The 254,071-nt window shown below is 40.1% G+C and overlaps 3 protein-coding genes and 2 long non-coding RNA genes across 11 annotated transcripts; 2 read left to right on the top strand and 3 right to left on the bottom strand.

Annotated features, from left to right (window-relative positions):
• Positions 1–17,892: 17,892 nt before the first annotated feature.
• On the top strand, positions 17,893–45,107 carry PCF11 (PCF11 cleavage and polyadenylation factor subunit). Of its 3 annotated transcripts, none has more exons than XM_019948710.3 (16): positions 17,894–18,397; positions 22,083–22,208; positions 24,153–24,341; positions 24,710–24,904; positions 26,069–27,186; positions 27,595–27,775; positions 27,883–28,366; positions 28,918–30,482; positions 32,357–32,456; positions 37,818–37,937; positions 38,446–38,551; positions 40,610–40,793; positions 41,319–41,474; positions 41,876–41,968; positions 42,540–42,575; positions 43,980–45,107. In XM_019948710.3, the coding sequence occupies exons 1-16, from the start codon at positions 18,206–18,208 to the stop codon at positions 44,193–44,195; spliced, it is 5,061 nt and encodes a 1,686-aa protein (XP_019804269.1). In that variant the 5' UTR covers positions 17,894–18,205; the 3' UTR covers positions 44,196–45,107. The 3 variants fall into 3 exon arrangements, with proteins under 3 accessions (XP_073664455.1, XP_019804269.1, XP_004323054.1); XM_004323006.4 differs by having other exon boundaries at positions 17,895–18,397; positions 27,883–27,973; XM_073808354.1 differs by lacking the exons at positions 37,818–37,937; positions 38,446–38,551; positions 40,610–40,793; ... (2 more) ...; positions 42,540–42,575; positions 43,980–45,107 and adding an exon at positions 36,633–37,783 and having other exon boundaries at positions 17,893–18,397.
• LOC109552313 (uncharacterized) lies at positions 44,215–51,471 on the bottom strand. 2 transcript variants are annotated; one of them, XR_012333389.1, is made up of 4 exons: positions 51,240–51,471; positions 50,155–50,271; positions 49,852–49,963; positions 44,215–49,449 (listed from the first exon to the last, which is right to left on the bottom strand). It is a non-coding gene; the product is annotated as an uncharacterized lncRNA (long non-coding RNA). The 2 variants fall into 2 exon arrangements; XR_012333390.1 differs by having other exon boundaries at positions 50,155–50,223.
• A 255-nt stretch (positions 51,472–51,726) lies between these two features.
• ANKRD42 (ankyrin repeat domain 42) lies at positions 51,727–117,535 on the top strand. The gene is made up of 13 exons (XM_073809431.1): positions 51,727–52,777; positions 56,258–56,424; positions 64,061–64,168; positions 67,131–67,250; positions 68,107–68,242; positions 72,300–72,500; positions 83,560–83,685; positions 84,924–85,029; positions 89,075–89,250; positions 95,113–95,239; positions 99,467–99,611; positions 106,557–106,639; positions 110,354–117,535. Exons 1-13 carry the CDS (start codon positions 51,727–51,729, stop codon positions 110,382–110,384), a joined length of 2,577 nt encoding a protein of 858 aa, XP_073665532.1. The 3' UTR covers positions 110,385–117,535.
• On the bottom strand, positions 115,206–168,118 carry CCDC90B (coiled-coil domain containing 90B). 4 transcript variants are annotated; one of them, XM_019948706.3, is made up of 9 exons: positions 167,611–168,099; positions 135,295–135,414; positions 132,565–132,668; positions 128,483–128,584; positions 127,437–127,478; positions 127,268–127,339; positions 127,122–127,175; positions 125,176–125,290; positions 115,206–115,425 (listed from the first exon to the last, which is right to left on the bottom strand). In XM_019948706.3, the coding sequence occupies exons 1-9, from the start codon at positions 167,708–167,710 to the stop codon at positions 115,370–115,372; spliced, it is 765 nt and encodes a 254-aa protein (XP_019804265.1). In that variant the 5' UTR covers positions 167,711–168,099; the 3' UTR covers positions 115,206–115,369. The 4 variants fall into 4 exon arrangements, with proteins under 4 accessions (XP_019804265.1, XP_033718070.1, XP_073664456.1 ...); XM_019948705.3 differs by lacking the exon at positions 115,206–115,425 and adding an exon at positions 124,049–124,310 and having other exon boundaries at positions 167,611–168,111; XM_033862179.2 differs by lacking the exon at positions 132,565–132,668 and having other exon boundaries at positions 167,611–168,106.
• Positions 168,119–188,077: 19,959 nt separating this feature from the next.
• LOC109552337 (uncharacterized) lies at positions 188,078–212,677 on the bottom strand. The gene is made up of 3 exons (XR_012333386.1): positions 211,887–212,677; positions 204,239–204,315; positions 188,078–191,920 (listed from the first exon to the last, which is right to left on the bottom strand). It is a non-coding gene; the product is annotated as an uncharacterized lncRNA (long non-coding RNA).
• Positions 212,678–254,071: the final 41,394 nt, after the last annotated feature.

Below are 254,071 nucleotides of genomic sequence, written 5' to 3'. Positions count from 1 at the left end.
TGTTCAGTTCCCCAAGTTCACCCTAGCCAAGAAGTATTTAGGATTTGAACTTTGGACTGTCCAAAGCCACTGAAGTTTCCATTATCCTACTCTTAGAAATGGCAATATCTATAAGGCTGTCCTTATCATCACTGGGTCCAGATGCCTCACCTGTGGACTCAGAGTTCTGACTACTTGTGTGAACCCAGTGTGCACATTTGGAAGTACTCTCTGTTCTCAATCAACAATGAAGGAGTAACTCTGGCAATAACATTTTCTCTTAAAACAGAGCATTTAGAGTAAGTCTTCAGGACACCAAAGTAGTAGCTGCAACTTAAAGCCATGATAAGGGGCAGAGAACATTTTGTTCTAGCCAGTCTGTGACTCTATCCGTCAAATTAATGATTCCAAAAGACTTTGAAGGTTCAGACTGCTATAGAAAGACTAATTGGAAAAGCCCTGGACCTTGATTGTATTTAACCCTGATTCAGTAATATTAACTGCTTGCCTTGCTGGGTAAGTTTTGTTGTGAGTGCCTCTTTAAGACATTTGAGGATGTGGCTAGGAATATGGTTGACACCTCCGGTGTTGATATTTCCTACTGAAATCATTATGGACACCGACTTAAAATTTTTTCTATTGAAGTATAGTTTATGCACAATATTATATGAGTTTCAGGTATACAACATAGTGACTCACAATTTTTAAGATATACTCCATTTATAGTTAGTATAAAATATTGGCTATATTCCCTGTATTGTACAATATATCCTCATAGCTTATTTTTTGTTTTTTTTTTTGTGGTACGTGGGACTTTCACTGCTGTGGCCTCTCCCACCACGGAGCACAGGCCCCGGACACGCAGGCTCAGCGACCATGGCCCAGCCACTCCGCGGCATGTGGGATCTTCCCGGACCGGGGCACGAACCCGTGTCCCCTGCATCGGCAGGCGGACCCTCAACCACTGCGCCACCAGGGAAGCCCGCTTATTTGTTTTATGCGTAGTAGTTTGTACCTCCTAAAACCGTATCCCTAACTTGCCCCTCCTCCATCCCTCTCCCCACTGGTAACCACTAGCTTGTTCTCTATATCCGTGAATCTGTTTCTTTTTTGTTATATTCACTAGTTTATTTATTTATTTATTGGCTGCATTGGGTCTTCATTGCTGCACATGGGCTTTCTCTAGTTGCAGCGAGCAGGGGCCACTCTTCGTTGAGGTGTGTGGGCTTCTCACTGCAGTGGCTTCCCTTGTTGCGGAGCATGGGATCTAGGCGTGCAGGCTTCAGTAGTTGTGGTGCACAGGCTCAGTAGTTGTGGCTTGTGGGCTTAGTTGCTCCGCGGCATGTGGGATCTTCCTGGACCAAGGATCGAACCCGTGTCTCCTGCATTGGCAGGCGGATTCTTAACCACTCCACCAGCAGGGAAGTCCCTACTTTATTTTTTACATTCCACATATACGTGATATCATACAGCATTTGTCCTTCTCTGACTGACTTATTTCACTTAGCATAATGCCCTCCAAGTCCATCCATGTTGCTGCAAGTGGCATTATTTCATTCTTTTTTATGGCTGAGTAGTATTCCATTGTATATGTTTACCACATCTTCTTTATCCATTCATCTGTTGACACTGACTTTTCTTGAAGTAAACAATGCAACCCCTAGAAGTTCCACAAATTTATGTTTTTAAGCAGAACCTCAGCTCTATTCAAAAAGAAATTCCGAAATTATTCCATCTCAAGGCTTCTTTTTTTTTTTTTTCCTGTACGCGGGCCTCTCACTGTTGTGGCCTCTCCCGCTGCGGAGCACAGGTTCCGGATGCGCAGGCTCAGTGGTCATGGCCCACGGGCCCAGCTGCTCTGCGGCATGTGGGATCTTCCCGGACTGGGGCACGATCCCGTGTCCCCTGCATCGGCAGGCGGACTCTCAACCACTGCGCCACCAGGGAAGCCCCAAGGCATGTTTTTTTAAGTTAACTGTATTGAAGTATAGTTGATTTATAATATATTAATTTCTACTGTACAGCAAAGTGATTCAGTTATACATATATATACATTCTTTTTCGTATTCTTTTCCATTATGATTTATCACAGGATATATTATATAGTTCCCTGTGCTATACAGAGGACCTTGTTGTTTATCCATTCTATATATATTCAATAATAATTTGCATCTGCTAATCCCAAACTCCCAATCCATCCCTCTCCCAGCCCCCTTCCCCTTGGCACCCACTAGTCTGTTCTCTATGTCTGTTTCTGTTTCGTAGATAAGTTCATTTGTGTCATATTTTAGATTCCACATATAAGTGATATCATATGGTATTTGTCTTCTCTGTCTGACTTACTTCACTTAGTATGATAATCTCTAGGTCCAACCGTGTTGCTGCAAATGGTACTATTTCATTCTTTTTTATGGCTGAGTGGTATTCCATTATATATATGTACCACATCTTTATCCATTCATCTGTCGATGGACATTTAGGTTGTTTCCATGTCTTTGGTATTGTGCCACAGTGAACACTGGGGTGCATGTATCTTTTCTAATTATTGTTTTCTCCGAATATATATCAAGACATGTTTGTTTTTTTTGCGGTACGTGGGCCTCTCACCGTTGTGGCCTCTCCCGCTGCGGAGCACAGGCTCTGGACACGCAGGCCGAGCGGCCATGGCTCACGGGCCCAGCCACTCCGCAGCATGCGGGACCCACCCAGACCGGGGCACAAACCCGTGTCCCCTGCATCGGCAGGCGGACCCTCAACCACTGCGCTACCAGGGAAGCCCCCAAGACATGTTTTTAATGAGAAAATTATCTAGGTCTAAGGTGAAGATCAAGCTAAGCATAAGAACAAATGGATTCTGAACCCTCATTAACCTAGATATCACCTATTTAGACTTGGTGATAATTTTGACTGCGTTTAGGGTAAATTAATCTTAGCTTAGCAAACCCTTTCTTCTTAAGACTAACTCACAACGTGGAGTTCCTGGATACTTAATGGATCTGTGAAAGTGGTTATGGAGGTTTCAGAACAATTTCCAACCTCAAGTGGGACCTATCAGGCTAACTCACATGTTAACTTTGGTGTTGTAATGATCTATTCAGTGTGACAGATCAGCTCCAATGGGCAGTCACAGATGATCTTAACTATTTAAATAAATAATGAAACAAATAATTATCATGAATTATTGTAGTTTGGTTGACAACATTTTTCAAAATTTGGGATACATGGTGTTAGGGGGTGGGGTCTATGTGTACAAAAAAGAAGTCCTTGATGGTGAAAAGTTTGGGAATTACTGTCCTAGAGTATAAATTAACAAAATCAGCAAGACCACAGAGGGATGTGTAAAATGTAGTATACTTTTATGTATATTACCCAAAAACTCGAATGGGAATAACTGAAATGTAACAGTGGTTGTTTTTGGTTTATAGTCTGTAGGCAATTAATCATTTTCTTGTTTTCTGTATTTTTTGGATTGTATTTAATGAGTGTGCATTAATTTTTAATTGTAACTACATATAGGTTTTGTAATTTAAAAATCAGATCATGATTTCTAAGCAAGTATTTTAGAGAACGCTAACCTATACACATTTATGTATTATTCTTTTAAAAAGTTTTATTTTGTATTGGAATATAGTTGATTTACAATGTTGTGTTAGTTTCAGGTGTACAGCAAAATAATTCAGTTATACATAAACATATATCTATTCTTTTTCAGATACATTTCCCATATAGGTTTTTACAGAATATTGAGTAGAGTTCCCTGTGCTATACAGTAGGTCCTTGCTGGTTTTCTGTTTTATACATAGTAATGAATATCTGTTAATCCCATACTCCTAATTTATCCCTCCCTTTCCCCTTTAGTAACCATAAGTTTGTTTTCTATGTCTGTGAGTCTGTTTCTGTTTTGTAAAAAAGTTCATTTGTATCATTTTTTTTTAGATTCCACATATAAGTGATATCATATGTTATTTGTCTTTCTGTATTATTAACATGTTTCATTTAATCAGGTCCTTAACACCACTACATTTTCCCCTATTTTATCCAACTGAGACCCAAAACGTATACCTAGAAGTATTTAATACTTTTAGATTGATGGTGAATGACCTCTTGGGGGTCTGAATTTTGATATTGGCTTGCAACATCCAGAAAATAACATCAAATCTGTCAATTGATTGGTAATAATCTAAAAGCGGGTAGGCCGGGGACTTCCCTGGTGGCACAGTTCTTAAGAATCGCCTGCCAATGCAGGGGACACGGGTTCAATCGCTGGTCCAGGAAGATCCCACATGACGTGTAGCCATAAGTACTGAGCCTGTGTGCTGCAACTACTGAAGCCCGCATGTTCTAGGGCCCATGTGCCGCAACTACTGAGCTCGCATGCTGCAACTACTGAAGCCTGCGCGCCTAGAGCCCCTGCTCCGCAACAAGAGACCTTGAGGGTAAAGTCTGTGACTGTTTATCTTTGTATTCCCAGCATTTAGCCTAATTCCTGGTTCATGGCCAGGCTCAGTACATGTTTGCTGTTAGCAAGATGACAGGTCTGATGCTGTGATTTGCTTCCCTTGGTAGAAATAAAAACCATAAAGATACTCTGGATTACTTGTTTTATGGGAAAAAAAAATAGTGTATTGGACCAGGTGAAGGACAACCTGGATGTTAGTCCCAATCCCAGAACTTCCTACCCAGTGAAGTATATTCTTTGAATATTTTTCACCTCTTTGAACATCTATACCCTCATCTATAAACTGGGATATGATGATCTCACAGGGCTGTAATGAGTATCAAGTCAGCGATTGTGGGTAAAAGCTTTTTGTAAATGACCTAGTAAGCTTCAGGCAAGAACAAATTTAAAACTGCTCAAGTTCTGAGTTTGTCCTTTTTAAGGCAGCAATAATCCCCAGAAAATTCTCTTCCCAATCCTCTGGGCACAAAGATAACTATGCTATAGTTCAGGTCTCTTCTTATTCCTAGAGCCTCCGTGAGGTGAGGCAGCTTTCAAATTTTGAGGCCCCTCATCTTGAATCAGTCTTCTCCCTCTGATGTAGCTAGTATTAGGGATATCTAAATTTCATTTAGGATTAACATTTGTGAGAAGGCTTTTCCTTGCTCCTTGCAGATTCAATACTGAAGAGTGGCCAAAAGCTGAGGCCTCCTTGTGCTTGAAACCTGGGCTAAATGGCTCCAGCACATGGAATACCCCTCCCCTCAGCCTCTGAAAACTGGGCCTCTTAGTACCGTGAGAAAGAATGTAACACTCATGTCGTTTTTCTCCTGTTCTTTGAGTCTCACCTTGATTTGCTCTAGCAGGCTAAAGAATTTAGCCACTAAGTCAATGAGAGGGAGTCCTTAGGATTTAAAGACTTTTGGGAAGGGTAGAAGAGGGGGCACCGGGGAAGATTACAAATGAAAGAAGTGCCTTCTAATTGGTTACCCTTAGGGATGTTTTCATGGGCCTCACCTAGGGCTATACTTAGGATCAAATGGAAAGATGGGATCATTAACTCTGCCCTGGAATGCAGTCTAGCAGCACTGATGAGATGATTGCTACCCTCTGATTCCTCCTGGCTGGCTGCTCACAGAGGCTCTGGTTGTTGTTGGGAGCTGTGAGCATTTTGCAAATTTCTCCAGTGTTCCTACTGCTTCTGTTTTCATGATAGTTGTAACTACATTTTCCCCTTTATGGGAGAAAGGACCTTTTTCCTTTATGGTGCCTCTAATCTCAGATTAGGTTTTTGGACCTTAAAGATTTCCTTTCCAGGCCATATGTGTCCCCACAAACACAGGAACAACTATAACATTCAGTTGTTCAAACCTGCTCCATTCAGACGATTTCTACCACATTGGCCATATTCAATCTTATGTATTAATTCCTAATCTTTGCCCCCATTATTGCCCCCACCCAGAATGCTCCTCCCTTGTTAATCTTAAATCATCCTAGGAACTTCTCTGGCCATCCAGGGGTTAAGACTCTGTGCTCCCACTGCAGGGGGCACGGGTTCAATCCCTGGTCAGAGAACCAAGATCCTGTATGCCGTGATGCCAAAAAAAAAAAAAAAAAAAAATCCTTCTATAACCAGTTCTCAAAAGCCGTCTCAATTTAATCCAGATTTACTCAAGCTACTATGTATTGTGTAGTAAGCAGTGTATTAGATTGTGGAGACAGAAAGTTTAAGGAAATGAGAATGTGGTTCCTGACCTCATGGCACTCACATTCTTGGAGGGAAGGAAAGCAGGAAAACTCATTGAATAAAATGTGATCAGAGATATCACTTTTAGCCACATGGGAAATACACATGACTGAAAGGGTTTGGGGCAACTCATATATCTTCTATGAAACTGTTTTGAACCATTCAAACTCACACTTACGTATATTTACTGGAAACTCATTATACTCAGAGTCAGTTTAGTTGATGTTATTTTTGTGTCACAATCAGATTTAAGCCCCTTGAGTTTAAGAACCATATTTTTTTGTATCCCACCAACGGCACATAACACTCAATAATATTTATTTGGCTTAATAGTTGGTTGCTTGATTTGGAGAAGAATGGAGTTGAAGAAAGAGCTTGGATTGGGGAATCCGGCAGCGCTGAGTTCTAATTTTAGCAGTAGCATTTGTTAGTGGTAGACTTTGGCAAGGCATTTAGCCTCTCTGAGTCTCAGTTCTTCTTCTTAAAATGGAGATGACAACACCTGCCTCTCAAGTTGTTATGATTTTATTAGATAAGTGAAATGTTTGGATTTAAAGTAAAATTCTTTCTTCTTCCTCCTCCTCTTTCTGATAGGACTATTGGAAAAGGGATGATCCTTTGCACCTACCTCTTCACAGCCAATGTAACCATATTTTAAAAAATGAAAAATACAGACATAGGTTTTAAAAACTTTTTTCCAACTTATGAAAAGTCTTGCAAAAGCATAAAAATTAAACCATATCTAGTGACTCATGTAATTACAAGATGTAAGTTTCACAACGGCAAGGATCATGTCTGTCTTGTTCAATATTGTGACTTGCTTATCTCATACTAGGTATTCAATAAAAATCAAAGGAAGAGATGAATAAATTGATAATAATAAATTTATATAAAAGAAATATAGCAATTCACAAAAATTAGTTTAGAATATCTGGAATATTTGAAATTTGGGCTGTCTCAGAAAATCCAGATCAAATCTTTATACTTCTGACCCCAATATGACTGCCTGTGGCACAAACCCATGGGTCTAATAGAGTTTGATTTAGGACAATTGGCAATAGGATTTCATAGTGAAGAAGTTGTTCCTGACAGCTCTGTAGCTGCAGGCAAAATAGGCACAGAAGGGCAGTTTCTCACACAGTACAGTCTGAAAGTGCCTCAAAATATCAATTTTGAAATGAACAGGAAGAATATCATCTAGCCAACTATCTGGAAAAAAGTGAAGCTTTCGACCAGTTAAGGGGATAGCACCAGGTTTCTATGATATTTTCTAGTTTCTAAAACTATTTTCTAGTTTTCAGAACACTTTTATACACATACTGTCATTTGATCTCTACAACAACTGTGTGAATTAGGCAATTCAATAAACATTTGAGCATTTTCTAGGTCCCAGGTACCGTACTTATTACCATAAGACATAAATTTGGATAAGTCATTGTTTTTTCTTTCTAGTAATAATAATAATTATCATTTTTTGGGTTCTTACTACTTGCCACGCACTATCGTAAGTTATTTTTTGAAATGTATCATTTAATCCTCAAATAACCTGTGAAATCGGTATTATTATTATTTGTTTTAGACATACAGAAAATGATGCTTATAGATGTTAATAACTTGTCACAGTCACACAGTTAACAAGTAAGACTGACAACTAAATTAATAAGTAAGATATGGCATTCTAACCTGAGCTTACCTGACTCCAGAGATCCTGTTCTCTGAACAAGCTACCAGAAAATCCTAGTAAATAATTTGACTAACAGTTGCTCACTGCTAGAAATGGGTCTCAAGTCCTATGTGAAATAAAATAGGATATAATAATTTAAAAATTAAAAATGTTAAATGGTTCTTGTTAAACAGGCATTCCTTATGCCAACTTTTTTTTTTTCAATTTAGTTTTTGTTGTGTTGGGTCTTAGTTGCTGCACACAGGTTTTCTCGAGCTGCTTCACGTGGGGGCTACTCTTCATTGCGGTGCACAGGCCTCCCATTGCAGCGGCCTCTCTCGTTGCGGAGCACAGGATTTTAGGCACGCGGGCTTCAGTAGTTGTGGCACACAGGCTCAGTAGTTGTGGCTTGCGGGCTCTAGAGCACAGGCTCAGTAGCTGTGGCACACGGGCCTAATTGCTCCACGGCATGTGGGATCTTCCCAGACCAGGGCTCGAACCTGTGTCCCCTGAATTGGCAGGCAGATTCTTAACCACTGTGCCACCAGGGAAGTCCCCTCTCAGGTTTCTTGACTGAGGTTACACAGCTAGTAAGAGCAAAGCCGAGATTTCATTCATTTTTTTCATTTGTTTATTCATCACTTCCAGGGAAGTCCCTATGCCAACTTTTTTGGAGGTTATTGATCAAAATTTGAAATGCTTAACACTTGTGCCAGGAATTCTGCTTTAGTAATTATCAAATGAATCCAAGTAAGCAAATATATGATAACATTTTAGGCTGAGTTCTTCCTGAAACAGTCCTTGAGACAAGGATTTGAGTGTAAGTGATTTATTTGGATAGTGACCCCAGAATCACGTGTGAGGGAGCGGGGAAATGAGAGAGGGAAGGGTAGGTGCAAGATTAATTAACAGATCACTACTGTGGGCAACAGGGGTTCATTCCTACTCAGGGGAACTATACAGAATTTGCCTCAGAGGTGTCTTACCCAAGAAAGTTGAGGTAGTTATCCACAAATTCCCATCCATCATTGGATGGTGAGCCGCTGGTTGTTAATGCCTGACCCATGCATGATGCAGGCTCTCTCCTCCCACTCAGAAAGTCTAAGGCCAAGTCACAGGTGCCTGAAGCAGAAAGAGATCCCCTAGTGTAAAAAAAGCATTGAGGGCCTAGGGAATATCTGTGGGGCACTGACAGCTCTGTTGCAGTATATTAATACTCTACAATGGTGTAGTATATTTAGTGTACAACTATTTTTAGTGTAGTATATTTAGTGTATATTTCATATACAACCTAAATATATTATTTTTTAAAAAATAAATTTATTTATTTATTTTTGACTGGGTTGGGTCTTCGTTGCTGCATGCGGACTTTCTGTAGCTGTGGCTAATGGGGGTTACTCTTTGTTGTGGTGCACGGGCTTCTCATTGTGGTGAGCACAGGCTCTGGGCATGCAGGCTTCAGTGGTTGTGGCACACGGGCTCAGTAGTTGTGGCTCACGGGTTCTAGAGCACAGGCTCAGTAGTTGTGGTGCACGGGCTTAGCTGCTCCACCGCATGTGGGATTTTCCCGGACCAGGTCTCGAACCTGTGTCCCCTGCATTGATAGGCGGATTCTTAACCACTGTGCCACCAGGGAAGCCCCCTAAATATACTTTAGAGGGAATTGGCTAAAGTTTTCTGAATAACCTTATGGCAAAGAGATATAATTTCTGTTAAGCTTTTTCCAAGACTTAAAACTGGGAGTCCTTAACCTAGTCTGGAGGGTCAGAGAAGGCCTCTTTAGGAAAGTGACAGTAACCATGTGTATGTTGTAAGGAGGGAACGCTGAGGGGAACAATTCAAGCAGAGGAAATGACTTTTTTAATTTTAATATTTATTTATTTTTTTTGGCTGCACTGGGTCTTTGTTGCTGCGCACAGGCTTTCTCTAGTTGTGGGAATTGGGGGCTACTCTTCACTGTGGTGCGCGGGCCTCTCATTGCGGTGGCCTCTCCTGTTGCGGAGCACGGGCTCCAGGCGCGTGGGCCTGAGCAGTTGTGGCACTCAGGCTCGGTATTTGTGGCTCACAGGCTCTAGAGCGCAGGCTCAGCAGTCGTGGCGCATGGGCTTAGCCGCTCCGCGGCACGTGGGATTCTCCCGGACCAGGGCTCGAACCCATGTCCCCTGCATTGGCAGGCAGATTTCCAACCACTGCGCCACCAGGGAAGCCCAATGACATTGTTAAAGCCCTGAGAAAAGAAGATCCTTGGAGCTCTGCTTAAGTGGGGGGCAAATTAGAGAACCAAGGCCGACTGGCTTTCTGCGGCTCAGGGGGAGGCAAGGGCCAGAGTCGGTGGGAACTTGTAGGATTAGGGACTTGATGGGGCACTGGGAAGCCATGGAAGGGTTTAAGTTTTTGCAGCAGATGTTTAGCATGATGGCTCCGCCGCAGAATAGAGAAAGTGGGGAACTACACTACACTGCTTGGCCTCTAAGTTCTTTGGCTAAATGAAGAATGTGAGGCTGTCAAGAATATATTCCAAGGTCTCTAACAGGCTGATTATTGTTGTATTTAAACAAAAGAATGATATATTCATTTCAGGTAATCAGAGATACTTTCCATTTTTACTACCTAACTTGATTTAACAAAGGACCTTGTTAATGTAAATTTTTAACTGTCCAAGAGCTTTGCACATAGAAAAGACTTCATAGGTATTGGAGTTATTAAAAATGAATATTCAATATATTAAGATGACAATTGAAAAAACTTAGTTTTCATTGTCTTTGAACTTAATATATTCAATTATTTTATTTATATACCTAGAAAATGTCAAAAATTGCCTGATGAATGTTCAATCAACTTCACTTGAGTAAACAAATCTTCATCAAACAATTATACTTAATCATGTTTCTTTAAACATTTAAACTGAGTTTATAAATTTAGTACATTCTATTTCTTTTAAACACTTTAAATGCTTGCCCTCATAAGCAAAACTTTCCAAGTTCTTAGTTCTCTTAAATATTGCAATAATATTTATGAACAGTAAGATTATTTTATGTCAAAAATCAGTTACTCAATTACACATTTTTGTTTGAAAATTGTAAGGTTATGTATCAGATTCTCTAAAATGTTAAATTCTCTCAAATTACAAATACTCCTTTTTATTTATTTTTGCAGTACGCCGGCCCCTCACTGTTGTGGCCTCTCGCGTTGCGGAGCACAGGTTCCAGACGCGCAGGCTCAGCGGCCACGACTCACGGGCCTAGCCACTCTGCGGCATGTGGGATCTTCCCAGACCTGGGCACGAACCCGTGTCCCCTGCATCGACAGGCGGACTCTCAACCACTGCACCACCAGGGAAGCCCAATACTCCTTTTTAAAAGTGAATTACCTAAACTGATATAATAGTCAATTTATTTAAATAAAACCACTCATTTCAAAACAATGAGAGTTCTTTGAGCATATCATAAAAGGTGTAAAGTCTATTATCTGAGGCATAGTGTTACAATTCTTGTTCAGAGGCAGAGGTTTTTAGAGAAGGCTGAGGTTGTTAAGTCCTTTGATTTGTATCAGGGAGAGTAAGACATTTCAAGGATGGTAAGAATAAGACCATGTAAAATGTCTTACAATCCGAATTTTTCTTTGATTTAAAATGAAATGAATAAATAGAAGCATATGAAAACCCTGGCTCCTCCAAGATCATAGGGCAGTTGGTTTTTCTGGATTAATCTGTCAATGTCAAAACAATTTAAAAAATAAACACAGTTATTTGTTTATTTGTAATAGAACTTTCTCTGAAATGTTCTAGATGATGAAGGTATATAGGAGGTCATGAGTCCAAAATAGAATGCATTCACAGACTTTTTGCAAAAGGTTAATATTCTTTAACAGAAAGAAAATGAAACAAATCCTCTGAGGAAATGATTTACTTTAGAGCTAGAATGTTAATATGTTGCTGATGAGATCAAGGTGTTTCACAAGTCTCTTATCAGCTATATCAAAATATTTCACATATCCAATCAAGGTGATTGGGAAATAATGGCCATATATTTACTGAGCTACATTTATAACTTCATGTTTTCTTTTATTTCTGTAATTTCCATTTGGTTATTTCTTTTTAGAGATTCATTTCTTTGTTTAAATTATATTTCATTCATTTTGTTCATCTTTTCCTCAAATTCTTTTAATATATTTATAGTAATTATATTAAAGTTCTTCCATCTTAATTCAACATCTGGGTCATCTGTAGATCTGCTTCTATTTTCTATTGACTTCTTTCCTCTTGATTTTGGGTCACATTGCCTAGTTTCTTCTCAAGTCTTTTAATTTTTAATTGATGTCAGCCAGACAATGTTTTAAAAGACCATAGATACTAGAGTACATATTACCTCCTCTCCCCTCAGAGGACATGCCCTTTCTTCTGTTAGGCATCTAGGATAAGGAGCTGTTCACTTTGGTCCAATCAATAGTTGAGGTGGTCGAGGATGGGTTGCATCTTTAATTAGTTTTGTTTCATTTCTGTTTTCAAATGTCTTGAGGGAAAGATAGATTCTATGTATATTAGATGCCTCTTTTCTAGTAGTATGTTTTGACCTATGTACCATAAGACCCTGTCTTTGTCATCTAGTGCAGTCTTCAGTTTCATACTTTGCCACACACTCAGCAAAAGTCCTGCTGCTGGGTCTTCCTGTCTTTCATGATCCAGTGTGTGGTAGCAAAGGCACCTTGAGCTGCTGTACTCAGCAAGGTTGAAAGCTGAGGAGGCAGCCTGGGGTCAGAGGAAGGTGGTGGCTCATACTGGCTGCAAACTCATACTACTGCTGCTATCTTGCTCCCTTCTCTCTCAAATAAATACCAGATATATACAGATTATTCCAATATTGGTTTGATTTACTTCATTGTCTGTATGTTTACCAACCCAAGGAAACTGGGGTTACCAGTTCAGCAGGATGAGGTTGTTTATGAAGCAGAGATTTTGTATCTTGGGCTGCATATACCCAGAGTCATTATTCTTAAGCCATTAAGGAGCACACTGAGCTCTTTTAAAATGATATGATAGACTGAATCATTGTTCCCAGTGCTTCATGAACTTCCTGTATGCAATTCCACATCCACATACTTATTATATAATATCTATCATCTCATTCCATCCTTGTAATTACCTTATGAGGTGAGACGTCATTCATTCCTTTTTACATATGAGAAACCAGAAGCTTAAAGACGGAGATAACTTTCTTAGAGACATTGGGCTAAGAAGCTGCTACAGGGAAAGGAGTGAAACTATTTTATCATCCTCCATGCTTTGAACCACTATTCTGACTTACGGTTTCTCCATGCAGTATATGTGTACACTCCTTCAGTTTAATTCACTTACTTGATAACAGGCTCTATTCTTGCCTTGGCCCAGTTTATTTCCTGGCACAGAACAGTCCTGGAATTAGATGAACTGGGGCTCTCAGAGCAAAAGTCAGTACCAGAAAATGACTTAAGTAATAAGAAGAACAGGGCTTTTTATTTTGAATCACAAGAATTTCAACCACCAAATAATCTGGGAAATGAATTTTAGAATGTGATACAGTTAAAACTAATCCACATAATTCTCAGAGTAAATTTTATAACCAAACCTATACATCAAAATAACATTATGTATAACCACTTTTCCCCCCCATGAAACTTACACTGTAGTTCCCTTTGTTTAAGCAACATCATTTTTTTACTTAAATACAAAAAAAGACAACCCTAAGTGTTTAAAAGAAATGTAATAATTTTTTAACCAAACCTGGCACTGCCAGAATTATCGTTTTCATACAAAAATCTAGCCCAATCCCTCATAAAAATCCTTCAGTGGACTCCCATTTCTTGTACTACAAAGCTCATAAGAGATCATTTGTGATTGGCTCTTACCTCATAAATTCTCCTACACACATATTTTTGATCTGTTTTGAAATACTTGCACATCTCAGAGATATATTTCCTTCTTTGAACAGGTCTCTTCAAATAGGTGGACATAGAGTGAAACCGGCAAAAACTCACTTAACATGGGCCATAAAATTTTATATATGTAATATTGTGTTCTTTTTCTCCAAGAAAGTCTTCCAAGTTGTGTGTGCTTTGGGACCCACAAAACCTGGATCTACCTGTCTTTTTTACCAGGAATGCCCTTTTCTCCCTTAATCTAGTTATTCCAATTCACTCCTTTGAAACCTGACAACTGTTAACAATTCAGGGAGGGCTTACCTGACCACTCCAGTCTGATTTAGATGCGTCTTTCATACTTATGGTCTATCCTGCTATCTTGTCACACTGTATGGTAATTGTTGGTTTAATTGCTTATCTCACCCAGCAGACTATGACTCTCTCTCTCTCTCTCTCTCCATACATATATAGAATAAAGACTATATAAATACAGTGTAACTATCTCCACAAAAGCAGGGGCCATGTTGAATAGGCTAATGAAAAACTGAACAACTTTTTAGCAAGGAAATCTATCTACATATAATTTGTTATGAAATAATATTTCAGAGTTTTTCTATTAGTATACATTTGCTGCATATTCTTTTGCTTTTTGCATGCACAATTGGAAGGAAATGCCGAATGCTTAAGATAAATATATGGGAGCAAAACAAATTGAGAAATTATATCAAGTCATCTTTTTCTGCAAATGAGTGATAAGATTGCTAAAAGTAGGGTTGCTGGCAAAATTTCTAAGGCCCGAAAAACTATGAACTGGTTTTTTGAACATGGTGATCACATCATTTGAATTGTCAGTCAGCCTCTCCCCACTGATAATCTCTATCTCTAAACTCCATAACTCAACTGACCCTGTATTTCCCTATTTGAGCTACTGGAATACAACAGTGGACAAGCTAGGTGAAACTGAAATCAGAAGTTCTGGATCAGTCAACAAGTAATCAACAAATATTCATTGAATATATACTACATGCCAATTTTAGAACTTCCTTTAGAGCTAACACTAGAACTGCTTTATTCTTTTTTTTTTTTTGCGGTACGCGGGCCTCTCACTGTTGTGGCCTCTCCCGTTGTGGAGCACAGGCTCCGGATGCGCAGGCTCAGCGGCCATGGCTCACGGGCCCAGCCGCTCCGCGGCATGTGGGATCTTCCCGGACCGGGGCACGAACCCGTGTCCCCTGCATCGGCAGGCGGACTCTCAACCACTGCGCCACCAGGGAAGACCCTCCTGCATATTATTGATACACACTGGATTCACATGTTAAATGCAATATTCCATCTCCTGGCAGTGTTAGTTAACTATATGTTTTTAAAGGGATTGCTTTTAAATTCTTATTCCCTTATTTCCTTTTTACTTTCTATAGATTTGCTGATTTATATGCTCAACGTGTTTAGTATACACATTTTAGTCTTTCTGATGGCATCAAACATTTATATCAAAAAGGTACTTGAGGACTTCCCTGGCGGCGCAGTGGTTGAGAATCCGCCTGCCGATGCAGGGGACACGGTTGGATCCCTGGTCTGGGAAGATCCCACATGCCGCGGAGCAACTAAGCCCGTGTGCCACAACAACAGAGCCTGCGCTCTAGAGCCCGCAAGCCACAACTACTGAGCCCGCGTGCCGCAACTACTGAAGCCCCTGCGCCTAGAACCTGTGCTCCGCAACAAGAGAAGCCACTGCAATGAGAAGCCCATGCACCACAATGAAGAGTAGCCCCTGCTCGCGGCAACTAGAGAAAGACCCCGCGCAGCAACAAAGACCCAACGTAGCCAAAAATAAATAAAATTTAAAAAAAAAGTACTTGATTTCTTAGAACAGAGGGTTTTTTTTGGGGGGGGGGCGTTAAGTCCTCTTGTAAGCACTCTGAACCAAGGGAGGAGTGTAGTTATTTTCCTCAAAACAAAACAAAAAAAAAGGAAATATAACCAGAGGGTTTGATTTTTTGAAATAGCTCTGGGATACCCACTGTTTCCTGGTCAGGTGTAGTACTTTTTCATATTATCCCATGAGATTATAATTGGGCTATAAATTTTGTGAAGGCCAGGCCAAGGACCTATTATGGTCACCACTGCACCTAGCATAGAGATGGGCTTAATGCTGGTGCAGAGTGCATTAGCTGCATATTTTGATGAAAGAACCGGCATCGAAACTATCACGGGAGAAGTTTCATGCATTCATTTGTGTGTTTAAAAATACTGATTATCTAGTTCGTGGTCTGTCCAGAGGATATAAAGTAAAAGTATTCCTGTAGTATAGCACATGACTCAAATACAGTTGCTACGTCGCTCTTGAGTTTTCCACGTCTTTTGTGGGTACATAGATTTGCTGATTTATATGCTAAGCATATATTGTTTACTCTCTGTGTAGCTTCGGAGGGAGGGATACAATAGAAGCCAAATCAGATCTTCGAAAACTTATTTTTTAAAAGTTCACTTGGTTGTTAAGATGATATAAAAGAATAAGGAAAGGCAGATATTTTCTGTAACTCAAAGTTTAGTAACTAAATTGAGCTTTAAAATTACAAGCAAAACTATTAGAAGGACTATTTTACTGCCAACATGTCCCTCCAGAAAACAGGAACGTTGACAGTTCCTTAATTTTAACTGTGTCTGTTATATCTAAGATCATCACTAACAATGGTATGCAGTTGAGATCCATAAATACCTATTCAACAATATTCCTTAGTTTCAAATGACAAAAGATAAGCTCTCCTCCCCAGGCTTCTCATTTATATGCGATATCACGTTAGGAAGAAATGAAAAACACATGTCAAACCAATCCTGTACACTTTAAATATGTGCAGTTTCTTATATATCAATAACACCTCAATAAAGCTGCTGAAAAACCCCAAAACAAAAAGTAATGAAAATGTTACTTTATATGGGACAAATAAAGGAATTACTTCATTTCTTAAGAGCGGTTTCTTTTGGGGAACAACAAAGTACCTCTGCAGAGCCTAGTAGCCTGAGGACAATGGTGAAGCACATTTTATGTAATTAATACCTAATTTTTTTTTTTTTTAGCCTACACCTACCTTACTATCTCTACTCAACGAAAAAAATACCCTTTTAGTTTATTGTGTTATGCTGCAGCTCCACGGCAGAACTACTTGAATGGTTTGTGTTTTGCATCATTTCCAGCCTCCAAACAGGATTTTAGGATCCTTAGAAGTAAAATATATATTATCTACGTGACCGAAATTGCGTATCCTAGGTGTGTTTCGAAGTGCAGAAGATCGAGGAGCTATCGGCTCGGGGCTGGGTGTGGCTGGCTGTTGTGAGAAACCTTTCCTAGTGCTCGAAGTAGGCTTCCCAAAGATCTCCTCCAAATCCCTTATGGAAAAGCCTTTCTCTCTCTCTCTCTCTCTCTCTCTCTCTCTCTCTCCCTCTCTCTCTCTCTCACACACACACACACACACACACACACACACACCCTCTAAATAAAGGCATTTTCCTCGGGGTTCAACACCAGAGCGCCAGCCTAGGTGTTTTTGTTTGTGGAAGTGGGAAGCACAGTGCTGAAGCCAACTCTAGGGGTCCTTCCCGAGGTTCCGGGTGAACCCGGCGCCTCCCTTCGGGCCTCAGTTCCGGGAAGGACAGTCGGCCGCAGCAGCTGGACCCACCCAGGCTCTCGAAAGCACCTGAGTCGCGAGTGGCGACATGGGGGGCGGGGCGGGTCGAAAGCGTCCGCTCGGCTCAGCCCCCACCCCCGTGGCGGCGGCCCAGCAGGCTGAAGGGATGATGATTGACGGAGCGGCTCGGCGGCTAGGGCGTCGCAGAGAGAGGGTAGAAGAGGGGACGACTGAGCTTTCCCCTTAAACTGGTTGGGTTGGGCCTCGGGAACAGCCTTCCCCAGGCCTATTGGCCTCCCTGAACGGGTTGTTATGGTAACAAATGACAGACCGGTGCTTTATGAATCGGCCAATGAGAGGGGCCGTCTTTTCCACCCCACTTCTGAGCAGTAGGTGTTGCGAAAGCCCGGGTAGAATCCCGAGAAGAAGGTGGAGCCAGGACTTTCAGCGGAAGGGCGGGGGGGCGGGGCTGGCGACCTGGCTGGGCGAGCCAATCACGCCTGGCTTTATCAACGGCCCCGCCCCTTTACCGCACAATTCCCCTCCCCTAGCTCATTTCGCACGACGCAGCGGTTGGGAGCACAGACATTTTCGGAGCTGGAGCCGCCGCCATTTTGTGTCTGTGGAGAAAGAAGATTCTGTGGCGGCTGGAAGTGGACCGAAATCACCCGTGAGACGGCGGCGTTTCACACCCGAGGTTCCCCCCGTGTCGTCCCCCAACCCCCCTCCGCGGTCAGCATGTGGTGAAGCCGGAGCCGCGAGACCCGGGGAGAGGAAGCGGAGTCGGAAGGGAGGCGGGGTATCGAGAGCGGCTTCAGCTTCAGCTGCGGCGGACCTCGGAGGGGGGCCGCGGCGCAATGTCAGAGCAGACGCCGGCCGAGGCCGGTACTGCGGGGGCCCGGGAGGACGCCTGTCGGGATTATCAGTCATCACTCGAAGACCTGACCTTCAATAGCAAACCGCACATCAATATGCTGACCATTCTAGCCGAGGAGAACCTGCCCTTCGCCAAGGAGATCGTCTCTCTCATCGAGGCCCAAACCGCCAAGGTTTTTATACACCCCGCAGCCTCCTATTCTTCTAATACTCCCTGATTTTAGTGTCAGCCTCATCCCAGGTCTCGCTTCTATCCAAAGGGGGACGGTGTTCCTCCTCTCCAACCCTCCAACTCAGGCTCGGTCTCTGGCCCAGGCTTCGAGCGTGGGCCTCTCTTGGGGGGAGGGAGTGGGGAGGATAAAGGGTGGAGTCCCACTTCCGCTTACCAGCTCCCTATTTAGGCCACCGCATCGTGTATCCCGACGCACACGCTTTGAATAGAGCCCTTCGGGGAGGGGGAGAATTAAAGGCAGTTCGTGGTGTGGGGATGTAAGAGTTAAAACTATTTGAACCCCCTGGGATGGTGGGGAGTGGTTCTCCCCCCGTCCCGAACTCTTTTGGGTAACTGTGCTCTGTGGGTTGGAAGGAGGTGAAGGGGGACCTGGGAGCGAGCTGTTGGGGGGTGGGAATAGGGCCTTGGCCCCGAGTGGAGCAGCCGCCTGTTAGGAGCCCAACATGGCGCCTGAAAAGCACATGATGCGAAAGGGAAGAGAGGAGAATCCATTCCCTGCCAGCCAGGCAGCTGCTCACACCCGTCAGCCCCATTTTGGGGTGGGGGCGGCTAGATACAATTTGTATTCTCCTATCGGAGGGTCTCATTTGCCCCCAGATACGGGAAATTGGGGTTGAGGGTGGGGTTGGAGGGGGTGGGGAGGAGATCTTATCCAACCTGTAGGTGGAGAACTGGCCCACTGGGTAACAAGTACTTGTAGTTTTCTTTTGAAAAGTTCAGTTCCTCCTCCTCTTCCTTTTCTCTTTTTTTCCTCCCTTCCTTCCCTGAAAGTGAAGACGTGCTTTGCTTCACCCCTTGACAGCAGTGGTCCTCTGCCACCCTATATTTCCCTGTAGTCCTCCTCTTCTGTGGATTCATGTGGGAGCGATTTGTCATTTAAGTAAAGTTACTGTTAAACTTAGTTATCGTAATGAGTTTTAATAGCTTCCCAGTACTACGTTTTAAGTTATTTTTGAAGCTTGTACTTATGGTTTAGTTTTTTTCTAGTTGTTAGTGATTGAAATGATCAGGATGAGCCTCCTTTTAGCAGAGTGAACCCCTTTTAAAAGGCCACTTTAACAACAACCACCAATATATTGTTTAGAGGCGCTTTCTGTCTAGTGTAAAACTGAGTGGTCTGACTTTAATAAATGGTTTTGAAATGTGTGACTGGTATTATAAAATTTGTGAATAAAACATATAAAATATGTATTTGTCTTTTTTATTTACCTTTGTAAGGTGTAGAATTTGTTTCCAAGACTTATTTTTATCTACGTGGTTGTGTGTTTTAAACAAAAGTCTTTAAGTGACTTGGGTTCATTCTTCTTTAGGTTCCATCCACTCTTTTGGGTAAATCTGTTCACAAGATACACGGTTTCAGGTGGTCCTTTCATACCTTAAAGAGGACAAAAAGTAAGGTTTTTTTTTTCTCTTTAGGGCCCAACAAGTTTGTCATGCTCAGTCTGACAGCTAAAATACAAGTCTTTATTCACCTTTTCCTGTGAATGTCTGTGTGAAACAGCTATTGTTCTTTTTTTAAAGTATGAGATTTTAAAAGGAAGCATTCCTCATACTCAACATCCTTTTTATTGATACAACAAACATGTTGGACATGAAAACTTAGTTTTGCCTTGTCGAAGGCTTAACATTAAATGCCTTTTAAAAAAAACAAAAATGCACTTTTTTAAAAATAACATTGATTTTTAAAAATTCTACCTAGTATTTTTGGGGTTACTAATATTCCACAGAGCCTAATACTTAGCAGCTCAGGTTGTCACTCAAAGAACCATTTTCTTGCTGGTTTTTAATGGATCCAGAAGACTTTCAGAAGTGAAAACTAAATGCTGAATATAGTGACCACATTAAAATTTGTATTTGTGTGTGGCTACACAGAGTGGTGAAAATAGATGGACTATTTGCTGATGAAAGACAGCTGAAATTTTTTTGGCACACGTTTCCTGGTTATTTTTGTAAAGCCAGATTGAGGAAAAGATGTAACAGTCACTTTGGGGAAATAATTTAATGGGGTTGGGGTTGAGGGTGAGGGGAGGGATTTTCTGTCATTTGGTAGCAAACTGGCTTGGTTTTGTGTTTCTCGAGGTGAATGTTTGTGTCCTTATCCTCTAGCGTTTCAGCATTACTAAACTTAAGGATTCACACTTACTTGACTCCTTCCATGAGGCAGTAGTAGCAAAAAAATATTACATATAAGAATTCACTTGTACAATAAAAAGTTAGCCTACTGAACAGATTTTGGTTTTAAAGAGAGCCTGTTTATCTTCATAAGTACAACAATGACTAAAATGGTATAAAACATGACATGGTAAGATAAAGACACAGCAATAAAGCAGTTGACGTGTTGGTACTTAATAGTTTACCCACATGCAATAGCCTTGTGAAACCCTTTTATTAGTACTGTAAAAGAAAACTTTCATACAAAGTTATTCAAAGGTTTCCTTAGTCAACTTTGGTTGTTATCAGAAGCAAGAGCACTTCCACACACTTGTATGGGCAATTGGTTTTGTGAAATAATGGTGGCATTGTGTACTGCAGAACTGTGAGCTTACCCTGGCTACAGGTAGCTGTGGGTAAGTGGTGTTCAGGGTTAAGATTCCTATACACGTGGGAAGGGTAAATGGGGATAATTTTTGTTTTTGTTTTTAAATCGTGGGTACTCCTTTGGAGTGGGAGTTAACACTTAGTTTATGTGGTGTGTCTTAATGCTCCTCAACAAGTCTGTGAACCTGCTGATGCTTTCTGGAAACTTGCTGTGCCTTCTAAAAGCCAGTGATGGGTAGGCTTTACAGTTGAGCTGGGGCAACATTTCTTTGCTTTGGAAAGGGCCGCCTGTATCGGCATCATCACACTGGCCCTGCACAAATTTAGAACTCCTGGTTTGTGCGTGTCAGAGGAAAAATATTTCGACGGAGAGTCTGTGCTGTGAAGAAAATCTTGAGGACAAATCCTGGTTTCCAGAGTCAAGTTCAACCTGATTTACATGACTCAGCGGCTGCTCCATCCAGTTTTCCTTGTATCAGTAACAACTTGCACTTTCCTGCATGTTCATGTGCAAGTTTAAAAGTGTTTTTTTGCCATTAACTTCATATGTGAAGTGTACTTAATTTCTTTTGTTCATTGGATTATAGAGAAGTAATCCTAATGATTTTACAGGTAACAAAAGGTTCATAGACTTTAACATATAAAATATGCCTATGGAAATTAGGGTTTCTGCCAGAAGTCTGAAAACTTTTTGTTTCATTGAGTCTAGGTGCATCATCATAAGTTAATGTGGGTCACAAAGCTTACACTTGGATTACAGAAAATATCCTCCCCCTTTTTTTGTCACTTAAAACACAGTTTTTTTTTTAACTATACGAACCTGAAATTCTATTGAGTGTTAAATGAGGGTACTAGAGACTTTTTTCTTTCCAGTAATTCTGAGCTTATTTTGTATGCTCAACTAAAGATCATTGTAAGAGGTGAGACCGTGAACACTTAAATTTCATAAAGGTTAATATTGATTCAAAAGTATTTAATATCAACAAAATATTGAGGTCTGTATTGTACGTTAAACGCTCACTTTTAAAAGTAGTTCTTTGTTGGCAATTCATTGTACTAAACTTTTCAGTTTCTTTTTATTACTTCAGGCTCCCTCCTCAGAGAAGCTTCCTGTTATGTACCTTATGGATTCTATCGTGAAAAATGTTGGAAGAGAGTATCTCACTGCCTTTACTAAAAATCTAGTTGCAACATTTATTTGTGTGTTTGAAAAGGTATATATACATTTAGAAACATTTGAATTTTTAAAACATGTTCCTGATTAAATAAATACTTGCCTTTGTGTTGGGTTTTCTTGGGTGGTGAAATGTTTTATTCTTTTGGGCATTTAACATGGTAAAGTTAGTGTTTCGTATTTAAAGTGGGTTCTAGGTGTTTTACATTATCCATTCAAAAATAGATGTGTTTGCTTTTAGAAGTTCATGTTTTTGATTGACTTTGTTCACTTGAAGATCTGTTTCATCACTAGAATACGGGCAAAAAGATCTGAAACTATCAAGAGTACTTCAAATTTCATTGTTTAGGTTTCTGGTTTTAGGATGTTGACTATTTCTGTCTTAAAAAAAGAAAAAGCAAAAGCATAATTCTAGTGTGTGTCAACCTGTGATGGATGCCTGGAACTTGTGATTTTTTTTTTTTTTTTTTCTGGAAATGTTTCCTCTTGTTAACCTTGTTCAAGTATATTTTGTGTGAATGTTCTAGGTATGTGTGAATGGTGGATCAGTGAATTGCTTTAGGTTATTTTGGAAATACTTCTTCCCCACCTCTGGCCCCTCTTAGTGTTTAGAAGAAAGGCTTGTTAATTTCTATACCTAGAGATTGTAAATTCCTTTCATAACATTGTATCTGGTAGTTTGGTTAATACAGTATTATGTTGAGGAAGACAAAGGATTTGCTGAAGTAATTCTCTTTCCTGTCAGGCTTCATCTTTCATACTGAGAAAAGGGGCATTTATAAGATATTTGGGTTTAAAGATTGTTTCCTAACAAAAAATTGGTGGTTCTTATATTTTAGTAGATGCACCTGTTGTGTCTCGAGAAATCTTAACAGTTGTCAGGCTTGGAGAATTGGGATTATTTTGAAAGAACTCACTATCAGATTTTACTTGTTTGTTAGAACAGAAAATGTGTAGTGGCTACTTGAGTAATTTTTTTCCCTTTAAGTTCTTAGAGAAAAGAAATACTGCTAAGTAAGTATATGCAGAAGAAATTTGGAAAGCTGTATTTCAAACTGTATTATGGAGATTGTTAATAGTGTATTGTAGACTTTTGCTAAATACTGCTTACCTGAGACTCTAGTCTAAGGAGAAGTCAACTTTGCATTATAGAAATTGGGGCACTAAACCAATTTCTTGGTTTCAGTTTCAGTGTGTTCAAATTCATTTGGGTGTTTGGTAGAAAATGTTTACTGACTCTTACTGGGCCTTAACATTGAAGGTGATGAAAATGACCTTGTTTGTAGTAAATATTACCTAAAGACTGGAATATAGTCAAGGCTTTATTATTCTAAAGTTAGAACTCTAGCTCAGTTTTCCCAAGTGCTAGGTTTCTCTGATGGCTAATTTAAAAAGTATTATTGTTGTTACTATGCCCATCACAAGCATGAGCAGATAAGATACAAAACTAAAGCTCATCAGTAGGTAAGATTTTGTGAATTTCAATTATTCAGGTGCCTTCTACACCACAAATAGCTTATTCATAGGTACCAGCCATATTGTATTGCAGGAGATTAGTTAGTTTTGTTTTACTTTGTACTAAATGTAAATAACTTAAAAAATTTAAGTCATCAGATAAACTATTTTCTAGTTGTTTTATATTTTTGTCCAGAGCGAAAGTAACAGTAGGAATACTGTGTCAAGCCCTAATATTTGGGAACATTTTGTACTTCTAAAAATTCAGACTTGTCTAATTGTTTGCTTTCATGAAGGCTAGGTGATAATGACTTTAATTTTTCTAATTTTTTTTGACAGAAATTTCTTTATTAACTTTACATCTGCAAACAAATGTACTTTTAATAAATGATTACTGTTGTATATATTTATGAATTAGTAGTATGTGTGCTATATGTGAAGTAGAACAGAGATTTATGTAGCATTATGCTTAATATATAAAACATCCTATAGTAACTTAACAAGCCATAGAATTGTTCTGTTGTTCTAGGTGGATGAAAATACTAGAAAAAGTTTATTTAAGTTACGTTCCACCTGGGATGAAATATTCCCTTTGAAGAAACTTTATGCCCTGGATGTCAGAGTCAATTCGTTAGATCCTGCTTGGCCTATTAAACCTCTGCCCCCCAATGTGAATACATCTAGCATCCATGTGAATCCTAAATTTTTAAATAAATCGGTAAGTTTTAACATGAATGGTATATAACTAATATTTTTAACTGTCAAATTTTGACTTCTCTAAAATTTCCTGCCAGATAAAAGTAACTAGAATACCCTGTGCTGAATCAGTTTAATTAAAAAAAAAAAAATTTCCACCTTCAGGTTCACAGTACATTTAAAGTAAATGTTCTCCTTGTTTAGGTTTTACATATTTATTTTGGTTTTTAAATTCCTGAAAACTTTCTGTGTGCTTTTAAACATGATTGGCCATTTAAGATTATGGATAGGGTTTATTAAGAGAGAAGCTGATAATTTTTAGCTCCCCCCTTAGCTGCTTCCTTTTTAGCTGTGATTTTTTTTTTGTAAACAAATTATTTTTTCTTATAGCCCGAAGAGTCTTCAACACCTGGCACAGTGGTCAGTTCCCCTAGCATCTCCACTCCTCCAATTGTTCCGGATATACAAAAGAATCTTACCCAAGAGCAACTAATAAGGCAGCAGTTACTGGCAAAACAAAAGCAGTTGTTAGAACTTCAGCAGAAAAAGCTGGAGCTTGAGCTAGAGCAAGCTAAGGCACAACTGGTAAGTAGTGGAGATTTGGCATTTTGAGTATTTTTAAACCTGTTTTCTGATGGATATGGAATTATTTTGTATTTGAATTGTATTAACATGTTACTTTTATTAATAGTGTAATTTTTCCACTTTTATTTATTTTGCAAATTATGGTGTATTTATTAGTCCAAATTTGTATATCCTTTTTGTAAAAGTCACTTTTAATATAAACTGCACTATTTTCTTTCAAATACTTTTTATTAGAGTGCTGTCTTATAAGATAGCCCCTTAGTTTTGTTAAAAATTATATCATGCGGGGGCTTCCCTGGTGGTGCAGTGGTTGAGAGTCCGCCTGCTGATGCAGGGGACACGGGTTCGTGCCCCGGTCTAGGAAGATCCCACATGCCGCGGAGCGGCTGAGCCTGCACGTCCGGAGCCTGTGCTCCGCAGCAGGAGAGGCCACAACAGTGAGAGGCCCACGTACCGCAAAAAAAAAAAAAATTATGTGGACGTAGTGTTAGTTCCAAGATGGTAGTTGTGTTGTGGCAGATGTTTTTGCCTAGTCTTTAATATTTTATGAGCTTATGTTTCATGAGCAGAAATCCTTAGCAGTTTCCTTAGAAGGCTACAAAAAAAAGCCATCACAAAATTAAGGAGGCCAGGAAGATTATGTATTTCTGTGTATGAATAACGTTATATTAAGCTATTTTACTTAATTACTTAGCACTTGACCTTATTTGAGAGTAAGGGAGTACAGGAAGGCAGAATTTTGTAAGTGCATTATCAGTGCCACTTTGAGACGAGCTAAATTTTATGACTTAGAATTTACCCGGAAAGACTTGGATGCTTGTGCAGCTGGAGTGCAGTGACTTATTTAGTAGTTTCTTAATATCAGTGTGGCCCAGAATTCTGAATAATTAGGAAGAGGGAGGGTTTTTTTTTTTTCATTCTTCCTAGAAGTTATAAAACCCCAAAGTAGAGGATTAGTAAGAAATAACAGGCCACATAAATATTGTATATGACCTTTTTCCTTTCATTTTAATATCCACTTAAATACTAGAAGTATACAGTATAAATACGGTATTGAATAAATGGATTTATTGAATAAAGCATTATATTCCTTAGTTTTCAGTTTCTTGACAAATAATCTGAATGTTTTACAGTTGTAACATGAACATTTATCTTGTATTTCAGGCAGTTTCTCTTAGTGTTCAGCAGGAGACATCCAACTTAGGTCCTGGAACTGCACAATCCAAATTACATGTTTCACAAATTCCCCCTATGGCAGTTAAATCTCCCCATCAGGTTCCTGTGCAACCTGAGAAAAGTCGTCCAGGCCCATCCTTACAAATTCAGGATATGAAAGGAACTAACCGGGATCCCCGTCTTAATAGGTTGAGTCAACATTCTTCTCATGGAAAAGATCAGAGTCACAGGAAGGAATTCCTAATGAACACATTGAGCCAGTCTGATATTAAGACAAGTAAAACTGTACCCTCTGAAAAACTAAATTCATCCAAGCAAGAAAAAAGTAAATCAGGTGAAAAAATAACCAAGAAAGAACTTGACCAATTAGATTCTAAATCCAAATCTAAATCTAAATCACCATCACCTTTGAAAAACAAATTATCCCACACAAAAGACTTGAAAAGTCAAGAATCTGAAAGTGCAAGGGTGTCTGATATGAGCAAGAGAGATCCAAGATTAAAAAGACATCTTCAGGATAAGACTGATAGCAAAGATGATGATCTAAAAGAGAAGAGAAAAACTGCAGAAAAAAAGGATAAAGATGAGCACATGAAATCATCTGAACACAGACTGGTGGGAAGTAGAAATAAAATCATAAATGGCATTGTACAAAAACAGGATACCATAACGGAAGAATCGGAAAAACAGGGGACAAAACCAGGGAGATCGAGTACTAGAAAGCGATCAAGATCACGATCACCCAAGTCCCGGTCACCGATTATACATTCTCCCAAGAGAAGAGATAGGCGGTCACCCAAGCGAAGGCAAAGGAGTATGTCTCCAACCTCAACACCCAAAGCTGGGAAGATTCGCCAGTCAGGAGTTAAGCAGTCACATATGGAAGAGTTTACACCACCTTCCAGGGAAGAAAGAAATGCGAAGAGAAGTACTAAACAGGATGTTCGAGATCCAAGGCGAATAAAAAAGACTGAAGAGGAACGACCACAAGAAACTGCAAATCAGCATTCCACCAAGTCAGGCACTGAACCAAAAGAAAATGTAGAAAATTGGCAAAGTTCCAAGTCTACCAAACGATGGAAATCTGGTTGGGAAGAAAATAAAAGGTAGGTTGTTAACATTTTTAACTGAGTAGAATAATGTGTACATTTAAAAATACAGTGTTGATTTAAAAATTGGATAATGTTTATTGGGTGCTGTAATTAGTACTTTTTTCCCCTGTTTAATTCTTAAAACCCTGTGGGTTAAGTACCATTATTATTGCTGTTTTACGTATAAGGAAACTGAAGTTTAGAAAGGTTAACTAATCTGCCTAAGGTGGCACATCCAGGACATGCAAGAATCAGAATTCATATCTGATTTTCCTGACTTCAAATCTTGTGCTCTTAATCTTTAAATTAACTTTTATGGTTACATATATTCATTTTAGCCAGATCCTATTAAGGATCTTAAAATATGGTCCTGAGTATTTAAAAATTTTTTATGAAGTAACATAATTGCTTTTATGGTTTCAGTTTACAACAGGGTGATGAACATAGCAAAGCTCCTCATCTAAGGCATAGGGAGAGCTGGTCAAGCACTAAAGGAATCTTGTCACCTCGAGCTCCAAAACAGCAGCATCGATTAAGCGTAGATGCCAATCTTCAGATTCCTAAAGAGTTAACTCTTGCAAGCAAAAGAGAATTACTTCAAAAGGTAACTACTGTGTTCCCATGTAGTCATTATTCTCCTTTTGTCTATAAGTTTTTTGTAAGTACTTTTTATATTTAAAATATTGATTTCCTTTTATCACCCCTATGCAGACGAGTGAACGTTTAGCATCTGGTGAAATTACACAGGAAGACTTCCTTGTTGTTGTGCATCAAATTCGACAGCTATTTCAGTATCAAGAAGGTAAACATAGATGCAATGTACGGGATAGTCCTACAGAAGAAAATAAAGGTGGATTAAAAAAGAAACCTCTCTTAACTGATGCTGAATTAACCTACTATGAACATAAAGCAAAACTGAAAAGGACACAGGTTCAGCATTCATTTCCAAGACTTGATCTCTTAGATCCTGATATTTTTGACTACCCTTTGACTGATGCCTTGTTGTCTGGAATAGAATGTGAGCCATCCAAAAGTAAACATGCAAGTAGGAATAGTGGAGCACAGTTTGACAGAAAAGAACAATTTAGTGAAAGAGCAAGACGTCTTTCTCCTATATCTGGGAGTCGTACTTATGCTGAGAATCTTTCACCCCATGAGGGCCGGAGAAGACATGACGAGCAAGTCTCTGCTAAAGGTAGAAAAAGTTAAATCAGATTATGCCTATTGAATCACACAGCAGTGAAGGGAAAATGAACAAGCTAAGTGGGGATGGATTTTTGTGACTGTTCAGACTTCTGTTTTGTCGTTGTTTGTTTTGTTTCGGTTTTTCCCTCAAAGGGAAGGGAAGGGAGCTGATATTTATAAGGCCAACCGTGTATTAGGTACTTTACTAGGTTCTTTATATATGTAATCTGATTTAATCCTCACAATGACCTAATGAAATATATATTATACCCATTTTACAGATAGGAAACAAGACTGGAGAGGTTAAATAAGTTGCTCTCAAAGTCAAATAATTAGTAAATTGACTGACTGGGTATTTTATTTTACCCAGGTGTATCTGACTCTAGAGGGCATTCTCTTACTTGCTGCCTGTTGCTGTCTTTTTCCCTCCCCTCTCATAAAGTGAGATAGTTATGGATGTTTTTGAATAAACATTTACAAGAATATACGAAGAAGATTTTAGGATAATTTGATATAAATTATCAGATTCAGGGAAAATAAATTTTTTTTTCTTTTTAAAAGGTGTACGAGAAGAGCAGAGATCACCATTCAATGATCGTTTTCCACTTAAGCGACCTAGATATGAAGATTCAGATAAACCATTTGTAGATAGCCCAGCATCAAGATTCGCCGGCCTTGATACAAATCAGCGACTTACGGCTTTAGCTGAAGATAGACCATTATACGATGGACCTAGCAGGCCATCAGTAGCGAGAGATGGCCCAACCAAGATGATTTTTGAAGGACCTAATAAGTTAAGCCCTAGAATTGATGGACCTCCTACGCCAGGTTCTCTTCGGTTTGATGGGTCACCGGGACAAATGGGGGGAGGTGGCCCTTTGAGATTTGAAGGACCACAAGGCCAGTTAGGAGGTGGGTGTCCTTTGAGATTTGAAGGTCCTCCGGGACCAGTAGGGACACCTCTGCGGTTTGAGGGGCCAATTGGTCAAGCAGGAGGAGGTGGTTTTCGGTTTGAAGGTTCCCCCGGTCTGAGGTTTGAGGGATCTGCAGGTGGTTTGCGATTTGAAGGACCAGGGGCCCAGCCTGTGGGTAGTCTCAGGTTTGAGGGACACCGGGGTCAACCTGTGGGTGGTCTGAGGTTTGAGGGACCTCATGGTCAGCCTGTGGGTGGACTTAGATTTGATAATCCCCGAGGTCAGCCTGTAGGTGGACTTAGATTTGAGGGAGGTCATGGTCCATCAGGGGCTGCAATTAGGTTTGATGGACCTCATGGTCAGCCATCAGGTGGGATCAGATTTGAGGGCCCGTTGCTACAGCAGGGAGTTGGGATGAGATTTGAGGGCCCCCATGGTCAGTCAGTAGCTGGTATGAGATTTGAAGGGCAACATAATCAACTTGGTGGGAACGTTAGGTTTGAGGGTCCACACGGTCAGCCAGGGGTTGGGATCAGATTTGAAGGACCTTTAGTCCAACAAGGAGGTGGAATGAGGTTTGAGGGTCCTTCTGTACCAGGAGGCGGCCTGAGAATCGAAGGACCTCTGGGTCAAGGTGGTCCAAGATTTGAAGGTTGTCATGCTTTAAGGTTTGATGGGCAACCAGGTCAGCCATCACTCTTGCCAAGATTTGATGGATTACATGGTCAGCCAGGTCCTAGATTTGAAAGAACTGGTCAGCCAGGCCCACAGAGATTTGATGGACCACCTGGACAGCAGGTTCAACCAAGATTTGATGGTGTACCTCAAAGATTTGATGGTCCACAACACCAGCAAGCATCAAGGTTTGATATTCCTCTTGGTCTTCAAGGCACACGATTTGACAATCATCCTTCACAAAGGCTTGAATCGGTATCTTTCAATCAGAGTGGCCCATATAATGATCCACCTGGCAATGCTTTTAATGCCCCATCCCAAGGACTGCAGTTCCAAAGACATGAACAAATATTTGATTCACCTCAAGGACCAAATTTTAATGGACCACATGGCCCTGGAAACCAGAGTTTCTCGAATCCCCTTAACAGAGCTTCTGGACACTACTTTGATGAGAAGAATCTTCAGAGCTCTCAGTTTGGAAACTTTGGCAATTTACCTGCTCCAATGACAGTAGGAAATATTCAGGCATCTCAGCAGGTAAGTCTGTTACAGTTATTCTAAAAGTATATTGTATGCAGATATGAACCATTTTTAATGTTTCTAGTGTTTGAGGAAGGTTTTCAGGATATAGTTTATTCTATAGGTTGGAAAGGATTTTTTAAAATTTAATTTTTTTAGTAAGTTTTTTGCGGGGGGGGCAGTTTTTAATGTACTTCAAAACCCCACCTGCTAGGAAAGTGAGATGAGAGTCTTCTGGGGCTGAAATTTGCAGTTTAAATCCAAAATTGATCTTAGTTCTTTCAGGATCTAGAGCATCCTCTCAATCTCAGTCCCCCCCGCCCCCCCACAAATCTTTTCTTTTTTAATAGACTTTTTTAGAGTAGTTTAGGCTCACAGCAAAATTGAGCTATGAGGTATAGGGATTTCCCATATACCCCTTGCCTTCACATATGCATAGCCTCCTCATTATGGTTTTTTGTTTTGTGGGTTTTTTGTTTTGTTTTTGGTTTCTAAGGTATTAAAGTATAATACAGTTGTGTGTGTTTCATAGACCTCTGCTACATTGTACAACTTTTGAGCCTTGATGAGCTTTATAGTAATCATAGAGCTGATTTTATAGACTGTTCTTTGATATAGAACTTCCTTAGCCTGAGTTAACAAACAAGAAAATCAAATTGCTCATGCTTTTACAGTCTGTAATTCTTTTTCTTCCTCTTTTCCTACTTTTCACCACCTTTCCGTCATTCCAGTCAACTGCAGTTGTTTGATGTTTGATGCTTATTGAAATAGTGTTAAAGCAATATGCTTATAATTTGTGGTTAATTCAGTTGATATTAATAATTACTTTTGCTTGCCTGCTGAAATTCTCCTGGGCTAAATTTACTTTTTTCCAGGTAGTGACACTTTCTTACTAGGACAGATTTATTATGCCAGTAACATTGCATGGAAGAAAGTGTAAAACAAGAAGAAAGGTTTTAAAAGCATGTTAGAAGCATTATTTATAGAAAGCAGCCTTCTGTCCATATCCAGTGGTTTGGGAAAACAATTGGCCTCCTTAGTTAGACTTATACTCTATTGTATGTTTTTAAGAGAAATGGTACTCTTAATTGACAAGATACTCTAGAATGGGACTTGAGTTAGTTTTGTTCCTACATTATAAAGAATTGATGGGGTTTTTATTACGCATACATACCACTGAAGGTTCACACAAGATACTGAACAAGGCTTATAAATGGGCATTTGTTTACATAGTAGCAATATGTAGAAGTCCTACCTCATTCTTGACTACAAATACAATAATTGTATGCCTGTACAGTACTTGGTTCATGACTTTTATTTTTTAACATTCCTTTAAAATCTTTTACAGTCCACTTTGTAACTCAGTTTGATGGCTAACAGAATGATCATAAAGGAGTTCAGATTGCTAATTAAAGCAGGCTTTTGACATCTGTATAAAGGAGTTAGGTCAGTGAGTGAGTTCTGGCCTCAGCTTTGCTGTTTACTGGCCATTATGATTGTGTACAGATCACATCGCTGGATGTCAGATTTCTATTTGTAAGATAGGAGAAAACACTGGCAAGGTAAAGTGATTTGTGTAAGGTCACACAGCTAGTTTTTGGCTACCTTGTGTTTGCATGGTATCTTAAACTTTTCAAAGAACCTTCACATCCATTATCAATTTTTTATAATTCTGTGAAAAATATAAGGGAAGGTCTTATTCCTTTTTATAGAAAGCCTAGTCAGGTTACACTTGTAAATCTTGTAATTTACACTTGTAATTTACACTTGTAAATCTTCATTATGGTAAACAGGCCTCATGATATCTGTGAATATATTAACGTAATTTGAATGTTAAAGTTTTACTTAAAAATATAGAAAAGATGTTCTTAAAACCAAGATTTCTCTTAAAGGTTCTGACTGGTGTTGCTCAGCCAGTAGCATTTGGCCAAGGACAACAATTTTTGCCAGTTCATCCACAAAATCCTGGAGCATTTGTTCAGAATCCTTCAGGTATGTAGAACTTTGTGTTTTTCAAAAGACAATTATTGTTTGAGTAGCTACCTTGTCAGTTTTAGAAAATGACAATTTTGAGAGGGCATATGCAATTTAGAGAAATTTAATCTGACTGGAATGTTGTGTTTTCTTTCTGAGTTTGTTTACATTGTTGATGTATATTCACACTAATCCCCTTTACAACTAGAGATGGTTAGCCAGGACTTGTAGACCACAGAAAAGAGGGAAGGAGACCTAGTATGTGGAAGCTAGAGGGTGGGGTAGGAATGTGACATTTGTGTTTAGGTAAAATGAAGTCAATGACAAACCTCAGAAATATCAATTACTTGATACTTTGAATTTTTGTTTTGTGTGTGTGTGATGATCCAATAAACATTAAGTGAATACTGCAGACATCACATTATAAGCTGATTCATTCATATGTCTTTATGGGCACTCAGGTAATAATTGTACACAACAACATGTTAAAAGAATTTCCTAGCTAGATGCCCATGATAAGCATCTATGGGGTGAGGCTTAACGATATTGTTATGGATACAATAACAATAGTAGATACGAGGGCTTTAAAAATAAGTTTTAGGGGGTTTCCCTGGTGGTGCAGTGGTTGAGAGTCCGCCTGCTGATGCAGGGGACACGGGTTTGTGCCCTGGTCCGGGAAGATCCCACATGCTGCGGAGCAGCTGGGCCCATGAGCCATGGCCGCTGAGCCTGTGCGTCCGGAGCCTGTGCTCCGCAACGGGAGAGGCCACAACAGTGAGAGGCCCGCATACCGCAAAAAAAAAAAAAAAAAAAAGTTTTAAGGACTTCCCTTGTGGTCCAGTGGTTAGGACTGCATACTTTCACTGCTGAAGGGCCCGGGTTCAATCCCCTGGTTGGGGAACTAAGATCCCTCAAGCCATGCGGTGCAGGCAAAAAAAAAAAAAAGTTTTAGTTTTAATATGTGAAAAATGAGAAGTATATAAATTAAAATTATTGGAAAGTCAATATATTGAGAGCTAACTCAACCAAATTGTAGTGGTACTTGCTTTATTTCTGAATCATTAAAACAGCCATCTTCAGAAACATGCTGTAGCGTGGCTCTATTAAGTTTACAAATTTGGAGAGTTTTCCAAAAGTTCTGAAGTAACTAGGGAAGTCCTAGCCAAGCAAGCTCTAGTTTATGCATTAAGTATTAAACTGTATCATCACAGGAAGCTCACTCAATTAATTTGAAAACGTTTTGTTTTTAATTGCTAGATTGACAATTAGGATTAGTATTCTTATTTTTTGTTTTCACTATAATGAAAAGGGAAGGAAAGTACTGAATATTTGGGGTCTAAAGTCAGAAGACCAGGGTTAGAATCTCCACTCTGCTACTTTACAGGTAGGTGGAGTATAAGCAAATATCCTTTCTGGGGTTCAGTTTTTTCCTCTGCAGATAGCATATGATAAAAGTCAGGATTTGCCGGGGAATTTTTTCTTTTCCCAGAGAATCAAATGAGATCGTATGTGCAAAAGTACCATGTAACTTGTGAAGTGCTATATTGGTGTATTTTCCTTTAGAACTCAGTTTTTCTTGTAGAGTAGAGGATTTGTTGTATTGGAGTTGGTAGCTTGAGATAGCGTGCAGCAACTGCAAATTTTGCTCTTTTTTGTATGAGATAATATACAAAACCTGCATGTTTTCTTTTGCTTTTACAACCTTGAGGTGCTTATGTATACAAGGCATAGCAGTGTCACAGAGGAAATCACATCTTATTTCCTGGGTTGGAGGTTATTGAATGAGATGTTAGATATGCTTTCCTTCTTCAAGTTTTACTTAAAGAGATATGAAAAGTATTTAGTGTTCAATATTTGGCTTCTGTAAGGTTTTTTCTCAAAATTTAAAGTAAAAACACTCTTTTCCTAGTAGTAAATATGTTCATTTACTCATCCAAACAAATAGTGATCACTTGCTATATTCTAGGCATTGTGCTAGGATGACTTTAATAAGGTTTATCCTTCTAAGGGCTTTATAGTGTAGCAGGATCTATGGACTTTTTTTTTCTTCCTCTAAATAGTTGTTCAGACTTCCCTAGTAGTCCAGTGGTTAAGACTCTGTGCTCCCAATGCAGGGGGCCCAGCTTTGATCCCTGGTCAGGGAACTAGATCCTGCATGCTGCATCTAAGAGCTGGCACAGCCAAATAAATAAAAACAGTAAAATAAACATTAAACAGCTGTTCACTAGGTTGATAAGTTAGACACCATCATTGGGTACCTGATTATGAAATTCCAAACCTGTTCTGAGAATCACCTCTTATTCCTGTTTCTAAATGCACAGAAAATCAAATAAAATCTGAAAGTGTCCTAAGCTTTTTTTTGTTTCATGCAGCTCAGAGTATTGTTTTATTTATTTATTTTTAAAATCTTTATTGGAGTATAATTGCTTTGCAATGATGTGTTAGTTTCTGCTGTACAACAAAGTCCATCAGCTATATGTATGTGTATATCCGCATATCCCCTCCCTCTTGAGCCTCCCTCCCACCCTCCCTATCTCACCCCTCTAGGTCTTCACAACGCATCAAGCTGATCTCCTTGTGCTATGCAGCAGCTTCCCACTAGCCAGCCATTTTACATTTGGTAGTGTATATGCGTCACTGCTACTCTCTCACTTCGTCCCAGCTTCCCCTTCCCACCCTGTGTCTTCAAGTCCATTCTCTACTGTGTCTTCATTCCTACCCTGCCACTAGGTTCATCAGTACTGTTCTTTTAGATTCCATCTATGTGCGTTAGCATATGGTATTTATTTTTCTCTTTCTGACTTACTTCACTCTGTATGACAGGCTCTAAGTCCATCCATCTCGTTACAAATAACTCAGTTTTGTTCCTTTTTATGGCTGAGTAATATTCCATTGTATATATATGTGCCACATCTTCTTTATCCATTCATCTGTCGATGGACATTTAGGTTGCTTCCATGTCCTGGCTATTGTAAATAGTGCTGCAGTGAACACTGTGGTACATGTCTCTTTGAATTATGGTTTTCTCAGGGTATGTGCCCAGTAGTGGGATTGCTGGGTCATATGGTAGTTCTATTTTTAGTTTTTTAAGGAACCTCCATACTGTTCTCCATAGTGGCTATGTCAATTTACATTCCCAACAGCAGTGCAGGAACGTTCCCTTTTCTCCACACCCTCTCCAGCATTTATTGTTTGTAGATTTTTTTGGTGATGGCTATTCTGACTGGTGTGAGGTGATACCTCATTGTGATTTTGATTTGCGCTTCTCTAATGATTAGTGATGTTGAGCATCTTTTCATTTGTTTGTTGGCAATCTGTATATCTTCTTTGGAGAAATGTCTATTTAGGTCTTCCACCCATTTTTGGATTGGGTTGTTTGTTTTTTGATACTGAGCTGTATGAGCTGCTTCTGTATTTTGGAGATTAATCCTTTGTCAGTTGCTTTGTTTGCAAATATTTTCTCCCATTCTGAGGGTTGTCTTTTTGTCTTGTTTATGGTTTCCTTTGCTGTACAAAAGCTTTTAAGTTTCATTAGGTCCCATTTGTTTATTTTTGGTTTTATTTCCATTACTCTAGGAGGCCTTTTTAAAATTTTTTTCTTCTGTGTGTTTTTTTAAATTATATAAGTTATAGGTGTACAATACAGTGATTCACAATTTTTAAAGCTTTTGTTTGGTTTATAGTTACTATAAAATATTGACTATATTCCCTGTGTTATACAGTATATCGTTGAGTTTATTTTATACCTAATAGTTTGTACCTCTTAATCCCTTACCCCTATATTTATATTGTTCCTACCTTCTTCCCTCTTCCCACTGGTAACCACTAGTATGTTCTTGTTCTTTTTGTGTCTACCTCTTTTTTGTAATATTCGCTAGTTTGTTGTATTTTTTAGATTCCACATCTAAGTGATATCGTACAGTATTTGTCTTTCTCTGTCTTATTTCACTTGACTGTTTTTCTTTAAACAAATATTATATATACTGCCAAACACCTCAGTGCTCTACAAATATTAATTCATTTAATCCTCATAACAACCTTAGGTAGGAACAATTATTGTTACCCTTTTACAGGTAAAAAGAACAGATACAGATAAGTATCTTGATCATGTCACACAACTAGAAAGTGGAATTTCTAGTTAGAATCCCAGGAGTCTGGTTCCATAGTTCATGCTCTTTTTTTTTTTTTTCATAGTTCATGCTCTTGATCACTAAACTTGACTGCTGGAAGACATGTGATAAGCTAGTTATGATTCTTAGACATATAAATAGCTAATTCTAATGAAAGGTAAATGTTAAACTATTGTGTGAAGTGGCTGTTGTAATTGATCGTTGAGGTTGATTTATTCATTCATGTAGTCAGACATTTCATTTCAACAGACATTAATTAGCCTGTTGTATACAAGGCACTGTGCTAAGTGTAAAGAATATGCAGTGGTTAAGGGCAGAGATTATGTATTGTATTGTGGATGCAAATTGAATTTCTGCCATTAAGAGGAATTTTTAGTGATTCAGAACTTTTTTCTAGAGGTGTGGTAAATAAGATGCATAGTAGTGACATACAAATATATTAAAATTCTGTTTTTATAGTTGAGTTAAAGAATTGTAATTTTTAAATTAGTGCTTAGCAAAATATGGAATTGGATTGATTCCTCACCAGTGAGCTTAAGGAAAAGATTGTTATCCTTGTTTCATTTATTCAGATTTTTGAAGCTTTAGTAAGCCTGACACCTTTTCAGCAACAGCCTGAACTGCTTTGCAAGGGCAGTAATTGATCAAGGGTCAGAGGGGCAGGTATATTCTGAGCCACATGGCTCATCTCCCTGCATTAGTTCCCTTGGGTAGTTATGGGAAGGTGGGGGGAGCTGGGGGGCTGGGCAGGAGTACTTCCATTTAGGCTCTGGGTATTTTTTTCCCCTAGAAATCTGTGCTAAGAGATGGTAGCCTACTTCATCTATGCAAAACGACCTTTGCCAATATGGTTAGGTGAAGAATAGAGAATTGGAAGGGTGAAAAGTTGGACCTAGAGGTGTGGTGCTGCATTGCATAGAAGGGAGCATGAAGCTCTCTGCCCTCAGTATTCTGCTTTTCTTTGGCATGGATTTAATTGGGCAACAGTGGGTAATACTGGTTTTTTAAGGTAACACGTATGCCCGTATAAAGTATTAGTGGGTTTCAGTATTCGTCTTAGAATATATTTTTAAGAGGTCATGATTTGCTGACATAAATGCAAAGTTCACTTTTGGTAATTACACTGATCTTAACAAGATTTTATTAAGTTTAATGTTGATAGGATATCTTGAAGAAAACTTTAAAAATCCTTAGTATAATTTGCATCTTTAAGTTCTACTTTTATTTTAAGAGTGTTATTTTTTTAAAGGTGTCCTTCCTAAGGGATATCCTGATAATCATCTCAGTCAGGTGGATGTAAATGAATTGTTTTCAAAACTGCTAAAAACAGGAATTCTCAAATTGTCCCAGCCTGATTCAGCTACAACACGTAAGTATGGTTCTGTAATTCATTTACACAAAGCTTTATTAAGTTATAAAGATGTATGATATGATACAATGATGTGTTCTATGCTAAAATTTCTTACAATGTTGAATTCTTAGGTATACTTATATAACTGGTTTATAATGAAATAAAAAAAAATTTTTCTAACAAGGAACTGTTAGCCTTATAGAGGACATTGTTTCAGTTAACTAACATTCCTGCAAACACCATGTGCAGACTTTTTCTAGTTATTCTGTATTATTTTAGCTTATTTATAATTAAATAATTAGAATGTTGATGAATTTCATGAAGATTGACTTTTAAGAGACCAGACCTAATATCACTTATCAAAATAAAGAATTGTATTAGGTTACTTGCCAGTAAAACCTAAGATCAGGAGCACTGAATAGGCAAGATGGGGCTCTCCATACGCTTCTAACACTATAGCGTTCCCCTATAAAGAATACATGGACACTGGTTTTGAGATATTTGCTGTGTTTCTTTTCAATTGAAGAAGTAAATGAAGTTGCTGCTCAGCCCCCTGCTGAGGAGGAAGAAGATCAAAATGAAGATCAAGACGTTCCAGATCTTACCAATTTTACAATTGAAGAATTGAAACAGTATGTAATCTAATTTTCTAAGGTAAAAGGGACGGTGACTTTAATAACAGTGGATATTATCACTAGACCTATTCGTCTTACCCCTCACTGTTTTTAAAATTTAGGAAGCCTGTTTTCCCTTTTTTAATGTGGTAAAATATACATAACATAAACTTAAGGAAGCCTGTTATCTTCTTTTCAAATATGTTTGCTGCACAAGTATTTAGGCCAAAAGTCTACCCCCAAATTTCTGTTTTTTATTATCTCTGTTTAGTATAACAAGTTTAGGGAGTTTAAGGATTAGGTATTAGTAATCACTCAGGTTTTCCTTTTTATCTCTATTTTCTCTTAATCATCACTGTTTTTTCTGTATTGATATTCTCATGCCTTTGAAGTTAAGAAAATGAGGTTTTTGTAGTCTAGTATTTAAAAAATAAATTTTTTTTTCATTTTATAGAAAATACAAATGAATAAAATCAAGAAAATAAAATTACCTACAATTTCCACTTTACTGATAACCAGTGTTAACATTTGGTGCATATATTTTCATAAATTTTTATTGCCTATATTATATAAAAAACATTTACAGTTGCTTTATGGATCCATTATATTGTTATGAGTACTTTTAAAAATAATAGAACAGCTAATGGGTTTCATCTTCTTTTTTAAATTGAAGCATAATTTATTTACAATGTGTTAGTTTCAGGTGTACAGCAAAGTGATTGTTTTATATATATATAATATATATCAATATACACTTTTTCAGATTCTTTTATTATAAAACACTGAGTGTAGTCTCCTGTACTATACGGGTTTCACCCTTTTAAAGACAATGTTTTTCAAAGTGATACTTTTCACATAGTTAAAACTTTATAATGAAAGTCTTACAGTAAAGGCTTATAATAAAAGATGGCATGCCTTTTTCCTAGTACTACTTTTTACCTGAGGCAACCATTTCTTAACTCTTTTATCTATGGTTCTTGGCATTTACTTTTTTATTTCTTAAAAGATACATCGTTTTCTGGGCTTCCCTGGTGGCACAGTGGTTGAGAGTCCGCCTGCTGATGCAGGGGACATGGGTTCGTGCCCCGGTCCGGGAGGATCCCACATGCCGCAGAGCGGCTAGGCCTGTGAGCCGTGGCCACTGAGCCTGCGCGTCCGGAGCCTGTGCTCCGCAACGGGAGAGGCCACAAAAGATACATAGTTTTCTGATTTATTACATTTCTTGATTTATCCCATTTAGACAATTTATTGACTTCCTGAAAGTGAAGATTTAGGTAGCTCTTTTACTGCCCTCCCAACTCTCCTCCATATAGTTATAAAGCCATTTATCATTAAATTTTTATTCAGTATTAATATTATGATTCTAAATATTTTGTTTTCTGGTATACAAAGTACTATGTACTGTGCTTTGCTTTTTTCTACTATTTAAAAAAAATTTCTGGAGTTAATAACTGCCCAGTTTGTTCACTTAGTTATTCTGCATACCTATTTCTTTCCAGATAAGGAGTGCAGAATTTTAAAAAACTGATTATTGCTGACTTCAGTTTCCCACTAGTCTTCTACTTTTTCTTTTTAGTTACCCATACTATTATTACTTCTTCTGTACCTCTTTCAGTATTCTTTACATCAGGGTGGGACAGTTTAGTTATTTAAAACCGCGAAGATCTGGAGAGGTGAAATCTAATTGTTCTGCCATATCCACCCTGATATTGACATTACTCTAAGAACAGGCCAACTATTGCCTTATTAGTTAGCAGATGATCATTCCATTATTAGCTAGAAGGAAATAAGTAACTGGGCCAGGCCTATTGATAAGAGGGTAGACACCATGTTCCAAAATTAACCAAAGTTAAGGTAAAGAGAGTCACTGACACATTACTAGAGAATATTATTGATCTTTGGATATTAATTCTTTCAGCCAGCTGTTGGCTGAAACATTATTTTGTTACATAATAATGGCTTCACCATTATCAAAATATGGAAAACTGAAGTACTTATAACTGCCTTTTTTTTTTAAGGCCATTAAGTCAGCCACAGTATCAGAACTAAAGATTATTTCTGTATTTTTCAAAACAGACGTTATGATAGTGTTATAAATCGACTGTATACTGGTATTCAGTGTTACTCTTGTGGAATGAGGTTTACAACATCACAGACAGATGTATATGCAGATCACTTGGACTGGCATTATCGACAAAATAGAACTGAAAAAGATGTAAGCAGAAAAGTCACTCATAGACGTTGGTACTACAGTTTAACAGTAAGTAATTCATGTGCCTCTGAACTATCTTTTAGCCTTTAAATTATATCATTCAAAAGTATATTAGTTTAGGTAACTGCTGAGCACTAACTAGTGAATTTTTTGAATAAAATTTGACCCTTAGAATATAAAAGGTTTTTTTAATTAAAAAAAATGTGAAGAGTATGTATTTGTTTTTTGTTGAAATTAAGAGTAGAACACAGGTTTCTTCTAGTTCTAAAATTCCAAGGTTCTATGACTGATTTTTTTTGGTAAAAAATTGTGCATGAAATTTATCTTATTTACATTAGTAGTTGTAATTCTAGAGTTAAAGGAATGTTAATGTTAAGATCTTAATTGTTCATTAGTTGCTTTATGTTGTCTATTAGTTATGGGGCTCAAAAAGATGGTATAATTCTAAATAATCAATATTAAAGCATATTGTAGAAGAAAGTACTCTTACATTTAAATGGCATTGTATTGAAGGTGTTCAGTAAGAGTCTAGAAACAAATGAATATACTCTTTTTAAATTAACTCTTTTTAAGGACTGGATAGAATTTGAGGAAATAGCTGATCTGGAAGAACGTGCAAAGAGCCAGTTTTTTGAAAAGGTGCACGAAGAAGTCGTGCTCAAAACTCAGGAGGCTGCTAAAGAAAAGGAGTTCCAAAGTGTACCTGCTGGACCAGCAGGATCAGTTGAGGTAAAAGAACAATGTTCAATTTTCTACCTCTGGTCATGCCTTTCACTTCCTTTAAGTAAATAATCATAAATATAACTTTATTTACATCCCTTTTTTAATGATTTTGAGACTTCTTGTAAGCTTTACTCTTCAATGTTATTCTTGTTATCTGGCTTCGGGTTTCATAACCACTGTAGTTACTACATATTTATCTGTGACCAAGAGCTGTGAAATGTTAATTATTTTTGCATGGAAGAATGCGAAATCCTTAGATCTTACTTTGTATTATATATTTGAACATTGTTTAAATTTTCAGAAAACTCTTAAATTCCTTTCTCCACTTAACAAAATGTTTCTGTATTTTTACTTAATGGCATTGTGTTCTATTATGTAAACTTCATTTTTATATGGTTCTATTTTAGAGTTGTGAAATTTGTCAAGAACAATTTGAACAGTACTGGGATGAAGAAGAGGAGGAGTGGCATTTAAAAAATGCTATTAGAGTAGATGGAAAGGTAATTTTCAGCTCTTTATGAAGTACTTTAAAAGGAAGTATTAAGATTTTTAAAAAAAAATGTTTATAGGGGTAGCTCACTACTTTGAAAGAAAAGTGTTAATTGCATTTTTATTTTGGTTTTTAATAGAAGTGGTATTTCTAAGGTATTGGACTTTAGAGAGTCAGAGTGTGTGAGTTGGAAGGCATTTTAGCAATCATCTGGTCCTGTACTCATTTTATAAAAAAGGTTGCATAACTAGTTAATGATAAATCCAGGACTAGATCTTCTGAGTCTAGTTAGTCTTCTTTCTGCCTAACCACACTATTTTGATTCTGAATTTATATTTCATCATCAAAGTTGTTTCTGTCTTAACATACCATGTTATCTACTTAAATATATAAAGGAAGTTTTAAGGGAAATCAGGATGAAAATTTTGTTTTTATCCGTTTTTGTGACCAAATGATTTTTTGTTGCCTTTCCAAAGATAGTTTATCTCTGGTTTACATTTTAAAAGCAAATCATACCAGAATAGTCCATTAGAAATGAATATGCATGTGAATACTTACTTACTTTTTTGTTTTTGCTTCAGATTTATCATCCATCATGTTATGAAGATTATCAAAATGTAAGTTCTTTTTGGTTACTGTTTGTTCTCCTTTACATTGATAAATTTTATTTTCAGTTATTTTTTGCATCTGGGCAACATTTTTATTTTAATCTTGATGTGTTGAGCTGTCTTAGTTTTGATGTAGCATTTAGGTTGTTCACAAAATATTGGTGCTAGGTTGATAGGGTCTGATTTAAATTTTGAAATTTTTGTATCATTCCTCGCATTCTCTTCATTTGAATCTTGATGATGTCTTCTACTAGAGTACTAGGCCTAGAGAATGAGAAGGTTCATGATGGGAATAATTTTCTATAAGTTACGGGTAGCATTTACTGCTTACTCCACTTGGCCATGTAATATAGGAATAATTTTTAAATTATCATACATGAAATACAAAAAAAAATCAGTCTCTTGACCTTGGAAATTCAAATTTTCATATTTGTAGAGTGACCATTTTTTTTTTAAACCAAACAGTGGAACATCTTAACTGTCAAATAATATTTGTTTCACAAGTTCAAGGGGCAGTTTGGAATATATACTTAGGTCATCAAAAGATTAGAGTTTGTAGGGTGTTTTGATGGTTTTGAGGGATTTTTAAAAAATCCTTGGGGTAGGGCTTCCCTGGTGGCGCAGTGATTGAGAGTCCACCTGCCGATGCAGGGGATATGGGTTCGTGCCCCGGTCCTGGAAGATCCCACATGCCGTAGAGTGGCTGGGCCCGTGAGCCATGCCTGCTGAGCCTGCGCATCCGGAGCCTGTGCTCCGCAACGGGAGAGGCCACAACAGTGAGAGGCCCGCATACTGGAAAAAAGAAAAAAAAATCCTTAGGGTATTTGAAATTAGGAGCAACAAATCCCAGGATATATGTAGGGGGTTATATTGGGATTAAAATATAGAAACGTGTCTAATCATTGAATCAGCTTCTTTTGTCGTTATATTACTGCTTTTCTTACCATAGCTCATTGCTGAGCACATATCAGATGCTCAATATACATTTATTTATTTATATTTATTTTATTTAGTTGGTTGTGCTAGGTCTTAGTTGCAGCAGGCGGTCTCCTTCGTTGCATGTGTGCTCCTTCATTGAACCAGCAGGCTCCTTAGTTGCGGCTCGCTGGCTCCTTAGTTGTGGCATGTGGACTCTTAGTTGCGGCATGTGTGTGGGATCTAGTTCCCTGACCAGGGATCAAACCCGGGCCCCCTGCATTGGGAGTGCGGAGTCTTAACCACTGCGCCACCAGGGAAGTCCCTCAATATACATTTTATTAATTGGCTGCCTTTATGGCATGTTTTGTGGGAAAGCAGGGTTTTCAATTGTGTTTGGTATATATTTCTTTGCCCATACAAGGGTCTTATAAAACTGTCACTTAATGTGATACTTGTGAACTTTAATCAGTACTTAAAGGGTTTTTCATTTTGTAGACATCTTCATTTGATTGTACACCATCTCCCAGCAAGACACCAGTTGAAAATCCCTTGAACATTATGTTGAACATTGTTAAAAACGAATTGCAGGAACCCTGTGAAAGTCCCAAAGTTAAGGAAGAACGGATTGATACTCCACCAGCTTGTACAGAGGAAAGCATAGCAACAGCCACTGAAATTAAAACAGAAAATGACACAGTCGAGTCAGTTTAAGTAAAATGAGAAAGGTATGTTTTTCTTTTTTTTTAAGAAAAAAAAAAAAGCTGCTGTTGAAATCTAGAAGGTGAAGAATTTTTTATGTATATACAGACATATCTATATAAATTGTCTAGCTGAGGCAGGGCCTTCAGCTATCATTTGGTTAATAAATACATTTTAGTATTTGCATTTCCTACTGCCTGCACAGTTTCAGGTGCTTGTTGTGTGAAAGTTCTGTAGATGTGTGCAAATTTAACAAAATGAAATTGTATGTGTAAAAATGTACGATTTTCACTTGTGAAACTGTAAATTATAAATAAAAAAATATTTTTGCTATCCATGGAGTGTAATATTTATGCACACCATCAAATAAAGACAGTGTTTCTGTACTTTTTATTGGGTGAAAATGGAATTAAACAGCAATTTCAACATAAGATTTTTTTCCAGCAGCTTCCCATGATTAAAGAAGCAAAGTCTGAGTTAGTTTTATCCTTCAAAAGGGGGTTGTGAGAGCACTGCAGGACTTTTCTCAAATTGAAAAGCCAGATTTGAAAAAATTTTTTAAATGGAATAGGACATAATTGCATATATATATATCTCCAGCTATAGAGAACCATCCAGATATCCATTTTTGCAAAGCATCTAATGAAGCAACTTTTATTCTTGAACTTGGACACTGATGCCATCAAATGATTAACAAATATATTTAAGTACTAAAGGTGATTTTTTTTTTTAAAGGACATTTTTCACATTTGTCAAATAACTTAATGCAGATGAACATATTTCTATTTTAAGTTACAGGGGGATCTGTAAGAATGTTAATTTGAAACATGGTTAACCTTTTTTCCTTTGTTGGTTTTGACTGAATTAGATGGATGCCATGAGATGTTAATATTCATACATGTAATAAATAGAATGATGAAGAAACTCCAGTTTGTATCTCTTTTATTTCTTAAGTGCCTTTAGAAAGTGACTTCTTTTTCCTATATCTTTCATCACTCTGTTCTTGAAAACATGAATGAGGCACCTGCTATGAGCCAGGCACTCTGAGATGCAAGATTAATCTTTTCTGCCATCTGTTGGAGGAGATAGGCATATAAAACAATGAAATGTGTTGAGCACTTACTATATGGTAGGCATTGGCAAACTCTTTACATATATTTCCTCTGATACTTACAAATAATTCTAAATGGTAGGTGGTATCCCCAGTTTACAGATGAAATTGAATCATTCACTTATAAAATTGTAAAACAAGAATGAGAACCTGGCTTTGCTTCATTCCATTCCATAATATTTCTGCAATTTACAAAAATACCCTAATAGGCACATCAGACTACCTGGAGGTTGGTTAAGGAAGACTTTATAGAGGTGGTGGTATTTGAGTCTTGGAGGATAAATTGAAGTGGTGTCCACACTGGTAGGAGGCAAGGGTATCTATGAAGAATAAGCAGCAAAATTGAAGGCTCGAAAACACTTCATGTGTTTTTATATGGTTAAAACCCAGTAATGTTGAATAGAACGAGTCTTCTTGGTCATGCTGAGGACTGTGTATTATACTGATGGCCACAGCAGCCACTAGAAATTTTAAACAGAGGTGATATCCTTTATGCATCTAAGGTTGGCCTTTTTTTTTTTTTTTTTTTTTTTGCGGTACGCAGGCCTCTCACTGTTGTGGCCTTTCCCGTTGCGGAGCACAGGCTCTGGACGCGCAGGCTCAGCGGCCATGGCTCACGGGCCCATACGCTCTGCGGCATGTGGGATCTTCCCGGACCGGGGCACGAACCTGTGTCCCCTGCATCGGCAGGCGGACTCTCAACCACTGCGCCACCAGGGAAGCCCTGGCCTTTGTTTTTAAAGAATCAAGTGAATAAAAATTTAAAGAGATTAGCAAATGCTACAGAGAGGTCGAGTGAGAAAACGTGTCCACTGAATTTGAGAGAGAGAAACACATTATGTGATGCCCCAACATATGAATATACATGAACAATATCATGGAAGAAATGCTGGGGTCTGAATCTAAAAATGTAGGCAAAACTTCCTGTTGTGCCTTTTTTGGGGAAGACCATCCATAGCTTTTACCAAATGATTAAAAGTATGTCACAATCAAGAGGAAGGCAACATTCAAACCTACAAGTGTACTAAGGGTATTTGGGAAACATTTAAAGACTTATAGGTGGGGAGGTGAGAAATAAGCACAAGTAAAGAAGTAAAATAAAACCAGCAATGGGAAAAAAATTTTTTTAAATAGGTAGTCAGCAAAGTTACGAAATACGGAAAAATTAAGACGTATCCCCTATTGACTGAAGAAGAGTTGAGTATGGGAGAGAGGGGACAAAATAATAAAAGCTGCTCATCTCTGAAATTTAACTGGAGAGATTTAATTGTAGTTGAACAAATAGAGATGTTAGCACTTAGGTTTAAAAGGAACTTGTTGGAGAAAGATTGAAAACAGATGACTGATAAGTCAGTCTCGGAGCTAGAAGGAGATACTATCAATAGCACAAAAGGATTTAGTTGGAGTGGCGGAGGGACAGTATTTCTCTGAGATGTTCATAGGTATTTGCAGTTGAAATTGAGATTCCTAGTTTTTGTTTGATGTAGATGTTGGGTATTGATTTAGAAGTGTGCCCCCCAATTTGGCTGTGCATTAGAATCACAGTGAATGCTAAGAAGAGATTGCTTATCTCGAGAGTCTTATTTAGTAGATTCTCATTCAGAGACACCTCTAATATTTAAGAAGCTCCATAGCTTTTTAAACACCAAAGCTAATGTTTTATGTCAATTACATCCCAATTTAAAAAAGCTCCATAGTTAATTCTGTTATAATAAATGGCCAGATCTGACAACTGACCTAGAAATCAGCAACACCTAATTTTAGCCCCCTAAAAAAATGGAAAAGTAGTGAACACATACCATTAGGAACTAGAACCATTATTCTACACAAAAGAGTATAGCAAAGAAAGCTAAAGGAAGCCTCAGGGAAGCTGGAATATTGTCTTGTTTTTTTTGGCCACACTGTGCAGCATGTGGATGTTAGTTCCCTGACCAGGGATCGAACTCACGCCCCCTGCAGTGTAAATGCGCAGTCTTAACCACTAACCACTGGATCGCCAGGGAGGTCCCTGGAATACTGTCTTTTGAAATAAGAGTTGAAGTTTGTGAGAAGAAATAAAAGGAATATTGTATTAAAATCTACAAATTTCATTGTTCATACCCTATTTACAATGTTCTCTGATTTCAACATAATTTACCTATTTTTAAACATCCAACTTTTAGGTTCCATTAAATACTACAAAGGAATTTGTTATTCAGCTCAAAATAAAATAAGCTTTGGGGAGAAAAATAAGGACCTAATTATTATATATATTAAAAATTTAATAAGTACTGTGTGATATCACTATATGTGGAATCTAAAAAATAAACTAGTGAATATAACAAAAAAGAAAACGACTCACAAATATAGAGAACTAGCAGTTACCAGAGTGAAGGGGGAGGGGCAAGATAGGAGTAGGGGATCAAGAGGTACAAACTGCTATGTAGAAAATAAATAAGCTACAAGGATATATTGTACAGCACAGGGAATCTAGCCCATATTTTATAATAACTATAAATGGATTATAGCCCTTAAAAATTGTGAATCACTGTGGTACACCTGAGACTTACATATATTTCACTATATTTCAATATTAAAAAAAGAAAAAAAAGATTCTCACAGAATAGTTTAACCTAAAATAAACAATTTTAGATTCTAGTTATATTTTCCTGGCTGTCTTTCTTTACAGCCTATTTAACATCTAACGAATGCTTCGAGGGGTTTATACAAAACATTCAGGAAGATATAAGGAGGCATCTAAGCATGTCTACAAATGGAAAGGTTTAGCTGACTAAAGAGGTAATCTGGAGGTAGAAACGGAAAATCAGACTAGTGTCAAGAAAGGCCTGAACTTCTACTGTAGGAGTAGGAAGTTTCCTCCTACTCTTATATGGGGTCAGCTCTCTGAAATAATGAACACTTTGTTGGGCAGGTGGGGAAGAGCAAGTTAAAGAATAAGAGCAAAAATGCACCCATGGGGTGCCCCAGTGAGGGATTAGAGGTGAGCACCAAAGGGAAAGAAAGAATGCTTGGGAAGTAAGAGGGTCTATAGGCAGAAAAGAGTAGAGACGGTTACCAAAATCCACTTAATTCTTGTCCTGGAGTTGGTCCTACTCCCTCCTCTAGAACTAGATGAAAGAGCTGGTTTACAGGGGATTAGAGGAACAACCTGACTTATCACCCCACTTTGGAAAAATTGAGGTAGAGATGGAGGACTAGCCAATTTTACTCATTGTAACCATAAGCTTCCTACTTAAAAGGGTTTTGAGTCTCTGGAATGCTGAGATGCCCACTTCAGTGTGTTCTGAAACCTGTTTCACTTGAGAAACTTCCTTCATAGTCAGTCCCTCACTTACCTTGAAATCCCGTGCAATCTGGTTTTTACATCTTGCCTATTTCATTAAAATTGCTCTCCTGAATATTATCAATGACTCCTTGCCAAAACCAGTGTGCTTTTCTTAGCCTCTTAATCGCTATTGGCCCACATAATTCTTTTTTTTAATTGAATTTTTTTTTAATTTTATTTATTTATTTTTGGCTGGTTGGGTCTTTGTTGCTGCTCACGGGCTTTCTCTAGTTGCGGCGAGTGGGGGCTACTCTTCATTGTGGTGCACGAGCTTCTCGTGGCTTCTCTCATTGCGGAGCACGGGCTATAGGCGTGCAGGCTTCAGTAGTTGTGGCACACGGGCTCAGTAGTTGTGGCTCACGGGCTCTAGAGCACAGGATCAGTAGTTGTGATGCACGGGCTTAGTTGCTCCACGGCATGTGGGATCTTTGTGGCCCAGGGCTCAAACCCGTGTCCCCTGCATTGGCAGGTGGACTCTCAACCACTGCGCCACCAGGGAAGCCCGGCAGGCAGATTCTTAACCACTGCACCACCAGGGAAGCCCAGGCATTCTTTTATAATTATCAGTTTATTAACGTTTTCTAACTCTTCAGCCAATTTTTAAAAAATTTATATTTTCCTAAAAATTGTCCAAGTCTGGGCTTCCCTGGTGGCGCAGTGGTTGAGAGTCCGCCTGCCAATGCAGGGGACACGGGTTCGTGTCCTGGTCCGGGAGGATCCCACATGCCACAGAGCGGCTGGGTGGGCCTGTGAGCCATGGCCGCTGAGCCTGCGCGTCTGGAGCCTGTGCTCCGCAACGGGAGAGGCCACAGCAGTGAGAGGCCCGCGTACTGCAAAAAAAAAAAAAAATGTCCAAGTCAATTTTTAAGATTATAAGGTTACACTAAATAATTCACTTGTTTTCAAAGTCCCTAATATCTGTAATGTGTTCCCTTTGCTTCTGATATTGTTTTCTCTCTTCTTCTTCCTCAGATTTGCTGTCTGTTTATTGTTCTTTTTGAACATCAGCTACTATTATGATCAATTTTATTTTCTATTTCTTTAACTTCTGCTTTTATTTTTAATTCCTTTCAAGTTTATTTTGGGAGATTTTACTTTTTCTGCTTCTCTATGTTTCTGTTTCCTTTTCTGATCCTTTCCACCAAGTGTGTATCCTTTAAGAGTGTGCTGCCTTATTCCCTCAGCCTCAGTGTGTTTATCCATACAACAGAGCAAAAAAGTAATGCCTTTACCATTATTATATAAGTGGCTACAAACACTGTATTAATTTGGAGTTCAGTCATAGCGGGTTCCAAATCCCCACCACCTAGTTATGGGATCTTGGCCAAATCTTGATTTCTTCACCTGTAAAAATAGAAATAATAATACAGATTAAGACTATTTGCAAATCATTTAGCATAAAAACTGGCCCATATTAATAACTCAATAGATGTCTGGTAAGACAATAGGCCTCAGTTGCCCCATTTCCAAAAATGAGGGCATTGGGCTGACTAATCCCAAATTCCTTTCCAACTGAAAAATTTTACTTTTCTTACTTTTCTTTTGGCCACGCCAAGCAGCATGCAGCATCTCAGTTCCCCGACCAGGGATCAAACCCATGCCCCCTGCAGTGGAAGTGCAGAGTCTTAACCATTGGACCACCAGCAAAGTCCCTGAAAAATTTTACTTTCAATCTATCAGTTCATCCACCAGACAATCAACCAACCATCAACCCACTTACCCACACAACAGTTAGTAATTCCTTCCCTTCAACTAAGTATTCTAAATGTTAGGAATGCCATGATGAATAATGATACAGTTTCCACCTTCCAGAAGGTCAGAGTCCCTGCGGGGTAGGGGTGAGAACCACCTGTTAAACAGGTAATTGTAATACAGTATGATAAGTGGTCTAATAAAGGATGTGGGAATTCAAGAGATTTCGAGGAGTATGCACAGCAAAATCAAAGATCTAGGTTGGAAACCTAATGCGAGGACTTAATACTTACTAGCTGTGTACCCTCAGGCAATTAACTTTGGTGCTGTACTTCTCTAACTGTAGAAAGGAACAGTAATACTATCCTGGTAGGTTAGGTGAAGGATTAAACAGAAAAACTAATATAAAGCGCTTAGTACAGTGCCAGATTCATCATAAGAACTCAACAAATGGAAGTTATTAATGTTACAAGAGGCCATGGAAGTTAAAGAAAGGCATTTACTGTATTTCAAGAGAGGAAAGGTAGGGTCGGGGGAATTTGCCAGCTGTGTTCACTAAACAAAACCTGTGGCAAAAGGATAGGAAAAAACAGGGTAAAAGGAGAATCAAGGTGGGTGATGCCCTTGGAGGGCAGAGAATTCTAATTTCTGTATTTTCAGCTGCTAGCACAAGACCTGACCCATATATTTGCTATAAATATGAATGGAAGAATACACGTTATGCAGTAGGCTTGCAGAAAAAGATCTGGGCCAAAATGTTGAAAGTAAACATTTTACAGTGAAAGGAACCTTGGAGTCAGGAGACCTGGTGCAGCCTTTTGACTGATGACCTGTTTTTATACTGGCTTCACAACTTACCTGCTGTTGGATCTTAGCAAATTACTGATACCTTGAATCTCCTCACCTGTAAAATGGGGATAACACCTACCTTACAAAATTAGTGTGAGAATTAGTACCAAGCGATTATCAAAGAGCCTGGCAGTAGTAACACGCAACAATGATAGCGCTGCAGCTGCTAACTCCTCCGTTAGGTCTTTTGTCCATACTTATGAAATGATAGGGTAAGAATATATTTTCTCCAATGCTCCAACCAGCACTGAAAAATGACACTCGGTTTGCCGAGGATAAAAGGCCCTGCCCGGCCCGAGGCACACACGCAGGTCACCTACATCGACTGCAGTCCTGGAGTCTCCACGTGCGTCGCCGAGCCACGGCGGGCGCGACCTATGCCAGGCCGTTATAGAGGCGGGGCCTAGACAGGCTGAATGTGAGACCGAGCGGAACTTCATCGAAAACCGGTCCATTCCACAATCTCTAGAGGAGAAGCTTAGAGGTTAAAAAACAAAAAACAAAAAACAAACAAACAAAAATTTGCAGGGAAGCCGGAAGTGACGCACGACCGCGAGGGAGCGGAAATGACCGCAGCACGCCGGAAGTTTACTCATTTCCAAGGCGACGGCTCCACCATCGCTGCAACGGCTGGAGTCGGGACGCTGGAAAGCGACTTAGAGGAGAGGGTACTCGCCGACGGCGGCCGCCGCCACAGTGAATCGCGGGGAGTAGCAACCGAAGACGGCGGCCGCCGCACCAGCCATCGCGTGTGGAGGATAAACGGCCTGCACGGCCATCGCGGCGACCAATCCAGGGAAAGAGTTAGCGAAGGCCAGGGCTTTAGTCGTAGCGAAGACAGGGAAGGAATCCGTGAAGGCAGCGACCACCGCTGCAGGGTACCGACGGGAAGAGCAAGTGAAGACGTCCGCTTCTCCCGCAATGACTCAAGAAGGGTCAGTGAAGACCTGGGCCACCGTCGCAGTGTCTCTCAGGAGAGAGTCAGGGGAGACCGTGGCCACCGTCCCAGCAACTCTTGGGAGAGAGTAAGGGGAGACCGCAGCAGCGACGTGAGTTTAAGTGAAGTCGGAAGCCACCCCACTAGTGACTCCGGGGGAACGGTCAGAGAAGACCGCGGCCTCCATCTCAGTGGGACTTGGGAGGGAGTCAGGGAGCTCCGGGGTCCCCGAACCAGCGACTCTGGGGAGAGAGGCAGTGACGACCACAGCCGCCGCCTCAGTGGCTCTTGGGAGGGCGGAAGTGTGGATGGCGGCCGCAGCCTCAGCAGTTCCTGGGAGGAGGGGGTGAGTGAAGACCGCGGCTACGTGGCCAGCGACTCCTCCGTCGTGAGCGTCAGCGAAGACGCCAGCCGCCGCCGCTTCTGGGAGAGAGAAAGCGAAGACGAAGGTTCCCGCTGCCGGGGCTCCTGGGAGAGAACGACGGAGGACGGCGTCCCCGGGCCTAGCGACGACGAGGAAGACAGCCGCTGCTGCACTGGCTCGTGGGTGACAGCGAGCGAAGACCGCCGCAGCAGCAGGGGCCTGGACTCGACTCCTCCCCGGAGTCCGAGGGGTCGCACCATGCCCGGGGTGTCCGGTTCAGGCCCCTTCACCTTCTGCACGGAGACTGCGACCCCGTGTGAGTCAGATTACTTCACTGGCCCTCATCTCTGCCACACTCCTTTTCTCACTTCAGCTCACAGGAGCTTCGCCCCTTCTGGCAGTTCCCTTTCTCACCTGTCACTCCTCATTTCCCTTAATTGATCTGTTTTCAGTAGGTCACAGAGCTGCTCACCTGGCCCCCATCCTTCCTCATTTCAGCTTTACTTCCTTTTTTATTTTTCTATCTGCGCGCATTCCTGAGACTTCGTTCCCAGCTGACATCAACTCTTGTTAAAATGTATGGACCCTTTTAAGTTCTACCGTCTCTGCAGTATTTGACTCTGGAGATAATGTTAGACTTATCTCATTTTCTTCCTTCCACTCTGCTGACTCTATCTATCTATCTGTCTACCTACCTACCTATCTATCTACTTATCTACCCTGAATTTTCTTCTATCCTCTTTTTAAAACGTTGCTTTTTCCCTTGGATAGTGCCATCATTAGTGCTTTTTTCCTTGTCATGTACTATGGCTTCAACCCTAGTGACGACCCCGGAATCTGTTATTCATTCAGTCATCCAGTAAATATTTATTGAGTGCCTATTATGTGCTTTGTCTTAAGGATACGTAAGCAAAGAAGACAGGCACATTCCTTCCTTCTAGTGGGGAAGATGAATACTCAACAAGTAATTACTGGTGTGATGAATGCTATAAAGAAGAATAGAGAGCCGTTGGCTCCAGTATAGGGTGAGGTTGGGGATCAGAAAAAGCTGCCTAATACTGAGACACAGCTAACACTGAGAACTCAACTCCAGGCCTCTCACTGGAGCTGTAGACTCATATGTACAACTCCTTTCTGGAACTCTTCCATGGGCACCTCAAGATCAACACATTCAGAATATAATTTTGTATTCATATGCCCTCTCTGTCCTTTCGTGTTCGCTGTCTCAGTGGCAGTACACCATTTATGTAACTAAGCCAGACACCTTCGAGTTGTCCCGTTACTTTTCCCTTATTTCACCCACTATATCCATCCAAGTTCAATTCACCCTGCTTCCTTAATACATGTTGAATCTGTCTCCTTTTCTGTTCCTACTGCCATTCACTTGGTTGAGGGTCTCAACCTCTCTGGTGTAGACTACTGTAGATATCTTCCTACATGGTCTCCTTGAGTCTATACTCTTGCGCTTTGCTCAATGAATTCGCCTTACTGCAGCCAGCCATATACAAAGCATTACAAATCTGATCATTCTTATTCTTCTGCTTAAAATCCCTCAATGACTCCCCACTCTGCTCAAGTTCAGCAAGTTCCAGCACAGCCTGCCTCTTGTCTAATTCTAGCCTCTTTTCCTTCCACTTTATGCTTCAACAATAGGGTGGGTATTTTTATAGTTTCTTGACCTGTCCAGGATGCCTTTCCCCACATCCATTTCACCTGGCAAATTCCTGCTAATCCTTGAAGATTCATCTTAGGTGTTACCTTCTCTAGGAATCTTTTTCTGCTCTCCTTCCCTCCTACCCTAGCTAAGTTAGAAGTCTTCTGTGCTTTCATAACTTCTTATGAATATTTCTGTCATTGCTCTTACTACATTGTTTTGTAATTGTGTTTGTATATCTCTGTGAGTCCCTTGAGGATAGAGATCATGTCTTATCTTTTTATCCTTATGGTAGATACCAGATTAATGTTGAGTGGATAGATGGGTGGATGAATGAATAAATTGGAACGGAATGTGGTGAGAAAAAAGGCTGTCAAATTAGATGGAGCCAAATTATGGGAGGGCATAGACTGTCATACTGAGGGCTTGGATTTGGTTCTCTAGACTAGCAGTGGATAACCAGAAGCAGTTCAGAGTGGAGGAATGAAGTGATCAGAATAGTGTCCTTGTATACGATGGATTAGAGCGTCCCTGTATAAAATGTATTAGGGTGGGTAGAACGTCATTTGCAGTACTAATTTAAAGGAGAATAATGGAAGGCCCTGGAGGTCCAGTGGTTAAGACTCCGTGCTTCCACTGCATGGGGCACGGGTTCGATCCCTGGTCGAGGAGCTAAGACCCCACATGCCTTACGGCATGGCCAAAATATAAAAAAACAAACATAAAGGAGAGTAATGAAGGTCTGACCTAGGGGATTAACATCATTAAACATTTACCAAGTGGTTTGGTTTTCTCGGGGTGCTTCCTTACTCTCTTTCCAGTATGCATAGATCTTAATTGTCCTTCAAAGACTTGCTCGAGTGTTTCCTCCTCCACCTTTATTTTACCTGTAATCTCTTAGGATGTTACTGTCAGGTTTTCGATTTCATCGAATTTATCCCAATAGATTTTAAAGTGTCAGTGGAAAGAAAATGTCTTAAATCCATGTCTATTCATTGTGTTATCATAGCGCCTGGCATATGGTACATGCTCAAAGGACTTTTGAGTAAAATGCATAGCATTTTGCTAAGGGTTGGTATAAGAAATGATTTCAGCTGTCAAGAAATTAACATGCTAATTGTGGAGAGAGGACATATACATAGATATAAATAGTAATACAAGGCTGCATAGATTATCTGCCAGAGGTGTTGGTGAGTTCTTTTCAAAACAATTTGAGTTCAGGAATTGTGCCTGTTTGTTTGGTTTAGGAAATGCTTTGATTGAACTATTTACTTCTTCCTTCTCCAACAACTGTCTGTTCGTGCTTAGATACTTTTATTACTTCTGGTTCACAATGCACATTAAAATATTTCACGGTACAGTAAGGCTGACAATCCAGTCTTGATGTTTGGAACATTATATTATAAAATATAAGACGCTAGAATGTATGAAGTAAAAATTGTGACCTGCCATTCCTTTCTTAGTGTAGGACATATGAGGAAGATATGAAAAATATTAGTAAAATATATCTGCCTATGTGAGATAAGGTTCTGGTAAAGTCTTTTTCACTGGAGAGTAGGCCTTTGTTACAGAGAATAGCTGGGCAGATTTCAAAATGGTTACCTCTCTCCCCCTTTACCAAAGACATGAAGTGATTTTTCTTGGTTTTTCACAGTGATAACCTGGTGGCGTTTTGAAGGTAAAATCTATGAAAATGAGGGGACCTCCTAAGACTATGGCCCCGAGGAGTTTCTCACTGTTAGGCTACTACATACCCAGTCCCCAGCAATTTGTCAAAATTACTATTTAAGTGCTTTTAGAAGCTTATGGTTCTAGTGACTTCTGCTCCAGGTAAGCTGAACTTGACTGTGTTTCTCTGTATTTGCCTGTCTCTCCAAATTTAGGAGAGACCTCAATTCTTTGATGAGTGCAAGAAAAGTTGTTGACTTTGTTTGTTCTGCTTTTTTCCTGTATGGATGGGGGTGACAACGTCCGTGCTCTTTACATATTAGAGCTGAAATTGAAGTCAGATTAAGATGTTAATCACAAACATCTTTGTAGTAAATTATTTGGAAAGCCAAAGTGATTTTGTACTTTCAGTTCAGTCGTTGCTTTAGTCTTTTTTTAGTTTTGTAATATATTTTAAGCAATTTTGTTTTTCAGTGGGTGCCAGGAAGAAAGTGCATTTTGGTAGCATACATGATGCAGTACGCGCTGGAGATGTAAAGCAGCTTTCAAAAATAGTAGAACGTGGTACCAGCATTAATGAAGTTGACGTTCTCCATAAACTTACCCCTTTACATTGGGCAGCACATTCTGGCAGTTTGGAGGTAAGAAACTATATAAGTTATTAAACTGAGGTAAGTTTAGCGCTGTTGACAGTTTTGTAAATTTAGCAAACAGGACTGAGGCCTTATGCTAGGCACTGAAAATATTTTTCTTTTCTTTTTTTAAAAAAATTTATTTTATTGAAGTATAGTTGATTTACAATGTTGTGTTAATTTCTGCTGTACAGCAGAGTGATTCAGTTATACATTTATATACAAATATTTTTCTTTTCAGTTCAGTCTAACATTTGGGTGTTCTGGTTACCTTAGTAATAAGTTATCCTAAAACTTGGTGGTATAAAATAACTATTTATTTATGCTCAGGAGTGAACCAGGAATTTGGATTTCAGGGACAGCTTGTCTCTACTCCATGATGTTTGGGGCTCCACCTAGAAGATTTAAAAGCCAGGGCTGGAATCTTCTGAAGGCTTGTTCATGCAGACATCTGGTAGTAGATGCTGGTTGTAGACTGTGCCCCTTGATCCCTCTCCACGGGGGTCTTTTTGTGAGGTCCCCACATGTGGGTTAGTCTGTGCTTCCTCACAGGGTGGCAGCTGGGTTCCTAAGGCAAGCATACAGGGTAACTTGCAGAGGATAACGTAATGCATACCTGGCTGTATGAAATCCTAATATTTTTGCTGTAGTTGCTTCAGATTTTTGGAAAAGAAATGGAGTATCACAGATACATTTGAAGTCCCTGAGCACCCCTCCCAGGTGTCATTTCTCTCCTTCCAACTCCAGAGATAACTATTACCCTGAATTTGGTGTTTATTATTACCATATATGTTTTATGCTGTTATTACATATGATTATATCACTGTTTTAAAGAACATGTTTTATATAAATGTCATCATATTATTTGTATCATTCTGCAGCTTGCTTTTTTTGTTCAACAATGTGTTTTTGAATTTTAACGACGTGGTTACATATATATACTCTAGTTCATTCCTTTCAGCCATGTTGTAATAGTCTATTCTTAGATGAATATCAGAATTTATCGATTTTTTTGATTGATGGATATTTCATTGGTTTCAATTTTTCACTAGTACAAGCAGTGTTTAGTGAATATTGTTATGCACAACTTTTTTTATTAATTTATTTTATTGAAATATAGTTGATTTACAGTGTTGTCTTAATTTCCGCTGTATGGCAAAGTGATTCAGTTATACGTATGTATATATATTATTTTTCATATTCTTTTCCATTATAGTGTATCACAGGATATTGAATATAGTTCCCTGTGCTGTACAGTAGGACCTTGTTGTTTATCCATTCTGTATATAATAGTTTGCACCTGCTAATCCCAAACTCCCAATCCACCCTCTCCCACCCCCCTCCCCCTTGGCAACCACAAGTCTGTTCTCTATGTCTGTGAGTCTGTTTGTGTTTCATAGATAAGTTCATTTGTATGCACAACTTCTTATCCTTGGGCTGTGTGCAAAGCCAACTGGAATTTTTCTCACAATTCATGGTTGTGTGTGGGGAGCTTATTTTAGCTATTACATTTCTCCAGTCTGTAGGCTGCAGTAGGTCTATTCACTATGCAACTCTCTTTTTTCCCTGCCACACAAACAGAGTCTGCTTTCCACGGATATGGCTCCTCTGTGTGATTTCTTTGTTTGGGCTTTTCTGCTTTTTGGAACCAAATCTGGTCCAAAGAATCTCTCTGCACCAGTTTGTGTGCCCCACTTGAACTGTAGGGGTTTTTGCTTTGGCCTTTTAGTGGCTTCCTCTCACCTGGGAGAAATGTGCCTTGACGGGTCTTTCTGTGCTTGCAGCCCTGCATGGGGATTTTCTCTGGTGTTTGCTCCCACATTCCTGTTTGATCTATATTTTGGCAGCTTTCCCATCTGTTTTGTGGTTTCAGATATCTCCTAGCTTCATCAAAGATGGAGTTTTCTTGCTCTTTTTTAAATTTTTTAAATGATTTTGAAGAGAGGAGGAAATACTGATTTTACTCTGCCATATTTGAAATAAGATAGGACTTGTTGCTATACCATTTATTTCATCTCTTTCCTGGGATCTTTTCAGCTTCTCTGATTAACCTACCCTGCCTTCTCTAAAATTAGTGGTTTTCTTTATGCTCTTGCCAATGGGTGTCTCTCTTCAACTTTACACTCTCTCTCCAGGCCATTTTTAGACTTCCTTGGCTTAATCACTTCTACATAATAATTCATTGATTCGCTTTCTCTCCAGAATTTGAATTCTGGTTTCTGCATCCGGCGCTTATCAACAGCTCATACATATCTGACTGGCATCTTAAATTTAGTTGGTCTAAAACTAAACTGTTATTCTTTTCCCTCCCTTTCTTAGTTTTCCAGGCTAATGTCCTTTGCATCATATTGAGTTGTGTCAGGATTTTACAGAAGCAAAACACAGTATCAGCATTTGTCTAGGTCAAGTGCTTCATGATGCACATTGATGTAGTGAGAACTGATCCCTAAGTCAGTTGATTCTGTTCCATCTTTGTCTCTCAAATTTGTCCTTTACACCTTCGTAGCCACTGCCTTAGAGCTACTTGATTTCCTTCTTTCCTCTCTTGTCTACTTCTAGTTCATAACGGGCATACAAAATTATTGCTCTAAAACAAAAATCTGCTATTACTTAAAACCTTCCTTAAGTCCCTGTAGTGACTCTCTATACCCTGTAGGATGAAGTTTAAGCTATTTAATATGGTAGACTTACCTCTCCAACCTCATCTCCCATCAGACTTGTTTCATGTTGCAGTACTGGTGACTACTCTCATTTCCCAAACTAGTCCACTGTTTCATATTATCATAGACTGTGTACATGCCGTTTCATCTGGCTGGTCTCACCTCTTCCCAGTGGTTAGCTTGTTGAAATCCAGGTCAGGTAGCACCCACTTGGCAGGGCCTTCTGTGTTTCCCCCTTCAGTATCCTCCAACTAGCAACTTTTCCCTCAATTTTATACACATTTAAAAAATTGTATTTATCACATTGAATTGCATTCTCTGTTAGATATTTTTTAATATTCTTTTATAAAAAAATAGTTATTTATTTGTTTTTTATTTATTTGTCTGTGCCGGGTCTTAGTTGCAGCATGCGGGATATAGTTCCCTGACCAGGGATCGAACCCGGGCCCCCTGAATTGGGAGCACGGAGTCTTAACCACAGGACCACCAGGGCAGTCCCTCTCTGTTAGATTTTGAGCTCTTTGGGGCCTCCCTGGTGGCGCAGTGGTTGAGAGTCCGCCTGCCAATGCAGGGGACACGGGTTCGTGCCCCGGTCCGGGAGGATCCCACATGCTGCGGAGCGGCTCGTCCCGTGAGCCATGGCCGCTGAGTCTGCGCGTCCGGAGCCTGTGCTCCGCAACAGGAGAGGCCACAACAGTGAGAGGCCCGCGTACCGCAAAAAAACAAAAATAAAAACAATAGATTTTGAGCTCTTTGAAGGTACCGTTTGGATTTTATTTATCTTTTTTCCCACAGCATCTAGCATAGTGTCTGGCATATTAGAGTCACATTGCGGGTTCCCAATAAATGTTTGTTGTATTGATGAATTTGTTGAATTAAATTTATATTTTTACTGTATAGCATAGTGCATAGCAGCTGTTCAAGAAATGTTTGTTAAATTTTAACAAAAATAAATCTAAATCAAAAGGTTTTGGCGACTTTCTACTTTCCCATTTGAGGATCATCTCCTAATTCTCTACTTGAGTACTGCCTTAATACCTTTACATTTTGTTATCCTTTCTGAAATTTCTTAAGACTCATGGTACTATGTTGGTAGTATAAAATGATCACTAAATTAACAGCTGGTGAAAATTGTGCTTTGTTAGACTTCATTTTTTTTCTCCTGTCAGATGAAATCAGCTTTTGAGCCCCTGTAGTAAACTTTTATTTCAGATATACTTTGCACCTTCAGAATTTTCTTTTTTTTTAAATTCTGTCTCTTTATTTTCTATTTGATGAATCATTGTCATCATATTTTTGTTTGATTCATTAAACATAAATTTTAAAAAATTAATTAATTTATTTGGCTGCATTGGGTCTTCATTGCTGCATGCGGGCTTTCTCTAGTTGCAGCGAGCGGGAGCTACTCTTTGTTGCAGTGCGCAGGCTTTTCATTGTGGTGGCTTCTCTTGTTGCAGAGCCCAGGCTCTAGGTGTGCGGGCTTCAGTAGTTGTGGCACGTGGGCTCAGTAGTTGTGGTGCACAGGCTTAGTTGCTCCACAGCATGTGGGATCTTCCTGGACCAGGGCTCCAACCGGTGCCCCCTGCATTGGCAGGGGGGTTTTTAACCACTGTGCTAACAGGGAAGTCCCAACATAAATTCTTTAAAAAATAATTTCTTTTAGTTCTCTAAAGCTATATGTAATAGCTGCTTTGAAGTCTTTCTGAGCTGAGCATCTGGGCCCTCTCAGAGATGGTTTCCTTTTTTTTTCTTTTTTGTCCACACCTCATGGCATGTGGGATCTTTGTTCCCTGACCAGGGATGGGACCTGTGCCCACTGCATTGGAAGTGTGGAGTCTTAACCACTGGACCGCCAGGGAAGTACCTCAGAGATGGTTTCTATCGATTCCTTTTTATTCCTGTGTATGTGTTATACATTCTTGTTTTCTTTGTATGTCTCATAATTTTTTAGTTTGGACATTTTGAAAACTGGACATTTTATTTTTATTTTTTGCAGTGCTTAGTATTTATTAGGTGCCTTGAGTTTTGGTATGTATTGACAAAGTATATTGTCTATTCCTCACAATAACTTTGATATTAGAATTCTTTTTTAAAAAATTTTATTGAAGTATAGTTGATCTACAATGTTGTGTTAATTTCTGCTGTACAGCAAAGTGACTCAGTTATACATATATATATATCCTTTTTATTTAATATTTATTTATTTATTCTAGGCTGTGTTGGGTCTTTGTTGCTGCGCACGGGCTTTCTCTGGTTGTGGCGAGTGGGGGCTATTCTTCGTTGCGGTGCGTCGGCTTCTCATTGCGGTGGCTTCTCTTGTTGCGGAGCATGGGCTCTAGGCATGGGGGCTTCGGTAGCTGTGGCACAGGGGCTTAGTTGCTCCACGGCATGTGGGATCTTCCCAGACCAGGGATCGAACCCTTGCCCCCTGCAGTGGGAGCGTGGCATCCTAACCACTGGACTGCCAGGAAATTCCCCTCTTGTTTTTATTTTTAAGCCTGGCTTCATAGGGGTCACCCCTGGGTCAGCATAGCTTAGTGATCAGCCAGTGATTAATCAGAGGTTGTGCCTAAATACCTTGAGCCAGTAAGGAGTCCATCTTTTGCTGATAGATCTGTGTGTGGTTTGGGGAATGTTTCCAAAGTCCAAGCAGTTTACAAGTCAGCCTGGCTTTTTTTTTTTTTTTTTTTCCCCTGTGTTTTCAAGGCCTTATGTCTAGCCAAGAATGTCTAGCCAACTTGGGACCTCTTCAGTCTTTCCTGAGTATGAGTGACTTTGTACATGTACACAGCTTTTTATATCACAAGGGATAAGTGGAATCTTAGCAAGGCCCACTTTGGCTGTCTCATTTCTTGTATTTTTCTGTCAATTTTCTAGGTGGTTTTTAGTTTTGTTGTTTGCCCCAACAAGTATCATGACTTCAGGCTAGCTCTGATGTTGGCTTTCCTAAATTGTTGTCACTGAGGATTAGAATTGTTTTTGAAAATGTGCCTGGGCATGGACTTTTCAGTCCCTCCAGCAGGGCAGTGGAGCTGTCCACCTGGGTAGAACTTATGCATCATGATGCTACGGGTAAGGATCCTTGTAGTCCCAGGCTACTCTGCCACGGGCTCTCTCTGTTCTAACTGAGAATCAGTAGATTTTTCTTGAATAAATGCTTCTCATTTTGTTGTATGCCTTCCAGAGTCTTTAAATGGTTTTTTTTTGGCCACACCACGTAGCATGTGTGATCTTAGTTCCCCAACCAGGGATCAAACCCGTGCCCCCTGCAGTGGAAACTTGGAGACCTAACCACTGGACTGCCAAGGAATTCCCTAAATGGTTGTTTTTGACAACTTTGTCTAGCTTTGTCATTGCTTCTTGGGGGAGGATTTACCAACCTCCTCACTTAGTCATTTCTGAAGACCTGCTGATTGGTCAGTTGATTTTTGACAAAGATGCAGAGGCAATCTAATGGAGAACAGATAGTATTTTTATTAAATGGTGCTGGCACAGTTGGACAGTCATACGTAAGAAAATGAGCCTCAACTCATACTTGGTACCATATGTAAAAATGTACTGAAAGCAGATGATAAACAAATGTAAAACTTAACCTTCTAAAACTTCTAGAAGAAAACATTGGAGAGAATCTTTGCAAATCATAAATATGACTAAGAACTTGTAGTCAGAATATATGAGACTCTTACAATTCAGTAGTAAGAAAACAACCCAATTAAAAATGGGCAAATGACTTCATTAGACACTTTCTCAAAGAGGACATGTGGATGATAATGAGCACATGAAAAAAGTGTTCAACATCATTAGCCATTAGGGAAATGCAAATTAAAACCACAATTAGGTGTCACTACACACCGGTTAGTATGGCAAAACAAAAACAAAAACATAACCCAGAGAAATGATAATACCAAGTATTGACAAGGATATGGAGCGACTAGAACTCTCATACACTGCTGGTAGAAATGTAAAATGGTACAGTCACTTTGGAAAACAGTTTGGCAGTTTCTTATAAAGTTAAACAACATATACTTACCTGTGTCCCAGAAATCTCACTTCTGCATATTTACCCCGGAGAGATAAATAACTTGTACACGAATGTTTACAGTGGTTTTATTCTCCAGTACCTGTACAGTGTTAGCATATAGTTGGTTCTCCATAAATATTTGTTGAGTAAATGAATGACTTACTGTGATTATTAGTGAGGTTCAACTCTACCCCTCCCCATATTTTATTGGCCATTAATCTCCATGACAGGCAAATGATACCTAAATGATTAGCCTTTTCAAAAAATGATATCACAATGATTGATGTGACAGTGTATCCCAATGATACAATCAATTCTTTTATAAAGAAAGAAACTTCTTTAAGGTAGAATCTACAAACTTGAATATATAAAGAGAGTAACACTATATGTGGCACAGACCTCTAGTACTGAATTATATTGAGACTTAAGTTAATTAAAAAAAATCTTAAATGAAGATGTGTTTTACTCCCTCACTTTGTTTAATATGCCACTTATTTTCTTAGAAAGTATCATCAGAATTACAGTGTCTTCTCTGATACAGAAGTTTCTGGACCCATTTAAAGATCTATGGCAGAGATTGTAAATTGGCAGCTGTTGAGTGAATTTGACCACAGATGTGTTTTGTTTGGCTTGCAGAGTATTGGTCAAACGTAAGATATGGACCAGCATTTCACTCACTGCAAAAACTGGCTAGAATTGAGTAGTATTTCACCTTATGGACAGGGAATGTGGTCTCCAGTTTGCCATAGCTCCTACCACTCCATATTGTTTACCCAACAGTAAGGCCAAATGTGGGTTACCATATCATTGTGCTTGTGCTTTTGTTTTTCTTATACCTGGCCCCCTCATTCACTTATGATGCTTCTCAGGCTGTAGTATTTCATGATGATAGACTAACTTTAAAGATATAAAAATGTTAAAAATATCTGCTAACATGGTTAACATGGGTATTTTCTTAACGTAGTGTCTTCATTGGCTCCTCTGGCATGGAGCTGATCTCTCACGAGCAACCGTGAGAGGTTGGACAGCAGCTCACATAGCTGCCATCAGGGGACAGGATGCTTGCATGCAGGTAATAATAACTTTGGTTACTTTTTTTAAAAATTCAATAAGTTTAATTACTTTAGCATAGTTCTGTTGGGCTATTGCCTTTATTCTAATAATTTGATCCCATAGACTTAGTAGTTCTGTGTTCTAAACAAAAACTTACTGGATTCCAGGACTCATATTTTGGTACCAACTGTCACTCAGACAGATTGTATAAGATCGGAAATTATATTATCTCTAAAGCAGTTGGCTATCTGTTTGGGTTGTTTTAAGGGATGTCATAGTCATGCCCAGATTATCTTCTTTATAGCTTGCCATGCCTAAAATTCCTCATTTAATGTATTTCCTGGCCAGAGTTATACATTAATATGTGGCAGGATCTAGTTTATTAGAGTAAATAGACTTAATCAATGTTGTGAAATGGACTGGAGCTTCGAGGAATACAAAATCATATAAGCAAACAGTCCCTGCCTATAAGAAGCCTGAGATTCTATTGGGAATGACAGTAGCTTTACTCAGTGAGTTACAAAACAGTACAAATCACAGTCTCTGAGTAAGGTTCTCATGAAAAGTATAGATGAGAAAAACTGTAGAACTTAAGAGAAGATAAGGGAATCATAAATAGAGGAAATGAAACTTCAGCTAATCCTAAAAGAATGGGTCGATTTTAAAAAGATAAGTAGTGAAGAAGCATTGTAGGTAGGGACGGTGTCAGGAGCAAATAAAAATAATGATTTTAATTTATTGAGCACTTTTTATGTGTCAATCACCGTCTCCCATGCATCACTTCATTTAATACAATAATCTTATGAGTTTCCCTTCATGTAGATTAGGAAACAGATTCAGAGAGTTAAGTTTGTTGCTTAAGTTAGTGACAAAGCCAGGGTTTGAACCCAGACTTTGTCCCATTAACCTTTATGCCGTAATTCTATGTGAAATCTTTGAATTGGAAAAATGCAGTGTGTTCAAGGAATATACCATTATATGAGTTTGACTGAGTGTAGATGATTTGTTCTGAACTAAGTTTAGATAAAACCAGACTTGTAAAATGTCTTAGGAATAGAATAAAGATTCATTTGTATAGGAAAGAGAATTTTATATGTATACTATACACATGTATATGTGTGTATATATATGTATATACACACACATACATACATACACACACATGCACATAGACATTAACAGGGGAATGTAGTAATGAAAACAATATTTCAGGAAATTATTCTAGCAAGATGTATCCAGGATTATGTAGGATGAAGAGGGTGTTTGGAAGCAAAATAATCAGAGACTTTTGATATTATCACTAACCATAGAGGGTGAGATTAGTTGGTGGCAGTGGGAAACAAAGAAAATTATTTAAAACATCTTGCATAGCAGGCATTGGCAAAGTAGTGAGACTGTAAGGTTTTGAGTCAGAACGACAGATAATTATGGCACTATAGATAGGGACATCTGAAAGGCAGGGGAGGTTCGGGAGGAAGGATGTTGAGTTCAACTTTGGCCCATGTTGAGTTTAAGGTGCCTATAGGTCATTCGGGTGCCGAAGGACAGGGCAGTTGAAAAGGACACTGGTGACAAAGATTTCAGGAGTAATAAAGCTTAGAGAAGAGTACAGAGTACTGAGGATTGAATGGTGAAAAATGTTACTAGTAGGGATGGGAGGAAGCAGCGAAATGAGTAAGGAGTTCAGAGGAGAAAGAGAGATAGAGAGTCAGGACCCATTAGCGTTGTGCAAATGAAGGAAGAAGTTGAAGTCAGGCAGAGTATCACTTACAGAATAAAACTAAGGGGAATAGCACTTAAGGAAATGCCATTGAACTAGCGAACTCTCTATAGGGAGAGGTTGGCTATATTTCTATGCCGTGATAGGGACAGCACCCAATTTGCAGGTGGATTTGAAGTCGAGGCATTGAGGTATTTGAAAAGTAGGCAGTGAAAGAAAGGAGCAAATACAATAGTAACTTAAGGGGATATCAGGGTCAAATGAAGCTTTACTTGTTGCTTTCCTTCCTCTAAGCATTAGTTTAACCCACTCCCTCTCCCTTGATTGTCCTTCTGTTCCCCAAAGTGATCTCTTCATTCTTAGAGCTTTTGTGATGCTTTGGGGTACTATACTTTGTAGTTGTTACTTACCAAGGACTGCTTTGTATAGTTGATTGTCTTTGTCTCTACATGTGTCCTAATTCCCTAAGTTGATATATCTTCATATTCTTTGTAGTGACATAGTAAGCACTCAGTATATGGTTTGTGATGATTATTGACTAGTTTGTTAATGGGAGTCAGGCAAAATCATGGATACTGTTCTTCCTAAAACTCTTGGTAGGAATTATGACTAAGTAAACTTTTGCTGAGATGCTGGTAAATATAGCCTGGTTAAAAGAAAAAAAGTCTGAGGGAGATAAAACTGAAAAATATTTGCTAATAATTTTTTAAACCAATTACTCTGTATATTATATAAAGGGGTGTGTTGTGTATATGATATAACCCATATACAGAAATTGGGCCAATTGTAAATTCAGATGGAATCTCCTCAGATGCCGTTAGAATTTTGATTTGGAGCTTAGAACTGGTTACTTTAGTAATGAAATCCTTTTATTGTATTCAAAACCCAGTTAATAAAAGATTCTGCTTTTGAAATAGAGGAAGTTTAAATTTCAATTTTATTAGCTTAGCATTAAATTATTTAACTTAGTGGTTGTTAATCTGTGCTCATGAAAAGTTTGTTTTATAAATTGTATGTACATGCTCAAATCAGAATGTGAAATTGGGTATACATGTCTCCTAGGCAATGTTAAAAAGGGTCTCAAGCATTTTCTTAGGACTAGCTAAGAATTTCTCACACTTTGTGTGTAGCACACATGTAAGAATTTACATAATAGCTTAGCTATAGGTTAACAAATTCCTTGCCTTTAAATAATCTGCATCTGCATTTATGATTTAACATCTATCTTCATATAAACTCATTCTTATGTCTCTACTTTCAGACTCTTATAATTAATGGAGCTAATCTGGCAGCTCAAGATGATCGTGGATGCACTCCTTTACACCTTGCGACAACACACGGACATTCTTTCACTTTACAAATAATGCTCCGAAGTGGAGTGGTGAGGGATTCCTGTTAATAAGTGAGAATGTATAATGATATGGACTATAGTCCATACAGTCCATATCATATGGACTAACATTTGGTAGTCTGGTTATCTCTTCCTGACTTTGTAAATCCCTTATGTGACTTTGAGGAAGTAATTTGATCTCTCTCTTTAGCTTTTCTATCTTTAAACATGGGAGCAATAATTTAGATAAATCATCAACAACAACAACAAAAACAGCTTAATGGTACAAAATATTTCAGAGGCTATGAATTCTTCATGTTAGTTCAGAGTTTAACAGGGAAGATTCTGAAGCTTCCAGACACATCTTAACCAGGGATTGTAAATCTTTCTGACTTGCTGTGTGTTTACCTGTTTCTTTGGTAACTCTTATTTCATACACTAATTTAGAAAGTGATTTATATCTCCAGAAATTTCATTTATTGTGATATTTATTTTTAATATTACCCAGTGGCTGTAAAAAGTAACTTCTTATAAGAGTTAAATATTTTTTCATTAACTCTTTGGTTATGCTCCCAAGGATAATATTTGATCATTTGAATCCATCTCTTTCATTTTATTGGTCAGGAACTTGTGACCAGTAAAATGACTAGTTAAGTTCCTTTTTAAAAAGAACCGATTTTTATGTGGCTAGTTATGTTCTTTTTTAAAAGACTTTATAATTTCATTTGTATATTATTAGCTCATATGTTCAAATCAGTGGTTGCAGTAAATATTTCTATGATATTTAGTGTTTGCCGTATAGTTTTAAGGACAGCCTCCAATTCTCATTTGCAGAATTAAGCTGCTAGACTTAGTGTTTCCCCTACAAAACATAAAGGAACTGAGTCCTTGTGAATGTTACCTCTAGGATCCCAGCGTGACTGATAAGAGAGAGTGGAAACCTGTGCATTATGCAGCTTTTCATGGGCGGCTTGGCTGTCTGCAACTTCTCATTAAATGGGGATGTAGCATAGAAGATGTGGACTACAATGGAAACCTTCCAGGTATTCGCAAAAGCAAATATTTTGTTTTTCTATTAATGTAAACTTTAACAATGTTTGATCATGTTTAAGAAATTTGAACTGTCATCATTCTGATATTTCCTAACAAAACTAAAGTAGTAAATATGTTGACATGAACATTTTTTATCTTATATTATGTCTATGTTATGTACCCATCATGTGACTGATTTTTTTTTCTGGAACCATATTAGCAAAAGAGAAATATCCAAAATTAAACTTGGATTTACTCTTCCCACCAGCTGTTTCCCTCATCTACTCTCTAGTGTTATTGTTTTTTAACTTCATATGTCTCTTCCCCACAGATTACTTAAAAAAGTAATAGTACAGATAGTGGACACTAGTGTATTTGAGTTAATTTGCTAATTGCAGTTGTCTAGCCTGCGGTCAACTAGCCAGCTGAGACCTATACTCTTAAGTACCCTGTCTTCTTCTAAGAGGTGCTGTAGAAGTTCGGAAGAGAGTTAGACCACAGTGAGATTGGTTACTGAAACAATACTTGAACTATGTCTTAAAGGAATCTTAGGTAGCAAACAAATGAAGGGGAAGTCCAGGCAAAATAATCACTTTGATTATTAAAAACTCCCTAGATCCCAGTGGATCTCTGATTACTTAGCTTGGCATGCTGGGCCTTCATAATTTGGCTCTGACTTTCCTCCCTGCCCTCATCTTCCATCCCTTGACACTGCTATCTTGGATCATTTTGCTTCTTTCTGAAGGACATCCTTTAGTGTTCATTTAGTGAAGGTTTGTTGGTATGACCCTCTCGATTTTTGTGTATCTGGAAGTAACTCTTTTACTCTCAGTCTTTTTAAAAAAAATTTTATTTTTGACATATACATACAGAAAAACGCCCAATTCAGATGCACAGCTCACTAAATTTTCACAAGTGAACACTTCTCTGTGACCATCAGCTAAATCAAGAAACGGGGTAGTCTCCTTTGTGTCCTCTTTCTAGTTACTGCCAACTTCCAAAGTTAATCACTACCTTGACTTCCAACATAAAAATTAGTATTGTTTTTTTTCTGAACTCCATGGAATAAAATAATACACTGGTGTCCGTTTGTGTGTGGCTTCTTTTGACTTTCCAAAGTGGTTGTTATCAATTTATACACCCACAGGCAGTGTTTAAGGCTTTCAGTTACTCCACTTTCTCATCAGCACTTGACACTATCAGTTTTTTTAGTTTTTGTCATTCTTTTGAGTGTATAGTAATATCTCATTGTGGTTGTAATTTGAATTTTCTCTGATGACTAGAGATGTAGAACATCATTTCATATGATTAATGGCTGTTTAGTTATTTTCTTCTGTGAAATACCAGTTTGAAGCTTCTGCACTTTTTTTTTTTTTAACTATACGCGGGCCTGTCACTGTTGTGGCCTCTTCTGCTGTGGAGCACAGGCTCCGGACGCGCAGGCTCAGCGGCCATGGCTCATGGGCCCAGCCGCTCCGCGGCATGTGGGATCTTCCCGGACCAGGGCACGAACCCATGTCCCCTGCGTCGGCAGGCGGACTGTCAACCACTGCGTCACCAGGGAAGCCCTGCATTTTTTTTTTTTTTTTTTATTGAGTTGTTCCTCTTTTTTTCTAATTGAGTTGTAGGGGTTCTTTATATATTCTAACCACAAGCTCTTTGTCACTTACATGTGTTGCAAATATCTTTTCCTTTTAAGTATCCTTTCCATTCTATTGTCTTGCCTTTTCATTCTTTTAAGATATCTTTTGATGAACAGAAGTTTTCATTTTACTGTAGTCCAGTTTAATAAGCTCTTCCTTTATGGTTAGTACTTTCTGAATCCTGTGAAAAAAAAGTAAGGAAAGACTTTTTTTAACAGGATTCAGAAAGTCTTCATTTCATGAAGACATTCTTTTATATTATCTTCTAGGAATTTTATTTTCACATTTCCACCTGGAATTGACTTTTCTTCAATACAAGGTAGGGGGGAATTTCATTTTTATTTAGTTCTTTATTGAATTTGCCTGATCACTTTGTTAGTCTCTTGTTGCCCGCTCATTGAAAAAAAAATCAACTTTTATTTCCTTAAACATGTATAATTATTTTATAACCATGTGTAGTATATTTTTTAATAGTATAAGGTAGAGGTTAAGAATGTGGCCTCAGGACTAGACTGCTTATATTCAGACCTCTCTGTTAAAAATTATTAATTCAAAATTTATTAAGCATCTGTGTGTCAGTCCCTAGGTGCTGGGGATATCACTGCAAATAAAACAGACAAAAGTCTCTGCCTTTGTGTGTGGTGAGGTGGGAGACAGACAATAATAAAAATGAATTAACAGAATATATATTGTATTAAATAGGGATATGTGTTTAGATTAAATAGCAAAGGGGAGTAGAGTGTTACAGGGGATGAAGTTTGAAATAGGGTAGTCAGGGAAGCCTTCACTGAAGAGGTGACATTTGGGTGAAGACTTGGAGTTGAGGGAGCAAGTCTTGATATCCTGGGGGACGAACATTTTAGGAAGATGTAACAGCAATGTGTAAAGCTCCTGAGGCAGGGTCATGCCTTGCGTATTTGAGTAACAGCAAGTCAGTGTGGTTGGAACAGAAGTGAGGGTGTAATAGATGATGAGGTCAGAGAGGTAACAAGAGCCATTGAAGCATTTTGAGCGTGGGAGTGACATGATCTATGTTTAAAACCATCATTTTGGCTACTGTGTTTATAATACTAGATTGTAGTGAGGGTGTGGGCGTGAGTGGTTAGGAGCTTGATGCAATAATTTAGGTTACTGTTTGGTTGGACTAGATAATGAGAAGTAATTGGGGTCTGTGTATCTTTTACAGATAGAGCCAGTAAGATTTGCTGATTGATTAGATGTGGGGAGTGACAGAAATGGGAGTCAAGGATGGCTCCAGGGTTTTTGGCTTGACCTTCATGGAAAGGAGAGCATTTCCATTAACTGAGATGGAGAAAGCTGTGTAAGGAATATGTATGCAAAAAGGGTAAGGAGTTCAGTTTTTGACCTGTTAAGTTTGAAATGCCTATGATACATTTCATGTATATGATGAGTAAGCAGTTAGAGGAGTCTGAACTTTCAGAGGGAGTTTTTTAGTGGAAGGTTCAGCTGAGAAAGTGTACACTGTCATGTGCTAACTACTTGTGGACATTGTTACTTAATTGATTCTCCTGAGTTTTACTGGTGACTTGGGCACTGCCCTACTTCTCCAGAGCCAAGATTTGTATACAAATTGGAGTCTTTCCCAAATAGTCACTTCTCAAGAGGTGTAAAGGCTCTCTTGTTCTTTGTGATCATTGCCTCTAAGCTTGTAATACCCCAGAACCATTCCTGTTTTTTGCAGCTTTTGGGTTATGGCTGTCCCTCAATCTGATTCATTATATTGATATATTCTTTCAGGGATTCCTTAACATTTCTTGTCTGTTCGTGGTGTTCTTGTCTGTTTTTCTTGTCCTTTATGGCTTTAAAAAATATCTTTCTATTATTTTCAAGAATTTAAGAGAAGAAATGGTGAGATAGTGTGTGTGCTTAGTCTGCAGTTTTGATCTAGTCTTCTTGTTTATAATAAAAATAATGTTTATGAAAAAGTGACAAAATACATAGTGATAAAAATAACATCACCCCTATTTGCATAGTGACTATTTTGGTTTATTTCTTCCACTTTTTTCCAAAATATTAAGATAAATTTATCTATCTAGCACCTATATTACATAGAAGGCATTTTTTTCATATAATTATAAGCTGCGCAGTTGGGATTTCACTTTCCAAGAGAATTGTCTGAGACCTGCTCTTTGGTGACCCTCACTTGGCCTCTCTACATTCACAGTAAGTGTAGCTATTCAACCATTTAATCTACTGCTGTGGCTTGACTAGAAGGCTGACTGAGTAAGGACATGTAAGCTGGAAAAATGGTCTGTTATCCTTGCATCCAGAGTACATCTCTGTTATATAGGATAGGGATAGTTGTCTCCCTAGGAGGTTTAGAGTTAATGTGTTGTTTCTTTTTTCAAGATATTTTATTGTCAATTTAAAATTAAATTATTATTATTTTTTCTCTCACCTATAGTTCACTTAGCAGCCATGGAAGGCCACCTTCACTGTTTTAAATTCCTACTCAGTAGAATGAGCAGTGCCTCCCAAGCTTTGAAAGCCTTCAATGATAATGGAGAAAATGTATTGGACCTAGCCCAGAGGTTCTTTAAGCAGAACATTTTACAGTTTATCCAGGGGGCTGAGTATGAAGGAAATGATCCAAAAGATCAAGAAAGTAAGTAATAAACCTGAAGTGTTTTAGCATTTAATAAGTAGAATAAATGGAGGAGGAAAAGAAAGGAGTTATAAGACATGTTATATTAAAATATGTTATGTATCATTGTCCACACATTCATCCAGATTCTCTTCTTTATATGAAATATTTTAAGCAGAAATATAGAGAGATTAATGTAATATAATGAACACTTCTTTTTTTTTAACATCTTTATTGGAGTATAATTGCTTTACAATGGTGTGTTAGTTTCTGCATTATAACAAATTGAATCAGCTATACATATACATATATCCCCATATCCCCTCCCTTTTGCGTCTCCCTCCCACCCTCCCTATCCCACCCCTGTAGGTGGACACAAAGCAGCGAGCTGATCTTCCTGTGCTATGCGGCTGATTCCCACTAGCTATCTGTTTTACATTTGGTAGTGTATATATGTCCATGCCACTCTCTTACTTCGTCCCAGCTTACCCTTACCCCTCCCCGTGTCCTCAAGGCTGTTCTCTATGTCTGTGTCTTTATTCCTGTCCTGCCCCTAGATTCTTCAGAACCATTTTTTTTTTAGGTTACATATATATGTGTTAGCATACGCTATTTGTTTTTCTCTTTCTGACTTACTTCACTCTGTATGACAGTCTCTAGGTCCATCCACCTCACTACAAATAACTCAATTTCATTTCTTTTTATGGCTGAGTAATATTCCATTGTATATATGTGCCACATCTTCTTTATCCATTCATCTGTCGACGGGCACTTAGGTTGCTTCCATGTCCTGGCTATTGTAAATAGTGCTGCAATGAACATTGTGGTACATGACACATTTTGAATTACGGTTTTCTCAGGGTATATGCCCAGTAGTGGGATTGCTGGGTCGTATGGTAGTTCTATTTTTAGTTTTATAAGGAACCTCCATACTGTTCTCCATAGTGGCTGTATCAATTTACATTCCCACCAGCAGTGCAAGAGGGTTCCCTTTTCTCCACACCCTCTCCAGCATTTATTGTTTGTAGATTTTTTGATGATGGCCATTCTGACTGGTGTGAGGTGATACCTCATTGTAGTTTTGATTTGCATTTCTCTAATGATTAGTGATGTTGAGCATCCTTTCATGTGTTCGTTGGCAATCTGTATATCTTCTTTGGAGAAATGTCTGTTTAGGTCTTCTGCCCATTTTTGGATTGGGTTGTTTGGTTTTTTGATATTGAGCTGCATGAGCTGCTTATAAATTTTGGAGATTAATCCTTTGTCAGTTGCTTTGTTTGCAAATATTTTCTCCCATTCTGAGGGTTGTCTTTCGTCTTGTTTATGGTCTCCTTTGCTGTGCAAAAGCTTTTAAGTTTCATTAGGTCCCATTTGTTTAGTTTTGTTTTTATTTCCATTTCTCTAGGAGGTGAGTCAAAAAGGATCTTGCTGTGATTTACGTCATAGAGTATTCTGCCTATGTTTTCCTCTAAGAGTTGTATAGTATCTGGCCTTATATTTAGGTCTTTAATCCATTTTGAGTTTATTTTTGTGTATGGTGTTAGGGAGTGTTCTAATATCATTCTTTTGCATGTAGCTGTCGAGTTTTCCCAGCACTACTTATTGAAGAGGCTGTCTTTTCTCCATTGTATATTCTTGCCGCCTTTATCAAAGATAAGGTGCCCATATGTGCGTGGGTTTATCTCTGGGCTTTCTATCCTGTTCCACTGATACATAGTTTTCTTTTTGTGCCAGTACCATGCTGTCTTGATTACTGTAGCTTTGTAGTATAGTCTGAAGTCTGGGAGCCTGATTCCTTCAGCTCCATTTTTCTTTCTCAAGATTGCTTTGGCTCTTTGGGGTCTTTTGTGTTTCCATACAAATTGTGAGATTTTTTGTTCTAGTTCTGTGAAAAATGCCATTGGTAGTTTGATAGGGATTGCATTGAATCTGTAGATTGCTTTGGGTAGTATAGTCATTTGACAATGTTGATTCTTCCAATCCAAGAACATGGTATATCTCTCCATCTGTTTGTGCCATCTTTAATTTCTTTCATCATTGCCTTATAGTTTTCTGCATACAGGTCTTTTATCTCGTTAGGTAGGTTTATTCCTAGGTATTTCATTCTTTTTGTTGTGGTAAATGGGAGTGTTTCCTTAGTTTCTCTTTAAGATTTTTTGTCATTACTGTATAGGAATGCAAGAGATTTCTGTGGTTTAATTTTGTATCCTGCTACTTTACCAAATTCATTGATTAGCTCTAGTAGTTTTCTGGTAGCATCTTTAGGATTCTCTACGTATAGTATCATGTCATCTGCAAACAGTGACAGTTTTACTTCTTTTCCAATTTGGATTCCTTTTATTTCTTTTTCTTCTCTGATTGCTGTGGCTAAAACTTCCAAAACTATGTTGAATAATAGTGGTGTGAGTGGGCAACCTTTTCTTGTTCCTGATCTTAGTGGAAATGTTTTCAGTTTTTCACCATTGAGGATGATGTTGGCTGTGGGTTTGTCATATATGACCTTTATTATGTTGAGGTAAGTTCTGTCTGTGCCTACTTTCTGGAGGGTTTTTATCATAAATGGGTGTTGAATTTTGTCGAAAGCTTTCTCTGCATCTACTGAGATGATCATATGGTTTATATCCTTCAGTTTGTTAATATGGTTTATCACATTGATTGATTTGCATATATTGAAGAATCCTGGCATTTCTGGGATAAACCCCACTTGATCATGGTGTATGATCCTTTTAATGTGTTGTTGGATTCTGTTGGCTAGTATTTTGTTGAGGATTTTTCCATCTATGTTCATCAGTGATATTGGCCTGTAGTTTTCTTTCTTTGTGACATCTTTGTCTGGTTTTGGTATGAGGGTGATGGTGGTCTCGTAGAATGAGTTTGGGAGTGTACCTCCCTGTGGTATATTTTGGAAGAGTTTGAGAAGGATAGGTGTTAGCTCTTCTCTAAATGTTTGATAGAATTCACCTGTGAAGCCATCTGGTCCTGGGCTTTTGTTTGTTGGGAGATTTTTTTTTTTTTTTTGGAGGTACGCAGGCCTCTCACTGTTGTGGCCTCTCCCATTGCGGAGCACAGGCTCCAGACGTGCAGGCTCAGCAGCCATGGCTCACGGGCCCAGCCACTCCGCGGCATGTGGGATCTTCCTGGACTGGGGCACGAACCCATGTCCCCTGCATCGGCAGGCGGACTCTCAACCACTGCGCCACCAGGGAAGCCCTGTTGGAAGATTTTTTATCATAGTTTCGATTTTAGTGCTTATGATTGGTCTGTTTGTTTTCTGTTTCTTCCTGGTTCAGTGTCAGAGGGTTGTGCTTTTCTTAGAATTTGTCCATTTCTTCCAGGTTGTCGATTTTACTGGCTTATAGTTGCTTGTAGTAATCTCTTATGGTCCTTTGTATTTCTGCAGTGTCAGTTGTTATTTCTCCTTTTTCATTTCTAAGTATATTGATTTGAGTCTTCTCCCTATTTTTCTTTATGAGTCTGGCTAATGGTTTATCTGTTTTGTTTATCTTCTCTAAGAACCAGCTTTTAATTTTATTGATCTTTGCTGTTGTTTCCTTCATTTCTTTTTCATTTATTTCTGATCTGATCTTTATGATTTCTTTCCTTCTGCTAACTGTGGGGTTTTTTTGTTCTTCTTTCTCTAATTGCTTTAGGTGTAAGGTTAGGTTGTTTATTTGAGATTTTTCTTGTTTCTTGAGGTAGGATTGTATTGCATAAACTTCCCTCTTAGAACTGCTTTTGCTACACCCCATAGGTTTTGGGTCATCATGTTTTCATTGTCATTTGTTTCTAAGTGTTTTTTGATTTCTTCTTTGATTTCTTCAGTGATCTCTTCGTTTTTAAGTAGTGTATTGTTTAGCCTCCATGTTTTTGTATTTTTTACAGATCTTTTCCTGTAATTGATATTTAGTCTCATAGCATTGTGGTTGGAAAAGATACTTGTTACAATTTCCGTTTACTTATATTTACCAAGGCTTGATTTGTGACCCAAGATATGACTTATCCTGGAGAATGTGCCATGAGCACTTGAGAAGAAAGTGTATTCTGTTATTTTTGGATGGAATGTCCTATAAATATCAATTAAGTCCATCTTGTTTAATGTATCATTTAAAGCTTGTGTTTCCTTATTTATTTTCATTTTGGTTGATCTGTCCATTGGTGAAAGTGGGGTGTTAAAGTCCCCTATTATGATTGTGTTACTGTCAATTTCCCCTTTTATGGCTGGTAGCATTTCCCTTATGTATTGAGGTGCCCCTATGTTGGGTGCATAAATATTTACAGTTGTTATACCTTCTTGGATTGATTCCTTGATCATTATGAAGTGTCCTTCTTTGTCTCTTGTAATAGTCTTTATCTTAAAGTCTATTTTGTCTGATATGAGAGTTGCTACTCCAGCTTTCTTTTGATTTCCATTTGCATGGAATATCTTTTTACATCCCCTCACTTTCAGTCTGTATGTGTCCCTAGGTCTGAAGTGGGTCTCTTGTAGACACCATATATATGGGTCTTGTTTTTGTATCCATTCAGCCAGTCTATGTCTTTTGGTTGGAACATTTAATCCATTTACATTTATGGTAGTTATTGATATGTATGTTCCTGTTACCATTTTCTTAATTGTTTTGGGTTTGTTATTGTAAGTCTTTTCCTTCTTTTGTGTTTCCTGCCTAGAGAAGTTTCTTTAGCATTTGTTGTAAAGCTGGTTTGGTGGTACTGAATTCTTAGATTTTGCTTGTCTGTAAAGGTTTTAATTTCTCCGTTGAATCTGAATGAGATCCTTGCTGCGTATTTTTCCCTTTCATCACTTCAAGTATGTCCTGCCACTCCCTTCTGGCTTGCAGAGTGGCTGCTGAAAGATCAGCTGTTAACCTTCTGGGGATTCCCTTGTATGTTATTTGTTGCTTTTGCCTTGCTGCTTTTAATATTTTTTCTTTGTATTTAATTTCTGATAGTTTGATTAATATGTGTCTTGGGCATATGTGTCTTGGCATGTTTCTCCTTGGATTTATCCTGTATGGGACTCTGCGCTTCCTGGACTCCATTCACTCTTTCCTTTCCCATATTAGGGAAGTTTTCAACTATACAACTATAATCTCCTCAAATATTTTCGCAGTCCCTTTTTTTTTCTCTTCTTCTTCTGGGACCCCTGTAATTTGAATGTTGATGCGTTTAATGTTGTCCCGGAGGTCTCTGAGACTGTCCTCAATTCTTTTCATTCTTTTTTCTTTATTCTGCTCTGCGGTAGTTATTTCCACTATTTTATCTTCCAGGTCACTTATCTGTTCTTGTGCCTCAGTTATTCTGCTATTGATTCCTTCTAGAGAATTTTTAATTTCATTTATTGTGTTGTTCATCATTGTTTGTTTGCTCTTTAGTTCTTCTAGGTCCTTGTTAAACGTTTCTCATATTTTCTCCATTCTATTTCCAAGATTTTACATCATCTTTACTGTCATTACTCTGAATTCTTTTTCAGGTAGGCTACCTATTTCCTCTTCATTTGTTTGGTTTGGTGGGTTTTTACCTTGCTCCTTCATCTGCTGCATATTTCTCTGTCTTCTCATTTTGTTTAACTTACTATGTTTGGGGTCTCCTTTTCACAGGCTGCAGGTTCGTAGTTCCTGTTGTTTTTGGTGTCTGCCCCTAGTGGGTGAGGTTGGTTCAGTGGGTTATGTAGGCTTCCTGGTGGAGGGGTCTGGTGCCTGTGTTCTAGTGGGTCGGACTGGATCTTGTCTTTCTGGTGGGCAGGACTGCTTCTGGTGGTGTGTTTTGGGGTGTCTATGACCTTATTATGATTTTAGGCAGCCTCTCTGCTAATGGGTGGGGTTGTGTTCCTGTCTTGCTAGTTTTTTGGCATAAGATGTCCACCACTGTAGCTTGCTGGTTGTTGAGTGGAGCTGGGTCTTAGCGTTGAGATGGAGATCTCTGGGAGAGCTTTTGCTGTTTGATATTACTTGGGGCCGGGAGGTCTCTGGTGGACCAGTGTCCTGAACTTGGCTCTCCCACCTCAGAGGCTCAGGCCTGACACCCGGCTGGAGCACCAAGACCCTGTGAACCACACAGCTCAGAAGAAAAGGGAGAAAAAGAAAGAAAGAAAAGTAAATAAATAAATTTATTTTAAAAAATATAAAATATTATTATTAATAAAAAATTAAGAAGTAAAATAAATAAATAAAAAGGAAAGGAAGAATGGAAAACAAAAAACGAAAGAAACGAAAAAACAAATCCACCAATGATAAGAAGCGCTAAAAACTATACCAAAAAAAAAAGGGACAGACAGAACCCTAGGACTAATGGCAGAAAGCTATACAGACAAAATCACATGAAGAAGCATACACATACACACTCACAAAAAGAGAAAAAGGGAAAATAAAATATATATATATTAAAAAAAGAGAGCAATCAAATCAGTAAACAAATCTACCAGTAATAATAAGCTCTAAATACTAAACTAAGATAAACATAAAACCAGAAAGAAATTAGTTGCAGAAAGCACACCCCAAGTCTACAGTTGTTCCCAAAGTCCACCGTCTCAATTTTGGGATAATTCGTTGTTTATTCAGGTATTCCACAGATGCAGGGTACATGACGTTGATTGTGGAGATTTAATCCACTGCTCCTGAGGCTGCTGGGAGAAATTTCACTTTCTCTTTGTTGGCACAGCTCCTGGGGTTCAGCTTTGGATTTGGCCCTGCCTCTGTGTATAGGTCGCCTGAGGGCATCTGTTCCCCACCCAGACAGGAGGGGGTTAAAGGTGCCACTGATTAGGGGGCTCTGGCTCACTCAGGCCAGGGAGAGGGAGGGGAATGCAGGGCGAGTCTGCTGCTGCAGAGGCTGGCGTGACGTTGCAGTGTGTTATCCCAGGGAAGTTGTCCCTGGATCAGAGGACCCTGGCAGTAGCGGGCTGCACAGGCTCCCGGGAGGGAAGCTGTGGATAGTGACCTGTGCTTGCACGCAGGCATCTTGGTGGCTGCAGCAGCAGCCTTAGCGTTTTATGCCCATCTCTGGTGTCTGCTCTGATAGACACGGCTTGCGCCCGTCTCTGGAGCTCGTTTTGGTGGTGCTCTGAATCCCCTCTCCTCGCGCACCCCAAAACAATGGTCTCTTGCCTCTTAGGCAAGTCCAGGCTTTTTCCTGGACTCCCTCCTGGCTAGCTGTGGAGCACTAGCCCCCTTCAGGCAGTGTTCACGCAGCCAACCCCAGGCCTCTCCCTGGGATCTGACCAAAGCCGGAGCCTCAGCTCCCAGCCCCCACCTGCCCCGGCGGGTGAGCAGACAAGCCTCTCGGGCTGGTGAGTGCTGGTCAGCACCGATCCTCTGTGCAGGAATCTCTCCACTTTGCCCTCCACACCCCTGTTGCTGTGCTTTCCTCCGTGGCTCCGAAGCTTCCTCCCCACCCACCCCCCGTCTCCGCCAGTGAAGGGGCCTCCTGGTGTGTGGAAACTTTTCCTCCTTCACAGCTCCCTCCCACTGGTGCAGGTCCCGTCCCTATTCTTTTGTCTCTGTTTTTTCTTTTGCCCTACCCACGTACGTGGGGAGTGTCTTGCCTTTTAGGAAGTCTGAGGTCTTCTGCCAGAGTTCAGTAGGTGTTCTGTAGGAGCTGTTCCACATGTAGATGTATTTTTGATGTATTTGTGGGGAGGAAGGTGATCTCCATATCTTACTCCTCTGCCATCTTGAGAGTCTTCAGTGAACACTCTTTATACCACTAGATTTAAGAATAAAATATTATAGATAAGATACACTTGAAGCTTCCTGGTTCTCTCTCCCTAATACCATTCATTTCCTTTTCTCCCTCAGAGGTAACCATTATTTTGGATTTATAATTCCATTCTATGGTTTTATATTTAGTATATATATACTCACAAAAATTTGCAGTATCATTTTGTGTATTTTTAGTTTAACAGACTAAACTGTTATATCTAATAAGAAATCCTAAAATTCAGCAGCTTAAATTATATAGAAGTTTATTTCTTTTATATAATAGCCCTGGTTGGAGAGTGCATCTGTTCTATGTAGTCATTCAGGGACCTGTTATCTTCCTAACTAGCTCTCTCTAGTTGTTGCTAATCCAGCAGGAGGTGGGGAGAGAACAAGAGTATAAGCTAGGATTTTTTTTTTTTTTTTTTTTTGCGGTACGCAGGCCTCTCACTGTTGCGGCCTCTCCCCTTGCGGAGCACAGACTCCGGACGCGCAGGCTCAGCAGCCATGGCTCACGGGCCCAGCCACTCCGTGGCATGTGGGATCTTCCCGGACCGGGGCACGAACCTGTGTCCCCTGCATCGGCAGGCCTATTCTCAACCACTTCGCCACCAGGGAAGCCCTAAGCTAGGATTTTTAAGGTCTAATTTGCAGTCATCACTTTTGCTAACATTCTATTGGCAAGAGTTTAGTCACATGGCCACACCCAGCTGCAAGGAAGCCTGGATAATTTAGTACCCAGCTGAGAGGCCTCAGCTCAGATGCAGCTCTTGTTACTGTGGAAGGAAGGGGATTTTAGTGGACAACTAGAAGTCTTTGAAACTTCTTTTAAAACTTTATAAAAATGGCATGAAATAGTAATGTATACTTCTCTCTAACTTTCTTTTTTCACAAAATGTTATGATTTTTGAGGTTTATTAGACAGATAGATGTATTCTAGTTTATTCTTTTAAATTGTTTGTGGTATTGCATTTAATAAAACACTGTTTATCCATTCTCCGATTTGACGTTTAGATTGTTTACAGTTTTCAGAATTACAATCATGGTGGTAATTGATATTCTTGTATGTGTCCTTGTTTACATGCACAGGATTTTTTTTTGTTTGTGTTTTTTTTGTTTTTTTTTGTGGTGCGTGGGCCTCACTATTGTGGCCTCTCCTGTTGCGGAGCACAGGCTCCAGACGCGCAGGCTCAGTGGCCATGGCTCACGGGCCCAGCCGCTCTGCGGCATGTGGGATCTTCCTGGACCGAGGCACGAACCCATGTCCCCTACATCGGCAGGCAGACTCTCAACCACTGCGCCACCAGGGAAGCCCCAGGATGTTCTTTAGAGAAGTGCTTCCCTACCCTTTTCACACTTTGCCCACATAGAAAATGATATTTGTGTGGCATACTGGTACTGTTGGATGAGGCTTCTTGAGGTACTGCCTATCTTCTCTGAAGATTGAGAGTTAAGAGCACTGCCTTGGTAAATAGTTGGGAAGCTCTACTTTAGGTTTTGCTTGTTGGGATATGCCCATTTTCAGTATAAATAGTTATAAATGCTGCATTCTTTATCAGAGTGGTTGTAGTAATTTACACTCTCATCAGCAATGTTTGGTGAGAATTTAGAGAAACAATATTCAGTATTGTCAGACGTAAAAATTTTTGCCACTTAGTTGGGTATGAAGAGGTTTAACTTGTGTTTTTATTTGCATTTTTTTGATTACTAATGAGGCTGAACATTGTTTAGTAAAGTTATTGGCTATTCTAGTTTTCTATTGAATTGCCTGTAAAATTGTGTTCTTTGTCCTTTTCTAAATAATTTGAGCTGTTTTATATAGTTCTGATACCAATCATTTATTAATTTTATCTGATATAGATATTTTCTCTCACACTGTGGCTTGTTTTTTCACAAATGATACCCTTGTTTAAAAAAAGCAACTTTATTAAAGTATGATTTACATAAAATAAACTGTATTTATTTAAAGTATGCAGTTCATCTCAAATGTTTTTTCATACCCTCTTGTAGTTCATCCCTCTTTTCACCCTGGCCGCACACAGCCACTGATTTGTTTTCTGTCACTATAGATTAGTTTGGGTTTTCTAATGGAAATGGATTTCTAATGGGTTTCTCTAATCTTTTGAGATTCATTTGTGTTGTGTATATTAGAAATTCGTTACTCTTTATTGCTGAATAGTATTCCATTGTATGGATGCATATTTTGTTTATGAATTCTGTCTTATTGGTAGGTCTCTTTGCCAGTACTACAAAGTGTTTTTTTTTTTTTGAAAGAGAGGAAGCAAGCTCTCGTGTCTCTCTTTTTTTTTTTAAAATAAATTTATTTATTTTATTTTTGGTTGCATTGGGTCTTCGTTGCTGCACGGGGGCTTTCTCTGGTTGCGGTGAGTGGGGGCTACCCTACTGTTCGTTGCGGTGCGCGGGCTTCTCATTGCAGTGGCTTCTCTTGTTGCGGAGCACAGGCTCTAGGTGCACAGGCTTCAGTAGTTGTGGTTCGTGGGTTCTAGAGTGCAGGCTCAGTAGTTGTGGTGCACTGGCTTAGTTGCTCTGCGACGTGTGGAATCTTCCCAGACCAGGGCTCGAGCCCATGTCCCCTGCATTGGCAGGCAGATTCTTAACCACTGCACCACCAGGGAAGCCCAGTACTACACAGTTTTGATTACTGTAGCTTTATAGTAAGACTTACAGTCAGGTATTATAAGTCTCCAACTTTGTCCTTTTTAAAATACTCCTTGGGTATTCTAGGTTGTTTCCTTTCCATATGTAGAAATGAGAATAGCTACCTCAGGGTTGTTGAGGGGGTTAAATGAGGCAATCCTTACAAGTGCGTACTACCATGCTTGGCATTCAGTAAGGGCTCAGTATATCTCGTTGTTATCATTAAAAACATTTTATTAAGTATTTACTATGTGCTAGGCACTAGGTCAGGTGTATTCACACCTGTCTGTGTCTATGTTTATGTATAGATACACACATATACTTTATCTCCTTCCAGTTTCTTTTGCTTTCTTCACTTGTAAACGGGGAGGGAGTGGTCTATGCAAATGTAGGACTTGAGACCAAGTATGTCTTTATACAAAGGGTTGAAAATGACCATCTCCTTGTGTTTTGTGGTGGCCTGAGAGAAACAGGGAAGATGGCAAGAATAGTTCTGGTACCATATATTCCTGGCATGTTTGAGATCCTGAGGGATGGAAAGGCTACACAGTTAATAATAATCTTATTTTATGATTCTCTTTTTATTACTTGTCATTGCATCAACTGAACTAATTCCAATGTAACATTCTCATAGTTGAGTTAATACTGAAACCTGAAATGTGTGACTGATTAAGGCAGGGAAAAGGAACGAATTCCTATGTTTCCTGAAATGCTGAATTTTTAATTCATAGCTTTAGCATTTCCAGGTCATGTGGCTGCCTTTAAGGGTGATTTGGCAATGCTTAAGAAATTAATAGAAGATGGAGTAATCAATATTAATGAACGTGATAATAATGGATCAACTCTTATGCATAAAGGTAAGTTATGATTCCTGCTTCATCTTCAGTTCTGACACAATTGCTGTTGAGTTATTTAGCTTTTATTTTTTATTTATTTTTTTAAAAAATTATTTATTATTTATTTTTGGCTGTGTTGGGTCTTTGCTGCTGCGCACTGGCTTTCTCTAGTTGGGGCGAGCAGGGGCTACTCTTTGTTATGGTGCGCGGGCTTCTCATTGCAGTGGCTTCTCTTGTTGCGGAGCACAGGCTCTAAGCACACGGGCTTCAGTAGTTGTGGCACATGGGCTTAGTTGCTCCACGGCATGTGGGATCTTCCCGGACCAGGGCTCGGACCCATGTCCCCTGCATTGGCAGGCGGATTCTTAACCACTGCGCCACCAGGGAAGTCCCCCCTCAGGTTTCTTGACTGAGGTTACACAGCTAGTAAGAGCAAAGCTGAGGTTTCATTCATTTCTTTCCATTCATTTATTCATCAACTCTATAGACGTTTATTGAGTGTCTTTATATGCCAGCCACTTGCTAAGTTCTGTCCTGTCCTGCAATCTGTTGTTTAGTGGACCTAAACTCAGATCTTTTTAGACTGAGTTTCCCCCCAACAGTTTCCCTGCATTTTGAGATGGACCTAGAAGGAGGGGAGAAATTAGATGATCATATGATTGAGTGATGGGCACTAGGTGAGAAGACACATAAGCAGAGTTGTGGAGGTGAAAATTAATATTGAGTGCATGTGTTTTAAGGAAAGGTGGTGAACAGTTTAGGTAATCAGTGAGGGGCCCTGAACATTTTGAGTTATGAGGGTCAGAGGAATAAGCTACTTATACAAGATGGCAAAAGATTTTCAAAGTCTTTCACATTCACACAGATTGCACTTACATTTGGCCTGGTACAAGATTGGTCAGGAGCTATGAATACAGTAGATGAGCACTGGATAAGGATTAGAAAAAACCTAGATTATAGTTTCAAATCCATTACTTACTGGCTGTATGATGTTAAATAGCCTCTTTGAGCTTCAACATCTATATCTGTATGTAAAGCTCTCTGTATAGGGGCTGAGTACAGCAGATACTTTATTAAATATTTGTCTAATGAATGAATAAATGAACTAGAGAAAATAACATCTGGCCAACCTACTTCTGCTGGTTATTGTAAGGATTAGTATTTACAAAAATACTCTGCAGTGGTACTGTCCAAAATTTTAGAAAATTGTTCTAATAACAGTAACTTTTTTGTGTGTACATTTTGTTTTGTTTTTACAGCTGCTGGGCAAGGCCACATAGAGTGTTTGCAGTGGCTAATTAAAATGGGAGCAGACAGTAATATTACCAACAAAGCAAGGGAGAAACCCAGTGATGTGGCTAAGAGGTATCCCTATCTGCTTTGCTTCTTTCTTTTGTTTTTAAAGTTTTGTATTTACTCTTCTATACTCAGAAATCTCTGAAGGTTTCTGGATTATAGGACTTGTCAAATGCTGATGGAATGATAATTTTCAAGCTGAATTGACATTTGACAACATATCAGCTCTTCTCTCTAAAGCAGTGATTCTCAGCTGGGAGGTAGTAGTCCCCCTTCTTGGGGGGTGTGCATTTGGAAATGTGGGGAGGGGGTTGTCACAGTGATGGAGACCATCACTAATGTTTCATGAGGTCAGGTCCAGGAATGCCAGACATTCTACAGTGCTCAGAACAGTAGTGTACAACAAAGAATTGTCCCACCCAAATGCTGGTACCTGTTGAGAAATGCTGTGTGATAAAAAGGAGTAATCAAAAGGAGTCACATGGATTTTGAAACAAATTTTAATATTTATATTTGAATTAAATGTAACACCTATTATAGAACACCTCTAGCTCATTCAGGTCAGGCCCTCACAGAATATTTAGTTCATCCATTTGTTCATTTGATTGTTTTTTCATTCAACTTCCTGTATACTTACCATGCTCCACGTGCTATGGTTAGCATTAAGTTTACCAAGATGACAAAAAATAGTCCTTGCCCTCAAGAAACTTACAGTCTTGTGGAGAGACAAATGTACAAACATAACTTTTATTGATTATAATCAGTATGTCGTATTACATGTCATGTATAAGGTGCAGTAAGAGCACAGAAGAAAAAGTGCCCAAGTATTCCTGTTCTAAAGTTGTGGGGGAGAAATGTTAATACAGATGATGGTAAGAGTTATGAAGGCAACTGCGGGGGACAGAATTTATATAGAAGTCTGGGAAAACTTTTTTTTGGAGAAAGCAACATTTATGCTGACACTTGAAGGAGGAAGAGTTTTAAGATAACACCTTGTTTGTCTGAGGAACGCATGTGGTTCAGAACTGCTTGAATCTAAACTAGGAGTGTGGGCTAAAAGTTACACATGAGGCTTGACGGGATGCAAGGGCCTAATTATTCATTAAATTGCCATGCAATTTTTGTTTGTGAGTTCATGTTCCTTAAAATTTTGTCTGTGGGATCTCTTTGAAGCCATGGAATATGGTTTTGTTTTACCACATAGTAGCATCATTATCAACTCAGGCCCACTATTTTTTATTTTTTAAAATAGCTTTATTAAGGTATAATTGGCATATAGTAAAGTACACATATTTGTACAGCACAAACTGATGAATTCTGATATATGTATATACCTGTGAAATCATCACCACAATCAAGATAGTGAACATATCCATCACCTCCTAAAATCTCCTTGTGCACCTTTGTAATCTCTCCCTCCTACTGCTTTCCACTGCCCCATCCCCAAACAGACACTAATTTGCTTTCTGTCACTATAGATTAGTTTGCATTTGCTAGAATTTTATATAAATGGAATCATACGGTATGTACTCTTATATATTTGGCTTTTTCCACTCAGCATAATTATTTTGAAAATCATTCATGTGTATTAGTGGTTCATCTCTTATTGCTGAGTAGTATTCCATTGACTGTGGAATTCCATAGTATTCCATAGTTTGCTTATCCCCTAATCTGTTGAAGGATATCTTGTTTGTATCTACTTTTTGGTGATTATGAATAAAGCTGCTATAAACATTCAGATACAGATTTTTGTGTGAACGTAAGTTTTCAGTTCACTTGAGTAATACGTAGGAGTAGGATTGCTGAGTCAGATGCTAAGAGGGTGTGTTTATCTTTATAAGAAACTGCCACAGTGCCTTCCAAAGTGACCACACCAATTTGCATTCCGTCAGCAGTGGATGAGTGTTTCTGTTGCTTCTTACCTTGCCAGCATTTGATATTGTCAGAGTTTTTGATTTTCGTAATTCCAGTAGGTGTGTAGTGGTGTCTCATTGTGTTTTTTGTTTTTTCCTAATGGAAAATGATTTGGGGCATCTTTTCATATACATATTTGCCATTTGTATGTTTTCCTTTGGTGAAGTGACTGTTCAGATCTTTTATCCACTTTTAAAACTTGGGTGGTTTTCTTATTGTTGAGTTTTAAGAACTCTTTCTATATTCTGGATACTAGTTCTTTCTCAGATTTTTGTTTTGTGAAGATTTTCTCCCAGTTGTGGTTTGTTTTTTCATTCTCTTAACAATGAAGAGCAAAATTTTTTTATCAATTTGCTCTTTTATGGGTTATGCTTTTGGTATCACATCTAAGAAATCTTTGATTTACACCAAGTCACAAAGATTTTCTTTTATGTTTTCTTTTAGACATTGTTATATATACAGTTTTAGGTTTTACATTAAGGTCTGTGATCCATTTTGAGTTAATTTTTGTATGTGGTATGAGGTATGTATCCAAGTTCTTTTTTTTGCATATGGATATCTAATTGTTCTAGCACCATTTGTTGAAAAAGCTGTCCTTTTTCTTCTATTGCCTTTGTGTCTTTGTCCACGTCAGGTGTCCATGTATGCGTGGGCTTATTTCCGTAGTCTGTATTTTATCCATTGATCTATTTGTCTGTCTTTATATCAGTATTACATGGGTGATTTAGTACTGTATCTGAATATATTCATAATTTCTGACCCACATTTCTTTGTCATTCATGCACCAAAGTGCTAGTGTGAGTGTAGTGTTATAGAAACAACCTTGAATCTGGCATAAAGCAAGTACTCAGTAAATGATAGCTGTGAAGTGACAATCTAGTAATAGAGATAACGAATTCTATTAACCGTACAACTTCCTATGTTTATTACTATATTGTTAATGATTTGCAGTACCTGGTGAAAGGTAAAGATATATGTGTGCATGTGCACATGGTTATGGAAGTGTGTGAACAAAATAAAATTTGAGGTTTTTATGTTTAGCGAGTAATTCTCCATGTCCTAAGAGAAAGCATTGAACATTTTTTTTAAAAAAATTAATTTATTTATTTTTGCTTAGGTTGGGTTTTTGTTGCTGTGCGCGGGCTTTCTCTAGTTGCAGTACGTGGGCTTCTCATTGCGGTGGCTTATTTTGCTGCAGAGCACGGCCTCTATGCGCACAGGCTTCAGCGGTTGTGGCACACGGGCTCAGTAGTTATGCCTTGCGGGCTCTAGAGCGCAGGCTCAGTTGCTGTGGCGCACAGACTTAGTTGCTCCGCGGCATGTGGGATCTTCCCAGACCGGGGCTCAAATCCGTGTCCCCTGCATTGGCAGGCGGACTCTCAACCACTGCACCACCAGGGAAGTCCCAGCATTGAACATTTTAATTAGCAAAACTGTGGGAAAAATAATGCAGATTACATACAATCACAACAACAACTTGAAAACCAAGGGTATATTATTAGAAGCTTCATAGAGATGTGGGAAAGATCAAAGAAAATAAGAAATGTGGATATGAAAGTCATTATTTTTCCATTAAATTTCAAAGCCATGCTGAGTGCTTTGAGGGTTGAGGAAGGATGAAGATTAAGGGGGCTAGAGCTATAGTTTTCCCTAAAACTGGAACCAGAACTAATTCTATGATCTAAATTAGGCCATCAGGAAAAGGTAGTAAATACAGGTAAATCAAGTAGGGTGGTTCCGGGCTTTCTACTCAGTTGAGCAGTTCCGTTTGGGGACACACCAAATATTCTTTTGATATTGGGTCACTTCTTTCAGTTGGATTTTTCCCACTAAAAAATGGAATCTGGGAATTCCCAGGCGGTCCAGTAGTTAGGACTCCTCGCTTTCACTGCCGAGGGCCCGGGTTCAGTCCCTGGTCGGGCAGCTAAGATCCCACAAGCCCCGCAGCGTGGCCAAAAAAAAAAATTCTGGAATCATTCTTTAATATGACTGCTTGTCCTTAGTTTCCACTAACTGTTTGAATTCCCCGCATTGCTGGATATGCATCAAATTGTCACTGACCTTCAGATACAGTTTTCGTTCTTCATTGGTGCGTGAGTTGGTGGGATAATGTAGAGTGTAATTCCCTAAATTAAATGCAAACTGCTATTTCAATTTGAAAAAGATTGTGGATCTTGTAATTACTAATTCTTTTCTACAGGTTTGCCCATTTAGCAGCAGTAAAGCTATTGGAAGGACTACAGAAATATGATACAGATGATGAGAGTGAAATTGATGAAAATGATATTAAGTTTTTCATAAGACATGGTGTTGAGGGAAGCACTGATGCCAAAGATGATATAGGTCTCAGTGAGTCGGATAAAACAGATGCCAGAGGTAAGTGTGCCAACTCTTCCATGATTTTTCCTTTAAAAAATACCACAGATTTGAGAATTATTTTAAAGACAACTACCATCTACAAGGTAAAATACTTTGATATTTTTTGGGGAACCAGAACTAGTACAGATTTTTGTACTAGGGGTTGTTGAACATATAAAGAATGTGAGACATGATCTTTGTCCCTCAAAGAGGAAAGGGGTATTTTCCTGCCATATAACCCTGATTTCACTTCTCATGATATTTGTCAGAGAGCCATGGTTCATATGAATGGATGAGAAGAACTGTTTCAATGGCACTCTTTCATAGAAGAAAGGTGAGAAGGATCTTTTTGAACGGAGGCTAACCAAAGCAAAGGCAGCTGTAGTAAAGTGAGCAGAGCTTGGCACTGGATTCAGACATCAGAGCTTCACCTCTTTCTAGCTGTGTTACTTTCTGAACCTTGGTTTCCTCATCTGTAAAAATGAGAATATTAACGTAATGTCATCCCACAGACTGCACTAGAGAATGGGAAGTGCCTAGAGGCTTAGTAAATGTCAATTCCCTTCCTCGTGATCTCTGGAAAGTATTTTCAGTTATTCTGGCAGGAAAAACTAGTACCAAAACTGTATTGTCTGAGAAAAACTTCTAATTCAGGTCTAAATTTAAAAAAAAAATTTTTTTTTAAGAGCTCCCAGAACATCGTCAGGCAGAACCTCACTCTCCAGGTGATGGTAGAAGCCTCTTTCCTGGTGAATGCAACCTAAAAGATGCTGATATTAGGGGCTCCCAACAAGCAGCCCACCACAGTGAGGCTCAGAGTCAGTGATCCCTTCAGAATTTCCTGACAGCTTTATTTTAAATAGCTTCACTGAGATATAATTCACATACCATTCAATTTACCCATTTAAGGTGTACAATTTAATGGTTTTTAGTATATTCAGATTTGTGCAACCATTATTACAATAAAATTTGTAACATTTCCATCACCCCCCAAAAGAAACCTCATACCCATTAGTAGTCAATCCCCCTAACCTCTACCTTCTTCTCCCTTCCCCTCAAACCACCCCCCAATTAGGCAACTGCTAATCTACTGTCTGTCTCTATAGGTTTGCCTATTTGGGGCATTTCATATGAATGGGATGATACCATATATGGTTTTTTGTGACTGGTTTCTTTCACTTAGCACAATGTCTTCAAGGTTTATGCACATTGTAACGTGGATCATTACTTCATACTTTATTCCTTTTTATTGCCAAATAATATTTTTGTATGGATATACCACATTTTATTTTATTTTTAATTTATTTTTTCCTAAATTTATTTGGCTGCACTGGGTCTTAGTTGTGGCATGCAGGATCTTTGTAGCGGCATGCAAGCTCTTAGTTGCAGCATGTGGGATCTAGTTCCCTGACCAGAGATCACACCCGGCCCCCCTGCATTGGGAATATGGAGTCTTAGCCACTGGACCACCAGGGAAGTCCCTATACCACATTTTATATATCTACTCATCAGTGTTGGACATTTGAGTTGTTTCCACATTTTGGCTATTAAGAATAATGCTGCTGGGACTTCCCTGGTGGTCCAGTGGGTAAGAGTCCACGCTCCCAGTACAGGGGGCCCGGGTTCGATCCCTGGTTGGGGAACTAGATCCCGCATGCCGCAACTAAGAAGTCCGCATGTTACAACTAAAGATCCTGCATGCCTCAACGAAGATCCCACGTGCCACAGCTAAGACCCGGCACAGCCTAAATAAATAAATATGAAAAAAATAATGCTGCATGAACATTTGTATACATTCCTTTTTGAAAATGGAAATGTATTTTCATTGCTCTTGGATATACACCTAGCAGCTGGAATTGCTGCATCATCTGGTAAAAATATGTCTAACATTTTGAGGAACTTTCAAGCTGTTATGCAAAATAGCTGCACCATTTTATATTCCCACCAACAATGCCTGAGGGTTCCAGTTTCTCCCCTTCCTTGCCAATGCTCGTTATTGTTTGTCTTGTTAATAACTAAAACTGTTATAGTGAGTGTGTAGTGGTATCTCAGTGTAGATTTGATTGGTGTTTCCCTAATGAATAATGATGTTGAGTATCTTTTCATGTGCCCATTGATCATTTGTATATCTTTTGGAGAAATGTCTATTCAAATCCTTTGCCTATTTTTCAACTGAGTTGTTTATCTTTTTACTATTGAGTTTTAAGAGTACTTGCAGATATAAGCCCCTTATATCAGCAAGTATAAGTATTTGCAGATACTTTCTCCTATTCTGTGGGTTGTCTTTTAACTTTTTTTTTTAACATCTTTATTGGAGTATAATTGCTTTACAATGGTGTGTTAGTTTATGCTTTATAACAAAGTGAATCAGTTATACATATACATATGTCCCCATATATCTTCCCTCTTGCGTCTCCCTCCCACCCTCCCTATCCCACCCCTCTAGGTGGTCACAAACCACCGAGCTGATCTCCCTGTGCTATGCGGCTGCTTCCCACTAGCTATCTATTTTACGTTTGGTAGTGTATATATGTCCATGCCACTCTCTCACTTTGTCACAGCTTACCCTTCCCCCTCCCCATATCCTCAATTCCATTCTCTAGTAGGTCTGTGTGTTTATTCCTGTCTTACCCCTAGGTTCTTCATGACCTTGTTTTTTTTTTTTTCTTAGATTCCATATATATGTGTTAGCATACGGTATTTGTTTTTCTCTTTCTGACTTACATCACTCTGTAAGACAGACTCTAGGTCCATCCACCTCACTACAAATATCTCAATTTCGTTTCTTTTTATGGCTGAGTAATATTCCATTGTATATATGTGCCACATCTTCTTTATCCATTCATCTGATGATGGACACTTAGGTTGCTTCCATCTCCGGGCTATTGTAAATAGAGCTGCAATGAACATTTTAGTCATGACTCTTTTTGAATTATGGTTTTCTCAGGGTATATGCCCAGTAGTGGGATTGCTGGGTCGTATGGTAGTTCTAATTTTAGATTTTTAAGGAACCTCCATACTGTTCTCCATAGTGGCTGTATCAATTTACATTCCCACCAGCAGTGCAAGAGGGTTCCCTTTTCTCCACACCCTCTCCAGCATTTATTGTTTCTAGATTTTTTTGATGATGGCCATTCTGACTGGTGTGAGATGATATCTCATTGCAGTTTTGATTTGCATTTCTCTAATGATTAGTGATGTTGAGCATTCTTTCATGTGTTTGTTGGCAATCTGTATATCTTCTTTGGAGAAATGTCTGTTTAGGTCTTCTGCCCATTTTTGGATTGGGTTGTTTGTTTTTCTGTTATTGAGCTGCATGAGCTGCTTGTAAATCTTGGAGATTAATCCTTTGTCAGTTGCTTTGTTTGCAAATATTTTCTCCCACTCTGAGGGTTGTCTTTTCGTCTTGTTTATGGTTTCCTTTGCTGTGCAAAAGCTTTTAAGTTTCATTAGGTCCCATTTGTTTATTTTTGGTTTTATTTCCATTTCTCTAGGAGGTGGGTCAAAAAGGATCTTGCTGTGATTTATGTCATAGAGTGTTCTGCCTATGTTTTCCTCTAAGAGTTTGATAGTGTCTGGCCTTACATTTAGGTCTTTAATCCATTTTGAGTTTATTTTTGTGTATGGTGTTAGGGAGTGTTCTAATTTCATACTTTTACATGTACCTGTCCAGTTTTCCCAGCACCACTTATTGAGGAGGCTGTCTTTTATCCTAACTTTCTTAATGATGTCCTTGCCAGTGCAAGTTTTTAATTTTGATGCAATCCATTTTATCTATTTTAAAATTTTGTTTGTGCTTAAATTTCTTTTTTGTTGATTGTACTGAGAATTAGCAAGGACTTATTAGCACTGCAGAAGATGAACAGTTGATTTGTAGAATTTCAGTGTCTTCTGAAATTAGTTGATTAGGAGATTTTTGTGAAGTGATCATTGTCAGTGAATCACAAAAATTTTAAAAGATGTTTAAGGAAAGACCAAGAACGAAGCTAGAACAGTTTCCTTATGTGGTGTGTTTGACACAAATGCGCTCTTACACCCTTGCCATATAGTGAGGCTCTGGCTAGTGCCCAGCTGGGGTGCTTGCAGCTAGTGAAGGTACTATATATGAAGTCATGTGCTATTTGACATAACTATTTAATTTTATTCCAGGGAAAAATCCAAAGGACTGGCCAGTCTCTTGGAATACTAGGTTTTGCCAGAGTGCCTACGGGGGACTGAATGGATTTCTTGTCATCACAGACTTCTTGGAACTGAGCCTCAATTCAGAGCATTCTTTAGTGAATTAGGTTTAGGGTCATGGCATCATAGAACCCCATTTGAGGTTTGATTCCTGGCTCAACATTCCTGTCACATGTCATCCAGCATCCAATCACCTTCAGTGACAAGGCCCCCACTATCACCCATGTGGCCCATTTCTACCTTTTGACAGGGGTAAATGTATAAGGCACTTATCGTAGTGTCCTTCCCATCACAGGCACTCCACAAATACATGATAGCTCTTAACTGTTTTTTTTTTTAACATCTTTATTGGAGTATAATTGCTTTACAGTGGTGTGTTCGTTTCTGCTTTATAACAAAGTGAATCAGTTATATATATACATATGTTCCCATATCTCTTCCCTCTTGCGTCTCCCTCCCTCCCACCCTCTTAACTGTTTTTGTTGAAAAGTTTCGCCTTTGTTAAGATCTTTCTTCCTGGAACTAATCCCTATTAATCCTAGCTCTTACCTCCGATGATCCCATAGAACAGCCCTTTCAAAACATAGCCTTCAAATGTTAAAGAATTAAATAAACCATCACAATTCTTTCCATTTTATGTAACATTAAAAAAAAATCCCCTCTACTTGTTTGCTATTAGTTATGGTGGATCCCAAACCTGTCTGCCCGTCAGAATTGTCTGAGGAGCTTTTACTAACTACTGATACCTGAATTTGTAGGACTGCTATGGGGCTCAAACATATACATTTTTAAAAAGTACCCCAGTTGATTCTGATGTATGTAGTTTGGAACCTGCAGCTCTAACCTATTGAGAGATAAATCAGAGTGGTGAGTGTCAGGGAGAAGAGGCTGTGATTTGCTAACCTGGTTGTAAAGCAGAGTTTCTCAGCTTCTGTGTTATTGACATTTTGGGCCAGATACTTATTTGTTGAGGGGGGCCCACCTGTGCATTTTAAGGTATTTAGTAGCATCCTGAGCCTCTACATGCCAATAGTCTGTTTCCCTCCATGCCCCGAGGTTTAACAAGTAAAAGGTCTCCAGATATTGCCAAGTGTTCCTTGGAGGAGAAGATCACCCCAGGTTGAGAACTTGTACCACAAAGGATAGAAAAAATCATGGTTTTGATAGCTGGAGAATAGCTCAAGGTAGCTCTTAACACACTTCCTTCTCAATATCCTCTTGCCTAGATATTACAAGTGACTAATCATAAAATTGGGGGGCTGAATTAGTTCTGATTTATCATAAATCAATCAAGCATATTTCAGTTTTTCTAATTTTCTGACATAAATAGATTGTGCATGGTCCTGTAATGTACAACTAGTCCTAAAACACTGCTAGCCAGCCTCCCTCCCCTCCCCTCCCCTCCCCTCCCTTCCCTTCCTTTCCCTGGTATTAATAGTCATAACAGTGATATATCCTCCAACAGCAGGAACAGAATCCTCCATTTAGATATTTCACTGCTTGTTCACCCTAATACTCTGCTACTGATATGTGTCCTTCTATATAGACACCACCCTCCCTCCATCTCCTTCCCCGAACCATACAGACACTGACCATGCAGACACTGGCTTTAGAGGAAGAGTATGCTCCAGGACCAGCATCCTCTGAGCTCATGAGCTGTTATCTGTCTAAACTAGGTTCCTGTTCAACTTTGTCTTGCAGTGAGAGCTTATAAGAAAATTGTAGAATTGAGACACCTCCTGGAAATTGCAGAGAGCAACTATAAACACTTGGGAGGCATAACAGAAGAAGATCTAAAGCAGAAGAAAGAACAGCTTGAGTCTGAAAAGTAATGTCCTCAAAACTTTGATGGTTTGTTTTTACTTACCTTTCTAAATGCCACGTGAGGGTTTGTTGATTAACAACTTATTTTTTCATCCCCACCAAAGGGTGTGAGTTTCCAACCTGTTTTCTCCTAAGCCCCCAGATGGAGAAGGTGTTAAGATTTTCAAAAAATTGTGGTAAGGGACTTTCCTGGTGGCACAGGGGTTAAGAATCCACCTGCTAGTGCAGGGGACATGGGTTCGAGCCCTGGGACGGGAAGATCCCACATGCCGCGGAGTAACTAAGCCCGTGCACCACAACTGCTGAAGCCCGCGTGCCTAGAGCCTGTGCTCTGCAACAGGAGAAGCCACCGCAGTGAGAAGCCTGTGCTCCGCAACAAAGAGTAGCCTCCACTTGCTGCAACTAGGGAAAGCCTGTGCGCAGCAACAAAGACCCAACACAGGTCTTCGTTGTGGTGCCAAAAACTTGTGCACCAATTTAAAAAAATTTTTTTTTAATTTTTTAAAAATTAAAAAAAATTTGTGGTAAAATACACATAAGCATAAAATATATCTTAACTACTTTTAAGGCAGAATTCAGTAGTGTTAACTACATTCCACATTTTTGTATAACCATCCTCCAGAACTTTTTGTCTCGCAAAACTAAAACGCTAAGAAGAGTTCCTGTTTTCGTTTTTTTGTCTGTTTTTTTTTTTTTTTTTTGCGGTACACGGGCCTCTCACTGCTGTGGCCTCTCGCGTTACGGAGCACAGGCTCCAGACGCGCAGGCTCAGCTGCCATGGCCTGCGGGCCCAGCTGCACCGCGGCTCGTGGGATCCTCCCGGACCGGGGCACGAACCCGTGTCCCCTGCATTGGCAGGCGGACTCCCAACCACTGCGCCACCAGGGAAGACCCTTTGGTTTTTTTTTGTTTTGTTTTTTTGTTTTTTTTTTTTGCGGTACGCGGGCCTCTCACTGCTGCGGCCCCTCCCGTTGCGGAGCACAGGCTCCAGACGCGCAGGCTCAGTGGCCATGGCTCACGGGACCAGCCGCTCCGCGGCACGTGGGATCTTCCCGGACCGGGGCACGAACCCGCGTCCCCTGCATTGGCAGGCAGACTCTCAACCACTGCGCCACCAGGGAAGCCCGACCCTTTGCTTTTTTGAGACCACAGCTACTTTGAGCTTTTCAATCAACACAGTCTCTAGCCATCCCTATCGAATTGGACTGCTTGCTCACAAGTCACCAACCTAGTCCTATGTTCACGGACAGTGGCACCCCTCAGAACGCTTGCATATTCCCTCACCTTTCACTTCCTGCACCTGAAATTGGCTCTCGGTACATATGGTACCTCTCTAGTTAATTAATGGCTGCTGGGATAGAGGATGCAAAGTGCTTATTTCCTCCCACTGCCTCTTTTCTTGTCTCTGCTTTCCACAGTGGACAGGGAACACAGGGAGACAGGAGGGGAGACTTGTAGTTTAATCAAAACACGGGTCTGTAAAGAGCAGTGCACATGGATTCTCCACTTCCCCTGCCCTTTCCTTTGGTTGGGTCTCTTTCCCTCATACTCTTAGAACCTCCTGTTTCTCTTGCATTCACCCTCTTCTGAATTTAATCTCAGTAAGAGGTCTGGTAAATGTATTCAGAGTAACATCTAAATCTTTGATAAGATGGGTACTTGGGAGTTTGAACAGAAGACAAAATCTTAAGCCAAAATACTTTGTCTCTTAATGGGATTTTAGGCACCAGGAAGTTGTGGTAGACCAAAAAGAAATTTTCTTTTTTTTAATCAGGGGCCTTCTTGCTATCTCATAAATCACATCACATAAGTAGCTGTCCACTGCCTCTCTCTCTCTCTCTCTCTCTCTCTCTCTCTCTCTCTCTCTCTCTCTCTCTCTCTCTATATATGTATGTATGTAGGTATGTATATTTTGGCTGCATTGCACAGCATGCAGGATCTTAGTTCCTTGACCAGGGATTGAACCCGTGCCCCCTGCAATGGAAGCGTGGAGTCCTAACCACTGGACCACCAGGGAATTCCTGACTGCCTCTGTATTGATTAAAGTGTTTGAGATGTAGAATATTTTTAGTATTGGCCTCTGCCTAAGAACCTAGCCGAAAGTTCTTAGCTCCTTTGTAGTCTAGAAAAGTACTTCACAGTAGAGCAATTATTTCCTAGATAATGAGCTTTAAATTTTGTTCCCTTTACCTCTCTTCCAAGACATATTACTGTACTACTGCTAGGGATGCTTGTAGTACTTCTGAGCACTACTGTATGGTAGGCACTATATAAGCCTCTTGTATATATTGTTTCATGCAGTCTTCACAGCTCCATTAGCTATTATCTCAGTACGTGGATTAGGAAACCAAGACTGATTTACAAGTAACTCGCATGAAGTCACAAAGGGAGGACTAAGCGTGGGGGATGGAGCCAGGATTTGTGTCTGAGTCTATATGACTCCAAACCTATTATCCAAGGTCATTACAATTTTAATAATAGTCTTTAATGGAACGTTTAATTCTAATGTTCACATTTCAGTGTGAAATGGTTATTATATTGATGTAAGTCATTTGAGCAGGATTTTTTTTTTTTTGTAAAGATTGCTTTAGCCTTTGTGCCAGATTGTAGTTTCCTATTAGCTGAGACTGCAGTGTTTCCTCTGAGTAAGCTTTACTTCTTCTCTAGTATGTGTTTCTCACTTTGTGTTGAGTACATCTGAAGACATTTATTCTTTGGGTACAAACTCCTGATCTTATATCTAATTGTAAAGGAAACCTGGATAAGTATTAGTTTGAGAGATGTCCTTTTGCCTTTGTCATTATTGATTGGTTAGATGAAACTCAGAATACAGCAAAACGTGGTTGTGTTATTCTGTCCTGGGGCTGATTTTCTCTTCTCATTTGCTGAATTCTAGGTTTCCACAGTTAATGTTCTTCTTTCCTATCTCTAACCTCAACCCCACTCACTTCCATACCAGGGCTACTACTGTATACTCTTAGATTGCCCTCCTTCAGACCTGACATCCAACTCAACATGCCTTGGGAGTTCTGGTGCCCTCACCATCCAGCAATAAGGCAGAAAGAAACCCTGGTTCCAGTCCTGGCATCGCTTGTCTGGGTATATTCTAACATCTTCCTGATATGTCTCCCAACTTCCTGTCCCTGCTCCCTCACGCCCCACCCTCATCCCCTGCAGTCTGTTCATCATGCTAAAACCTAAGTCAGATAAATCTCACATATTATTGACTGAAAGAATCCAGGCACACAAATGAATATAATGTACAATTTCATTTACAAGCAGAGACAAAACTAATCTAACACGATAGGTATTCAGAAGTGTGGTTACCTCTGCGAAGTGAGGGTTGCCTGGGAAGGGCATGAAGGAACTTTCTGAGATGATGGAAGTATTTAGTATCTTGGTAGTCATGGTGGATGCATTAGTGGAAACTCATTGAATTGTTTAGTTGATATTTGTGTAATTCACTCAAAGTAAATTTTACATCATTAAAAAAAACAAAGCTAAACAAAGCAAAAGACATTTAAGTTAGAGCATGCCGTTTCTCTGTTGAGATCCTCTAATGGCTTCCCATTTCACTCAGAGTAAAAGCCGAGTCCTTGTTGCGACTTACCAGGCCCTACTTGTTCTGGCTCCCTTTTACCTCTCTGACTCTACTCCAGCCACATTGGCTTCTTTCTTCGAGTTCACCAGGTGTTCTTCTGCCTTAGGGCCTTTGCACTTGCTATTCTCTCTGTCTGGGATGCTCGTCCCCCAGATGTCTACTTGATTATCTCTTATTTCCTTTTGGACTTTGCTCACAAGCCCCCTTCTCAGTAAGGCCTTCCCTGGTCATTGTGTATGGGGTATTAACCCCCTCCTCAACAACATTTCTATTATTTTCTTGCTTTATTTTTTTCTCCCTTAGCATTTATCACCTTCCAGCATACTTATATTTACTTACTTATATTGAAATACATATATTTACTTATTTATTTTCTTTACTGTCTTCCACCACTGCTGCCAAGGTAGGCCCCACAAGGGTAGATTTGGCCTGTTTTGTTCACTGCTTTTATCTCCAGTATGTATAGATCAGTGCTGGCTCATAGTACACTCTCAGTATATATTTGTTGAAAAAATGCTTTCTTTGTTTTATTTGCCTTAAATATAATGTATATAATGTATGGATACTTTATTACCAAAAATAATTGCTAGTTGATATTGGAGATTGATTGAAACCAAATTTTTTTGACAGGACTATCAAAGAGCTGCAGGGCCACCTAGAGTATGAACGACTACGCAGAGAAAAATTAGAATGTCAGCTGGATGAGTATCGAGCAGAGGTAGATCAACTCAGGGAGATGCTGGAAAAAACTCAGGTTCCCAACTTTGCGGCTGTGGTTAGTATCCTTCTTAACACATTTATCTTTCTCAAGAAGTAGTATACAAGAGTAGCTAAGAGTACCAGCTTTGGAGGGGGCTATTTGGGTTTGAATCCTGGCTGCAGCCCTTTTTGGTTTGGACAAGTCATTTAACCTCTCTTTGCCTTATTTGTAAATTGGAGTTAATAACATATTTTCTAGGAGTAAGGAGTAAAGGAATATACATATACACATACATATATATATATATATACACACACACATACATTACTCTATAAAACTATATATACATACACATACATATGTCTATGTACCTACCTATCTCTCAGTTGGAATAGCAACCTGGTTCATATGTGTGCAGTAAGTTTTATTATTATTGTATCATGTAAGGAAAAAAATTTTATAAGCAGAGTAATCAATAAGAATTCTGAGACAGCTATGGAGTATGTATGTTTTAATTCTAAATATCCAAAATAAACTGCTCTAAAAAGAAACTGACATGAGAAACATAACAAAGAACAAATGAAGAAAAGCAGGTGGAGTATAGAAAATAGAGTGAAAGTGACAGCAAGAAACCCCCAGTGGTGCTTGCCTTTCAGGTCATCCAGTCTCAGTAGAACAGGCAGAAAGCTCACCAGGGAAACTTTGACCCTCACTCTCCCCTGCTCTGAAGATGTGGCCTTTGTGGGCAGTTCATGTGACATAGTGTAGGGATTCAGGTATGTTTCATATTTTCTTTCCATAGGGAATTTTTTTCTTCAGTCCTCGTGGGTAAGTTAATTTTGTTCAGATCTACATAACCTCAAATATGATATATAATAAAAACTTCCTGGCTTCTTTTTATTTTGTACAAACTAATCATTAGTCTCTTTAATAACCACTTAAAAAGTATTAATATATGTGCTTATTGTAAAATGTTAAAAACAGGGCAGACGCTCCTCCCCATATCAAGTTCCACTCTCCAGAGGAAGTCGCTATTAATGGTTTGGTCTCATATTAGACAACATTCTGTTCATCTGCATACGTGTGTATTTCTGTATACAAATTCACTTTCTCTGGGTTTTGGTATCCACCAGTGCTTAATTTTCCAAGGGATAGAAATAATCATCATAATCCATTATCTTCATTCTTGCAGTGACCACCTTATACCACGTTTAGCCTCTGGGAACACTTTAGTATGGAGAGGCTGGCTGGGGCAGTCATGTAGTGTTGGCTAGCGGACATACACCTTTTATAAACTACCACTGACACTCCAGATCCGCTCCCTCTCCACCTTGTGGCAGGAACTCTGCCTATTCTAGTCTCCTCAGAGGCAAGAACATACATTGTTCTTCGCTAGCTAGCTGCCTAGATCTTTTGGAGATCACCCGAGCTGCACGCCTTTTGAGTCAATCCAGATTGATGGTCTACATAGAAAATTTTTGGTTTTTAGCTATTTAAAATTATTCTCTTCTTGCCCAGAAATGTCTGTTCCCAGGGTGGTTTGATGTCATACACTAATAGAGCACATCCTTCCTAAGACCTTGCTCTCTACCAACAATGTGTAGCTTTCAGGAGCGCTGACTCGAGGTCCCTGTACTCTGGGCCCATCGTTTTTTGCGGTCCTGCTGTAGGTTACACGAGTTTTTGTAAATGAGCAAATGTCACTGACCTCTAATGGCAGCTGCTTATTTTCTGTTCTGCAAGAGCTTCTGGGTCTCATAACACCTACCTCATGGGATGGTATTGATGTTAGATGAAATACTGTGTAGAACTCCTGAGGTATTTTCTGTCTACTAGTATTCATGGTATTCTCCCTTCCTCATATCCTTTTCTTTTTTTTCCTTTCTTTCAATTTTCTACATTTGAGTTGTATAAACAGTCAGTGTATAAATGTGTGTAGCCCTATGCATCTGAAAGGAGGAGGAATTAGTTTATTGTGGAGTCTAAATATGTAAAGTATAAATAAAATGAACTTTTGATTCAGTGCTCATTTATATAGAGGCTTCAAGAAGCTCTGACTAAATCTCTCCTGCCACCTTCTGGTAAGGACCTATGATTGCATATGACTTTTTCCCCTATAAAAGAATCTGCAAGAGCATAATTTTTAGCCAGAAAAAAATTCCTAGGATAGTCTGACATAATGCACTTAAATAGGTTTTTTATAATAATAATAACTGGTTTTGATAATAATACATTTTTATAGTGCTTTCTCACATATAGTCTCAGCCTGCATTAACCCACTTCACAAGCCTTATTTTCTATTCTCCTACACGTCGCCTACCTTTTCTGAACTTGCCCCACACTTTCCCACCCCCAAGCCTTTGCTCGTTTTGTCCATATACCTTGAAGCCTTTCTGTCAACTCTGCCTCTCAAAATCCTCTTTAGGAACCATCTTGTTCATCAACCTTGTCCTAACCCCCCGGACCACAAATGATCTGTCCTCCTTTCAGCAAGCACTTTGTACTGCTCTGAGGGCACCTCACCATTTGTATTATACTTCAATTGGCTACTTTACACACAGCACTGAAAATTTAAATTCTGTGAGATCTAACTTGCCTTGATTAATAGCATCATCAACAGTTACTGAGTACTTGCTATGTGTTGCGCTCAGTGCCAGGAACTTTATATCTGGCAGATGTTATTTCTTCATTTTACAAATAACAAACCAAATCTCAGAGAAAATAAGGAATTCGCGTAAAGTCACACAGCTTGTTAGATGGGCAGCCATGATTTGAACCTAACTGCCTAACCCCCTTTTAGTGACACTTGTTACTGTCACTTGTGTAGCCCCTTTGCCCTTCCAGCTCACTCACTGTGCTTATGAGAAGATTTAGTTTGAAAAATTGGTCTTAAAAAATTTTTTTTAAAGAAGATGTTGGGGGTAGGAGTTTATTAATTTTATTTATTTTTGCTGTGTTGGGTCTTCATTTCTGTGCGAGGGCTTTCTCCAGTTGTGGCAGGTGGGGGCCACTCTTCATCACAGTGCGCGGGCCTCTCACTATCGCGGCCTCTCTTGTTGCGGAGCACAGGCTCCAGACTCGCAGGCTCAGTAGTTGTGGCTCACGGGCCCAGTCGCTCCGTGGCATGTGGGATCCTCCCAGACCAGGGCTTGAACCCGTGTCCCCTGCATTAGCAGGCAGACTCTCAACCACTGTGCCACCAGGGAAGCCCGGTCTTTAAAATTTTTGATGTTAGGTGTTCAAATAAGTGAATTTATTTATGAAAATTTAAATATAAAATTTATAGTAATTTGATAAAATGTTACTTATACTGGAATTATACACAGTAATTCAAACATTTATTTCAAGATATGTCTTAAATACAAAGTTGAGGTGATGAAGCTTCCAAAAGATAACACAGTGGGATATCTTTGTGACCTTGGGGTAGAAAAAAAATTGATAGATTCGACTTTATTAAAATAAGACTTCACTTTATCAAGGACAACATTAATAAAGGCAAGCCAAAGAGTAGGAAAATATATCACCTTCCTTATTTTCCTTTCTTCTATCCAAAAGCACAAAGAACTTACACAAACCAGTATGAAAAAGACAGACAACCCAGTAAAAAACCGGGCAAGACAGGATCAGGCGCTTCACAAAATAAGATATACAAGTGGCCAATAAACATGAAAATGTACTCAGAAGTGTTACCAGAATTATTAGTTATCACAAATATAAATTAACACCCAACAAGATGTCAATATACCACCAAAATGGCTAAAACAATACAAAACAGACATTACCAAGTATTGATGGGGATGTGGAGCAAGTGGAACTCTTATTCACCACTGTTGGAGTGTAAATTGATTTTTAATCACTTGGGACAATTGTTTGGCCACACTGAGTACAGCTGAACATATACACATCTGTGACTCAGTTCCCAGTGCAATGAGTACATGTCTCTTGATGTACACAGATGGGCACCAAAAGACATGAACAAGAATATTCATATTAGCATTATTATAAATATCCCCCAAACTGGATAAAAAATTCTACCAACAGTAAGAATAAATACATTTTAGTATAATCATACAATGGAATATTATAAAGCAATGGAAATGTATGAATTACTGCTCTACACATCACTATGGGTCAATTTCACAAACATAATGCTGAGCAAAAGAAAACTACAGTATGATACCATGCAGTCCCAAAATATGTAAAATAAATCAAGTTAATAGTGCCTGGGAGGAGGCAAATGGATGATTCTGGGATACAGGTAATGTTCAGTTTCTTGTTCAATTTCTTGATTTCAGTTGTGGTCACATTGGGTGTTTTCACTTTGTAAAAATTCATCACACTGTACACTTTTTGGGGTGCTCTTTGATAGGTGTATTGTACTTAAAAATGTTTACTTAAAAAACGTAAACTAGATGGGAACTATAATAGCTTTGGTAGAGATGTCTGTCTACAGATTGATGCAGGACTGAACTCGCTTCCATCTCCAAAACCAGTATCATTCGAGAAGTCGCTGGTCTAAAGCTTTGGGCCATGCTTGCTAATCAAGAACAGCCAACCTGGAACTGGTAATATTCTATGAATACTTCTGTGTTTAACTTACCCTTGTTTTCTATCTCTGCTGGGCTTCTCCCTGTCCTCTGACATCCTAGCCTGTGAGCCTGTAAGGGTCCTTGGAGCAATCTGAGGGCTTAAGTGAGTTTATCCAATCTGAGCTGTTAGTCTAAGGAAGTTCTAGAAATTTGTGATTTCTCTCTATTGGTTACTGCTTTGACACTCTGATAAGAGACTGTTCTGGTAATCAAAGTGGGATTTATCTCCCTTTAGTTGTGTATGCTTCCCAAAACTTATCAGAGTGCATGAAATTGTTTTAAAAACAAGAATTCCATATACCCAGGCAATAATTTGTAGACACATAACCTGTCAACAGTTTCACGCAGTATTATTAATCTCTTCAACAAACCTGTAAATTCTTTCAGATGGAAACCGGTTAATATTTAAAATATATACATTTTCACATAGGGGTGGTGGTTTAATTTACACTTAGAATTGCTTTAGGTGTCTAAGCACCATGAATCATGTGTTTAATATCTCAGTATTGCAGTTCTCTTTTCCTGAGTTTGCGAGAAAACACATATTAGGGAGAAATATGTTTCTGTCTATAATTTATGATGAGGAAATGACTAATCTTGGTGAAGAATGTTCCCCAAATGCAGAAACTTCTGGAATTTGGAAGTTTGGAACTTTCAACGAACACTTACTGGAGGCCTATTGAGTGCCAAGCACATATTTTCTTTTGAACTAGTTTACAGTAAGGCTTGCTTGGTTTGATAGAACAACATACATATTTGATGTTAGTAGATGCTTTGGTATTTGACCACTATTTCTAGAGTATTTGGGATTGTTTAAACTCCTTCAGGAGTTAGCATATATGAAAAGTAAAGGAAAATAAATATTAACTGTTTCTGAAAGTCTGGTAACTATTAAGCACTAGAAAATTGGCTACCTCTGACAAGTAGCTTCCTCTCTTTTCCTACATTTTCTATATTCTTTTTCTAATTCTATCTATCTAGTTGGATGAGGTTAATAAACTCCTGCCCTACCTCAGTGTTCTTTCATAGACATTTTTGCATTCATCCCCTAATGATCTTGAGGACCTCTTGAAAGCTGGGGAGTGAACTGAGCACCTCTTTTATATCTGCTATTCCACCACAAACTCCTGAGTGGGAACCAGATCTCATTCCTTTCTGTATACCTGTAGCATAGTATACACAGTATACAGTGTAGTTTTAGGAACTGAATGAGCAAATTTTTTGCTGGAAGACAGGATGGAGGAATGGTTACAACATGAACTTTGGTGTTGGACAAAATTTGGATTTGAATCCTGCCATTTACTTAGTTTTGTGACCTTGGGAAAAGTTGATTAATGTCTTTGACTTCTGTCCTTGTATCTATAAAATGTTGTTAATACAACCTATTTCACCTTGTTATATATGTAAAGTATGAAATACAGTGGGTACCATATGCTAAGCCCCAGTAAAAGGTTTGTTGTTACTGGTCTTCAGACTGGTTGGTAAGCTTTTTCAAGAGAAGGGACCATCATGTTGCCCTGTGCTTACAAGTGCCTGGCCACTATATGGGAGGGCCAGCAGATTCCCCATCTGTTCCTCTCTCAAGGGGTAGGGAACGTGTGTGGTTCTGTTTTCCTGGGTGGTATTGGAAAAACAGCAGTTTGCTTCTATGTTCACACACTTCTATGAGTTAAGCTGACTGACCTCATTAGCAAAGGTGTAGGTGGGAACACCTTGGGGAATCCTACCTCCAGCCAGGGGCTCTCCTGATGGACATGTGGCCTTGTGATGTTCCTGAAACTCCTGCATTCAGATCTGTCCTGCCCAACTGGATGCAGAGCACTTTTCTGACTAGAAGAATTATTCAAAGATGACTGACATCTAGTGAGTATCCACTGTGTTTCTAGTCCTCTCTTACTCCTTCCCAGAGCATGTATTAAGAATCTTCTGTGCTAGGTACTGAGAGTACCACAACGGATGAGAAATATTCAGAAACGGTGTGTGGCAGGGCAAAGTGAAAGAGACAAGAGCAGTTGAGGGATGTTTTGTGAACAGAGAAGGAAATACAGGATCCAGGAAATGTGATTCCTAACAGAATGGGGCTTGCACAGAATCCAGAGGATGCCATGCTAATGCTTTGTGTTATTTTGTTTAGTAATATGTTGTAAAATGTTGGTCTAAAATAGAAGCAGAAACAACAAGGTGTTCTGTGTGGGGGATGTATGAGGTAAAGGTAGGACTGGATGATTTCTCAAGGTGCCTCCCAGTCTGATGAATCAGCACAATATGAACTGGTGCTTCTGATGTAAGTATTTACACAAGATTCTAAAAGAAATGTAAATCAGAGTTGAAAATGTTGTCATGGTTAAATTTTTTCTTTTGGAACAGTAACGTAGAAAGACAAAAATGTGTCTAGCATAGAAATCTTATTTGGCTCTCTTTTCCTTTGTAGGAAGATGACCCTTCTTGTGAGTCAAGCAAAGAGAAGAGGCGAGTGAAGAAAAAGGTGTCTTCTGGGGGAGTTTTTGTGAAAAGGTACTAATCAGTGAAATAACTTTAAATAAACCTGCTTGATTTTTCTTTTCTTTTTAAATTGATATAAATGTAAATCTATAAATTCTTCTCAGAATTACTCAGACATGCTGTTATTCCAATTCTGAAGGCAGAAATGTATAATGTCAAACGGATTAAAATTACATGGACTCAGTTGTATTCCCCCTCCCAATATACTTTTTATATATTTATGTAGGCAAGTCAAAACTCTAGATTTATGAGTAGTTAATTTTGCAAGTATTGACATAAACTTTACAATATAAGATAACACAGTAATCAAAAGGTCTAGTTATAAAGATTATTAGAAGTTCTATTATGGCTTCATAATAGAATTATATTTCTTTTACTTTCTGTAGAGAGCACCCTTTTACTAGTGTAGGTATAGCTTTTCTCCCAACTTTTCAAATGACTTGATTTTTTTAAAAAAATTTATTTTATTGAAGTATAGATATATAATGTTAATTTCTGCTGTACAGCAAAGTGATTCAGCTATACACACACACACATTCTTCTCCATTATGGTTTATCACAGGATATTGAATATAGTTCCCTGTGCTATACACTAGTATCTTATTTGTTTATCCATTCTATATTTAATAGTTTGCATCCCAATCCATCCCTCCTCCACCTTTCTCCTCCCTTGGCAACCACAAGTTTGTTCTGTGTTAGTGAGTCTGTATTTGTTTGGTAAATAAGTTCATTTGTGTCATATTTTAGATACCACATATAAGTGGTATCATATATGTCTTTCTCTGATTTACTTCATTTAGTATGAAGTAAATGTTGCTGCGAATGGCATTATTTCATTCTTTTTATAGCTGAGTAGTATTCCATTGTGTATTTATACCACATCTTCTTTATCCATTCAGTTTTTTTTTTAACGGTATGCAGGCCTCTCACTGTTGTGGCCTCTCCTGTTGCAGAGCACAGGCTCCAGACGTGCAGGCTCAGCAGCCATGGCTCACGGGCCCAGCCGCTCTGCGGCATATGGGATCCTCACAAACCGGGGCACGAACCCGTGTCCCCTGCATCGGCAGGCAAACTCCCAACCACTGCGCCACCAGGGAAGCCCTATCCATTCAGTTCTTGATGGACACTTAGGTTGTTTCCATGTCTTGGCTATTGTGAATAGTGCTATGAACATAGGGGTACATGTATCTTTTTGAATTATAGTTTTGTCTGGGAATATGCCCAGGAGTGGGACTGCTGGATCATATGGTAGCTTTATTTGTAGTTTTTTGAAGGCACCTCCATACTGTTTACCACAGTGGCTGCACCAATTTACATTCCAACTAGCAGTGTAGGACAGTTCACTTTTCTCCAGACCCTCTCCAGCATTTGTTATTTGTAGATTTTTTTTTATTTTGTCTACATTTTTTTAACATCTTTATTGGCGTATAATTGCTTTACAGTGAGTGTTGTGTTAGTTTCTGCTGTATAACAAAGTGAATCAGCTTTACATATACATACATCCCCATATCTCCTCCCTCTTGGGTCTCCCTCCCACCCTCCCTATCCCACCCTCCCACCCTCCCTATCCCACCCCTCTAGGTGGTCACAAAGCACCGAGCTGATCTCCCTGTGCTATGTGGCTGCTTCCCACTAGCTATTTTACGTTTGGTAGTGTATATATGTCCATGCCACTCTCTCACTTTGTCACAGCTTACCCTTCCACCTCCCCGTGTCCTCAAGTCCCTTCTCTAGTAGGTCTGCGTCTTTATTCCTGTCCTGCCCCTAGGTTCTTCATGACCATTTTTTTTTTTAGATTCCATATATATGTGTTAGCATATGGTTATTTGTTTTTCTCTTTCTGACTTACTTTACTCTATGACAGTCTCTAGGTGCATCCACCTCACTACAAATGTTGCCATTCTGACGGGTGTGAGGTGGTACCTCATTGCAGTGTTGATTTGCATTTCTCTAATGATTAGCGATGTTGAGCATCTTTTCATGTGCCTATTGGCCATGTGTATGTCAAATGACTTGAGTTTTAAAAAATCTGAACTTAGGAGACAAAGACAAGTAAGTTTTAGAAAAGGACAACTTTTTACAATAACAACCAAATATCTCCAGGGAAGTTTACATAAAATGAAAATCAGCTTTCATAAAAAGAAAAAAAATCGTAACGCATGTTTGCCAAAAATATACATTTAAATAATCTGCTTTAGAATTCAACCAACCATTGTTTTGTCTTGCAAGCCTTATAAGAAAGGAATAACAGAGATGAGGTTGACTGGACAGGATGAAAAATATGTGGCTTTATTATTCTTTCTTCTCTTTTTTCTCTTTTCCCTTGACTTTGCTGACCAAAGAACCACCATGGCATTTCATTTCAGTTCTGACTTCAATTCCCTCACTTTTCCTACTCCACCCTTTTCTTCCTTGAGCTAGCAAAGACGTGTGACTCTCTTGGGGCACTTGTGTAGTTTCTGCCTCCCTCTGAAGATCTGATTGCTGGCTTTGAGCTTGCTTCACTGGCATCAGCCTTCCTACCATACCCCAGACTGCCCATCTCTAGGCCCTGGCAAGTACCTTACATGGACAGGCCATTTTGGCCCAGTATCATCAGGACCAGTTTGCCCTGACACAAGTGCATTTGATTGCTAAGACCAGTTTAGGCTGGTCAAAGGCCTGTAAGGAAGTGTTCAAAAATGGTTTACCTATCCTTTTCATAACCTTTATAGTCATTATTGTTAGTTTCTCTGTGGTTTCCAGTAGGCTTTTAATCTGTAGTAAAAACATTTGTCAACATTTATTGGGCACTTACTATGTGTGTGATCTGTACCAAGTCCTTTACATGTATTACTGCTTAATTCTCACCACAGCTGTATGAAAAGAGGTACAGCATTTCATACATGGAGATTAAGAAAGTCACCCAGTCACACAGCAATGTGAAGCTGGGATTCTAACCTTAGGAGGGGAATTTCAGAGTCTGCATTCTGGAATTCCCAAAGCCAACATTTCTCTCACTTTCTGGGACTACACACAGCCTTACCTTTTCCTTCTAGCCTGATGACTCTAAAGTAATCCCAACCCTGGAAATAGTTTGTTACACTTCCTCCTGTTTTCTCAAGGCCACATCTCTAGTCTCTGTACAAGTGAGGTAGGAAATACCAGAAGAGTGTTGTAATAGAAGCATGCACCCTTGTGGCAGAGGTTCCCTGGATGTCTCCCAATACCTCTTTCTCCCCTTTTTCTATAGTATTTATTAGGGTTTACCTGGGCTTGTGGCTGCTCAGGATAAGGACTGACTTCCCAGTCGTCTTTGCAGCTAAGATACCAAGTGTGGCCAATAGAGTGTGAGCGAAAATGGTGTGTAAAACCCTAGGGGTCATGTCCCTAAAGGGAAACGGCTTTCCCACACCTTCCCCTTTCTTCTTCTGGAATGTGGGGTGGTAGCGAGTCACTGAACTTTGCAAATGAGAGCACTACCAGGGGTGATGGAGCATAAGACAAAAAGGAGCCAGGACACATGGAAAGAAGAGCCTGGACAGTATTGCTAAGTATTAGCAAAATGCAAATCACAACTACAGTGAGTTCTCAGAGAACTCAACTTGGAGATTACTCTTACTATCGAGTAAGAACATAAAATCTTGAGTTAAAGTCTTGTGACTTATCTGCTATGTGATCTTGGCAACTTCACCTGTGTGAAGTTACAACTGTGTGACCTTAACTTCACTTACCTGGTTTCTTTAGCTGTAAAATGAGGATAATACCACCTACCTAAGAGAACTGTGATGAAAAACAGGTGAGTTGATATATATCATTTAGTATATTCACTGTTATATATATAGTCAATGTAGCTATTCTACAAAATGACAATCACTAATTTTAGTGTTGGTGATGACCACAGTGCTTTCCACTGCCTCATTTTTTCCCCCTTTATAAGTAGAGGGATGTGGAGCTCACCTCCTCCCACAAATACATCAAAAAATCCAGCCACGTGTGGAATAGTTCTCACAGAACACCACTGAATGCTTTCAGATCTCATACAACCAAAGCTTCAAGAAAGATCCCCATGTAACTGGGTAGGATGAAGGGAAAAGGGAGAAGAGGAGGAATTGGAATGGGACCTGCACCCCTGGGAGGGAGCTGTGAAGGAAGAATGCTAACCTCACCGTGGGAACCTCCTTCACCAGCTGGGAGGTATGCCAGGACAGATAGGGAACTTCAGAGGCTGAAGAGGAGGGTATGGGAGTTGGCCTGAGGCACTGCAGGGTATGGAGAGACCAACACAGAAGGTCCTGACCACATCACCATGCTTCCCAGCCCAAGATGTACGCCTGCTGGTGTGCAGAGTGACTGGGTGCTGAAACTCAGGCTTCAGCAGACAGACCCAAGGAGAGGACTCTGGTTGGTTGCATGGAGACAGACCAAAGGGTCTGGAGCATGGTCCAGACCATAACTGGGGGCATGTGCATGTGGAGGTGGGGCTGAAAGCTGAACTGATAGCTGGCCATCCCACTGTGGTTGCTGGGATGCAGCTCTGGCAGGTTCCTGCTCTGGTGGACTTTTCATTGGAACCACACATGCGTGCCTGAGGGCACCCTGGGCTGACTGCGGGTTCAGGGGATGCAGCTCCAGTGGGTTTATGCGCTGGTGGCTTGGTGAGCGCGTATGCTCTGAACTTATTACCAGGAGGTGGGCCCAAAGGGCAGTGCCAGCAACACTGATCTTTGTGGGTGCACACACCAGGTGGCAGGCAGCATCACAGAATCCCACGTCCTGGCAGGCAGCTCCTGGGGAGGAACATGCAGTGGCTCCTCTCCCAGAGGGAGCGCTCCAGTCCTGCCTACTTCACACCACAGCTGAGAACCAGATCTGGGGATCTGCACTACAACAACTGGGGAGCAGACCCTGCCCCTGACAGGGCTGTGACACCCAGAGAGCAAAGAGGAGGACTTGCTCAACATCCATTATGGGCTCTGGTCACCATGACACTAATCACACTTCCCTATCAAGGGGATAATGGCTGGCACACACACAGGAAAGACGTGGCAAGCATCGATACCAAAAACAGCTCTTGCACCAAAGATATTGGACTCAGGCAGGCTACACTGGGATGCTCCCACATAAAAATAGCCCTTCCAGACCACAGTAGATAACTGCTTCTCCTAAATTCATAGAGAAAATATAAGAAAAAAGAAGCAAAGGAATTACTCCCAATTAAAAGAACAAGAGAAATCCCCTGAAAGGACAAACAGTGAAACAAACCTCTACAGTCTACCAGACCCTGAGTTCAAAAAGGAGGTAATAAAAATGCTGAAGGAATTAAGAAATGCTATTGATAGAAATGTAGATCACTGTAACAAGGAACTAGAAACTGTAAAGAGGAGCCAATCAAAATTAGACAACTCAATTGCCGAGATGAAAACCGAAGCTAAAGGCAATAAACAGCAAAGTAAATAATGCAGAGGAACAAATAAGTGATCTGGAAGATAGAATAATGGAGATCACCCAGTCAAAACAGCAGACAGAACGTATGCTATCTATGGGATAATATAAAGCACACTAATCTACTACGTCTAATAGGGTTCCCAGAAGAAGAAAGAGAAAAGGGGATTGAAAATGTATTCAAATAAATTATGGCTGAAAAGTTCCCAAACCTAAAGAAGGTATTAGATATCCAGGTCCAGGAAGCACAGGAAGCACAAACAAGATGAACTCACACAGATCTACTCCAAGATATATCATAATTAAAATAGTAAAAGAGAGGATTCTAAAGGCAGCAAGAGAAAAACAGTTATAAAGGAACCCCATAAGGTTATCAGCTGATTTCTCTACAGAAACTTTGCTGGCCAGAAGGAAATGGCAAGACATATTCAAAGTCCTGGAGGGGAAAAACCTGCAACCTAGGATATTCTACCCAGCAAGATTATCATTTAGAATAGAAGGAGACAAAAAGAATTTCTCACACAAGCAATAACTAAGAGTAAACAGCAATATTAAACCTATCTTAAAAGAAATATTGAAAGCTCTTCTCTAAATTGAAAAGAAGCAACAATCTATAGGAAAGGGAAAAATCACAATAGAAAAGGTAAATATATAAAAGGATTGAAGATCATTTAAATAAGACAGTACACAGTTAAAAACAATCCAAAAAATTCTGTGAAAATGATTGAACAGAAAAGGATAAACATGAAGATGTAAAATAGGACATGAAAATCACAAAATGTAGGGAAGGGGAGTAAGAAATGTAGATCTTTTAGAATGTGTTTGAGCTCATATGACTACCAGTCTAAAGCAAGTAGATATAGTGACAGTTAACATAGTTGAAAACCAGAGTAACCACAAATCAAAAAAACATACAATAGATTCCCAAAAACCCAAAAGAAAGGAACTCAGGCATAATACAAAAGAAAACTATCAAATCAAAAAAGGAAACACAAAAAGAAGAAAGGAACAAAGAAGAAATACAAAATCAACTGGAAAACAAGGTTTAAAATGGCAATAAATATATATTTATCAATAATTACTTTAAATGTCAATGCACTAAATGCTCTGATCAAAAGACACAGAATGGCAGACTGGATAATAAAACAAGAACCTACAATATACTGCCTACAGGAGATCCACTTTAGGGTGAAGGACACACACATAGATTGAAAATGAGGGGATGGAAAAAGATATTTCATGCAAATGGAAATGACAAGAAAGTGGGGGTAGCAATACTCATATAAGACAAAATAGACTTTAAAAAACAAAGGCCTTAAAGAAAGATAAAGAAGGACCCTGTATAATGATAAAAGGATCAATACAAGAAGAGGGTAGTACACTCATTAACATATATGCACTCAATATAGGAGTACCTAAATATATAAAACAAATGCTACCAAACATAAAGGGAGAAATTGACAGGAATACAATAAGAGTAGGAGACTTTAACACTGCACTGTCATTAATGGACACAGATCTTCCAGACAGAAAATCAATAAGGCAACAGAGATCCTAAATAGCACAATAGAACAGTTAGACTTAATTGATATCTTCAGGACATAACACCCCAAAAAACCAGTATACACATTCTTTTCAAGTGCACATGGGACATTCTCTAGTATAGACCACATACTAGGACACAAAACAAGCCTCAACAAATTTCAGAGGATAGACATTATTTCAAGAATCTTTTCTGACCACAACCCATGACATTTTTCACAGAACTAGAACAAATAATCCTAAAATTTATACGGAACCACAAAAGACCCAGAATTGCCAAAGCAATTCTGAGGAAAAAGAACAAAGCTAGAGGCATAACCTTCCCAGACTTCAGACAATACTACAAAGCTACAGTAATCAATACAGTGTTGTATTAGCACAAAAACAGATATCTGGATCAGTGGGACAGAATAGAGAGCTGAGAAACTCACACACCTATGGCCAATTAATCTTCAGCAAAGGAGGCAAGAATATACCATGGAGAAAAGACAATCTCTTCAATAAGTGGTGTTGGGAAAACTGGACAGCTACATGTAAAAGAATGAAATGAGAACGTTCTCTAACCCCATATACAAAAATAAACTCAAAAAAATGAACTGATATAAGGACCTAAATAATACCTTTATTTACTGATAAAACGGATATTGGAGAATGTGGTTAATATCTTCAGTCCAGTAAACTTATCACTGACCCCCGAATCGGACTTACCTTGTCCCAAGTATCACTGTACTAGAGCAGGCCTCACCCTGTAGAGGTGAACTTGATCCTACAGGAGCAGAACAGAATGAATGTTCTCTGTAGACAGGCTGGTCCCAAACAGGAATGGGGAGAAGTGGCTGGGCTACTTGGGCCTTGTTTCTCCTTTCACCTTACTTAATCACCTAGGGCAGGGTGGTTGAAGGAAGAGTGATTACAATATTATGCTACTGGAGCTTCCTTCACATGGAGGAAAGAAATACTCCCTCTCAGTATTTTAGCATATTTTAAATTGTAACAAATGAATAATTTACCTGTTTACTGTCTGTCTTCTCCAACTAAGATTGTCAGTTCCATGATAAGGAAGCCATGTTCAGCTCTGTGCACATGGGTACCAGCATGTTGTCTGGCCCATAGCAGGCATTCTTATTTACTGAGTGAGCAAATGTACTGTAGAGTTTATTACAATGGAACCTATATGGTCTTTATTTATTAATCCAACACAAATTTATCTACAGTGTGCCAAGAATTTTCTTAGGCAAGAGGATTCTGAGATATTTTGAATCAAAATACAGAAAGTTTTGTTTTGAAAACAAGCCAACTGTTAGCTCTTTGAAAAAAACTTAGTTGGAGAGCCTCTGATTCTCACTCGCTGGACCATACAAGGTCAGTCTTTTGATTGCTCTATACTTTAGATTCCCTATTTATAACTAAACAAGTTTGCAACACATACCAAAGAAATCCTGTATGATTTACAGTTGTTCAAGCAAACAAGAAAACTCTGGTTCAGTTTCTATGAGCTATCAAAAGGATAAAGACAAAATGCCTGTCTATCTCAAATCAATCAGGTTTTGAATGGCATCTTTTCAACATAATGAAATAAAGACATATATAAAAAACAAAGACAAAATACACCTTCCCATTCTAAAACATTTCCTTTAGTCCATATGTACTTTAAATAATCTTGTATTAAGTTTCTACTGCAACTTTCAATGTTCAGAGTAAATCCATCCTGGCACAGTGTTTGTTCTAAGAAGTCAACAGCAGCAGGAGTAGGAGCATAATATAGTAGTTTCACTGTTATTTCCAGAGTCTATAAAATCCCAACGCTATTGCCAGGCAAGTAAACACTGAGGCTGTGAAAAGAAGAAAACATGTTATAGGTAATGCATTTGTGATTATCTTGCAGAGACAAAGAGAATAATGTCATCTTCAATTTAAATTGAAAGCAAAATCAGGAAATCCAACCAGTTTTCTTTTCTTTGCCTGCATTGAGCGGCATGTGGGATCTTAGTTTCCCAGCGAGGGATCAAACCCACGCCTCCTGCATTGGAAGCATGGAGTCTTAACCACTGGACCACCAAGGAATTCCCAATCCAACCAATTTTCTACTTTAGGTTTTTAATTCCCTAGAAAATTAAGCTAAGGATAAAGGGTATCCATTAGGGCTGGATTAATATCAATTCTTCTTAAAAGCTTCCTGTATTTTAAACCAGAATAAGGATGACAGTAATTTAAAAGTGTACATTATGTCAGTTAGAATCTATAAAGTGTTTAAAGTCATTATTAACATTAGCACTATTAACAATGACTACTTTAAATAATTACAAACTCTAATTTTAGAAATAATTTATAAGTGAAAAACCACCTTTCTTACATGTACTGAAAAATTACGTAGTTAAGCCAGTAAAACAGACATCTGTATCATCCAAAAGAAAATTTTAATTGCCTTTTCAGTACATTTAAAAATGATTTCGTGCCTGCTGAGCTCCCAGGCCAGTCCCCTGCCCTCCAAGGCTCCCTCTTCGCCACCCTCCCACCCAGCTGCATTGGTACTGGGGGCATAGGAAGGAGGCTGGGGAGATCAGGAGTGGCAGGCAGGAGGGGCACTCCCAGACCCCAGACTGGAGGAGCAGGAGAGGAGGGCGTTTGTCCTGCCCACTCGAGCCCAGGAAGCCTGCTGGGCTCCAAGGTGAGGTCCCCTGCCCTCTGAAACGAGGGGTGGGGGGCACACCTGGGTCCCTTCTGTTGCTTGAGCCTAAGCCCTACCCCCTGGAGCCCCCGGGGCCTTTTCCAGCCCTGTGGGTCCTGAGCATTGGCCCTGCCCATCGCCCAAACCTCACCCTTGCTAAGGTCCTGCTCTCCACAGCCAACGCCCTCCCCCCGATCTTTTTTCTTTTTCCTCCTCCTCCTCGTTTTTACTATTGTGGTACTGATGTCCCTTCCGGTTGTCGATTCATCTATATTTTTATTTTTACATTATTTCTAACATATCTGTTAGTTTCCTAGTCTAATTTTATTTTTTACTTTGTTATTTTTTTTTTGCCACCCCATGCAGCTTGCAGGATTTTGATTTGTGAGCCCAGGGTTAGGAGGAAGCTCCTGTGGGGGGAGCTCCAAGTCCAAACCACTGGACTAACAGAGAACCTCAGACCTCAGGGAATATTCATCAGAGTGAGGTCTCACAGAGTTCCTCATCTCAGCACCAAGACCCAGCTCTACCCAATAGCCTACAAACTCGTGTTGGAAGCCTCAAGCCAAACAACCAGTAAAACAGGAACACAATCCCACTCATAAGAGAAAAAAAAAAAGAGATGGCAAAAAAAATATGTCACAGATGAAGGAGCAAGGTAAAAACCTACAGGACCAAATAAACGAAGAGGAAATAGGCAATCAACCTGAAAAAGAATTCAGAGTAATGATATTAAAGATGATCCAGAATCTCAGAATGGAAGCACGGATTGAGAAAATACAAGAAATGTTTAACAAAGATCTAGAAGAACTAAAGAACAAACAAACAGAGATGAACAACACAATAACTGAAATGAAAAATACACCAGAAGGAATCAATAACAATAACAGAGGCAGAAGAACAAATAAGTGAGCTGGAAGACAGAATGGTGGAAATAACTGCTGAGGAGCAGAATGAAGAAAAAAGAATGAAAAGAATTGAAGACAATCTCAGAGATCTCTGGGACAATACTAAATGCACCAACGTTTGAATTACAGGGGTCCCAGAAGAGAAAAAGAAAGGGTCTGAGAAAATAATGTGAAGAGATTATAGTGGAAAACTTCCCTAATGTGGGAAAGGAAATAGTCACCCAAGTCCAGGAAGCACAGAGAGTCCCATACAGGATAAACCCTAGGAAAAACACACCAAGACACATATTAATCAAACTAACAAAAACTAAATTCAAAGGAAAAATATTAAAAGCAGCAGGGGAAAAACAAAAAATAACATACAAAGGAATCCCCATAAGGCTATCAGCTGATTTTTCAGTGGAAACTAGCAGGCCAGAAGGCAGTGGCAGGATATACTTAAAAGTGATGAAAGAGAAAAACCTACAACCAAGATTACTGTACCCAGCAAGGATCTCATTCAGATTCGATGGAGAAGTCAAAAGCTTTTCAGACAAACGAAAGCTAAGAGAATTCATTAACACCAAATGCTAAAGAAACTTCTCTAAGTGGGAAACACAAAACAAGAAAAAGACCCACAAAAACAAACCCAAAACAATTAAGAAAATGGTAATAGGAACATACATATCAATAATAACCTTGAATGTAAACGGATTAAATGCTCCAACCAAAAGACACAGACTGGCTGAATGGATACAAAAACAGGACCTATATATATGCTCTCTACAGGAGACCCACTTCAGACCTAGAAACATATACAGACTGAAAGTGAAGGGATGGAAAAACATATTCCATGCAAAAGGAAATCAAAAGAAAGCTGGAGTACCAATACTTATATCAGATAAAAGAGACTTTAAAATAAAGATTGTTACGAGAGAAAAGGAGGGACACTACATAATGATAAAAGGATCAGTCCAAGAAGATATAATAATTATAAATGTTTATGCACCCAACATAGGAGTGCCTCAATACATAAGGCAAATGCTAACAACCATGAAAGGAGAAATCGACAGTAACAATAATAGTAGGGGACTTTAACACCCCACTTACACCAAAGGACAGATCATCCAAACAGAAAATAAATAAGAAACACAAGCTTTAAATGACACAATAAACTAGATAGATCTAATTGATATTTACAGAACATTCTACCCAAAAGTGGCAGAATACACTTTCTCCTCAGGCGCCCATGGAACATTCTCCAGGATAGATCACATCTTGGGTTGCAAATCAAGTCTCGGAAAATTTAAGAAAATTGAAATCATATCAAGCATCTTTTCTGACCAAAATGCCGTGAGACTGGAAATCAATTAAGAGGAAAAAAACTGTGAAAAACACAAATACATGGAGGCTAAACAGTGCACTACAAAAAAACCAAGAGATCACTGAAGAAATCAAAGAAGAAATTAAAAAATACATAGAAACAAATGACAACAAAAACACAACGACCCAAAACCTATGGGACGCAGCAAAAGCAGTTCTAAAAGGGAAGTTTACAGCAATTCAATCTCACCTCAAGAAAAAAGAAAAATCTCAAATAAACAATCTAACCCTACGCTTAAAACAACTAGAGAACGATGACCAAAGAAAATCCAAATTCAGTAGAAGGAAAGAAATCATAAAGATCAAAGCAGAAATAAATGAAATAGAAACAAAGAAAACAATAGCAAAGATCAATAAAACTAAAAGCTGGTTCTTTGAGAAGATAAACAAAATTGATAAACCCTTAGCCAGACTCATCAAGATAAAAAGGGAGAGGGTGCAAATCAATAAAATTAGAAATGAAAAAGGAGAAATCACAAGGGACACTGCAGAAATACAAAGGATTATAAGAGACTACTACAAACAACTATATGCCAATAAAATGGACAACCATGAAGAAATGGACAAATTCTTGGAAAGGTACAATTTTACAAGACCGAAACAGGAAGAATTAGAAAATATAAACAGACGTATCACAAGTAATGAAACTGAAAGCATAATTAAAAATCTTCCAAGAAACAGAAGTCCAGGACCAGATAGCTTCACAGGCGAATTCTATCAAACGTTTAGAAAAGAGCTAACACCAATCCTTCTCAAACTCTTCCAAAAAACTGCAGAGGGAGAAACACTCCCAAATTCATTCTACGAAGCCACCATCACCCTGATTCCAAAACCAGAAAAAGATATCACAAAAAAAGAAAATTGCAGACCAATATCACTGATGAACATACATGCAAAAATCCTGAACAAAATACTAACAAACAGGAATCCAACAGCACATTAAAAGGATCATACACCATGATCAAGTGAGATTTATCCCAGGGATGGAAGAATTCTTCAATATACGCAAATCAATCAATGTGATATACCACGTTAACAAATTAAGGAATAAAAACCATATGATCATCTCAATAGATGCAGAAAATGCTTTTGACAAAATTCAGCACCCATTTATGATAAAAACTCTCCAGAAAATGGGCATAGAGGGAACCTACCTCAACATAATAAAGGCCATATTATGACAAACCCACAGCAAGCATCATATTCAATGCTGAAAAACTGAAAGCATTTCCTCTAAGATCAGGAACAAGACAAGGATGTCCACTCTCGCCACTGTTATTCAACAGTTTTGGAAGTCCTAGCCACAGCAATCAGAGAAGAAAAAGAAATAAAAGGAATACAAATTGGAAAAGAAGAAGTAAAACTGTCACTATTTGCCAATGACATGATACTATACATAGAAAATCCTAAAGATGCCACCAGAAAACTACTAGAACTAATCAATGAATTTGGTAAGGTTGCAGGATACAAAATGCACAGAAATCTCTGGCACTCCTATACACCAACAAAGAAAAATAAGAAAGAGAAATTAAGGAAACACTCCCATTTACCATTGCAACAAAAAGAATAAAATACCTAGGCATAAATCTGCCTAAGGAGGTGAAAGACTTGTACTCAGAAAACTATAAAACACTGATGAAAAAAATCAAAGATGACATAAACAGACGGAGAAATATACCATGTTCTCTGACTGGAAGAATCAATATTGTGAAAATGACTATACTACCCAAAGCAATCTACAGATTCAGTGCAATCCCTATCAAACTACCAATGGCATTCTTCACAAAATTAGAACAAAAAAATCTTACAATTCGTATGGAAACACAAAAGACCCTGAATAGCCAAAGCTATCATGAGAAAGAAAAACGGAGTTGGAGGAATCTGGCTCCCTGACTTCAAACTATACCACAAAGCTACAGTAATCAAGACAGTATGGTACTGGCACAAAAACAGAAATATAGATCAAGGGTACAGGTTAGAATGCCCAGAGATAAACCCACGCACATATGGGCACCTAATTTATGACAAAGGAGGCAAGAACATACAATGGAGAAAAGACAGCCTCTTCAATAAGTGGTGCTGGGAAAACTGGACAGCCTCATGTAAAAGAATGAAATTAGAACATTACGTAACACCGTACACAAAAATAAACTCCAAATGGATTAAGACTTAAATGTAAGACCAGACACTATAAAACTTTTAGAGGAAAACATAGGAAAAACACTCTTTGACATAAACCACAGCAAGATCTTTTTGAACCACCTCCTAGAGTAACAGAAATAAAAACAAACACATGGGACTTAATTAAACTTAAAAGCTTTTACACAGCAAAGGAAACCATAAACAAGACAAAAAGACAACCCTCAGAATGGGAGAAAACATTTGCAAATTAAACAACAGACCAAGGAATAGTCTCCAAACTATACCAACAGTTCATGGAGCTCAATATCAAAAAAACAAACAATCCAGTTAAAAAATGGGCGGAAGACCTAAACAGACATTTCACCAAGGAAGACATACAGATGGCCAAGCAGCACATGAAAAGATGCTCAACATCACTAATTATTAGAGAAATGAAAATCAAAACTACAGTGAGGTATATCACCTCATGCCAGTCAGAATGGCCAGTATCAAAAAAGTTAGAAACAATAAATGCTGGAAAGGGTGTGGTGAAAAGGGAACCCTCCTACACTGTTGGTGGGAATGTAAATTGATACAACCACTATGGAAAACAGTATGGAGGTTCCTTAAAAAACTAAAAATAGAACTACTGTACGACCCAGCAATCCCACTACTGGGCATATACCCTGAGAAGACAATAATTCAAAAAGAGACATGCACCACAATGTTCACTGCAGCACTATTTACAATAGCCAGGACATGGAACCAACCTAAATGTCCATCAACAGATGAATGGATAAAGATGATGTGGGACATATATACAATGGAGTATTATTCAGCCATAAAAAGAAATGAAACTGAGTTATTTGTAGTGAGGTGGATGGACCCAGAATCTGTCATACAGAGTAAGTCAGAAAGAGAAAAATACCGTTATACTAACGCATATATATGGAATCTAAAAAAAACAAAAAAAATGGTGCTGATGAACCTAGTTGCAGCACAGGAATAAAGAGGTAGGCATAGAGAATGGACTTGAGGACATGGGGTGGGAGGGCAAAGCTGGGAGAAAGTGAGAGGAGCATCGACATATATACACTACTGAATGTAAAATAGTTGGCTGGTGGCAAGCAGCAGCATAGCACGGGGAGATCGGCTTGGTGCTTTGCGATGACCTAGAGGGGTGGTAAAGGGAGGATGGAAGGGAGGCTCAAGAGGGAGGGGATATGGGTACATGTGTATGCATATGGCTGATTCGCTTTGTTGTGCAACAGAAACTAACACAGTATGGTGAGGCAATTATTAAAAAAAAATGGCAAAAAGAAAAAGTGATTTCATAATTATTAAAAATTTATAAATAAAAAATGAAATTTTAATGGAAGCCCTTTAAAAAAAACTCAATGAGGTAGAAGAAAAGGCAGAGAAAGCATCAGCCTTTTTATTTTTTTTTAAATTTATTTATTTATTAATATGTTTGTGTTTGGCTCTGTTGGGTCTTCATTGCTGCCTGTGGGCTTTCTCTAGTTGTGGCAAGCGGGGGGGATACTCTGTTGCGGTGCGTGGGCTTCTCATTGTGGTGGCTTCTCATTGCAGAGCATGGGCTCTAGGAGCACAGGCTTCAGTAGTTGTGGCACATGGGCTCAGTAGTTGTGGCTCGCGGGCTCTAGAGCGCAGGCTCAGTAGTTGTGGCGCCCCGGCTTAGCTGCTCCGCGGCATGTGGGATCTTCCTGGACCAGGGCTAGAACCCGTGTCTACTGCACTGGCAGGCGGATTCTTAACCACTGTGCTGCCAGGGAAGGCCTGCATCAGGCTTTTTAAACAGTTAATATACCACCTGTTCTCTATGTTACATCATACTGGATAGAAAACCTTTCTGTTCTCCTTAAGAAGGTGAATTTGGGTGAGGCTTTTAGGGACTCCCTAGATTCTAGTCTGTTTAAACACCCATGATTTTAAAATAGAGACTCTGAGATGAAGAGCAAACTTCTATGATTAAAGACACAAGAGGGACTTCCCTAGTGGCACAGCGGTTAAGAATCCGCCTGCCGATGCAGGGGACACGGGTTTGAGCCCTGGTCTGGCAAGATCCCACATGCCGCGGAGCAACTAATCCCGTGCACCACAACTACTGAGCCTGTGCTCTAGAGCCCCTGTGCCACAACTACTGAGCCCATGCACCTAGAGCCCGTGCTCCGCAACAAGACAAGCTACTGCAATGAGAAGCCCGTGCACTGCAATGAAGAGTAGCCCCCGCGTGCCGCAACTAGAGAAAGCCTGCACGCAGCCAAACAACTAAAAAAAAAAAAAAAAAAAGACATGAGAAACAGCCTTTCATAGTTAAGGCTATCCTATTTTTTTAATCTGTAAATCTAATTATACATTATCCCATTTGGTCACACTACTTACTGAAACTTGATTAATGACAAGATCATTTCCTTTAAGAAATGGGATTAGGTCTCTCTGAGACACAGGGGGAAGCTGGACAGTTGAGGAGAAAGAATAACAAACAGTTTCTTGTCTTGTTGCCACTGGTCAATTATACATTCTCTCATTTGATCCTACTACTTACCATGCTACTACTTACCATGTTCCAGATAGTGTGCTAAAGAATTTCATGTATCACCGTATTTATCCATAATTAAAACCCTATGAGGTTGGTGATAGTATTCCCATCATACAGACGAGGCAACAAGCCCAAAGTTTTACTGCTAGCAAGTGGTGGAAGCAGGACTCAACACTATGTGTACCTGTCTCCAAGGTAGTTGCTGTTGCTCTTAAAAATAAAGGGTGGTGCCTTCAGAACTGTTAGTTGTAAATCCACAGTGAAAAAAGGAGAGGAAGATAACTCTTTAGGTAAATACATTAGAAGAAGCTGAGTGGAATACAAAGCTCTTCCTAACCTGGGGTGCTTTGAGGTCTATTTTGAAAGTGGGAATGAACACTGCAAACTGTGCTGATTTGGCATTTCCTGTTAGCATTCCTATTGGACAGATGATCTCTGGTTCCAGAGACTTTGCTAGAATAGGGGTTTTCAAATCTTGTTTTAGCCTTAGAACCCTTTCTTCAAATGGATCTTAGATGCTAAGTCATTCAAGTTGAAGAGAGGAAGGGGGAGTCGGGGTGTGCATCAGCTGAGGGCTAGGGGCTCCATCTCTACTCCTGCTGCCACTTCAACATAATTAGTGCCTACCCAGAAAATCACTGATGGTATAAAGCAGCAATTTTATTTTGGACAATTCAATAACATAAAAATTTTAAATGTGCCTATCTTTTTGACCCCAATTTTTAGATGTGCATAAGCAATTTATTATATAGAAATACTAGCATGATGGCATAAAGGGGTGTGTGTGTATTTACTCACACATATATAGGGCTATTTGGTCCAATATTTTTTAAAATAAATTTATTTTATTTATTTTTGGCTGCATTGGGTCTTCGTTGCTGCACGTGGGCTTTCTCTAGTTGTGGCGAGCAGGGGCTTCTCTTGTTGCGGAGCACAGGCTCTAGGCACATGGGCTTCATTGCTCCACGGCATGTGGGATCTTCCCGGACCAGGGCTTGAACCTGTGTCCCCTGTGTTCGCAGGTGGATTCTTAACCACTGGCACCACCAGGGAAGCCCGCAATATTGTTTTTAATAAAAACAGTTGGGAGCAGAATGTCTGTTAATAGAGGTTTGGATAAATAAATTATGGTATTTTCATACAATGGAATAGTATGTTTTCTAGTAAAAAAAAAAAGTCTATATATGTATTCATGTGGAAAGATAATCAAAACATTTGGTTAAATTTTTAGAAGTTGTACTCTGTACAGTATCATCTAATTACTGTTTAAAAAATCTGCAATGTTCACATATAGAAAGAAAAGCCTAGAAAGATATATACTACTAATAGTAAATACACATGGGGAGGGAGAAGGCTTTCACTTTTACTATATTGCTTTTGAATTATATGAACAATTTAGGATGAAAATGTATTACTTTTTTATACAAAGAAAAATGTACTACTTGACTAGGGCATTCTTTCTAACTCCTTGGGGCTCTGTAAATTGGTCAGGTCACATGGTACTTGAGGAACTCAGTATGTGACAAATAATCTAATTTTGGGTAGTATCCCTGCTCTGTCAGTTGGATTCAAGATAGGAGGTAGTTTTTGCCCCTTTGCTTGCTGTGGTTTTTACTGGTCTGTATCTATCTTGGTGATCTTTATCTAAAAATTTTCGTTTTTTTCATTGTGGAATACCCAGTGTATCTTTGCATCGTTTTGTACTTGTGTTTATGTTTATCTTTGACATCCATATGCTTTTTCCCATTAGGAGGATGCAGAGTTGCCTGTTAAACTTATATCCTAAATTTACTGCCTGTTAAACTTACATTTTCCAAGTACTCCAGGGAACCAAACAATAAAGGAGATCTGTTACAGCTCCTCCTTTTTTCTTCTGTACCCCATGGCTACCTTGGGAGGTAGGAGCTAATAAGTCCGAAAATCAAATGACAGTAATTCCTTTCTCTGACAAACACAGCCTTACCTGCAAGGTAACGAATTGTCTCAAGCTTGTTAGACTCCATTAGGGTTTTTAAAGAAGCAATTTCAGTGTCAATTTTGTTACCGGTCTCTGAAATAATACCTCTGGTTTTGGTATCCTGTAGTAATTAAGAATAAGACAATTAAATTTTGTCCCTGTGTATCATGGAGAAAAATGTTTACTTTAGAAATCCTCACTTATGGGCTAATTTTGTGTAACAAAAGTTTTAAGTGGGGAAACAGTAAAAAAGCACAGTGATATTAAAAAGAAAAAATAACACTACATGAATATTACAAATTGACAAAAGTATTCCTTCCACTTTGATATTTGGAGACTATTTCTTAGGATTATCACATTCTGGGCACCTTCTACTAAAAACCTCACAGGAAGATACAGGCATACCTCATTTTATTGTGCTTCGAAGATGCTGCATGCTGTTTTTAAACAAATTGAAGCTTTGTGGCAACCCTGAGTCAAACAAGTGTATCGGCGCCATTTTTCCATGAGCATTTGCTCACTTCATGTCTCTGTGTCACATTTTGGTGATTCTTGCAGTACTTCAAACTTTTTCATTATTACTATATTTATTATGGTGATCTGTGACCAGTGATCTCTGATGTTACTATTGCAAAAGATTACCATGCACTGACAGCTCAGAAGATGGTTAGCATCTTTTTAGCAGTTATTTTTAAATTAAGGTATAGATATTGTTTATTTAGATATAGTGCTACTGCACACTTAATAAACTACAGTATATTGTAAACATAACTTTTATATGCACTGGGAAACCAAAAAATTTGTGTGACTCACTTTATTTCAGTATTTGCTTTATTGCTGTTGTCTGGAAATGGACCTGCAATACCTCTGAGGTATGCCTGTATTTGAGACCTAAATATATGAGGATAAACTAAGAAGCAAAAATGTTAGTCACAGAACTATCACCTTATTTGTATAAAGTCCTTAGGATATCATAGTTAAAACTTTAAATATATTTTGCAAAAGGAAAAACCAACTGGGTTTATAATATGAACTGGCACCAGTATTTAAAGGAGATGGCAGAAATGCTTGTTGGGTAACACTGAATGCTATATGCATAGGGACTAAGGGGTAGAAAGAGAAATGAGATGATATTTATAGCTCAGAAATTAGCTGGGAGAGAATTTGTTGATTTCCTTGTTTATCTCCTTTATCTGGCCAAGAAGTTAGAGAAGGGAATATAGGCTGCTTAGAACGGCAAATGGGACCTTCGCGTCTACTGAATTATAATCAAGAGTGATGTCTCTTATGTTAGACTGTAGACCGAGTGACTTCTTAACTTTTAAGAAAAGGACTAGGCTGAGTCAGAAAGCTAGGTTTTACTCAGCCACAGAGATTAATTAATGATCACAATTTAGGATTACTGAGAGGTAAACAGTAGTTATGAGTATGGAATTTAGAATCCAGGTTGACATCTGGCTCTACCACTTTTTAGTTGTGTGACCTTAACTTCCTTCTGCCTCACTTTCCAAATTGGTAGAATGGGAATAGAGTGCCTACCTCACACAGAGGCTGATATGAGGATTAAATAAATTAATAGACAAAAAAGTTAAGTAAAACAGTATCTAACATAAAAATTTTTTATTTGACTGAACCTAGGCATTCCTTAAATACTAATTGTGAATCCTTGTCTTTTTAAAAAAATAGTTCTCTTCCATATAAAAATAATTTAGTTAAAAAAAAGTATGCTACCTGGAAAGCTTGATTCTGACTCAGAAGTCACAGCTCAAGTACTCCCCTCCACCTGGTAGCAGCTTCCCCCAAAGTACTGGTTAACTATAACAGCTATGAGGAAATCATGGAATCTATAGGGCTAGCTTGTTGAAGTCCAAACTTATAAAATGATACATATAAAGGCAGTTACATAAGGCATGAGAGCTATACAGAAGAGAAACTTTTACATGGCAGCTTACATTTTTGGTAAATTCTGTGGTTGCCTCCATAAGTTTCTTTTCTTGATCTGTAAACTAAACGATATGGTTTGTCAAGAGGTTAAAAAAAAGACTAAAAGGAATTAAAAAGGAGTAAGTGCAAAAAAGTACATTTAAAAGCACATTACCATATCTGTTACTCTGCTCCTTTCTAGGTTGATATCCAGTTTATTATCTGCTCTGATTCGACTGGTTTCATTCTTTAAAGAAAAAAAAAATTAAGAAAGTGATCTTGTAATGAATATTTGTTCTGAAATTAATGAACTATTCTGAAGTGGGGAAAAAAGTTTCACTTACTATCAGTTGTTGCTTAACTTGTTCTAATTCAATTTTCATTTTCTAGGTATAAAGAAAGATCACACACAATTGGTGTTAAATCAAAGTCCATATTATGATTTATTAAAAAAAATCTGAAACCTTGCATAAGCAAAAATTGGACATTCTGTGGATTTCTAATACATTATCTGATAAAGAATAAAGACAAAAAAAGAACTAACAGTTCATCGTATTCAGAAAATAATTATGAACATAACATTAGACAATGTATTTATGTTTCAATACAGTAGTCCCCCCTGATCCACTGGGGATATGTTCCAAGACCCCAAGTGGATGAAACCTCGAATAGTACTGAACCCTATATGTACTATGTTTTTTCTTATACTAATGGGTAGGTAGCATATACAGTGTGGATACACTGGACAAAGAGATGATTCATGTCCTGGGGGGAATGGAGTGGGACGGTGAAAGATTTCATCATGCTACTCAGATCAGTGTGACATAAACATATGAACTGTTTATTTCTGGAATTTTCCACTTAATATTTTCAGACTGCAGTTGACCACAAGTAACTAAAACTGTGGAAAGCGAAAATGCAGATAAGGGGGGACCAACTGTATTCTACTTAAAAATAAAAAAAGATTGATATTCTAAATTTTAAAATATTTTAAGCTAGTGGGTAACAACAAAGTTCTGACTGAATTACAGAAACATTTTTCTCTTAAGTGACAAAATAATTATTACAGAACCAAAAAAATGGAAAATGCTACATTACTGTCAGTTCTGAGAACATTATTCTGAACTACACTAGAAATTTAATAAAATATATGTAGATCAAAGATTTCCTTTTATGTGACCTGTTTAAGATACAACTGTCATTCTTTAGTATGCAAGAAACTATGATGTATACATAGATTAGGTATGGTTAAACATGTATACTTTTATCTAAAAACTTGCTAATAATTATTTAATAACCACATGAAATTGTTTTGGGGTCCTATTCTTCACCAAGTAGGATACTTATGAAATCAGTTATTTTATTAGTAATAAATTGAGACTTGTATCACCTGGTTCTCTGCTCGCAGATTTGCAAATTCACTTTTCTCTAGGATGACCATGTCTTTCCTGATGGAGTCCAAATGAGCCATTAACTGCTGTACTGTTATTTCCTAAAATGAAAAATTAAAATAACTGAGTGATGCCATCCCCTTGCATGGAGTTGTTCATGAAAATTAAAAAAAATTATTGTCTTGCTACAAGGTATAATGTTGCTTGGCTAAGTAAAAAACAAAACAAATGAAACCTATATATCTGAAATATCAAAATTAAAAGAAGTAGGAGATTCAAGGAAGAAAAAGTATTTCCCAGTGAAGAGAAACACATGTCTAGGTCTTTTCAATGAAAGAATCCCAATTAAATGCTTACTTAACCTCCAAGAGCTCCTCAGCAAATACTCTTTTTTTATTGTTTATTTATTTTAAAAATATCTACATGGGAAAGTTTTTATCTTTCATTGCTTTGCTTTTTTTTTTTTAGTTTTTATTTTTTGGCTGCGCGGCTTGCGGGATCTTGGTTCCCGACCAGGGATCGAACCTGCACCCCAGACAGTGGAAGCACGGAGTCTTAACCACTGGACCGCCAGGGAAGTTGATTTTGAAGGATCTTCTACCATCAGAAATTTCTAGGATACTGAATAAGACTTAGAAGTCAGGTAATAAAATAGAAGTATCATTTAAATAATTGTCAGTATAACATAGTTTGGTTTAAATTCCTGAGTATCTTTCCTATATTTGGCACTACAAAGAATTTGTGAAAGAAAAGGTGGCCCCTATCTGATAGATTTATTTTTTTAAGTTTTTAGTTAACACCTCCATCACCACACAAGTTCTTTCTTTTTTTAAAATTTATTTTATTTAATTTTGGCTGTGTTGGGTCTTCATTGCTGCGTGTGGGCTTTCTCTAGTTGCAATGAGCGGGGGCTACTCTTTGTTGTGGAGCACGGGCTTCAGGAGTTAGCGGGCTCTAGAGCACAGGCTCAGTAGCTGTGGTGCACGGGCTTAGTTGCTCCGTGGCATGTGGGATCTTCCCAGACTAGGGATCGAACCTGGGTCCCCTGCATTGGCAGGCGGATTCTTGACCACTGCACCACCAGGGAAGCCCTATCTGATAGACTTATAAACTTTTACTTTGCTAGGGAGGGACATTTTTGTAGAAATGATTTAAAGCAGTCTTACAAGGCAAATGTAACGTTAACCACTAAACTTCTCAAAATCGTGTAGCTTGCTGACTCATCTTTTATCTCTTTTTAATCAAAAGAAAAAGTAGATGAAGGTGTAACCTTGAAAAAGACCCTCTATAACAGGGTTTATAAACAAAACAGAAAAACCCAAACAAGAACAATGACTAGTGGAACTCCCATTTTGTCATAGTTTGTGGCTAGGAGTGCATTGTTGGGGTTACAGTCCTCCACTGACCACAATATGGGTGAAAAAGGCTATTTCAGAACTGCCTTGACATTTAGAAAACAGAGGCTACAGTAGTTCCAGATGCATGGCTACGGAATGACTCAGTCTTCAAAGGGTCTGGAATGCACACATGTTCTCTAAGAACAGCGGTCAGATGGCACAGCCACATAGACTGGAGGTTAAAAATGTGAGGTCTGGAGTCAGGCTGCCTGGGTTTGAATCCAAACGCTGACATTTACTATGAGCCTTTGGGCCCGTTATTTAGCTTCTTTGACCTCCTCTTTGCTGAAATGGGAATAAAAACTACCTATATCTTATAGAGTTGTTTTGAGGACTAAATGATATAATGCATGTAAAATGCTTACAGTAATACTTGGTGCACAGTTAGCATTCGATGAATGTGATGAGACAGGTGTCTAAATGGCTGAAGCAGGACAGTGTGACTCCAATGTTTTGATGTGGAGGGAGTTTTGCTTTAAATATTATTCCTATCATAAAATGAAAAAGTATTTTTTACTGTGTACAATAGACATCCCTGACTCTAATGCTTTCCCTATCCCTCATCTATATTATTGGGGAGGGAGGTTCATTTTCTTTTATGCAGTTCTGCTGGAAATATTCATGAGAATTACCTCAGAAATCATACAGAAGTGGCCTCTAGGGGTTGTCGGTCTTGTTCCCCCCAAATATCATTATGAAGGAGTTCGAAGACATTAACTATAATATTATTTTTGTTTAAGTCTTTAATAAAATGTTATTTTATTACCAGAACTACATACAGAAGAGTAGAAAATGTAACTACATACTTGTTATAGACTCTGAACCTGAGAATAAGGAATTACTGTACTGTGACTCTAAACTCTTTCTATCTCCCTTTCCGCCTCTAAATAGTTTGGGACTCAAAAAGCCTATAAGATAGCACGTATGTGCATCTTCAAAAACTTTAAGTGGAAAAATTTAATACAGTCAAATCTATTAAAAGTGTGATCATTGTAACTATTGTGGCGCCACCAGAGAATATGAATGTTATTCAGACTAGAAGCAAATTCAGAATATAACCGAATTCTCAGACTGAGCACACTTGACTTAGCATGGCTCTTTCTGAAGTGATCAGGTATGAAGCTTGTTTGCCTCATGGCCTATGGCTCAAGGATGGAATGGGATTTTGATTTCATACACCAGTAATAAAAAACCCAAAAGTTCAGTAGTAGTGTTCCTACATCCAATCCTACATTTTGTGTGTGTGTGTGTGTGTGGTACACGGGCCTCTCACTGTTGTGGCCTCTCCCGTTGATGCGCAGGCTCAGCGGCCATGGCTCACGGGCCCAGCCGCTCCGCGTCATGTGGGATCCTCCCAGACCGGGGCACGAGCCCGTGTCCTCTGCATCGGCAGGCGGACTCTCAACCACTGCGCCACCAGGGAAGCCCCTAATCCTACATTTTAAATGTAAGATTAAATGGCCCTGGCAGCATAAAAATTCCTCAAAAAAGTTTTAATTCACTGATTATATTGCAGAGAAACTTAAAAATCTGATTTAAGAGTACCATTAGCTCTTTCAGGATAGCTCAAAGGTTTGGGGGGGATTAAATGAGTGGCTTTTTCTTTGGTGGATTTAATATTAATAGTCTGTTATGATCCTGAATAAATTTAGCTAAAATAATACACATACAAATTTAAAGTTAAGTTAAATCTAGGGGCTGAATGCTTTTAATTCTAAATACATAATTAATTGGATATTACAGAAAAAATCTTTTAAAAATTTCGCTCTTTCATGACCTTTGAAGTAATGACGTTTTATGCAAGAGCTCCTAATTTTATGTAAGAAAGAAATCCTAATATTTCTCTGCTGTGAAATATTTATCTGAAGAAGAAAGCCTAAATTTAAAAAATTAAAAAAATATAACCAAAGAAAACGGATTCTTCAACACAGTAATTAATTCATGATTGACAGATTATGAATTATTATTCTACAGTTAAATTCATTTAGCTTATTCTATCCTTCATATAAAATTATTGCTTTTTGTCCATAGCACCACAATGACAACTCTTGCAAATTACTGAACCTCTCTGATCCTTTCTTCAGTGGTAAAACAGAATAATTCTACCTACTTTTCAAGGTTGTTAGAGAGATTAAATAAGATCATATATGAGCAGTCCCCCGCACTGCCTCTCACTTCTTAAGTTCTTCGTAAATGGTATTACTTGGCGTTTAAGGATTCAGCTATCTGGTCAGATTAAAGCATCTTAGGTGATTTATGAACTCCTTCCCAGCCATGTATGTAAGTCCCTTCCAGCTTTCCAACTTTGTGAAAATTAACCAGAACATACACATGACTGCAGTAAACTGGTCAGCTCTTCTACTGTGGTGGGCTTTCTATGTGGAAAAAGTTGTTTCACTAACAACCTACCACCATCCCATGACTCAAATAATATAATTATCTTACACAATGAAAGATCTGACAAAATTTTACTCTTTGTGTTACCATAATTTTGTGATGACTATTCTAACTCCTCAGTCTCTCTGGATACTGACTTTGCTACACGTTTTTCGTTTTTGGTTCCTTTAGAGAGAATAATAAGGAAGATGCAGGTGTGTTTAGAAGGTGGGTGGCTAAACAGAGATGCAGTTATGAAAAAGATTGTCTAATGAAACTGTCAGAAGTGATAAAAATGAAAACATTACCTGTTGAGCTTGAGTGACCATCTCCTTATAGATAGTATCGAGGCTGACATTCGATAAAATGGTTAATGCTGATACAATTGTTTCTGCTTGTGCTTTGTCAAATCCTACAAGTGGCAAATAGGTATTTATATTTTTTAAAAAGTGCACATCCTTCTCAAAATAGACAGCTAGAATAACTTCTGTCATTTAAATTTTCATGCAGTTGACTCTTGAACACATGGATTTGAACTGAGTGGGTCCACTTAGATGCAGATTTTTCTCAATAGTAAATACTACCATACCACACAATCTGTGGTTGCTTGAAGCTGTGGATGTGCAATTGCGGATACAGAGGGCCACTATAAAGTTACATGCAGATTTTTGACTACACAGGCGGTCAGTGCCCCAACCCCTGTGTTGTTCAAGGGTCAACTGCAGTCTTTTAAAAAAATGGTTATAATTAAAAATCGACAGATTATGCTAAATTACTCTCTAAAAAGCACTCTCCAATTTTAATTCCACTGATCCATTTCCCCACATTTACATCAACATGGGTATTACTAGTCTTTTTTGAGTGTATAATTGGCATTAAAATGGTATTGCATTATTATTTTTATACTTAAAATTTGCATTTCCTTGATTAAGCATCTTTACGTACATTTATTGGTAATTTATTTTTCTGTGAACTGTTTATGGCCTTTGTCCATTTTTCTATAAAACTGCTTAACTTTTCTTATTGATTCATATGAATTCTTTGTATATTAAAGCAATAGGCTCACTGTCATATGTGTTGCTAACATTTTTAACCTTACAGATCATATCCTTTGATACACAGATTTAAATAAATATTTCTGTAGTCACATCTGTCAGTCTTTACTTTTACTTTCATTGCTTTTGAGTTTTGTCTTGCTTCCTTACTCTATAAGTCAAAAAATATTTCTATATTATAATATTTTTCGTAGTCTTTCTTTTTTTTACATTTAGCTTTTCATCAATCTGGAATTTATTTTTCAGTAAGGGAATCTATTTTTTTCCAATGGCTAGTCATTTATCATAGCTCATTTATTAAACAGTCCTTCCTTTCCCTAATTTGTAATGCCTTCTTCATTGCTTTCTAAGACACACGTTTCTGAATACCATTCTATTCCATTAAATCAACTCTTCTATTCCTATAGTTTCATATACTTTATTTATTTATTTTTGCGGTACGTGGGCCTCTCACTGTTGTGGCCTCTCCCGTTGCGGAGCACAGGCTCCGGACGTGCAGGCTCAGTGGCCATGGCTCACGGGCCCAGCCGCTCCGCAGCACGTGGGATCTTCCCGGACTGGGGCACGAACCCATGTCCCCTGCATCGGCAGGCGGACTCTCAACCACTGCGCCACCAGGGAAGCTCTTCATATACTTTAAATAACTGTTTTGACATCTGGTAATTTTTTGTGACATTCTTTGATTTTCTTTTTTTCTATTCTTAAACATTGTGCTTGTACTTCCACATAAACTTTAGTATCAGCCTAGAAACTACAGTTGTTTTTTTACATAATTGGAATCATTCTGCACATGTATCTTGAGCATTTCTCACATCAGTAAATACTCTTCAAACTATACCATTTTCGTGACTAAAATATTCTATTTTATGGATGGCTCATATTTAAATAGTGACTTTTTTTTAACATCTTTATTGGAGTATAATTGCTTTACAATGGTGTGTTAATTTCTGCTTTATAACAAAGTGAATCAGTTATACATATATCCCCATATCTCTTCCCTCTTGCATCTCCCTCCCTCCCACTCTCCCTATCCCACCCCTCTAGGTGGTCACAAAGCACGGAGCTGATCTCCCTGTGCTATGCGGCTGCTTCCCACTAGCTATCGGTTTTACATTTGTTAGTGTATATATGTCCATGCCACTCTCTCACTTTGCCCCAGCTTACCCTTCCCCCTCCCCATGTCCGTAAGTCCATTCTCTAGTAGGTCTACGTCTCTATTCCCGTCTTGCCCCTAGGTTCTTCATGACCATTCTTTTTTATAGATTCCATATACATGTGTTAGCATACGGTATGTTTTTCTCTTTCTGACTTACTTCACTCTGTATGACTGACTCCAGGTCCATCCACCTCACTACAAATAACTCAATTTCGTTTCTTTTTATGGTTGAGTAATATTCCATTGTATATATGTGCCACATCTTTATCCATTCATGCAGCTCAATATCAAAAACACAAACAACCCAATCCAAAAATGGGCAGAAGACCTAAACAGACATTTCTCCAAAGAAGATATACAGATTGCCAACAAACACATGAAAGAATGCTCAACATCATCAAATCATTAGAAAAATGCAAATCAAAACTACAATGAGATATCATCTCACACCGGTCAGAATGGCCATCATCAACAAATCTACAATAAATGCTGGAGAGGGTGTGGAGAAAAGGGAACCCTCTTGCACTGTTGGTGGGAGTGTAAACTGATACAGCCACTATGGAGAACAGTATGGAGGTTCCTTAAAAAACTAAAAATAGAACTACCATACGACCCAGCAATCCCACTACTAGGCATATACTCTGAGAAAACCATAATTCAAAGAGTCATATACCACAATGTTCATTGCAGCTCTATTTACAATAGCCAGGACATGGAAGCAACCTAAACAGTGACTCTTAATTGTTCATAATGGTGATGTTGTCTTGACTAGGTAATTTGTTATGAGTGCTGCTGATATTCTTTCAAAAGGGACCCATGTTTCTCACCATGAGTTTCCAAGTCCTGAACCAATGCATGCGTATCAAACGTTAATTTCCTTTGTTCTAAAGGAGTTATGTCCACTGGCCTCGTATCATATCCTTCCTTGGTTGCGGTGGTGAAGAAATCTGAAAAGAGAAGGCAGTTTTTTTTGTAGTAACTAATAGAAGCGTCACATTTTAGCTTCTAAAGCATTTCCCCCCATCTATTTGTAATACAGTTCCAGCTCTTCTACTTGGGAATTCTGTAATTTCAAGCAAGATAAAGGATTTATCTGAGCCCCTGATTCTTTTTTTTTTTTTTCGCCACGCCGTGCAGCATGCAGGTTCTTAATTCCCTGACTAGGGATCGAACCCATACCCGCTGCATTGGGAGGGTAGTCTTAACCACTGGACTGCCAGGGAAGTCCTTGAGCCCCTGATTCTTTTATTTGAAAGTCTCTAACATTATTCTGTACGTAGTAAACATTCAGTAAATGTTTGCTGTCTTTTAGTATTCCAAAATTTTAAGAGTCAGTCTAACATCATAACATAATATACATCAAAAGCTTTGGGGGGGATTTCCTGGTGGCACAGTGGTTAAGAATCCGCCTGCCAATGCAGGGGACATGGGTTCGAGCCCTGGTCTGGGATGATCCCACATGCCGCGGAACAACTAAGCCCGTACGCCACAGCTACTGAGCCTGCGCTCTAGAGCCCGTGAGCCACAGATACTGAGCCCGCATGCCACAACTACTGAAGCCCACGCGCCTAGAGCCCGTGTTCCGCAACAAAGAGAAGCCACCACAATGAGAAGCCCGCACACTGCAACGAAGAGTAGACACCGCTCGCCTCAACTAGAGAAAGCCTGCGCACAGCAACAAAGACCCGAAGTAGCCCAAAGTAAATAAATAAATTTATTAAAAAAAAAAAAAAAAGCTTTGGGTATTGCTGGCACACCTCTAATTACTGGAGAGCAGAAACTGTCCAGCAACTCTCCTTCTTGCTCAGAAGTCTTTCATAGAGCTGTGATAATTTTTAGACATATACCCCCGTCTAAAGTAGCTTTCTGTCCTCCCACTCTTTATATATCCACAGTTTATTTCCTACACAGTTCTCAGTTCTAATCTGAAATTATCTTGTTTACTGCTTGTCTCTCTGAACCAGAATGTAAGTGCCATGAGGCCTGGACTGTGTCTTTCATCTGTATCTTTAGTACCTAAAACAGTGCTTGGCAAATAGTTGGCTCACAGTATTTTATTGTCGAATCAATCAGTGAATCGGATTTTAAATCCAGAAGTATTTAGTGGTATCAACACAAAAGACCTAGGACGTTGTTCGCATTTTTGAAATAAATGTCCTATTTCAATAAATTCCCAATTTTTAACCTAGACACAGAATGGTTCCTTTCTATCTACTGCTGATGAATTTATTAAAAAGTATTTTCTTTGGGGGAGAACTCTGTCTATATACAACTTTATTGCCATTACTATGTATTATGTGAAATAACTGCTAATTAGTATAAACTACTAATCAAACACAAGGTACTATACTAGATACTTTATATACTACTAAGGCATCGTGGTATTATTCACCTTTTTAGATAAGAAAATCAAGCCTAGGAAAGGTAAAGCCTAAGGTTTTGCGTAAGGTCTTGCCTAAGGTCATAGAGTCTCTGGCAGAATCAGGATTCAGATCCAGGTCTTCTGACTCCAAATCTCATGCTGTCTTATACCCCATGCTGTCTTTTTTATCCTAAGCCACTTAAGACATCTAGGTACTTAAAAGACAAAGCTGCAACCTCAGGTATTACTTTTCTGCTAGTATAGTGTAAGGCAAATGTGATTCCTTCCTATATAACTTTCTAGTCAAGAAACATCTGAGTGCCAGGCACTGTGTTAGGCACAGGGGATGATGAGCAAAACCAGACATAACAGATGTCTTCATTGACTTTATAGACTAATAAACAGGAAACAGATGTTTTTTAAAAAAATCTAAAGATAAACTCTAATTCAAATAATGAAAGAGTAATGTCTAGTCCTTTATATTAATTAATTCAAGTACTCAGATGAATTCTGGTTAACCAGAAATAAAAGGAAGCAGATGTAAAGGTGGATCAATTTTGAACACACACACACTCATTAGCACAGAGGTCGACAATCTTTTTGGCTTTGAGTGGCATCTAGAAGAGTTAAGCAGTGTGCCTGTGGGTCAATATTAAACCTAAGGAGGGAGAGAAAAAGAAAATTAGAGGAAAAAGAGGGGCAGATTTCTATAACAACTGCATTAGGAACAATGATTGGTACCCTTAGTTACCTATCCTTGATTAGAAGTTCATTCAGTTGATTAGAAGTTGTCTTTTATTTGGGGTTTAGGGGAAAAAATCAGTAATAATATTTATACAACATGTTACTATTTTCACACCTATTACTTTATCCTTAAAATTCTCATGTTGTGGATGAGGAAAACTGAGGCTCAGAGGAGCTAAGTAATTTGAGATCTTATGGTCTCAGAGCAAGGCATATTAGTACATAGTTCCTCTGACTTCAGTCAACAAACTCTGAATACCTTCCACAAGGAGAAGCTTCCTACTTGTTGACTGAAAAAAAAAAAAAAGTGCAACCTAAAAGTTGAGAATTATGTTTTATTCAGTGGATTTTCTGAGGACTTAAGCCTGGAGGACAGCCTCTCAGATCGTCTGAGAGACTGCTCCGAAGAGGTAAGGGAGGAGCCAAGATATACAGGAGTTTTGCAACAAAAACCAGGTAGTTGGAACATCAAAAGATTACTGTTAAAGAAAACCAGACATCTCAAGTTAATGAATTTAGCACTTTACTATGTATGGGAAGATGCAAGGGTCTGGGCTCACTGAAATCATTCCTTTGATATGCACCTTAACTATCTAGGACCGGTGTCCTGCTTTTCTCCACCCTGAATCCCCTCAGAGTGCATAGCTGAGGGTGGCTGCAGTGGCTGGTGGCTGCAGCATCCTTCGTTTACTGATATGGCAGGCAACATTTTTCATCCACGGTGCCTCGCCTTGCTCATAAATCCAACCATCATTTGGGAAGCATTTCATGACCAATTTTGTCCCATGGTGCTAGGAAGGCTCATTCCTAGATCAGGTGAAGATTCTGTTGATAGGTTATACTCAATGTGTTAATTTTTGGATTAGGCCCTGTTGATAATCTGAACTTCTCTGGATCACCTGTCTTACTAGTCTCTTTTGATCCAGGAAATGTTTTCCCTTGTTGCTTCTTCCCATAACTAGAGTTGTACTATTACAGTTATTTTATGTAGGTTATGTATATATAATCAACAGTCTGAAGACTTTTAGCCATCATTAATTTTGCTGGAGACCTGGTTACACATTGGGTAATGCAAAAGACAACAATTTTTTTTTTTTCCTGGCCACGCTGTGCAGCTTGTGGGATCTTCCCCGACCAGGGATTGAACCTGCAACCTCAGCAGTAAAAGCTTGGAGTCCTAACCACTAGACCACCAGGGAATTCCCCAGTAGACAGTAATCTTATAAAACAGACAGGATGTAGGTAACACAACTAATACAGCTTTATACATTAATAAAGTCATAGTACAGCAGAGACAGAAAGTATAAACAAATTGAAAACAAGGAGAACAAATTAAAGCAATGATTAGTATAACTAGTTGTAATCTGGTTGCAATAAACCATCAAGTTCACAGGGGAGCCAGCTGGAGAAGCCAAATTCTGGAAGGATCAGGCAGAGAGAAAATGATATATATTTCATCTTTGTTTACAAAGGTATACTTTATCAACTTGTTGTAGGTCATAGCATAAGAGGAAAGCTTTTCCTGTTTTCCTGGAAAACAAGGATTAAAATCCAGTATATTTCAGAAAAAGTGATAAAATTATAAATCATATTCATCAGTTCATTTAGTCTCATGTAATTAATTCCTGAAGATCTGAATGCAGTCATCAGGTCTCCATCCGAATTCTGTAATATCTTACCCAGTTCAGTGGTATGATCTGAAAATTATCAGAAACTTATATTTGTCAAAAAGTCATTTTTACGAATCTTCTTTAAGATCTTCATTTTATAAAAGCATCAGAGTAAAACAATGATTGTTTACGAACGACAAGACTTAAAATGGCACGGTTAAAGATCTGATTACAATGCAATTGACAAGAAACTTGGATATTTATGTGATGCACATTTTAAGATAATTAGACTTATGACTGATAACTTATACCAGGGCACATCAGATTTTTAGGTATTCCATATAAATTTTGGAAATATCTGTATTAATGACATTTATCTATACACTATAACCTATGGTTCATCTCCAATCACTTGATGATGCTTCTCAAGTAATTTAAAATACCAAATAAGCCTAATTAGTTTAATATTCTTCTCTGAGATGTCTCAGGGTTCCTTCAAAGCATCCCAGAGTCAGCTGGAGGTCAAAAGAACTTTAGTTAGAATTTCATATTTGGGGGACTTCCCTGGTGGTGCAGTGGTGAGGAATCCACCTGCCAATGCAGGGGACACAGGTTAGATCCCTGGTCTGGGAAGATCCCACGTGCCGTGGAGCAACTAAGCCCATGTGCCACCACTACTGAGCCTACACTCTACAGCCTGTGAGCCACAACTACTGAGCCCACATGCCACAACTACTGAAGCCCGTGTGCCTACAGCCCTGCTCCACAAGAGAACCCACCTCAATGAGAAGCCCGCACACCACAACGAAGAGTAGCCCCCACTTTCTCAACTAGAGAAGCCCGCGCACAGCAACGGAGACCCAACATGGCCAAAAAAAAAAAAAAAAGATGTTAGCGGAACTATTAAAAAAAAAAGAATTTCATATTTGGGAAGTTTGTCAAAAACATCAAAAAGGTTTCAAAACACTTGGTCAAATAGGATCATAGGTTATTGTGAAACAGTACTTCAAAAAACAAATACAGATCACTTAAAGGCAAAGAAACTCACACAATCTGTTTCCAATAGCAATACTCCAAGAAAACTTTGTTCTCTTAACAAAGAGAGGAACCAAATCCAGTTTTGCACCAGCCTACTTTTAATAACAAAATCTATTTACCTAATTAGGTAATTAGGTAATTTACCTAATTAGGTAAATTTACCTAAATTTAATTAAATTTAATCTAATCCCAGCCTGACTATGTACAAAACTCCTTTTTCAGGGCTCCCTTTCTACATACCTTCTAAGACTTTTTGTATATGTATTAGTTTATCCCATATTTTTCCATCCAAAAATAACCAGTTCTAGGACAATCATTTTTTCCCCTTAACAAAATGTACTTTCATTCCTCACACCTTCTTTTGCTGAAAACACCCATCCTACTTTCCTTGCATATTGAAATGTTTCCCTTATTATTTTTAGTAATTTTAATTACATATTCCACCTTTAACCCTTAAAAACCTTACTCTCTACCAAAAATCGACAATCAGCAAGTAACTGTAAACTGTCATACCAGCATTTCCTTATTGGAATATCCTATAACCTCTAGAAACATATAACATAATTTCTTTCCTCAATGTGGTATAAGATATGGGTCTAATAAACCCAAACATCTTTAGTTTCCCTCTCGTAAGGAGACAAAAGTAGGTAAATTTAGATCTGTTTAGCAATTACTGTTCCAGTATTTTATCTTATTTGAAATGACCTGGATATTCAGTGAACTGCCATCATTTAATTTAACTTAGCAAAACTCAACTTACCAAAAATCTGGAGAAACTATTTTAAATAAACATACCCCAAACATAATTATTCCTAAAGGGTTCACCTAAAAACTCTCATTCCATTCCCCTTTATTTTATAACTTATGAAAATACTACCATACCAAGTTAAAAAAAATTTTTTTTTTTTTTTTGCTGACAAACTCTGTAACAGAAATAACATGAACATGTTGACCTTTGGTAAACTTACTTTTATTATAAAAGTAAGATATGTCTACATTGATTAAACCAGCAAACTTAAACTAGCTTTAATACCAGACGTTAATTTAATATTGAATATTTCCTAGATCATGTGACCCTGAAATTCCTTCCGGCCAGTTTCTTTCATATTTAGAAATATTTAATTTGTAAGCACTTACTTTTAAGTCAATTAAATAGAGCTCTTTATAAATTTAATTTTGATAATATTTCCCAGAGGTAGAGATATTTCATACATATAATGTCTACACAGACACATAAACAGACAAATTTAGAGATCTCATAGCTTCACTTTAAAAACTTAATTATGATTCTTGTACTACAATGTAAATTTACTAGTTATTTATAACAGTTGGAGTAAGTTAAATTTCTTTGCTCAGATGACAAAGGCTTTACTATTTGTGGAAAAGACTTTTAATATTTGTATTCGTCCTTGATAAACCCTTAAGGAGGCTATGAATTAGATTTTGGCTAAGGGAGCCTTTCCAGTGGTTTGAGTTTAAAACGGCCACTTTTTTCCTTTTTCCCTCGTTGGTTTCAGGTTCTGAAACCTGACTGAGCTAATTAGGTTCAGTCTCAGATCATTGTGGGCTGTATTTACATTTCTGATTTATAGAGATTTGCAAGACAAAGATGTTGCTTTTAATTCCACAAAGAACGGGTCTGTCACCTAAATGATATTAAAAGATGAATTTGCCCAACTATGTTTTCTTTAATTTCCTTTTTTATATCAGTGAGAAGATTTCCAACTAAACTGCAATTCGGGAGTTCTGTGTTCTAGGATTTCAGGGCTTAATTTATCATGCCTTCAAAAGCTTGCATAAGGCATTCAACAAAGGCCCTCTTTCTCAGTTTTACTTTATACTGTGTGGGCTCAGGTAATGCTACTGGTTTCCTTTAGCATGTTTAATTAATATTTCCTAAGGGGGCAAATTCATATGCCCTGCCTTATAATCCCAAGCAGGGGAAGCATTCACCAGTAAAACATGTCTATTCCACGATATAATTAAGCAAAAGAGATGTAACCATCTTATATAAAGCCCACTTAAAATGGGTACATTTTTATAAATTTTCATCTCAATTCTATCAACTTTTATTCTTTTAACTTTAGTTTCCATGAGGACTCAATCGACAAGTGTAGGTCTTACAAGGAGTCCTAGAAGCCTTTCTTTTTATCCTGACCATTATATCTATTTTTGTATAAAACGCTCTGGGATCCCCAGTGGGGAGTTGAGCCAAGGGTTTCAAGCCCTTTTCTCAATCTTTTAACTTTATTGGCCTGTTGCCCCAAGTAACTGTTGGTCAGGTATCTGAGTGTAATTTTCTTCCAGCCTTTTAAATATATAAATACATAAATACAAACAAATAAATAAAACACTGAGGTAAACAGAGTGGACTTGTCTGGGGCCCTGTAATGTTGGGGACAGCAAGGGATCCCTTTGGCCCATCCAACCTCAGGTAGTGCTGTATCAAACCTTTGATTTAATCCCATTAATTTCCATTTTATTTACTCCATTTAAAAATAACCATCTAAAGATTTCTTTATTAATTTGGGACACTTCCCTTTAAAATTTCCACCTGGTTGGGAAAAAGTCTCTAGAATTTCCCTTCAGTTTTTTTTCCCCCTGTTAATCAACCTAGTTAACATGAATTATTCTAATGTTTTTAGTAGCATCTGTAAGACCCACTGAGGGGAAGTGGAGACCACAAACAAGGCTTTCCAAACCATTTGTATTTTTGGTTTGTTTTAAACTAAGGGAGTTTTTAGGTTAACCACTGCCAACTAAAAACTTGCATTTGCCATCTGCCTCTCTAAGGATTAAGTCACTAGCCACTGCAGTCACTGACCTTCAACACACCCTGAAAGGAGTTCAGGGCGGAGATCAGGAATGAGGCACTCTGTGCTCTGGGAAAAATTGACAGAACAGGCCTTCAGATAGTTAGATAGTTTCAGGAGAAGGTTTTATGAGCCCAAATTCTTGTATCTTTTCATATTTAGAAAAGCACTAAAATCATCAAGGGAGACATCTGCTTCTCATGACCAGGAGTAACCTTCTGCAAAAATGTGTGCTGGACTGCACATATCCCCCCCCCCCCCCACCGCTTCACTAAAATCATATATATACTGACCTTTCCCTCTCCCTCTTTGGAGCAGTTCCTCAGAGCTATCTGAGAGGCTGTCTCCTGGGCTATAGTCCTCATTATGCCCCAAATAAAACTTAATTCACAGCTCTCATGTTGTGCATGTTTTTTTCAGTCAACACCATTATGTGTATTTCCCACCTTTTGTTTTCCCCCCCCATAGGTACCAATAAAACAGCTGTTTATAATGAGCTCTCTAAAAATTTACCAATTGAAGTTTCTCAAATTTGAAGGATCCATCATCTAGTCATTAATGAGATGTACCTTAATAGTGACTCAAACCAGTAAGATGCAAGAGGCTTCCCCGTAAGAGAGTGCAAAAGATGGAGCCTAAACAAGATCCAGAAAGTTTACTCCCCAAAACAGTTAAGAAAGTACAAGACTTCATTGTACAGGTTGACTCAACAAAGGTTAAGATGGCAAAAAGCCCCTGAGAGGTGGTACAGTCACACAAAAGACTGCTCAGAATCCCAGGCTATTCGATAGGTTGCCAAATGTATACCATATGTGCACCTTTTGGATGGCAGAGACCAAGTTCTCAAAACACACGCGCGCGCGCGCGCAAAGATCAGGGAGTACATTTACATTTAAAAGACAAAGGAAGAGAAATGCAGGTTCCCCCTAGAAGGGCTTTTGTTTAAGGTCAGAATTCTGAAAAGACATTTTTATCAGGCTGGCTTTTTCTAACTTAACTGTGTACACAAAAAAAGAGCTCCATCTTGGGAGAGAGTGGCCAAGATGGTGGAGTAGAAAGACCCTGAGCTCATCTCTTCACACAAGCATAGAAAAATCACAACTGTCTGCAGAGCAACCATTGATGAAAAAGACTGGAACCTACCAGAAAAGATCTTCTACAACTAAAGTCATAAAGAAGGAACCACAACAAGATGGAGAGGAGGGGTGAACACATGATATAATCAAATCCCATCTCCACAAACTGGAGAATAATTGTGTTGCAGAGGTAATCTCACAGGAGTGAGATTTCTGAGCCCCGCGTCAGGCTCTCCAGCCCAGCGGTCTGACACCTGTAAGATGAGCCCCCAGAGCGTTTGACTTTGAAGGCTAATGGGGCTTAACTGCAGGAGCCCCGCAGGACTTGAGGGAATAAGAGACTTCACTCTTAAAGGTCCACACAAAAATCTCACGCACTCCAGGACCCAGGGCAAAGCAGTCACTTTATAGGCGTGTGGGCCAGACCTGCCTGCTGGTCTTGGAGAGTCTCCTGGAGAGGCGGTGAGGCAGATGGCTGTGGCTCACCCTGGGGACATAGACACAGGTGGCAGAAACTGGGGAACATTCAGCTGTGTGAGCACTGCTGCTGCTGGCAGCTGCTATCTTGGCTCATTAGCCAAGACCTAGTACCACCCAACAGCCTGCAGGCACCAGGGCTGGGAAGCCTCAGGACAAACAACTAACTGGGCAGGGACACGGCTCCACCCATAAGCACTGAAGCTGTCTAAAGACTAAAAAGCCCACAGCCATCTCTGGACACACCCCTAGACAAAGCCCAGCCAACAGGAGGGCCAACTCCCAGCCCCAACCACTAGTGGGCAGACACCGGTCCCTCCTGCCAAGAAGCCTGCACAGGCCCTTAGACCAGCCTCACACACCAGGAGGCAGACACTAGAAGCAACAAACCTATGATCCTGCAGTGGAGGCCAGACCCTACCCTGGGGCCAGCTGGGTCCTGGCCCTACCCACTAGCAGGCCAATGCAAACTTTGGAACACCCTGGACCCCAGATCCAACAGTGTCAGGAGCTGGCCCCACACCAACAATCTGAAATGAACTCTGGGATCCCTGGGCCCTGCAGCCAGACTCCAGAACCAGCTCTGCCTGACAGTAGCCTGGCACTAACACCAGGATCTGGCTTCACTTGCCAGTGGGTGGGCAACAGCTCAGGAGACTTTGGGACCCTGACTCCACCTACCATCCACGACCATCCATGTCATGACCAGGCCCCACTAAATAGCAGCTAGCAGCATCCACACAAGGCAGGCTGTGGCAACCAACTAGATTAGGGGCCAACCAAACCTACCAGACTGCCCACACAGCCCTCTTAGGGGGAACCCCTAGAGCATACAGCTTGGGTGACAAGAGAGGAGTGCACCGCTGCGATGCACAGGATGCCGCCTACAGAGGGCCATTTCCAAGGTAACTAACCTGCCACATACATAAAAATACAAATAGCAAATCAGACAAAATGAGATAGCAGAGGAATACATGCCTGATGAAGGAACAAGATAAAACCACAGAAGTAACTGATGTGGAAATAGGCAATCTACGCAAGAAAGAGTTCAGGGTAATGATTGTAAAGATAATCAAAGAACTCAGGAGGAGAATGGATAAACAGAGCGAGAAGTTAGAAGTTTTTAATGAAGAGGTAGAAAATACAAAGGACAACCAAGCAGAGATGAAGAATACAATAACTGAAATGAAAATTACACTAGAATGAATTAATAGTAGACTAAATGATTCAGAAGAACAGATCAGTGAGCTAGAAGACAGTGTAAATCACTATAGCTGAACAGAAAAAAGAATGAAAAGAAATGAGGACCGTTTAAGAGACCTCTGGAAAACATCAGCACAATAATATTGCATTATAGGGGTCCCAGAAGGAGAAGACAGAGAGGGCCTGAGAAAATATTTGAAGAGACAGTAGCTGAAAACCTCCCTAACCTGGGAAAGGAAACAGTCATCCAAGTCCAGGAAGTGCAGAGATTCCCATAGAGGATTAACCCAAAGAAGAACACACCAAGACATATTGTAATCATAATGACAAAGTTAAAAATAAAGACAGAATACTAAAAGCAGCAAGGGAAAATCAACAAAAAACATACAAAGGAACTCCCATAAGGCTATCAGCTGATTTTTCAGCAGACCTCTGCAGGCCGGAAGGGAGTGGCACAATACATTTAAAGTGATGAAAGGGGAAAACTTACAACCAAGAAAACTCTGCCCAGCAAGGCTCTCATTCAGACTCGATGGAGAAATCAAAAGCTTTACAGACAAGCAAAAGCTTAAAGAATTGAGTACCACCAAACCAGCTTTACAACAAATGATAAAGGAATTTCTCTAGATGATAAAGACCACCTAGAAGCTAGAAGCAAGAAAACAACTAGAAACAAAATTACAAAATGAAAAAGCTCACCAGTAAAGGCAAACATACAGTAAAGGTAGGAGATCACCCACACACAAAGCCAGTAGGGAGTTTAAAAGACAAAAGTGGTAAAATCATGTTTATCCACAACAAGCAGTTAAGGGATACACAAAACAATTAAATGTAAAATATGATATCAAAAATAGTAATTGTGGGGACTTCCCTGGCAGTCTAGCAGTTAAGACTCTGAGCTCCCAATGCAGGGAGCATGGGGTCGATCCCTGGTCAGGGAACTAAGATCCTGCATGCCGTGCAGTACGGCCAAAAAAAACCAAAAGCAAAACCAAAACAAACGAAAAATCTCCCAGTAATTGTGAGGGGAAGACAGTACAAATGAAGGGTATTTAAAATGCATTTGAAATTAAGACAGCAGCAACTTAAAACAATTATCTATATACATAGACTGCTATACAAAACCCTCATGGTATCTGCCAACCAAAAACTTACAATGGATCTACACACAAGAAAGAAAAAGGGGACTTCCCTAGTGGCGCAGTGGTTAAAAATCTGCCGGCCAATGTAGAGGACACAGGTTCCAGCCCTGGTCCAGGAAGATCCCACATGCTGTGGAGCAACTAAACCCGTGTGCCACAACTACTGAGCCTGCATTCTAGAGCCCACAAGCCACAACTACTGAAGCCCATGCGCCTAGAGCCTGTGCTCCGCAACAAGACAAGCCACCGCAATGAGAAGCCCACACACCAAGACAAAGAGCAGCCCGCACTAGCCACAACTAGAGAAAGGCCACACACAGCAACGAAGACCCAGTGCAGCCAAAAATAAATAAATAAATATATTTTTTAAAAAAAGAAAAGAAAAAGGAATCCAAACACAACACTAAATATAGTCATCAAATCACAAGAGAAGTGAACAAAAGAAGGGGGAAATAAAAGACTTACAAAAATCCAGAACAGTTAACAAAATGGCAATAAGAACATATATATAGTTAATTACCTTAAATGTAAATGGACTAAATGCTCCAACCAAAAGACACAGACTGGCTGAATGGATACAAAAACAAGACCCGCGTATGCTAACTACAAGAGACTCACTTTAGATCTAGAGAAACATACAGACTGAAAGTGATGGAAAAGGTATTCCATGCAAATGGTAATCAAAAGAAAGCCGGAGTAGCAATACTTATATCAGACAAAATAGACTTTAAAAATAATGACTGTCACAAGAGACAAAGAAAGACACTACAAAATGATCAAAGGATCAATCCAAGAGGAAGATATAACAACTGAAAGTATATATACACCCAACATAGGAGCACCTCAAAATATAAGACAAATATTAACAGACAAAAGAGAAACTGACAGTAACACAATAATAACAGGGGGACTTTAACTCTCATGTTACATCAATGGACAGATCATACAGACAGAAATACAGGCCTTAAATAACACATTGGATGAAATGGGCTTAATTGATATTTATTGAGCATTTCACCTGAAAGAAGTAGAATAAACATCCTTTTCTCATGCACATGGACCATTCTCCAGGATAGATCACATTCTAGGCCACAAAACAAGCCTCGATAAATTTAAAAAATTGAAATCATATCAAGCATTTTTTTCCGACCACAACACTATGAGACTAGAAATCAACTACAAGAAAAAAACTGCAAAACACACAAACACGTCAAGGCTAAACAATATGCTACTAAACAACCAATGAGTCACTGAAGAAATCAAAGAGGAAATAAAAAAATACCTGAAAAAAGGAAAATGACAACATGATGATCCAAAACCTATGGATGCAGCAAAAGCAATTCTAAGCGATACAAGTTTACCTCAGGAAACAAGAAAAATCTCAAATAACCTTATGTTGAAAGCAACTAGAGAAAGAATAAACAAAACTCAAAGTTAGTAGGAGGAAAGAAATCATAAAGATCAGAGGAGAAATAAATGAAATAGAGATGAAGAAAATAATAGAAAAGATCAATGAACCAGGTTCTTTGAAAATATAAGCAATATTGATAAATCTTTAGCCAGACTCATCAAGAAAAAAAAGGAGAGGGCCCAAATCAATAAAATCAGAAATGAATTAGAAAAAGTTACAACCAACACCACAGAGATACGAAGGACCATAAGAGACTACTACAGGGAACTATATGCCAATAAAGTGGACAACCTGAAAGAAATAGACAAATTCTTAGAACGGTGCACACTCCCAAGACAAAACCAGGAATAGAAAATATGAGCAGACCAAGTACCAGTACTGAAAATACTTAATTAAAAAACTCCCGAGCTTCCCTGGTGGCGCAGTGGTTGAGAGTCCGCCTGCCGATGCAGGGAACACAGGTTCATGCACCGGTCCGGGAAGATCCCACGTGCTGCAGAACGGCTGGGCCCGTGAGCCATGGCCACTGAGGCTGCATGTCCGGAGCCTGTGCTCCGCAACGGGCGAGGCCACAGCAGTGAGAAGCCCACGTACTGCAAAAAAAACCAAAAAAAACTCCCAACAAACAAAAGTCCAGGACCAGATGGCTTTACAGGTGAAATCTACCAAACATTTGGAGAAGAGTTAACACCTACCCTTCTGAAACTATTTCAAAAAATTGCAGAGGAAGGAACACTTCTGACCTCCTTTTATGAGGCCACCATCACCCTGAAACCAAAATCAGACAAAGCTATCACAAAGACAAAAACCACATTCACAGAAAGATAAACAAGATGAAAAGGCAGAAGGCTATGTATCAGATGAAGGAACAAGATAAAACCTCAGAAAAACAACTAAATGAAGTGGAGATAGGCAACCTTCCAGAAAAATAATTCAGAATAATGATAGTGAAGATGATCCAGGACCTCGGAAAAAGAATGGAGGCAAAGATCGAGAAGATGCAAGAAATGCTTAACAAAGACCTAGAAGAATTTAAGAACAAAGACGAACAATACAATAACCAAAATGAAAAATACACTAGAAGGAATCAATAGCAGAATAACTGAGGCAGAAGAACAGATAAGTGACCTGGAAGACAGAATGGTGGAATTCACTGCTGCAGAAAAGAATAAAGAAAAGAGAATGAAAAGAAATGAAGACAGTCTAAGGGACCTCTGGGACATTAAACGCAACAACATTCTCAATATAGGAGTCTCAGAAGGAGAAGAGAGAAAGGACCCGAGAAAATATTTGAAGAGATTATAGTCGAAAACTTCCTAACGTGGGAAAGGAAATAGCCACCCAAGTGCAGGAAGCACAGAGAGTCCCAGGAAGGAGAAACCCAAGGAGAAACACGCCAAAACACACAGTAATCAAATTGGCAAAAATTAAAGACAAGGAAAAATTATTGAAAGCAGCAAGGGAAAAATGACAAATAACATACAAGGGAACTCCCATAAGGTTAACAGCTGATTTCTCAGCAGAAACTCTACAAGCCAGAAGGGAGTTGCATGATATATTTAAAGTGATGAAAGGGAAAAACCTACAACCAAGATTACTGTACCCAGCAAGGATCTCATTTCGATGGAGAAATCAAAAGCTTTATAGACAAGCAAAAGCTAAGAGAATTCAGCACCACCAACCAGCTCTACAAAAAATACTAAAGGAACTTCTCTAAGTGGGAAACACAAGAGAAGAAAAGGACCTACAAAAACAAACCCAAAACAATAAAGAAAATGGTCATAGGAACATACATATCGATAATTACCTTAAACGTGAATGGATTAAATGCTCCAACCAAAAGAAACAGGCTTGTTTAATGGACGCAAAAACAAGACCCATATATATACTGTCTACAGGAGACCCACTTCAGACCTAGAGACATATACAGACTGAAAGTGAGGGGATGGAAAAAGATATTCCATGCAAATGGAAATCAAAAGAAAGCTGGAGTAGCAATACTCATATCAGATAAAATAGACTTTAAAATAAAGAACGTTACAAGAGACAAGGAAGGACACGACACAATGATCAAGGGATCAATCCAAGAAGAAGATATAACAATTATAAATATATATGCACCCACATAGGAGCACCTCAATACATAAGGCAACTGCTAACAGCTATAAAAGAGGAAATCAACAGTGACACAATAATAGCGGGGGACTTTAACACCTCACTTACACAAATGGACAGATCATCCAAACAGAAAATTAATAAAGAAACACAAGCTTTAAATGACACAATAGACCAAATAGATTTAATTGATATTTATACGACATTCCATCCAAAAACAGCAGATTACACTTTCTTCTCAAGTGTGCATGGAACATTCTCCAGGATAGATCACACCTTGGGTCATAAATCAAGCCTCAGTAAATTTAAGAAAATTGAAATCATATCAATCATCTTTTCTGACCACAACTCTATGAGATTAGAAATCAATTACAGGGAAAAAAACGTAAAAAACACAAACACATGGAGGCTAAACAATACGTTACTAAATAACCAAGCGATCACTGGAGAAATAAAGAGGAAATCAAAAAATACCTAGAGACAAATGACAATGAAAACACGACGATCCAAAACTTATGGAATGCAGCAAAAGCAATTCTAACAGGGAAGTTTATAGCTATACAAGCCTACCTCAAGAAACAAGAAAAATCTCAAGTAAACAATCTAAACTTACACCTAATGGAACTACAGAAAGAAGAAAAAACAAAGCCCAAAGTTAGCAGAAGGAAAGAAATCATAAAGATCAGAGCAGAAAGAAATGAAATAAAAACAAAGAAAACAATAGCAAAGAGTAATAAAACTAAAAGCTGGTTCTTTGAGAAGATAAACAAAATTGATAAGCCACTGGCCAGACTCATCAAGAAAAAGAGGGAGAGGACTCAAATCAATAAAATTAGAAATGAAAAAGAAGTTACAACAGACACTGCAGAAATACAAAGCATCCTGAGACTACTACAAGAAACTCTATGCCAATAAAATGGACAACCTGGAAGAAATGGACAAATTCTCAGAAAGGTATAACCTCCTAAGACTGAACCAGGAAGAAATAGAAAATATGAACAGACCAATCACAAGTAATGAAATTGAAACTGTGATTAAAAATCTTCCAACAAACAAAAGTCAGGACCAGATGGCTTCACAGGTGAATTCTATCAAAAATTTAGAGAAGAGCTAACACCCATCCTTCTCAAACTTTTCCAAAAAATTGCAGAGGAAGGAACACTCCCAAACTCATCCTATGAGGCCACCATCACCCTGATACCAAAACCAGACAAAGATACTATATAAAAAAAGAAAATTACAGACCGATATCATTGATGAATATAGATGCAAAAATCCTCAACAAAATACTAGCAAACAGAATCCAACAACACATTAAAAGGATCATACACCATGATCAAGTGGGATTTATCCCAGGGATGCAAGGATTCTTCAATATACACAAATCAATCAATGTAATACACCATAATAACAAATTGAAGAATAAAAACCATATGATCATCTCAAGAGATGCAGAAAAAGCTTTTGACAAAATTCAACAGCGATTTATGATAAAAACTCTCCAGAAAGTGGGCATAGAGGGAAGCTACCTCAACATAATAAAGGCTATATACGATAAACCCATAGCAAACATCATTCTCAATGGTGAAAAACTGAAAGCATTTCCTCTAAGATCAGGAACAATACAAGGATGTCCACTCTCACCACTATTATTCAACATAGTTTTGGAATTCCTAGCCACGGCAATCAAAAGAAAAGAAATAAAAGGAATACAAATTGGAAAAGAAGAAGTAAAATTATCACTGTTTTTAGATGACATGATACTATACATAGAGAATCCTAAAGATGTCACCAGAAAACTACTAGAGCTAATCAATGAATTTGGTAAAGGTGCAGGATACAAAATTAATGCACAGAAATCTCTTGCATTCCTATACACTAATGATGAAAAATCTGGAAGAGAAATTAAGGAAACACTCCCATTTACCATTGCAACAAAAAGAATAAAATAACTAGGAATAAACCTACCTAGGGAGACAAAAGACCTGTATGCAGAAAACTATAAGACATTGATGAAAGAAATTAAAGATGATACCAACAGATGGAGAGATATACCATGTTCTTGGATTGGAAGAATCAATACTGTGAAAATGACTATACTACCCAAAGCAATCTACAGATTCAATGCAATCCCTATCAATTTACCAATGGCATTTTTTATGGAACTAGAACAAAAAATCTTAAAATTTGTATGGAGAGTCAAAAGACCCTGAATAGCCAAAGTAGTCTTGAGGGAAAAAAACAGAGCTGGAGGAATTAGACTCCCTGACTTCAGACTATACTACAAAGCTACAGTAATCAAGACAATATGGTACTGGCACAAGAACAGAAATATAGATCAATGGAACAGGATAGAAAGCCCAGAGATAAGCCCATGCACCTATGGTCAACTAATCTATGTCAAAGGAGGCAAGGATATACAATGGAGAAAAGACAGCCTCTTCAATAAGTGGTGCTGGGAAAACTGGACAGCTACATGTAAAGGAATGAAATTAAAACACTCCCTGACACCATACACAAAAATAAACTCAAAATGGATTAGAGACCTAAATGCAAGACTGGACCGTATAAAACTCTTAAAGGTAAACATAGGAAGAACACTCTTTGACATAAATCACAGCAAGATATTTTTTGATCCACCTCCTAGAGTAATGGAAATAAAAAGAAAAATAAACAAATGGAACCTAATGAAACTTCAAAGCTTTTGCACAGCAAAGGAAACCATAAACAAGATGAAAAAACAACCCTCAAAATGGGAGAAAATATTTGCAAACGAATCAACGGACAAAGGATTAATCTCCAAAATATATAAACAGCTCATGCAGCTCAATATTAAAGAAACAAACAACCCGATCCAAAAATGGGCAGAAGACCTAAATAGACATTTCTCCAAAGACATACTGATGGCCAAGAAGCACATGAAAAGCTGCTCAACATCACTAATTATTAGAGAAATGCAAATCAAAACTACAATGAGGTATCATCTCACACCAGTTAGAATGGGCATCATCAGAAAATCTACAAGCAACAAATGCTGGAGAGGGTGCGGAGAAAAGGGAACCCTCTTGCACTGTTGGTGGGAATGTAAATTGATACAGGCACTATGGAAAACAGTATGGAGGTTCCTTAAAAAACTAAAAATAGAATTACCATATGACCCAGCAATCCCACTACTGGGCATACACCCAGAGAAAACCATAATTCAAAAAGACACACACACCCCAATGTTCACTGCAGCACTATTTACAATCGCCAGGTCATGGAAGCAACCTAAATGCCCATTGACAGACGAATGGATAAAGAAGATGTGGTACATATATACAATGGAATATTACTCAGCCATAAAAAGGAACGAAATTGGGTCATTTGTAGACACGTGGATGGATTTAGAGACTGTCATACAGATACGGAGTGAAGTAAGTCAGAAAGAGAAAAACAAATGTCACATATTAATGCATATATGTGGAACCTAGAAAAATGGTACAGATAAACTGGTCTGCAGGACAGAAACTGAGAAACAGATGTAGAAAACAAACATGATACTATACATAGAAAATCCTAAAGACGCCAAAAGGAAACTATTAGAGCTCATCAATGAATTTGGTAAAGTTGCAGGATACAATATTAATATACAGAAATCTGTTGTAATTCTACACAATACAACGAAAATCAGAAAGAGAAATTTAAGGAAACAATCCCATTTACCATCACATCCAAAAGAATAAAATACCTAGGAATAAACCTGAGGAAGCAAGAAGACCTGTATGCTGAAAATTATAAGACACTGATTAAAGAAACTGAGGACGACACAATAGCCAAAACAATCTTGAGAAAAAAACAGAGCTGGAGGAATCATGCTCCCTGACTTCAGACTGTACTACAGAGCTATAACAATCAAAATAGTATGGTACCAGCACAAAAACAAACACATCGATCAATGAAACAGGATACAAAGCCCAGAAATAAACCCATGCACTTATGATCAATTAATCTATGACAAAGAAGGCAAGAATATACAATGGAGAAGGGACAGTCTCTTCAATAAGTGGTGCTGGGAAAACTGGACAGCTACACGTAAAAGAATTAAATTAGAACATTCTCTTACACCATACACAAGAATAAACTCAAAATGGATTAAAGACCTAAATATGAGACCAGATACTATAAAACTCCTAGAGGAAAACATAGAACACTCTTTGACATAAATCACAGCGATATCTTTACGGATCTGTCTCCTAGAGTAATAGAAATAAAAACAAAAATAAACAAATGAGACCTAATTAAACGTAAAAGCTTTTGCACAGCAAAGGCAACCATAAACAAAAACAAAAAGACAAACTATGGAATGGGAGAAAATATTTGCAAAGGATGCAACTGACAAGGGATTAATTTCCAAAATATACAGTTTATACAGCTAAATATCAAAAAATAATACAATCAAAATTTGGGCACAAGACCTAAATAAATTCTTGGCTTGACAGCTTTCTATCTTTTAGTAATTTATAGATGGTGCCTCAATGTTTTCTCAATTGCATTTTTTTCAAGAAGAAATCTGATGTGAGTCTTATCTTTGTTGCTCTGTATTTAGTATGCCTATTTCATTTTTTTTCCTGGATGTTTTTGTTATTTTTTGATCTTTGCTTTTTAAACAAATTTTATAATGATGTGCCTTGGTTGTTTTCTTCATGTTCCTTGTACTTGAGTGTTTGTTGAGCTTCGTCATTTTATAGTTTCTCTCAAATTTGAAAACTTTCACCCATCATTTCTTCAAAATTTTTTTGCTACCTTCTATTTTTGGGCCTCAAGTTACACATATATTAGGCCAACTGAAGATGTCTCCGAGCTCACTGGAACCTTTTTTCTAACTCCTCCTCCCACATTCTTTTACACTTTGGATAGGTTTTTATTGCTATATTTTCAAATTTTCCAATCTTCTCTTCTGCAAGACTAATTATTTTTTCTGAGCTCAGCAGAATTTTATTTACTTTTTAAAAATTTATTCATAGGAAAGGAACATTATTTTGTGACAACATCAAGACTACCAAACTCAGGAACAACCAGATGGAAGAGACACATAGGACAAGTTATATTGAAAGGCAAATTTGTTGGGAATTCTATCTAATGCAGTTTTCATATAAAACCTTCTAGTTTTGATATCTAGAAACTCAACTTAGAAGATAGGAAAGGTAAATCTATCAAGTTTTTAAACATGTTTATGTCTGATAATTCTTACATCTGTCAGTTCTAGCTTGGTTTCAAATTATTGATTTTTTCTCTTCATTATAGGTTGTGTGTTCCTGATTTTTTCATGCTTGGTGATTTTTGATTGGATGCTAAATAATAAGTTTGTTATTTTGTTTGGTGGTGGATATATTTATAAGTATTCTTGAGCTTCATTCTGGAATGCACTGAAATTACTCAGAAACGCTTTGATTTTTTTAGGTCTGGATTTTAATATACATTATTCAGGCCCAGAGTAGTGGTCAGTCTAGGGTTATTTATCCCCAACTAATGAGGTAAAACCCTTAAATGTATCCTACCCAATGTCCCATGAATCATGAGTTTTTTCCCATCTGGCTGATGGAAACAGACATTGTTCCTGGTCCTGTAGGTGTGTGGGCTACTGTTCTCCTTAAATACATGTAACTATACATATATGTGCGTGTGTACATACATGGTATATATATATATATATGGTGGTTCTTTCTCTAGTCTCAGGCAGTCTTCTCATATGTACACACTGTTCACTACTCCATTAAGTACTCTAAGTGGATCCTTTGCTAATCTCTGAAGTTCTCTCTCTGTGCACATTCTCCTCTATGGTATCTGTTCTGTGAACTCAAGTCATTTTAGTCTCCCATACTGTCAGTTCCACCTCTTCAACTCTAAGAATGTGCCAGGCATAATAACCAATCATCTTACTTGGCCTGGAACTGAGGGATGGATAGTCCAGGGCAAATCAGACTATATTTGTCACCCTATCACTAGGTTTTCTCTGAGTTCCCCCTCCCTGAACCACAGCCAGAAACTAAAGGTAACAAGCGAGGGTAATAATAGTTTCCTTAGAAGATAAATATGGTGCCTGATAATCCGTCTTAGAAGGAAGCCAAAAACTAGGTAGCCTTCCTTATACAGATACTTCTTCAGCACTCTTCACAGTACCCAACTCTTAACAAGGATATTTATGCTTCATACCTTTAAAATTAATCAATAAAAATCACTTCATGAGTTGTAAAATAGTTGGATTTGCGATTTTAGCAATTGGTTGGGGATTTCTGTAAATTCATGGGGTCTCAAACAAGATTTATTCTAAATGAGTAACACTGGAAATGGAGATGATAAGGGAAATGTAAACCTGCTGCATAAAAAAAAAAAAAGTTCATGTAACGTATATCCTGGTTGGACTTCCTAAAGAGAAGCAGAGTAAAACAACCAGGCTAGTTTTTATACCGTGTCCCAAAAGAAGAAATACAAGTCAGATTCTGCTAAAAACAAACAAACAAATGAAACATTCAGGAAGATTAAAAAAAAATCTGGTGTCTGGAGAATGGCAAGTTCTATAATACTGCTACAAAGGTAGGAGAGTAGATACAGGGAATAGGGAGAATGGACTAGAAAGATAGACTGGCCCAGACTGTGAAGATCATGGCTTGCAATGCAATGGTATTTAAAGTTTATCCTGTAGGCCAGTGGTTCTCAACCCTATCTGTATATCAGACTCAACCGTAAGGATTTTGAAGAATAAATATACCTAAACATAACTGTTAGAGTTATTTGTGTAGTAGTTCTGAGGTACAGTCCAAGCCTATAATGCTTTAAAATCTTAACAGGTAGCCCTGATGCACAGTCAGATTTCTAAGTCAAAGCAGCCACTATAGGCCAAAGTTCTATGAAAACAATAACGATAATAAATATATTCTTCAACATTTGTACTCTGTACCTTTTTTGGCTCTTCAAAGAATCCAAGTTGAGAAAAAATGTAAAACTGAAGCAAACTATAGAGTCCACACATAGCTGCTGCTCTTCATCCCTCACCTCCCTCACTCTGACAGTGGTCTGCTTTCTTTCCTGAGTAGGAGAACTGCAGAGGCAGCTGGTAATACTTTGTGTAGGCATGTGATTTTTATGTAAATCACATGCAAAGAAACTAAGAATCATTTCTTAGACGGCCCAAGTGAAGAATATTTGTCTCAGGGGAGAGATCAAGATGGCAAAATAGAAGGGCGTGGAGCTCACCTCCTCCCACAAATACATCAAAAATCCATCTACATGTGGAACAATTCTCACAGAATACCCAGTGAACACTGGCAGATCTGATACAATCAAAGCTTCAAGAAAGATCACCATGTAATGCAGTAGAACTAAAGGAAAAAAAAAAAAAAAGAATTGGGACAGGACCTATGTGCCTGGGAGAAAGCTGTGAAAGAAAAAAGCTTCTGTCACTCTGGGAACCCCCTTCACTGGCTGGGAGATCAGCTGGAATAGATAGGGCGCTTCAGAGACTTAGGGAATAGTGCAGCAACTGGCTTGCAGCATGCAGAACAGAGACCAGCATAGCCAGTGCTGGCCACTTCACTGCACTCCCCATCCTGAGATGCGCATCTGCTAGTGCCCCTGGGGGCTGGGGGCTGAAACTCGAGCTTCAGCAGACAGACCCGGGGAGAGGACTGATGTTGTCCGAGAAGAGATAGCACAAAGTGGCTGGAGTGTGGTCCAGGCTGCAACTGGGAGTGTGTGCAGAACGGAGCCTGGGTCTGCCACAGAAGCCCCACTGTTAATGCATGTGTGAAGGGAGAGGCAATACCCCACCATAGCAGCCTGATTATCAGCATGCTCACAGCTGGTATGGCTCTGACTCTATTAGCTCTGGGAACGTGCAAGTGCCAGTGGCTTGCCCATACCCAGAGGTGGGGCTGAAACCTGAGCAATATCTCCAAGGATGTGAGAGTTTGGCAGATTTATGATGCTGGTGCCTTTGTAAGCTCAGCGCCTGTGGGTCATCCGAGCTGTTTACTGGTGTTCCCATGGCTGGGGCAGGTCTGGCATTAGCATGCACACAGAGATGGGGCTGGGGTCTGGGCTAATTCTGTGGCTCCCACAGCAGTACTGGTGCCTGTGTGATTGCAATGGAAATGCACTAGGGACCCGTGCTGGTGGCTTTGTGAGCATAGCACCTGAGGGACATTTGGGCTGATTGCTGCATTCCAACAGCTGAGGTGGGGCCAAGCGCAGTGCCAACAACAGTGTACTCTGTGAGCACACAGGGGTGACAGGCAACATGACAGAGTGACAACAACATTGTACTCTGTGAGCACACACGGATGACAGGCAACATGACAGAGTGCACTTCCTGGTGGACAGCTCCTGCGGAGGCATATTCAGTGGCTCCTTTACCAGAAGAAGTGCTCCGGTCCTGCCTACCTTACACCACAGCTCAGACATGGATCTAGGGGCTTCTACTCCAACAACTGGGGAGCAAACAAACCCTGCCCCTGACAGGGCTGTGACAACCAGACCAAAGGTGAGACGATGCTCAACATCCAGTGCAGGCTCTGGTTACCACAACACCAATCACACCCCCCTATCAAGAGGATAACGACCAGAACACACTGAGGGGATATGTGGCAGGCATCCATACTAAAAAGTGTCCTCACAGCAAAAATATTAGACTCATGGAAGCTATGCAGGGACACACCAACATAAAAACAGCCCTTCAAGACCACAGTAGATAACTGTTTCTCCTAAATTCAGTCAGAGAAATATAAGTAAAATTAAGCAGCAGAAGAACCACCCCAAATTAGAGGATCAAGAGAACTAGCTTGAAAGAAGAAACAATGAGTTCAAAAAGGAGGTAATAAAAATACTTAAGGAATTAAGAATAGCTATTGATAGAAATACAGATCATTTTAACAAGGAACTAGAAACTATAAAGGGGAGCCAATTAAACTAGAAAACTCATTTGCTGAGATGAAAACCAAACTAAAGGCAATAAACAGGAAATTAATAATGAGAATAAAGAAGTGATCTGGAAGACAGAGTAATGGAAATCACCCAATCAGAACAGCAGACAGAAAGACAAATGAAAAAAAAAAGATGAAAGCAACATAAAAGACCTATGGGATAATATAAAGTGTGCCAATCTATGCGTAATAGGGATCCCAGAAGGAGAAGAAACAGAAAAGGGGATTGAAAATGTATTTGAAAAAATTATGGTTGAAAACTTCCCAAGCCTAAAGAAGGAAACAGATATCCAGGTACAGGAAACAAGAGGGTCCCAAACAAGATAAACCAAAACAGACCTACACCAAGATATTTTATAGTTAAAATGGCAAAAGTTAAAAAGAGAGAATTCTAAAGGCAGCAAGAGAAAAATAAAGAATTAGTTACAAGGGAACCCCCATAAGGCTATCAGCTGATTTCTCTATAGAAACGTTACAGGCCTGGAGTGGCAAGATATATTCAAAGTAAGGGAAAACCCTGCAACCTAGGATACTCTACCCAGCAATATTACCATTTAGAATAGAAGGAGAGATAAAAAATTTCTCAGACAAGCAAAAACTAAAAGAATACAGTAATACTAGACTTATCCTAAAAGAAATATTGAAAAGTGTTCTCTAAATAGAGAAGCAAGAATCTATAGGAAAGACAAAATCACAATAGGAAAGTAAATCACTTAAATAAACCACTACAGAGATTAAGAAAAAAATTTTATGAAACTGATTATAACTACAATGCACAGAAAAGGATAAACATGAAAATGTAAAATAGGACATCAAAATCACAAAATGTGGGCAAAGGGAGTACGAAAATGTTGATCTTTTAGACTGCGTTTGAGCTTATATAACTACCAGTCTAAAGCAAGTAGACATAGTAATGGGTTAACATATTTGGAAACCAGGTAACCACAAATCAAAAACATACAATAAATTCACAGACACCAAAAAGAAAGGTACTCAAGCATAATACAAAAGAAAACCATCAAGCCACAAAAAGAAATACAAAAAGCAAAAGAAACAAAGAAGAAATACAAAATGAACTGGAAAACAAGGTTTAAAATCGCAATAAATACATATTTATTTATTCAATAATTACCTTAAATGTCAATGAACTAAATGCTCCAACCACGAGTGGTAGACTGGGTAATAAAAGAAGAACCTACATTATGCTGCCTACAAGAAACCCACTTTAGGGCAAAGACACACACAGACTGAAAGTGAGGGGAAAAAGACACTTCATACAAATGGAAATGAAAAGACAGCAGGGGTAGCAATACTCATATCAGACAATATAGACTGTAAAACAAAGCTCATAAAGGAAAATAAAGAAGGACACTGTATAATGATAAAAGGATCAATACAAGAAAAGGATATTACACTCGTTAACATATACACACCCAATATAGGAGCACCTAAATACATAAAACAAATACTAACAGTCATAAAGGGAGAAACTGATGGAAATACAATAATAGTGGGAGACTTTAACAGTGCACTGACATCAATGGACAGATCATCCAGACAGAAGATCAGTGAGGCAACAGAGATCCTAAAGGACACAACAGAACAATTAGACTTAACTGATATCTTTAGGACATTACATCAAAAAAAACCCCAGAATACACATTCTTTTCAAGCACACATGGAATATACTCTAGGACAGACAATATACTAGGACATGAAACAAACCTCCCAAAATTTAAGAGGATAGAAATTATTTCAAGCATCTTTTTTTTTTTTTTTGCGGTACGTGGGCCTCTCACTGTTGTGGCCTCTCCTGTTGCGGAGCACAGGCTCCGGACGCGCAGGCTCAGCGGCCATGGCTCACGGGCCTAGCTGCTCCGCGGCATGTGGGATCTTCCTGGACCGGGACACGAACCCGCGTCCCCTGCATCAGCAGGCGGACTCTCAACCACTGCGCCACCAGGGAAGCCCCAAGCATCTTTTTTGACTACAATGGCAAGAAATTAGAAATCAACCACAGAAAAAGAAACACTACATGGTGGGTAAACAATGTGCTACTAAAAAACCAATGGGTCAATGACAAAATCAAAGAGGAAATTTTAAAATACCTTGAGACAAATGACAATGAAAACACAACCATAAAAAATCTATAGATACAGCAAAAGCAGTTCTAACACGGAAATTAATAGCGATACAGGCCTTCCTCAAAAAAAAACAAGAAAAATCTCAAATAATCTAACCTACCAGCTAAAAGTATTAGAAAAAGAACAAAACTTGAAGTCAGCAGAGAAAGCAAATAATAAAGATTAAAGAGAAAATAAGGAGTTCCCTGGTGGTGCAGTGGTTAGGACTTGGCACTTTCACTGCCTTGGCCTGGGTTCAATCCCTGGTCGGAGAACTAAGATCCCACAAGTCACAGCATGGCCAAAATAAATAAGTAAACAAAATAAAGAATTAATTTTAAAAAAAGGGATTCCCTGTTGATCCAGTGGTTAGGACTCTGTGCTTTCACTACCGAGGGCCTGGGTTTGATCCCCGGTTGGGGAGCTAAGATCCCACAAGCCATGTGGCATGGTGCAAAAAAAAAAAAAAAAAAAAAAAAAAAAGAGGGAGAAAGAGAGAGAAAATAAACAGATTAAAAGAAAGTAGGGGGCTTCCCTCGTGGCGCAGTGGTTGAGAGTCCGCCTGCCGATGCAGGGGACACGGGTTCGTGCCCTGGTCCGGGAAGGTCCCACATGCCGCGGAGCGGCTGGGCCCATGAGCCATGGCCGCTGAGCCTGCGCGTCTGGAGCCTGTGCTCCGCAACGGGAGAGGCCACAATGGTGAGAGGCCCGTGTACTGCAAAAAACAAACAAACAAATAAAAGAAAGTAGGAAAAAAAATCAATAAAACCAAGAGCTGGGGAATTCCCTGATGGTCCAATGGTTAGGGCTCCACGCTTCCACTGCAGAGGGCAAGGGTTCAATCCCTGGTCGGGGAACTAAGATCTTGCAAGCTGCGTGGTGTGGCCAAAACAAAACAAAAAGAATAATCTTAAAAACAAACAAAAAACCAAGAGCTGGTTTTTTGAAAGGATAAACAATATCTATAAATCTGGCCAGGCTCACCAAGAAGAAAAGGGAGAGGACCCAGATAAACAAAATAAGAAATGAAAGAGGAGAAATAACAACTGAAACTGCAGAAATACAAAAAACTGTAAGAGAATACTATGAATAATTATATGCCAATAAATTCGTCAACCTAGAAGAAAAGGACAAGTTTCTAGAAACATAGAGCCCACCAAAACTGAATCAAGAAGAGAGAATACGAACAAACCAATTGCTAGAAGTGAATTAGAATGTATAATTTAAAAACTCCCTGCAAACAAAAGTCCTGGACTGGGATGGCTTCACTGGAGAATTCTACCAAACGTACAAAGAAGAACTTATACTGATCCTTCTCAAACTCTTCCAAAAGATTGAAGAGGAGGGAACACTTCCAAAGTCATCCTCTGAAGCCACCATCACCCTGATACCAAAACGACACAAAGACACTACCAAAAAAGAAAATTATAGGCCAAATATCTTTGATGAATATAGATGAAAAAATTCTCAACAAAATAACAGCAAACCGAATCCAACAACACATAAAAAGGATCATACACCACAATCAAGTTGGATTCATCCCAGGATCATAAAGATGGTTCAACATATGCATATTAATCAATGTGATAAACCACACCAACAAAAGAAAATACAAAAAAAACCACGATTGTCTCAACAGATGCAGAAAATGCACTTGATAAAATTCAACATCCATTCATGATAAAAACTCTTGCCACAGTGGCTATAAAGGGAACATATCTCAACATAATAAAAGCTATTTATGACAATCCCACAACCGACATAACTCAATGGTGAAAAGCTAAAAGCCTTCCCGATAAAATCTGGAATAAGACAAGGATGCCCACTCTCACCACTTCTATGCAACATAGTATTAGAAGTCCCAGCCACAGCAATCAGACAAGAAAAAGAAAAGGTATCCAAATTAGAAGAGATAATGTTGTCATTATGTGCAAATGACATGACACTATATACATAAAACCCTAAAGACTCCACACAATAACTACCAGAACTGATAAACGAATTCAGCAAGGTAGCAGGATACAAGATTAATGTACAGAAATTGGTTGCACTTCTTTACACTAACAATGAAATATCAGAAAGGGAAAGTAAGACAACAATCCCTTTTAAAACTGCATCAAAACAAAACAAAACAAAACAAAAACTTAGGAATAAACCTGACCAAGGAGGTGAAACACTTATATGCTGAGAACTATAAAACACTGATAAAGGAAACTGAAGGTGATTCAAAGAAATGGAAAGATATCCCATGCTCTTGGATCGGAAGAATTAATATTGTTAAAATGGCCATACTACCCAAAGCAATGTACAGATTTAATGCGATCCCTATCAAATTACCCATGACATTTTTCAAAGAACTAGAACAAACAATCCTAAAATTTATATGGAACCACAAAAAAAACACACCCACAACTGCCAAAGTAATCCTGAGGGAAAAGAACAAAGCTGGAGGCATAACCCTCCAAGACTTCAGACAATACTATAAAGTTTAAAGTAATCCTAACAGCATGGTATTGCACAAAAAGAGACATATGGATCAATGGAACAGAACAGAGAGCCCAGAAATAAACCCACACACCTATGATGAATTAATCTTTGACAACTGAAGCAAGAATACACAACAGAGAAAAGACAGTCTCTTTAGCAAGTGGTGCTGGGAAAGCTGGACAGCTGCAGGTAATCAATGAAGTTAGGGCACTCCCAGGACTTCCCTGGTGGTCCAATGGTTAAGACTCTGTGCTTCCACTGCAGGGGGCATGGGTTCCATCCCTGGTTGGGGAACTAAGGGCCCCGCATGTCGTGTGGCGCAACCAAAAAAAAACCCCCCAAAACAAAAAAACCCCACTCCCTCACACCATACACAAAAATAAATTCAAAATGGCTTAAAGACTTAAATGTAAGACGTGACACAATAAAACTCCTAGAAGAGAACATAGACAAAACATTCTCTGCCATAAATCATATCAATGTTTTCTTTGGTCAGTCTCCCAAGGCAACAGAAGTAAAAGCAAAAATAAACAAGTGGGACCTAATTAAACTTAAAAGCTTCTGCACAGCAAAGGAAACCATAAACAAAACGAAGACCACCCTTAGAACTGGAGAAAATATTTGCAAATGAAGTGACTGACAAGGGATTAATCTCCAAAATATACAAACAGCTCATGCAGCTCAGTATCAAAAAAACAAACAATCCAATCAAAAAATGGGTGGAAGATCTAAATAGACATTTCTCCAAAGAAGACATACAGATGGCCAAAAGCACATGAAAAGATGCTCAACATCACTAATTATTAGAGAAATGCAAATCAAAACTACAATGAGGTATCACCTCACACCAGTCAGAATGGCCATCATGAAAAAATCTACACACAATAAATGCTGGAGAGGGTGTGGAGAGAAGGGAAACTTCCTACACTGTTGGTGGGAATATCAATTGGTACAGCCACTGTGGAGAACAGTATGAAGGTTCCTTAAAAAAATAAAAACAAGGCTTCCCAGGTGGCACAGTGGTTGAGAGTCTGCCTGCTGATGCAGGGGAAACGGGATCGTGCCCCGGTCTGGGAAGATCCCACATGCCGTGGAGCGGCTGGGCCCGTGAGCCATGGCCGCTGAGCCTGCGCATCCGGAGCCTGTGCTCCGCAACGGGAGAGGCCACAATAGTGAGAGGCCCGTGTACTGAAAAAAAAACAAAAACAAAAACAAAAACAAATAAAATAAAATAAAAACAGAGCTGCCACATCATCCATCAATCCTACTCCTGAGCATATATCCAGAGAAAGCCATAATTTGAAAAGATATATGCACCCCAATGTTCACTGTGGCACTATTTACAATAGCCAGGACATGGAAGCAACATAAATGTCCACTGATGGATGAATGGATAAAGAAGATGTGGTACAACGGAATATTATTCAGCCATAAAAAAGAACGAAATAATGCTGTTTGCAGCAACATGGATGGACCTAGAGACTATCATACTAAATAAAGTCAGAGAGAGAATGACAAATATCATATGATATCACTTACATGTGGCATCTAATATAATACAAATGAACTTATTTACAAAACAGAAACAGGCTCACAGACATAGAAAACAAACTTATGGTTACCAAAGGGGAAAGGGTGGGAGGAGGGATAAATTAGTGGTTTGGGTTTAGCAAACTAAACCCAAACCAGATACAAACTACTACAAACCAGATACAAACTACTATATATATCAATAAAATAGATTAAAAAAACAAGGTCCTACTATATAGCACAGGGAACTATATTTAATATCTTGTAATAAAGTATAATGGATATACTCAATATCTTGTAATAACCTATAATGGAAGATAATGTAAAAAAAGAATATATATATGTATAACTGAATCACTCTCCTATACATTTGGAACTAACACAACATTGTAAATCAACTATATTTCAATAAAAACTTTTTAAAAAGACAAAAATAAAGTATGGAAAAGAATCTGAAAAATATATATATGTGTGTGTGTATATATATATATATATATAAAACTGAGTCACTCTGCTGAAACTAACACAACATTGTAAATCAACTATACTTAAAGAATTTTAAAAATTTACTGCTAACTTCAGAGGTGCAACACTTCAGTGACGTGGGTGATCATTAATATATATTTTTGCATGCTGGTCTGTAGACGTATGCTTTGCTAGATGCATGAGAATTATCAGGATTAATATATTAAATAATAAACTAACACAGAGATCTATGGGCTCCACCTCTCCAGACTGACTCAGTAGTTCTGCGGGAGGGCCAAAAAACCTGTGTTTTTTAAAGCACCCCCAGTGTTTTTGATGTTCTGCTAAGTTTGGGAAGTTGTAATGAACTAGGAATCCAGCACTATTGGTCACAAAACTTAGACAAACCTTCCTGTGCCTTCCTTTATCTTTAAATAGGGAATGGGACTAGATGATAGTTAACTAAGACCCTTCCCTTGGTCAGAGGTCAAGGTTTTCAAATTCCTTGATTACTGACATTATGAGGCAAGCTTAAACTACTTGTACAGTAAACATTCAATAAATATTTGTTTAATGAAGAGGGACACAAATCATATTAGCTCTAAAACTTTACAAAGGATTGAGGCTGCGGCGATTTTCCAGGGTTCAAAAAAATGCTACGTCCATTTTGTAAAGCCCATCATGATGTGCGTGTATACTAAACACCTAAATATGTAAAAATACCTTGCCAAGGACCCTGGGAACTAAACAGCGGTCTTATAGATGGGGGATCTACAACTGCAGTCTTGCTTGGGTGAGTAAAACGAAACAATGAGCAAAACAGCACAAAGTAGTGGTACTGGGCGACTCAGTTCACCCGGCACTGAAGATTTAAGGTGAATAGACAATGGTTATTACGAAGTGCCTACTCTGCGGACAACCTTAAAGAGTTTTAAAATTAGGGGAAAAAAGATTCTGGAAACGTCTCTCAAAGTCAGACGTCCAGGACACACTGCTAACAGCTGCGCCTCCCAGTCAACCCTTGTAGTTACGGCATTCCCGTTTTCTTTTCCTTTTTTTTTTTGAAAGGCTACTAGGTGATTACAGAGTACTGAAAATCAGCGAAAATAAAGCGGACCTGACCTGAAATGTACTCTGTAGTTTACCAGAGACCTGGGTTCGAGGACTGCACCTAAGCAACACAGTCTAAGTCTGAACAGGCCGCGAAAAATATACGGCCTCTCCGAACACAGATTACCTTACGGTTTCTCCCGACACACCTACGAGAGGGCGGGGATTATCAGCCCCATTTGATAATAATAAGGAGAAGGGTTCAGAAAGACGCCTGGCGGGGCTCTAGTGGCGGAGCCAGGCGGGAAGCCAGGCCTTCAGAGGCAAGCCCATCTAAGAGGAAGGCGGTCCTCTTCTCCGTCCTCGACCCTCCCGCCTCTATCCCTCGGGGCGAGGCCCGGAAGCAGGGTCGCCAGGACCCGGGGCGGGCTGGAAGGCGTGGCACCCTCGCCTCACGCTCGCCCAAGCATGCACGAACCACGGGCACCGTCTTTCTACAGAGCACGCAGGCATCGGTGATGCGGTGCCTTTTCTCACCTCTCCTCAGGGCCGGGGAAAAACGCCCGCGGGGAGTTGAAACCCGGCAGGCCCCGCTGCCTTCAGAACGCAGTAGCCGCCCTAACCAGCGACCCCACATGTCTTCGGCTTTCCAGCTGGCGGGGGAGGGCGAAAGGCTGGATAAATCGCGCTCAGGCTTTTGGGTAAGGTAGTTCTGGTACCGCGAGGATGCTGGGAAGTGTAGTTTTCGGCCTGTCACACGAACGTCTCTCGGCGCAGGCTCACACCAATGTCCCGCAAAGCTGGGCCTCTTCACAGAGGGACCCACAGTTCCATAGCATGGTTCAGAGCGGCTCCGCTTTTCCCACCGCCCCTCCCTAACCCGTGCACGCTGTTATCGCCCTAAGAAAGCGGAATCTTATTTGAGAACCTTCCGGCTCCCGTTTCCAGGCAATGAGATGTACAGCTCAACAGCCAACTCCCACCGAAGAACCAGTGCCCATTTTCAGTTTGGCTCAGTGGGAGACACAGTCACGTCTAGCCCCACGGCAACCTGGGAAGTGCAGTCCTCGGCCGCTGAGCATCCCGGGGGATCGCGCAGAGACCTTCTGGGAAGTGTAGTCCCGCGGGCCCCTCATTCTTGCTCCTTCATATACTGCTGCTTCGCCCTCTCGTGCACAGGAGGACGAAATGTATTTGGTTTAGTCGCTTTCTTCAGGGAAGCTGAATTCCTTCGTTTCTACGGTAGACAAGATTTTAAATCTTTATCCCTCTCAGACCTCAGTACTCCAGACTTTTCCCCACATGGTAAAATGTTGAAAATAACAACACACAGTAGTTGTGGGGTTCAAATGTGCCAATATATTCTGTGTAAATTCTAAAATGGTAAACAATTGTTAGGTTTTAGTGGCTTAATTATTCTTACAAGGATGTAAAACAGTTACCACTGGGTTGGCCAATCTATGAGTTTGCTTTTAAAGCTTTGTGAGCGTCAGCTTCTTGACAAGCACTATTCTAAGCACTGAGGCACATTAAAAGAACGTTGATTCCTGCCAGGGCTTTAACAGAAAAATAAATAGAGAGGAAATATAAATGCCTTAAAAAAAAAAAGTTTAATCTCACCAGTTAAAAAAAAAGTAAAACCTAAATATAGACCATTCTTACCTGTTAAAGATTTTCTGAAAAATAATGATCAATTCTACCAAATAAGCCATCAGATAGGGTCACTCAAGCTGCTGGCAGGAATTTATGTTAGTATAACATATTTGGAAAACAATTTTAATAATATACATAAAACTCGAAAAATTGAATATATACATATATATCCCCAATGTGACTATAATTCTGTTAAACGATATGAGTAAAGTCAACAGGCATTGTTAATAAAAACAGCTGCAGCTGCTCACAGCCTGGGAGATACAGATCAGTAAGTGGGAACACAAATTACCTTAAATTCAGTAACGATTATGAAAAAAAGTGTACCTCTTTTATACCTCTTGTTATTTATATTACTGTAAAATTCTCTCCCCAACACAAATAAACAGTGTTCATGATGGGCCAATCATATTCTTTGGAATTGAATATGGAATTGGCGATTGGATTCAGGGATTCTTAATCATCTTCTGAAGTTCGCTGGCACTACAGCAAGTGAATTTGGGAGCTGGCACAGTCACAATTTTGCCAGAGAAGTACAGAAAGGCAGAAGCAGAGATAGCGGATGGAGTGAGAGTCCAGGTGGTATTCAGCTAATAGATTTAGCCACTTCCTGAGACCTTCCTAAGGCTCCTGTGTTTCCAAATTCTCCATTGTTGCTATCATTTGTATGCTGAAAGTCTTAATTGATAAAAATATTTTCCCATAAATGTGTTAATATTTTCTCGTGTGTTGAGAGGAATAAAGGAGCTGATGCATATAAAATACTCAGCTCGGTACATGGCACATATGAACACCTAACAAGCAGTGGCTATTTTTATTACTAATGCCTGTTGACTTTGCTCAATGTTCAGAAGTAATTCTCCATGGGTCTCTCATGCTTCTGCATGGCTCGTTAGCAGAGGCTCTCTTTGCCTTTTGTTATGGACTCTCTTTTTAAGGAAGTTTGTATAATGAACAGCCTTGGGAAGTACAGTGTCTCCCTTTGGAGCCAAATGGAGCCTCATGCTTACTGCCTATTATAAAAACTTTGGGTTTTTCTAGCTCAGGGTTCCTCTCTGTAATGCAATCCACTGCACACTCAGGCACACACCTGGGCCTATCTGCATCACAACATGGGACTCAGGGGAAGGGGAACTGATGCAAATATGCTGATGATCAGGCAGCTTGCTGTGCTGTAATTACATCCTTTGTCTCTGGCCCAGGAGCCTCATGTCTTCTGCCAACATCCAGGCAACTGTGGCAGGCTAACTTGTCGTCTTGCAAATAGGTAAGATCTTAGATCCTTCACAGTTCTTAACAATCATTGCCTTTCATTGGACTTTAAACCATTTTTCATTTTTTTAATTTCACTCACAGAAATATCTGTATGCCAGCTAGTTAGTTTAAGGCTAGATGTGTGAGGAATGTAAAGAAACATAACTCAGTCCAACAACTATTTGGGTCCTACTATATGCAAAGACTTCTGCTCTCCCAGAACTTGTAATATAACTGGGAGGATAGAACAAGTGTGCTAATAGCTTCCACACAAGGCAGTAATGGATTGGTGTCATTTAAATGTTACAGAAAAAAAAAATCCTTTGGTTCAGTTGAGGATGATACTTTTTGGTCATGGTTAGCAAGAGAAGATAAGATTTGAGGGTTTTTTAAGGGTTTTCGTGGGCAGAGATTGTAGGGACAAGGTCTAGGAGAGAGGATTGGAGTAAACAAAGACATTTAATTCATTAATTAATTAAATTAATCTCCATGCTCCTTCCCACTTTGGGGCCTCTGTGCATGGTGTTCTCTCAAGTTGGAGCCCTTTCTCCTCCTCTTTACCTGGTTCATTCCTTCCTATCCTTCAGATCTTAGTTTAAATCACACCCATTTGGGGGGGGTCCCTCCTCTCCCCACATGTAGATTTCGTCTATTTGTTATGGACTCCTGTAGCAACCCAACTTTCCCATGTCACGACACTTCTTACTTGTATCCTGCATGATGGTAGAGGCACGTCTGTCACTGTTTTCACCAACACCTAGCATAAAGCCTGGCCCATAATGAGCCTTTGGTAAACATGTGTTGAATGAATGAATAAACGTTCAAAATATATCATAGTTTGGTGAGAAGACCTGACAGATTGGGGCATAGGAGTTATTTGGAAGATTGGGTGGAATTTGGGGAGATAAAACTGAAAAAAGAAGAAGAAAAAAGGACTAAATAATTTGGGTAGAATTTTGAGTAGACTCTCAGGAGATTTCAAAAGTTTTTGAGCCCAAACAGATAAAAGCGAGTGTGAGCACCTTTCCAGAAAACACTATGTGCCATTCACTAGTGCAGGCTGAAGAATCTTTGCTACTCCCAATGTCTGATGAGGGGACCTGGCCATGAGACATGTTCCCTCTTGAAAGCAACCTAGTTAATCCATACCTCAGAGGCCAGCCAATAGGGTAGCAGGGAAGTGGGTCCTGAAGTTTTCACTGTGAAGGACCACTTTTATTATGTTTTTACCCTTATGAGTCCCCAGTTTAAACATATCTTGTACTCTTTACCCACCACATACGTAAAATCATTACTTATTTTCCTATTTGCAATTAATTCAAGGCATAGGTAACTACCACTTAGCAAGTGGGAGAGAAGCAGTGACGATCCAACACCAAGCTGATTAATTCCAGCTGAAGGAAAAGGTACTTGCCAATTTCTTTGGTGGTTTCCACTTTCATCTCCAGCTACAGTACGATTTCCTTAGGCATTTTGAAATGTCAGGACCCTCTCGAGGACCCCCATACTCTTTCCTCTGATGCCCAGAGGTCTGGGGACCCAGGTTGGACATAATTGCATGAGATAGCCAGATGTCCTCCAGCTCTGTGAATGTCGCTCTGGTGACTTCAAGGAGAGTGGATGCAGCCTGGGCCACTCACATCGGTCAGTTATTTTCTCTTAGAATAGGTGATATGAAGGAATCCCAGTGTATTTTTTAAGGCAGGTGAGTGAGGCATTGAGAGAGAGACCGTTGGGACCCAATGGACTTCATTTCCTTCCTTAGCTTACTTGAAGTTTTTGACACTAGAGGGCGTATGTGGACTGAACCGAAGACAATCCTTTGCCCTATTTCTGCAACGAATTTTACAGTTTTTCTGTAATCTTTGAGTCAGAGGGGCCCATTGTCACAAAAGCTTTGTGTTACTTTATATTAACATCACATTTTTCATGGCTTGAAAGGGACCACCAACCCCTGTCCCCCACAAATATGGGGAGAAATTTTTCCTGATTGTATTAGGGGCCTGGCAATGACACCCCATTACAAGTTTGCTAGTTACAAGGAATCAAAGGAAAGAATGACTGAAAGAAAAGAAAAAAAACTGTTAAAACATTATATACCTTGCAATGTTACACTGTATTTGATAGTGTCTCTCACTGAGTTTTCATTTATTCCTTCAACTAATCCTTGAGCAGTATTTATGGTGCCAGGCATGGTGCTAAGCCATGAGAATCCAGACATAAGACACAGTCTTGCCCTCTGTAGAAGATACCCAGTCATCTCTGGGTCTTCCACAGGAAAACATCCATCCCCTTTCACAAAGAATTCCCCATCCACTTCAAAAAGAAATGGGTCTTCCCTCAAAAAGTTAAACATAGAATTATCATATGACCCTGCAATCCCACTCCTAGATGTCTATCCAAAGAATTAAAGCAGATACTCAAGTAAGTACATATACACACATGTTAATAGCAGCACTAGTCATATTAATCAAAAGGTAGAAACAGCCCAAATGTGTCTATCAAGGGATGAAAGGATAAACAAATTGTGGCATATATATATATATATATATATATATATGAATGAGGTGTATGTTTTCCTGTGGAAGAACCGGAGGACCGGAGGTGACAAAGGTATCCTCTACAGATTAACAGAATATGTGTAGGTTGGATATGAGAGAATTTGAAATGGAGAAACAGCAACACTCCACACTGCTATGGGCAGGAGGGAACGTTTGTAAGACATGAGAAGTAGCCTGGGGTAGAGGACCTCTAGGTGGTGGGGGACCCCTGAAGATGGCACTTCGTTTGGAGGCGGTGCTCTTCCCTTGAAAGGCCGAGGGATACACATGTAACACTGCTCAGCTGCAAGCAGCTGCAGAAAGGCAAGCAGGATTGCAAGCCTCTTTACGTTGGAGCATTTTGTAGATATTTGCATTGATATATGAGGAATAATGGCCACTAGAACCATAAAAATATTGGTTTCATGATTCTATCAGCACTTAAGGCATGAACTTGGAACTACAGAAAGGGAGACGTGATAGACATTCAAGATGGTGGAAGAGTAAGACGTGGAGATCACCTTCCTCCCCACAAATACATCAAAAATACATCTACATGTGGAACAACTCCTACAGAACACCTACTGAACGCTGACAGAAGACCTCAGACTTCCCAAAAGGCAAAAAACTCCTCCACGTACCTGGGTAGGGCAAAAGAAAAAAGAAAAAACAGAGACAAAAGAATAGGGACAGGACCTGCCTCTCTGGGAGGGAGCTGTGAAGGAGGAAAGGTTTCCACACGTGAGGAAGCCCCTTCACTGGTGGAGATGGGGGGATGGGTGGGGGGAAGCTGCGGAGTCACGGAGGAAACCGCAGCAACAGGGGTGAGGAGGGCAAAGTGGAGAGATTCCCGCACAGAGGATCGATGCTGGCCAGCACTCACCAGCCCGAGAGGCTTGTTTGCTCACCCGCCGGGGCGGGCAGGGGCTGGGAGCTGAGGCTCGGGCTTCGGAGGTCGGACCCCAGGGAGAGGACTGGGGTTGGCAGTGTGAACACAGCCTGAAGGGGGCTAGTGCACCACAGCTAGCCGGGAGGGAGTCCGGGAGAAAGTCTGGAACTGCCTAAGAGGCAAGAGACCATTGTTTCGTGGTGCGCGAGGAGAGGGGATTCAGAGCACCACCTAAACAAGCTCCAGAGACGGGCGCGAGCCGCTGCTATCAGCGCAGACCCCAGAGACGGGCATGAGACGCTAAGGCTGCTGCTGCCGCCACCGAGAAGCCTGTGTGCAAGCACAGGTCACTATCCATACCTCCCTTCCGGGGAGCCTGCGCAGCCCGCCACTGCCAGGGTCCTGTGATCCAGGGAAAACTTCCCCGGGAGAATGCACGGCGCGCCTCAGGCTGGTGCAACGTCACGCCGGCCTCTGCCACCGCAAGCTCACCCCACAACCGTACCCCTCCCTCCCCCCGGCCTGAGTGAGCCAGAGCCCCCGAATCAGCTGCTCCTTTAATCCCGTCCTGTCCGAGCGAAGAACAGACGCCCTCAGGCGACCTACACGCAGAGGCGGGGCTAAATCCAAAGCTGAGCCCCAGCAGCTGTGGAACAAAGAAGAGAAAGGGAAAACTCTCCCAGCAGCCTCAGGAGCAGTGGATTAAATCTCTACAGTCAACTTGATGTACCCTGCATCTCTGGAATACCTTAAGAGACACTGAATCATCCGCAAATTGAGGCGGTCGACTTTGGGAGCAACGATATATATATATTTTTTCCTTTTCCTCTTTTTGTGAGTGTGTATGTGTATGCTTCTTTGTGTGATTTTGTCTGTATAGCTTTGCTTTTACCATTTGTTCTAGGGTTCTGTCCTTTTTTTAAAAAATTTTTTTAGTATAGTTTTTAGCACCTCTTATTATTGGTGGATTTGTTTTTTGGTTTGGTTGCTCTCTTCTTTCTTTCTTTTTTTATAATTTTTTCAACTTTTTAATTTTTTTATTTGTAATAATTAATTTTTATTCTAATAACTTTATTTTATTTTATTACTTTTCTCTCTTTCTGTCTTTTTTTCTCCCTTTTCCTCTGACCTGTGTGGCTGACAGGGTCTTGGTGCTCCGGCCGGGTGTCAGGCCTGTGCCCCTGAGGTAAGAGAGCTGAGTTCAGGATATCGTTCCACCAGAGACCTTCTGGCTCCACATAATATCAAATGGCGAAAGCTCTCCCAGACATCTCCATCTCAACACTAAGACCCAGCTCCACTCAAAACCAGCAAGCTACCGTGCTGGACACCCTATGCCAAACAACTAGCAAGATAGGAACACAACACCACCCATTAGCAGAGAGGATGCATAAAATCATAATAAGTTCACAGACACCCCAAAACACACCACCGAATGTGGTCCTGCCCACCAGAAAGACAAGATCCAACCTCGTCCACCAGAACATAGGCACTAGTCCCCTCCACCAGGAAGCCTACACAATCCACTGAACCCACCTTAGCCACTGGGAGCAGACACCAAAAACAATGGGAACTACGAACATGCAGCCTGCGAAAAGGAGACCCAAACACAGTAAGTTAAGCCAAATGAGAAGACAGAGAAACACACAGCAGATGAAGGAGCAGGGCAAAAACCCACAAGACCAAACAAATGAAGAGGAAATAGGCAGTGTACCTGAAAAAGAATTCAGATTAATGATAGTAAAGAATATCCAAAATCTTGGAAATAAAATGGAGAAAATACAAGAAACACTTAACAAGGATCTAGAAGAACTAAAGAGTAAACAAACAAAGATGAACAACACAATAAATGAAATTAAAAATTCTCTAGAAGGAATCAATAGCAGAATACCTAAGGCAGAAAAATGCATAAGTGACCTGGAAGATAAAATAGTGGAAATGACTACCACAGAGCAGAATAAAGAAAAAAGAATGTAAAGAATTGAGGACAGTCTCAGAGACCTCTGGGACAACATTAAATAAACCAACATTCGAATTACAGGGGTCCCAGAAGAAGAAGAGAAAAAGAAAGGGACTGAGAAAATATTTGAAGAGATTATAGTTGAAAACTTCCCTAATATGGGAAAGAAAATAATCAAGTCCAGGAGGCACAGAGAGTCCCATACAGGAGAAACATGCCAAGACACATATTAATCAAACTATCACAAATTAAATACAAAGAAAAAATATTAAAAGCAGCAAGGGGAAAAGCAACAAAAAACATACAAGGGAACTTCCATAAGGTTAAGAGCTGATCTTTCAGCAGAAACTCTGCAAGCCAGAAGAGAGTGGAAGGACATATTTAAAGTAATGAAAGGGGGAAACCTACAACCAAGATTACTTTACCCAGCAAGAATCTCATTCAGATTCGATGGAGAAATTAAAACCTTTACAGACAAGCAAAAGTTAAGAGAATTCAGCACCACCAAACCAGCTTTACAACAAATGCTAAAGGAACTTCTCTAGGGAGGAAACACAAGAGAAGGAAAAGACCTACAATAACAAACCCAGAACAATTAAGAAATGGTAATAGGAACATACAAATCAATAATAACCTTAAATGTAAATGGATTAAATGTTCCAACCAAAAGGCATAGACTGGTTGAATGGATAGAAAACCAACACCTGTATATATGCTGTCTACAAGAGACCCACTTCAGACCTTGGGACACATACAGACTGAAAGTGAGGGGTTGGAAAAAGATATTCCATGCAAATGGAAATCAAAAGAAAGCTGGAGTAGCAATTCTCATATCAGACAAAAGAGACTTTAAAATAAAGACTATTACAAGAGACGAAGAGGGACACTACATAATAATCAAGGGATCAATCCAAGAGGAAGATATAACAATTGTAAATATTTATGCACCCAGTGTAGGAACACATCAATGCATAAGGCAAATGCTAACAGCCATAAAAGGGGAAAGCAACAGTAACACAATCATAGAAGGGGACTTTAACACCCCACTTTCACGAATGGACAGATCATCCAAAATAAAAATAAATAAGGAAACACAAGCTTTAAATGATACATTAAACAAGATGGACTTACTTGATATTTATAGGACATTTCATCCATAAACAACAGAATACTCCTTCTTCTCAAGTGCTCATGAAACATTCTCCAGGATAGATCATATCTTGGGTCACAAATCAAACCTTGCTAAATTTAAGAAAATTGAAATCGTATCAAGTATCTTTTCTGACCACAACGTTATGAGACTAGATGTCATAACAGGAAAAAATATGTAAAAAATGGCAAACACATGGAGGCTAAACAATACACTACTAAATAACCAAGAGATCACTGAAGAAATCAAAGAGGAAATAAAAAAATACCTAGAAACAAATGACAATAAAAACATGATGACCCAAAACCTATGGGATGCAGCAAAAGCAGTTCTAAGAGGGAAGTTTATAGCAATAAAATCCTGCCTAAAGAAACAAGAAAAATTTCAAATAAACAACCTAACCTTACACCTAAAGCAATTAGAGAAAGCAGAACAAAAAACCCCTGCAAAGTTAGCAGAAGGAAAGAAATCATAAAGATCAGATCAGAAATATATGAAAAAGAAATGACGGAAACAATAGCAAAGATCAATAAAACTAAAATCTGGTCCTTTAAGAAGATAAACAAAATTGATAAACCATTAGCCAGACTCATGAAGAAAAGAAAGGGAGAAGACTCAAATAAGAAATGAAAAAGGAGAAATAACAACTGACACTGCAGAAATACAAAGGATCATGAGACATTACTGCAAGCAACTATATGCCAATAAATTGGACAACCTGGAAGAAATGGACAAATTCTTAGAAAAGCACAGGCGAATTCTAACAAATATTTAGTGAAGAGCTAACACCTATCCTTCTCAAACTCTTTCAAAATATAGCAGTGGAAGGAACACTGCCAAACTCATTCTACGAGACCACCATCACCCTCGTACCAAAACCAGACAAAGATGTCACAAAGAAAGAAAACTACAGGCCAATGTCACTGATGAACATAGATGCAAAATCCTCAACCAAATACTAGCAAGCAGAATCCAACAGCACATTAAAGGATCATACACCATGATCAAGTGGGGTTTATTCCAGGAATGCAAGGATTCTTCAATATACACAAATCAAGCAATGTGATACACCATATTTACAAACTGAAGGATAAAACCATATGATCATTTCAATAGATGCAGAAAAAGCTTTCGAAAAAATTCAAAGCCCATTTATGATAAAACCCTCCAGAAAATGTTGGGAACTTACCTCAACATAATAAAGGCCATATATGACAAACCCACAGCCAACATCATTCTCAATGGTGAAAAACTGAAAACATTTCCACTAAGATCAGGAACAAAACAAGGTTGCCCACTCCCACCACTATTATTCAACATAGTTTTGGAAGTTTTAGCCACAGCAATCAGAGAAGAAAAAGAAATAAAAGAAATCCAAATCAGAAAAGAAGAAGTAAAGCTGTCACTGTTTGCAGATGACATGATACTATACATAGAGAATCCTAAAGACTCCACCAGAAAACTACTAGAGCTAATCAATGAATTTGATAAAGTAGCAGGATACAAAATTATGCACAGAAATCTCTTGCATTCCTATACACTAATGATGAAAAACCTGAAAGAGAAGTCAAGGAAACACTCCCATTTACCATTACAACAAAAGGAATAAAATATCTAGGAATAAACCTACGTAAGGAGACAAAACACCTGTATGCAGAAAAGTATAACACACTGATGAAAGAAATTAAAGATGATACAAACAGATGGAGAGATATACCATGTTCTTGGATTGGAAGAATCAACACTGTGAAAATGAATATACAACCCAAAGCAATCTACAGATTCAGTGCAATCCCTATCAAACTATCAATGGCATTTTTCACAGAACTAGAACAAAAAATTTCACAATTTATATGGAGACACAAAAGATCCCAAATAGCCAAAGCAATCTTGAGAAAGAGAAACGGAGCTGGAGGAAGCAGGCTCCCAGACTTCAGACTATACTACAAAGCTACAGTAATCAAGACAGTATGGTACTGGCACAGAAACAGAAATATAGATCAGTGGTACAAGATAGAATGCCCAGAGATAAACCCACACACATATGGGCACCTTATTTATGACAAAGGAGGCAAGAACATATAATGAAGAAAAGGCAGCCTCTTCAATAAGTGTTTCTGGGAAAAGTGAACAGCTACATGTAAAAGAATGAAATTAGAACACTTCCTAACACCATACACAAAAATAAACTCAAAATGGATTAAAGACCTAAATGTAAGGCCAGACACTATAAAACTCTTAGAGGAAAACATAGGCAGAACACTCTATAACACAAATCACAGCAAGATCCTTTTTGACCCACCTCCTAGAGAAATGGAAATAAAAAAAAAATAAACAAATGGGACATAATGAAACTTAAAAGCTTTTGCACAGCGAAGGAAACCATAAACAAGACGAAAAGATAACCCTCAGAATGGGAGAAAATACTTTCAGATGAAGCAACTGACAAAGGATTAATCTCCAAAATTTACAAGCAGCTCATGCAACTCAATATCAAAAAAACAAACAACCCCATCCAAAAATGGGCAGAAGACCAAAATCGAAATATCTCCAGAGAAGATATACAGATTGCCAAGAAACACATGAAAGAATGCTCAACATCATTAATCATTAGAAAAATGCAAATCAAAACTACAATGAGATATCAACTCACACCAGTCAGAATGGACATTATCAAAAAATCTACAAACAATAAATGCTGGAGAGGGTGTGGAGAAAAGGGAACCCTCTTGCACTGTTGGTGGGAATGTAAATTGATACAGCCACTATGGAGAACAGTATGGAGGTTCCTTATAAAACTAAAAATAGAACTACCATACAACCCAGCAATCCCACTACTGGGCATATACCCTGAGAAAACCATAATTCAAAAAGAGTCATGTACCACAATGTTCATTGCAGCTCTATTTACAAAAGCCAGGACATGGAAGCAACCTAAGTGTCCATCGACAGATGAATGGGTAAAGAAGATGTGCCACATATATACAATGGAATATTACTCATCCATAAAAAGAAACAAAATTGAGTTATTTGTAGTGAGGTGGACGGACCTAGAGTCTGTCATACAGAATGAAGTAAGTCAGAAAGAGAAAAACAAATACCGTATGCTAACATATATATATGGAACCTAAAAAAAAAAATGGTTCTGAAGAACCTAGGGGCAGGACAGGAATAAAGACACAGACGTAGAGAATGGACTTGAGGACACGGGGAGAGGAAAGGGTAAGCTGGGACGAAGTGAGTAAGTGGCAAGGACTTATATATACTACCAAATGTAAAATAGATAGCTAGTGGGAATCAGCTGCATAGCACAGGGAGATCAGCTCAGAGCTTTGTGACCACTTAGAAGGGTGGGAGGGAGATGTAAGAGGGAGGATATATGGGGATATATGTATATGTATAACTGATTCACTTTGTTATAAAGCAGAAACTAACACATCATTGTAAAACAATTATACTCCAATAAAGATGTTAAAAAAAAAAAGAAAAGGGAGACGTATAAAATAAGCTACAAGGATATATTGTACAACACATGGGTAATAGACAATATTTTATAACTATAAATGGAGTATAACGTTTAATAATTGTGAATCACTATATTATAACATGTAATATTGCACACCAACTATACTTCAATTTAAAAGATTAAAATGCAAAAAAAAAAAAAAAGTTTAACATCTCAAAAAAAGAGAGAGACTGAGAATTCCCCAAACCTCAAGACTAGGAGGTGGCCATTACAGAGATGTATATGTGGAACATGTGCCCTGTGGGCCCAGAAAAGGATTATAATGCAGATCAGGATGACAAATGAAGACCTTCTAGACAGGAAGAGGGCAGAAATGTTCTTTAGACATACCTGGCTAAGCATCAAAAGGCTTCACGATTCCTGAAGTTACATTCACATTCCATGGTGGTGGTTATAATTGATTTTATGTACACTTATGCTTAAGTAATTTGCATAATAATTTGTATATAGTTTATTTCATAGGTTAGGTTTGTTTATTCTCGACTTTTTGCAGCCATGATAATGTTCCAAACCTGGAATCATGCAGATAAGGTTCTGATGTCCAGAATGGGCAGATCAACCATGCAGCTTCCAGATACAAAATGCAATCTGAATATAGCTTTTTTCTGTATTCATGGCCTTGAGAGAAACACTATTTATGTTGCCACCTTGGTCAAATGGTTGCCAAGATGTCAGTATGGCATCTGACAAGACAGCTGGCTCTTAAGTACATGGGCACATGCTAAAGGTCTAGTCCTCTTCCGGTTTAAGTTATCCAGGCAGTTGTCATGGTCATCCTTAAATTTAGCAGAACAGCACAAAAGAGAAATATCAGAATTTATGTCCTCTTGGGAAGATAGGCACTGGAAGGCATTCACATCTGGATCAGAAACACAGAGCCTGTGGATCTGGAAAATAAGTAGTTTCTTCACAGAAAGTTCCAACAAGGAGGAGAAAATCTTGGAATAAATCTTGTTGTTGCCTACAAATGATCAAGTTGTAATTATCACATTTAAGGGGTAATTGTTCCAATTGTACCAGAATGAGATGCTCCAGCCCTCTTCTGCTGACACAAAGAGAATTGCTCTGAAGAGGAAAGGTGCTTCCAGAATAATTTGCTTTGAGCTTGTTCTTTTTATAGTGAATCCAGTGTCAGGGAAAGGTGCTGTGGGACCAGCACCATCGGGGCTGCTGGGGTGTCAGCTTCTGAAGCTCTTTCCTCTTCACAGCTAAGCCCTTTGATACCCACCTGCAGCCACAGACCCAGCCCCCAGAGTAGCGCCCACATTGACCTAAGGCATTAGGACTTGAACTATTCTTGTCAGATCCTAGGACTTGGATAGTAAACCTGATAGTTCTCAGATATACTGCACCGCAGATGAAGTGGGGCCTCTGTCCCGAGATGCTGTCATGGGGGCAGGATGAGGACAATAATAGTGTTCCCCAGAGAGGAAGAGAGGAAGGAAGGAAGGAAAATATCACATATTGAGCAACTACTGTGTTCTAGGCACCGTGCGGGGTGCTTGCTCATATGTCATTTCAGTTAGGCAGCAGAATCCCAGGTAGGTGAAATACAGTGGACAGAAATGATGTGGATACAGTGTTTGGGAGTCAGCCAGGTGAGCACTCCTCATCTGGCAGTGCTAAGGTCTTGAGTTCTGTTTTTGGCTTTCTCTCTCTGGAGAAGCGAGTAGCAAAAACCAGTTGGGGGATGAGGACCCAAATCAGACACCAATCCCGAGAACTGCTTGTGAGCAACTGGGGTGAGCTTAGATAAAATGGGGCAGGGTTGAGACAGTGCATGGGAGCCCAGGAACTCATTTTTCTCCTCCTGATTGTAGATGATCATGGGAAGGGGGCAGGGGAATGGTGAGAAATGAAGCAGGAGCAGGACCTCGAAACATCTTGTATGTTACACAGAGAGGTCTCAACTTTCTCCTAGGGCACTAGGAGGAGGTTGGAGGGTTTTAAGGATATGATTTCATTTGGAACTGGGATCTCACTTTGGCTGCCCAGTTGAGATGGGAAGAGTAAGATGTCGAGTACCAAGGTTGTTGGTGGACACCATGCTCCTTTCTGGGCGTATATTATCTTCGCTAGGAATTTTTTGGTTGCTAGTGACAGAAATTCACCTAGAGAACCAGCTGTGTGCTGGTTGCACACACGTCCTTCTCTAACATTCCGCCGACCAACTCTGCAAGGTGGAGTAGAGGTTATAATGGACTCTAGAGCCAGATCACCTTAGGCTTTGTTACTTACTAGCTGTATGATATTGAGCAAGTTACTCAACCTTGCTTTGTCTCAGTTTCCTTATTTGTAAACAAATATAATTACATTGTTTACCTCCTGGGGTTGTTGCGAGGACTAAATGGATTATGGACTAAATGGATTAAAGGCACATAAAGGGCTTGGCATAGTGCCTGGTACATAGATGTGACTTAAAAAGTATTAGCTGTTATTACTATCATTTGGTTGCAGTTTGGCTTTTTTCAAAAGGGAAAGAAAAACAGCCTCTGATGGCTTTAAGTTTTGCATCTGGCTTTGGCCACCAGAGAGAGACTGACTGAGTTTTCTCTGATGCCAAGTCCAAACACTGAAGGGGAGAGATCCACGAGCCAGCTTGACTATGATTTTACTCCTGAACCAATCAACCTGGTCCAGTAGACAAGTGCCCTGACGGCTCCACTTCGATCCGTGGTCTCATAGATAGCTACAAGGACCACCAAGACAAAGTCCCTGGCCCGTCTAGTGGAGGAAAAGACCCCCAGGTGACAGTACGGTGATGGAGGTGCTTACCAAATCCAGTACACTTTCTCATTTCAGAGGGCGTATACCAAGGCCTTTAGGACCTCTGAACTTGGGGAATCTTCTATAGCTTCATACTCTCCCACAGAATTCAGAAAAAATACAACAGAAATATCAGGCTCAATTGGTAGATGTGACAAAGGAATATGGAAACACGGCACTTGGCTCCTGGGTGGCTGGTCGGCTCTCTGGCCCTAAGGTCTCTAGTTCCTACCTGACAGCTGGTGCCTGAGCCCTGGTTTCTAGTCATCAGTGCTCAGTCCTGCCCCCTTGGTCCTTGGCCATCCCCCCTACACTGCCTTCCTCTTTCTCTTATTAGAGGACCTGGCCTGCATCTCCTGATGCCCCCAGACCCTTTTGCTAGCGTTCAGGGGCTAGGTTCCAATCCCTTACCAACCCCCTTCTTCTCTAAGAGAGTGGGATAAAGGTGAAAGTGGACCAGCAAGCACCACCATTCTCTGTCCCCTTTCTCCTCCAGGACCTTGTTTACATGAAACCTTATCACCACCCCCTTGGTTCAGTGACACTTTCCTGTACCCCAGCCTCATAGCAGCTGTGATTCAAATTCTCTCCTCAACAAGACTCCAAATTAGCCCTGTCTTGGACCTTAAGGTAGTTTGAAACTGTTCAAAATGAAGAGTGTTAAAATCTGTAAATGACAAGAGTCTACAGTACAGATATGGAGAAGTTCATCCTGTCTCCAGGCGTCGATTGAAGGTTTTTTGATGCAGGTGGCATTCAGCTGATTTTGACACAGCAGGAGAGCAGTGTGGACGGTCAGAGGGAGGAAGGTGCAGGGAGACAGGGCAGGTCATGTTTTGGAGCCGGTGAAAGTTAGATGTGTCAGAGCCTCAGGGCGAATGGAGAGATTAATAGGAGATATGGCTGGAATGGCACCAAGTCCTTGGAATCTCCAAGACAAGCAGCATTCTCGTCCCCACAGCTGCATGTGGGTAAGTTTTTGTGTGTCCCTTACACTGTTATAAGCAATGAGAGGGAGACTTTACTGTGAAGAAACAGGGTAGAGTTGGTGGGACATGTGTGTGTGCTGTCCTCGTGGAAGTCAAGCTGACTGTGGTGTGCGAGTATTGTCACCTCACGGTAGATTTAAAAATCCCTCACCTCACAAAACGTTTACTCATCCTTGTTTCACTTTCTAGAAGATGCTCAGAGCAGGGCTCCGTCAACACTTGTGAAAGGAAGATGAGCTGCCTTACAAGAGAGCTTCCCAGAAGAGAAGTACCTTGCATCGGATTCCTGGTCTCTGATGGATAAATTATTTGATGACACAATTAGTTGCTTCACTAGACTATAAACTCCAGGAGGGCAGGGACTAGGTCCCATTTTTGTCAATAATTCCAGCATCTCGCCCAGGGCCCTGAGCAAAGCAATTTCTTAATACAGCTTAGGTAAACTGAGCTGTGATGATGCGTGTGGGAGTTTGAGTTTGGGGAACAGCTTTGGCAGGTGGAAGCCTGGGAGGAGTTTGAGAGCGTGGAAGGGGTCAGTCAGGGTTCATAGTTAGAAATAACAGAACCTTTTCACCTGGTTAGCAGAAAGGGGTTTATGAAAAAGCTTTTATGGTTCACAGAATTGCTGGGAAGGTCGAAGAAACAGAATCTAAATTGAGCTTCCAGGAATGACTCCCCAAAATCACCCCGCAGGGTTGCTGCCTTTGCCAAAATCAGGACGTGCAGAATCAGAAAGCTGGGGCCACAGCTGGGCCCAAGCCAGTTCGACTCTGTTCTACCCTCCAAACTGATGCTTCATGCCGTGTCTCTTTCACCATGTATTTAAGTCTCAGACCAGTGCCTCTGATTAGAGAAACTAAATCACATTCAGAATGTAGGCGAAAGGAAGGTTGGAAAATTGTGTTTCTAGTTATGCAGCCTCTACCAAGAGCACAGTGGAGGGGCTGCACAAGCGAGTTCACCACGGCTGCCGTAGCGGGGCTGCGGGAAAGGCTGCCAGGTTGGGGATTACGCACAGGGAACAACACTCCCTCATTCATTCAGTGAACATTCTCTGAGAAACTACTGTGTTTAGGGCCGCAGGCAGGAGCCGTGCAGAAGTATTGTTCTTGCCCTTGGGGTACTGACCATTGGAAGCAATAATGCAGAGATGGTCAGGAGGAAACTCTCATGCCTGCCTCTGGACAGGACCAGCTCCAGAGACTGCATGAGGGTGGTGCTGCAGGTAGGAGTCAAGTAGCATCCCCAGACCTCACCCACTGGAGGACAAGGGGTACAGATCCTGGCAATGAACGAGGCTGGGCCTACCAGCATGAAACTTAACCATCCAGACAAAGGCTACTCTTGCAAAGATTCTCCGAGCTGGAAGGGCATTGGAGGTTAGCTAGTCCAGCGGTGGTGGTTACCCACACTTCCTCCTCTCCAGTGTCTCTAAGAGTGATTGCAATTATTCTTAGTTTTATCCAGACCCTTGGTTTATTTTTTAGTTTTCAGGTTTGCATTTTATGGGTGAGTATGTGGCAGGCTGCCTCCCAGATAAAATATGGGAATAGAAAATCAAGTAACAGTGAGTTTTAAAATGTTAAGGGGGACATCCCTGGTGGCGCAGTGGTTAAGAATCTGCCTGCCAATGCAGGGGACACGGGTTTGAAGCCTGGCCTGGGAAGATCCCACATGCCACGGAGCAATTAAGCCCACGTGGCACAACTACTGAGCCCACGCGCCACAACTACTGAAGCCTGCATGCCTAGAGCCTGGGCTTCGCAACAAGAGAAGCCACTGCAATGAGAAGCCTGCGCACCGCAACGAAGAGTAGCCCCCGTTAGCTGCAACTAGAGAAAGCCAGCATGCAGCAACGAAGACCCAACACAGCCAAAAATAAATAAATTAATTAAAAAAGAAAAAGAAAAAGAAAATGTTAATGAAATCATGGTACCAAGGAATCATAAGAGCTTGGTTCCCACCGCACCTGAGTTCATGCGTCACAGTTGAGGCTGTGAGCTTGGTTCTCTGTGAAGGACATAAGATGGGAAAATTATCATCACAGAAAGAAAAGCCAAAGGGGATACTGTTAAAATCAGAGGAGAATGTGTGTAAACGAGACTCCTTTGTAGTAACGTGCTCCTACTTCATTTATTTTATCTCTTTGATAACAGTGAGGAGTTCGTGGGTTCAAATCTGAGTCCATATCTAGGCTCTGAGTGGTCCTCTTCTCCTTCTGATGGATCCAAGAGCTAAGCTAATGGTGGCTGCAGCCAGATGAACTTTCTCAGATGCTGTGCCAGCTCTATGGGCCACCAGCAGTGCATGAGGTACCACCCCCCAGCCACCTAGGTATTGGCAGTGGTGTAAGAACAAGAGAACAGGGCGTTTATTGTAGAGACATGTGGTAAGAAGGAAAATAGATGCGTGAGCCCAGCCCTGGAAAGTTGAAAGGCAAGGCCACACCTGAGGAGAAGAGGGGGATCCTTAGTAGTTGGGCATAAAGGAGGCTGAAAAGGGGGAGCCTTCAGAATCCAGGACCTCCGGAGCAAGTCCTCCCTCTATTCCGTTTCTCTTTGTATCAGTTCAGGCCTCTGCAGGAAATGGTTGGCATTCCTCAGCTGGGATTTTTGAACAACTTTTAAATGAAGGAATTTTTTGCAAAAATGTAGGCAGAGATAAGGAACCCACAAGAAGACCCCAGAAACTAGCAAGCGTAGGAAGCCATTGTCACTCCCGGGGCTACAGGAGTAAGGAGAGGAGATGGTGGTCTTGGAGCCTGGTGAAAAGTTGCTGTCTTCTAAGGACTGCCTGGCGGGAACTGTGGCCACAAGCGAAGGCAGACATCGCCAGACCTGGGGTGTGGGAGGGAGGGAGTGGGATGATTAAATACTGTGACCTCTCTCTCCTCCAGTCTCCAATCTCCTGCCAGTTGCCCCATTGGCTGAACTTGAACCCAGCTAGAAGCCAGAGGGAAAAGGAGCCTGGTAATGTACTCATGGAGGTACCCAGGAGACCAGGGCAGAGATGAGTAGAGAATGCCTCCAGGGTGGGATGAGGGCAAGGAGAGAATAACCAGCCCAGCGTTCTTGCTGCTTCTTCCTCTAACAGATATCTGGTTCCTTCCTTAACTCTCTAACCAAGTTCCAGAGAGTGAGGCTGACTCAGTTAATTACTGTGGGCCCTGCTTGGGTAACACTTTTTTCTACGGGTTGCTGGCCAACCTTGGGTTGGCTGCCCTTGAGTATTTGGACCCTGGCTTCCAAACAGTTCTGGCCAGAGGAGGAAGCACAGGTCTGGCGGCTCAGAGCATGACCTTTTCCCTCAGTGGGGAGTGTGGTCAGGGCAGTTTCCCTCAGAATTGGCTGCAGTAAACTGGACTTGTCCACTCGCCGTGCCAACTCTGCAGAGCCACCAGCAGTGCATAAGGGCCAGACTTACATCCACACAGCCCTCCCAGAAGGTTCCAAGTTTGTGTGGTTACAGCTGGCCCATTTCAGGGCCCTCTTGGAAATGTTTCTGGCTGTAAAGGCCAGAGCCTGGGCTGGATGGGCTGACCTGGTGTCTGACCCAGAGTGGGTATCCAAGGACCTCAAGAATTTACCTCATATCAGAACTTCCTTGGGGCTCTTGCATATATAACCCAATCCATGTACTGTTTGGAATTAGTCAATCAGCATATATACTCCTCAAGTCCAAGGATTTATCCCTTTCACCTTTTGTCTTCCTCACAGTTTCTCATGTAATGTTGGGTGCATGATACCTTCAGGGGCATTTCAATGTAAACAATTTACTGACTACTGACTGGGTATCATTTATGTGCTCTTGGAGCTCTCCTCCCCGTCCTTGAGGAGCTTCCAGTCTGCAGAGGGAGACAGAGCATAGACAAGCACAGTGTGCTAAGGGCTACGATGGAGCTACGCAATAGGATCTCTGCATCACAGAAAAGCCTAGAGATTCGGAGAAGGCTTGCTGGGGAAGGCAATGATGGACTGAATCTTGATGGATGAGTAGGAGCTGGCAGGTGTAAAAGGTCAGGCAGGGTATTTTAGGCAAAAGGGAAAACATGAACAGAGGTATAAATAATAGACAGTGATGATGATGATGATGGTAATAGGAGCTGAATGTCTTGAGGGCTTCCCATGTACCAGGCTGTGTTCTGAGAACTACACATGTATTATGTCACTTAATCCTTGCAAAATCCCTATAAGATAGGAACTAAATTATTTTAATTTTACAAAGAGGAAGCGAAAACAGAATAATTAATGAACTCACCGAAGGTCTATGAGCTGGTCAGTAGCACAGCATGACAAGGAAGGCAAGGGCCTTGAATGCCATGCCAAGAAACTTGAACTTTATTCTGTACGCAGTGAGGATGCTGAAGCACTTTCAGCAGAGGAGTTGCCTGGTCAGATGAGCAATTTGGAGAGATTTCTGTGACTACAGTGCAGACAATGAAGATGAGGGGAACACGATCAGGGGGAGAGATTAGCTATCAGGCTGTTAGGAGCCAGTTCCAGCTGAGAGCTGGTGAGGGCTAGCTTCTGATCCCCTCTCTATTCCTAAGTAGCTGAAACCCAGCCCGCCTTTCTGGAATGGATCAGCTCTACTGTCCCTTCCACATCAACAGTGCCAGGAGCCCGGAAGGGGAAGGGAAACGTCATTGGTGTGATGGATCATGCACTGGTCCTTAGTGTAAGTCCCGGGGGAGACTCACCCACTCCTCGAGGCGCCTCATTCTCTCCACCTCATGTAGGGAGACCACTGCTACAGATCACTGGTGTCTGAGCACATTTCATTGGACAAGGAGAGGGGAATCCACTGGGTTGAACCAGTTACAGGTCAGAGCTGATAGACAGCTGGTCTCTTGGGATCGTCTTCCTTCCAGAGGGTTGGGTTTCTCTTGTTCAGGGAACACTGCAGCCATCTCTCTCTTGCTCTCTTATGCTCCTTCAGCCTCTTATTCCTTGCTGTGTAAAGGTGGGACAGGCCAGGGGCTGTTTTTACTGCCCCCGTCTGTGAAGCCCAGACCAGCTCTACCATGGGCAGGCCTGCAGAGGCCCTCCTGCTCTGCTCCTGAGCATGTGGGCTCTTTTGTTTGCCTGGCTTCTTTCTGCATTGGTCTTTCCTCCCTACCTGAGATGTAAGATCTGGGATTCTCAGGTGGGCTGACAAGGAAGGGGCAAAGGAGGCCACTCAGTCAGCTTTTGTTACCAAGTCAAACTTGGGTCTGCTCACCTGATGTGCAGTAGAGCCAATCTACTAATACCAGGTTGTGGCAAAGGAAAGCGCAGTATTTATTGCAAGGCATTCAGCGTGGGTCCAAGCAAAGAGAACAGGCAGCTCAGGCTCAAAAGACCCAAACTCCCTGATGGCTTTCAGGGAAGAGTTTTTAAAAACAAAGTGAGGCAGAGGGTTGCAGGGTGCTTGATCAGCTCATGGACATTCTTCTTATGGGTTGGTGGTGAGGTAACTGGGTAGTATTTCCGTAGTCAAACATCATCAATCTTCTGGTTCCAACACATCTGGGGTCTACATGCTGGTGGTCTGCATGCAGTTAACTTCTTCCTCCTGGTAAGGGTTTTAGTATCTGCAAAACAACTCAAGGATATGGCTCAGGACATTATCTATAGCCCTTGAGGAGTAACTAAAAGTCCTTGACTTTGCTTTATGGCTAAACTCTTATTATTTTGTCTTGCTTGACTGTTCTGTTTCTGCTTTTTTCTCACTTCTCTGATTAAATTTGCTCTTTGGAACTTGGGGAAGGCCTAGGAGGCTAAAGCTTTTCTACAAACAAGAGGTGGGGAACATGGGAGTTCTGTCCCCGGGAAAGCTCCATGAGGTCTTGCTTGGTTTCACTTTGAACCCAGGCTCCAGGTCACGTAGACAAAGGAGTGCTCCATGTGGCCCAGTCTTCATTAGTATTCACGGCCTCATAGCAGTAAAGGGTGTTCTTTAGCCAGACTTTGCCCCACACTTGTATTTCCCTCAGAAACCTCATGGGCTGGTAGGAGGATGGGATACTATGTCCAACCATCTGCTTTGATAGGTTGTTGAAAATACACACCCCTTTCCATTTATTCCTTATAATACTTCTATAACTAAGTATTCTCATTCCCATTTTACAGATGAGAGAACTGAGGCATGATGAAGTTAAATAACTTGCTCAAGGTTTTATAGCTAATTACTGTCATAATTAGAATCAGAGTCCCAACTGGTTTCTCAGACCCTCTCCACCATAACCAGCAAATGAAATAAGTAAAGCAAAATGTTTTCAAGGAGCTGGTTGGGAAGTTATTCCTAACAAGATATTACCCTGGTTGTCCTTTTAATATTTTTATCCTCTTCAGGTAAAAACAGCACAGGTTTGTAATTTCAACTGAAAGATCTGTTCCCAAATGGAAATAGCCATGACATCTTTTTATACAAATATATATGCATCCCTCATGAACTGATATGTTTTTACCAGCCTGCAAATACTGGAGTGAAGTGGTTTTAGGAAAATTGGTTTGGGCAGCACGTGCTTTTGAAATAAATGTATTATTGTTATTTTTAAAATCCTTTTCATAAAAGTCCTTAGTCAGAGATTTACTTAACTGAATTTTCCTGCAGAAGTGTTAGATATTTCTGCAGTTGCAGCCTCTCAGAGTACAATCACCATGTATTTTCCCAGCTGAGGTGAAAAAAAAGTAAAAATAATTCCACTATCTCAAGAAAACAATTATGTACATCTTGGTGTATTTATTTGCAATCTTTTTTCTTATGAATTCTTTCTTTAAAGCATAGTTGCCATAAATAACAGTGTATATACCATCTTATAGCCTACTTTAAAAAAATGTAATATTAACTATTTATTTACTCTTTAATATAAATGGTTCATGATCACCATTTTCTCATGTGGGTACGAGACTTTTAAACCATTATGTTAGACAATGTAGACTGAATTGTTTAAACCAATATCTTATTGTTGGCCATTCGAGTCTTGTTTTATAAACAATACAAAATGTTTTCATTTTTTTAAGATAACCTTCCAGAATTGACTTTATTGGATGAGAGTATAAACATTTATTATTGCTCTTTAGATATATTGCCAAATTGTTTTATAAATAAGCTGTATAAATTTATTTAGGCAGTTGTACTTTTGAAAGCACAGTTTCTCTGTACCCTCACAAGCACCAGATATTATCATGACAAAAATCTTTTTTTCTTCACTAATTTTACGTATAAAATAGCACCTCACAATCATTTTTAGTCTTTATTTCTTTGATTATTAATGAGGTTGGTTATTTTCCTAGGTGTTTGTTTACTAGTTGTAAATCTTTTTTTGTGAATTTTGGGCTCATGCACTTTGTCCAGTTATTAACTGGGCTCAAATTAAAAAAAAAAAATTATGTATGTAGTATATGGTATAGGATTTTTTCATTTATCTACTAGAGAGATAGTAATCCTTCCTCTAATATATGCTGTGAATAGTTTTTCATGATCTGTCATTTTTTCTTTCCATGTTGACTCTTTAATAGTGTGTATCATTTTAAAAGAAACAACTACAAATGGAATTTTTCAACAAGGATAGCTGGGTCCATGAGGTATCAAAAAATCATGTCACAAAAAATAGGAGTGAAGAGACTATGTAGCATAACTTGGATAAGACCCGGGGAACAGGACCGCGTTCTTCACTTATGTGAAGGGCTGCTGTATTAAAGAGGAATCAAACTTACTCTGCACAGTTGGAGAAGGTATAACCAGAGTAAATGATGGGAAGTTGTAGGTAGTAAATAATAAGTGATATTGATTGTGTTCTTTATGCCAGACTTTGTCAGGTATCCATTAATCCTTAACACTTTAAGGGAAGAACTACTACAGCTCTTTTCCAGGGAGCTTATGAGACCTGCCCAAGGTCATATGGACACAGTGGCAGAGCTGGGCTCGAGTCCAGGTCGGAGATGGAGCCCAGAGCCCATGCTCTTTCCACGGACTGTGTGATGGAGGCTGGTCCCTTCCTCCAGGAGGGCCTCACTCTCCTCATTATAACATGAGGGCTGGAGCAGATGCCCTCCAGGATCCTTTCCAACTTGAGTGGGGGAAGGAGGAAATGCTGGAGGTCTGTAGCTGCTGTTCCTCACTGGCTCTCCCCAATCCTGATGGACCAAAGAGAAGGTCAGAAAGAGAACGAAATATCTTTTAAGTGCTTTCTACTAAGTGCTTTCTACTAAGAAAACAAGGCATCTGGATTTCTATTAAATGCTCTTTCTATTAAGAAATGCTGCTTTTCTTTTCAAGTGTTCCCATTCAACTTCCTACAAACCCTGAGGCGTTTGCCATAAAAGGGAACAAGGGAAAGCCCTATTTTGTACATGAAATAGTCTGAGTGAGGGGTCCTGTCTTTAGGTCATATGAAACATCAGAATTGCCTTTAAACACAGAGAACCCAATCCTCCAAACTGTCATGGCCTTTCTGGAATTGTTCAAGTAAATTGGTTGCTTCTAGCAGGAAAAGTGTGATGTGGTTCTTATGCCATGCTTAATTAAAAACAAACGAACAAACAAAAACCAGCTCTAAGTGTGGGACGGAGAGCAGAAACACAACCCAAGCAGAGCACAGAGGAGACTAACTGAGAAGTTGTTTACATCTGAATGAGCTTCAGTTTTCTTATCTGTACCTTGGGGATAATACCATCCTTCATTGATTCTAAGACACGTTTTCTTTTTAATTTTATCGGCTCTGAAATTGGGATGTATAGATTAAATGGTGGGAATTTTTCTTTCTTAGTGGTCCATAAATCAATGGTACTTCTTATAACTGAAGACGTCTTACACAGGGTTTTGTGAATTACATGAGATAATATATACCTTATGCATTCACACAGAAGGTAAGGTTTATAATAAGTAGGCTCAGAGAGGTTAAACTATTTGCCCAAGGTCATACAGCTGATACATGGTAGAGCTGAGATATGAACCTAGGTAGTCTGACCCCAGTGCTTGTGTGCCTGACCAATATGCTATACTGACTCTCATGTTAATTGGTTTATTATTTTTTTCCCCTGCAGTATTATAGAGTTTTAAGGGGGAGGTAAATATGGGTGCTTAGTCTTAAATTTTGGGCTCATCTTGGTGTATCTCTCATGAATGCTAAGATTCTTCTGTACAAACCACTGTAGTATAGTGGTTGAGAGTGGGGCTAAACCAGTCCTAGTATTGCTACTTCCTAGCTGTGAAAGTTACTTAATACAATATCAGTGTTCTTATTTGTAAAATGGGCATAATAATAGTATTTTCTATATGACTGTTTTAAAGTGAAATAAATGCATATAAAGCATTTGCACAGTGCTTGACACAAAGTAAAAAATATTTATTGAGCTATTATTTAGCTAATAATAATAATAATAGCATTATTAGAACTAATAATATAGCATGACTAGAATTATTTTTATTTACTATATATGCATCTTTCGGGCCCTCCCAGCCCAGGTCAGATCCTAGAGCTTACACAGCGGGAGGGTGGGAGAGGCTCATTTGGCTTAATGGCCTTTCCTGGGCTTCTGGAATATTGGTGAGGCCAGACCTGGATCCTGTCATTTAATAGGAAGAAAGCTGGCAGCAGTGTCACCCCTGCGACATTTTCCATCCTTTAAAGCAGAGACAAAGGACACTCATCCAAAGAGAAAGATTAGATAAGGCAATTTGCCAATTCATGGAATTCATCAACTGTTCTGTCCTTTTCCTTTCCAAAGAGATATGTCCCCATCTGCCTTCTGCAGACAGTGTCTGGGCAGGCCAGCCTTCCTGTCTGCAGAATTTCCTGCTGTGGGAGACCCTGCCCAGCACCTAGGATGCCACTGGAAGTCAAGGTAGAGGGCTGTTTCTGCAGTTAACTGATGTACCTGCAGTTTATTTCTGTTCTCTTGGTCTCAACAAGGCAGTTTTGAGGGCTAAGAGAGAGAGGCAGAGGCAGCTTTTGATGTCAGAGTTCTCCCACCTACCTGCCTCCCACTCCACCCATCCTGCTGAGCCCTCCCCACACCCCCAGCATAAGCAGAAGAAGAGGGGGGCGTGATTGCCAGCTGGGAGGAAGCAGCACTCAGAGCTGTGTCTCCCTCATGGAGCACCTGCAAAGAAGCAGGTTCTAGCTTTTCTAGCCTGTGAACAGTGCTGGGCTGCTTATTCTCTAGAGCACTCAGTTGGGAAGCTAGGGAGGAGACGAGGGGAGCCTTCTGCTTAAAAAAAAAAAAAAATGCATTTTATTATAAATGCATTGCTTGTTTGGAGATAAAAAAGTATGGGAATCTCTAGAGTTTAGAATGAAATTATTCTCTAATGCCATGTCCTGAAGATAACCACTGTTAACTGTTTGGTGTATTTTTTTTTCACTGTGCTGCAATGCTTTTCTCACTTATGGTTATACCTCAGACATCTTTCCAAATCAGTACATATAGGTCTATTTCATTCCTCTTACTAACTGAATAGTACTACATGGTTTAGGTAAAACATTCTCCTTTTAGCTGGTGTTCCTATTAATGGATACTTGATTTGTATCCTTTTGTTGTTGTTATTGTTGTGATAAACAAAGCTGCACCAACCATTCCTGTAGATATTTCTTAGTGCACATATGTGAGAATACCTACAGGAAGAATTCCTAGAAGTGGGATGGCCAAGTCAAAGAGTTTACACGTTTAAAATGTTGAACTATATCACGATATTGCACTCTAAAAAATTTCATTAATTTGCATACTTTTAAGAGGGTGTTCCTTAACTTTCAATAGCTCTTACCAGCATGCAATCTGTGAACTGCTTGAATCAATAGCTCCTGAGTTCTCTAGAGATTTGGACAATTCTCAGTAACTCTTTCAGTGCATGTCAACACACTTTTCTGTGTGCCTGATATGGATGTTATGATAGGCATGGGTATTCAAGGTTGTCTGAACGTTGAATCACACTCCATACCAATCTTAGATGATTTTACAAGTAGGAGAAGAGACAAGTAAATGAAAATTAAAAGATAATGTGTCAGGCATCAGGATATGAATAAATACTGAGAGAGTGTGGAGAAATGAGTAACTGCCTCTTTCTGGGGGGCCTTTGGGGAAGGCTTCCCAGAGGAAGTTGGTCTTGAAAGATGAGTAGGAGTTCTCCTGGTAAAGAAGTAGAGAAGGGCATTCTACGCAGAGGGAATAGTATGAGCAAAGGTGGGGATGCTCATGTGCTGACTGGGGAATGGTTCCATTGACCTGTGTGGGATGTTTGGGAGCAGTGGTGAGAAATCAGTTGAGAGAGGTGAGCCATGTTGCCACAGGAAGGAGAGAATGTTCAGATCAGGTGGAGAAAGGCTAGAGGGCAGAGAGCCTGGAGTCAGAAAGAGTGATTAAGAGACTGAGACTGACTGAGGCTGGCATCACGGTGATTGTACACAGGACAGAGAGGAGAGGGCAGGAGGAATGGGGAATGTTTGGACATATTCCTCCGATCTTAGACTCAGCCTGGATTGGTAAGAATTGGGCCTAGAGGCTGTCATCTGGGGCAAATTTATTACACTGGATGGCTAATAAAACTGTATTGATTTCATTTTGCTTTGCAATAAGCAATCCTTCTGCTGGGACAAATGTCAACTCTGATGTGTCCAAGTGGAATGAGCAATAAAACTGCTAGCTTGGTTCAACTGAAAACTGCTGTCTCAGGCCCAGAGCTGCTTGCACTCTGTGATGGGCCAAGGTGAGGCCTTTATTTATCTATAATTCCCTTCTTGATTACGAGCCCTGACACTGACCCCGGATAGAGAGATTGGAGAGGATACAAGTGGAGAAAACCAAAGGTGAGGGCAATGACCTTGTGAAAGACAAAACCAGGAATTAGCATGGACTCATTCATTCATTATCAACCTGTATAAGAATTTACTCTGTGCACAGCAGAGTGCTGGCCATTGGAGACACAAAATCTCTGTCCCCCAGGGACTTGGTCTAGGACCAGAGCCCAAAGTGCTTATGAATGGGTTGGTCTGGCCTGGTCAGATCTCATCTTCAGTAAGACAATGGAGTTTGAGATGTTTGTCCTGGGAACCCTTCTCTCTTCTCCTTTTCTCCACCCCAGGCTTCCCCATGGTAGTGGGTTTGTATCATCCTTGTTCTTGGTTAACTGCCAGCTCGTGCTCATTAGTGCATCAAATGATGATCAGAGCATTTCTAATTATAGCTTAAGGCAGGATCCATCCCGAGCTTTCTTTTCCAATGTGTGTGAGAGAAACCCTGGGAAAAATAGTTGATCTTGGTTCTGGCTGGTCCCGGCCTGACTGCTCATTAGCCTTGTGACTTTGGAAAAATCGTTTAGCTTTTCTGAGGCTCATTTTATTTACCTGAAAGTATGAAGCTTCATAATTCCTGCTCTGCTCTCCTCATGGGTTGGTTGGAAGGCTTAGTAGGATGTGAATGTGCTTTGAAAATTGTTGAATGCGATACAAAAGCAAAAGCCTGGGCTTCCCTGGTGGCGCAGTGGCTGGGAGTCCGCCTGCCGATGCAGGGGACACGGGTTCGTGCCCCGGTCTGGGAAGATCCCACATGCCACGGAGCGGCTAGGCCCGTGCGCCATGGCCGCTGAGCCTGCGCGTCCGGAGCCTGTGCTCCACAACGGGAGAGTCCACAACAGTGAGAGGCCCGCATACCGCAAAAAAAATAAACAAAACAAAAAACAAAAGCAAAAGCCTGTGATGACTCCCTGTGCTCTCTGTTGCTCAGCGACAGAGACCTAGATTGTTACTGCAGGGGGCTCACAATTCACAGGCCACCCCGTTCTTTACCCCAACTCTCAAGGGAGTGGACATACCACACTTTGGTTCACCTCCTCCCATTCAAAGATGGTGGGATCTGAGGCTAACGGGGTTGAACTAATTTCTCCCTAGAAGATACCTGTGTGAAGGGCAAGTTGAGTGGGACTTAAAAAGGAATCCCTGAAGATTTCTATGTAGATGGCAGGATAAGAGTAATTACACTTGAGCTATAGCAGGAGAGATTAGCTCAAACACTGGGACAAATAAACTGGTTTTAAGGGCTGGGAGACACTGGACTCTGCAACCTTTGAACTTTCTAAGACCTAGGTATTTCCCCTTCTGACCTACTGTGTGACTTTGGGTAAGTTGCCATTTACTAAATTACCAGGGGTTTCTGGGCCTCAGTTACTTCTTAAGGCCAAAATGAGGGCTGAATTGAATCTCCTTTTCAGAAACTTGTTCTGATATGAAAGATGGTGGCAGCTCTTTTTGTTTAATTTAATTGTGGGGTAGGAGATAAGTTAGGTAACTAGAATCCTAGTATCCTGCAAAGCCCCTCTGGAGAATTCACTTTGCAGATAGTACAAAAACTTGGTAAAGAACTAGTTAGTGATTCTGAACTGAATATAACTGTTGAACTGCTGAAACGCTCTCATTTGTGCTTGGCTGGAGGACATAAAAATGACTTTTAACACGCTGCATATAACCATCTTGAGCTTTTCCCCACAAAATGTTTGGTAAAAAGAAAATTTTACTTAATCATTCAGGACAAAGGGAACTAGTAAGAGTTAGAGAAGTATGCTTAAATATGATAAAGCATGTCTATTGCCGGTTTCCATTGATTGTTCACATCAAAGAGGGAGAGGCTCCTGTCTTGTCTCTCTCATCAGGAGCATTGGTGCTGAGACCTTCCCAAGTCACAGTCATTGAGTGACATCACAGAGAACATAATTATGGTTGACAATGACGCAGATGATGATGGTGGTGATGGGAGCTGACCTTCTCTGGAAATGTGCCATGTGCCAGGCCCTGTGCTAAGTGCTTCACGTGGAGGGCCTCACTGAATTCTTATCACCACATGATGCGTTCTTAGCCTCACTTTACAGGTTCAGAAACTGAGGTTAGGTAAGGTAAATACGTCGCTCAAGGATGCCTTTCTAGGAAACGAGCGAACCCAGGCAGTCTCACCCAAGAGCCAACAACTAAATATGTTGTTTCTTAATCTGAATTATATTCTAGCTCCTGCTCTAATCATCACTGTAAGTTATAAGATATTTGAATTACATTGAAGCAGTGTATGGAGATGTCCTTTCTTTTAATGCTGCCAGATGACCGACTTTTAAACCTCCCTGAAGAGAATCTCTAAGCTTTCAAATCAAGGAATCTTATTGGTTGCAAGATAAACTTGCTGCTAATTTTTGGAACAATCTCACAATGTAGGTACTATTATCCCATTTAACAGATAAATTGAGGGTCAGGCAATTTAAGTCAGTGTTTCTCAAACTTTAATGTGTATATAAATCACATGGGGATCTTGTTAAAATCAGATTCTGATTCAGTAGGTCTGGCTTGCCGCTTGAGAGTCTGCATTTTCAAAAAGCTCCCAGGTATTGCCGAGGTTGCTGGTCAGGGGACCACACCTTGAGGAGCAAGGTCGGTAACCTGCTCGTGCTGACATAGCACAAAAGAAGGAAATCCTTAAAGCCTAGTCTCTTAACACTCTCTGGTGGCTTCGAAGGTGTGGTATTGGTAGTATTGAAAAGACATGGTTGCCCTTTGTCTGGTGGGACAGGCGGCTAGACAGACATCTAGACTTGAATCTGGCTCTGACAGCTCAGGCCTCTTGGTCATGCCTATCTCCCCTCTGAACCTCAGTTTCTCTCTCTGTACAGAGTTAAGGGTGAATTACATGACTTCTAAGCTCTCTGAGTACCAGGGCGAATCATGAAGACAAGTGCCTGGGGTGCAGGCTGGAACCCTGGGTGGAAAGATCTTTCCCTAAAATGGGAAGATTGAAAGGAATCACTTTAGAATACACACCATTTCTGGTGAGCTTCCTACTCAGGATCAGTAGAAAAAACATTTTATCTGTGAGAAAGAGAAATGATTAATGCCTCTTAGTGAGCTGATTTTCTAAGGGACTGTGATTTAGTACCAGAAGCCTGGGGAGCTGGAAGGTCAGACTCTCCAGGATGTCATTTAAACAGTAGGGAGGGAGCAGCAGCTGGATCTCTGTCAATCTGTATGGCCTGCAGGCTGTCCTGGGCTTTTAGTCCTACCTGGGGATGTGGAGATTTCCTTCTCCGACCATCTGAGGACAGGGTGCCTCATCTCACATCCAGGAGCCCCAAGGCTCTGCTCACTGAGGTATACAGCAAATGCTCAAGTTTTCAAAACTCTCTTGTGGAGAGCTAGAGAGTGTGTTTAAGGAACTGAAAATGACCCAAACAGAGAAATTTCCTGTGTGATTCATTCCTCATTAGGGATACTTGGGAGGGCAGGTTTGACTCTCTGGGACTGGAGCCAGATGGGGAGAGGCCATTTGTATATCTTCTTTGGAGAAATGTCTAAGTGTTTTGCCCAATTTTTAGTTAGGTTATTTTGAATTGTAGGGGTTCTTTACATATTCTGGGTATTAACAACTTTTCAGATATATGATTGGCAAATATTTTCTCCCATTTCATGGGTTGCTTTTTTACTCTGCTGACTGTGTCCTTTGATGCACGGAGATTTTTAATTCTAATATAGTCCAATTTATCTCTTTTCACTTTTGTTGCCTATACTTTTGGCGTCATATCCAAAAAAAAAAAAAAATCATTGCCAAACCCAATATCATAAAGTTTTATAGGTCTAGATCTTTGATTCATTTTGAATTAATGCCATTCTTTTGCATGTTTGTATCAGTTATCCCACTACCATGTATTGAAAAATCTGCCCTTTCCCTTACTGAATGGTTTGGCACCTTTGTTGAAAATTTCTGGACTCTCTATTCTATTCAATTGGCCTGTATGTCTGTCTTTATGTCAGTACCACACTGTTTTGATTACCGTAAATTTGCAATAAGTTTTGAAATCAGGAAGTATGAGACCTCCAACTTTGTTCTTTTTCAAGGTTGCTTTGGCTATTTGGGGGCCCCTTGATATATAAAATAAATTTTATGGTGGAGTTTTCTATTTCTTTAAAAAAATGCCGTGTTTCCCTGGTGGCGCAGTGGTTGAGAGTCCGCCTGCCGATGCAGGGGACACGGGTTCGTGCCCCGGTCCGGGAAGATCCCACATGCTGCGGAGCGGCTGGGCCCGTGAGCCATGGCCGCTGAGGCTGTGCGTCCAGAGCCTGTGCTCTGCAACGGGAGAGGCCACAACAGTGAGAGGCCCGCGTACCGCAAAAAAAAAAAAAAAAAAAAAAAAAGGCATTGGGATTTTGATAGGGTTTGCATTAAATCTGTAGCTTGCTTTGTGTAGTATTCACATCTTACCTACATTAAGTCTTCCAATCCATGAACACGGGATGTCTTTCAATTCATTTGTGTCCTTTTTAATTTGTTTAAGCAATGTTTTGTTGTTTTCAATGTACAAATCTTTCACCTGTCTAAATATTTTAAAGGTATTACTTAATCTTTATAACGCCCTAAAGAGGTAGGACTGTTACAATCTCCATTTATAAATGAGAATACTAAAGCACAGGTTTTAACTTGCCCATGGTCAAATGGCTAGTAGGTGGAGGGGCTAGGATTCAAACCTTGGCAATCTGGACACAGGTCCTGTGCTCTTAAATGCTTTACTATATTATTTAGACAACTTTTGGAATCCTGCAGAGGGAGATGACAATAAGGAAAGCTCTTTCAATAACTCCAGAAAGGCTCAGGAATTGGAAATACCAGAGGCCTCACAAGGTAGAAGTGAGGGATGAGGCTAAAGACAGGATTATATGAGAACAAGGAAAACCACCATATTCTCTTCTGCACCTTAATCAACTAGGCAATCACCTCTCACATCCCAGCAGGCAAGGGGAAGCAGTTTATTCTTTGGAGAAATTGAATCATACTCGTTCTGCACTCAAGACAGCAAGGGCAGTAGAGGACAGGCATCTTACTGAAAGCAGTGGAATTAAGTGAAAGTCTACATGTTGGACAATGAGGCACAAACCCTCTTACTCCCACTGGGCTACTAGAAAGCAGACTGTCAGACAAAGATGGAGTGTAGAGGAGAAAAGAGATGAAATTAGAGGATGAGTCAACAGATCCAATAGCTGAGTAACTGATGTTTCCGTAAGAAATGAGAAGGAGAGGGAAGAAAATTATTCAAGAGATAAAATAAAAATTCTAAAATTGAAGGATGTTTGCAGATATAAATAATTCAATGAGTGCTCAGAAAAATGAATTAAAAAACCCCGACCCCAGGCATTTTATCATGGAATTTCAGAACTCCAATTGTAAGAGGTCAATTTTGGGGGCCCATTTATTTTCTATTCCACTGTTCTCTGGAGTCACTGTACTCTGGCAATTAGCCAAGTTAAGCAGAGTAGTCAGGACCCTAGCTGCAGGTCACATTTATGTGTACTGTGGGATAAATGGACAAGAATGGAGATATTAAAATATGCATATTCATAACAGTCCATTGGCTGGAAGAGACATATGGACTGTAATAAGTACCATGACACCTGCATACATCATTGAAAGTTGGACTTAAAGGGTTTATAATGATGTGTCAAGTTTTTAGGAGTGAGTAGTAATACACCCTACTTCCTTGTCCTGTACAGAGCAAAGTGGGCATAGCAGTTTTCCTTGGATTGATTTTTCTTCTCTTGCTATCTTACATTGGTTACTGGGATACTGTCTGAAGAGAAGATCCTGGGACACTCATAACTATCCTTATAAGATTCTGTCAGGCTAAACAAGCCCAGGTTCTCTATTTGGACTTCTACTTGAGAAATGACTTGCAAAGATGTAGTTCAGTCTTAAAAAACAAACAAACAAACAAGCAAGCAAGCAAACAAGCAAAAACTTTTAGGGATTATTTGAGCTCTATCTTTGACAGCCAAGGCAAAAGGAGCTGGGAAGGTTCCCTTGATAAAAGAATTGTCTTACTGTCTTATCAAGATTCCCTTGATAAGAGAAGGGAGATACATCAAGTAGAAATATGATTTAAGAGTGCGGGCTGTGTTGGTTATTCAATTATTGTCACTCAGCTCCAAATCCAAATTTCTATACTCTGCTTTGTGATGCTGGGGCTGGATCTCGGCAAAACATTTTTCTCCTTTGTAGGTTGGCATCTTTTTAGGTTCCGCCACTAGGGGGCACTAGAAGGAAGTTGGAAGGCAGGAGGAGGGGAGAAGTGACTTCCTGTTTGCTTGTGGTTCTTGTAACTATCATCCCAGTCATAGCTCTTTGCCCCAGTGGGAGTAGTTGGTTCTAGCCTCCAGCTTCTTTCGGAACTCCCTGCCCTAACCTCATCTTGTTCCATCAGTGGTAGCAGCAGCAGCCAGGTTTGCCTCTCCCGGAGGTCTGAACCTAGCTCCGTGAAGCGCCTCCTTTAGTCTCTCTCTTTGCTCCCTCAGCCTTAGGGGTGGTAGCTTCTAATTGCAGTTACAATCTCTGGGTACCTCAAAGTTCCCTTTTTGCTGTTTCAACCTCCCAACATCTGTCTAACCAATTCCTTATATTAAGTTCCCTCTGTTGAAATGCTTAGAGTGGTTTCTGTTTTCCTGACAGATACACAGACTAAGTAAAAATGGATCTGTAGACACGATCTGGTTTTCTTATCAGATAGCTGAGAAGTGCTGTGTGATCCTTCTGGATAAACTTCTTATCCTTCTCTCACTTCTGATATATAACACATGATTTAGTAACTTTTAGAATATATAGTTTTTCAGAAAGGCCAGATGTTACCTGGTCTGAGAAAAAACAGTAATAAGGAGGGATATTGACCCCTTTCCCTTACTGCTCACCTTTGGAATCTGGCCACTGGAATCTGAGGGAATGTGTTCCTTCTATATAGTTCTATACTCTGTTGCATGTGAATGAAAACCCAATTCAAATTAGAGTGAGCAAAAAGAGGCAATGTATTGTTCATGTACTGGAAAATCTGAGAACAGAGCTAGCTCCAGGTACTGCTGGATTCTGGCATTCAGACATATTAAGACACAGTTCTTGCATGTCTGGGTTAGATTTCCTCTACTGGCTTAATTTTCAGTCAGGGTCTTTCTTTCTTTCTTTTTTAAATGAAGTATAGTTGGTTTACAGGTATAGTTGATTTACAATGTTGTATTAGTTTCTGGTGTGATTCAATAACAGCAAAGTGATTCAATTATATATATATATATCTTTTTTTCATATTCTTTTCCATTATGGTTTATTAAAAGATATTGAATATAGTTCCCTGTACTATACAGTAGGACTTTGATGTTTGTCTGTTTTATATATAGTAGTTTGTATCTGCTAATCCCAAACTCCTAATTTATCCCTCCTCACCCCCTTTCCCCTTTGAAAACCATAAGTTTGTTTTCCATGTCTGAGTCTGTTCCTAGTTTGTAAATAAGTTCATTTGTATCATACTTTAGATTTCACATATAAGTGATGTCATATGGCATTTGTCTTTCTCTGTCTGACTTACTTTACTTAGTATGATAATCTCTAGGTCCATCCATGTTGCCTCAAATGGCATTATTTCATTCTTTTTTATGACTGAGTAGTATTCCACTGTGTATACATACACACCACATCTTCTTTACACATTCATCTGTCAATGGACATTTAGGTTGCTTCCATGTCTTGGCTATTACAAACAGTGTTGCTATGAATATTGGGGTGCACGTATCTTTCCAAATTAGAGTTTTCTCTGGATATTTGTTCAGGCAGGGTCTTTCTATGTGGTGGTAAAGGTGGCTATACAGTTTGCTCTTAGAGTCTTATGTCATTCTTAGAGCTGTGATTCTGAAGTGAGATCTCATCTCCCATCTTCCATTTTCAAACCTCATAGACATTGAGCTAATTTGTTATGTTTGGGCCACATGCCCATTTGTCAAGTAATTACCATGGCCAGAAGGAAAGAATGGAACAATTGGCTGTGTCTGGTTATATGTCCATCTGCCCCTAGGTTGGAGGACCAACAGATGCAGATAGAGAAAGGGGCTGGGTGAATGAATGGTGGTGATAATAGCTACTCTTGTTTATCTCCTTTAATATACAAAACTACCCTGTTATGGTCTGAATGTTTGTGTCCCCCAAAATTCATATGTTGAAACCTAATGCCCAGTGTGACGGTATTTGGAGGTGAGGCTTTTGGTGCCTAAGTCATAAGGGTGGAGCCCTTCTGACTTATAGAGACCTCAGACAGCTCTCTAACTCCTCTACCATGTGAGGACACAGCAGGGAGGCACCGTCTGTGAACCAGGAAGTGGACCTTCACCAGACATTGAATCTATCGGTGCTTTGATCTTGTACTCCCTAGCCTCCAGAACTATAAGAAATAAATGTTGTTTATAAGCCACTCCATTTATGGTGTTTTGTTATAGCAGCCCGAATGGACTAAGACACTCTCTATGGGGTAGGTATTATTAAATCTGCTGTAACCCATTAAGAAATAGAGGCTCTGGGGGGTTAAGGTATGTCGGCTTGTGAGTGGGATTCAAATCCAAGTCTGATAATGCCCCAACTCTGATAACGCCAAAGCACCTGCTCTTTCCATTCTGATACACTGCTTACCCCGTAAAACCATGTTCAGGAGGGTCACGTTGGAGAAGTCATATTTGTTTTTAGGTCCTGGAGTTTTGGCCTCTGACCTAGAAACAGAAGACACAGTCAGAAGGAATAGAGAAGAAGTGAGGAGTCAAGGTGGGAATGAGATGTTGGAGTCCAGGGCTTTGGCTATGAATGTGGTTGGGAGGATGCCCAGAACTTTGAGCAAAGACTGGTGTATAAAGAGACTGTCAACTTCCAGACGCTGCTTGCTTAAGAGGTACGGGTGAGTTGCTTGGCTCAGGGTGAGCTTGTTGCTTTTTGGTTCAAGATGAAGCCACAACTTCCCTTGACTTAACTGACTCCAGTTGGCTCTGGCTTCATTTTAGTCCCAAGGTACCTACATGGAGCTCTCTTCTTTCAGCAGCTTTCCCCCCTCTGACTATTCCTTCCCTCATCCTTCATCTGAGCATCAGGATGAAATACAATGCTCTTGGGGAGTATGGGTGTGTGCCTTCCTGAGGTGTGTACAGATTAATCACAAGAGACATGCATTCCATCTCTCCTGGGCAGAGTTGACCTTTGATACTCAGCCTGATTTTCCCCAGTTCATTATAACAGGTTCAGGGATAAATTTTGATATGAGGAAGCTCTGATTCAGAGAAATGAATACACAGGTGTAAAACCTATTCATTATTTAATCAGCAAATATTGAGTCTCCAGCATGTAGCCGGTCCTGTGCTAGGCCCTGGGATGGGTGGGGGCAGAGAGGAGAAAGGACAACAAAAATGTAGAAGACTAGTCCATGCCAACGAGAGCCTTTCTACCTAGCTGAAGACTTCAGGACAAGAAAAACAGAGAAAATATTTGAGGTTGATATGATCAAACTTAATGTCTAAAGTGCTCATTCATTGGACAGATCTTTACTAGATGTCTACTATATGCCAGACACTATGGCAGGCACCGGTAAACCAGACACGCAACTATTTTCCTTGAAGAGCATATATCTAGAAGGAGATGTTTACAAGTAAGTAAAAAGACCATTGCAAACATTTATTGATGTTTGCTAAGTGATGGGCACTAAACGGGGTTTTCTCTTTTGAACTGAGGCTACCAAGATGGATAAAGACAAAAATCTAATCCTTTAACCAGGTTACATACTAATGGTGATGAAAAGCATGTAACTAGATATATTTTTCATGTGTCTATGAAATGTGGTTGATAGAAGTATGAACTGAATACCATGGGAACTCAGAAAAAGGGAAATGTAACTTTGTATTATATAAAGCGTCTGTAGCAAAAGTGAACCTGGTTGGGAAGAAGGGATGTTTGGGACGTGAAGATGGAGGAGTAGGCATTTTCCAGATGGACAAGACATTATTTACAGAGGGAGCAGTGTGTGGACTATTACTGCAATATGAAAAATTTATGGGGTGTTTGGCCCCTGCAAGGAGCTGTCCAGGTTTGGGGTAAGGATGAGTGGAGGGACATGAAAGCAGAGAGGCAGGGGCCAGGTCATGAAGGCCCCAAAGGCCATGTGTTAGGGAGCTTGGATTTTATCTAGATCACAATGAAGAATCACTGAAGCATTTTAAGATGGAACATGAGTTTAATGGTTTTGAAATGTAAGAGGAGGATGAACTTGAGGCAAGGAGATTAGGGGACAATTTTAATAAATCAGATAAGAGACAATGGTTTGGCAGTAGGCATGGGGTTGAAGAGGAAGGCACTAAGTCTAGAAACATTTGGGAGTTAGTATTTTCGGGACTTGGGTTGTGGGGTGAAGGAAGAGAAAGAATCTAGATGATTCCATGCTTCTCACTTGGGCAGTCAGGTGCATGGTGCTGCCACTTTCTGAGATTTGGAGTTTGGAAGATGTGATGGTTAATTTTATGTGGCAGCTTGGCTAGGCTGTGGTACTCATTTTTTTGGTCAAACACCAATCTGGATGCTGCTGTGAATGTATTTTTTAGATATGATTAACATTTAAATCAGTAGACTTTGAGTACAGAAGATCACTCTCCATGATTGAGGTGGATGGGCCTCATTCAATCAACTAAAGACCTTAAGGAAGGAGACAGACCCCATGAGGAAGGAGACCTTCAGATGGCCTTCAGACTCAAGATTGCAACCTAAACTTCCCTCAGACTCCAGCCCACCAGCCTGTCCTACAGATTTTGGCCTTTCAGCCTCCACAACTGCATGAGCCAATTCCTTAAAATAAGTCCCTCTTTCCCTATATATACATCCTGTTGGTTCTGTTTCTCTGGAGAACCTTGACTAATACAGGAAGATGTCTTTTTATGTAAGTCTGTGACTCAGAAATGCTTTACTGAAACAAGGGTTCAGGATTTTTGAAAGAGAAAGTGAAATGCTTATTTTTGTTGTTTCTGCCAGGGGATATTGTGGTTCAATATTAATGTTGTTATTTCTTCCTTTGAGTTGTTGGACAATATGTCCCTTCTAGGCTGTTGTATATTAGAGAAAGTGGGATATACTTGTGTAATTCTCACCAGTAATAAAATCCACTACACACAATAACTTCTAATGAGTTTAGTGAAGCCAGAGTTGTCTGATGGTTTCTTTGGAAGTTATACAGATGATTTTTATCTGTAATAAAAGGTTGGAAATGCTTCTCCAAAATGTGTATCATTTGAGTTGTGTCGAAAAAGATACAAGTTCAAGACTATTACTTTACTCTTATTACCTCTCTTGGGGGGAGAAGTGGGTCCTTCAGTGGGTTATGGGAGGTGGGAGAGTAGATTAGATTCTCCTACAAAACTATAATTGGAGAGATTTGGGACAGGGAGAACGTTATATGACTTCTTGAATCTTTACTATTTCTTAATTCATTTTATTTTCTCAAGAGCAAAGATTTGGGTTCAAACAAAACTAGGTCCTCCACTTACTATCTTCGTGACTTTGGGCAGGTAAATTTATTGTTTCAAGCCTCAGCTGCAATGTCAATAAAACATACCACTTATGGCTTTTGCAAGGATTCACTGAGACGTTATTTACTAAGTACCCTGTCCAGGGCCTGGTGCAGAGTTACACTCAAGTAATAGAAACTGTTTTTATTATTCTTTAAATTTATTTGTTCCCTCATAGGCTTTCAAATTCCAGATTCTCCAGGATAGTTACATGTACTTGATCTGTTGGACTTTGCGGAATTTTCTCCTGTCCAAATGGAATTAGTAGATTCTCAACACCTAAAAATTTCTCAAGAATGAACGGACCTGACAGGAAGTAGACATGACATCTTCATGGTTAAATGATTCAAGGTGAAGAAGAAATCTTATTTCATGAGGAACAAAACTGAACCTTCATGCATATCTCCCTTTTCCCTCTTTCACATGGCCAGCTTCTACTCATTCTTCAAGACTCAGGTCAATACCACCTTCTTTTAATTAATTAATTAATTTATTTATTTATTTTTGGCTGTGCTGGGCCTTCATTGCTGCGTGTGGGCTTTCCCTAGCTGCAGCGAGCGGGGGCTACTCTGTTGCGGTGTGCAAGCTTCTCACTGTCGTGGCTTCTCTTGTTGCGGAGCACAGGCTTTAGGGGCACAGGCTTCAGTAGTTGTGGCGCAAGGACTCAGTAGTTGTGGCACACGGGCTTAGTTGCCCCAAGGCATGTGGGATCTTCCCAGACCAAGGCTGGAACCTGTGTCCCCTGCATTGGCAGGCGATTCTTAACCACTGTGCCACCAGGGAAGCCCAATACCACCTTCTAATGGAGCCTTTTCTGTCCTTGCCTAGCTCTTGTATTTCAGCAGCCTCCTAGGTCTTCCTAATGCACATCTCTAGGGAGTAGCAGTGCAATTTTATTCTATAAATAAATAACAATGGGTGGCCCGTGTGTTTACCCTATAACAACACTTATTACCTTGCTTATAATCACCTTTTCTCTTTTTTGTATCTCTTTCTAACAGGGAGCTCTTTTAAGGGCATGGACCATATTCAACTTCCTACCTCCAGTGTCTGGCACAGTGCCTAGAACATTGTCTAAGGAAGGAATGAGTGGATGGATGGATGCATGAAAATATGCACTGAGTTACAATCAGGACCATGTGATAAATATAATTTCCCACCACTGACTGTCCAATTGTGTCTATATCTCCCCCAAGTACTACTGAGGGCACTGCCATCTGACTGTAAAATTTATGACACTTAAGAATTCTGCAATTCCGACCTCAGGCTCCTCCCATCACAGTCGGATTCAATAAGGCAGCTTCTGTGTGCAAAAGTAGGATGAGGTAGGGGGACCATGTGTAGAAATTGTGATTAGCTTTTAATGAGGATAACCGTTCAGAATATCAAGTTGGTTTGTATTCTCATTAGCAATTCTCATAAATTGTTTGAAATGCTCATAAAGTCAGGATTGCAAATTTAGAATGAATCACTTATACCTTGACTTCCTGTTGACTGGAGATTTTTAATTGCATCCTTTCTCATCAGAGGTCCCCATACAACGCCAGCCTTTATTTTTATCCCCCAAAGACTGGAAACCAACCAAATGTCTCCATCAAAGAAAACATAGAAAATAATGCTACTTAAACCATCTGTATATGGCTGCCTCCCCCCACTGGGCTCTTTGAGGCAGGGGCTGGGTCTTAGTCATCTTCATGGCTTAGCACGAGGCCTCAATAAATGTGCTTTGAATGAATGAATAAGTGCTCGGACACTTCGCTCTTCTTGAAAATTATGGAGCCTATCAAAACCACAAAAATGAGTCCCAAGGTAGGAGCTAAATTCACCCGTGTCATTTAAAAAGGGCTGCAATAAATCAAACAAAGAAAATCCCCAAGCAACTGCAGGTTCCTTTTCCTCTATTGCTGGTTAGATGGAATGCCCTCATGTGTCTCTCTGTTATATCATTATAGTTACAGGTCTTTCAAGGACATTCTATTACTTTAAAAAATAATCTTAGTACAATTCATACTGGCACCTCCAACACCCTTCTTTTCTCACCCTGGCTTCAGGGGGCATATAGAAAGTTTGAAGAGACAAATACAGACCAAAGGATGGGAAAGTAGGGAAGTGGCCTCTCTGAATTTATGAGATGAAACCTTGCATTCCATCTATTACAATCTCTACCTGTGACTCATGTGGCTTAAGAGCAACAGGGATGGAAGAGAAGGTGCAGGGTGTGCCCAGGGATTAGTCTGAAAGTCCTTGTTGGATGTATTTCCATTCCAACTCAGAGGCCCAGTAAAAGAGAAGAGCCATAAATGGAAATATTACATGGTCTCAGCTTTAAGAATGGGCATGACATAGCCTTTCTCATTTCTGGGCACAGGCTTATTTTTCTCTTCCCAGGATTTGCTCCTACCATTTTTGCCTGTAAGGCCAGCTTGTCTATCAATCTCTAAATGGAACACTGCCACTGTTTTAAGGGGTTTTGTAATTACACAGATAAGTCAAAAAGAAAATGTCAGGTCATACTGAACTGGGTGTTTCAAGAACATTTGTTCTCTCTTCATTGGACATCATTTATTCAGCAAACACCCTGTATATTAAGCTTTTGCTGGGTGCTAAGAATGTCAAAGACAAATGAGACCAAGTCCCTGTGATGGTTAATTTTATGTGTCAACCGGTCTGGGCCACTGTGCCCAGATATTTGGTCAAACATTATTCTGGATATTTTTATAAGAGTGTTTCTGAATGAGATTTACGTTTGAACCAATGGACTTTTAGTGAAGCAGATAGCCCCCCATAATATGGGTGGGCTTCATGCAATCAGTTGAAGGCCTGAATAGAATAAAAGACTGATCTCCTCCCCAAAGCAAGGGGAATTTGCTAGCACACCACCTTCAGACTTCATCTGCAAGAGTGACTCTTTCTGGTTCTGTAGCAGACTGCCTCAAACTGCAACTCTTTCTTGAGTCTCCAGCCTATAACCTCCCCTATTAGATTTTGGATTCACCAAGCCTCCACCATCACATGAGCCAATTCCTTCAAATAAATCACTTTCTCTCTCTGTATACACACACTATTGGTCCTGTTTCTTTGGAGACCCTAACACAGCAGCTGTTCTTAAATACCTCCCTGTCTCTTGAAACAGACATGCAAACAAGTAATTCTAATCTGGTGTGAAGACTGCCTTAAAGGTTGGTCGCATGTAGAAAGTGTAATGAGAGTACAGACAAAGAAGTGTTTGCATTTCTCTAGGGATGCTTTGGGAAAGCTTTCTAGTGGATATTTTCTAGGAGAGCAATATCTGAGACAGAGAGATCAATATGTAAAGACCAAAGGGGTGAGAAAACACTGTGTTCTGAGGACCATCTATGCTGGAGGAAGTGGTGCAAAATAGAAATCCAAGGTGTGGCAACTGAGCAAAATGCTCAAAAGTTAAGAAAAAGCAATAACATGACTATGCACATCTGTGGACACACAGATGCTCCTTGGGGACAAGGACTGGAAAGGAGCTCACTGTGCAGTAGAGTCCCATGCCAAAAACAAGGCAAACAAATGTCAAGACATCAGTCCTGTCAGACCCAGAGGAAACTGGCCCGCCTTAGAGAATTCCAGAGCTGGAGGGAGAGACGAGTACACGCAGTGGCCCTGCCAAAAGCACCTATGACTAGAGTGGCCTTCTCTGTGTGACACTCCGGGGCAGAATCTCACTGCGAATATTTGTTAAGAAGCACTGACATTTAATACACTTTGCTCATTGTCTCAAAGCCATTGGTGCATGGTTTAGTGAAGCAAGGGCTTATTCTTCCAGCTGTGATTATGTAATGTAAGTAAATAGGCTTTAAAAAAAAAAAAGAAGAAGAAAAGGAGAGGGAAACTGCAGACTATTAAGCTACAGAGCCAGTTGAAAATTCTGCCCCATTTTCTGAGGGAAGCCAAGGAGAAAAAGCTGAAAATAGATACTGAGAAGGAAATGATAGAAATGCGAATCAGAAGATCCACCTCTCTAGGCTCCACACGTCTAGGCTAGAGCTTGATTAGAATTGAAAGTAGAGTCACTCAACCCAATTATGATGAAGTGACTGTAATTAGGTTAAGGTAAATTTAGAGTGTAAACATTTCAAGGATACCTAGACTTGTATCAGTTTCCAAGTGGAGATGTTAAGCAGAGAGTGAGCACTGCTCTGAGAGTCTTATTCATCATGAGGATAATTGAGAGCCTGGGAGGAGTGTTTTGTCTTAGCATGGTCCCTTCTGAGCACCTATGCACCACTCCTGCGCCTGTTAGCTCCCCCTAGTCCTTATATTTATCTCCTGTACAAAGGCCCTCCCTGTGCCGGACTCTCTGCCTTGCCTGGTTTCCATCCATGGTCTACAGCAGTGATCGCCCGTCATCTCCAGTAACACCCCAACAGACCTTTCTCCTTTCCAAGGCCTGCGCTCTGACAGAAGCAATTTTAAATGACATTTCAAAGTAAATTGAATGGAGCTTGTAACAGCAACATTACATGATTGTACCTTTTGTGGTCATGTTTTCAGAGCCCATGGCATATAGAAAAGGGCTTTACTTGGTAAACTACATCCTGTGGAGATGTCAAGGAGAAAATTCAATTTGCCTTCAGTTGGCAGCGCCAACGGTATCTATCATGCCCACAGCACACATTTGAAAGCTCAAGCTGCACGAAGAATCCACGCTGACCTTAGAGTAACTGTGTGTGTGCTCGTGGGGTTGAAAATGACTCTGGTATATGGATACCAACCTCTCCTCATCAAGGCATCATGGAGGAACATGAAAGTATATGGGTCATCAAATATAACTTTGTTTTATCCATGTGAAGATTAAGACTTGATGACTGAAGGTTTTGCAACTAACTGGTTGTTTGGTCTTAGACAAGCCACTTAATTTCTTGGAGCTTCTGGGTCCTCATCTGTAAAACAGGGATACAGAAATTGCCTACCTAATGGGGTTGTTTTGAGGCATTCAAAGTCCATGATCATCCAACCATTAGTGGCCTGTCTTGTCTTGCATCATTTCCCAAAACAAACCCTTTGCTCTATTTAAACTGGCGTGCCCAGGAGATCTTACACATGCCATGTCCTGCTCACTTGGTTTTCCCTTCCCGCAACGTCAATTCCAGTTTTCTTCTGCTTGTCCAAGAAGTACAAAGCTTTCAAACTCAGCCTGAATCCCATCGTTTTCATGAAGCCTTCCTACACTATCTTAGCTTTGATGATTGCTGCCCCCTTGAACTCCTGTAGCCTCTTATCAAGTGTTTAATACAACCCACTCAGACAACTTAATGTTTTGTGCCTATAACATAGATATTTTAAAAATAACTCCTGCTGCAATTTCACTTCTTGTTAATTCTGTGTATTTTTCCATAATGTTTTCTCTAACAGGATAAGACCAAAAGGCTAAAATGAAGAAAGGAGGAGGCTATGACCTAAGGAATGTCCCTTTCTGGAGGGAAGAGAAAATTGGAAGACCTTCTGGTACCGGGTGGAAGAGAGGTGAGAGAGTTCAGATGCAAATGACTTTCCCTTCCTCTCTCTGGGATCAGATATTGAGGATGGTCGTGGACCAGTAGACAGGATGATAGAAGCATAAAGATAGAAAATATATGAGCCGGTGTCCTGCTTTCCTCACACATGCCGCAAAGACACTGTAACCCCCATGGGGCAGCCCAGAATTTGGCATGGCACCCCGGCCTGTGAGGTATCCAGATGGTAGGGTAAGAATTGCTAAAAGAATTGCCTAAGAGATGGGCCTTAGTTCTCTACTAAGGGGATGCAGAAGTTATATGTGGTCCTCAGGCACTGGGGCACTTGGAAGATGCTGGCTATTGAGCTCAGAAGGCCAAGGAGGTTGTTCTTAATAGAAGTAAAGAGATACTACGGCAGAGGGCAGGGCAGGCCACCCACGCTGGGGACCTCAGAGCAGTTGCAGATGCCTTAGAAGACCAGTGGTTCCAGTGAGATCCAGGGTATGGCTACACTAGTCCCGCGTCCCCTGCAGTTTAAAGTCTTAAACTTTAGTGAGAGAAAGACCCAGAGGAGGCCAGTTACAGACCCACAACAGCAGAGGCAGCAGGAGATGGAAGGAAACAAGGGGAAGAAGCATAGCTTCCCGGAGGTTTTAAGTTTTCCAACTCTTTCTCTCCCACATCTCCCCATTACCTTAGTTGGATGAGTGCTTGAAAGCAAGGTGAGATAGGTTATAGGAAATGAGAGTTAAGGTTTTTTTTCTCTCTCCCTCCTCCCTTCCTCCCCTTCTTCCTTTGCACAGCTGATAAGTAGTGAGCAAATTCTGTATATCTTGTCTCCACAGATAGATTAGAAGTTGTGTTTTGAATACAGTGGGTGCTTCATCAATGTTGTCAGCTCTGCAGAGTTTGAACAAGTAAATTACATCTTCATCTGCAGAAGCAGTGGTGGTGGTAATAATAATTGCTCCTGTTTGTTAAAAGGGGGCCATGCAGGGTAGTAGATGGAGAGAAAATTCTGGATCCTGACTACCTGGGTTTGTATGCTGGGCCTGCAATTGACTAGCTGTGGGAGGAATCACTCAACCTCTCTTTCCCTTTAGCTGTAAAGTGATGATAGTTCCTAGGACTGTTATAAGCACCTAATCAACTAATACATGTAAAGAACGTAGACTGGTACTGGGCTCACACTAAACACTTGAAAACATTTTGACTTATATGCCAGGCAATTCGAGTGCTGTTTTTGTCCCCATTTTACAGATGAGGAAACAGAGGTGCAGAGATATGAAGTGACTTGCACACGAACACACAGCTAGGAAATGATAGAGCCAGATTCCAAAGCAGGCAGCCTGAGCTCACAGACCACACACGCTCTTCGCCATCTGCTTGGTAGAGAAGAGGTCAGGTGGAAATCACTTAACTTCCTATTAATCCTCAAGTCCTTCACTCTATGAGCACCATCTACTTGGGCCATTCTGTTAGCGATTTCTTCTCTTCCAAGCCCACTTAGGTAGTGACAATCTACAGGCCCTTAAGAACCTTCCTACTTGGTGTATTATGGATAAGAAAAAGAAACAAAGTTTCTTTTACTGTGTTTATTCTCTCCAGAATTTAAAGTTTCTTAAAATTAAAAATTTAAGTTCCCATTATTCTCCCAGGTTATTCATCGTCTTATTAGAGTGAAGAATTTTATTTTGGACCCTTTAGGAAGTTTAGATACAATAGACTAAGCAGAAACTATCAGTAAAACTAGATGCCATTTATTAAGCGTGTACTGCTGACAAACACTACATTGTATCTGGTCTTCACAATGACCTTGAAAGTTTAGTATTACTGTTTAGTTTTAAAGGTGAGGAAACCAAGGGTCTTTATAATAGCCAGGAATCCTGGGGAAAAGTTACATTTATATACATATAAAATTATATATGCATTACCAGGAATCCTCTGGAAAAATAGTTATGAGAAGCAGATTTTAAGAGATTTAAGAAAATGGTGTTTATAAATTATGAAAGAATGGTGTCCATGGCTACAAATATGGGATGACACAGTGATAATTTAATTTTCTGGCGGCCACATCAATATGCTTCTTAATTCAAACTTGAAATCTGCATGGAGTTAACCTGGTTATTCCCTGGAAAGATCCTTTGCAGATCCTTGCTCTAAGGCAAGACAATAAAATTAGGACGACAAATGAAATTAGAAACCCCAAGCTTAGAGGAAGAATACGGCTCACAAACAAACTGAGGAAAGGGGTAGATGTCACAGGGTGAGGGTTGCTGGGAGACATCTATTTGATTTTCTTTCCTGAAGCTCCCAGTGTGGTGTTCAGTGTCAGATAAGCATTATTTTCACAATATTCTGTTAGAAATGGAAGCAGCTGACTTGAAAGCTGCTGGGGCTTCCTCGGCTAGGCTACGGAAGGTGCACGGTCTTGGGGAGATAATGATTTAAGACAGTTTGGTTCTCCATCTCTGGCTTGCCTCAGAATCACCTGGAAGGCTTATAAAAACAGATTGCTGGACCAACCCCCAGAGTTCTCAATTTAGTAAATCTGTGGTGGGCCTGAGACTTTGCATCTCTAACAAGTTCCCAGGTGATGTTGATGCTGAGAATGCAGGGACCACTCTTTAGAATCATTGATTGAGGAGAAGCTTGATTGACTTCATTCATTTTGGGTAGATTTCTTTCTTCCTACTCCCTACTCTCAGCCTCTTATTCGTTTCAGGGTCTCCTCCTTATTCCATTGTTGATTTTGTTTTCATTGTTGATTTTGTTTTCTTTTGGGGGGAGGCAGGGTGGAAGAAATTCAAAGTCAGCAGCCACCACTGTTCTCCCAACCCAGAAGATCCTGGGAGGCAGACTGTTCTGAGAGAAGGCTAACCCAAGGAGAACTGTATATAAATAGTTGCCCTGCCCTCTGAACTCTGAGTGTATGTCTAATTGGCTCTCAGTTTATGCTGGTGGTGGAATGAGTTCCCCTGTGTCAGGATGAAAAGTTAGGCTTCTGTCTTCAAGTGCTATAAATGTCCTCTGTTGCATTCTACCAAGCAAATAGTTCCCCACTTTGCATTTACCTTCCTCTGTCCCTTTTTCTTTATCCACGCCCTTGTTGAGCTCTCTTCTGTTCCTCCTAAAATGACCAGCTTCCAAACACTGTAGACACAAATGATGGCTCATGGTGTTATTTACATTTCAATATAACCGTTGCTGTGGGATGCTTAGCACAATTAAACCGCTGGAGACACATCCAGCCAGTGCATCCTTTGATTCAAGCAAGTTGAATCAATATACAGTGAGTTCCTGTATTAACATGCAGCTTAGGAGGCATTTATGCTGAGCTCAAAAATCTAATTAGTGGTTTCCTGTTTGGGGTATAGTGACTGTTTATTTCATTTCCAGTTCACCTGGGTCTGTAATAACTTTTCATGCTTAATTTCCATTCAGATGGAGACACTGTCTTTCATCCCCAGCCTTTTCACAAAAGCCCCAGAAACCCAATGTACTAGAAATGGTAGAGAGTTCAAAATGAGGACCTCGGATTAAATGTTCAGGTCCCCACATCATTAGTAGAAAGGAGGTAATAAAGTTCATTACATCAACAATGAAAAGAGGATATTTGCAATGTGCTTTTCTAGGAACTTCTCTTTTGAAATGGGGTGAGCTGAGTGCTGATGGAAAAGTTGACCAACTGTAACTTTTGATGCACAAGGTCATGGCTAGTCCTTGTTGATGGAAAACTGCAGCTTAAAAGCTATTCTGTGAATAGAAAAAGGACTCCCAGAAAGCTGAGGAGCTGAGAAATAACATCATGGTTCCTGCAAAGTCGGCTTCATCCAGGGGTATGAGAGTGTAGCAGATTGGTGGCCTGGGTGTTGGCAGAAGTGATGTGGCTGCTTCCAGAAAAAGAGCCACTTTATCCACCAGCACTCACATGGAAGTCCAGCTTTCAGAATTCTGCTCATGGGCCACTGCTGCAGCAAAACAAGAGGTGGCACTGGCTGGCAGCTGTTAAAAAAACATCTTTGTACCATACGATCCAGCAATTCCACTCCTGGGCATGTATCTGGAAAAGATGAAAACTCTAATTCGAAAAGATATATGCACCCCAATGTCCACAGAAGCACTATTTACAATAGCCAAACATGGAAGCAACCTAAGTGTCCATCGCTAGATGAATGGATAAAGATGTGGTATATATTGATATATACAATGGAATATTACTCAGCCATAAAAAAGAATGAAATACTGCCATTTGCAGCAAAATGGATGGACCTAGAAATAATCAAACTAAGTGAAGTAAGTCAGACAGAGAAAGACAAATATTACATGATACCACTTATATGTGGAATCTAAAAAAGTGATACAAATGAACTTAATTTACAAAACAGAAATGGGCTCACAGACATAGAAAACAAACTTATAGTTACCAAAGGGTGAAGGGGTGGGGAGGGATAAATTAGGAGTATGGGATTAACATACACACAATACTATATAAAAGTAGATAAACAACAAGGATTTACTGTATAGCACAAGGAACTACATTTAATATCTTATAATAACCTATAATGGAAAAGAATCTGAAAAAGAATATATATATCTCAATCACTTTTCTGTACACCTGAAACTAACACAACATTGTAAATCAACTATACTTCAAGTAAAAAAAAACTTTGTCATTCTTGTGCCCCAAATCAACCTACAAAGTCTTTCAGAGGGAGTGTGTTAAGTTCACTAATGTTTGCAGGGCTGAAATGCTGATTCCAAAGTGTTATAATGTTGCCTTAACTGTCAGATTCTGGAAGCAATAGACCATGGCTATCTAAATCTAGTATCACCTAAAGACCTGAGCAACCAAAGGTTGCAAGGGTCTGCCCTGGACCCCATGATTTAGAGTACCCCACTCTAGTTCTCCTCTGGCCAAGTCCCTCCTCACAGGGAGAATATTTTTCTAGACCCATTTTTGGAAACCCAGGATCCCAGAATTTCCTGTCCAAATGGTCCCGTTTTCAGAGCCTGCACAGGCCTGTTCCCAGACCATTTCTCTGGAGGACTGCACAAGACTGTGTCCTCCCCCAGGCCTGAGGACTGGCTAAGACAGGCCGTTTTCAGGGAGTAGAGGATACACAGAGCTTGGACAAGCAATGGAGATGTCCATACTCTTGTGAGAAGCCCCTCAGCGTGCTGACCTGAGCTGGGGTTGGGAAGACGGAGAGGGTTGGCTTGGTGGTGGGCACAGAAGCAGGAGGGATATAGGGGTGGACCACTTTTTGTTTACCCAGTCATAAGTTGATAGGTATTTGAGCTGTTTCCACCTGCGCCTGTTATGAATAATACGAACCTTCATGTATTGTTGCTTAGTATTCCAGGATATGAATAAATGACAGTTTATCTATTACACTGCTGAGGGACACATAAATTTCCTCTTTCCCCCAGCTAACTAAAGTCTGCAATTATAAACATGTCCTCTTGTGCACGTTTGCAAAAATTTTCTCTGGAGTACATAGTCACCTTTTAAAAAATGAATAATAGTATTTTTACTATGATAAAATAGTATTTTTACACATAGCATAAAATTTACCATTTTAACAATTTTAAAGTATATAATCCAGTGACGTTTAATACACTCATAATGTTGTGCAATCATCTCCACTCTCTATTTCAAGAATGTTTTCATCACCTCAAAAGAAAACCCTGTATCCATTAATTTCCTTCCAGCCCCTGACAATCACTAATCTGCTTCCTGTCCCTTTGGATTTGCCTATTCTGGACATTTCATAGAAATGGAATCATACAATATTGTAGGCTTTTGTGTCTGGCTTCTTTCACTTATAATCTTTTCAAGATTCAATCATATTGTAGCATGTTACTTCTAATGTGTAGTAACTATTACGGAGGGAAAGTTTCTGTCCCCCCAAAATTCGTTATGTTGAAACTCTAACCCCCAATGTAATGGCATTAGAAGGTGAGGTCTTTGGGTATTTGGTTTAGATGAAGTCATGGGGGTGGAGCCCCCATGATGGGATTAGTGCCCTTACAGGGAGAGAAAGAGATACCAGAGCTCTCTCTCTCCACCATTCTAGAATACAGTAAAAAGGGGGCAATCTGCAAGACAGAAAGAGGGCTCTCACCAGGAGTCAAATTTGCTAGCACCTTGATGATCCCAGATTTCCCAGCATTCCAGAACTGTGAGAAATAAATGCCCAAGGTTTAAGCCACCCAGCCTATGGTATTTTGTTACAGCAGACTGAGGTACGGTAGTAACTAATGTGGTAGTAATACTTCATTCCTTTTCTCCCTCACTCTTTTTTGTTTTATGTTTTTTTTAGCATCTTTATTGGAGTATAACTGCTTTATTGTGTTAGTTGTTGCTGTATAACAAAATGAATCAGCCATACGTGTACATATATCCCCTTATCACTTCCCTCTTGTGTCTCCCTCCCACCCTCCCTATCCCACCCCTCTAGGTGGTCACAAAGCACCGAGCTGATCTCCCTGTGCTATGCAGCTGCTCCCACTAGCTATCTATTTGATAGTTGGTAGTGTATATATGTCAGTGCCACTCTCACTTCATCCCAGCTTACCCTTACCCCTCCCTGTGTCCTCAAGTCCATTCTCTACGTCTACGTCTTTATTCCTGTCCTGCCCTATGTTCTTCAGAAACATTTTGTTGTTGTTGTTCCATATATATGTGTTAACATACTGGATTTGTTTTTCTCTTTCTGACTTACTTCACTCTGTATGACAAACTCTAGGTCTGTCCACCTCACTACAAATAACTCAATTTCGTTTCTTTTTTTGGCTGAGTAATATTCCATTGTATATGTGTGCCACATCTTCTTTATCCATTCATCTGTCAATGAACACTTAGGTTGCTTCCATGTGCTGCAATGAACATTGTGGTACATGACTCTTTTTGAATTATGGTTTTCTCAGGGTATATGCCCAATAGTGGGATTGCTGGGTCATACGGTAGTTCTATTTTTAGATTTTTGAGGAACCTCCATACTGTTCTCCATAGTGGCTGTATCAATTTACATTCCCACCAACAGTGCAAGAGGGTTCCCTTTTCTCCACACCCTCTCCAGCATTTATTTTTTTATTTTTCCAGCATTTATTGTTTGTAGATTTTTTGATGATGGCCATTCTGACTGGTGTGAGGTGATACCTCATTGTAGTTTTGATTTGCATTTCTCTAATGATTAGTGATGTTGAGCATCCTTTCATGTGTTTGTTGGCAATCTGTATATCTTCCTTGGAGAAATGTCTATTTAGGTCCTATGCCCATTTTTCGATTGGGTTGTTTGTTTTTCTGATGTTGAGTTGCTTGTATATTTTGGAGATTAATCCTTTGTCAGTTGCTTCCTTTGCAAATATTTTCTCCCATTCTGAGGGTTGTCGTTTCGTCTTGTTTAGGGTTTCCTTTGCTGTGCAAAAGCTTTTAAGTTTCATTAGGTCCCATCTGTTTATTGTCGTTTTTATTTCCATTTCTCTAGGAGGTGGGTCAAAAAGGATCTTGCTGTGATTTATGTCATAGAGTGTTCTATGTTTTCCTCTAAGAGTTTTATAGTGTCTAACCTTACATTTAGATCTTTTATCCATTTTGAGTTTATTTTTGTGTATGGTGTTAGGGAGTGTTGTAATTTCATTCTTTTACATGTACCTGTCCAGTTGTCCCAGCACCACTTATTGAAGAGGCTGTCTTTTATCCATTGTATATTCTTGCCTCCTTTATCAAACATAAGGTGACCATATATGTGTGGGTTTATCTCTGGGTTTCTATCTTGTTCCATTGACCTATATTTCTGTTTTTGTGCCAGTACCACACTGTCTGGATTACTGTAGTTTTGTAGTATAGTCTGAAGTCCGGAAGCCTGATTCCTCCAGTTCTGTTTTTCTTTCTCAAGATTGTTTTGGCTATTCAGGGTTTTTTGTGTTTCCATACAAATTGTGAATTTCTTTGTTCTAGCTCTGTGAAAAATGCCATTGGTAGTTTGATAGGGATTGCATTGAATCTGTAGTTTGCTCTGGGTAGAATAGTCATTTTCACAATATTGATTCTTCCAATCCAAGAACATGGTATATCTCTCCATCTGTTTGTACCTCTTTAATTTCTTTGATCAGTGTCTTATAGTTTTCTGCATACAGGTCTTTTGTCTCCTTAGGTAGGTTTATTCCTAGGTATTTTATTCTTTATCTTGCAGTGGTAAATGGAAGTGTTTCCTTAATTTCTCTTTCAGATTTTTCATTATTAGTGTATAGGAATGCAAGAGATTTCTGTGGTTTAATTTTGTATCCTGCTACTTTACCAAATTCATTGATTAGCTCTAGTAGTTTTCTGGTAGCATCTTTAGGATTCTCTATGTATAGTATCATGTCATCTTCAAACACTGATAGCTTTTTTTATTTTTACTTTTATTTTTTTTGCTGTACATGGGCCTCTCACTGTTGTGGCCTCTCCCGTTGCGGAGCACAGGCTCCAGACGCGCAGGCTCAGTGGCCATGGCTCATGGGCCCAGCCACTCCGCGGCATGTAGGATCTTACCAGACCGGGGCACGAACCCGTGTCCCCTGCATCGACAGGCGGACTCTCAACCACTGCGCCACCAGGCAAGCCCTCCATGGATCCTCTTAAGTAACATAGTCTCACTAAAGATTTATGAAAGTCCCTTCCTGCCTCCCTAAGTCTGATATGATGGCTCAAAAATTTTCATAATGGGAAGGAATTAGAATTAGAATGAGCTGAGCGCAAATCCTGGTTCTAACCTTAATAGCTTTGTGACCTAGTCAAGTTAGGTGGCTTGGTCTCCTTATCTGTAGAATCAGAACACTGATGCACCCCTGTGGCTCTTAGTAGAACACAGTCAACCCTGGGTAACACTAAGTAAGCGCGCAGTGAGTGCTGGCTCTCTCCTCTCTAGTCTTTGTACAAGAAGCATTGCCACCCTTCCCCGCTTCCTGAGGCCTTTGCCCCACGCTGTTTTGCATCATGGCTCTATGTGTCCTGGTGTGACCCTCAACCAGGTATGAGTGTACTTACTTCTGAAGGGAAGAGAGCATGGGATTCGAAGCCGGACAAAACTGGTTCACATCATGGCACTCAGTTACCAGCTCTGTGGCCTCAGTTTACTCATCTGGAAATGGGAACTTTTGTAAGGTTTAAATTAAGTAAAGTATGTAAGAGCCTTGCTCATTGCCTGGCATATAGTGATTGGATCATACACACATGCTGACCTGATATGAAATTTTTAAAATTCCATTTTAACCTGCTTCTTTCAGATACAAATCTATACTTTTCCACATGAGCAGTGCTGGGCAAGGGGTCACATTATTCACCATGTTATCTGGGTCACAGCTGATGTCCTCAGTAATGCTGCAACATCTGTGGTAGGACTTGTAATGTCCCCTAATCTCTGGTTTGTCTCTGGCAGCTGCGAAAAGTCAAGCAGTGTACAAAATGCAGTCAGTCTCTCTGGCTGGCAAATTATCTTCCCTCCAATAAATCCTGTCAGTCCTCTCCAAATGTGCTTGCTCTACACCTTGTGGGACCCATTGTTGAGATTTCTCGGCTTTGGACCTCTCTCCACAACCATGCTTACAACTAGCTTTGCTAGACATTTTTTAGAGGACAGGGAGATTTTTGTTTGGGGCTGGACTTGCAGAGTGAAATTAATAGCTTGCCCTCAGGACATAGACATGTTCTATTTTGCCTTTCTTTGACAGCTATCATTTACTGAACATCTTCCTCAAGTCAAATAAAAGAGAAACATTCTGAAAACAACATTTGTCTCAAAGAGATTGTGGCCACAGAAGCTGATACCTGACTTAAGTCCAAAAATAATTTCAAGTGCAAGAGGGTGGCTGGGGGGCCAGCAGGATGGAGAGTGTGAAGGTCCTGGACCTCCAGGGCTTTCCTCTGTGTCAAAAACATAAAATAAAATCTGATAGAATTACAAAAAGAAATTGACAAATCTACAATTACAGTAGGAGATTTTAACACACCACTATCAGGAACTAGCAGATTAAACGGATATAAAATTAGCAGGAGCTGAACATTTTGAACAACAAAATTAAAAGCTTTACCTAATGCGAGAGTGGCAAACTTTTTCTGTAAAGGATCAGATAATAGTAAATATTTTATGGCCACATACGGTTCCCTCACCTCTGTAGCATAGAAGCAACCATAGATAGTAGCTAAATGAAAGAAGGTGACTATGTTCAAATTAAACTTTAAAAAAACAGGCTGCAGGCCAGATCTGGCCCTAAGGCTATAACTTCCAGACCCTCTGACCTAATTGATAAAGTCTTTTACCCAACAATAATTTTAATTTTAATTTTAATCAAGTACCCCTGGGCCATTTAAAAAATTATCATACAAGAGAAACAAAGAAAGCTTCATCAAATTTCAGAGTCAATAACCAATGACTATTTCTCTGATCTCAATATACTTAAATTAGAAATAAACAATAGGAGTATAAAAATATATTTTGAAATGTACTCCTAAACAGAACGGTCACACTACTCTGTTTTAACAGCATAATTCATAGTAGCGAAAGACTTAGGACAACTTAAATGCCCATCAATAGAAGAATGGATAGAAAAGGAAAATTATGATATAGTCATACAATGGGATATTATACAACAGGTAAAATAACTGGTGTGAATTTAAATGGTTCAAAAAAATAATGAGAAAAGCAAGCTCTAGAATAATAAATATAATACCATTTATATAAATTTTAAAGCACGCAGATATTGTTTATGAATATTATTATTTATGGATATTATGGGAAGGGATATTAAAATGGGACTTTTCCTGTTTACTAAATCATGACTACATCTCTTAGACTGAAAACATTTGTCCATTCTACAGAGATTATATGTGTGGCAAATCATGTTCTCCAAGTCTGTGGCTTTATCTTAATTTTTTTTAAATAGTAACTTTTGAGAAATAATCATGAAAAAATTTTAAGTTGTTGAAATTATCAGTCTTTCTTCTTTGTGTGTATGTCTTGATTAAGAAATCCTTCCCTGCCCTGCACTATTCACAATAGCCAAGACATAGAAACAACCTAAATGTCCATCGACAGAGAGATGAATGGATGAAGAAGATGTGGTATATATATATACAATGGAATACTACTCACCATAAAAAAGAATGAAATAATGCCATTTGCAGCAAAATGGATGCAACTAGAGATTATCATATAGTGAAGTAAGTCAGAAAGAGAAAGACAAATACCATATTATATCATTTGTATGTGGAATCTAAAATATGACACAAATGAGCTTATCTATGAAACAGAAACAAACTCACAGACATAGAGAACAGACTTGTGGTTGCCAAAGGGGAGGGATGGTGGGAGAGGGAAGGATTGGGAGTCTGGAATTAGAAGATGTAAACCATTATATTTATATAGAATGGATGAACAACAAAGTCCTACTGTATAGCACAGGGAACTACAGTATATTCAATATCCTGTAATAAACCATAATGGAAAAGAATATGGAAAAGAATGTATATACGTGTATAACTGAATCGCTTTGCTGTACAGCAGAAATTAACACAATATTATAAATCCACTATACTTCAATAACATAAATTAAAAAGAAAGAGAAATCCTTCCCTACCCCAAGGTCATAAAAATAAGACATTCTCCTATATTTTATAAATAAATATAATATATATATGTGCTATAGACTGAATGTTTGTGTTTCCCAAAATTCATATGTTGAAACTTAATCCCCAAAGTGATGATATTTGGAGGTGGGCCTTTGGGATGTGATTAAGTTATGAGGGTAGAACCCTCCTGAATGGGATGAATGCCCTTATAAGAGAGACCCCAGAGAGGACCCTTATCCCTCCTGCCATGTGAGGATACAGTAAGAGGACGACCATTTATGAACCAGGAAGCAGGTTCTCACCAGATGCATAGATCTTGCACTTCCCAGCCTCCAAAACAATGAGAAATAAATTTCTGTTGTTTGTAAACCACCCAGCCTATGGTAATTTTTTTATAGCAGCCCAGATGGACTAAGACTGTATATATATATATATATATATATATATATATATATATATATATATATTTCTCCACCAGCTTACCAGCTCAGACAATTTATTTCCTCTCTTTCTACCTGATATTCCCTCATTTATAGATGGAGGTTTGTAAAAAGGGGGTTAGTAATAGTACTTTCCTTATAGGATTTTGTGAGGAATACATACATTAACTTTTTTTAAAAAAATAAATTTATTGGGCCTCCCTGGTGGCGCAGTGGTTGAGAGTCCGCCTGCTGATGCAGGGGACACGGGTTCGTGCCCCGGTCTGGGAAGATCCCACATGCCGCGGAGCGGCTGGGCCCGTGAGCCATGGCCGCTGAGCCTGCGCGTCCGGAGACTGTGCTCCGCAACGGGAGAGGCCACAGCAGTGAGAGGCCCATGTACCGCAAAAATAAGTAAATCAATCAATTTATTTATTTATTTTTGGCTGTGTTGGGTCTTTGTTGCTGTGCACAGCCTTTCTACAGTTGCGGTGAGTGGGCTTCTCATTGCGGTGGCTTCTCTTGCTGCAGAACACGGGCTCTAGGAGCACGGGCTTCAGTAGCAGTGGCATGTGGGCTCAGTAGCTGTGGCTCGTGGGCTTAGTTGCTCTGCGGCATGTGGGATCTTCCCAGACCAGGGATCGAACCCGTGTTCCCTGCATTGGCAGGCAGATTCTTAACCACTGCACTACCAGGGAATCCCCCGTACATTAACTTTTCTTAAGCAAACGTTACTACAGTCAGGTCCAGGCAGGAATCACCTATCGCTCCATTTCTCCAGGCTAGAAAGCTTCACCCTCCCCTTCTCCCAACAAAGCAGAGAATACCCAAGCACCTCTTTTAGAAAGTTTATGATTGCACATTTTGCCTCTTCTTTTCATTGGAGATTAGGTACAGAGGGGTTAGGAGGGAGCAAAAAAAATAGGAACAGACTATCGGAGGCCACTACAAGCTGAGAACCAGAGAAGGTTTCAAGGTTTGATAGCAACTTGTCTTTGTAGAGGACTTTTATGATTGCAAGCACATACATGGAAACGTCCTCTTGTAGTCTTTGAACATCAGAATAGGAAGGATCCTTAGACATTGCTGATCAGACTCTTTAATTGAAGCTGAACTCCCTGTTCCTATTTGCACCTGCCTTTCTCTGTGGAATGCAGAGTGGGAAGGAACATGATCCAGGCCCTAAGAGACAGAACACACAGACTTCATTCAAAGCCAGGCAGACACAAGTTTATATTCTGGCTCTACTGCTTATCAGCTGTAGGACCTTGGACAAGTTTTTTTTTTTTTTTTTTTTTTTTTTGTGGCACGCGGGCCTCTCACTGTTGTGGCCTCTCCCATTGCGGAGCACAGGCTCTGGACGCGCAGGCTCAGCGGCCATGGCTCACGGGCCCAGCCGCTCCGTGGCATGTGGGATCTTCCCGGACTGGGGCACGAACCCATGTCCCCTGCATTGGCAGGCGGACTCTCAACCACTGCGCCACCAGGGAAGCCCTGGCCAAGTTAATTTTAAGTGAATTTAATTTCTCCAAATCTCAGTTTTCAATTTATAATATGGAAGAATGATAGTATCTTTATTACAGGGCTATTGTGAGACTTAGAGATGTGAAATGCAGAAGAATACCTGGCATATAATAGGATTACATCATTAGGATTACGATGTCCCCCCAATAGTCATTAGGTTCTGCTTGGACCTTCAGAGATGAAAAACCACTTAAATGAGGAACCACTTAAAATGTCTCGCATAGCTCCCAGAATCAAGAAGTTGTATACATCCTGCCCAAAGATGCTTGTGCCATAATTTAGATAAGTTGCCACCTTGATTGATCTCAAATTCTGTCATTGGCATACTTCCCTGCAGTGACAGGAAAAGAAGGCATTTTGCTGGTTGGCACCCAGGCTCCTTTCCCCAAAAGAACGCTTCTTTTATCAGCCATTTCTCCATCTGCTCTTCTCTGCAGCAGAAGCTTTACAGTATAGATGTTCCCAACTGGAATGGGAGCACATGGCTTGGGTGAATGCAATTAGTGCATTCCTAAGGAAAACAGAATAAACTATGCAGAGCCCGAGTGCTTGGCAGCTTCAGAAAAGTGTTGTAAGATATGTGCTCCAGTACTGTCTCTCTAATTAAAAAAAAACAAAAAGCAGATGGAGATTATGGTAATTAAAATGTAGAATCATTAAAAAAACAAAGCCAAAAAAAAAAAAAAAACCATCAAGGACAATGGTCATACTTTCTGGTTTTATGCTCAATCTTAAAGCTTTGAAATTTCTTTTATCAGATACAAATATCTATGTAGAAATTTACAGATCAGAGGAGCTCAAGTAAGAAAAACTACACAAAAACCTCAGCTATCATCCCAAATGATGCTTTTCTATGCCCTCACAGAGGGAGGCAGCAGGAAGATGGGGCTCTTTGCACTGTCTAGGGTCCCTGTGGGTGCTCTTAAAACCCTCAGGTGTCCAGATGGAAGGCAACTTAAAAGAGCACATACAAGAGCTTTGTGACCTTGGGAGTCACCTTAACTCCTGGGCCTTAGGTTTCCACTGATGAAATTGGAATAAAGAATTTTTAAGAATTCTCATGGTTCTGAGTTCATACGAACCTAGTTTTTCTTGAATTGATAAGGACATCAGAGGCAGAATAATGATAACTAAGAGCTCTACGTAGGTTATATCATTCTTTTTCTTCGTCCACACTTTCCTGAAGAGGACACGAAGGTTCAAAGTCATTAACTGATTAGCCTTAGATAGCTATTAAGTGGTCCAATCTGGATTTGAACCCAGATGTGTAGGAGTCACTAAGTCATGCTTTTTTCACTTAAAGAAAATATTCCTTGGGCCCTCACGGTTAGGAAAATGGAAATGCTGGTGGCAGTCATTAATTCTGTCATTTTTCAGATATTTATTAAGTACCTACAGTTGCCAGACCCTGTGCTAGGAGGTAGAAATACAGTGGGAACACCCATATGACTACCCATCCTACAAAGATTGAAGGCATTATTGTTACTGCTCTTCTTCGTGGCTAAAGAAGAAATGCAAAAATAGATTTTGATCTTTCTTAAATTGATACAGCCATTATCATTTCCAGGCTCTTCAGGTTCCTTACCATTTTTTTTTTTTTCTTTTTTTTTGCGGTACGCGGGCCTCTCACTGTTGTGGCCTCTCCCGTTGCGGAGCACAGGCTCCGGACGCGCAGGCTCAGCGACCATGGCTCACGGGCCCAGCCGCTCCGCGGCATGTGGGATCTTCCCGGACCGGGGCACGAACCCGTGTCCCCTGCATCGGCAGGCGGACTCTCAACCACTGCGCCACCAGGGAAGCCCTCCTTACCTTTTTTTGATCTTCACAATGAGAGAGAGAGGAAATAGTGCAGACGGTATTATCCCCATCTCCCAGATAAGGAAGCTGAGGCTCAGAAAGATGCGTAGCAAAACTTGAGTCTTCCCAGGCCATGTCGGATGCTCCTATATTACACAAGGCAGCCTCCTGCATTCAGTGGGAAGGCATAATTACTGTTGAATTCAGCTAATAAATGTTTTGTTCACTTGTTTTTCTGTGCGATGCCAAGTCGCTTCAATGGCAGTTTTCACTTTCCTCTGCCCTTTGTAGGCACAGGCAGGTCTGCCCGAGATGTTCCTGGGCTGAGGCCCACTCTGGCTGTTTCCAGGTTGTAGACAGAGGCTCTGGGCTGGTGCCTCATAACCCACGCAGTGGTAAAGGGCTCAGCTGTCACTGCCTCTCATCAAGTTCACAGCATTTTGGACACGCCTCTAATCCAACTCAACTTGTATCCACATTTATGGTGTAGAAAATAAGCTCAGCTATTAGGACCATAATTTGGGGGTCCTTCATTCAACCCACAGTCCTTCTCCAGGGATGGGCACCATGTTTGAAGAGAGGCACAAATGAACAGAAACCAACTGAGTGGGGACACATCTTAGAGTCCATGTCGGCTGAGATGTAATTGATACCAGGGAGGTTTTGCCTGGACAAGAGAACATATGGGTGGATGAGGAAGGAGGTGGTGAAAATAAATATTGATTTACTATTCATATGTGTCAGGCACTGTATGAGGGTCTGGAAAAAGAGCTACATTCTTGCCCTCAAGGAGCCTATGCTAAATGAGAAATACTATAATAACTTGCTTTTTTTTTTTTGAGGGCTTATCTTGGCCAGGTACTGATCGGAGAATGTCATGTAAATGATCACATTTAATTCCCCCAATACCCTCTAGGAGGCAGCTATTATTATTATCATCTTCCTTTTGCAGGCAAGAAGACCGGCACAGGAGTAAAGGACGTCCTCAGGCTTTAGGATCAATCAGTGGCATCTGGGAGCGTTCAGCCTGCAGCACCGGTCCGCTCAGCTGCTAAGCACCGCCCTTCTGGAGTCCGAAGAGGTGGCTGCAGTGTGTAAAGCCCTCGCACACACACTGCCCCATTTGAGGCTCACAGTAGTTCTACGAGGGGTGTGTTGTCACCACCATTTTACGAGTGAGGAATCTGTGACTTGGGCAGATGAAGGCATGTGCCCAGCAGGTTAGAGTCCAGAGCCTGGCCTGGCACCCACCGCAGGACCCAGGCTTAGCATCTCCTTTGTGTGTATTTGAAAATTTCCTTGCAGTGAACAGGTATTCTTTTATGACCGTAAAAACAGTATTGAAGCAGAGAAAGTGGCTTTTCCTCCTTTACGTTTCCCATGGTTAGCTCTGAGCTGTGAGGGCAACCTGTATTTAGGATGCAGCAACCATGGTACTTTGTGATCGTGTCACCTGGGGGAACAAGATACTCTTACATTTTTCTCCTTAACAAGTTCAGACTGTGAATTGTGTGAATTGTGTTGCTAGCGGCATCAAGAACCACCCCAGCATTTCTAGTCAGGGGTTGCTCTCGGATGCCTTTCCTTCTGTGTGCCGGGGGGGTTTGTGGGAATCTCAGAGGCGGGATGTGCTTTTCCTTCTCAATTATCCACTCATCTTAGGGCAGGTTGCTCTACTTTGAAAACAACAACATTTGGACCCGAGCACTCACTTTTTTCTCTTTCTGCTGTTTGCTAATTATCTCTGAATGTTACCAGCAGCAGGGACTTGATTCTGTGGCTTATAGCGCTGGAGGAGGTCAGAGCCCATTTGGACCAACTCCTTTGTTGGAGAGGAAACTGGGGATACTGAGGGACTGCGGGGGCTGACATGATTTGCTCCTCTGGTGAGTAGTGTCACCTCTTGGCTCTCTTTTTGCTACCTACACACCTCACAGCTCTCCTGTAAGCAAGCAGGAACCTATGGGGCCTTCCCGGGACAGACCTCCACCCCCGTATCCTCTGAGGTAGCTCCTCTCTGACGTACCCAGATAATAGTATCTCATGCATATTTCCTGAGTTTTTTGGATGCTAAAAACCACCACCAAATGGAAGAAATTAACTACTTGATGATCATGAGCACGTAGCCCCCAGACCTGCTGGGGCCTAAGGAGGGATAATGTTTACCACCCTGTTACCTCAACATCAACCAACCAGAGAATTGTGCATGAGCTGATCACATACCCTGGGATTCTCCTCCCTCACCGAGCCTTTAAAAATGCTTTGCTGAAACCCTTCAGGGAGTTCAAGGTTTTGGGGGCATAAGCCACCTATTCCTGCTCTGCCCTGCAATAGACTTTTCTCTGCTCCCAGCTCTGATGTTTCCGTTTGTTTGGCCTCACTGTGCGTCGGGCATGGGAACTTGTGTGCAGTAACACTCCTAGCCCCCTCTTTCTTCTTTCTTTTTAAATTGAAGTTCAATTTATTTACAACATTGTGTTAATTACTGCTGTATAGCAAAGTGACTCAGTTATACATATATATACATTCTTTTTCATATTCCTTTTCATTATGGTTTGTCACAGGATATTGAATATAGTTCCCTGTGCTATACAGTAGGACCCTGTTGTTTATCCACCCTATATATACCAGTTTTCATCTGCTAATCCCAAAGTCCCAATCCATCCCTCTCCCACCCCTCTCCCCCTTGGCAACCACCTATCTATTCTCTATGTCTGTGATTCTGTTTCATAGATAGGTTCATTTGTGTCATATTTTAGATTCCACATATAAGTGATATCATATGGTATTTGTCTTTGTCTTTCTGACTTACTTCACTTAGTATGATAATCTCTAGTTACACCACCTCCTTCTTTTAAGAGGTAATGAGAGATGCCAGAAAAGTATGTGACTTGCCCAAGGCCAACAAGTGAGTGATACAAATGGACCAGAGGCCAGGCCTTCTAGCTCCCAGTTTCAGCAGTTGAGTACTAGCTGGGTGAGGCCAAAATGGGCTTTTCTACTGCCCATTGTTACCCTGTTTAGCTTAAGCACATGTTTCTCACAGAGAAAACACAAATGAAACAACCAGACGTATGAGAGAGAAGAGAGAGAGAAAGAGAGAGAGAGAGAGAGAAAATTTTTCTAAAAGTAGGTACAGAATTCCCCTCAGCGAGAGAGCAACTGTTGTGGGAAGAAACCGCACTGGGCTCTTTAGGAGAGCTGAGTCCTCATGAGTATCTGCTGTCACCAGAGAAGGGGGATGAACCATCTGACTAGCCGAGAAGGGAACTGCTGGAGCGCCAAAGGGAGTGTCTGACTTTGGGTCCCTCCAAACCCAAGCCAGAGACAAGGGGTAGGGTGTAGGCTGTTTATCTGAGAGGTGAGCCCAGGCAGCACAGGTGAGGGAAGGAGGGGAGGGGCAGGGAAGAAAGAAAGCCCTAGAGGTACTTTACTGAGGAGGTCGCATGTGGGCAACGGGGGCTCAGTCCCAAAGAGACTGAAGGACTGGATTGAATGTCCGTCAGAGTTGTCCCATCTGGAGTCAAGGAGGCTGGAGTATTTCTCCGGGCTCTTGTCCCTCCTTGGTTGAAGATTACTCCTGGCCGGCACCTTGGGGCTGCCCTGGATGGGTTGAATAAATTTTAGGTGCTGGAGAAAGCCCACAGTTGGAGGAGTAGACACAGGTGGAAAGCTGCAGTGTTGCGGAAACAACGTACTGTAGCTGTCGGGGGACTCAGAAGTGGATGAAGGGTATGCAGGCTGGGGTCCGTTACCTGGCACAGTCCATATTGGAGCCAGGGAGATGGCATAAGTCAGCACTCTGTGCTGGGCTGTCTCCCTGTCCCTCTCACCTCTCTGAAACTCACAAAATCTTTTTGGAGAAACAAGTGAAGGGATTGAGGCGTGCATCTGGGGTGATGCGGGGCAAAACAGAGGCAGTTGCACAGTCCCTGGCACTGGATCATGAGAGCACAGGCCTCAGGAATAGGCCAGACCCTAAGGGGAGCCTCATCTGCTTCCAAGGGCGGGGCAGCTAGGTCCTATGGGGCATCTGGCTTCCATACACAGAGCTTCTGTGGCCTCTTCAGGCACTGGAAGGGGTGATGAGGGAATGGGTGAGTTTCGTCCCACTAGAATTGGGACCCCCCCAAACTCTGGACAGTGGCTCTTGAGCCAGGGCTGACAGCAGCCCCGCCCCCCATGCCTGTGCCCAGAGCCCACTCGCTCTGTGAGCAGTTCTGGGCGTGGGCTCTTCAGTCCCCATCCATAGGTGGCCAGCTGGGCACTTCAGGCTGCAGGAAAGTTTCCAGCTGAGATGAGCCCTTCACCAATGGCAACTTTGTGTCAAGCAATGGTGTCCCATACAGATGGACGGATATCCATGGGGAAGCCCATTAGAAAAGAGGGGATGAGAGCTACTCCTGCCAAAGCACTAATGACGGGCATGGTTTTCCTACTGTTGAGACACATATCTGCTACCATGACATGGGTTGGGTGGTGGGAGGATAAACTTGAATCTCTTTCTTAAGTGAAGGAAAGGCTGCTAAGACCCTAAAGGAAAAAGCAAGATGGAGGAGTCTGGTTCCTTTGGAGTCAATGTATATCCCTCTGCTGCTGGGGCCAAAACGGTCACCAGCACAGCTGGCTGGGTGGTGCTTGGCCTCCCTGCTCAGGGCACAGCTGACAGCAACTTAGACGCCATGCTGTCTGTCCTCCGGTCTTTTATCAGGATTTCGTCCCTGTCACTCTGTCAATACCAGCATCCCCAACAACTGGACCGACAGCCCCCAGGCAGAGAGAGACTCTGCCTGCTGAACAGGACAGTGCACTGGGCTTGGAGGTGGGGGACCTGGGTTCAAGCCTCCGTTCTCCCACTGACTGGCTCTCTAGGCCTTGCTGTCCTTGTCCACAAAGTCAGGGAGTCAGACCAGAGATCTCTGTTTCCTCTTCCCCATCGGGAGGTGATGCTCTCTCATTTTATTTTTCCCTGGAAAGGAGATCTGAGACTGAAGATCTACTTTGAGAAAAGGCTTTGTCACTTACTTCAGCTGCTGCTTTGGCCTGAGTCTGCACTCATCTCTAAAATGAGGATGATAAGCTGCTCTTGCTAACTCACAGGGCTTTAGGGAGAAGATCAAGTGGGATAATGACTGTGAAAATGTTCTGTAAAGTGTATAGCACGTCATTTGGTCATCAAATGATTATAAGCATCTATGTCTGTGTTGGTTCCTGAGAATATCAGGATGAGATAGAGTCCCTGCCCTTGTGGGGCTTTCAGTTTGAGGTGGGTATCAACAAGTAAGCACATAATTAAGCTACTGCGACTCATCCTAACAGCAATTACAGGTTACCATGCTATGAGAACACAGAAGACTTGGTGGCGCCCAAATGCAGGTCGACACACACACTGATGCATACACCTAACAGGAAAGTGATACATTTATCCAGTCACCAAACATTTCTAGAATTCCTGCTCAGTACATGTGTCTCTCTCTCCTGGTTCAGGCCTGAGCCTTCCTGGCTCCTATGTCATTGTTTGTTCTCTCTGTCTCCTGTTGCCTGAACTGTTTTGGCATGCCCTTCTTTCCAAGCCACAGAACAGACCAGGTCTGCTGTTCTTTCTTGGGCAAACATCCCATAGAGGGAGTAGGGCCAGCTTCCCAGGAAGTACAGGCTGTTCTTGTGTGCATGTGGCCTCAGGGACCAGAGGTCTTCCAAGCCTAACATGCTTCTTTGCATATATATTATTGTTGACGGCATGGCATGCATGGCAAAGGAGCCCAGAGATCTCATCTCTCCCTCTCCCACCGTGAACTGCAAAGCTCCCTTCTATCTGCCAGGTATATAAAGAGCTATGCACTGGCCCAGCCTGGTGGCTCCTACCAGATGGCAGGAAGCAAGCCTGCAGGAGATCAGAGGAACTGCCTCTTTAAGAACACTTGAGCTTATGGGAAAGGCCAGACTGGTGGTGACAAGCAGTGAGACTGCCCACTGACCACCAGTGGTCCAAGAAGGTGTCCAGAGGAGACCAACCACCCCCCACAGAAGCACTTCTTTGTCCAGCCCTGGCCACTTCTGGCAGTGCTGCTGCATCTAATCTACTCATCTTTCCCCCCATATACCCCAAATATCCCTGTGCTTTTGGCTTTTACAGCAGAAGCTCTCTTAGCTGCCTTCATGTTATGGCCTTGCCAAGTAAACTGGGGCTATTTCCTCTGTAAGTGCTCTGACGGATGCCTGTGAGAGGAAGAGTGCTTAGAGCTAAGAGGCTACTCTCTGGTTTGTGTGCAGACTTTCACTCCCACTGACTGAATTTCTGGTTATTAGTCCCTACTTATCAAGAGTCAGTTCAGTGTGATCCTCAACTGTTTATTCCTGCTGTGGTTCAATAAAATATTTTATAGATTGATGAAACAGAACTTACTTCCATAAAAGCTGAGTTGTATTTTTTGGAAAAGCTTCCATAGAGTTGAAGGAGTTAACAAAAATACTGTCAAAGGTACAGGTGAAATGACTAGATGTTGATGTGATGGTCATTGCACATGTCACTTTTGCTCACATCTCACTGGCCAGAACTTGGTCACATGGCCAGGCCTGGGTGATGCAGGTTGGGAAATGTAGTCTTTATTCTAGGAAGCCACATACCCAGCTAAAATCTGGGTTTCTAGCACTTCAAGAGAAATTAGGAGAAGGGTTATTGGGGATAACTGTCAATCTCTGCCACAGTATATGTAAAGCTTTTGTTTTTCTATAATTCTCTGACTTAACCAATCTGTTTTTGGGGGAGGGCGGGTAACTGACAGATTCGTAGACCAGCTATCCTCAAATAAGAGGACACTTACAGTATAACTTACCTTCTTGGGACTCTCTCACCATACTCTCCCCCTGACTAAGTCCTATTAAGCCTTTGTTCATTCACTGTTTCTTTCATGCATCTGTTTATTTAGTCCCTAGATGTTTACTGTTGTGCAAGACATCAGCACTGAGGAAACCGCGACAGGCAAGGGACGCAGTGTCCCTGCCTAGTCGGGGACACAGGGCTCAGGGACGCTGTGCAAGTGCTATGGCAGGGACGTGTACAGAGTCCTGTAAGAACACACAGAAGGGGATAAGGGTTAGGGAAAACTCCCAGGCGGTGTCAGTTAGGTGAGCGGTGGGAATGAGGGGGCAGTGAGATGAATGAATATTATGGCTGTGATCATGCTGAACACTAATTTGGAAGTTAGCACTCACTGGCCCCTGCTTCCTGTCCTGTCCCCTTCCCCAGGTGCAGTTTGGCTTCCTTCCAGCCTTGCCACACCGTCTTCTGACTAGGCATGCTCCCTTACTTTCCATGCCCTCTGCCCACCCTTGTCCCCCTGTCTAGATTGCTTTCCCCGTCCTATCATGCGGACTGTCTTCTACTCATCCTGCCAGGTCCGGCTCAAATAAGCCTCCCTCTGGGCATGTTCCCCTGACTCTGCCCACAGGGGTAACCTCTCTTGCCTTTGGGTTTTCCTAGCACTTTATAGATGCCTCTAAAATATTGCCTGTCTTACTGTTTCATTTGCTTGTCTGTCTCCCCCAGCAGAATGAGAGCCCCTCGGGGGCCGTCATGTGCTTTACTGTTGTCCACGATGTGCACTTACCCAAGTGCAGAGTCTTTAGTAGGGGCTCAGCAATGTTTGAGGAAGATTCAGGAACTTGGAGGAGTAGAATGACCACTGGACTGGGAGTCAGAAGTCTTGTTTCGGCTCTACCTTTCAACCTAGCGCATGCCGTTCGACAGCTCACCTTCTCAGTTTGAAGCTCAGTTCCCCACGTATAAAGGAGGATTGGATTTCGTTAATTGCTGTGATGGTTATGCAACCATAATTTAAAATGTTCACCCCTCTTACAGCCGCCTTCCTAGAACAGACGTCGCTGGTCTTTGAATCACTTTGCAACTGTGGTCACAACTGAAGACTGGAGACTGGATGGACGTGAAGGAGGCCAGCGGCCTCTGAGGTGGCCTGGCCTGAGATCTGTGCCTTAGGGGAGGGGAATCATGGGTGAGTAACTACACCAGTCAGATGAGGAATCTGTAGGCAGGGTGCAGCAGGTGGAGAAGCTCAAGGACGGAAGCCACTGATGGAGGAGAGAGTGGAGAGTGAGAAGCTGTCAGGAGCGCTAGAAACAGATTCAGGGAGGAGTGAGCGGGTGCCCTTGGGTCGCTAGAACACTTGCGGTGCCATGAGTGACTGCGGCTGAGTTGGCTCCCTCTGCTTCCTTACCTTCCACGTGGCAGTTTACATAACGTATGAGCCCTCTGCAATTTACTTAACAAACACTTCCTGTTCTAAGCACTTTATTTTTTAATTTATTTTTTATCTTCTCTAAGCACTTTAGAATCCTTATACTAGGCACCGTCATTATCCCCATTCTATAGAGGAGGAGCCGACAGGATAAATGACTGTCCAGTACACACGAGTAAACGTCAGAGCCAGGATTCAAACCCAGGCTGCCTGGACTCAGCCCGTAAACCACAATGCCTCTTAGAGATAGTAAGCAGTTTTTTTTTTTGCGGTACACGGGCCTCTCACTGCCGTGGCCTCTCCCGCTGCGGAGCACAGGCTCCCAACGCGCAGGCTCAGCGGCCATGGCTTACGGGCCCAGCTGCTTCGCGGCACGTGGGATCTTCCCAGACCGGGGCACGAACCCGTGTCCCCTGCATCGGCAGGCGGACTCCCAACCACTGCGCCACCAGGGAAGCCCAGTAAGCAGTTTTTGAGCGCCTATCAAATGCCAAGCCCCATGCTAGGCACTTTACTATTAATTTCATTTAATCCTATGTGTATCTCATTTAATGATTGCAATAACTCTGTGAAGTAGATATAAATATACCTATTCTACAGATGAAAAAAACAGAGGCTTGAAAAAGTTAAATGCTATGTCTGAGGTCAAACCGTTGACTGGTGGCAGAGCCAACCATGCCTGCCTGGAATGGTAAAGAAGTGACTCCCAGCAATTCCCTTCTGAACGATGGAGGCAGCTGAGCCCCCAGTCTTTGGATCTGCCATTCACAGTGACACCTGTGCACTATCTGTTGTTTCAGGAACTGTGAAATATGAGACAGAGCCTCAATGTGTTAAGAATTCACAGGCATTTCTAGAGGCTGCAGCTGAAGTGGGGCTTGGGGGACGGAAAGAGACAGCACAAAGAATATTAGGTTGCCTTAGTTTGAGCTATTTTTTTCCTCTCTCATCTTTTCTGCCTTTTGTTTAATTGCTTTATAGAGATAAATAAAGCTGGAGAAAATTACATCTGGCAGCCTTCAATTGGGCTTGGTTTCGGGTTTCTTTCTTCACGGCTGCCCAAGATGGTGACAACTATCTTGTTAACGGTAGATTTGTTAACTGCGATATTCTTCTTTTATACTTGTATTCTTTTTTGGATTGTATAAGAAAATGATATGCAAGTAATACCCTAGCCCTAGGCAAACAGATACATTAAAAACATATGCATAAAAATATGCAAATAGGAAATAAACCTTGGAGCTAACTAGCCTTCTTGTCCAAAACCATTTACTTAACCTATCTGGGCCTTTGTTGCATCCTTCATAAATTGGGAGATGAGAAATCTGGCCGGACGAAACAACATGGTTACAGGAAAGATCCAGTGAGATAATAATGCTTCCTTTATTTCATTTACACTGTTGTATTTTTAGATTCACCTCTGAAGTCCTCTCACTGATTCTGGGAGGAGGACAGTTTTATCCGCATTTAACACATAAAGGAATAAGCTTTGAGATGTTAGGTGGCTGGGCTATTGCCACCCAGCTAGTGAGTACATGGCAACATCAGGATTCCAGGTGACTCCCTGCCCAGGGACATGGGGTTAAAATTATTACAAAACAATACTGCACACAGAGGAGGTCACATTATTTATCTTTTTCTCTTAATTAGTTTTTCTGGTACAAAATTAATGTGAGTTGATTGTTTTAAATTCAAACTCGTTAGAAACACAAATCTAAAAACGTATCTTTTAATCTCACCTTTCGGGTACAAATGCTGCTAACAGATTGCCGTATATTTTCCCAGACTTTTTAATAGCATCATCACTACTAGCAATAATGCAGTAAGTCACATTGTGATAGCATGCTATCGTTGCAAAGTCCATTTACAGAAATGATCTCAAGGCACACACGTCTATCATAAGTTCCTTTTCCTATGATTAGAGTGGGTGCTGAGCCTGAGCCACTGAAGACACTCAAGATCTGGTGAATGAGATTTGCATCTGCCTGAGGTCATAGGAGTGAACATTTTAACCGAACTGACTGTTCCCTTCAGACTGGAGAGTGGCTGCCCTCTCTTCAATCAGCCCTGTTGAGCTGTCTGACAGAGCTCAATGGTTGTTTTGACATTTTATAGGCACAGCCTCAGCCGCTGCAGACAGAAGAAGTCAGCCATCTACCAAATTCTCAACAGCTGGGATCCACAGGATTTTAATAAATTAATTTGCAAAGATTTAAATGGTTTGAATTGGACTTCCCTGGTAGCACAGTGGTTAAGAATACTCCTGCCAATGCAGGGGACACGGGTTTGAGTCCTGGGCTGGGAAGATCCCACATGCTGCGGAGCAACTAAGCCTGTGTGCCACAACTGCTGAGCCTGTGCTCTAGAGCCCGCGAGCCACAGCTACGGAAGCCCATGTGCCACGACTACTGAAGCCCGCGCGTTTAGAGCCCCTGCTCCGCAACAAGAGAAGCCACTGCAATGAAAAGCCCGCGCACCACAACGAAGAGTAGCCCCCGCTCGCCACAACTAGAGAAAGCCTGCGTGCAGCAACCAAGACCCACCGCATTCAAAAATAAATATAAATAAATAAATAAAAAATAAATGGCTTGAATTGAACCGGGAAATTGAATATTCTGAAAAAGTATTCAAGGTGGAGTCCTAGACCGTTTACAGTAGCAGGGACCTCAGAAATCACCTGGTCTAGTCTATACCTTGCATTTTATAGTGAAGAAAACTGAGCTCCAAAGCTGGGAAGAGGTTTAACTTGTAACTGTAGTTTCATTTGGTTGGAAAAATGTTTTCTGAGCACCAATTATGTGCTAGCTGCTTGGAGGTGTTTGGGTTAGATCTGTTTCCAGCCTTCAGAGAACCAACAGTCCATGATTCACTGTCCAAAGTATCAGAGAAGAGTGAGGGGAAATATTCTAAAAATTTTCATGAACGAAGAGAGGCAAACTGGCCCTCTTGCCAGTACAGTTGACCCTTGAACAATGTGGAGGTTAGCGGTGCTGACCCCCATGCAAAGATCCACGTGTAACTTTACAGTCAGCCCTCCATATCCCTGGTCCCACATTCACAGATACAACCAACCACAGATCGTGTAGTAATGTAGGATGTATTTAGTGAAAAGAATCTGCATGTAAGTGTCCATGTGCAGTTCAAACCCTTGTTGTTCAAGGGTCCGTTCTACATACCAGAGTGAAAGACCAATTCAGTAACTGCCTTCTGTAACCCCATGCCACTCGTAAGTCCTCTACCCCTGGTGACCTTTCCACCCTTTCACAGGACCTCATCTGTAACCTTCACCTCTAATCACAGTCCCCTCCCTCATCAGACTGTGGTCAATTCCTCATCAAAGGCTATGTTATGCTGATATTTTTATTCCTGCTGCCTAGACTACATGTTGAATAAATGCTTGTCAATTGATGAATGAGTTTCTGCTTCTTTAAGACAAATTGCACTTTTCATGGTATTATACATAGCTTCCAAGACAAACATTTCTGGAGTGTTAGATCAGATAGGTGTACAGACTGGAGAATACAGATTCCATATGCAGGCACACTGGCCTCCACATCACATTCTCCTCTCAGGGTTGTAGCCCATGTGTTCATGCTCTGATTTCCAGCAACATACCTGGTGTCATTTACCAAGATCAAACCTGGCATCCTTCTTCCTTTGTGGGGTGCCTATAGAAGCAATATTTGGTCTATGGTCCTGTGACCATTGCTAAAAATGTGTAGGTTAAGTCCTTACAGTGCATATTTCTGACATTTATGCTGTCTCACATCCAAACCCTCCTTTCTTTAATCCCTAGACTAGAAGCTGAAGCGGCAGGTTTTCTGCTCTCAGCTCCCTGACAGCCAGAGAGAGGATGTGGCCTGGGGACTGTGAGTCTGAAGTAAGCGATAGCAAGAATCAGGTAGTTGAGTTCAGCCTGGGGTGGTGGAGGCAGGGGCATCCGAATTATATAGTGTTTAGCAGCCTCAGTGTCAGCCTTAGCAGCCAGGGTCTAGCACCAGTGCCCATGGTACCAACTTGACTTTTATTTTAAATTTTCCATGTTTTTTCTTGTTAACCCCATCTATTTTGCCCAATTCTATTGTATATATTTTTTTAAATGGAGGAAATTTCAAACTAAGCAAATCTAAGAAATGTCTTTGCTTTCAGAGATCTGGGTCTTTTCCCTAAGAAAAAGATAAGGCTATCAGATAAAAACCTGCTCTATTCAAAACTAAAAATAGAACTACCATATGATCCAGCAATCTCACTGCTGGACCTATATCTGGAGACAACCATGATTCGAAAAGGTACATGCACCCCAATGTTCATTGTAGCACTCTACAACAGCCAAGACATGGAAGCAACCAAATGTCCATCGACAGAGGAATGGATAAAGAAGATGTGGTGCATATATACAGTGGAATATTACTCAGCCACAAAAAATGAAATAATGCCATTTGCAGTAACATGGATGGACCTAGAGATTATCATACTAAATGAAGTCAGAGAAAGACAAATATCATATGATATCACTCATGTGTGGAATCTAATTTAAAAAAATGATACAAATGAACTTATTTACAAAACAGAAACAGACTTACAGATTATCAAAAACAAATATATGGTTACCAAAGGGGAAACATGGCAGGGAGGGATAAATCAGGAGTTTGGGATTAACATACACACACTAATCTATATAAGATAGATAACCAACAAGGACCTACTGTATAGCACAGGGAAATCTACTCAGAATTCTGGGATAACCTAAATCACTTTGCTGCACACCTGAAACTAACACAGCATTGTAAATCAACTATACTGCAATAAGGTTAAAAAAATAAATTAATTGATTTAATTTATTTAATCTGTTTTAAACATGGAAAAGAAAATATAAAATCATAAAGTGATATCACTAGCATTTTTAAGTCTTTGCTTTATTAGCTAATGTCTTCCTAATGACTTTCCCCCATGTTTTCTGTCTCTTTCTGAATGCAGAATCATTTTTTCCTAAAATTGAGTTTCATTGCAGTGAGCATCACCCACTAAAAATGACTACTTAAGATATTTCAAACTCACCTGTTAGAGGGAGTTTACCCACAGTAAAATGGGTTAAAATTATGCTCTTGGAGGAAGGAGACAACATGGCAGAGCAAAATGACCTTGAACTCACCTCGTCTCATGAGCACACCAAAATCACAACTAACTGCTGAACAACCATCGATAAAGAAGACTGGAATCTACCAAAAATAGACATTCTACATTAAAAGACATAAAGCAAAAAACCAGGAGATGGTAGGAGGGCCATACTCAAGATATAATCAAGTCCCATACCACACAGGTGGACGACCCACAAACTGGAGAATAATTATATTGCAGAAGTTCCCCTACAGGAGTGAGAGCCCTAGGGTCTGGCATCAGGAGGAGGAGGACCCAGAGCATTTGGCTTTGAAGGCCAGAGGGGCTTGATTGTAGGAGCCCCATAGCGCTGGGGGAAAACAGAGACTCCACTCTTGGAGGTCGCACACAAGATCTTGCACTCACCGGGACCCAGGGCAAAAGCACTGGGAGGGCAGACACCACCTAGAGCAAATTACCTATTATTTGGTTTCAGTTTCAGACCGGAATTCTTTGATGAATCCTTAGGAGGAGACTAGTTTTGAGAATCAGGCATTTTTGAAAGAAAAACTGATTTCTAAAGGGAATAATCTGCAAAATATACAAACAGCTCATACAACTCAATATAAAAAAAAAAACCCAATCAAAAAATGGGCAGAAGATCTGAGTAGACATTTCTCCAGAGAAAACAAACCAATGGCCAAAAGGCACATGAAAAGATGCTTAACATCATTAATTATTAGAGAAATGCAAATCAAAACTACAATGAGGTATCACTTCACACCAGTCAGAATGGTCATCCTCAAAAAGTCTACAAATAATAAATGCTGGAGAGTGTGTGGAGAAAAGGGAACCCTCCTGCACTGTTGGTGGGACTGTAAATTGGTATAGCTACTATGGAAAACAGTATGGAGGTTCCTGAAAATCCTAAAAATAGAGCTACCATATGATCCTGTAATCCCACTCCTGGGCATATACCCGTAGAAAACCATGATTGGAAAATACACATGCACCCCAATGTTTATTGCAGCACTATTTACAATAGCCAAGACATGGAAGCATCCTAAATGTCCAAGATGTGGTAGATATAGGAATACAACTCAGCCATTAAAAAGAATGAAATAATGCCATTTGCAGCAACATGGATGTACCTAGAAGTTGTCATACTAAGTAAGGCAGACAGAGAAAAGACAAATATCATATGATATCACTTATGTATGGAATCTAAAAAAGCAATACAAATGAACTTATTTATAAAACAGAAATAGACTCACAGACATAGAAAATAAATTTATGGCTACCAAAGAGGAAAGGTGGAGTGGGGAGAGGGATACATTAGGAGTTTGGGATTAACATATACACACTACTATATATAAAATAGATAACCAACAAGGAACTACTGTATAGCAGAGGGAACTATGCTCAATATTTTGAATAACCTACAAGGGAAAAGAATCTGAACAATATACATGCATCACCCAAGCTTAGGATAATTTGCGTTTTCATTAAGGTTCCTCAGGCTTAGCTGTCAGGCCTCTGTGTCTTAGCAGACCTGGACCTGGAGTCAGAGAGACCTTGGTTGAAGCACCAATGCTACCCTCGGACTAATTGTGCATTTTCTGAGTAGGCTGCAAATATTTTCTGAGCGACATGTCCTCATTTGCAAAATGCTGATTATAATGCACATGAACGTTCTTGGGAGGATTAAAAACTATAGTGTCCGTGAGAGCACCTTATAAACTGTGAAGTGCCTCGTAAACTGCAAGGTATACAAAGCCCTTTTTGCTGCAAGTTTTGCAGAAGGCCCAAATCATTAATTCTGCATCAGAATGATTTGTCTTTTTCTCTTTTTTGTACTACCCACCAAGAATAGAAATTACCTAATAAAGGCTGGCTGAATGACTGACATTAGGAAATTCCAGGAATTGATAAAAGAACAATTGAGTATTCTCAGAGAAGGTGGCATCTCATTTGAAATTCTAAGTGAGGCTGAGCTGGGAGCACACAATCCTTCAAGGGTTTCTGAAATTTAACTGGTTTGTCTGAGGTGACTAAAGCTATAAAGAGAAAAAACCAAAGGAAAACTGGAAAAGGTTAGGTGTCATCATAGGATTCAAATGATTTAGGTGAAACATATATAATTAAATGATTCAACAGTTTGCTGCCTATTTTCCCTCTATTCTATTCTCCCACCTAATATTTTAAGAATCTGACCTTCAGGGACAGAGGGAGAACTACAAAGAAGATGCTGGCAGACCTCCTTTTAAAAAATAAATGTGCTCCTGGTATATCATGTGTAATTCCATTTTTATAGATTGAACACTCTAAATTAAGTCATATTTAAATATACTCAGAGAGCTGACTCTGCAGCAAATTAAAATAGAAACATTTGTATAATAATAGATTGCATTTATCAAGTTAACTACTGAAACTGAGATCCTTTGTATACATTATCCTAATCTTGCAATAACCCCGCAGGATAGGAAATATTATTTCTGCTTTACAGATGATGAAATGGAAGCAAAGAGTGTAAGAAATTTGTCCATTGTCACAGAGACAATAAGTGATAAAACAGAATTTAAACTGGCTTTAAGTCCAGTCTACTAAACTACAGCTGCCTTGAAATGAGAATATTTTTGAAAAGTGAATAATTTTCCTCTAAATTTTTACAGAAAATTACTAAAGTTTTGGCACCATTCTGGTGACTGGGAATTTTCCGTAAGTTTCCTTCCAGTCAGTCCACCTGAACCTTACCCTCTCTTCCACCCCCCTGAGTGCATCTCTGAATGTGGGCCTGCAGGATCTCTCGGAGACCAAGTGGATGTATTACTTGCACACTTATCCTTATTGGTTTCTCACTGTCTGTAGGATCTTGTCACTTTTGATTCTAGTCAAAGCCTTGTTAAGTAACCACATTAGGCCCAAGACAGTGTCACTCATGCTTAGCCCCATGCTAGCAAACAAGACTTAAGTTTCTATGCTCAGTGTTCCCAGAAAAGGAAGAAAGGTCTAGGTCAGCCAATCAATGCTTGCCTGCTCAGCACGTTACCTAGCCAGACTCCAAGACTTCCGTGCGCTCCATATAAGGAAAGTTACCCTGCTTTAACCAATCAGCAAATGCCCGGTATAACTTCCTTTTTCCTGCTCACTTTGGTCTATAAAAATCCCTTGCCTTATAAAGCTCTTCCGAGCTCCTTCTGTCAGCTAGATTGGATGCTCCCTGATTCATAAATTGCTGAATAAAGCCAATAAGATCTTTAAAATTTACTCAGTTGAATTTTGTTCCTTAACAGGCTTTAGGATCTCCCCTGACCACCTATCTCTTTAGTCTTGCCTCTTCTGCTCCCCTGTAAATCCTTAACTATCTGCGGTTTCCAAAATGCTCTGGGCTTTGTCTCACCTCTGCCTGGAAAGATTTCTTCTTCTTGTCAGTCAGTCTGGTAAACTCCTCTTAAGCCTTACTCAAAGATTCAGCTCTAAAACTATCTTCTCTGGGAAGCCTACGTGACCTTCCCACACAGAAGCACCTTCCCTTCTGTGACACCTATTTGAGTGGGGTCATTGCTGTGTCCCCACTAGACCCTAAGCAACTTGAAGAAGAGAAGTACTGGAGTCTCCAGTACCCAGCATAGTGTTAGAATAAACCGGTGACTTAAGAACCCTCCCAGAGGCCACCATCAGCCCTGGGATTCCATCACCTCAATAAGGTACAAAAACAAAAAAGAAAAGCAAAAAACCCTGTGCCTTCAGAGTCTCACACTAACCTCCAAACCCCTTCCTTTTTTCCCACTTGAGAGGTCCTTTTGCAAACAGTAACTGCTCAGTCAATGTTTCTTGGATGCAAGGATAAATGACTGGGCTGCCTGGAGGTCCCAAAATGCCTGAACTCCCAATGCAGACCAACACTTCCTCAGACCCTTCCCACTTATTATACTCACCCACTCATCTTTCTAACAAAATACGAGAAAAACAAAGTACACTTTTGGCAGGAGTCTTAAATTTGGTTAATCTCTTGACTCCTTCTTTTTAGATTTTGCCTTGGGCAGCTCTTAACCTTAGGAGAGTCTCAACCATCTAGCTTTCTAGCTTTCTTTCCCAAGATAAAAGGAGAGACCAACTATTAGGTTGCTAGGTGTTTTCCGCAAAAACCTCATTTTATTGTTACCATCTTCCCAGTTTCAAAGATAAGGAAACTGAAAAGTTCAGAAGAGTTAAGAAATTTTCCCAGGTTCTTTTGACTTATAAAGGGTTGAGCTGAAATTTAGCCCCAGGCTATTTGAGACCCAAATCCATGCTTTTTCCAGTGCATCAACAATACTGTTCCAGTCTCAGGGGTTAATTGTAAAAAAAACTGAGAGAGATAATGACAGTGAAATTGCTTTGGAGTGTGTGAAATGCTATACAGATGTTAGATTTTTAAAAATTATTCATCAGCATGTCAGCAATATGCAATATTCTGTACAGAGTACAAATCCTAAGGAGAATCACCCCCTCAAAGGCAACAACAACAAAAAATGAAGAGGAAAAGATGCCTCATAAAAATCAAAATCAGCAGACAAAACAAATTAGCATGAGGCCTGTAACATTCAATATGCTTTACTTAATTCTTTGCAAATGTCCAGAATTAATCCCAGACCTATAAAATATTGTTTCAGCTACATGGTTCCTAAATGGTCAGATAGCCAAACTCTCTTATTTTATTGAAGCTGAAATGGAAAGGCAGAGAGAAGGGGTGCTTGTGTGTAAAGGCAGCTACCTCACAGTAGTGTCCAGAACTAGAGCCCAGGAGTTTTGACACTGAATCTGAGCCTCTTCACGTTAAGAAGGATTCACTTCAGAGGACTGTAAAAAGAAGCTGATCTGCTCACTATCACAGCTTAAGACATACTGTACGAGTGTCCTCTGCTTTGGTTGTCGGCTACAATGGACTATGCATATCTCTTAGTTTCTAGAAATGTATGTGAGTGTACCAAATCCTCCCTTCCCAAGGACAATAATCTCTAAATCGAGTTATTGCTTATGAAAATATCTTGATTCTTAGTGAGAAAGAGACTCAAATGGTTTCGGACTTGAAGCAAATGAAGGACACAACTTGCAATGCTAAATTTCATCTCCGAGGGAGAGCAGCTTCATGTTTTACTTACATGCATCTGCTTTTCCTCATTATTCCTCTGCTAGTCAAAAAGGCTGCCTTGAGCTAATTTCTTTCTAAATAAAATCTTTCTAATCAGATTTTCCACCCTATATGGATTTCATATGAAAATGATCCTTATCCTGAAAATTAAAAATATTTTTCCCTGTATATCAATGTGCGGTAGAGATAACACCTAGAAGGCCTTAAAGCAAGAGACAGAGTGACAGCTGATTCATTTGAATTTGTTACAGCAGGTTATGTATTTGACATGCCAGGGGTGAAAAGAGACAGGAGACAGGGGTCTTGAACTAAGAGCTCAGGATTTGAGGTCAGGTTTGAGTTTCTGTCTCAGTAGTACCACCATTAGCATTGTTACCTTAGGCAAGTTCTTTAAGTTCTTTGAACTTCAGTTTCCTCTTTTTAAAAGTGAGAATGATGTCATCAATCTCACAGGGCCATTGTGAGGAATGAAGGAGAAATAAGAGTGGCTAATATTTCATGAGCACTTACTACGTGCCTGGCAATATGCTGAGTCCTTTACACGCATCATCTTATTTAGCTATCACCACAACCTTATTAGGTGGGTTCAGTTATGGTCTTCATTTTGCAGATTAAGAAATTGAGGCTTAGGTTAATTCACCTACAAATTTGCACAGAAATTATGGGTGGAGATAGGGCTTGAACATGGATCTGTTTAACTCCAAACTCTGTACTTTTTCTGAACCACTGTGCTATACCCATCTGAAAGTTTATATCTTTGTTTACATCTACATCTATTATACAGATACTTATATACATTTTTATGTCTCAGATATATCTGTCTCACATCATCTGCCTACCTATCATATCTGCCACATAAGTCACACAGAAGCTAGTACAGTGCATGCCAAAAGCCACATTGGTAAATGTGATAAGAGTTCAGAGGAGGGAGATCACATTGGACTTTGGTGGTCAGCAGTGCTTCAGGAAAGAGATGAAACTAAAGCTGAGCCTTGTAGGATGGTGTGACCAGCACTGTTGATTGCTCACTCTATCCTCCATTCTTCCCTTGCTCCTCAGTAACAGAATGCCCTGTTGAATGATATGGTTACAGCCTCCCTTGCAGCTAGGGGTGGCAGCTAGATGTGACTAAGTTTGGCCAGGGATATGTAAATGAACATGTTATCTAGTAATTCCAGGAAGTCTCTTAATGGAAGGAAGTACATTACTTTTTATCCCTTCCTCCATCTTGTTGCTTGGAAGTTGGGCATGAAGGCTGGAATTCTAGCAACCACTTGGACCTTGAGGATGAGGGCCATACCATAAGAATGGCAGAGGAGAGAGCTGGTGGGGACCTGGCTTCCTGATCATTCTGAAATTGCCAGTCCAGCCTGAGGCTACCTACCTCTGGGGCTTTCTTATGTGAAAGAAAAATAATGTCCAATCATTAAACTATTGTTATTTTGGGTTACATGCAGCCAAAACACAGATACAGAGGGGAGAGCTTGGATTTGATAGGTGAGGGCTTACTAAGCTGAGGAATCTATCAGAATGTGAGCAAGGTAAAGAGAAACTAAATTTTCGCCAGGTCCTTCTAGATCTGCTTTAATTGTGGAGGAGATTATAATCAGATATACCTGAGCTGAAATTCAGCTTCTAGCAAGAAACTTACTTGATGAACTTGGGAAAGTCCCTTCATAAAAGTCCTGCACACCCATGCTAATGTGTGTGTGTTGGCGGGGCGGGGGGGAGGTTTTTCCACACCGACAAGCAATTTTTTTTGACACCAATTGGGTGTCCTACAATTCACCTCAATTCTGATGCTGTGTGGCTGGAGATAGCATCAGATTCCACAAGTTGAGAACTCAATCCCAGACAACCACCCTGCACTTCTGATGCATCACAAGCTCAGGTTTTTACGTGTACTTCTGACCAACTAGCTATAAATCACAAGTTCCCAACACCTCCTCCTTGAGTTTGATTCATTTGTTAGAGTGGCTCACAGAACTCAGGAAGATGGTTTACTACACAGATTACTGATTTATTATAGAGGATATTAAAGGATACAAATCAACAGGGAGATGAAGAGATACATAGGGCAAGGTATGTGAAAAGGTCTGGAACGTCCAAGCCCTCTCCAAGCACACCATCTTCTCCCAAATCTTCACATGTTCACCAACCTTGAAGGTCTATGAACACTCTCCTTTTGGGTTTTTAGGAGGCTTCATCACGTAGGCATAACTGATTAAGTCATAAACCACTGGGGACTGAACTCCATCTCAAGCCCCTCTGCCCTCCGTGGAGGTCAGGGGTAGAACTGAAAGTTCCAACTCTAAGCATATGGTTGGCTCCCCTGGCAGCCGGCCCCCACCTTTAGGTCTAGTCCAAAAGTCACCTCATTAACATAACAAAAACACCGTATTATTATAATCTGTTAGGAAACTTGTTTTAGTTTTGTGCCAGAAGCTAGGGTGAAGACCAAATATGTAATTCTTATTATATTTCACACTTTACCTGAGTTCAGCTTCCTAACCTATAAAAAGGGATAGTAATATCTACTCTATGGGGTTATTGTGAGGATGGGAGAGAACATTAAACCTTAGGCAAGTCCCTTAACTTTCCAGCTTCTTGGATACATAAGTTTGAATAAATGTTGTCCATTATCATTATCATCTATTGTGGCCATGCCTTCTGTGACAAGAGATGATTAAATTTTTAGTACTTGGAGCACTGTACTTACAGCTCTCTCCTCTGCCATTATAATCGGAAGATCTAGAATATCCCCTTTGCAACAGCCTACTTGCTACTTAGCTTTGGACAAGTCACCTTTTTGAGCCTCAGTGTCCCTATCTGTAAAATGGCCATGACAACCTGCTTTTCATGAGTCTTTTATGAGAATTAAATAAACGAAAGGTGAGAAGTAAGGCTTTGGGAAGGTATGGCTTCCTTCACAATCGTGTGACCTTGAATTCTGCCAGTGCCTGGTATATCCTGCCTTATCCATCCAACTGAACATTGGCACCAGCTCCAGACAGTCTTAAATTATCTTCCAGATTTGGGAGACTGGACTGCTGGTGAGGCCCTGGTACCTGGTCAGTTCCAGGGATCTCATTTTCTCCAAACATAGTGCTAAGGTCTCACCGTCACCTGCCTTGAATTATCAGGTAATAACACCTAATGGTTAAGAATACAGGCTTTGAAATCGGACTTGGCTTTAAATAGCTGCTTTCACATTCTAACTTTGTGACCACAGGAAAGCCTCTTAATTCTCTGAGCAGAGCTTCAGTTTCCTCATCTATGAAATAGGGATAGTAACAATCACTTCCCCAGTTGACATGAGAATTAGATGAGCTGGTATTTAAGTGAAATCTCACTACAAATGCCATATGTTATACTTAATGTTATTTCCTTATTTCCCCTCGAGTCAGCTTTTATTAGGACCCTGTCATGCATTCACTGGGAGTTAACCTGCATAGTCAGGAGTAGTCTGCACAGAGAGGGAAAGAACTTTCAGGAGGATGCTGTTTCTATAGCAACCATCTGTTAAATCTCTCGGGACCTCAGAAACAGGCCAGGGCTAGAGGAATTGGCAAAAACAGAGAAGACAGATCAGATAATCTGCCTCTGGGTGCCCTCTGGGAGAAGGGAGGGCCTCCGGAGTCTCCTAGTGCCTGGTGCAATCGGATTGAAATGCTGCAGGTCTGGGCCAATAAAACCTGTGGTTGCCATAGGAACTGCTTGGCATTTAGTAGCTCTAAAAGCTATTCCTTTCAGCACAATGGAATAATGGAGTTTGAGGTCTGGAGCACATTGAGCACAAATGGGGAAACTAAGGCCAAAAGAGGGAAAGGTTTGCCAAGGGCATTCAGTTCCTCAAGTTCTATAATGCCTACCTAGTTCAGTGCCTCTTCACGAACTTATTCTTTCAATAAATATTCGTTGAGCACTTACTATGTGGAAAGACCTGGTTAGGAATGGAGGCTGCATAGACAAATGAAAGAAGATCCTTATCATCTAGGTCAGGTCTAATGGTGAAGAGAAACATATGGCATACAAAGGAAAAAACTCCCTTGTTTCTTCTATTCACCAACTAAAGGAAAACAGTGTTTTCTTCTACTACTCTCAACACTCTGACATCAGATGTGCGGATTTTTCACACCAAGCAATTCTCCGTGGACACTGACTGGGTGTCCTACAATTTAACTCCATTCTGATACTATCTAACTGTAGGTAGCATTAGATCCCACAGGTTAAGGTCTCAGTCCTACAAGACCGTATCCCCAAACCTACCCCCAACTTCAGACACCAGTTGCAAGTCCTAAAGCTTTACCTGTACTTCTGACCGACTGGCTATAAATTGCAAGTCCCCATGACCCCTCCTCAGGTTTGATAATTTGGTAGCACAGCTCATAGAACTCAGAAAAACAGTTTACTTACTAGATTACCAGTTTATCATAAAAGGAACAGGAACAGCCAGATGGAAGAGATGCAGTGGGCAAAGTACGTGGAAAGGGGTGTGGAGTTTCCATGCACTCTCTAGGCGTACCACCCTCCCAGTACATTCATGTGTTCCTCAACCCTGGAAGCATTCTGAACCCCTTCAGTTAGGGTTTTTTTATGGAGGCTTCATTACATAGGCATGACTGATTACATCATTGGCCATTAGTTAACTGACTCAACCCCTAGACCTTCTCCCCACCCTGGAGGTTGGGGCGGGGGAAAGCTAAAAGTTCCAATCCTCTAATGACATGGTCCATTTTCCTGGCAACCAGCTTCCATACAGGAGCCCCAGTCACAGCCATCTCATTAGTAAACAAAAAGACACTTGTCACTACAGAGATTCCAAGGGTTTTAGGAGCTGTGCGCCAGGTTAAGGGGCAGGGGGTTGCACAGAGGCCAAATATATATTTCTTACTATGTCACATCATGTTTTAAGAGCTCTGATAGGGGTACTGGGAAAGCATGTGGGAGAAGCTCCTAGGTAGCCTGAATGTGCTGGGAAGGAGGAGGGAGAAGACATTTAAGTTTAGAGGCAAAGTAAGAATTAGCCAGATGAAGGTGGATGGAGGAGGTAAGATGTACCAGGCAAAGGCAAGAGCATGTGAAAAGACCTAGAGGAAGGATAGAGAAAGCTAGATGCTGAATTTAAAGCAGTTCATCCTGGCTGGAGAAGATGATGAAGTCAAGGGGCAGCAACAGATGAATCCAGGAAGAAAGTTAACAAGATCCAGATCATGAAAGGCCTTGAAAGCTTCCATGAGGGATCTGGTCTTCATTCCCTAGGCAATGGAATGAACTTTTAATGGCCTTTCTTTTTTTTTTTTTTTTTTTAATGGTCTTTCTTTAGATGCTCTCTTTATAAAAGATTGTCTTTTTTATTAAACATGACAGCTATTTAAAAAGTCTACAAATCTTTACAGATATAGATAAAGAAAATATGGCTAAATATTAACAATTGTCAACATTTTGTTAGCTCATAGGTATACAGATGTTCATTATACTATTTTGGTGTACCATTTCTTAATGTATGTATTTTTTTTATAATAAAAAGGTTTAGGGAAAAAAATGACTGTTGTTGCTCTGCCATGCCCTTGAATTGCTTGGGCCAGTTAGTCAGTCAATGCACAGGTACTCTGTGCCTAATTTTTACAAATAATGTGTCCAAACAGGCATATGGAAAGATGTTCAACATCACTAATCGTCAGGGAAATGCAAATCAAAACTACGAGCTATCACCTTACACCTGTCAGAATGGCCATCAACAAAAAGAACACAAATAACAAATGTTGGCAAGGATGTGGAGAAAACTGTTGGTGAGAATGTAAATCGGTACAGCCACTATGGAAAACAGTACGGAGGTTTCTCAAAAAGCTAAAAATAGAACTACCATATGATCCTGCAATTCCACTCCTGGGTATATATCCAAAAACACTAATTTAAAAAGATACATGATCCCCAATGTTCATAGCAGCATTATTTACAATTGCCAAGATATGGAAGCAACCTAAGTGTCCATCAACAGATAAATGGAATAAGAAAGTGTGCACACACACGCACACACACACACACACACACACACACACACACACTAGAGTACTACTCAGCTATAAAAAAGAATGAAATTTTGCCCTTTGCAACAACATGGATGGACTTGGAGGGTACTATTCTAAGTGAAATAAGTCAGAGATAAAAAGACAAATACTGTGTGATGTATATGTGGAATCTAAAACTTGCAACAAACTAGTGAATATAGCAAAAAAGAAACAGACTCACAGAGAACCAACGACTGGTTATCAGTAGGAGAGGGAAGTGGGGAAGGGCAATATAGAGGTAGGGGATTAAGAAGTACGAACTATTAGGTACAAAATAAGCTACACGGATATATTGTTCAACACAGGGAATATAGCCAGTATTTTATAGTAACTATAAATGGAGTATAAACTTTAAAAATTGTGAATCACTGTATTGTACACCTGTAACTTATATAATATTATATATCAACTATACTTCAGTAAAAACAAACAAACAACAAACAAATGATGTGACCAGTTCACAGTTATTTTTAACTTGAGTTACCTCTGATACTCTAAGAACCTATGCCTTCTAACTCCAGTAATTCCTCTGTTCCAGGAATAGTTATTTACTGTGCACCTGCTCTCTTCTAGGCATAGGGACTAAAGCAAGAAATAAGATCTGGTTCCTGTCCTCCCAGTATTTCAGTCTAGGAGGAGAGGTAATTAAGTAAACAGATCATTAGAATATAGTGAAGTAGAACATAGAAAAATGTTCAAGTTGCTGTCAGAACATATGTAGAGTGCCAGGGAAGGCTGTGCTGATTAAAATAAGAAATGTTACCCTTCCATGATCTTTGATGGAGAAATGCTAGGTGATTGGATAAGGGGGACTTGATCTTCAAGTGTCATGTCAGTGTATTTAACTGATTTCCATCCCCCTCAACCCTCAACCCCCCAAAAGAGAAACTGGCCTCTCCTCTCATTCATCTAATGATTTTGACTATTACGGGATATAAATTGTTACTAGTGATGCAAGATGTGTCTGAATTGAGAAGGGACTGCTGAAAATACTTTAATACAGATAGGGATTCAATTATGAAATACATACGATGTTTTAATTCTCTATAACTGGCCTAAAATGGCACCATGACTACTCCAAGGTAGCTGTTGATTTTTGTAGAGCAAAATAAAATTTCTTAACTTAAATCACCATTGAACAGAGATGGAAACAGAGGCATAGAAGTTGGTGGGGGAAAACAATGACACATTTAAAAATTTTTTTATCGCTACTTGCAATTGGCTCTGGAGGCAATATTAAGTTTCACCAATATTTTATTTATTTATTTGTTTACTTTTATTATTTATTTTATTTTTTGGCTGAGCTGGGTCTTCATTGCTGCACACAGGCTTTCTCTAGTTGTGGTGAGCGGGGGCTACTCTTGGTTGTGGTGCACAGGTTTCTCACTGTCATGGCTTCTCTTGTGGAGCACGGCATCTAGGTGTGTGGGCTTCAGTAGTTGTGGCATGCGGGCTCAGTAGTTGTGGCTTGTGGGCTCTAGAGCACATGCTCAGGAGTTGTGGTGTGCTGGCTTAGTTGCTCTATGGCATGCAGGATCTTCCTGGACC

Source organism: Tursiops truncatus, chromosome 8, assembly GCF_011762595.2.
Source record: "Tursiops truncatus isolate mTurTru1 chromosome 8, mTurTru1.mat.Y, whole genome shotgun sequence".
NCBI classification, from domain to species: domain Eukaryota; kingdom Metazoa; phylum Chordata; class Mammalia; order Artiodactyla; family Delphinidae; genus Tursiops; species Tursiops truncatus.
The sequence above is the reverse complement of the archived record's forward strand: the minus strand, read 5'-3'. Positions and strand labels throughout refer to the sequence as shown.

Bases quoted from the DNA above. Each gene is read 5' to 3' on its own strand.
- CCDC90B (XM_019948705.3), bottom strand. From the start codon at position 167,710: ATGTGGGGTCGCTGGTTAGGGCGGCTACTGCGTTCTGAAGGCAGCGGG. The intron at 132,669-135,294 runs GTGAGAAACATG...TGCCACTTGTAG, and splicing joins TCAGGACTTGGAAACTCATG to GATTTGACAAAGCACAAGCA. The intron at 127,176-127,267 runs GTAATGTGCTTT...CATATCGTTTAG, and splicing joins GGAGCAGAGTAACAGATATG to TTTACAGATCAAGAAAAGAA.
- ANKRD42 (XM_073809431.1), top strand. From the start codon at position 51,727: ATGACCGCAGCACGCCGGAAGTTTACTCATTTCCAAGGCGACGGCTCC. The intron at 56,425-64,060 runs GTAAGAAACTAT...TTCTTAACGTAG, and splicing joins CACATTCTGGCAGTTTGGAG to TGTCTTCATTGGCTCCTCTG. The intron at 89,251-95,112 runs GTAAGTGTGCCA...TTTGTCTTGCAG, and splicing joins GGATAAAACAGATGCCAGAG to TGAGAGCTTATAAGAAAATT.
- PCF11 (XM_019948710.3), top strand. From the start codon at position 18,206: ATGTCAGAGCAGACGCCGGCCGAGGCCGGTACTGCGGGGGCCCGGGAG. The intron at 28,367-28,917 runs GTAGAAAAAGTT...TCTTTTTAAAAG, and splicing joins CGAGCAAGTCTCTGCTAAAG to GTGTACGAGAAGAGCAGAGA. The intron at 42,576-43,979 runs GTAAGTTCTTTT...TTCATTTTGTAG, and splicing joins GTTATGAAGATTATCAAAAT to ACATCTTCATTTGATTGTAC.